The sequence below is a fragment of the Ostrinia furnacalis genome, unplaced genomic scaffold (assembly GCF_004193835.3).
Source record: "Ostrinia furnacalis isolate ACB-3 unplaced genomic scaffold, ASM419383v2 OfSCF4140, whole genome shotgun sequence".
Taxonomy (NCBI): Eukaryota; Metazoa; Arthropoda; class Insecta; order Lepidoptera; family Crambidae; genus Ostrinia; species Ostrinia furnacalis.
Window position 1 is genome coordinate 1 of NW_021134379.1, and position 232,754 is coordinate 232,754.

The following is a 232,754-nucleotide window of genomic DNA, read 5'->3' on the forward strand; positions in this document are numbered from 1 at the left end:
CCGATACGGGCGCGTGTGAATGGAATATCCATAAACAAGCCTGGACGACCAGAGAGATCAACGACAACACGCGAAAGTGCTTCATCGAGTGGTGCATAAAAATGACCGTAACGACGTAAGCCCTTTTTATCTCCTAAAGCTTGCGCAAAGGCTTGTCCCAAGGTGATTCCACAGTCTTCGACGGTATGGTGATCATCGATTTCCAAGTCACCATCGCAATGAATATCGATATCAAATAGACCATGACGCTTGATTTGATCAATCATATGGTCTAAAAATGGAACTCCAGTGTTGAGTGTGCCTTGACCAGTACCATCGAGATTGAGACGAACTCGAATTTTGGTTTCGTTGGTATTTCTTACCACTTCACTGATACGTTGCGTCATGGACACGTTCCTCAAAAAACGTCAAAAATGATTGAATTAAAAACCAATATTTCGCTGTGACGAAAAAGTGACAGCATCATAGTTTGCTCAGGAGGGTTAATCAATGCCTATTACCGTACATGCTTACAGTACACTAGATAATCTAGGAATTCGTACTCAGCTCGAGCGACTCTACGATACCAGCCCAGAGTTTGGTGATGGGCAAGATGCAATGAGCAACTTGAGCAAGATCTACAGCAATATACCACAGTTTATACCGCTGAATTTAACAATGGCTACTGGGTAACATCTCGCATTACCTCGGAGCAAAAGAATGGCTACTGGGTAACATCTCGCATTACCTCGGAGCAAAAAATGGCTACTGGTTAACATCGCGCGTTAACTTGGAGCTAAAAATGGGTCAAAGTTACGCGTCGTGTCACAACGCTTATAATAAAAATGTACGAGCACTTACACAAAATAGTTGTTACAACCAACCTTGTGTTGGGTCTAATTCTCGTCACTACACTGCACAACTTAAAATAATTACGTTTTTTGTCGGTAAAAACGTCCTGGTGACGTCACTTAAGCATTTTTCTTATACTGCGTGCGGTCGTTGCGCGTGCGCACAAAGGAATGAGACCGCTCGGCCACCGAGCCCACAGCGTGGTAGGGGTGGGGTTGCCCGCTCTTTTGTTTTTTACTACTACTGCGCTGAATATTGTGTGCGGATTGGCTTGTCGTACAGGGGTACTACACGGTAAAATAAATCTCGGAGGCGAAAGCAGGATAATTACCGGTCAAGTACGTAGGTCATTCACAACAAACAATTCTTAATTTGTTTTCAAACCTTTATTTTATATACCAATCTCATACCTAATGTCCAACCGGTTTGGTCGCAGTGAAGACATGCATTTCATTAGTACATAATACGTATATAAAATGTATTTATTGGATACCAGTCCAAAGAACAGAGGATATTAACCTCTGTGGATAAAAGGTAAATTTATAATACTTGGGTGCTAAAATTCCATGTGTGGGTAGTCACACGTGACAAATGCTGTGGATGCATTGCCCCTTAACCTTTGCATTTATTTTATTTTCGTAATTTTGTTTGTGATCACTAAGTTATTGAACATTAATATAACTAAAACTGTGCTGTAACACCTAAAAATCAAACAGAGCCAATAAAATTAAAATCCGCCTAGGATTTTCTAGTTTTTGTTATACAGGGTGGAATTTTGTAATGCCACCTGGAGGGAAAGTACCTACTCTTAATATTGTAGATAGAAAAAAATTCTCATAGAAAACATTCCTTTATTTTTGACAAGAAATAGAACTGCATTCAAAGATTTCCAAAATTTTGCTTGCTACACCCGGGAATCGAACCAACTAAAATCTGTTAAAAATTACACCCTGTATTTTTATTGCATCGATAGTTAGGGTTAAGTATAAGGATGAAATATCTCTAACAAACTTGATAAATCAAATGAAAGGAAAACCATGAAATCTTAAATTATCTTAATTATTTACAGAAAATTGTATGGTATGGTAGAGAATTTTCGAAAAGTTCTCTTTCTTTTCAAAAATAAAGGAATGTTTTCTTTCAGTAAACTTTTCTATCTACAGTATTAAGAGTACTTTGCCTCCAGGTGGCATTACAAAATTCCACCCTGTATACTCGACATCAAATAAACCGCACCTTCCGCGACGCGAACTTTAAAGATTTTCTTCTGACACAATCATGGTGCCCCAACAATATTGGTGTTATTTGAAAGTTCAATAAATATCCTTAAAGAAAAACACATTTAATTTCTTAATAAATGATTAACATATAGGGGAGAGTTCGGTATATTGTACCGCCGGGTAAATTGTACCACCCTCATATTTCGTAAAGTATTTATTAAATGTCTGTAATTGCAACACTCAGCGATACACAACAAAATTCAATTAATATCGGCCATGTGGTTTTTGCTGTGACAACGAACACGTGTGTTTTATTTTGAAAAGTATTTTTTCATTGTTTTCAAGTAACTTTTGACAAAGCATGTTTAGTTTGTAATTTTGTTAAATTTAATCACAGGATGTTTCTAATATATTATTTAGAAGCGTAAATTAGTGTGGATTACAATTATTTGAAACATTTTTCGGTATTTATAAGCTATATTTTTTACCGACTTTTTAAAAGCACTATCACCTAGTCGCCTAAATTGTACCACATCGAGTTGTATGGAAGTTTACCAAAGGATTTAGAATTTTTTTTTAGTAAATCATATTTTGAAGTTATAATAGCGTAGTTATGTTTGACTAACAATAAATGAAAGCAAAAGACTGGCAAAGTAGATTAAGTACAAGTGTGCGTTACTATAATTGTAATTACAAAACTTTTACTCAAAATCGTGATAACGTGTAAAACAATATCGATTGTCTATGTTATTAACTACTGTTCCTTTTCGTTACCTAATTTGTTAAGAATGTATCGTATAATATTTTGCCATAGCTTTTTTATAGGCTTGAAATTTATTGAAATCCATTTTAGTAACCCTGTGGTACAAATTATCGAACCGGTTGGCTAAATTGGACCAAAGCTCTGAACTCGTATTTTGTTGATTTGTGCTAAATATACAACAATTATGTTGATTAATACCTATGAAATAGTAAGTTCAATAATTTCTCTTTAATTATATACCATGAACATTAGCAAAAACAAAAGAAAACTATGTGTAAAATAGGATTGAAAAAAACTGGTCCAAATTACCGGACTCTCCCTTACCATAAATGTGACTTGAAAAAGGACCTCACTTTGGGCTCACCTCTGCTCTGGGATCAATTAGACCATTTTTAATGGTTATAAAACCAAATAATGATCTCACGTGTCCTCTTTAACAGATGGATAGCGATTAATTGCAACTTAACAGTTTTATAGCCATAAAAGTTGGCTCAAGCGTAACTACCTATTTTTTGATTAAGTGACTCTGGATCCTTCTAAAGACACATTTTTGGGGTAAAAACCTTTCCTTTAATGAAATGAAGTTTAGAACTAGGCTTTTACATAGTGCCAATATTGGTGGGATGTGGGGATGCATACCTTTGAAAGTGCTTGTCGCGGGAGGTGCGATTTTTTTGATGTCGAGTGTAGTTATTGGAATTCACGAAGGCGAGTGAGCTTTACATGTGTGGTGGCTCCGCTACTGTTTGTTTTTTAAATATTTTGATACACATTACTCTATCGTTATGTGCATTTACACGCACACATACATAACAAGAAAAGCTCACTCGCCTTCGTGAGTTGCAAGAACTATACTTAGGTACTGAAAAAAGCATAGATATTAATTAATATGATTATCCATCATCATTTCACTCTCTGGTGGACGTAAGCTATCCCAAGGAACACCATAGGTCCTATCTATCTGCTATCTATCATCCACTGCTGCTAGCTATTTTCTAGAGGTCGTCGGTCCATCGGGCAGGTGTGTACGTACATACATTGTAAAACCAAAAACTATTTTGGTTTTTACTGGTCCTAAAGCATTTTTGTAGTTACAATAGAATCTTTTTATGTTTCTTCTTAGGTACCCCCGTATTCACAAACATTACTATAAGGTCTCACAGTGTGTGTGGATGCACAGGGTCACACACGAACCAATCACAGAGCGTTATTCAACGCTGTGCGTTGGATTTGCTCTATTAGATCGTTTGTGAGTTTTGTCATAAATTAGTAATCGAGCTAACAACCTACCTAAATACAGTGGAATCTCTATAACTCGAATGTCAAGGGAAATGCAAAAAAAATATTTTTCCAAAACTTATCGAGTGGGATATCAAAATAAAGGGCTTTTTAAGTAGTAAAAAAAAAATGTACGTTATTTAACTAAAAAGATTAAAATAAAATTATTATTGAATAAACAAAAACCAGAACTAAAAAGATAAAAACAAGACAATTTAGTGTTCACAAATGCAGTCGGAGGCATCAAATACATCACCGACAAAAAAATTAGTCATCGATGCCTCCGACTGCATTTGTGAACACTAAGGCTGAGTTGCACCACCTAACTTTGACCGTAACTATAATGATAACCAGTGTTTTTGTATGGAGTTTGACAGATTTTTGACGTTTGATTTGACGCAAAGTTAAAGTAAGATGGTGCAACCCAGCCTAAGGCTTGTTTTTATTTTTTTAGTTCATTTTTACGCAGTTGGGTTGTTGTTTATTCAATAATATTTTTTTGAAAATCGATTTATAGAGTATAAATATGTATCATCAATACTTCGTAGGAAAATAATATTTTGTTTCAGTTACTAGTCTAAATAATTTGAGATACCGCGTATTTAGGTGCTCAGCGGAAGCGAATGGCATTGTTTTTCGACTTAACGAGGTTCGAGTTATTTAGATTCCTCTGAAGGTATACATTTAATTTCTAAATCGAAACAACCGACAGATTAGTTATCTGGCTCTACAATCGCTCGCACCCATCATTCACTGTCTAGATTTACAAATATAAAAGTATATCGTCGCCTCTAAGCAATTAAGATCGCTGTCCTTGAATCACAGACGACCTTAGGGCATCGTAAGATATGCATAAAGGATCAAACACTAAATTGGGGTTCCAGGCAAACCGGTTGGACGGCATCGCGGTGACGTCACGCGCCGCTTCCGACGGCGAAAACAAAAGTTTGGCTAACTGTTACTTAGACCAAGGCTGTCTGCGACTATTTCGCAATAGACTGCGTCTGGGTGCATGTGCCTCATTGGCATATCTAGGGTTCTTTTTCAGNTGGACATTAGTATCATAGCTGATGAGTTTGTACTATCATCTATCATCTTCAAATCAGTAGCCCTACATCCTGGGATGCACCAGACCATTCTGGGGGGGCCGTGCCACCCCGGCCTCCCCGCTATATACCTACTCGCATGATGCGCTTTCTGAAAGCGCTTTGGTCTAGAGTAGAGAGAACTCCTTTTCATGACTGTCAAAGTCTTAAAAAGATCCTTCAAATAGTTTGTCATCGCGACCATCATTAAAAATAAATGTTTTGACATGAACAACAATAAATTGTTCTTACTCTGTTAACTACATTTTGTGGTAGGTACTTCGTTCGTTCGTTTCAGCCAAATGACGTCCACTGCTGGACAAAGGCCTCCCCCAAGGTTTTCCACAATGAACGGTCCTGCGCTGCCCGCATCCAGGCTCTTCCCGCGACCTTTACCAGATCGTCGGTCCACCTAGTAGGAGGCCTGCCCACGCTACGTCTTCCAGCCCGTGGTCGCCACTCGAGAACTTTCCTGCCCCAACGGCCATCGTCTCTACTCTCTTGCCACTTGATTTTAGCAATTCTGCGAGCTATGTCGGTTACTTTGGTTCTCCTGTTGTCAGTGTTGCCAGTGATGGTATACGGATCTGAGACGTGGTCGCTTACTATGGGCCTCATAAGAAGGCTCAAGGTCACCCAAAGGGCGATGGAGCGGGCTATGCTCGGAGTTTCCCTGCGTGATCGAATCAGAAATGAGGAGATTCGCAGGAGAACCAAAGTAACCGTGGTAGGTAACTCAGCTGAAATTCAAAGGTTTGAGCCCACAAATACCTACATTTGCGTATTGAAAATAATATTATTTATGTCTATCTATTCTCTCTAACTCTCTTTTTTCTGCCTATTTTTGGACTCTACATTATCATCATCATCATTCATCATCATCATTTCAGCCACAGGACGACCACTGCTGAACATAGGCGTCCCCCAATGTCTTCCACATCGCACGGTTGGTAGCGGCAGCTGCATCCAACGCTTTCCTGCTACCTTTATCAGGTCGTCGGTCCACCTTATGGGTGGACGTCCCACGCTGGGTTTTCGACCGGCTACTATAACCTATATAGTAAAAATTCACTGAAAAAAAGTATTCAGTTATATTATCGCCATGTACCTAGTAGAGGAAAAAATAAATTTGCACAGTTTTCATCTACCACAACAATTACGAGTATAAGAAAAGCTTAATAGGGCCTGTTTCCACAAGATATCGAGTAAATTAAATAAATAAAATTTTGAAAACATTTCATGAAAAAGACAGGAATCAATAAAATCACTTGATGAAGGGATTAATGAGTAAAATCCTTTTTTCCTGTTTTTCTCAAATACTTAGCACCTCATAAAGTGTAACGGATTTATTTGTTTTTATTTATATTACTTGGTCTTTCGAAGCCTATTTGTAAATAAATACTCGTAAATAAATTATCCATCTTAACTCTATATTATTAACATAAACTGAAGTAAGAAGTACAACTAGCTGTAAGTAGGATTATTTGTTTTACTTGATAGTTACACCAGTATCTCGTATAAATTGAAAGGCCTATAAAGCTCTACGCTTAATATTACTTATTTTCAGTGACTTTCAGGTAGCGATTTGTTTATCGTACAGGTGAAAGTTTGTGTGGATGTTTGTTACTCTTTCTCGCAAAAACTACTGAACGGATTTGGTTGAAACTTTACAGTATTATTATTTGTAACCCAGATTAACATATAGGCTATAATTTATGCGAATCTGTGGCACTAAATTTCACGCGGCTGAAGCCGCGAGCAAAAGCTAGTCTTATCATAAGTTGAAGAAATAAAATACAATAATTAGTAGTTAGGTACTACCTAATTAGTATTTGCAACTTCTTACGATAAAGATTCCTTTCAGAATGAAACCTACGCATGGGGCAGTTGAGTAAACGAATCCCTAATGTCATATCTAACTATGATAAAAGTGTTACCTACCTAGGACTCAAGAATTAAAAAAAACTTGCTTCTAACTTTCTGTTATTAAGTTTTCGGTTAAGTTTCAATTTTATTCAATTAATGGGTTATCTACACGTATTAAATTTTTATGCATCTTCTAAAACGAATCTGAGAGAGGCTGAAAATAGGACGTTAGTGAATGATGTAAACTCTTTTTTTATATTTGGGTGTCTCCTTAATATGCTCACGATAGATAAACATACGCCCGTATTCACAAACATTACTATGAGGTCTCACAGAGCGCGTGGACGCACGTCACATACGAACCAATCACAGAGCTCTATTCAACGCTGCACATTCGATTTGCTGCTATCGTTTCTGAATACGGCGTTACTGTGGCATACCGGAATCCAAACAAGCCAAGCTGCAAGAAAATAGTTCATAACAACTTCTAGCAAAAAATACAGACACATCCGAATTTCATCAGCCGCGAGCCATTCGTACACTCACCGGCACCAAACATTATTTTTTGTATCCGATTCTTAGCATTTTGATATAGGCCTAGTTAATACGTATAGTAGGCGTAGTAACTAGGCGGTGATAATGAAAAAAAGGAATCTGTCGATTTCCGGCGGTATTGAGTGGGCTCATCTTGAGATCACTTACGACGATTCGCGGTATTCTGCTTTAGGGTGACTAATTCTGAGATCTCAGAGGGATAAGCGCCACACAGACTTATTTTTAAAAGGATTTATTTAGACACATTAGTTTACGTCGTCTTTTTGCAAACATTGTCCAAGATCTCATTGAGAATCATTATGGATTTATTTATTTATGGATACAGAACTAAAAAACTAAAAGTAATTTTGTTTCTTTCCATTTTCTTAATGTTTGTTTTACTCTAATGTCTAGCGAGAAAAAGTACTTTAAGAGTCGATCAAAATATTTGAATTGTTTTAAGTGTTCACTGGGTTATTTGTCATCAAGTACCAATTAACAATTATTGACACCCATAGCGAAGGACTTCAGTATGAAAATGGCGATCGGGTGTCCATTAATGGACACGAGCATCCGATCATTTCCGGACATGTGTGGTTACCACGAGACCTCCAAATTCAATTCGCGGTATTCTCACTAGGGTGTCCATGCTATATCTTTTACAAAAGACAATGCCGGAAATTGGCGTCTTTTTTTTTCGCGCGGCCATCGACCAAACCTTGTTTTTTGATTACAAAATAGTGTAATAAACCAAACTTACTATGGCATGTATACCTCTAAACTCAGTCTGAACTGAGTTACGAGCATTAGAAGTTTGATGATTTTCATACTAGATTTGCTTTTTGCGCGCAAGTTTTGTAAGAAATTGCAACAAAATAGTGACATTGTATGTGTAAACAAACAATAACTACCATCCATTAAAGGCTCCAGACATCAGTATGCAGCAGAATCAGCGCAATAAAAAAATAGCGCAATATTTTGTTGCAATTTCTTACAAAACTTGCGCGCAAAAAGTCAAAATTTCTTTATTTGTTTGGACTAATAAATAGTTCTTACAAATCGTCATTTTGCTCTTAAGGAGCCTCTACATGTCTCATAATCTTTTTACCCTACCAGCGCTTCGAGACCAACATTTGGCAAGTGCTGAGAAGAAGCGCCGCAACAAACTCAGTCACCACTGTCTGCCGGTTAATATAAATAAATAGAAATAGTAGTAGTAGGTACATTCGATTCAGGAGCAGTTCACTGAATTTACCATGCATTCTTGTATGGTGTATCATAAGAATGGGTATACAAGATTGCGTGGTATATTAAACAAGGTAGTGACGTGCTAATATCAAGACTTACATATTAAGGTACTAGTAGAAATGACTCGCATACATAAATTTGAATAACTTGGATTGACCAGTCCCCGAAAGCAGCGCCTGTTCACAGACATGACGAGTGAACCAGCCATCGCTTCACTCGACCATATTAGAGGGAATGTAACGACCCGCCTCACTACGCCACCACCCCAGAGACATTTTAGTGAGAATGACAATGCCAAAGAAAACCATTGTTAGATTAATTCAACACAAAGTAAAAATTGTTTGTATGTTTTATAAAGTCTTGAAAGACGAAATAATGAATAATAATAAAATAATTGTTTTATTACTTTTTTGTTTCTAAGATATACTTATTTTTCTTATACTTTAATAGGTAATACTCGTAGTTTGATAGTTTGCTTCGACATCGTTAATCGTCTGTTAAGCATCAGTTTTTTCAATAGAATGTAATTCAAAGTTAAAAATACAAATAAACCTGTACCATGTTTTATGCAAATAAACAATTATTCTATTCTATTCTATTCTATTCTATTCTATGATTTTTTTTAGAGGTAAGAGCTTTTGGAAAGCATGTGTGAAGTTCAAAATACACGTTAAACTAATTCAGCAGTCCTTAGACTATTTTCGAATATTATTTTTAGTTTTTTTGTCCTGCATGCTCGCTGCTTCATGGTTCCCCTATTTTCACAGGATTCCTGTTTGCAACAAAAAAACCACGGTTACTCATAGGTCATTGGAGCTACGTTTTTTTTATCTTTTACGTATTAATATAAATTATGCTTTTCGGCCCGGTTTCTGTTGAGACAATTTATTTTAACGACTAAATTTAAATTTAGATTAATTTGTTTGCGCCCGTTAATGGTTCTCGGTTTTGTAAAAGAGAGTAAAAATGCACATAAAATATATACAACCCTCTTATATGTCTTAATTGTTAATATATTTTTGGATAACCGCTAAATGCGCGTAACATTATTAAAATACTTTTTTGTTTTTTTTTTGTTCAGAAAAACCAGAAAGCCTTAGCCATTTTTTTATAAAAAGAAAAATATAATAAAAGTAATCAGTCTGCAGAATCATCAAACCCTTTGACATGTTTAATTATGTATATTATTATGAAAATATACTAGATTGATAAGAATACCGACTAACAAAACCGCACTAACTTCTAACTGCAATGCAGTAAAAAACCAATTTTCGCCTTGACCGCACGTTTCCAAGTATTCCATGCAATTCCACTCGTTCAGACTTTAATAACTTTGTCCATGAGAATTTTATCTGACTGCATTAAGTAGGGACGTACGATTTCGTCGTGGAATCGATATTCATTCGATATGATCACAATGAGCCCGAGTATCGATTCTCAGTCTTTATGGGACAACACCATATTCGCTATCGAGGTGCGTTTCTATTTTAAAACATTTTCTTTTCAAGTTAAATCATTGGTTTATTTACGTATGGGCCTCATTCACGATCACCAAGTAAAATTCTAAGTAAATGCATCCTGATAATATTAAACACTATTTAGCAAGTAAAAGTAAAAAGTATTTATTTTCAATTTCACATATTAAATTGCCACTGCGTCAAAGTCTTATCAGTTTCATTGCTACTCGTGACTTCAAGCAACGAATAGCCTACTTGACACTACTCAAAGATGGTGAACAAGGCCCTAAGTGTTAGTGCTCAACTAGAACTAGTCTATCCGCATAGTTTTTGGACAGCCATCCATTTCACCTAGTGCAGTGTTTTTCAACCTTTTGCACGACACAAAAAAATGTTATGAAAAAATATTTTGCGACCCGGAACGCTCGCTTTTTTTTCATGAATTTTATAATGTTACAAAGATGTTGTAAGAACCGAATATTTCTACCCATACAACATTTTATGCATTTGCATAATTAGATTTCTGATAAATTTGTCGTTAAAACTTTACTGTTTTTATTACTGAGGTAGTTTTTACGACCTCTCGCGACCCCCCAGGGGGTCGCGACCCAAAGGTTGAAAAACACTGACCTAGTGCTAACATTAACAACGCCGCTAATTGGCGTTTGTCTGCAATCGATCTTGCTTTATTGAGACAAACAAGGATCGATTACTTATTTGCTGGCCATCACGAATAAATTTCGCAAAGTTGGCTGATGTCTAGAATACAATCAATCTGGAAGCGTTAATAAATCTATTCTAATAAAATAAAATAAAAATCCTTGGAAACAAATATCGTTATTGAAATTCTAAGGGGAGGCATTTGTCCAGGCAGTGGACGTTATTTGACTGAAACGAACGAAACGTCCTTGGACATTTTACGCTACTTACACCTTTAAGCAAAGCTTTTACTTGTTACTATGGGTACTGTCTGACAAACGTACCTACATATATAAATCTGTACTTACATAGAAAACACTCATACGGATTGTTCACGCAAGTTTACATCGTGCGGGGATCGAGCCCTAGCATGGTATAGTCTGGTTTATTTTCGGCCAGGTCGTCCATGATTCCAAATAATTTATGGCATGGCTCATGTTTAGGACACATTCGATTGACATTTCCCAAGCTTGGTAAATAATAATCGATTCTTAAAACTCAACCATCGAAAAATAAATCGATCGAAATGCGCATCCCTAGTGTACAGACACGACCACACAAGCGCTCGGCGTTTCTTCTGATCTATCACCTTCAAATAACATTAGCCATCAACATAATCCATAATATGTAGTTTAATCGCCTGATGCAATAAATTTTGAATACGAGTATTATTATTATGCTTGGACTTTGTTTTGTTTACAATGTCGTACCGCCCACTAACTATATTTCTTAGCCTAATGGTCAACTGGTCATAGCTCGAGTCCGCGTTTACACCTTATGATTGCGCGATAAAAATTAAAGATAAAAATTAAATGAATTTAATTTTTATGGTTATTGAAGTGACAATACCTCCTAACTAAATTTTACTAAGAAATCGATTTTTTTTTAATACGAAATAGCTGCTACATGCGCAAGTAAATGTTTAAAATAAGCCGAACTACAAAATTATTTAATTCACTTTTTGGGGTATTTTACGCTTGGCCACCATTGGCGTATCTAGGCTTCTTTTTGAGGGGGGGGGGGGGTATCTTTTTTAATATTGTAGAACCTAAACCCAATCTTTACCCAATTTTTACCTTAATCTTTACCCAATATTTTTATATTTGAATGTAAAAGTTCAGAAAACGACATTTAATTTACTTGCAGTAAAATAAGACAGCCTTCAAATGTTTAATATTCACAATGACTAATCAACTTACGGCATTTAGACATACCTACTGGATCGACAAAGGAAGTGCATTGTCCTATACGGTTTTTTGACGGAAAGTTTGACAGCGTCATTGTGGAATCGTTGACTCTACCATGACTGTGTTTATTACTTAGCACTTATGGCCTTTCATATAAAATTAGGCTGTTTCCTATGATTGTGTTTTTCTTATGATTGTTATTTTCTATTACTTACACTTGACAGAGAATCATCTAACAAGTAGCAGGAGGACAAAATAGGTAAGTAGTAAAACCAATGAAATCGGAAAAACGTGATGAACATAAAATACAATTAACGAATTTACTTTAAATGGTTTCGATCTGGTAGAAAGTAATAGTTATTCGATAACGTTAGCAAACAGAATCAATTTTTTTTTAAATAAAAAAACTACGTAAAAGTTACGTTACTGCATTTTATAACTTACGACGTTCTCGCAAACTAAACAAATGACGGTCACGAAACATAAGAACATCTATCTTTAACTAACACGAGACTGTTGTTTACAAAAATAAGCATCAAATATTCAACAAAGCATTAATCATATTGCATGTGTTATTTGAATGCAACAGAATGCAGGGTTTACTTTATAGCGATTGAATTCCTTCGACTCGGTGCAATACATTCTGTTATTTATCAAGACGGCGAAGTCTGTACCTATTATAAGCATTTAACAACTCGCTCAGATGCACTTTGGTGCATCTTGTTATTTTTATTATGAACAATTTGGGTACATCAGAAATGATCGCGCGGTGACCATGGTTTGGGGTTGTGGTAAGACAAATGGTAAATTGTGTCAGTTGATTTGTCCTGTCGTAATATAAGCAACTTAATGTTAATACAGGCTGTCTTTTCCTCATGGTAAACGGCTAATTGTTTTAGAACATAATTGTTAGGCAATCAGACCGTTGATTTTTACCATAGACATCACAGAAGTAATCTAAGTATTTATATTCGTGGGATAAGTTGTAACAAACGAGCTTTATCTATATTGATTGATCACACATTGCATGTTCCTTTTAAGGCGTTACCAGCCTATCTAACGTTACTAACCTTAAGTAGTAAAGTTCGCAGCCATGTCCTGCTTTAACAAAGAGCTTAAAGCACAAAGTGAACTGTCCCCCAGTGTCCCAAACCCTGGTCACTCTACGCAACACCAAACGCGATGTTGCGTGGCGCTGCGCCCGCGCCGCTAGCGTGAAGAACATCACGGCACTACGCCTTCGAAGACTTACCAAAACGCGATTTAAAATGTGTACTGACGGAATAAGTGTCTGTCAGGCATTTCAGATTCACTTACGAATCTTTTATTGTTGCAATAAAACAACAGAATGTTGCAGTCGGAGCTCCGTGCCGGGTTGTCAATCACTGTGCTCTTTTTGGACTAAATAAATCCGAATAATAAGGACTAAACGTCCGTCAAACTCCATAAAAACACCTGTTAAAGTTATAGTTACTGTTAGAGATAAGTGATGCAACTCAGCCCGTGTCGCTGACTTAGTAGTATTTTTTTTTGTCCAGCGCTTCTCTGCTTTACGATGTCGTCGGTCCACCTTGTGGACTTCCCACGCTGCGTTTTCCGGTACGCGGCCTCCATTCCAGAACCTTGCTGCCCCATCGGCCGTCATTTCTGCGTACTATGTGCCCTGCCCATTGCCACTTCAGCTTGCTGATCCGTCGGGCTATGTCAGCGACTTTAGTTCGTTTACGGATTTCCTCATTTCTGGTTCGATCTCGCAAAGATGATATTATTACACCAATCCAAACGCGTTATTATCATCACGTGGTATTTGTATGGAACTAATGTAACCATATTATTAGTAACTCGATTAAGAGAATTAAAAATTCTTTACTAATTCTCAGCTATTCTTCAAGTTTATTCACCGACAAACTGTGTCTTGACGTAAAGCCAACAAAAGCTGTTATTAATTTTTATTTCAAATCCCTTTCAGTAGCGATCGTGAGCCTTCCCGGCTTTATGCTAGCAGCGCTACCCCGTGCCAACCACTGAGCCAGGGTGGTGACACACTGAGCAAAATAATATAGAAATAGAAAAACTTTATTGACACTTTAAACATTTGCAGCACAATAATATTATAATGAACAGGGCATTACACTGTGCTAACAGGTCCCCTGAACAATTATTCTAACAGGCTCCCTGAACAATTATTGTGACATGCATATCAAACCACAGATCTTCTGCGGACACCATTCAAAATCAAATCAATCATTGGAAGCACTGTCTTTTTTTCTTGACAATGGTATTTTAATTACCGACCTAAAAAATAAAACCAAAGGCATCGTAATGGTAGTTGGTCTTGGTCGGTCGACTAGGTTTTTCATAGCGCATAATATTATGTAGAGCTGAATCAAATGAGCATTTTTAATCTTTGTTAAATACTATTTTGTACTGTCTAGCTTGTGCTGTCGATTTTTTCATCCCACTGCTGTTTGTAGAATACTTTCTAATATTGTAAATCTCGTCAATTCTAAAACTTTACATTAATTATGAGGAAATCATGATTTACTGCTAGATTGATTGCAAAAAATACAAGATTAAAATCCTCCACGGTCTATTTTACTAACACTGCGCCACCAAGGTGATGACGCACTAAGCACTGTTTTTTCTAAATTGTCAATTGTACTTTATAATCTAACTACATTTTTACAAAGGTCCAGCAGAGGACGTCATTTGGTTGAAACGAACGAACTTACAAAGGTATCAGTGAAATGTAAACACATTGGGAATTGTTTTAAATAAAATACCACACTCCCTGTGTGCCACAGTCTTTAGATTGTGTTATTACAAACCTCAGCCCGTCCTAGGTACAGCGTATACTGGATTAGCACTAATTACACTACACTACCGATACGCTAGTGAAACTGAAACGGCATGCAAATTAGATAGAGTTCTTTCGTGACTGAAGTTATTCTGTATAATGCAGAAGGATGAAGTTTTAAGGAGGGATATTGTTTAATTAATTTTGACCCTTTAGCCTTAATGAGTAGGATTTAACATTTGTGTTTTTAGGGTTAATTTAAGGTTTCTTTAAAGTGTAGTTGTTTTATGCACTAAATGAGCAAGCGTTGGTATAGGTCTACCGCTTTTTTGGTGCAGGTGTTGACCGGGCACGGATGCTTCAGCTCATACTTGCACCGCATCGGAAGGGAGGACACGCCGTCCTGCCACGACTGTCGCAGCGGTGCGGAAGACACGGCGCACCATACCCTTGCGGTGTGTCCGAAGTGGGCATCGCAGCGTAGTACGCTAATCGCGGCGGTGGGTCAGGACCTCGTGTTGCCCAGCTTAGTTAAAGCTATGTTGGACAGCAACGAGGCTTGGGCGGCAATGGCCTCCTTTTGCGAAGATGTAATATCACAGAAGGAGGCCGCGGAGCGAGAGCGCGAAGATGATCCAAACGCGCCCTCACTCCGGCGACGGCGGAGGGGTCAGAGGAGGCGACAGTATGATCGCCTCCAGTTTCCTCTCCTCGGTGATGGCCAGCGGGCCGGGGGCGTGGGGGCGCCCTCGCCTGCATTGCACAGGCCACCACCACCGTCGGACGGGAACAGCTATGTGCTCCTAGCTGCTCCCGTCGCCCCCCGTCCTGGGGGGCCTGGAGGGCCCGCCGTGTAGGCGGGCAATCGCCGGGAGAGACTGTGGTAGTGAAGGCTTTGTCCGGAATCCCACAGTTCCTTCCCACTTAAGGCGAATGACGGAGCACCGGGGTCTTTTTAGTGGGTATGCCTTTGTCCTTCTGACTTGGTGAGCCCCACATAACCTACCCTGTCCCCGCAGGATAGGTATGCAATTCAATGCTCTGTTTCCCCGGAAAAAAAAAAAACAAAAAAAAAAAAAGTTCTGCCGCTTTAACTCAGTCCGTGCCTGATGTATGGGAGCGAGTCGGAAGGGTGATTTTGTGACGGTCAAACGTCAGCGAGACTTCAGATTTGTACGCCCTGTCACTTCATAATATGTCAATATCACCCCTCCCGTGCCGCTCCCATACCTCAGACACTGAGTTAAGCGCTAGATCTATAACTTTTACACTTCCATCTCTACTTCTCCATCGTTTCGCTCTTGGTAGAGCGGTCGTGGTCACGTTTAGGCGTCGACGTCGGTTGTAGAGCCGCCTCTACAACCGATACAGCTCTTCGAACGATCTTGCACCATCTCTTCCTTTTGGCAGACTGCCTGGTGCAGTCAGGTATACGGTTTTTTCACTGTTTTCATAAACTTTGCATTTTTTTAAATCCGCTTATTATGATGTAGGTAACTGCGCGAAATATTGTGAAATCATACACCTCTACTCATATTAAAACATACTAAGCATGTTAATTGTACCGTTTCCACCCAAAAATAATATCCCGAAACGACTTTACATATTATAGTAGCAGAATCTTTACTTTTTTAAACTAATCTTGCTAGTTAATTATGTTTTTTTTAGAAAACTGGATGGAAATTAAAGATTTTAAAATATTTTGACAAACAAAATAAATTGATTCAAACATTACATGAATACAGGAATTTTGCATTTTTGGGGTCCCATTTGGAAATCGAACCAATAATCTAAAAGCTCCTGAAATTTCAAATGAGTCAACAAAGCTTAAAACCGTTAGAAACAGTAGCAGGGTTTTCAATACCTTGTAACTTTTTTAGAAGAAAGCCTAAAAGGAATTGATTAGAAAAGTAACATTTAAATAGACTAATTGTTAATTTGTAAATACCAGATTCTAAGCTTTTAATAAGTGCTCGTGATATACCAACCGGTTGGTAGGTTGCAACCTACTTTGATTTACTAACAAGCGATTAGTTAACAAACCGCGACCTAAATAAATGTATTGTGTCAGAACATAAAATTCAACTAGCCATCCAAAGAAACCATTGTCAATCTGTTAAATTAATTTAAAGCCAAAGAAAAAGCATAAAAAGGACCACCCCAAAACGGCAATGTTAATAATAGTCAAACAAAAATGTTTTTACAACGATAATGGTAGAGACAGTCAGATTTACAATTGTATGAGTGCGAGAGGGATGGCAAGGCGAACTACCACGTTATGGGTGGTCGGGGACTTTGTTTTTTCACTCGCAATTTTCTCAAAGTTCTGTAATCGATCGCTTGTTACTTTATCCGCGTTTAATACTAAATTAACTATTTTGAATTTTGATTTATTTTTTATTGTTTTTTAAAAAGCGTTTTTGACAATTATTTAACCCAGACAAGATACAAATAACTTTGTCTTGGGACAAAAGAATATTTTTTTTATTTATTTCGACTGATATCGCATACAACTACTGTTTTGTGCTTAATTTGTAAGTAGGTACATATAATTAATAAATATCCTTGATATTTTACACTGCGCCTCTAGTCCCAAACTAAGCAAAACTTCTTCTAAGTATAGGTAGTGGACAACGGATATAAACATAATAATAATACTTAAATACTTTCTTATATACATACATAATAAACATAGAAAAGTAAAGCTACAACGATCTCAATGGAAAATAATATTACAATGTCTAACTGGGGTACCATTGATGGTCAATAGGAAGTATGTACCTGTGTATTCACTCCATGAGAGCTTACATGTGTTGCAATATGGTCAATTGTGTGTGTGTGTAATAAATACACCATATTTTATTATAGAAGCCAAAAAAATTTTTTTTATACAATTAATGGATAGTGTTTTAAAAATCAAAAGGTTAAATACACCCAATTTTAAAATTAACAGTGTGAGTGACTCTCACCCGTATTCACAAACATTACTATGAGGTCTTACAGTGCGCGTGGACGCACAGGGTTAAAAAACCTATTCATAGACGGCACTTGAGTGAGTGCGAACCAATCACAGAGCTTTATTCAACGCCGTGCGTTCGACTTCGCATAGAGTTGTTGCTTCACATAATGTGAATACGGGTATTTGTCATGAAATAAATTATTTGATTCATAGTGCTGAAATACCTATTGACGTACTTGTAGAGCCAGGAACTTTATTCTTCTGGCTGTTACATACCAGCTAAGAAATTTAAAATTCAATTACTAACAATCTATACTTACATAATATAAAAATATTCAAAGAGTGATTGTCTACATAAATAAGTGATAAGATAATCTTAAGAAAGTAGATTCTGCACGTAACGAAAACAACCCTTGGATTTAGAAAGTACACAACATGTTTTTAACTTAGTTCCACTGTTTGAAAGCATATTGCCAGTACCCAGGTAGAGAAAATTTTATTTATTTCGAAATATGTAATAGATTTGGTTAATTTATCAAATTTTATTGAACTAACCACCCACCCACAAGGTGGACCGACGACATCATAAAGGTAGCAGGAAAGCGCTGGACGCAGGCCGCTACCAACCAGGCAACATGGAAAGCATTGGGGGAGGCCTATGTTCAGCAGTGTACGAGTACGTCCTATGGCTGAGATGATGATGATCTTGATATTGAACTAAATGATATATTTTTTCTTGTTATTCATTACATTTTTTTTCCTCATCTACATTATTTCTCCTACAATCTAACTACCTAACGTAGTCCTCGAGGCGAGTCTAGCATGAGCCTAGCACATAAAGTAGCGACATCGAAGTGAGACACCCTGTATAGGATTACCGCTGTTCGCACGCTATAAGCCGCGTCCACACTTGCTTGGGAATCCGAACGATTTTTGATGAAATCCTATAGAGTTGATAGGTTGATAGGATAGCTAAAGTATTTTACCCGACTGCGCCAGAAGGAGGGTATTATGTAAGAGCATGCTTACGACATTGATTAACACTAGTTTACTTTTTTTTCCATGTTATTGATATCTATCTTGAACTTCACGCTTTAGTTATTTTCACAATCAATTGAAGACCCTCAGACCTATCTGTCCTTTTCGCAAAATGTTTTTGTTTGATTCTTACCAATTTCTGTACTGTATCTGTCTGTTGGTAGCGGACTGCGTCCAGCGCCTTCCTGCTACCTTTATGATGTCGTCGGTCCACCTTGTGGGTGGACGTCCCACGCAACATGGAACCCTATGTTCAGCAGTGGACGTCCTATGGCTGAGAAGAAGATGATGATGATGATCTGTCTGTTATAATGAACGATAATAATATTATCACAAGGATAGGCCTCATCACCAATAAAATTACAGTTGAAATAATAAATTGTCGAAATGCGTGGGTGGTATTTAAACGGCCCGAAAATGTGCACTAGATAGAAAACTAAGTAAAATCAGGTATTTATGTGGCTTTTAGTGTCCGTGGTTACTGCAGTTATGGTCTCTTCAGTGACCACCCCAAGGATAGAAAAGAAGAAAGGTTACCAGGTTGCAGTCGATCATAAAACTAGCATCTATTGCTAAGTTCCTTTAGAATTCACACGAACATCACAAATTCACAATTCGTACCTGACATTGATGGAAAACGATCGTTAATATTCGGAGCCTTCTACCTCTAGCACGAAAAATTTCGTCTTCGAATCGTCTGCGTATTCGACAAAATTTGATACTCAGCCCTAATTCAACGAACGTTATACGATCTCGATTGTCAAAATTTGTTTCGTGCTACCATTTGTATACTAAGTTCACTTTGCATCATGTTCACGTTTAAGTTTTCAGACTAAATCTTTAGATGACGATTTGAATACGAAAACGATTCGAAGTTGAAGGTTTTTCGTGCTAGAGGTGCTGTAATGGCAGTAAGAATGTAAATATTTTCGGGTGGCTATAACCTGTCCGAGTTGATCGATGTGCAGTTACTTTACACTGTTGAGTTTGATCGCTGGACTCTTAGTGAAAATATGACATACTTGGTCTGGTAGCATCTACGTGGTCTTATTAACTATGTATGTATGTAGGTATATTACTTCGCACACGTTACACTTTGGACCTAACCTAACAAAAAGATTATAGAAAGTAGGTAGTTTTCTTCAAAATCGTTGAATTACATTTTTGACATTTTATACATTTTTCAAAAATCTTTTGTTGAAAATGGGAGTTTTCTCATCTTAATTTTTTCATTCATATACTAACTCGTATGTATTTTCGGATTCACCAAGGTGAACTTGAAAAAAAAAAATAACTTCGTAATTATACAACATACAATGTGTGCCATATGGGCACTGCCTTTTCAGTGTACATTCAATGCACCCTACTGATTTTAGTAAAATCAATTTACTCAAACAAATATCATACGACATATCACGTTGACTGCGAAACCAGGTCTATAGACCTTGTGTACGTCTCGCTTACCGTGCGGCTAAGAAAATTATAGTCTTCCTTGTCGTGCGAAAGGCATAACTTCAATTGGGTCCGGTGTAGGAAAGTGATGAATATATATCTATGATGTATTCTTAAAATAGAATCCAATGATGTACCTACCTTAATACCAGGTTTTTAGACCTGGTACCGCACGGAAGTAATAAAATGTCTTCACAATGCGAAACCAGGTCGAAGCACCTTGTACCCTGCGCACCTGGTACCGCACCCCACGCTAGCTTCGTGCAGCCAGTGTTGCCTCGCATTCGTAAGAAACGCACATGTCGACATGGCGTCAAGAGAAACAAACAAAATCAAAACTGCAAATTGATTATAATTTAATTTGCTACACGATTGCTAATTTAAATAATGTTTTTCGTGACAAACATTTGAAGTTGTAACTAAATGTTATTAAATAATATGTTTTCTTTAAATATAGCTTATTTAAGTATTTATGCACGTATGTCTTATTTGTAAAATATTTAGACTAAATTATTAAAACATCTTTGTTTGTTACTTTTTTAAATTTTTATTAAAACTTAATTTAAACTATCGATATTTGTATTTCACATCCCTAGAATACCCACCAGACTTCCCTACTTCAGTGCGGCACAGGGTGCATAAGCCTTGTATTTTGAATATAGCTATAATTTTTATACTAAACAAGTTATTCACGAACGCCTTCAGGTGTATGTCAATAAATGCATTATTATTAATATTCAAAGAAAAAAAACACAATATCTATTAACATGAAGCCAAAAATAAAATTAATATATCTTAAATATTACAAGGTCTTTAAGCCTTGTGCCGCCACAATGTAAGTTTTAATACCAGGTTTACTGACCTTGTACCGAAGGAATGGAAAGTATTAGAAAGTTACTGCCGCAGCAAAGGTGATATTAGATCTGATGAAATGATATAAGGTAACACCTGTATTCACAAACGATGCTTGCTTAAGTGAAGCAGCAAATCGAACGCACAATGTTGAATAGAGCTCTGTGATTGGTATTGGTTCGTGGGTGACCCTGTGCGTCCACGCGCAATGTGAGCCTCATAGTAATGTTTGTGAATACGGGCGTAAGCCTACCAATTATAAGTACATACACCGAAATATTCACCAAACATTCAATGCTACTGATTTTCTGATATTACTCCACCAATGGTAGATAATCATAATACCTAGACGTAAAATTTACTTGCACAGAAGTCGCAGCAGAGGCGACGAATCTGCCACTTATTAAGTATCACCATAAACTTTCCCTTGCATATTCCTGTGGTTGTAGACACAGCCTTACCCCAGCTTATGATTATAGCGCCAAAGTAGTCGCGCGCCAGCCGTCGCGGCGCTCGCATCTCAGGTATACCATGCTTCTGTACTTCGCACTGTGTTCGATGCACCTTGCACTATGCACGAAGATGTACTATGCATAATTTAATAATTTTAATTAGAATAAATTTGGTTATGCTCTAAGTACAAACATTATTGTAGAGCTCACTTGATAATATAATTTAAATTAAAATAATCATGAATCATTACGCACTATACGTAAACACTGCCCTTTGCAGTTTTGTAGAGCGCATATTAATGACAATTATATAAAAAACACTTCGCTCTTTATGCGATACACAAGGCTGAGTTGCACCACCTAACTTTGACGATAACCGGTGTTTTTTGTGTGGAGTTTGTCAATTTTTGACGTTTGTTAAAGTTAAAATAAGTTGGTGCAACCCAGCCTTAGCATTGTTTTGTAGAGCACACTTCACATTAACTCGTAGCAATGAATAAATTAATACGATATTTGAAGTGTTTATTGTTTTACGTAAATAATATGGTTTAAAAATTTTGGATCAACAATATTTTGATTGGTACAGATAGAGACCAGGACTTTTTATTTTAATTAATACGAAACTAAAAAAGTATATTTGTATTTGTGTAATCTTTCATTAGATTTTTGAACAGTATTGATGAACTAATTAAAAGCTATTGGAAACAAGCTTTTAAAAATGAAAGCTCATATTATTACAATAAAGATCTGTAAAAACTAATGCGAATTGATTGTACTTATATTAGGGAATGGTAATTTAAGTTACACGACTTTTGAATTGGGTATTTGACACCATTCGCCAATAATTCTAAACCACAACTTTTTTAAAAAGACACTTCTTTCTTGTCTTAAAAACTTAATTAATTTATAATTACCTGTAAATTACGATTTTTGGTTGCATTATAATTGAAAAAAGTAGTTTCATTGAGTTGATAAAATTGTGACGTCACATGCTAGTATTGCCGTACAAAATCTATGGGAGGGTGTCGTTTTGACAGTTTTAAAAAGTACGTCAATTGATTGGTGGTGTCAAATACCCTATTGCACAAATTAACAATTTGACTAGTTTATAAAACTTTTTTTTATAACTTTCGTTAATTTAGTAATTAGCAATTAGTTTTAGGCCTGTAAGCGACTGATGTTATTCAATATTTGTATGAAACTTTGCGACTGGTTTGCGACTTCACCCTTGTGACGATAAAATTAAGTCGCATTTTGCAGTTTAAGGTCAAAAGTACGGAATACTGAATTGTAAACTATTCGGGGATTATTATTGAATGATCCAGGGTTGCCAGTGTCGGTGTTAAAAAATAATACCTTACCGTCGCCTTAGAGGGAAAACCTCGAGAATGCGTTTTCTTCATTTTCAGGCATCTTATGCATTTCGGTCAATTCGTTCTGGATATAAATGCGGGTTAATACTTTTTTATACTTAAGGGGTTTTCACTCTAAGGCTATGTCTATCAGTGTGATAACTTAAAAATGTAATTTATTTACGAATTTTGTACATTACGTAACTTTAAATCAGTAGTTCTATTATTGAAATAAGTGTGTTCAAACGTCAATTTAGCAGATTTGATGGTGTAGAAAGAATACATTTAGAATTTTTATGTAGTAATGGAATTTTATAAATTAATCTTCCGATTTTACTCTTTGCTTTCTTGTAGTGTATATACCTAGTTATTCTCCTTCGGTTAACAAACATAGAGGAATTATTTTACAAACAAACAAACAGAACTGTGTCATGTATAATAAAACTAATCACCACCAATATTTAGGCTGTAATAACCATTAGCGAGTGCTAAATTTTTTCCACTGAAATCGATTTTTAATGGCCAAAAGGCAAATACGCATCGGCACCTTTGTTGTGCCGACAAAAGCGCCGACAACTCATTGTACGAGCAACAATAGTCTGATAGTGCAGGTTTATTGGCGTCACGTCAAGCTTGACAGTGTAGATCTTATGTATTCGCAATAGAGCATATATTACAACAACAGATTTTAGAAAGTTTAGTTTGTGATGGCTGAAATTCAGATTAAAATTTTTGGTGTAAAAGCGCCTTTAGAGACATAGCTTTAGTGTTATGGTGCCGTCTTTTATTGCTTCACTGTTACTAGTGTTACGCTTCAGTATTTGGCTGATGTACAGTTGGCTAAACATTTAATTTTTCTTGCTTTTGAGCACTTTCAAAAACTCTACATTTTAATTAATCCAACAGTCACAACAATAATTATTACCCACCTATCCTCAAACCATAATTATTCATTTTGTATAAATAATTATTAAATAAAAATAGTTTAATACTTACGCCCGTATTCACAAACGATGCTTGCTTAAGTGATGCAGCAAATCGAACGCACAGCGTTGGATAAAGTTTTGTGATTGGTTCGTGTGTCCTCGTGCACTGTGAGACCTCATAGTAATGTTTGTGAATACGGACGTTAGATTCCTATGATTATAGGAACTCCTAATTATTATCCCTTTAGTTGGTAATGCCTAAATCGTCGAGCACGGTATTTTGAACTTTATCGAAACGAATTAAGCCTTTTCAATTTTTTTTTCTTTACCGGTTAAAACGATGATTCCGGGAATAAATTCTCGTGCTCATCGCACAAATATTTCTCCCCAAAGAGATTCGAACCGAAACTGGAGGTGCAGCCCAGTGTCTACTAGAGTAATAACCACATTAAGGCTGAGTTGCACCACCAAACATTGACCGTAACTATAACGAACGTTTGTCAAAGTTAAAGTAAGATGGTGCAACCCAGCCTAAGTTATCGTTAGAGCTGTTTAGTTTGCGTCAAATAATTTTATCCTATGTATCCTTTTTATCAGTCTATGGTCCATATTACAAAACAAAGTTTAATAAAAGTCAGATTGGTTTAAAAAAAATTCAAACAACATTAAGTTTAGTGCCTCATCTATAATTTCAGTTTTCTTTCAGCCTTTATTAGGTATTAATCACAAAATTTATGCCTTTCATTACATCTACTTGACCAAAAGTTTTTAACGACCTCGCACAGGTGACCCCGTTTCACACACGCGTATTGAGTATCAAAAATACCTTTTAATACAATACCAAACGTATTTCAAACAGCATAGAGTTCCAATCCATTTCTGCATAATAATAATATATTTCGCAGTAATGCACAAATCAAAAAATCATGCAACTGCTTGTAAGAACTTTCCATTGAATCATCTATCCTTTTGAACGAGCAAGATTGTCTAGTGAACAATTTCAGAGGGAGATAGATATATTTTTTGTGAGATAGACGTAATGGTTCCCACAATGATTACCTTCACCTGAGAGTTTGAAGGGGTGGAGTAGTCGATGTTTGAGATTTATCGATCAGTAACAATTTAAAAATAAAATTCAAATAGGTAATTCTAATTTATGAAATATCTAATAGTGTCGGGCACTGACCAGGGTCATAAGCAAAATAATCTATTTAGAAAAAGGGTGAATAACTTAACTCTACATTTTCGGGTCTCATTCAAGGAAGTGTATTTTAATAATGATTGATGATGAAATTGTGGACATACCTACTTGGATCAATTAATTGTTCATTTTTATCCAAGTTATCTTAACGTATTATAAAGGACTTAAAGTAAGTATATTGTTGAATTCAATTCTCTGTACTAACTAAAAAAAATTATCGACACACAACACGCATCGCACGTCACGTCCCTACGAAGAATGCACCTTGACAGCACTAAGGGAAATGGTTTTTTTAATCACATCAGTCTTCACAATATATCATCCCTTTATTTACTCAATGCGTTGCTACATATTCGCGCACCGTGCTTTGTCCGTATAGATTTTGGAGCAAAGGGGTCGCTTCTTTAGAAGGCGATTGAATTTTTTGTGCAATGTCACAGGCGGAACTATTTATAATAACGTATGGGAACTACTTTCATAATTAAAAGTCGTTAAATAATAAGCAAGCAGTCTATTTTTAATGGGGTAACTAATTATGGTTCGTCAAGAACTGATTAGGTTTGTTTAGCCTAGCCGCAGACTACCGACTTTTCGTCCGATAGTNGGTACATTGGATTCAGGAGCAGTTCACTGAATTTCCCATGCATTCTTGTATGGTGTATCTTATAAGAATGGGTATACAAGATTGCGTGGTATATTAAACAAGGTAGTGACGTGCTAATATCTAGACTTACATATTGAGATACTAGTAGAAATGACTCGCATACATAAATTTGAATAACTTGGGATTGATCAGTCCCCGAAAGCAGCGCCTGTTCACAGACATGACGAGTGAACCAGCCATCGCTTCACTCGACCATATTAGAGGGAATGTAACGAACGACCCGCCTCACTACGCCACCACCCCAGGTCGGACTATCAGTATGGACATGTATGAAAGTGCGCACACTACACCGATTGGTATCGACCGATTCCTCATACAAATCGGCCAACTAAAAGTCGGTGGTCTGCGCCTAGGCTTAGGTGATAAATCTGTCGTGTAAATTGCTTTGCGTCTGGAGGCGTGGTCAGGGATTCTTCCCCGTGGGGCCATTGTGATGGTAATCCCAGGGCTCGGGAAGTGCAGTAGTGGGTGACCCTTTGTGCGAGTGACCCAGTGGCAGGTTGCACGGTCAAGTTGACGAGACGGGTTTTGTAGTGGATACCGCGATCAAGTGCAGGGTAGCTATTACCTGTTTGCCGGTTTAGATGTTTTTTTCATAAGATGATATGGAATAACGTATGGAGTATTGAGCAGATTGCCGTATTTGGCTGTTGATAGCATGCGCTGCACATGTAAAATGGCTACTGGTTAGAGTAAGAATACATCTGTTTGATGTATTCTAATACCTGTAGGTATTTACTCGTAACAACCCGCCAAACATCCACAAATCTCCTTTATTATTCAGCAACAAACAATGCGTGTTAAAATATTTCATAATTTAAGTTCTGAACAAACAATTTCTTAAGTAAATAACTTGGTTTAAAACTTATTTGCGTGTTTCTTTTCAGTGGAGCTGTTTTCACAATTATTTGCTAAGCTCTTTTGTTTCTCATATTTTCACCCAAAAATCGGGAGTTAGTGGAATTTGTAAAACAGAACCTCGGAGTACAAAATAATGGTCCGGTAGGTTCTATTGTTCTAAGTTTTGGATATTTTCGTTTCGATTGTGAACCTTGGCAACGAAGATTTTCGCAGAAAACCTTTCAATTACTTTTTGTACATAATATGTTTGGTTTACTACTTCTATTATCGCCCACACGAAATTTCGTATCTGTGTTACTTATCAACAATAGGCACAATAAAATACACTAGTATTTTGAAAAATAAGTGTTTTACTTTCATCATAGGCTAGCCTAGGTACTATGAAGCTTATGAGCTTATTAAAACACAAAAAAGTAGGAAAGTTTTAGACAAAACATTTACGTGCTTATTCTCTAAAAAATCTCAAAAGAATCGTTCTCTAGTTCCGTAAATCTTTACATTTATAAAACTTTATTTTAAAATTCTTCCGACTTTAGACCAAGCGATGCATCATAGTCCTTTTTGTTCTTATCAAAACAACCTAATCCAACGTAATGACTGTGCGCTGCTTAAAATCACGTTTGCGCTCTATGCTAACAATTTTCATAGAATCTTTCGTAGGCGTAGTGCAACGCGCATTTGGCGCCTAGCAAGATACACGGTTTTTTTTACAACAATTATTAAACTTAAATTCCTTAACCACAACCCACAAACAAGAACCGACCTAAATCTATTCAGAGAAGGACTAAACTCGCGTACAAATCTGGAAGACAAGGATGAAATCTAAGTTAATCGCTTACAAAATTATGATTCTTGAAAGTAGCCTCTTTCCTAAGACGTTAAGGTTAATTTTCTTTTGTAGCCATTCGTCCTTGTTCCAGGATAATAATAATGCGTTTTTTGTTATCCGAGCAAGACGCGATGCACCGGCTGTCTATGTGTGCGTCTTGTAGCAGATGTGCCTATTATTACGTTTGTGTGCGAGTGTAGTCCGATGGAGTTAGCTTGACACTTTATAGCTACTATCAGTAAACTAGTGAACTATTTTTATTGTAAAAACAGTTAATTCAAGAATATGCTCATAAAATAAATGTCTATGTAACTGAAATTACCTGAAATGGTCTTTTATTGTCAAGTGTATACAGACATAATGTGAAAAATAACCGCTGAAGCTCGACTGATTATGTTATAAACAGTTGCGTGACATTTTGACATTTGCGTAAAAAGAAAAACTGAGGCGGCAGTTACAGAGTGTGTTTAAGTCCGGTAATTATGCAAAGCGAAGTTATTGATCCCGGCCCGACACGATTGTGCCGTTAAAAATGGGAAAGTTTACCGAAAGTTGTCAACTGGGGATGCTATGGTTTGAGTTATACCTAACTAGTGATCAGAATCGGACATTTGATTTGACATTATTTTTTTTAAACTTTAGGATTTCACCTTAATTTTTCGACTTGGATTTATTTGAATATCATTTACAGAACTTCTCGTGATAATGTTTTGAATACATAGGAATTTTAAACAGACTTGTTCCAAGTGTTACAATTTAAAACAAATTAAATTAACAGATTCAAACGAAATCAAATTACTGAGAGATAGGTAACTGTGAATGACATCTTTCTGAAAACTTTTTATGTTAAGTGCCAATAGAAGATGGAAGTTCTCTTCATTAATAAACCATAATACCTAGTAACTTACCAAGGGAATTCACCTAAAATATGCATAGATTTTTGTTAAAACAAGAGACTTAAAAATCACAAATACCTATTTATTGACTTATTAATATTATCATGATTATTCCAAAGTCATATTCAATCAATTTCATAAATAAAACTAACAGAATTAGTTCAGTATGTCAAAATCCAAATGGCGCTCCGTGTCAAATATCAAAACCTGTAGAGTCGCGCTTAACAACATAGAAAAGTTTTTTTTGCATCTTTGCCAAGCTGTTCTCAGGAACATGTGGACCGCTACGTTGCTAGATCAAACACACTATCCTACCGCCATTGTAGTTCCTCTATCAATACTTTCCAAAAAAATCCTTGCACACCATCTATCTCTTTCTAATGATACGTTTCAAACATCCACGAGAAAGAGACGACAACAGTTTAGAGACGCTTCACATAATTGCTTCCAAAATGAATAGCTGTTAAACAATGAGTTTGAAGAAAGAATGACAAAAGCATTGCAAAGTTTCTTTATTTACAGATCTTAGCTGGAACTTCATTTATTGCACTTAGACAAAGAGTTTATTGTTTTGTTTTGTGGTTTTTATTGAACTGCCATAAAGGAATCATGCTTTGTAACTAGAAACAGGTGTAGCTAATTTTATAAATCTTAAAGATTTTGCGAGAAAAGTTTTTGAGATTTCAAAAGAAAAGTAGTTAAGTAAATCCGATATAACTATGAAGTAAAATATGATAGTTACTGCGAGAGCAAATCAAATGGTTGAATCTTATAGTAAAGGAATTAGGTTCAAGATCCTATGGACATCAAAACGATGTGTACGGATGTTAGTTGCCACTCTTACGATGTGAAAGATAGTTTGAGTTTTTTTTTCTATCAACTGAACAACTTTAAGGAACGGATTTTATTAAAACTTTCTCGTTTTGAACATCAAATAAATAAACCATAAGTGAGTTTGTAACTTTGGTTATACTACCCTTCTGAAAATGACCTTGGAGCTATTTAGTGTTTCATGTTAATTATTAAAAGAGAAAATTATAATTAGTTATCAATTTAACCGGTCAAAACTTTTCCAATGTTATAGAATTTTTTTACACAATTCTGTGCCAATCTGTTATTGTAAAATAAATTAAGTCGTAGTTGCACCTTAAGATAAACATTGTGTAATGGTGTTACCTTATATGTATAACTAGCTGACCCGGCGAACTTTGTTCCGCCTTAATGGCAATAAATAAGCAGACTTTTTTTTTAATTTCGAACGGGATAAAAAGTATCCTATGTCCTTCTCCTGGCTCTAAACTACCTCCCTGACAATTTTCAGCTAAATCGGTTCAGCCGTTCTTGAGTTATAAGCGAAGTAACTAACACGACTTTCTTTTATATATATAGATGTATAGTTGTGTTAAGTGCTATTTTTTTAACTGATGTACATTACTGTTGTACAGTCAACAGCACATCAGATTCACATTTTTTTTGCAAAATCGCATCTATTGCGACAAAATAAGACGCCACAGTGTTTACGTTGACGTGCCGTCGTCTGTACAATCGCGGAATCATCAACCTTGGTTATTAGACAAATTTAGCCCCTATTTTATACAATAAGCTCGTAAAGTTTTAGGGTGGAATGTGTCGTTCGAATAGGTATCAATTGACATAACTGCTTCCTTGAACTCCCCTCATGGCTACTCAAGATACATCTCAGTAGGTTCGTATCAACTTGGTTTAATAAAGTCATAAGATTGACAAACATCCGCATTCACAAAAATGCTTGCTTGTGAAGCAGCAAATCGAACGCTCAGCGTTGAATAGAGCTCTGTCATTGGTGTCATCCTTTGCGTCCACGCGCACTGTGAGACCTCATAGTAATGTTTGTGAATACAGGCGTAATTACTTCACGCAATATAAGTACATTATGTACTTAATTTTCGTTCCAAGGAGTGATGAGCAAGGGTTGCCAGGTGAGGGAAGGATTGTGCCTATAGGCATTGTGGGATCGATTTCAATTCAAGAATCTGATCCCTTAATTATCCCCTTAAGGAGCTACTAAGTAAGTCAGTATAATTGATAGGAATCGAGGGTCTGTTTACTCTGCATTTTCAGATCATGGTTGCAACACAAAATAGTAGGTTCATCTTTCTTTGTCAGTTTTGTTAGTGATCTCTCTTAACGGATTCGAATGATGATACTCGTAGATTAGTCTGACTTCTCATTGTTGAGGAGATTAGTTAATTTGATCACACGTTGATCACATGTAAATGTCATGTCAGCGAACGTAATTTAACTTTGCTGCTCCATCTCAATATTGGCTAACATTTAGTGCCAAAGCAACGCTACTTTTCACTTTTCTTTTTATGAGCAAGCTTACTGCACTATCTTAAACTATGCCATGCTGTAAGCTGCCGAAATTTGCTATTACAAACAACCAAATTTAATATCATGGCGAGAAATCACGTTACCAAATCAATTCAAATTATTACACACGCCCTTGAACCTTGTGCGAATATTTACGTTCGGAAGTAGGAAATTTATAAGCCTGCGTTAACGATCCTAGTAGGCAATGATTCGATTCATTAGGCATATCGATGTACAGCCACAAGTGCTTGTGCACATGCTATACAGCGCTTAAACGAGCAATAGCTGGATATAGGTAACTTTATCTATCTGTATGGTACACTTCGCAGTACTTTTCGTCTATCATATGAGGCGTAATTGTATGTCTAAAAATATTGAGCTCTTCTTACTTTTTTTTAGTCTTATCAGATATAAAAGTCATGTTACTATTAAAACCAACTTAACTTTAATAGTTAAGTATTCCTCAATTTAGTATCTCAATCGTAAAGCGTGCCAAAGAAGCGAATATGCTAATTACAGATCCTTGTGAGATTTACATTGTAAAAATTTATACCGCTTTCTACTATCAATTTTATAATAATAGTGTGCATCATTGGTGTGGCTTCGTTATGTCATCATCATCATCATCATCATTTCAGCCATAGGAGGTCCACTGCTGAACATAGGCCTCCCCCAATGCTTTCCATGTTGATCGATTGGTAGCGGCCTGCGTCCAGCGCTTCCCTGCTACCTTTACGATGTTGTCGGTCCACCTTGTAGGTGGACGTCCCATGCTGCGTTTTTCCGTACGCGGCCTCCATTCCAGAACCTTTCTGCCCCATCGGCCGTCAGTTCTGCGTACTATTTGCCCTGCCCATTGCCACTTCAGCTTGCTAATCCGTCAGGCTATGTCAGCGACTTTGGTTCGTTATGTAATGCATAACTATCATCATAAAACTTGCCACCAAACTTGCGTCCAATTTAGTTTCTTTCTTCTTTGTGATAGTGTGAAGTATTTTCACGACAAATTCTTAAATATCATAAAATAGAATAGACAGTTCAATATAGTACCAACGTTGCCAATGTAGAGCGCTTCGCATGACTCGCTCTACATTTTGATTCTCTATCCGACTAAAATTAATTCAACACAATCCCACCAAATGAACCGGGGCAGGGCTTGAAGGTCTCTGTCGAAATCATATACTATTGAATAAATGTATGCAAATGGCGACTAAATATACCTACAGCGGAGGTTCTTACAGACATTCCAAAAAAGCACTAATTGAGTACTAGAATTTAAAATATTGGCAGGGTAAAATTGTTTTATCTATACTTAATATTTTAATAATAAATAATTTCTTTGCCTGACCGTGCTAATCTCAGGAACTACTGGTCCGACTTGAAAAAATATTTTTGTGTTGGATTAGCGCATTTATTGAGGTAGGCTTTATTATCACCCTACAGCCAATAGGGGCGGAGCAGTAAAGAAAAATTGAGCAAAAGCGGGAAATATTATTTAAACTATTTTCACGCGTACGAAGTCGCGGACACAGCTAGCTATTTTATATTTAAAGGACATCTTTAGAATCTATCGGAATGATTCCAGACATAAAAGAAATGTTACTAGTATTTCTGAGTAACCAAAGCCTCTTTTATATTCTTCTGTAAAGCAGTTATAAATAAATGTCTATACTTGTACCAGATTAAGAGAACCTTTCTCTTAATCTTTTCATCTTCAAATATTATTGATAGTCGGTTGAAAGAGGATTATTATATTCAGTTTATTATATTCAGTCTTTTCTATCAAAATACATGAACATAAAAAGCATAAGCGTTTTATCGACAACTGACAATATTATATTCAGTAGTCTGATAGTTCAAGATGACCTTTTTTAGTCAGGAAATGCGTATTACTCAACATCCGGGGGGACCAGTGGGTTATGTGAGGCTCTCCCTGCATGATGGGCATAGCAGGGCCTTACTCACGAAAACCTGGCGGTGTCCTCCAAAGTCTTTGGGACGGAACTGCAAGTTATTGTCCGGGCTAGGATGTCCGGATCGTGACTTATCTGGACATCCTAGCCCGGACAATAACTTGCAGACTTTGACGTGACGTAAGGTATATTAATCTATTTTAGTTATAATTTGTACTTGTTGCAGAATTGGTGACAGAATGAAGTGCGCTCGCCTGAACCTCCAAGAGAGGTCACACCCGGTGACCAGGCGTCCTCCTGCGCCAGAGAAACCACGGAGATACTGCCAGAGGAGGATGGTCAACCCTGACCACAGCGAAGACCCTAGATGGGCGGATATTTTTGACAGGTAAAGACATAACACAATACAATATTTGAGCTGGAAACTTCTGTTAACTACTTACTCAAAATCAAAAATTTTATTATTAAGCTTGCCCTACCACCACTTCGGGCATCATATTGATGATGCTGAGAAAAAGTGGCGGAAGAAACCAGGTCACCTTTGTCAGCCCTCAGTCACCTCTGTCAGTATAACAGGCTTAATTATTTATGCGTAATTTAAAAGTAAATTAAAGACATTAATTTTGTTTCAGATATCGTTGCACTCAACCCCAAAACTTCAATGGATACATGTACGCTTACGAAGGCGACTCGGCCCGACCATATCAAGATGGTCAAGATTTAGTCCTCACGGTGCAAAACCTTAAATTTCAGGGAGAAGTCCAAGACAAAAAAAGACCACGGACCAGTTTCAAATATAAATCGCTTTCAGAAAACAGAAGACACAGAATGTTCGTGAAGCAAGTTGTCGATGATATTGAAAACTTTGAAGAAGATAGATCTTCGGAATTGACAAGCTACTATTTTGATGACTATGTCAAATACATATTGAGTGCTGAACGGTCGCGACCCTCCTCTAGCAAGTCAAGCATATTCTTACAAGACCTCAGTAACAAATATAGAGAAAACAAATCTATTCAAGTGGACAATAAGCCAGTATCAGACACGAAAAAGCCACGCAAAGCAGACCCAAAGAATAAGATAGCAAATAAACAAACAACATTCAAAACAGACGATGATAACATTGATCTGGAAACTGATATGGATACAAAATCAACACACGATACTAAAGTGGCCTATCACAAGTCGGGAAAGAGAAAAAGTCTAACCATTTCAAGGGCTCAAAGTCCAGAGACTATTCAAGTTATTAGAGTCGATGTTGTCTGTAATTACAGCTCGAGCTCAGTTTTATCTGATTGCGAAGAAAATAAAAGGGAAACTAGTACAAGGCTGACTGAAAAGGACATAGAAAAAATAGATTTCAAAAAACCCCATTTCGCTGATAAATATTTGCTGACAAACACAATTAAAAGTATTAATGAAAATCTGTCCTGTGGATCCAAAGTTACTTTGCTTTGTAAAACATTCAAGTTGACAGATAGATCGAAAGCCGAAAAGAAGCACAGTAAAAATGTAAAAGACGGAACTAAAAGCAAAAACAAAAACTCCAAGTGATGATTACATCAAATGAAACTTCAAAGGAGATGATTAATAAATGAATCATTGTAATCGCTGTTTGACGTATTATAGTTAGCAAACAAAAGTTTTTGTTGAGGAAAACAATAGAGTGTCAGTCAGTACGCCGAGTGGATAGACAGACACCGAATACCTGCGAGCAAACCCGGGCGTCGCTATGGCGCCACCCTTACTTTAGACCTGTGGTACTCAAACTGTCGGCATATTAAGAATCTGTGCTATCCTGGGAACGTTTGCTCGGAAAGATACTTCCCAAAACTATTTAGCTTAATACCTACATAATGTATTTCAAACTAATATAATTTAACTGTAAGTACTCGTGCTTCTTTGTTTACGAATGAGATACCTGACATATAGGTTAAAGCTTGTTGTATTGAAATTCCGATTCTACATCTGAACAAAATCTGCCGTTTATTTAAAAAAAATGATCGTAAATATCTTAAATATCTTTCTTTGATATACTGCGTCATACTGAAATTTTGTTGAGTAGAGTATATCTGAATGTAAACATTAAATAAAAAATACTTACACCAAATCGCTCAATGTAATATTAAAATAAAAATCTAAATAGTTTGAGAACCTCGGACAAGTTATTTAAAAAAAGTTGGACATACATTTTTCACACACCCTGTGATTTAGTGCGACGGTGCGCACAATCAATTTTTGAGAAAAAACAAGTTAAATCTTTAATGTTGAAACTGAGGAAAAAACTGGACGCATTTTGTAATCGATCTTCTATTTTTTAGTTAACGCAGTTTTGGGAGTAACATGATAGGTTATTTTTATGTCACTCACAAATAAATTGGTTGAAACAAACTAAAATGTGTCTGAATTAAACTGACTTTAAAAGAAATAGGCAATAAAACCTGTTTTTTTGTGGTTGAATTATTAACGAATCATTGAGAACGTACAATGAAAAAAGATTGCTATTCACAAAAACTACCCCTATCTTGTCTTATCATAAGTATACGATGACGAGTATCTTAAAAAAAATTCCTGAAAAAGATTTAAAAAAAATTCTCATTCTTAAAACATAAAACTAATAATTGGTAAAACTTTCTTATTGATAGATATTGCGTAGAGTTATGAATTGACTGATTATGATGTTTTATAACAACAAGTTGATTAACCTAGACAAACGTCGCTCGCGACTCGCGAGTTAAGGAGGCGGCTAATACCCCTTGCTAATAAACGCAGTTTCAGAAGGGTCTCTACATTTTTAGGGGTCCGATAAATTAAAAAACAGTTGTCCATATGTCTTACCTATTTGCCTGTTATACATATAATACTGTTTTCTCATAAATGGGTGCAGCCTAGGTGTCAACTTGAAATTAACCGAATTGGTGTAGAGCACTTTTTTTCACCAACCATATAAGTGTATAGCTATTTTAATTTTAAAAAGCTGAAGAATTTGTTTAATTGTTTGTTTGTTTGTTTGAACGCGCTAATCTCAGGAACTACTTACGGGTCCGATTTGAAAAAATATTTTTGTGTTGAATAGCCCATTTATCGATGAAGACTTTAAGGTTATAAAATCACCTTACATTAGGGGCGGAGTAGTAAAAAAAATGTTGTAAAAACTGGAAATATTATTCAAACTATTTTCTCGCGTATGAAGTCGCGGGCACGATATAAAGATATGAAGTGTGATAAACAAAGAATCTTCCTTTGGCAGTGAATCAAACTTTGATTTCAAATTTCAGAAAGCTATATAAGCTATTTCAAAGAAAGAGAGTGGGAGAAAAAGGGATATTATTGTGTAGAAAATAGAGGAAAACGATTTGAGGAGATTCGTCAGGTTACATACTAAGGCTGAGTTGCATCACCATCACCTAACTTTGACCGTAACTATGACGATAACCGGTGTTTTTTGTATGGAATTTGACAGATTTTTGACGTTTGTCAAAGTTAAAGTAAGATGGTGCAACCCAGTCTTACAGTCCGGCTCGCAACTGGCTAGCTTTTTCCATAACAGCCAAAAGACATAGAGCCTTAGCTGCCCGAACTTACTGGCTACATTTGCTTTGCGGGACATCTGATATCGAGTTACAGTTCCTGTACAACTTGTAACGGAGAGCGAAGGGAGATGCCTACGTAACTTTGATTTGAACGAATGACGACGAACGAACATTCTTTAGGGCAAACTGCACAGTCTGAAATAATACTAATTTTGTTATAGAATCGCTCGTTCTTTCGTTCATTTCAGCCCAATGACGTCCAATGCTGGACAAAGGCCTCCCCCAAGGATTTTCACAAAGACTGGTCCTGCGCCACCCGCATCCAGGCACCTCCCGCGACCTTCACTAGATCGTCGGTCCACCTAGTGGGAGGCCTGCTCACACTACGTCTTCCGGCTCGTGCTTCTCGGTATGGAATACAATTATTTATTAATAGGTTGGGAATTTGGGATGCTAAAAATATTTTTAATTTATCGTTATTAGTAGTTAAATAGTTTATAAGTGTTTTTTTTAATGCAACAGCAAGTGCATAAGATTTTATTTAGTTTGTTGCAATTTAGCATCCATTAAAACTAACATATGAGATTTATCTGACAGAGATGAGTTTGATGTATGAAGGGAACCCTAAAATCATCTACTCTATTACTGTTTGGAAAAGCAGAATACTGTTCGAATTTTCTAGTGTCACCAACATCTTTCTAAAACCATATTTCAAACACTTTGGTGGTGAATGAATAAAAATTGCTTGCTTATGATAGCGCGTAGTTTGCCAATGTCAAGACAGCAAATAGACAATTTTATGTATTATGCAATATTCGACGGCCTACTTTTTATGCACTTATATTGCAAAAGCAAGGTGAAGCTGTGTGGGTGAAAGTTAGTATTTTTCAAAAACTTTTTCTTAGGAGATTCGTAGAAAAAATCTTCATATAGTTAGCAAGAAGTAAGTAAAATGCTTTAAAACTAGAATTAAAAGTTAAGTGTCTACAAAGTAGGTTTGTTAACAATTGAAAGTAAGTTAGGTCTTCAGAGAGGTCTTTTATTGCTCTAGTTACTTACCTAAACCCCGAGTTTTAATTAACTAGTATTTTTACGTAACTCTACTCGCAAATACGAGTATTTCAACTATTTCATAGCAAGGAAAGTACCCTGAGTTGCACCATCTTACTTTAACTACAACAAAAGTCAAGTCTGTCAAACTCCGTATAAAGTAATATAATGCAAAGTTTTATCTACAGATAAATAAAATGTAGATATAAATGCAAATGTAGGCTTCAATTACCAAATAGGAAAAGCATGAAATCACTTAAATAAAACCTCGAGGGAAAATGAAAATTAACATTTTCCAACTGAAAAGGTCGAAGGTCATAATCTTTTTGAAATCAGTTTCACATCTGCGGAGTTTACCTTTCACAAACAAAACCTTGTGTTTGTCATTAGATCAGACAACACATAATGTTTGCAACTTTGCGAAAATACCCAATATAAATTCTGCGGAATAATTTCGACAGTGTTAATACTTTTAGGGATTTGGGTCTAAGGAGAGTCCTGTGAGTATAGAGTAAAAAGCTTTTTTAAGTTGAGCAGGTGTTTCATTGATGAGAATAGGTTTCTAATACTACTTTATCCTTTACCTTGTCTCCAAAAATCCTAACGACTATTACTATTACAATCCAGCTCAGACCGTGGTCTATAAAAAAATTACATTCGTCATCGCGTTCGAATCGATAATTCGCATTAATCTAGTGTTTTGTATAGCAGAGCGATCTCGATACTGAAACCACAGTAGATAAATCATATGCTGTGCTGAAACTGTCGCTTAAATAAGATAAAATGAATTGAAAGTATCGCTATTGGTGGTCATTATTAATTTGAATCGGTCAATTCTTATTCCGTTCACCCAATTCTTAACCTTTATTTGGTGAGGTCTGTTAGACCAAAGCGGGATATAATTTACCCCTTTCTAACGCGGCCGCACGTTTCTGCTACACATTAGCCGCGATTTAGTTGCATCTACGCCGTATTGTGTCATTCCATGACACATTGAATTTGCATCGAATTGCTGAAACGCAATTCTTTATGTTTTGGTACCTTATATTCGAAGAAAAAACAAATGGCCTTGAGACAAATGTACCCAGAATTCATTTGGAAAATTGCATCATGATTTTTGAATGTTTTATTTTTGAAATGTAGGTGACCTGATACGCTACATACTCGTATTGTGAGATATGAGAGCAACTATCATTCGTCAAATAGCCACCTGAAGGTTTCCAAGTTAATGTGTTATCAATATTTTAGATAAAAATCTTATTCTTTTTACCCGACTGCGCCAGAAGGAGGGCATGTTTTGTGTGTTGCTTGGTAACCAATGGTCACTTTCCGTGATGGAACTATTCAATGGTGTAAAAGCAACTATGGTGCTCAGAGATTATAAATTCGTTTTAAACATATTTCTTAACTGTCAAAGATTTTTCTGAAATGAATGATTGCTGAAAAATGTGCGTATGAGAAATTAAGTTCACTATGAAATTTTGATAGCTTCAAAAGGGTTGCTCCTTGCACTGGATATTCATGAAAATCAATACAAATCCACATCCCATAGTATGCGTACTATTGCGTACACAACTATGAATAGTGAACAAAGGTGCGAGCAGCGATCGCTGCGATGATTAACGATCGAAACGGAAACGTTTGTGAATATTAATTTCTACTAGAGGTCACCACCGGGCTAGCAAGTGTGACAGGCACACCGAAAGGATTGGTGCGCTATGGGCCGCCCCCCCAGAAGGGGTGAAGTGTGTGTGCCGAATTTATAGGTGTGGGAGATGGAACTTCAGGGCAGCCAAAGGGTGAGGAGTTCGGACCACCCTCTCCTGGGGTGTGTACCCCCCAATTTGCCCTAGTCCGGCTCCCCGCCTCAGGCTCCCCGTTCCTGTCCAAGCGATAAGAGGGAAGAGGGTGAGCGTCAAATGGACGTTTTACGCATAATTTAGAGCAGTAAATGGATTCGAACAGTCTCCATACAGCATACCTACCTCGAAGGCATTAACGTACTGATTTCACGAACACACCGCCGCCCATCATTACGCCGACGTACCGCGCGAAGTCTATTACTTTCTGCTTCCGAATATTTGATATTTCGAAGAAAGGTCGGCTCATAAAATGTGTAAAGAGTAATGAAAATGAAGGCACTCGTAATTACGGAAGTTTTTTGAAATAGTTATTTTTAATTATGTGAGGAACTCTCGTTGCGGAATAGGAATGACCATAGAAAATTGGAAAATTTTCGGCCTCTATGCCGAATAGCATTTAAATATTTCGCGTGCATCGATTTCGGACGTTAGTTGTATAGGTTTAAGGATTAATTTCGTGTGCGTGGAGGGGAAATTTTCTGCTAGTATTTTCCAGGAGCACGCGTTGGCTGCTACATCTCTGAAAACATTTTATAGGCAGCTAAAAATTGTATTATGTAGGTAAGTACGGTCAACAGAGGAGGTACCTGCTTGCACGCTGCCCATATAAAGCGTTCGCGTAACCTTATTTGGTGTTACAATAAGGGTTACAATTGAATAGACTTATCTCTTTAAGATTAATAAGTGCCGGGCTTTGGCGCTGCTAATCAAAGTCCATTTTTAAGAGGTCTGACTGATGAGGTGATATTTGTGAGAGTTTTCCTGGTTACTTATGAGCTATAAAGCTAATTTTATGAACGAGTCCCTTTAAACATTTTTAATTGGTTTAAGACTAAGTTCCACCTGCAGCTTCGCTTGGATAAACCTAGCTATATTAAAAATCGTGATTGAAAGGAAAAGAAACGAATTTTTCAGCATGTGATTAATTATGGAAGAGACCTTGATGAAGAATATTCTTTTGTAAATAATAAACCTTTAGAAATTGTGATTCAGTTGGTGAGTATTTAGGCCCAGTGGAGTACTAACATAATATTAAAATTGAATTTGAATTCCCATTTTGTTTGCTCTGTTTGATGACAAGTTTTTTAGTGTGTTGAAGTAGCTGAGCCTCTGCTGGATGCATTCCCATATAAATGAGGGGTCGCGCTTGACTGGACATTTGACTGGGAAGCGAATTTCATACAAGTAAAGTCACGGCTAAGTTAGTACATATTTAAAGGTAGCTTAAAGAAACATTAAGAAATAATTATCTTTCTTATAAATTGAACTAAGTATTTGGGAACTTAATCAAGTACAATATCATAATGTTTATGTGTTATCAGATAAGTAGGTATATTTTCTTTGTCCGATACCCATAGGTACAAGGTTTGCAAGCTTGTGACTAGGTTTCACTGTGTCGAGTGTAGTTTATATTAATTTAAAAAATCTGAGACATTGTAAGTAAAATGAGCCCAAAGTCCTGTAACTCTACAATATTATTTGTAACTGTTTCAACATGTTTTAACTTTATTTTGTTCTAATAGTTTTAGAGCTAGATGGTTGTGAAAATAGAGTACGAAAATAATAACCTAACTACTTATTCAAACGATAAGAATTTACACATTTACTTGAAATAACTGGGGAAAACTAAGTAACATTAGCATTTTGAGTGCGAGAAAGTTTTCAGGGCTTTTGCTTAACTGTATACTTCAGCCGAAAAAAGTACTAAGTACCTAATTTGGTTTTGTTTAAAGGGTCTACCTATCGTCTACCCAATACAGATTATTACTGTTAGCTAAAATATCGCAAAATTCTAGCCTAATTTGGGCCTATTATGAACTTTACGTCGTCTCTGTATTCTTATATTTTTTTAAACCTACCTCGGAACTTATTTTTGCGTATTATTAATACTAACATGAATGTAGTAGGCCATTATTTATTATAAATGTTACTATATAGAATCTTTTTCAATATAATAGCAGATAAATACACCGCTGACTGTACCACTTGCGTGTACGAGCGCACTGAGCGGCGACTAGAAAAGTTATGATAAGTACGAAAATCAACCAAAAATGTCGTTGAAAATTGAATCTTATATCATTATGTCAGGGACGAGAATGTTTGCACAGTTTTTGTGCAAAACTTTACTTACTGCGCGCGAATACTTGCGAAATAACCCGTTCGTCATGCTCGTGGTAAACCACAAATGTTTTGGTTATCAGTAGTTTGACACTAGTTTGCTGAATATTACCATCATTCATTCTTTCAGTGCTATTACTATAGGTACCTACGTAATACGTCTGAACTGAACTAAACACTACCCTTTTTGTAGAAACGAAGTACAAAACCCGTTTTAGAATCAAATATACTCGATAAGGGCCTTCGCCCACGGCGACTTTTTGTCGTTTTGTATCGCTACTAACGCCCGTTAGTCACATTTGCAATGATGAACGCGCTACTAAAGGTTCAGTCAAACCAACGAGATCACACGCGATCTGCCGGCATGCAGCGATGGCAATCAGACTTAAATGCATTGATCGCTATCGGTTTTGGTTTGGCTGAACCTTACCGCGCTACAGCAGCGCGACTGCATCGCTACAAAAAGTCGCCGTGTGCGAGGGCCCTAAGATGGACAAGGTGGATGACAGATGACAATCAATCGTATAAACTTTACTTCAAGCTAATTTATGCATTCATTAGGAAGAAAGAAAGAAAAAATATTTATTTGGTACTAAAAATTAAAATCGCATACGTTATTATTGCAAGTAAATTGTATGTTAGTTGGCTATTTAATTCTTTGCTTTTTAAGGTCTTATTGTAGATTTGCCACAAAGTCGATTCGTCACGAAAAAAACACATGTAAGTTCAACACACTTTTATTATTTTGTTGCAAATTATTGAGGAGTATTGATTTGACATTTTTAATATGGTTTAAGAAAAATTTACTTTCAATCTACAAGTTCTATGAATCGAATTTGTGGCAAATCTATAATAACCCTCTATAAGCTAGACGCCTTTTTGGAAGATATTAGGTTGTCATGTCGTCTCGTTCTATCGCAAAGAATCGCCATTTGATGAGAGCGAGAGCAAAAACGGAAATGTATAGTTAACAGTGTGGCCGTGTGTACCTATGAGACACTTGAAGGTTTTGGTTGACTCGAGCTCTGAAGCGTCGTCGTTTTAGCCAAATGACGTTCACTGCTGGACAAAGGCCTCCCCCAAGGTTTTCCATAATGAACGGTCCTGCGCTGCCCGATGCTACTCTCTCCAAGAATTTTTGTCCTTATTGTGAATAATCAGCAATAAGTAATACCCTACATAAATATTATAATGTAATAATATTATGATTTCTTTTGATATTTTCATGCTATTGTTAATGGCTGGATAGTATATAAATTATTATTTTCGATCTTTTCGACACCCTATTCAAAGACAAATAAATAATTCTATTTCTATTTGAATGTTTTCAAGTTTGATAAGTTTCAGGCACTGATATTAAGTAATAGATATAGGTGCTACACTCGGACACCCATCTCAAACAACTTCAGGAGACAGTATCGCGTAGTAAATGCGCATTTTGGGCATTCATCTAGACAATGTTTGTCTGTCAAATGTCCCTGAATCCGGTCCAGACAGCACTGATAATTCTATGGTGGTTATTGACATACGCCCGTATTCACAAACATTACTATGAGGTCTTACAGTGCACGTGGACGCACAAGGTGACACACGAACCAATCACAGAGCTCTATTCAACGCTGTGCGTTCGATTTGCTGCTTTACTTAAGCAAGAATCGTTTGTGAATACGGGCGTTAAGTCATAGACAAAAATCCAAGCTCATTCACATTGGTATCTTACTAATATAAATGCGAAAGTTTGTATAGATGTTTGTTACTCTTTCACGCAAAAACTACTGAACAGATTTTAATGAAACTTTACAGTACAGATCTGTGACAAACTAAATTTCACGCGGGGGTGATGGGGCAAAAGCTAGTATCGTAATAAAAAGGTCAAATAAAAAGAAAGCCTTATACTAGGTATTTGTAGTATTTGGTTATGAAAAGACAATAAATACACGTCATTTTAACTAAAACTTCTTATTTAATTTTATATTTATTAGCAGTAGACAATTATTTTTCTAAGGCACCCTGTATGTGTAAATGTCAGTCCATGATATAGGGTTAGTATACTTTCAGCGCTCATCGCACTATCTTAAGCTCCAGTGGGATTCAAACACGCTACCGCAGATGGTGTTGTAGTCCGGTACGCAAACCACCAAGCCAGCTGATTAGTAATTTATAAGTGAAAGTTACTTCCTCTTTGAAAGAGTTAGAGTTTGTTTAATATGATTAACTCCGATTTATATTTAATCCTAGAATTGAAGACTTGATTTGACATAATAGTGATAGTGGTATCAAGCACACTGAAAAAAATTTTTGGAGCTTACACAACAAAAGTGACCACCGAACTAAGTGTTAACTATAACCAAACTAAGTCTAGCTCACTACAGAATTATTTGTTTAATTTACACAACATTTTGTTCCTCAGAACCAAAGTGTTCGGTGGTCACTTTTGTTGTGTAAGCAGTAACCAAACATTTTTTTCAGTGTTTGTTGTCATTTTTGAAATTATTATTTTCCACGTCCAAATATTTGCTAAAGAAACGTGTACTTAAGAACTTGTTATGGTACTGCTCAGGTCAAGACAGAAGCTTCTTATGGCCTGTGCCCATAATGCATTCTCGCCACTCGTCCTGAAGACGACACGTGGTGCGTCAACTGTTGAGAGTTTAGCGATCTACTGAATTTTTAACAATTCTACCCTTTTCAATTACCATCGAAAATGGGGTTGCTTCTCTGTCCAACCTCGGCTGACAATCCTTTTTGCGCTGCTTAATTATTAACGGAAATTTCTTAATTTGGACGTGAGTGCAAAAACGCAAATGCGTTAACGCTGTCCGATTTTCCGATGTTATTTTGTTTTGATTTAACTACGAGTAGATACTCACCTACAATCGAATTTTAAAGTCGACTCGTAACCTTTTGAAAGGATGAATCTTGGAATTTACGCAAGCAATTTTTGTTGGACTATTAAAAAGGCTTTGTCGGCTTTGTAATTAAGGGCATCGGATACGTACCCTGGCGGAGATACATATTAATACGAGAATTTAATCCAGGGGTACATCGCAAGGATTTCGCGCCCCTACCCCAGGGTAAGTCCGAGCGGCTATGTGTGTGGACGCTACAGTGTGCGTGTGTACGCGGCCCTATATTAGGTGTGCGTTGTGCCTCTCAAATTTTACATCTCCGCTATACAAGGTGTTTTGTATCGGGGGATTTATAATTTAAAATAATATGCCTGAAGGGTATTTCTAAGTTTCGTGGAAAAGCAGGTAACATGCATTGAGTAAACAAAATGACACTACCAGTACACTACTACATACTATACCTATTTTTAAAAGCCAACATTAACGAAAGATCTACAGTCTACTTAGACAAAGCATCACAAACCACAGGTACTCCGTAAGGACCAACCAAAAATACCTACCTAAGTATTGACCACGCATCAAAAATTATTTCCTGAAACCTTTTTATGTGAGCAAATTTTTTATAAGCATTGATTGTCTTTGTAACGAATTAGTCACAGGCAACAATATCGAATTTTAATGTCCGTTTAAGAGCTTGAAACCGAGAGTTTTACAGTTTAACGGCGTTAAAGGTCACGGAGTCAAAGTTAAAATTTTGTTATGAGTCCTACTAGTTGGCTTCTTACGCGAATCTTTTAGACATCACTTTCTTTAATCGATTAACATGTATTTATAAAACATAATTATGTACATATACCTAGATTGAACAAAATACGGGTACTAAAGTCAAAGTCAAAGTCAAAATTTCTTTATTTGTTTAGACTGATAAATAGTTCTTACAAATCGTCATATGCTCTTAAGGAGCCTCTACATGTTTCATAATCTTTTTACCCTACCAGCGCTTCGAGACCAACATTTGGCAAGTGCTGAGAAGAAGCGCCGCAACAAACTCAGTCACCACTGTCTGCCGGTTAATATAAATAAATAAATAAATAGAAATAGTAGTAGTAGGTACATTCACACATTAAAGAATTGATCATGATTCTTTAACTGTTACCAACATCACCAAATTCAAACGACAATCGATATTCAAATCTCAACCCCTACTCGCCAGTGTCCTCACAAAAACCAACCCCTTCCGAGCACCCTGTACGTGTCGGACATGCGTACCATACCTACCCACATCTAGTACGTTATTAATTTATCTGTAGAACTAACCATCACCCGCCTCCCACCCTGCGGAGGTGAAGCTTAAACAGCCAAATGTGTATGCAGAAGATTGTTACTACCTACGTGAGCAGCTAAATTACACTGACTTAATTAAAACCTTGCTATTCTGTACATGACAAGTATTTCAAGACCTCTGATAGTACAGTTAGTGAATTTCTGTATTGTTATCACAGGAATTTGTAGTTTAATTAGATTTTTGAAGGATGTGTTTGTATTCGGACGCGGTACAGTGTGCTTCTGCTTATGGTAGCTGCGCTTGCTAGCGAGTGCGTTAAAAATCTATGAAGATAAATTAGTTCACGTAAGTAACCGCTGGTAACCACGCTGTACAATCTGTCATACATTAATGTATTTTTTTACGCAGTCGCTAAAAAGTAACTCATGGTAAGCACACTGGTCTTTCGCTTCGTTTTAATGAACGTGCAAAATTATGGTGTTATTTTTCTTATAATACAGATCACGTGATGCTTTTTGAAGCTTTTGTTAGCTTACTTTGAGAAAATATCTTTGTGTTAACATATTGTTCAAGTGCTAAAAATAATATTGGCCAACTTCATATGATTCAAAAGGCAACTAAGCAGTAGTCGATAGAATAGGAGGAATAATAAAGAAATATACTTATTTTCGTTCGTTCTATTTGGGAAAGTTTGTGCGCCGTCAATGAGGGCCACGTTACAATTACGAGTTCGGATACCACCGTCATAAGTAAACTTATGAATGAAATGTCGACGGCCTAGACTGTTGTCCAAACAACATGTTAGGGCGGAGGCACGGGCGCCGCGAGAAAGCGGGTAGCGGGCGAATCTGACGTAAACAGTTTTGTAAAAAATACTGATCAATGTCGCAGAATATGAAGTATTATTATGGCTTTTTAACTAGTAAAGAAATAATATTTTATCATATGATGGCTTTCAAGAGGTAAATAATGGTGGTTGTGCCTCACGCAGGAATCCCTGAGGTATTGGAGGGCGCTTAAGTGTTATAGGGATTACTTATTTTTACAATAAAACACAGTGGTTTTTAAACGTCAAAAATATAATCAAAGACAAAAGAGAAAAATAATAGCAAAAAGGATGTGTATTCTGCACAGTTAGAGATGTGCCGCTGAGAAAGTTCTCGTTCCCGGCAATATTCCCAGTGAGAATATTCTCGAGAACCGAGAACGCTCCCGGGAATATTCTCAGTGTTCTCGACAGAACACATTTAGTTTTATTTTTAATTTTGTTGTTTTTAAGTGATATTATTTGTAATGTTTCGATGTTTTATTAACTGGCCGTTAAGACTAGTCGTTATAAACAAGGCATGAAACGAGTGAGTGAGATATTGCTGTCTTGCTCACTCTTTTCGTGGCGAACGCGTACCGCGGCTTTAAGACTCGGCTACGGTATTTGAACATCAGTGTGCCTCTGAGTTTTAAGGCCCTTGCCACCCTGGCGGATTGCAAGCGGATTCAAAGCGGATTCAAAGTGGATTTATAGCGGAGTGGCGACGCGACGGAGAAACCGCGTGAAAATATCGTAAAGCTCTCCAAAGGCTTTGTCACCTTTTTTGAAGAGGAGTATTACCATTCTTCTAAGGGCAGAAACTGCGTTAAGCGGGCCCCGGCGCGGTTTCATACAAACTGCTCCGTCACGGGCACCCGCGCGGGGGACTTTCGTATGAAACCGCGCCGGGGCCCGCTTAACGCAGTTTCGGGCTTAAGTGTCGGATCAATCTAGCTAGCACGTATTTTCTATAAAAATGTGTCAAATGATCCGTCAGACAGGCTATCCACAACTTATCCAGAAGTGGCGAAACAGGCCCTTACTAAGCGATTGTGAAATATGCCCTTAATGTCAAATAAGAATAGTTTAAAAAACTAAAAACACGCTTTTAATTACTAACAGCACTAAAAAGCTAAAAATCATCAGGACCCTGGACAGCATCTAGCATTAAAGTGCTCGAAAAGACAAATCCAACGAATCCAAACTCGATGAGTTTCCGCCGTTTCGTTAAGGAGTTCCTATGGCTACCTTCTGACTCCATCATTAGGACCCTGGACATTATCTAGCACTTAAAGATCTCGAAAAGACATCCAATGAACCCAAACTCGACATGATTCCGCCGTTTCGTTTAGGAGTTCTTTTGGCCACCTTCCAGTCCCATCATCAGACCAGCTGGTACCACAATATTGTATTGTCATTTCTAATCTACATATAATTGCCAAGTTTCATGATGATACAAGACTTAGAAGTGCGTATAATTCAGATTCTAAGATTCCATTACATAGTTATGTACACGACGAGCGTGTTAAAAACGAAAAATGCACAGTTACATTATTTAATTACGTGTAAAAAGAAATTTCTGCCATCTTACATATCATTAAAACGACATTTCACGACGAAAAAAATAAAATAAAATAAAGGTGCAGTTGCCAAGAATATTGCCGAGAAAGTTCCCGGGAATATTCTCGGGAACACTGAGAATATAGCCTTTCACTGCAAATAGAGTGTATTGTTTAATATACACTTATCTGTTGACTTCATTTAATACTATTTTACTTAAGAAAGTTTGTTTATTTCCATTTGATAAACATGATTCTCAACCTTTCTCACTTAGGAGAACGCTCCCGGGAACGCTCCCGAGAATATTCTCAGTTGAAAGAGCGTTCTCGGGAACGGCACATCAATATGCACAGTAGTGTTATGTGTATGTGCCGATTCGATGATCACCTTTTTGTTTTTCTTCTTTCCATGTTTTCAGTGACATTTGAAATCGTAACGCACTTCACTCTTTATTTTTTCACTTAAACAGCTCTTGACACTGGCACTCTCTCACTGCAAATGACCAAGTTGTCTTACTACCAACAATGTACAGTGTCATCAGCACTGCTGCAGCTCACTGTAAAAAGGTAGATGGAAAAATTAATGATAAACTTTGGGAGTAGACGATTGTCTTCTAGAGTAGAATTAAAGGTACCTATGTGAAACGTTTCTAACACAGATTTTTATCTCCCATTACAACTTAGGTTTTTCATTTTAGAATAGTACACTGATAAAAATGTTTGGTTACTGCTTACACAACAAAAGTGACCACCGAACACTTTGGTTATGTATGGGGAACAAAATGTTGTGTAAATTAAACAAATAATTCTGTAGTGAGCTAGACTTAGTTTGGTTATAGTTAACACTTAGTTCGGTGGTCACTTTTGTTGTGTAAGCAGTAACCAAACATTTTTTTCAGTGTAAGTAGGTGTGTAACTGAATCCTGTTCAGACATTTAAATTCCCAAGAGTTGTTTTCCGTTCATAACATGCAGACGTTAAAACGACTCTACGTTTCAAGTAGGTACGTGATAAATCGCTCTAAAAACCGCTCGCACGGCTATTGTGCTAATACCCTCATACTCGCTCTTTACTGACACGGGTTAATACTCGTACGTACTGTAAATAACTGCTAGCAGCTCCAATAAAATGTTAGAACTAAGGATTTGGAGGACCAAATGATGCAATGCAGTGATAAATTAAAGGGAGTATGGCTTCTACATTCCCTTGTTTGTACAATATGAATGGTAGGGTTTGAAGTTTGTTTGTATGTTTGGTTTAATTTGTAGAAAGTGTTTCGAGTGTAAGGGTCTACATTTAGGGGCTACCTTTTTATTAGGATACCAATGTGGTGTGGATATGTGAGCTTGGATTTTTGTCTATGACTTAACGCCTGTATTCACAAACATTACTATGAGGTCTCACAGTGCGCGTGGACGCACAGGGTGACACATGAACCAATCACAGAGCTCTATTCAACGCTGTGCGTACGGGCATAAAAGTCACTAATAACTTATGAGTAAACTACTATTAGTATACATCCTTGACCGTTTTGTAATTTTATGCAAAAAACTGAAAAATTTGTAATAATTTTACCAGAAAGAAAGTCAATTAAAGAATAGAGCAATTTATAATTAAGGTTAGCTTCTGGCAAAAATAATACAAAAACTCGTCATAAAACTAATAGGTATTGTCTTTGTAACTATTAAAGTACGAATATTCCACTCAATTTTTAAATTCTTTCATGAGAGATATTGGAAAAATTTGCAAAATGTTTTTACAAAAATGGGTTAAAAGTCTTGAATATCTAATAGTTTAAAACTTAAAAATATAGTCGGGGAGAATTTTGGCTTCCCACGCCACGCCAGGAATGGACAGATGTCATTAAGTCCCATTCCTAGTAGCCATATTAAATCTTGAATAATAAAATATAGTTTTAGTAAAAAATCGATGGCAATCTTATTGCTTTTGTAATGGCCACAAAGTCGCAATCTCACTAAAATATTGGCAATGAAAAATGTTTGTTAATCAAGATTTGTGATGAGCCAGTACCACTCCCCCTTTAAATAAGTTTTGACAACAAACGGTGGCATAGGGATAACGATATCCGCATGCAAATGCGTCCAGCTGGGTAGGATGCGCACCGTGATAAAATCTTATAGATGATTTTAGACGACAAACGTATGGGCTTATCACGTAATATCGATAAAATGGAAACATGTTGAATACGGGTTGAATCTTGCCAATTGATTGAGAAGTTTCTTAATTTTTTTCGTGTTGGAAATAAAACTTAGGTTCCAGCTTTCTATTTTTATTAGTGAGATACAAACCAAGAGCTTTCTCGTTGTAGATATAAAAATAGTATCTGAATACCTAGTTTTCTATTTTAATCAGTAAATTACATTTATTTGAGTATTTGTGATTTTTTATTTTTTGTACTTTCAAATTACATTTTGGCTTGTGATTTATTTGGACTACCTAATTACTTACAATTCTGTCTGAAAACTGTTAGAAACCTAGTTTTCAGACATTTACAGATTAAAACTGAATATTTAAAATATTAAACGATTTACATGCTTAGCTAGAGCATGTTTTTAGGGTTCCGTAGCCAAAATGGCAAAAACGGAACCCTTATAGTTTCGTCATGTCCGTCTGTCCGTCTGTCCGTCTGTCCGTCTGTCCGTCTGTTTTTTTTTCGATGTACATACCCGTGTGGGGTATCAATGGAAAGGTCTTTTAAAATGATATAAAGTTTTCTAAAAAACATTTTTCTTAAAGTGAACGGTTTTTGAGATATCAGCTCTCAAAGTCGTAAAAAGTATGTCCCCCCCCCTCTATTTTTATAACTACGGGGTATAAAATTCTAAAAAAAATAGAGGTGATGCATGCTAATTAACTCTTTCAACGATTTTTGGTTTGATCAAAGTATCTCTTATAGTTTTTGAGATAGGTTGATTTAACTGTAATTTTGGTTATATTTGCTGCTACGGAACCCTTTGTGCGCGAGCCCGACTCGCACTTGGCCGGTTTTTTTATTGTCAAACAGTATGTATTTTATGCAACATTTGTTTTAAACTGAAATTGCATGTCTTACAAGCTATTACATGTTCATAGAAAATATTTTATGTTGCCCTCCTCTGATATAGAATAAAACTTTCACCCCAACCTTGTATTGGTTGTTGCTCCAAATACTTCTACAATATAGAGAAGGTCGCTTGTGTAGTCAATCAAGTAATAGCTTTTTAAAACAGACTAAAATGACGATAATTTTCTATTCAGGATTTTATTTTAGCACATTTTCTCAGCATTAACATATCGATAAAATAATAAAGCGACGAGTGGTCAAGATTTTAAGATGGACTGGTTTGACTGACGGTGTAACTCATCTCCAGTGGTGTTTTTCTACTTTAAACAAGCAGATACCTCATTAGCAACTCCTAATCTTGCACGAGTCATGGGGTGGTGATCACTGCTTATCATCAATGACCAACAAAGTCACATTTTCCGACAGTAGGTAATATTAAAAATACTTTCAGTTATTGAAGTGTAAATATACTTTCTATCGAATGATTATAATGATCGGCGGGCGTAGTGTGAGTTTACGTTGAACGCATTCGATGTAGACTGCTTAAAAAAAGTAACATTAAATGTATGAAGGATTGTATAGCGCCCCTAGCGGAAACTGTCAAGAACTGAAATCTTCATATATTTTTTTGTAAACTCACACTACGCCCCTAGAAGTGACAAATAAAAAATATTGGTGGTCAGTTTTATCATTACTCCAATTTCTTTTTTGTTTCAGCCGTTCAAATAACAGAGGGGCCACTAATTAAAACTATAAACTAGTTCCTTGATTGTCCACGGCACCCAGTGTCCATTGTGCGTATGTAAAGTTGCCGAACGGACTACGAATTGTATAAAATGTGGCCGAACACATTTCCATTGCCAGGGGAATTTGCACAAGGAGGAAGAAGGAAGATGCGGGGGAAAACCCCTTTCTCGGGGGGAGGGGAGGTCCGTCCGCCCTACATACGCACGGCCACCGAAATTTTTCGGCTGGCCAGTTGAGATTGAGTCGTAAGTCGATAAGGGTAGGGATGACGTCGCCCGCATATCGAGGCCAGCGTCCAGGCTGAGGGTAGGCTGTTTACAACGCGCCGGGCACGCACGGCGTTCTCTGTTCTAGAGAATCAGGGCTGCTGGCCGGACATTCAGGGCTGTCAATACATTTTGAAAGTTTAAAATATTTTTTATGACATTTAAGTTTTAAAATCTTATTTGAATATTATGCGGCCAGTAATTATCGCATTGCGTGTAACCTAATACAATCCTCTACTACTCGTAGTTGCTGCCTAAATCTAACTTTTTGTTACTAGTTTTAGTTAGTTGCAAGAAATGTCCTTATCACTTTTCGACCGCGATATCGGAGGTAATTTCAGTCAATTTGTGTGATATTACATTTTGAAGTTTGAATTTTGTAAAGTACAGAATATTTAACTATTTATGATGATTGATCTCTTCAGATATAACAGTAGAAAGTTCTCTACAATATATTTAGAGCTTACCTTAAATTTATTGTTTACAGGACTGTCAGATGACCTTCGATAGTTTACTTTGCGACACATTTAAAAAAATCCAATAAACCAACTCAAATCTGATTTCAAATTCTAAACTGCACATCATTCCACTATCAATATCTAAAAACAGAAACGCTGGCACGAAAACAAAAAAAAAAGTAATTTTAAAATATTTAAATAGTATTGAATAGTTCGAATTAACCCTAGCTGGCCGTACGCAGGGTGGCGGGTGGTGGGGTCAGGCGGGGTGGGGGGCGGGGGCCCTGGACGTTGCCGGTAACACGAGTGCGCCTATGCGAGGCATGTATCTTGGACGGGCAGATATACCAGAGAAGTAGCCCCCAGTACGAAGCTGTAGGCGTTTGGGAGCGAAAGATGCTCGGCTTTATTTTAAATTAATTTAAAATTTAAAGTAACATGGGACTTTTATTCTTCGTTTTGAAAGAGTTGTTATGCACACAATAAATACTCAGTATGGGACGTCCACTCACGTGCTAGAACATGCCGTTTTCAAGATACAAGCGAGGAAAGAAAATCAAAATCACTTCAGTCACTCAAGAGCTAATAATGCCACAGACTGACAAGTCAAATACTTTTAGCGACTGTTTTCGCACAAATGTCTTTCGCGCTAGTGTCTTTCGCGCTCATGTCTTTTCGCGCTAACGTCCATTCGCGCGCGCACTTGGCTTTTTGCGCTAGTGTCTTCGCGCTAATGTCTTTCGCGCAAGTGTACAAGAACCCTTTTATAACATTCAAAGTTCGCAATCAAAATCACCGTAATGATAGGCAATAGAAATATTGCGATGTCACTAACTCCCACCCCCACAGAGGAACTGGCTATCTTACGAGTACCTTCAACTGTCGGAATACAACAATGCAGGTCAACTATGGTTTACTTTTCAGAGTTCCGTTGCCCAGACAAGGAACCTTTAGTTTCGTTATGTCTGTCTGTCCGTCCGAGGGTTTGCTTGAAAACTATTGGTACTAGAGAGCTGTAATTTTGTGGAAGTATGTATATTAATAAAAGGGTAAAATAACATTTTGAAAAAAAATTTTTTTTTTAGGGCAGCTCCCCTACATGTAAAGTGAGGACGATTTTTTTTTCATCTTCTACTCCATCGTGTGGGGTATCGTTTGATAGGTCTTTTAAAATGGCTTAGAAGTTTCTAGACCATATTTCTATTTAGGGATCCGTTTGCAAAATTTTAAAGTTTTAAGTGCCAATTGGCTTGAAAAATCTGGGAAAATTTATGATAATAGTTCTTTTTATGAACTTTCAAGGAAAACTATAGCGGTTAAGATAGGTCAGTTAGTTTAAGAGTAATAGTCGTTTTACTCATTATAATAAAATTCCATACCTAACCATCATTGTCAGGCACTACCTAGTACCTATGCACACGGCTACCCAATTTTCCATACAATATCATCATAGCAGTAATAATGTAATTAATTATTGACCTAACTTGTTATTTCTTAACAAAATAATAATAAAACAAAGTAGAGTACCAATCCCTATGAAAGCTATTTTACATGTGCGAGAACTAAGCCGCCCGCCCTGCGTATTGGTAGGTAGGGCAGTTGGAATAGGTTCGGTGACGGCGAATACATTTTCGGCCTTGTGTGCTCCGAGAAGGCATTTCGATTTCCACGCCAAATTCGTTCGATTTTTAAAAGAAAAACCAGTCTTTGAATGATGTTGTGTTCTAAAAAGAAAATGTTTGCTGCCAGTACTAATTTTAAGAATAAGAAAATATTAGTACTTAACACCTTTTTCGAACTGTAATGTGACAGCTAAATAGGCATTATAACAACCTAGCAACGACTTATCTCCACTTCTTGAATAAAATAGTCGCTTTGTTACAAATGTACAGTCGAGAGCAAATCAAAATACCACAAAATGTTAAAATTTGTCGGTTTATTTTAAACTTTGTTGTAATGGAATAAAGTTCAAAATTCAGTGGAGAAATTCGCCGCGTTTGTAGACTGTACCATGAATATATTACTAACGTACTATCGGGGACTCGAACGCCTTGACACCTTAAGGGCCTAAATTGTTTGCACACACACGCTCGATTAAACTCCGCCCCCGTTCATTCATGTTTCGGGTCTAAGCAGCGTCGGCGCATCACTGTAGATGTTTGCCCTAGCAAACCAAGCTCTATGTAAAGCATTTAGGATTGAGTATTGCTTATTACCCGCATCCGTAGCGCTCGTTTGGCAACGTCGCATTTTAGTCAATTTGAAACTACAAAATATTATATGAGACTTCGTGTAAAATTTGAACTAGCGATTGCCCGCTCGGGTCACAAAATTGCTATCGCACATTCCGAGGTAACTATGCAATTTCCCGAGAAAAAAGTAGCCCTTTCTACAATTATTGTTGATATTATGAGTGTAAATCTCATGATATTAGTTTAGCTAGTTAGGGTGAGAAATACAAAATCATACAGTTACTTAAGAATTTTACTTATTTAATAGGTATTTAATTTATTCGGAACTTATAATTTAAAACAATATGTTATTGAATTAATTGATAAAGAGTTAAGGAATATTTGTGGCTTAAAAACAATTATTGTAAGATCTGGCTAAAACTTTCTTAAATCCTTGAATGTAAATAAAAACTTATAATAGGTTTCTATTTATTTTTAATGCATATTTTGTTTTCCGTTTTAAAGAAACACTTATCTACGTTATTAAAATTTAATATCAATATTGCACTAGGTAGCAATGATCCAGGTAATTGGTTATCGTAAATATTATAATATTAAGTTAGTTTTATTTCAAATTCAATTTTTTATTGCACATTAAGTGTCTTTACACAAGGTCTTAAATCAATAACAATTAAACTTCAAACTAAATAATACTTAAACAGTTAACAATGTATAGATAAGTTTGTAAGTAAATATAAGAATTATTTTGAGAGGCATGGTTCAGTAATCGAGCGGAGGTCAATAAAAAGGCAATCAAACAGTCCAATTACTAGCACGGGTCAACACAAATCAATCGGTTATTGATCACGAAACTTCACAAAAAAACAAAGGAGAGAATATGTCAACAGATCGCCAAAGCAAAAAGCATACAGACCTCGTATAAAAACACAATATAAAAAAAATACATATCTATTTGTTTGTAACCAAATTCTATTATTAAAATTCTAAGGCTGAGTTGCACCATCTTACTTTAACTTTAACAAACGTCAAAATTCTGTCAAACTCCATACAAAAAGCACCGGTTACCGTTATAGTTACGGTCAAAGTTAGGTGGTGCAACTCAGCCTAAAACTAAGAAAGATTGAAGAAAAAGAAACATTTCGTTTTAAACCTTAACCGTATGACAATAAAGTGCACAATGGTATTTCGTATTGCAACCTAAGCCCTGATTGTCTCTTATTGGTCGTAGTAAAAATATAGTAAAATGCGTAACCAATTAGAGACGGGGTGAGCACGTGACCGGAGCGATGCGCTTACGCTAAAATTTCTACAAAGTGGTCAGGCGGAAGAGTCCCCGATAGTACACCCAGATATCGGTAAAAATATAACAAAGTACAAGATTACAAACATTTAGGATTTCATATCACACATTTTAGTATTAAATTTTATAAGAAAAAGTTTAAACTTACCTTGTTTTAGATATTACCTTCGTACCTTAGAAAACCCAAATACTTTTTCTTTTTGGATTCTTAATTATATTTGTGAAATGTAAGTGTATCAAATGGATGAATTTTTGCGTACTAAATAATAAGAAGGATTTTTGGCACAAAGCAGAATCAAAATGAACCTTAAACGCACGTGAAAAAGGTTCAAAGTCTTAGAAGAACTGGAATTGACTAAAAGGAACATAGAAAATTGAACCGTATTTCTGTGAGATATGAACTTGTTAAGTATGAAAAGTTAAACAATTTAGTTTGTGTTATGTAGATATCTGAAATTTAAAAAAAAGGTAGGAATTGTGATAATTTCAAAGAAAATCTTACGTACTTATGTCTTTTTAATACAAATAGATGTAAAGATTCATATTTTATAATAATTTTAGAGTGAGAAAGACTTTTAGGTGTAAAATAAACAAATACATACAGTGGACTTTTGATGCTACGAGACTACGACGCTACGAAATTGAATTTGGTTGTAAAATTGTTTTTCAAATTTTATTCAAAATGTAATTCAATATGTATTGTATTAATTTGTGAGTAACGAAAATTTTTTGACACTTTTCATTAATAAAATATTAGAAACACGTCATGTGTCCCAGTGCAGTGTCATTAAGTATGATATTATCAAATTCTGCACTATTTAAAAACAGTAAATATAATTTTAATTCAACTCTATACATACGAAGATAACAAAAGTTTTAAGCCACCCAAAAACAAAGAGCAAATCATACGCAAAGATCCTTACCTTGATTTGTATCGGACGAAAGAATTGAATGAAATGACGTCACGACAAATGAGTATTACTGACCCGAGCCCCACTAATAAGAGGGTTGGGCATAACTACAACCTTTCCCGGGGAAAGTTTCCCTTGCGAACTATCTGATACACACCTGACTTTAGGAGTTATTCACCGAGATGATTTGACATTAACGACTGACCCTTTATAAACGTTTCAATTGAGAACGAAACAAAAGACGCGCGCTTATGAAGGCGATTGTTTTGTGCGATTTCTAAATATGTGAGATTCATTTGTTTTTTGATGGCATCATGGTTTGTCAATTGTTTAAGCCTAGACGCATACCACCAACTTTTAGTTGGCCGATAGTTGGGTCGGGCTGCTAATCAGTATGGAGATGTATGAAAGAAAATGCGCACATTACACCGATTTGGTACCGGCCGATTCTTCATACAAATTAAAATCGGGCCCAACTATCGGCCAACTAAAAGTCGGTGGTCTGCGCCTGAGCTAAGTAAATACTTTCTAATCTGTGATTGTTAACGTGATATGACTATAGTACTTATTTAATTCAAACTTTAATATAATGACATTAAACAGTTTGAAAACAGCAATTTACGCCATTTGTCACAAATAAAGATGCCATTGATGCTCATTAACACAGAGTGATATGATAACTCAAAAGTTTCATAATGGCCTGTCAATTTGCACGACTCTACAACGCGAATGTGAACTCTATCACAAGGGCGTAGAGGCGTAACATTCGCCGAAATGTTACGTTTCGCCATAACTTTTAATGTCGTATCTATAGGAGTCACATCATTTTATTATTACCCGTTTGATAAACTTTTTTTTTGGCGAACGTTCGTTTGCTACTGAATTACAAAGCGGATTCATTCAAACTGGGTCAGTTTAGTTCTTAAAACTACTCGTAGTATTTTTTATGATAAACAATAGTGTCTTTTTTGTCGTGAAAAAGTTAAGTTTTAATGACACCTAAATACGCGAAATGTAAAAGTAACAAATAAAAATAGTACACTGAAATAAAACTGAAAATCTCAGAGCTTTAGATTCCTTTAAATTTTAATACTATCGAGTGTCGGAAAAATAGTTCGTACTTTTTCCCGGCAAAACAATTACCATCATTAGCAGGGTTGCGTCATCGCAAACAGTCGCGCACGAAACGCAAATCTGTAAATTCAATTAAGGGCGCGCATTTTTCGGGTTGGGCAGCCCTTCTGCCGCGGGCGCTCGCCTCCACGCTGGAAAATTTTCTCTCCAAAATTGAAGATATTCGTACCACCTCCCTCGACACTTATGGTCTGCGTCCTGTACGAACCTTTTTACATAAAGTCCACACGTAGGGTATCGATCCGCGCCGGACAGGGGTACGCAGATGACGGGCCCTTTCCCCCCTTTCGCCCCCTTTCATTATATAAGTGCGTAACGCGTGAGGCGGACCTGATTACAGGCCTCTTTTTTAACTGACCTCCTCACAGCGCGATTAAACTTAATTTGAGAATGGCGATTAGGTTACACTAGCTTTCGGCGATTAGCGTTGAATTGTCAGGGCTCTATTTTTACCTTTTATTCTGAATAAGGTCTTGGAAAGTTTTTGAAAGCGCAGCCTTAGACTCGTAATTCAAGTTCTTAAGTGAGGCTCTCTTTGTGCGTTTTTAATTACTCAATACTTTTTAATCCAAATTCTTGACGTAATCTTTTAAGAATTTAACAATGTTTTTTTTTGTTAACAGAAATTCAAATCCAACATATAACTGTCTGCTTGCAGTAAAATTATTGACTAAACAAGGAAGTAATAGGTACTAGAAGAAAATCAACGAATTTTCTTCTCTATTTCCGTATCTTAACAATATACCTTCACTATATAATTTTAGTACCTAAAAGCCCGAATGTCTACTTAGTAACAGGAGCTTTGTTAAAAAAGCTCCTGTCAAATATCTACGAACATAAGCAAACTTTTAAGCCAGCTCAGTTTTTCTATAAGTTTGTCTTAACTCAAAGAAAAGGTGTAATATCTAATAGTCTATGCTTGTAGCCTACGGCAATTTTGTCAGACCTCTTAAAAATTGAACGGAATAGAGACTTAACTTATTACAATGTCAACATTTCATTTTACTCAACTAGATGTCAGTAACAATTAATCAGGGCCATAAAAAGTACTGTTACACCCGTATTCACAAACATTACTATGAGGTCTCACAGTGCGCGCGCACGCACAGGGTGCCACACGAACCAATCACAGAGTCCTATTCAACGCTGTGCGTTCGATTGCTGCTTTACTTACGCAGACATCCTTTGTGAATACGGGCGTCAATGTTCATCATCATTAGGAATGTTATAATATTGTAATATTGTCAAAGGCTATGTGCGCTGACAATATTATCATAGTTATTTCAAGACAAAAATACTCGAGTAAAAGTGTTCTATACTTTTACTTTAAGTGATGTTCACAAGTTCAGTCCGACTCAACCGGGAATCATTTCCACTGGCCGGCTCGGAAGGCCCAAAAACTTCGCGAACAGAAGAAAAGGGGTATTTCTGCATTAAGTATTCTAAAAGAGGAGTTGTACAAGAAAAGCAAAGTCTTGTTTTAAACGGGGATCGAAGCTTATGTAGAACTTTTCCAATGATCGGACAAGGAGGAATTTTTCAATATAGATGTTTGGCGCATCTTCTATCATTTATATTTTAGTATTTAGAATAGGAGACGAGTGGAGACGAGTAGGTTTTGTGTTTTGTTTAATATATTTTTAATGCGTGACATTCAATGAGGGTTATCGTTTTTATACCTAACAGTTGGCACCCCTGGCGATTGACAGGACCTTACTCTACAGTGGCGCCATCCTGATGAGTGCAAATGCGATAGTCCTCCTACCACTTTAGCGCTCACAAGTTGGCGCCACTGTCTTCGCTACTAGCAAGTGACAGGACCTTACTCTACAGTGGCGCCAACTGGCGAGCGCTAAAACGATAGCCCTCATTAAATTAACTCATTGAACGAGGGGTTGTCTATATAGTTACTGTAATGATAAATAAAACGAATGTGTGTGTGACTACAATGTTTAATTGAAAAATAGCACCATTACATATTAAGTAGTAGGTACTTACTAGGTACTTAAGAAGCTTCGGTTTTGCTTTGTGTTGACATCCGTATATAAATTTTAAAATATGTCTAATATTATTAGTAAACTTAGAAAGCTTTTGAGACTATATGCTGAGATATAAAAAAATAGTAAAATGGTTTTGAAGTCACAACAACGTAAAACGAAACATTAATCTGGGATAAACACTACACTAACTCGATTAAACTTAAAATATAACGCCCCTATTCACAAACATTACTATGAGGTCTCACAGTGAGCGTGGACGAACCAATCACAGAACGCCATTTAACTCTATGCGTTCGATTTGCTGCTTCCCTTAAGCATGCATCGTTTGAGAATACGAACGTAAGATTAGTTTAATCTAACCCTATTTTTAAAAAAACCCGGCGAAGACTTAGGAATAGCCAACATATTAGTAAATAAAAGCTTGAGTTCGTTTTCACAGCACAGTCTACTTTTTTTCAACATTAAAAAACAAAAATTAAGGCTGAGTTTTTTAAGTTAATTTTAAGTAACTATAACCAAAAAATACTTTACACGTATTTTTCACTTTTTCAAACTAATGAAAATTTAAAGAGATAAAGCGCGCCAAAGTTCAGAAGAGGCCCGTGACGTCAATGCGTGCATAAAAGTGCCGCACGTTGTGACGTCGTGCGGAACTTCAACGCACCATAACTATGTAATTATTTGTTAGATTGACAAATGAAAATATATGTGTCCAATATTTTTTGATATTAAACATTACGGACTAAACAATTTTTTTTACGAAACTAGCCTATTGTGGTTAAAAAGAACCATTAATCTCATCAACTCCATACTTTTCCTTGTTCTTCAAACGTCCGACTGGGCGCTATACGTAGTTGATGTATGTATGTATACAGTTTCTATCGACGCTACGCCCTTCGACTCTAATAAAAATAAAATTTGGGTTAACTTTTCGATTTAACATACCTATCTGTTTTTGAAACTAGGTCAATACAGGAACTAAACGTTCTGGGACTAAAACTACCCTTACATACACGGTGTAGTTTTTTATACAGGTTGATTTGTTATTAGTATCCAAATTTTTAGGAGCGACTCATAATCAGTAACTTAACCGATTTACCTACTCCTACGTAAAGAAAACAATTTTTACCCTGTATTTTTGGTTGCCCATTTTAATCGACTTTAAAAAGGAGGAGATTCTAAATTGTTTTACATGTTTTTTACATCTTTTGTATGTTTGTTAATTATTCAAAAAACTCCGTCGATTTTAATTTTTTTGAATCACATTTCTAACGTAGATGTCCATGAAGCTTAGACTTCTCAAATGAACGTAGCGTAGTCCCATATAAGTGAAGGTCTCATTACGTTTGACAGATGGTAAATAATTTCTATACAAAGTAAGAACTGAGGGCTTAGTGTGAGTTTACATCAAAAGTCCTCACTAGTGAACGCGTTTAAAATAATTTATGATTTTATTTCATGAAAAACTGTCATACATTTAATTTTAACGTCATTTTTCTGTACTTGCGTACAATTATGAAATTGTTAGTTACCTACATTATTACCTACCTACTTCAATAATTCAAAGCTGCTACAGAGATGTAAAAGAAAAACAATCGACTTAGTTCGTCGTGTATGGGTTCGATTCTCGGATTTTCGCTATACACGTAATAGTGAAAATATGTAGCACGAATTTATTATTTACTGTTCTAAGCATTTCATTATTAATGTGCTATATAAAAGTAACGGAATTAAATTACTTACTGAATATAGTTTGATTTGAATATTACGAGTTATTCGGCAACATGACCCGTTTCTATTTTTTTCAGTCAATTTAATTAGTATCACCTGTCATTATCATCCGTCGGAATCATTACGAGTCTATACATTATAGGTAGGTACCTACTCTTTAGTGTCTTATAATTTTTCCATAAAATAAAACACTTTAGCTTGGAACTATAAATTGATCATGACCTCATCTGAGCACGTAGGACAACAAACAAAATAAATCTGATAATTATGATTAAATACCTACCTACTTACTTATGTTTTAAGTAACTTAAATGACCTATCCATGCCTAACCAATCAAAATTATTTAGGTAAAGTACCTAATGTTGTAAGCTGTAACTGACTTGATACATTTAAAACCAAATTTAAAAAATCTAAATGTAAGAAAAAATTGTTTCTTTGTCTCATTTTTTAAGAAAAAAAAGTTTCAGCGCTTTATCTTACTTGGTAAGGATGCTACTGCCATCTAGTGGTTTAGTCTGCAAGTAAAGCGCGGCTGAAAAAGCAGGCTGAATAAACTTGTGAACTATTAGTTTATGCGTTCGTTCGAACTCCGCGAGAGGGCGTTAGTAAAGAAATGAAGAGAATCATAGATATTCTTATTACCTAGATTTTTGACGTGGATATCATTTTGAATGAAAAGACAGTTCACGTTACGCATAAAATAATATTATGAAAATTGCTTTTGCTACATATTTTTCGACTTTAAAAGCTATAACGAACAGAGCCATCTGGTTAAAGCGTGCTACATTACTAAACCGCCATTGAGTGCTAATTAAAGCATGTTTGTGTTAAGTAGCAAGTTTTTAAGGCGCTGTCAAAGCTTTCATTATTTTCGTCGATAGATGTCGCTCATAGGAATTAACATGCATCCGGAAATCTGTAATTTTAGACCGGACTCAAAACAATGCTCATTTACTGTTTTAGACGATTCTGGAATCCGGGTCATACTCCTGAGTTAATATTTTTAATTTAATTCAATTTATTTATTTCTTTAATTTAATAAAAATAAGCTAAACTAATAAGTTATATCTAATGTAATTTTATACTTGTCAATTTAATGTTTTATTATTATGGAGAGCGGAGATATTCTACCAAAAGTACTTTACTTAAGAATTCCTCGATCGCATATAGAAATATAAAAACACCTGGTTATGTACAAAGAAATGTGAATTTGAATATTTTTCCTTTTCAAACAAGTAACAACAATGATTAAAATTACTAGACTGAAAATATTTAATTCAATTGACTATAAAAATAAAAGAAATAACATTTTTTTCTACTTAAATAATACTACGTGTATTGTGATATAATTACTCATAAAAAATCCGATCGCCATCGCCATAGCGCACACAGGCTGCACGGCCACACGTTGGTTTTTTTTTTTTTTTTCATTTATTCTCATAGGACCACAAACAGATTCACAATCAGAATTTATATAAAGAAGATAGTAAAAATAGTCGAACCTTGACTGCGAAAAATATTTCCTGTGCTTAGATGAAAATAACCTTACAAAGCGAAATTTAACTTTTTAATTTACTTGAATTTATTACATAAATAAATAAATAACCTTGAACATTTTGCACTACGCTTCTAGTCCCAAACTAAGCAAAGCTTTTACTATGGGTACTAGCATTATATTATCTGTGGTACTAGACAACGGAGATAAACATACTTAAATACTTTTTTTTGTAAATACATACATATACTTAATATACTGTGGTACACCCAGATCCATTACAGAAATTACAATTCATCATTTAATTTTCAATTTCTGCCCGGCCGGGAATCGAATCCGGGAGCTCTCGGCATAGCAGTCCGTTGCAAACCACTACACCAAACGGCCGAATAGGTATGGGAAATAGAAAACCCCACATTCTAAATTATTAATAGAATTATTAATAATTAGCTTATTACACGAATATTATCATACGTAATGAGGTTAATGGCCTAATACTATGATTTGTGTAAAGTAATTAAATGATGTTCAGAGAATATCACGAACTATTAATGCCCCATTTCCATGAGCTTACGAAGCCGGAAGCACTAACATTTACCAGAATCGAATTTTCATTAAGGTATTATTGGTTTTGGAATAATGTTATGTGCATTGAAACCAAATACCAAAGATAGAATGTTTTAGTCCGTCATTTCGATAATAATAGGATGGGTTGCACCATAACCACTAATTAAGAAATCTATGTTTTGCCGGTTGGATAATAATAGGTGGATTCCACCATACCCATGTTACAATAAATCTATGATTACAAGAAAAGCCTCATAATGCACTCGGGTGAAATTCGATCAAAAGTAAAGTCATTTCACTACCTAGAAATTAATTATACGACTACCTTTCCGCCCGCGGCTTCGCCCGAGTGGAATTTTTCGATTTTTTATAATTATAACCTATGACACTCAGAAATAATGTGGGTTTTCTATTGGTGAAAGATTTTTTAAAATTTCCGTTGATCCCGAGATTACCCCTTACAATTTAACAAAATAATAAACAAACACACAAACTTTACCTCTTTATAATATTAGTATAGATTGAAAGTCCTGTATTTGTGTGGGTTATCTATTTACATCAGAGTGACTCAAAGCATTTTTAATAATCAATTTTAGTGAGAATCAACGCCGACCTGCAATAGACATTAGATTGTACAGTAAATAATAAATAAGTCGTGACATCCAAGGGGAACAAAAAGTTGATAAAACAACCTTATTTCTTGAACAATTAAAGATGTGTTGCGAACTTTTTGGCTATTTTGGTCGTGAACTATTTGACTCTGACTGCTATCGATAATTATTGTATTCGAAGCGCCAAACAGGTACAATCATGACTACATAATTATGTAGTAATAAAACAAAGTCGCTTTCCACTGTCTGTCCCATACATCTGTTTCCGCAATTTATTACACCGATCTTGTCGCGACAAGGAAAAATTTCCGTGCTTTTAAGCGATTTTGTGAAAAATATTATTGGCAGGTAGTTGCTAATTACTCATAAGATAGGCCCCCTTAATTTAATTTATTGTCCGTGGTGCATAATCTTTTTCTTAAAGGTTTTTAAACCTTTGTTTGTCACCTGTCATCCGCTTTGCAATGGAGGGAAGTCGAACCTTAATTTCGAACTCCTCCTATGTTCTTCTGATTAATTTCGTTGCGGGTCCAATGACAGTTTAACTTTCCCCCGGGACAAACTTGACCTTCATTGGTTGGGTTTTTGTGGCGGTCAAGCTGTAGATCCTGGCTACACAGGAGTTGCAGTGGTGGGAACGAGAGGTGGGAATAGTCCTTTTGTCCCTATGGGACGCGCAATCCTCATCACGCGTTGGTTCCCGCTGAAAACCAGCATCTCGACATGACGTTTGTGTCATGTCGCGATTTTTGCTGAGCGGGCGCCTCCCCAGCAATTTTTAAGACATGTATATTTTTGGTTTTTTTTTCGTCACATTGTTATGCTGAATAAAGGGCTAAGGCCTGAAATATCTGTTTTCCTAAAATGTATACATAATGCTCAAAAAGTCTACGTAGGCTCATCATGTTTGCATTCCTATTTGTCAGCTTTATCGAAATGTATTCAATTTAAAATGTGTGCAGTTTTAGAAGGTCTTCTATTCATAATGTTTACATTTCCTTTCTATAATCTGAAAAGCGAACATTGTACAAAAACTGTCATTCTTGGAAACATACAATTTTAAATAGTTGACATTTTGAGAAGCTGAAATTATGCAAAAGACGTGCTCACATCCTGAATAGCAGATATTTTGCGAAAAATACATTTTAGGAAAACGGATATTTCAGGCCTGAGCCGAATAAAGATTTTCTTATTCTTATAAATAAAGTATCATATTCTAATTTAATTAAATTAATTTAATCTAAATATAGTCCAGATTATTAATGTAGGTACTCGTTATCAGATAAACACATTTTCTATTCATTCTATTCTAGTCTATTAACGTAGCTGACACTTGATATGCACACGCGTGTATTTTGGTCCCGAAAAGGCACAACCCTTGCCAGGACGTATCTTTGACGTGGGAGGAAGGTGACCCAGGTTTAGGGTTGTCAGTGTTTTTATTTTGCCTACTTAGTAGATTTTTCAGTTAAATTGTGTTAAAATATTCATTACCTAGTCGGATTTTATTTAAATTCACGCTGCAGTGCCGGCCAGGTATAGACCACAGCAGTTTGAGCTTAAAATTGTGGGAACTTATGAACTAGTTGTGACTAGAAGAAACTTTGCAAGAAAAATGGGTAATTTATTATTGACGGGATTGTATCATGTCCCTCAATTTTGAGTTTCCGATATTTCGACACTGTTGCAAGCGCCACGGTCACGGAGTAACTGAGGAAACTGGCGGGTGAGATGTCATATAGGCAGACATAGACAAATTAAGGTACATGGTAGCAATCCCGTCAATGATAATTATGTATTATGTTAGTGACCATGAAAGTTTAATAAAACAATTTATGGGTAGTTTACTGTTCTATCGCCGGTACAATTAAACGAATCACGTGATACGAACTCCAGTCTAGAATATGACTACTTAGTATAAACTTTAGGCTTGGTTTGAGAGTGATGCGTTCACTCATACGGGACTATTCCCACCTCTCGTTCCCACCGTTGCAATTCCTGTGTAGCCAGGATCTACAGCTTGACCGCTAATAAAAACTCAACCAGTGAAAGTCAAGTTTGTCCCGGGGAAAAGTTAAACTGTCATTGGGGTCCAAATAATCAGAAAAAAAAATCAGAAGAACATAGGAGGAGTTCGAAGTTAAGTTTCGACTTACCTTAGATCATCCATGCTAATTTCCAATATGCAGACACACGTCAAGCGTTTACGTTACGTGTGTTCGCTAGCAACTGCGTAAATAAATGACATTAAATCTATGACAAATTGTACAGCGCCCCTAGCGGCTACTTTCAAGAACTAAAAACTTCATAGAATTTTTTGACGCACTCGCTAGCGAGCACACCTAACATAAACCCACGGTAAGCACAATGTATACAGACACGCTGCGTGTGAAGCTCCCGACAATTTGGCGTGCAGCCATTCTAACTTGACCCGTGGGTAGTTGAAAGGGACAACATGTATTATTTCAATAGGTTTACCAACAGTTATTTTACACTACATAAACGTATTCATGTTCGATTATTTTATTTTATAACTTTATAAATATTTGCTTCTATTCTAACAACGCCGCTAACGTATAATAAGCCTGAAAGTGGCAGCCCTACCTTATACGCCCACGGACACCTTCACCGTTCAGTGAACTAACTAAGAAATGAAAGGATCTCGATAGTTTTTGCATCTCGATGCTTTAGTAAAATAAGATCATTAAAACTCGACTGGAGAAATCAAAGTGTAAAAAGTCTGTTTGCAAAGCATTTCAAATGCTGCAGCTAGTTGAAGGGCAAAAAGCTAAAAGGTAGGTGTTAGGAAAAATTAGATCTATAGTTTGTACATATTTTGTTCGTGTTATTATTATCCTAAATCTTCCTAGATATCCGGACCTGTGTAGGTGTCTATGGGCGACGGTAATAAGGTAATTCTTCTGCTCGTTTGCCTCCTGTACCATAAAAAAAACTATTTGGAATCCTCGTATGAATTTTCAAAATCGATTGGATTGTTTGATTTGTTTTCTTTGAAACAATGAACGTAGATGTAATTCGGATCTACTCGTATTTAGTGGCCAATAAAATGTGTAATGTGTTTCTTCTTCTTCTAGCCGAAAGTACACTGCTGTCCTGCGCTGCCCTCATCCAGAAACTTCCCGTGACCTTCATCAGTTCGTCGATGCACTGATCCTGCCTGCCTACATGACATCTCCAGGTATTTGCTTGCTATTAGAAAACAGTATTGCCCCAACGGCTGTCAGTTCTACGAATCTATGTATATTGCTCGTGTCTGACCGTACTTGAGAGTGGTGATTCTGGACCTAAAAATAAAATTTTATCGAATTAAAAATCGTTAAAAATTGCTGAGTAAGCCTGTAAATGTTTTTTTAAGTTGTTGCCCTATAACCTACCGATAAATTAAAGGTACCTAGATGAAAAACGACATTTAGGCCAGTCTCCGTCAGAAACACTGAAAGTTAAATTAATTAGACTTTTTACACATAGCAAGTACTTAGAAAGAAAGAAAGAAAGAAAGAAACATTTATTGCCATGGACATCACAGAAGACAAAAGATGTAAATAATAGAAAAAAAAGTAAATAAGACATAGGTGACATAAAATAAAACATACAATGAAAGTGAAAGTAAAACTGAGCAGTGCCACCCTGTCGCACAGCGATGTCCATCGCAATGGGACCCCACTCAGCATATGCCATGGCCCCCGGTGAGGGAGGCCACGACGCTGGTTTTCAGTGTGCCCCATGCCGAGTGGGAGTCACGGACACTAACCTATACTGCATAAAATATACATACATAAATAATAATAATAGTGCGCGTATAAATTTTAAGTGTAATAAGTACAGTATAATATTATTATAAAGAAAAGATGTAATAAGATATTATAAATAAAACGATAATATTTGAAAAACAAAACTGTGTGGGTGTACATAATAAATAAATTGTAATGTAATAAAGTGTTTGTGTATACAGTGATTGTGTGTGTCTCGACGACCACAAAACCGTCACGTGCGATCGAACCATTTTGCGTGGTTGTGTCTATTCATAGCGTCAGGTAGGTGAATCAGATTGGCCCATAATCCTGAGCGCGTTAGTCGCATCGCCTACCCACAATACAGAAAAAAAAACAAACAAAATAAAGTACATCATTAGTGTCAGATCAAGTAAATTAAATCAAAACTGTAACTTAAATGAACTGTTTGTTTGCTTCATTATGAATCAGAATTTCTACCTTTTTTAAGACTGACGTTCATTAGTCTCAGAAAATGAAGGCGATAATGAAGGGATATAGAAGAAGAAAAACAGAGAGATTAGGAGAGTGGATACACTAATGTAACTAACATATTGAGTACTTTTTTCTCCAAAAAAAATTTTAACATTTGCACCAACACTCAGTGACTCTTGGCCTAAACTTATTTATGTCTCATAATCAAATTGCAGAATCGAATTAAAAACTCGCGAACCACAACTTCAGTGCCTAGGCAAATTTTCCCTCTGAAAACGTAATTGCATTCGTGTGATCTTCAAGCACTCTTTGTGAGTCTCTTCATTTCGAGATCATAAAGGCTTCGGGAGACCAAACGCGGGGCAGTAGCAGCGCAGTTTGAATGCGGGACCGCGCAAGTTGTAATACAAGAAACTCTTTGAAGTGTGTCATACCAAATTTGAACACGGGCCCGAGCTCCAAATGCTCCGCACTGCTACTGCCGAACGACAAACAAGGCGGCGCGGGAGCGGGACAGAAGCGGGCCCGCGCTGTTGTATTACTATGGCGGCCATATTAGCATGACATACTGGAGGCAGGGCGTTGAGAGCGGTTTTCGAATATTTAATTTTTTGACAAACGCCCGCGCCCGCGTTGCAACTGCTTTGAAACTGAGCTGCCTTCAGTGTGCCTACTGCCACGCTGCACTGACCCGAACTGCTTCTGACCCGCGTTTGGTCTGTGGAAGCCTTTATTATGAATCTAGCTTTCAATTACCTGTAACGATGTCAAATACAGTCTTTGGGGTCCACTGTCGAACTTTGATTACATGTGGTTCTTTCTAATCAATGCGAAACTTTAATGGGTTTCAGTCAAAATATGACATTCTAGCTCAAAGATTCTCCCAATATTCATGTTGGATTTTAGTACGCAAACCGTCATATGCCGACCCAAATGTTAAAATAATTTATAGCCACGATAGCCGAACGGTGAAGGGGTCGGAGTGACTCGAGATCCGAGGAACGCGGGTTCGAATCCCACCACCGCTCGACTATATTGTGGTGAGCCCACTCGTAACACAAGCTAATTTAGCTTACCACGAGGGGCTAACGGGACTATTAGTAATTTGGGCAATACAAATTGCTAATAAAAAAATTATCTAGTCAAGTCTCTTGTCAATGCCTCTATCACGAGGCGCCATTTTCGTCTTATTTATTTACAAGCTTCTGCCCGCAGTTTTGCCCGTGAAACGACTGAGAGACAGAACTTGAACTCGACTACTTACTACTTTCATTTTTGTAAAACCCGTTCTGCAAGGCTGAAAATATTCGAAAGAAAGAAAGAAAAAAATATTCATTTGATACCAAAAATAGAACGATACTCGATACCTTTTTTGTAAACTCCATTGCTCAAATACAACAACATACATTTGGAATGTTTCATGAACTAACGAACTACGGAATGGCTAGCCTAAAATGGAAACAAAAATAATTTAATCAAACTACGTTTCGATGCAGTCCTTTGTGACATTCCACTAATAATTAGAGCTTTGACAAAATTTTATTAAGTTTTGGAATATCTAAATTAATTCACTGTATCGAAAACATCGATAGAATTCCTTTCAAAGGGAAATGTTGCTTTGATTCAAACGTATACCAAACGGAATATGCACACACATTAACGAAGTATGTGTACAGTGTATAGACAATATTTTTAAAAGCTTTTGATAAACTGAAATAACTATTTTGATATTCTACAAAGATTTGTTGATTTTTTCCAGTTCTTTAATAGCTTTCTAATTTAAAGAAATTGACATTATTAAAAGAAAAAGATACCATAAAAAACTTTAATTTGTCTAATTTGTCCTTTCCAATCTCGCTTTGTTTTTATCAAAGCTGAAGAATATTTCATTTCATAAAGTAGCGAAGATTGCTTTAAAAACTTACTTAATAACTGCCTTTGCTATTTCCAAAGGTAGTCGCACACTGTTTGTATTAAGTAATTACTAATTTTAATCTACTTCAACCTGTAAAAGTTTTAACATGCAGACAAGGAGAAGCGTAAACTGTACTTACACAGACCTTCACTTATTACGTGGGGCTTATTAACTAAATTCTTAGGTATTACCAGTTTGTGTGATTGTTCATTTTGCTACGAGTCTCGTAGCACTAATGTACAAAGAGCTTTATGTAGCACTTCGTAGCGTCGTAGCAATTATTACTACGAGACTTATCCGGATCTGGGCGGCTCTCGCCTTTCTAATCAACGCGTTGGATCTCTAGAAACAGTTTTGCTTCAGGCCCTGAAAGTATTTCTTTGAAAACTTGTTAATAATGATTTCATTTCGTTTTATCTCTGAATTTTGAGCGTTATAAATATAATATTAGATTTACTCGTATAAATGTATTATTTGAGTCCAATTAATTTTCAATTGATATTAGTAAGTACTTTTAAATCTCAAAATAGTACTTAACTACATTAGACTCCACATTACTTAACTTATAACTACATAGAGGCCTTACCACAAAAAGCTAAACGTGTGTTGAACACTAGGTAGTTAAATTTCTTTTAATTGAAGTATGATTTCCTTGATTGATTTGACCCTTATAGTTTCGATAAGTCTGTCTGTCGGTCTGTCTGTCTGTATGTCCGAAGCTTTGAATGGAAACTGTTGGCACTAGAGAGCTGTAATTTTGTGGAGGTATGTATATTAATCACGCCGATAAAACAGTAAAATAAAATTTTGAAAAAAATACTTGGTCTTCACTGGTTGAGTTTTTATTGGCGGTTAAACTGTGGGTCCTGCCTATACAGGAGTTACAGCGGTAGGAACGAGAGGTCCGAATAGTCTCGTAATCATCATCATCATCATCATTATCATCATCATCTCAGCCATAGGACGTCGACTGCTGAACATAGTCCCGTAATATTTCTTTTTTATTAAGTGGTCTTTAGCGTTCCTACCTTGTCGTGTTCAAGAAATAAGTACGTTCTAGTCCTTAAGACCTATTATTATGTTTTCCTTGTATTTGAAGAAATTTTCCAACGGCATTATCATTGCTAAACTCGTTTAACATAATACTCTTTAAACACGTTTAAATTTAATCAAGTATTTACTACAATGAATGAACGGATTTCACGCTACATAATATAGTTAAAGTTTCAAAATTAAAATAAAAAAAAGCACCAGTCGTAAAAGCACCAGTTAAAACCGCTAATGAATTCTCAGAATCATGATTTTCATTTAATGTTAACTGGGATTCAACATTTGTTAATATGTTGAATGGAATAAAATAAAATCTGGACAATCCGATTACTCGTACAAAATGGTTATAAGTACGATGGAATGGAGATAGTTTTTTCGTTATGTCATTAGAAAATAGCTAAAGCAATCTTTAGCTATTTTCTTTTTTTTTTTTTTTGAGTTCGGGGATACCATACTTTTTTAACTGTGTACTTGTATAGGATTTAACGTGCACACCTCTGGCACAAAATTTTCACTAGCATCCTGTGCATTCGTTTCTTACTCGTTTTACAAATGTTTCGCATCTCTAATGGGTTTTCACTAGAATTGGGCTTTGGAAAATGGAGTAAAAATATAGGTCAGGGATGGCAAACCTTTACGTATCAACGCGCCACTTTTCTGAAAAAAATGTTTGATGACTTAGACGTGCCATCAAATAACTCCTAATGCTATCAATGAGGGGTATTTAGTAGAAGTGGCGCCACTGACGAGTGACAGGACCTTACTCTACAGTGGCACTAACTGACGAGGGAAAATACCGTAGCCCTTATTTAAAACACATTATGCTATTTTATTTTATAGTGAATTTTGTGATTGGTGGTGTACCCTAAATATTGTGGCGCGTGCCATCGAAAGCACGCGTGCCACTGGTTCGCCATCCCTGGTATAGGTTGATTTTTTTCGTCACGCTCCGCTGAGTGGTCAGCTTTGATGGAAGCGAAGTCTAAATCCCATAGAAAAATGAACTTCCAGCATTCCCAAATTGGAAATATTTCTGGGAAATTTCCTTTGTACCATTTCTGAAGGGACAAACGAATATTTTTCATTTTGAAATCTCAGTAATTAAAATCTTCTTTCGTTAGTATGGAATTATTTTACACGTGCGTGTAGTTTTTAATTGCGTATCTACTTCTTCGATATGTGCTAATTGGCAATTTCAATGACACCAAAAACGCCATTAGGGTTATAAGAACCCCAACTGTATAATCTAACGTGTTTGTAAGTATGTACCTACGTGCACACGCGCATCATATAAGCTTATCATACTAATTTAATTTAACGCTCGGATATATATATTTATAATACACAAAATATTATCGCGTATCGCGAGTGTACAGACATGCGTTGGACACAGACACAAACCATCGTATTACCTATACGCACTTACAAACAAAAAGCAAGCGTGCTTGAAAGAATGAACTACCTAAATATTATTTTTCTTATCTTTTATTGAACCATTTAAAAGTAGACGTAGTTTGCAAATGTCACTCACAAATAGTTTGCAATTTCTAGAGACCTTTTACATTACATATCTCTGAAAGAAAAGTTGCAGAAAGCTTTACGCAAAGCCCTGAGGGACTGAAAATAGGGTTCGGAAAGTTATGAGGAATTGATCGCTACTTCTCAAATAAATACACACACTTGACCAAACTTAGGTGCTTTCAAAACTTAACATTTCAGCGCTTCAAGAGTACGAAGCCATAGTGTGGTGTACATAAATATTTATGTTGACACTCGTAATATGTACTCAACGATTGAAAGCTGGCTGAATTTTGTAAACAGTTTGAAAAGCCGGCACGCTTGAAATTCGCTGACTAGTATGGAAGTTTAGTGTCGGCGTGACTGTTTATTTTGTGACTCCGACATTTTGCGATATCATGTTACGATGAATGGTGATGTTCTGGACAATTATATTTTGCTGTTATTTTGAAACGGCTTTTGGTAGTAGCGTTTATACTGGTACGACCAGCTATAACATTTTTAGTGTTAATAAAGAGGAAAATTTTGGTAGTTTTTGAGATACATTTTTATTGCATATTTACCACATGCCTACTCGTAGATGAATGCACGGACACAAACAAACCTACTTAAAGCATTTTTATAACATTAAGATTAATTATTTAATTTAAACAAATCTATTGCATCAAACACGAATAGTTTTCTTTCTTCCCTAGATGCAATTTTAACCAGTCAAAAAAACTTTAGTAATATAATATTATGTGGCGATATAAATATAGATATCCTTCCAAATACTCCAGACTCACGTCATCACGATTACCTAAACATGCTTGCTGGCCATGGCTTACTTCCGGGGCATAGAAGGCCGACGCATGGAAGGACGTGTATTGACCACATGATAATTAAAACTAACCTCGAGGCCTTCTGCTTTGTGGTGGATTCCTCAGTAACAGATCACGATTGTGTAACCCTTACTATTTGTTTGACTAACCCACTGGATGTTTATAAAAGATTTGTTACTAGAGTTGATCATGCCAAGCTGACCTCTGACATACAATCTCTGAATTTTGAGCCAATACTAGCCAGCTCTGACACAAACATTGCCACAGATATTTTCATAGATCAGCTATCATCAGTAATTGGCCGTAATTCTAAACAGATACCTACCCCTTCAAAACAAAGAACAAGTAAGCAGTGGATCACTCGTGGCATCATACGTTGCTTGAAGAATAGGGATAGTCTACACAAAAAACTAAAACAAGACCCCAACAATGAAACGTTGAAGCTAACCTACAAACGCTACAGAAATTTCTGTAAATCTATTTTAAAAAAGGCCCGGAGAGATCATGATAAGAACCTGATTGAGGCAACTACTGGAAATAAAAGGAGATTATGGGAAAGTATTAAAACTGTCGCTAATATAAAAAAAGCTCCGGACTACTCTACTTGCCTTATTTCCCCTTCGGACCCCCAAGGTAGCATCAACAAGGTCAATCACTTCTTTGCCAATGTCGGGAGGAATCTCGCAGAGAAAAACCCTAAGTCCATGAATTTACCATCATCCATAGGTATCACTGACGGTAACTCTCCCTGTAACTCCTTTGCCATGCTCCCCACTGATGAGGTTGAAATCATCCAAATAATACATGGACTAAAAACCAAGTGTGCGGTCGGCGTTGACTCAATCTCTACGGAAATAATAAAAAATAACATCTTCTGGCTGGCACCTCCGATTGCTCACATCTGCAATCTTGCAATATCGAATGGGGTCTTCCCGCGAGCATTCAAATTGGCTCTGATAAAACCAATCCACAAGGGGGGGGAGAAAGACTGTGTTAACAACTACAGGCCCATTGCAATACTACCAATACTCTCCAAAATTCTTGAAAAGCTTATGAACAAACAGCTGATACAATATCTCGAGAACAACAACCTTTTATCACCTTCTCAATATGGTTTTAGACCAGGCAAATCAACAAATGACGCTGTTCATAACCTAACCAACCTCATAGTTACTAACTTGGACAAAAAAAAGAAAGTAATAACTATATTTCTTGACTTGGCCAAGGCTTTTGACACAGTCTCCATCCCTCACCTCCTGTACAAACTGGAACACATCGGAGTAAGAGGTACCCCTTTCAAACTTTTCCAGGACTACCTAACTAAACGTTACCAAAAAGTAAAAATAGACGATAAACTCAGTGGCGAAGAGAACGTCTCCTATGGTATACCGCAGGGGAGTATAAATGGGCCAACGCTGTTTCTGATATATATCAACAGCCTATGTGATCTTAAACTCCGTAGCGGCTCCATACTTACCTTCGCTGACGATACAGCTCTATTTTTTACAGGTGACAGCTGGGTTGAAGTATTTGCCACGGCGCAGGAGGGCATGAAAATTGTCACCACCTGGCTCCAAGACAACATTCTTACACTTAATGTGTCGAAAACTAAATATATAGCTTTTGTACATCGGTCCCATCTTCTCCCGCCGTCAACACTCGACATTACCGTACACTTATGCCCCGAAAATGCGGCGACCTGTTCTTGTCCTCCCCTTGCAAGAACAGATACAATCAAGTATCTTGGTGTTGTTCTGGATCAGGCCCTTACCTTCCAACCTCACATCCAGGTCCTCACCTCTCGAATGCGTAAACTTATTTACATATTCAATGTAATACGGGTTTCTTCGGAAACCTATCTCAGGCTCCAGTCTCTCACACACAGTGTAGCATAATTAAGGATTAATTAATTAAATATAAATATTGTGTAACATCTTAAATGTAAATATCAATCAATGTAATTGATGTTATGTGTGTGAGAGATAAATAAAAATTTATTTATTATTATTATTTATTAATGAGGCTCAAAGTTTCGAATTTTCGTTTGCCAATGTGCAGGTCTCGCCATTTAGGATCTACTAGCATTTAATTAACAAATCCTATCACTGTTCATCCTATTACTCGAATTGGTGTAATTTGTCCTGTATTACCTAGATCTCGCTTGTCTAATCCGAGCGTTAAATTAAATTAGTATTCAATCTAGTTTCAATCAACAATGCAATTCGATCATTGTATAATCATTAGACATCGATGTATGTTAATGCCCGTTTTCACCATCAATCCCTAATTTTTAAGTGATCCCTATGGTAACACATATTAGGAATTTCGTTTTCATATGGGTTACTTAAAAATTAAGGATTGATGGTGAAAACGGGCATAAGCCTCACAATTTAAGATTATGATTAGACTAGCTGTGCCCGCGACTTCGTATGCGTGAAAATAGTTTAAAATGTTGTTTCCTTTAATTGATTTTTCATTGATACTCTGCTTCTATGATCGTAGTTTTATGTTATAGATTTATAACCTTATCTAACAGAAAAATACTTTTAAAATCGTTCATCTAAGTCTTGGATCGTGTTGGGAGCTCCCATACGTGGTTAAATCCTGCGTTCCCCGGTTTAGCCCGGGTATAGGCCGTGTCAAATTCGCTACGACTGAACACCGGGATTCACTAACAGGATCGATATTGAAGGAGTTTCAGTGAGTTCTCAAAAGCTAGACGAGAAATCGGTGTTAATGACTTTAAAGGTCTTAGCATACATCATCATCATCATTTCAGCCTTAGGACGTCCACTACTGAATATAGGCCTCCCCCAATGCTTTCCACGTTGATCGATTGGTAGCGGCCTGCGTCCAGCGCTTCCCTGCTACCTTCACGATGTCGTCGGGACGTCCACCTGCGTCTCACGCTGCGTTTTCCGGTACGCGGCCTCCACTCCAGAACCTTGCTGCCCCATCAGCCGTCAGTTCTGCGTACTATGTGTCCTGCCCATGCCACTTCAGCTTGCTAATCCGTCGGGCTATGTCAGCGACTTTAGTTCGTTTACGGATTTCCTCATTTTTGATTCGATCTCGCAAAGAAACACCAAGCATAGCCCTCTCCATAGCACGATGTGCAACTTTGAGCTTCTGTATAAGGCCTATAGTGAGAGGTCACGTTTCCGAGCCATAAGTTATCACTGGTAACACACATTGGTCTTAGCATACGTAACGGATAATTCCTCGGACGGGACGAGGACGGGACGGGCTCCGTTCATAAAGTGAACGGCAACGGCGTTCCGTTCCGTCGGTGTTTCTCGCCACGTATATTTTATTGCTATGTTTTTAAATGCGACGATGTCAAGAAATCGTTCCGTCCGGCACGAGAAAAAGCACGTCGCGAATGCTAAGACCTTATATCCCGATACCTTCGTATATTTTAATAAAATATTGCAAGACTCAAATAATTTGTCAGTGGTAGGACGTTCTTAGGTAATACAATTTGGGAATTAATTGTAGCAATGTGGTACATTATCATGACAACATACTTACAATGAATAAAACCATGTAAATTTTTAATAATTAACATTTATTGGTTGTTATTCCTTACGTAGTCCAGTCCATATTAAACAATTATTATTTTTTGTGACAGGAGGCAAACGAGCAGACGGATCACCTGATGGTAAGTTTGTGATTACCGTCGCCCATAGACACCCGCAGTCCCAGGGGGAGTTACAGGTGTGTTGCCGGGCTTTAAGGTGAAGATATACCCTCTTTTTGAAAGCTTGCAGGTGTATCGGTCCGGAAACACAGTCCATTCCACAGTTTGGTTGTTCGGGCATGTGGCGCGTTTGCAATGTTTGTAATTAACGGCAAACATCGCAAATGCGCATTTATCTACGATTTTTAATATGTTGTTAGATTTCTTGAAAGAGGTGTACACGTACATCCATGTTTGCAACTTTGAAAACCCTGTACCACTTCTAAATTCATAGTTTTTGCTTCAATTCAAAAAGTCGTTTTGTTGTTTCATACTCTCCAAGCTTGTTGTTAATACAGCTCACTGAATATTTTAGCCCAGAAGCAAACAAACACCCCATAATATCTAAAGGTATAAAAATCCAAGCGATAAACATGTCTTCGCCATGAAGCCTCCTGAGCTTTTCCACGGTCAGTAAACGGCTTAAGATTTAACGTCAAGAATAAATAGTTTTCTAGGAAAATATTTACTTTTCCCAAGTGTTCTGGAGGAGAAATTGTCAAGACGTAACTTTCCCATTGTCGTTGCCGACGCTTTGTGATGTTTATAAGCTTTCAAAGGTACAAAGTCCAAATATTACAATTGCAATTTTGCAAATAAGCTTAGTGAGTTTCAGACTAGTGTTCTGAGAATTTACGCCCGTATTCAAAAACATTAGTGGTCTCACAGTGCGCGTGGACGTACAGGGTGCCACACGAACCAATCACAAAGCTCTATTCAACGCTGTGCGTTAGATTTTCTACTTCACCTAAGCAAGCATCGTTTGTGAATACGGGCGTCAGTCTCGAAAAGATATGGAAATGGGGCTTCATTCAGTTATTCTTACACCATTGCTCGGCACTATACTTTAGATATTTTTTGTTGTATTTATCTACATTTTATTAAAGACACGAGTCCGAACTTCCAAGAATAACATGAAAAGGGCCGTCACCGACGAAATTTAATTTCTCCATCCGTAAATCCATTTATAAATTTTAATAAAGAACTGTTTGTATTTTGGTGAGTTCGTGGTAACCACAAAGTAGGTACCTACAGTATGACAACTTTGGATTTTTTTTTCATGAACGTGGTTCTAATATTGTCCCGAAAAAACAAATGCAACTTATTGTTTCTTTTTTTGGTATCAAATTAAAGATGCCTTAATAATAATTATTAGAAACCTTACTTCTGAAGACTTACTCGTGTTTATTTCTTACCATAAAAGTTAATTTTGACTTGCTACTGATCGTAGTCCACGATGTAAAATTACATGCCAAAATCGAACGTGCCTGAAATTGGGCCCGTTAACACCACGAATACACGATAAATACTTAATAACTAGGTCAGTGCTGCGATCATGTTAATACAAGATCCCGTGCGAGGTAGCTCACGCATAAGCGGAGCTTAAGCGGAGCATAAGCGGAGCTGGGAGCGGGCGCGTATTTGGTACCTGCCACGTTTAGAGAATTAGTTATTTGTATTGTACAAATTACTAATAGTCCCGTTAGCCCCTCATACTAAGCTAAATATGCTTGTGTCACGAGTGGGCTCACCACAACAGTCGAGCGGCGGCGGCGATCGAACCCCAAAATTTTGCGTTAAATGTAAAGACACAGGAAAAATCCGGAACTACAATGCGGATTTAGCGACAAAATTACATCTATAACTTAATATTATAAAGCTGAAAAGTTACGAGTAGTTTGCTTGTTTGGTTGAACGTGCTAATCTTAGGATAGATTTATCGAGGAAGGCTTTAGGCTATTTATAACATTATCGTACAGCCAATAGGAGCGGAGCAGAAAAACAACAAACTTAAAGTAGAGTGAATCGGCGTTCTAATGATCGGTATTGTATTAGTAAAATAATAGTGCATTTAATTTGATAAAGACAAATCTAAATAAAACAACGTAAAATTGGGTAAGTATCTCCTTCCCAAATGTTGGTCTTGAAGCGTGGTAGGGTAAAAAGATTATGAGTGAACAAAGTTTACGTCTTTCACTCTACGAGGGATATTTATTAATTGAAAGGCTTTGTTAAATGTAAAATGTAAAATTATATTGCTTCAAAATAAAATAAATTACATTTCGTTTTGGTAGAAAATTCGAGACAAAAGAGAAAAGTGACAATCGATGAAAAAACGCAAAAAAGTAAAAAGTATTTTCTAACCGGTCAGGCGCGCGACCAATGAGTTTGGTATGCAACCTCAAAATTGTATTCATTACTTATAGGTCATCAAAACGGACCTGAACATTTCCGCCCGCTAAAGGACATAACTCCAGGATGTCCTTTACCTACTTAGTTAAACAAAACAAGAACCAAACAAAAATCAAATCCATACTATACAGTTCGAAGTTAAAGTAAACTATGTACACGATAAGCTTAACAAAAAAATCAAACTTCCTTGCCTTCAGCGGGCATAATAGTAATAAATACTACTAAATAGTTTATGTAGCTCATACTCTTACCTTTAACTAAAACATACTCATTGTAATAAAAAAGTAATAATAAAAATTTAACTTCAACAATACAAACTTTGTGAGAATTGCTACACCAAAATATATAAATCATAAGAATTAAAGTAATTTTAAAATACACATATTTACATTTCAAATTTAAATTACAATAATTAATTATTCCGCTAATGGAAGCACACAAATTTTGGACACAGGTCTTTTGATCAAAGAATTTTGTGTGCGAACAGTAACCACTCGGGTGATCTGATCAGGGCCAGGATGTTTCTGCTCGACTCTACCCAACAACCACCTGCCAGGAGGCATGCCATTTTCTTTGATCAAAACTACGTCACCCAGTGTATTTAGTTACCTTCGGCATCTTCTACCCTAATAATAATATACACTACAGCTGCTTATGCTGTTTTGACGCATTTGAAAAACCATGTAATTGGACTTTTTTATCAAAAGTTTTTGTGTGTAACCAGCGCGGGATTCTCACATTCTTCAATGCACTCAAACTATCACGGTAAGTACACCATTTGCTTAGTAATTCGCTTGGCAGCTCTTCATCCCAGTCGATACCAGCCAGCCATAGTTGTTGAATCATTGCTTTTGCTATAATGATGCTTGGAGCCAGCCAGCCTAGCGGATCAAATAGTCTACTTATATCAGACAAAACTCTTCTTTTTGTTACAGGTTCTATTAGAGCAGCAAGATCAACCGAGTACTGAAAGGAATCAGTACGTGGATCCCAGGTAAGTCCCAAGATTTTTGTTATATTTGCATCCATTTCTATCTTGATACCTTTATCTTTATCTCTCACATCTTCCTTTATTTTATGTAGTAATTCCATACTATTACTTATCCATTTTTGTAACTGAAAGCCACCCTTCGCTAATGTAGCTTTTATTTCGCTGTAAATTGAATAACCGTCATCTACATTTTCAGTTCCTGTCATGAGGTCATCCATATAGAAATCATTCAGAATGATTTCCTTTATCCTTGGAGATTCCTGAGCTTCATCGTATGCTACTTGCTGCAACGCACGAACTGCTAAAAACGGCGCGCAAGCGGTTCCAAATGTAACCGTTAGGAGTTCATGCTCTTCGATTTCCTTTTCAGGATTATCTCTCCACAGTATACGTTGAAAAGACGTATCTTCTCTGTCTACAAGCACCTGTCGATACATCTTTACAATATCAGCTACTATGCAGATGAGATGTTTTCTCCAACGCATAATGATGTGTCGAAGATCCGCTTGCAAGGTAGGCCCTACCATCAAGTTATCATTCAAAGATATTCCGTTACTACCTTTGCAGGATGCATCGAATACGACACGAACCTTAGTCGTTGCTCTGTCTTCGCGGACTACAGCATGNCTGTAATTGAAATATTTTTTAACAGTTGTGCAGCATCTCCCACAAGATAAGCTTTCAAGTAATATAATTTCTGTGCTGAATCTAATGTATGATTATTATGGACCAGTCCTGTAAACAAATCTCTGAAAGTTTGCCACTCTAAGTACCTACCTGAAAATGTAGGTATTTTTATTTCAGGTAATTTGAACTGCATTGACTGTGGAGCTGATTCTTTATGGGACTTGAAAGTAGGCAATGAAACTAACATGTTTAATTTCTCCTTAATATGTGACTTGTACTCCATGTATAATTCCTCTACCTCATCAAACACATTGTCTTTGTAATAATCAGACTCTTGCAGTTCATCCTCGTCAATGCTACTGACAATCTCTTGTTGAGTTTTAAAAAAGACTGCCCAGTGCTGTTCTAATGTCTCCAACCTAGTTTCAAGATAAGCTTGACTTAACCTGTCTTTTGGACATTTTTTGAAATTTGTAAAAGCTCTTTCGATTGCGGCCTTAGTGGCCTCTTGAACCTTAGCTAATGGTTCCATAGTTGACAAATAAAATCAACAATATACACAACAAGTAAAATAAAAATACAAAAATATACACGCACAGCAGCAAAATATACAGTTAATAAAATAAAAAACAAGTAAACATGAAAAAATGCAACGTTAGTAATGTAAATGTTCAAAGTTAATTTTCTTTCTTCTTTCCGTTTCAAAGTAAATAATGTTTAAACTACTCACGATTGCACTCTCACAACACACACTTGAAGATGATATTACGTGCACCATCAGCTCCTAGGCTCGTACTTCTTACTCACGCTCGCTTTGCTCGTTCGAATTTAGCGCTTCCTAGCGCTCCTTGGCTGCCGCCAACCGCTGCCAATGACTTAACTGCTCCTCCCGTACGCTTATTATCCAGTCTCCATCCAGAGACCGGACCCTTCCACTGCCGTGTGGACTCCGAAATAGCAGCTTGCTATCCAGTTATTACGTACAGGCGGTTTTCCACCATGGACTACCGAAACTTCCCTACCACTTTCAAAGCCAATCCGACTCGTAGGACCATGGTCGAAATTTACGTCTTTCACTCTACGAGGGATATTTATTAATTGAAAGGCTTTGTTAAATGTAAAATGTAAAATTATATTGCTTCAAAATAAAATAAATTACATTTCGTTTTGGTAGAAAATTCGAGACAAAAGAGAAAAGTGACAATCGATGAAAAAACGCAAAAAAGTAAAAAGTATTTTCTAACCGGTCAGGCGCGCGACCAATGAGTTTGGTATGCAACCTCAAAATTGTATTCATTACTTATAGGTCATCAAAACGGACCTGAACAATGAGACATGTAGAGGCTCCTTAAGAGCAAAATTTTTGACGATTTGTAAGTAATATCACAGAATAATAATAAGTACTACGTACAGAAGTTAAACTTCGCGAAGGTATTTAAAAAAATGTATGCTCAATGTCATTAACAATATGGTGTAATTTAGCCTGTCTCAAGTGTCTAGCACCATTTTGTTGTCAAACGTCAGTGATCGGCACTGCGCCGAAGCTATAGGGCTGACTTCGGTAAAATGATGTGACATGAGGTGCCAACTGCGGAAAATGGCGGAGGAAATACATGACTTAGCATGAATTATCATGAATAATATTAACTACTTATTTATCTCTCAGTGTCTTGAGGCAACTTAAAAAAGTACATTCTGTGTTTTTATTATTATTTAGGCAGTTAAATACTGCACAGTATTTAGTACACCATTTTCTTTATTTTCTTCCATCATACACAAGAATACGCGTGCGTGAGTCAAAGTTCGCTCGTATGTGAGGCCTTGTCGAATAGTATCCTGTAGGTGGGCCATCGTGCGTGTTTTGTTTTCGATGTAAACTCGCGGAGATGAACAGGCCTGGTAATATTTAAATAGTCTATACAAATAAATAAATTTTGACTTTGACAATTCATGGGATAATGAAGTGCTCAGGCAGTTGCTCATAGTCTTAGCGAATACGGAATAGCGGAATGATTGAATGTTCGTTGCAGTCTTTGTTGTATGACAATGCTTTTGTGTGGTAACGTTGTCCATGTGGCTTAGGTACCTAATGGTCCGAAAAAGAGAGTAATGATAATGAGGTTTGGAAGATTCGGAACGTAACTAAAAATTAGCGTCCCTTCCTCTGTTAATGCTGAATGGGGAACTTTTTAGCACGCCTTGTTTGATTGATTGCACCATCTTACTTTAGCTTTGACAAACGTCAAAAATCTGTCAAACTCCATACAAAAAACACCGGTTATTGTTATAGTTACGGTCAAAGTTATGTGGTGCAACTCAGCCTTAGATTAGGAATTCCATCTAAGTAACTTTTCATTTAGTCGTTGGATGTTACCTACTAATAAAAACAATTCATTTGTGACAAACTTTTGCTGTTTTATTTACTTTTAAATCAATTATTTTGCATCTATTTTTTCATTACAACTTAGCTAAGCTAAGCTTTACAAACATGAATGCTAAAGTTCTCGGATTTTTTAAAAGTTTATTTCTTTACTGTTGAAAATTATGCAGACTGCTAACACCGAAGCGCTCCGACCCGTGATCCGACAGCGGGTGAAGAACCTATATTTATACATATCTCCCCTTTGTAATCGTGATTTATTCCGGTGACACACAAACCGACTGACTCAGCGGTTTCGTGTTGATCAATTTCTCGCACAGAACTCATCGTTGCTACGTCTATTCAGCTGAGCGGATTATGTTTCTTCGATAAAAGTGAATCGGCGTCACGTGGTCATCGATCGTCTTTTGTCGTAGGGAATAATGAGAGATGAATTGTTACAGGTCCCTTATATTTTGGCAACGGTGCGCGATAGGCGGGCGCGGCGGCGTATTGGGGCGGCCAATGCGCGTAGGTCGATAAGCAACGGTTCTGTCTTAGTCAGTGTGATTCGAGCAGTCGGGGCGAGCGGTCGCCTGCTCTCCGCGAACTTTGCTTGCCACGCTCGCGTCGCGAACTCCACACAGTTTACTCACAACCGCGCCGGTCGGCTGTGCAACTTTTCTGTAAGTAATTCTGTGCACAAAAATATTTTTTTACGCGGCCCCCGTCCGTCTTAAACCACAGTTTAAACTTTGCAAACTTTCGAACGAACTAGCGCGAAAGTTTAACTCTCACTTTCGACAACGCGTACGTTATCGTACTATGCAATATTTATGAGTGAAAACGATTTTATTGAATGAAAACCGTTTAATTACATTTTCAGTTTAATCACGGAGTCATCAAAGATTCATTAAATTCTTAAAATAGGCCTACGTTATGATATTGAAAGTGGATTTGACCCTCGCGAGTAAGTGGTTATTTGCATCTAAATTGACGGAAATCGACTACGCTAAGTAATTATGTTTGGTTTTGTGTCTTTGAAGACGTGTGTTTAATTTACTTTTGGGAAGGTTGTGTTAACTCAAGGACGAGTGGTGTGGGGAAGGAATGGTGAATGTTATTATGTAATTTTCAGGCTACATCCTTTCTGAGACGGTAACGTTTCTTATTCTTATTATTTTAGTTGTAATTAAAAAAGCCAAGGGCTGATTATAATCTCATGCGGTATTTGTCCGCATTTCGTAGCAGAGCGTGCTTCTTTAACCTCGTAGATGTTTCGATCGCTCGTAGCTTCGTAGTCCTTACTACGCCCGTAGTCCGTAGTCTATAGCCGTAGCATATTTATTTTTGACAGAGATTTTGTGGTTACGGTGGTCTATTTTGTAATTATTCAATTTTAAGAATGCTAACTATTTGTAAAAGGTAGAGGTTATATTTTAACACTTAATGAATTAATATTTCAATCATTATACTTTGGGTTTTGTCAGAACAAAATGGGTTCTATTTAAACTGTACAAGTCACAGTCTTCCTCTCCGTGTTTTACCTTAAATAACATAATAACGTGTTGCATGACACAAAGGTATTTGCGCAACAGATAAGTAGTAGAAGGCTTTGTACGGCCGAAGTCAGAACGAAAATATAATTTGACGTAAACCAGTAAAAGAAGCGAGTAATTAATTTTAAGCAAACACAATTTATAATGAGATGGGGCCGTGTTTTAATATTCAATGACAAACATGTTTAGGGTGCCCTTGTACTTTTAATAAGGGTATGAAAAGATTTCTTGTTATTTACTTAAATGAAGGGAAAGGTTATGCATATTTTTATGGTTTTTGAACCTCTTCGAACTTTCGAACTCTTGCAATGTTACAGTTCAACGCAACTTAGTAAGAAAATTATAACCTGCTTTAAGTTTCATAAAAATTAAAGAGGTTATCACGTCGCAGTTAAAGCTTTTATTAATCCAGTAACCTGAGAAATCACAAGTTACTTTAGAGTAACTTATATTACTTAAAGGAAATCCAAGATTATTTATCACATAATTTGAAGTAATACTGCCTGCAGTAAATGTTTCTTCCTTTCTTTCTAATACAATACGGAGATGTTAAATACGCATAGGTAAAACGTATTGACAAAACAATAAATATGTATATTGACCGTATGACACGGCTAATATAATTTTCACTTAAATTTAATCATCCAAATTGCGATAGTCTTTTGTCTATCACGCGCTCACACTCAAATTACACGTGGAATCACTCGTACATTCATGCACGTGCACGTAAATGTACAGAATATTATGCCGGCACACGTAAAATGAACGCACTGAAAGTTATAGGTTCTCATAAAAGGAGCTTTTTCTTTGTAATTGATAATAACGCGTCCTTCAATTTCATGTGAGTGAGCTTCGGCTGAATTGTATACGATATCGTAATATCATTTCATTCATAATTTTATTGATGCTTTTAAGATAATATTGTGGTGTTTGCAGTCGATCTTCGTACGATTTCAAGGATTCTTCAAATTAGTATTGGTTTATTAACTCTAGAGTAAATAAAAATGATAGAAATCTCATAAACATTTATGACTATGACCATGACTATATTAATTACAGTGATACCTACGGTTAATTGTATGACCTGTTAATTCTGAAGTATAGTTTTTAGGAAATTTCATTATGTGACAAAAATCCAAAAAATATCAAATAAATAAAAAATGAACAATTATTTTACTTGACCGAAATTTAAGTAAAAATGAACGAAGACAGGAAAAGTCATACCAAAGGCCTTGGGTATATCATCGCTTTTCAGTAAGCCCTTACAAAATGTACAATGCAAATATTGTACCGAAGCTGGTTTGCTGATGCATACTTTAATTTACATAATCAATGATTAAATGCCATTAAATCATTTGATTGATATTATGAAATACGTTAAAATTCGGGACTATTCTCACCTCTCGTTCCCACCGCTGCAACCCTGTGTAGCCAGGATCTACAGCTTGGCCGCCAATAAAAAATCAACTAGTGAAGGTCAAGTTTGTCCCAGGGGAAAGTTAACTGAAGCATTCATTGGAAGCGAAACGAAATTAATCAGAAGAACATAGGAGGAGTTCGAAGTTAAGGTTCGACTTCCCTCCAGTGTAAAACGGATGACAAAACAAATGTTTAAGTACCTACTCGTAAGTAACCTATAAGAATAGATACACTACGGACACCTATTAATTGACAAAAATAGTCAAAGGAAAACTAGATCAAACTAATAGAACTCAGGACAAAATTCGGGTCACTGGTATTTTGGTCAAGCTAGCCTTTATCTGAAAGAGTTTCAATATGGAAAGAGGTACGGTTATACGAGTAATTTTCACCTGGCCTAGATCGTCGATCACAATGTTTAGACTTTTCTATTTAAAGTCAAAAGTGGCCGTGAGTAATTTGTTTCAGCATTAGTTGATGCTGAAACAAGCCGTGTGGTGACGGCAGAGTAGAATACATTTGTCACCAACCCCTACTCTTCCCGCGGGTGTCGTAAGAGGCGACTTAGGGACTACACATCAAACAGAGAATGGGCAGCAGCGCTCTCTGAAAAACATCAATCTTTTAAACTGCGATCTCCAACCCGCCTGCCAAGCGTGGAGATTATGGCAAAACCCTCCACTATAGTGGAGGAGGCTCATAGTCCAGCAGTGGACTGTAAAGGGCTGTTGATGAATATGATTATGATATCCATTGGGGCAGAAAAGTTTTCGTTCTCCGGCCGGAAGAGATACTGTAGGCAGGCTTACCACTAGGTGAAGGTTGTAGAAAGTACCTACCTGGATGCGGGCAGCGCAGGACCGCTCTTTGTAAAAATCCGTGGGGAAGGCCTTTGTCCAGCAGTGGAAGTCATTTGGCTGAAACAAATAGATTAGAAGGCTGTATCTAGGACAATAGTTTATTCAGTACATAGGCTCTTTCTAGGGCACTTATAATCTTAGCCTGCACGCTCAGCGGGGCTAGGTTCTCAACAGTTAATTTCGGTCACTTATAAAAATAAATTGCTACTATGTCAGAAGTTTCACAACATTACTTCTTCAATGAGTATTTAATACTTTCTGAAGTTTGTTGGACAAATAGGCCTTTACCACTTTTATTACAACCAACTCAGTTTAATTTTATACAATTGTTTTAATTTTATAAGATTGTATAAAATTAAACTGAGAAAGAAAAGATTAAACTGACAACCATCATTAATTAATCATCATTCTACTCTAGTTAAAACTGTACTCACTACGAATACAATCAACAAATAGATGTTCTAATCCCAGAATAGAATACGTGTTGGAGAAAGTTAGTCTAGAATTCTTGACTACACTATACCAGTTTAGACACAAAACTTTTGAGAATAGCTGAATTAGAAATAGAATAATCTAGTCTGTCGCACTAAACAAAAGTAACTGCCTAATTCATTTATAATAGATTAATTTTCATCAGTCTACGGTACTGTAAGAGTCGTGTTTATAAATATGAAGTTAATGAATCAAGTATTAATTGGAGCACTCTCATAAACTTTGAATAAATTATTCACGTATGACGTGATTTATATGCATAGCCATTGATTGCTACATAAAGTTAACTGAGATCGAAGCTCGTCTAACATGAAAACTGACTTTTTTCGTTCGTTTCAGCCAAATGACGTCCACTGCTGGACAAAAGCCTCCCCCAAGGTTTTCCACAATGAACGGTCCTACGCTGCCCGCATCTAGGTATTTCCTGCAACCTTTACCAGTTACTTAAAATCAAGTGGCAGTAACGGCCGGTTCACACATGTCTCCGTTTTACTGTTCCGTTTTATCGTGTACGTTTTTTTTCGTAGATGGCGTATGTAGTTGTATGAGTGACTTCAGACTTGACACAGTATTCTGTATACAGTATTAATACATACATCGCCGAAAAAAAACGTACACGATAAAACGGAACAGTAAAACGGAGACATGTGTGAACCGGCCGTAAGCGGGGCACATAGCTCTTAGAGACAATGGCCGTTGGGGCAGAAAAGTTCTCGAGTAGCGACCACGGGCTGGAAGACATGGCGTGGGCAGGCCTCCTACTAGGTGGACCGACGATCTGGTAAAGGTCGCGAGAAGAACCTGGATGCGGGACTTTTATACATTTTGTGAATAGTCTGCAGTTTTTATATAATATGAGAGCCAGAGATAAAAGCAGTTGCCAAGACTATTTGACATTATTTAGTCTTCCTAGATCTTTCAGTACGGAACTAGGAAATTCCTTAAAAGCCGAAATTATAGTTGCCAGTTTTCGTTTCAGAAATAGGTATTAACACTCTCGGGCCTATCTACATATACTTATAATAAATCTGTAGAGAGGTCAATTCTGTACATGAAATATATTTTCAAAATAATTATCAGGAGATGATTAGTGATCGATACTGATGCCAAAAATGCAATCAGTAAAATTTTTGTCTGTCTGTCTGTCTGTCTGTATGTTCTTTATAGTAACAAAAACTACTCGACGGATTTTAACGAAACTTGGTACAATTATTCTTCATACTCCTGGGCAGGTTATAGTATACTCAGGAGCAGAGTAGTGAAGGGAAATTTTGGGAAAACGGGAGAAGCTACTCCATTTTTTAAAAGCTTCCGTCGCGTGTGGAGCCTTAAGCCTAAACGGCTAAACGTAGGCACTTGAAATTTGGAAGCGACGTAGCTTAGGTACCGTAGAGGTGCACAAAGAAAGGAAATCCCGAAATTCCCACGGGAACGGGATTTAGCGGGAAAATCCTTTTGTAAGAAAAATCTAAACCGCTTAAGTTAGACACTTGAAATTTGGCATGCAGGTACCTTAGTAAACTAAAAGCTTAGTTACAACAGGATATTGCAAAATTCCCACGGAAACGGGAGTTAACGGGAAAAAACATTTGTATGAAAAAATCTAAACCGCGTAAGTTAGATGAAGGGGGTAAAACGGAATCCACGCGAACGAAGTCGCGGGCGGCCGCTAGTTTGAAAATAAATCACTTACTATTAATGCCGATTACCGAAGCAAATCGAAATACCTCTTAATGAAAAGATATGAATAAAGAAGCACCGATGTCTTCGTGCAATGTTTTATTCATAGATAATACATGAAATGCAGTTACAATTTGCCCTTAATGGGTTATTAATGGTGCCGGGAACTTTATGGAAATAGATTATACGGTTCTAAATCACCACCTTTGGAATGCTTTTGTTGTATTCAACCACAATCGTGAATAAAAAATACACAATTCTGTTTCAATATTATTTTACTTTCTGGCCTTCTCTAAATGGTCTGTTCCAAAAAAGAAATATGATTTTTTATCCGACAAATCAATTACAAAAAACAGATAAAGTAGTTATTGTTCGTTTCATCATTTATCTAAACCGATATATTTTGTGAGTGGATTTCTAAAATTCAGCAATTTTGTTACTTTAGAAAATACTCTTTAGAAAATTTTCAACAATGCCACACGCGACAAAAGCCACATAGCTGCTAATTACAAACCACATCATTAGCTACGGTAATTAATAGCTTTTACATCTGAAAATCGTCAGCCATTAAAAAATGTGTGCCGTACCTACTTTAATGTGTCCCCATAGCGACCCGTAATTGCATGGTTGTTCAGCTTTAGAATGATTCACCCTTAACGTTAACGTTTAATTACCCGGTAATTTATAAAAAAAAAACTTAAATCATTGTTTCTCGGAAACCCCCGAGGTGAGGCTCGCATGTCTCTGTAGATTATTTTTACTAGGTTAGTGACGCAAGGTCATTTTATCGTTGAAAATCAAATAATCGATTAAAGATCAAATCCGATCCAGGAGTATGAAGAATAATTGTGCCAAGTTTAGTTAAAAATTGTCGAGTAGTTTTTGTTTCTATAAGGGACATACAGACGGATAGACGGACAGACGGACAGACGGACAGACAGACAGACAGACAGACAGACAAAAATTTTACTGATTGCATTTTTGGCATCAGTATCGATCACTAATCACCCCTTGATATTTATTTTGAAAATATATTTCATGTACAGAATTGACCTCTCTACAGATTTATTATAAGTATAGATATACAAAGAAATTACTTAAGTATTAATCATCCAACTAATTCTAGTTAATTATTACGCCAATACATTAAAATTAAGCTTCGTAACTAAAATGGATTTGACAAAATAAAACAATCCTTACCCAAAGCCAATTTCTTACCTAAATTTTATTGTAAGCACGGTACTTACATGAGAATGTTTGAGTAAACATGATAGTACTTAAGTGATCATTGTTTCATCGAGTAAACGCTCAAGTGATTTAAGCCGATATTATATTTACCTTAACTTTGTTGTTCAGGTAAAGCAACAGAAAAAACCTGAAAGAAGTAGCGGGGCGTTCAAAGAGTCTGTTAATCAAGTTGAGAATAAAATATGACGATACTCGTAAAAATGTACGATAAGTAATGTTATATTGTTGTAACTTGACAAATATGTTTGTATCACCTTGCTGGTACGGTATAAAAGGACCGTTCATTGTGGAAAACCTTTTTCCAGCAGTGGATGTCATTTGGCTGAAACGAACGAAAGGCAACTTAGTATAGGGGCACCGGTTTATTTTATTACTCTATTACTATTATTAATACCAAAACTAATGTCAATGGTTTTAGAAAGGAATATATCGACGGCAGAAAGCGATTTTGTCGTATCTCAAAAAGTCCGATTTTACACCAGAGCAAAAAAACTGTTTCAAAAATTCATAAATCTTAAATTAAGAAAGTTAGAAAGCTGAAATTTTACATGTTTTGTCTACTAATTAAACTTTATTTAATAAAGGTGATTGGAATAATCTAGAGTTACTACTTCATTGACTTTTGACTAGTTACAGCAATTGATTTTTTAATGTCGAGCTGCAGAAATGTTGTATCAGGAAGGTAAAATGTATGGCTTATTTAAGTTGACTTCAATTCCCAGGCAGCGGATCTGCTGTATCTCAAAGAAACGATAAACTGTACAGGGCTATTTAGCTGTATGGACCTTATAATGAAATAACTTTCTACATTTGAAATGTTTTATCTACAATAAGAGTCAGAGATGTGAAAACAATAAAATACTGTATCTTTTTCTTAACTGTTTTATTTAAATTTTAAGAATGTAATGGCACAAAAAAATCAGTCTGTTTTTTAATTATAATAATCAGTCCGACAAAAATATTCTTCTTTATTAGTTTATCTCTCTTCTTCATTAATTTTAAGAAGCATACACTTTCTCTTTAAAAGTTTAACAATCAGCCTGCCATAGTTTTTCTTCTTCATTAGTTTCAACAATCAATCTGCTAAATTCAGTATTAGTTTTTAAACTAAATAAAAATAATCATCATGTTACTTTTCCTTCTTTGTTCATTAGTTACATAAATCAGTCTGCTATACTTTCTCTTTATTGCTTGCAACAATCACTTACTTATACTTTGTCCTGAGGTTTGCCATTTATTATTTTTAAACACGTAAACAACAAGTGCCGTGTGGGGGGGACGGCCATAAAGAATACTCTTCCCCACCGCCAACAGGAGGCGTGTCGTAATAGGCGACAAAATCCCTGCAGCACCGGACGGGCAGCAGCGTCTGCGTGCGAAACCTCACAAAAAAAAACTGCGATCGCTAACCCGCCTGCCAAGCGTGGCGATTAAGGCAAAATCCCCTCATGAAGAGACACAAAAAAACACGGCCCCTAGTCCCCGGCGGCCCTACTATCCCGGGCCACGGTAGCGGTCACGGTAACGTTGGGGCGAGAGGTGCTAAGAATCACCGGGTACCGACAGGCTACCAACCCCGACGACCTCTGGCCCTGGCAACATTTAACACTCGCACGCTGCGGCCTGACGTGAGGCTCGCCGAATTCGAGGAAGAACTGAGCAGGTTGCGGTGGGATATCGTAGGATTATGCGAAGTCCGAAGAGAGGGGGAGGACACCATAATCCTGAAATCCGGAAACCTGCTCTATTTCCGGGAGGGCGACCAACAGTCCCAGGGTGGTGTCGGGTTTATCGTCCACAAGTCCCTTGTCAACAACGTGGTCCAGATCGAGAGTATTTCGGCGAGGGTAGCATACCTTATACTCAGAATCACCAAACGGTATTCGCTGAAGGTCATACAGGTATACGCACCGACCACGGAACACCCCGACGACGAAGTGGAGACTATATGTATATGAGGATATTTCCAGAGCCATACATACATAGCTCCCGGTCCCATTTTACCGTTGTGAAGCTCGAGAGGCGTCGACTGATGAAGTCTACGCTCCGCCCAGCGCCCATCCAACTCCAAAACCCCGAAAGCTTTCAGCTCGAGTTGCAAAATCGTTTCGAATGCCTGGGATTCTTGGGAGACTGCGAAATTGTGGACGAATACAATGACAGGTTCGTGGAAATTGTCCAAACGACTGGGTCTAAGTTCTTTAAAACCCGTCGTTCAAAAGAAACCAAAAAGATCTCTGACCTCACCAATAAACTTATAGAAGAGAGACGAAACTTGGTTCTGCAGTCCTCTAAAGATGCTGCTCAGTATCGGCGTCTTAACAGACAGATCTCCAAGTCTTTGACTCGCGACCTACGCCAATTTAATACAGATCGTATTAAAGAGGCGATTGAGCGTAACAAAGGCTCTAAAGTGTTCGCAAGGGATCTGTCTGTTGGCCAAAGTCAACTGACCAAGCTGAAGACCGAGGATGGCAGAGACATCTCGTCGGGGCCTGAGTTATTGGAAGAAGTTGAGAAGTTCTACGGACAATTATACACGAGTGTACTTCCCAAATCTAGCTGAAGACCCAAAAGCTAGATTCACCCGACACTACACCGAAGATATCCCGGACGTCAGTCTGTACGAGATTAGAATGGCTCTCAAACTGCTGAAAAACAACAAGGCACCGGGTGATGATGTAATCACGGCTGAGCTTCTGAAAGCAGGTGGAACGCCGGTACTAAAGGCTCTTCAGAGGCTGTTCGATTCCGTCATACTTGAGGGAAAAACGCCTACGGCATGGCACAGAAGTGTGGTGAAACTTTTCTTCAAAAAAGGCGACAAAACCTTGTTGAAAAATTTATAGACCTATCTCACTTCTGAGCCATGTCTACAAGCTGTTTTCGAGAGTCATCACGAATCGTCTCGCACGCAGGCTCGACGACTTCCAGCCTCCCGAACAAGCCGGTTTCCGAAAAGGCTTTAGTACCATATACCACATACATACGCTACGGCAGATTATAATCAGCCACTTAGGCGTTTGTGGACTATGAAAAAGCCTTCGACTGACCTGGGCAGTGCTACAGTCTCTCCAACGGTGCCAAATTGACTATAGATACATCGAAGTGCTGAAGGGCTTGTACGAAAACGCTACAATGTCGGTCCGCCTCCAGGATCAGAACTCGAAACTTATCCAGTTGCAGCGAGGAGTGAGACAGGGAGATGTCATATCTCCGAAACTGTTCACCACCGCCCTGGAAGATGTTTTCAAGCTTCTGGACTGGAGCGGATTCGGCATAAATATCAACGGCGAGTATATCACCCACCTTCGTTTCGCGGACGATATCGTAGTCATGGCTGAGACCGTGGAGGACCTAAACACAATGCTCGATGGCCTCAGTAGAGCCTCTCAACAAGTGGGTCTTAAAATGAACATGGACAAGACAAAATGCGTGGCCTGGATGCGAGCGGCGCAGGACCGGTCTTTGTGGAAATCCTTGGGGGAGGCCTTTGTCCAGCAGTGGACGTCTTTCGGCTGAAACGAAACAACAAATAAAAATGTAAAATAATATTTATTTTAAGAATTTACAATTCTGCGTTCTCACTATCGGCGCTAACGCACAACTGCCGCGCGATCAGAATGGCGTATGACGCAGCGGGTGGAGGGGGTTTGTTTTGCTAGAGTGACGTATTACTTGCTGTACACAAAACAAGACTCTATTCTAATGATGTTAGTAAGATTTTCGCTATTAGATGATACGTTTGAAATGCAGTAACTATTTTATGAGTACTCACGTCAGTTCGGCTCATTTGCTGTATGTTCGACATCGTAAGATTTTAGGGCGGCTGAAATGCTGTATCTCCTTAAAAATCAATGTTCGACTCAGAAAAAGAGTGCTGTAACTGTTTAACATACTAGTAGTGTGGTCGTATCTATTTTATTTTTGAAAGTTGCGTTTTTCTGACCAGTTACAGCAATTGGTCAAGTAAATTGTAAAAAAACTGGAAAAAATTCTATGACGTATCTTTATTTTTTTTCATCGTAGAAAGACGATACATACACCATTCGACGCGGCTTTTTTTTCTTAATACAATACAATTAAAAGTCATTTTAGCCAATTTTTGAGATACGACATTTCCGCTTTCTGCCGTCGATATATCGAAATACGGAAAGACCGATCCTTGCCCACCATCTTAGGACATAAAACAAAAGTTTTTCAATAAATTATACATTGTTTTGTAATTACAAAGATAACAATGAAATATGTATGGTATCTAATAGGAGTGAGGTGTAAAATCGGTTTTTAAAAGCTTGCAAAAATAAATGACTTGTTTTTACTTTTCTTGACATTTGTTTATAAATAAATTGACAGTTTCGTGCTCATACCTTATGTAAGTGGTTATTTTAAGCCACTGTTACGCCATTTCTCATTATTCCCTTCGCTGATCCAGCTCAATAATAGGAATTTTAGAAGTCTAATCTGCCGATTTCAGTGATACCTAAAGAGTAGGTACTCATCTTCCAAACCTTGTCAGGTGCAGCCCCGACTATAAATACTTGAGTTATGTGCTTGAAATAAAGTTCTATTTATAATAAGTTTGTCATGTATGTACCTAAATTGAGTCGGTGTAATAAAATTGATCAGAACAATAATTAAACATCGCTCGAACCACAAGTACTATGTCGTCTTTCATTAATTACACTCACTCCACTCATATACGCGCACAACGTATCGTAGTACAATGCTATAAACAACACGTTACTTTATCGTAGTCCAATGCTACAAACGTTCGTAGCAAAGAACTGTCGGTTAGTGAGGCTTTACGCGTAGGGTGCTACAAATGGCAAAATGCATAATATCGTAGTGCAATGCTACAAATGTTCCTATCAAAGAACTGGTAGTGTGGCACTAGGTGTAGGGTGCTCGCGCATTCAAGATATGCAGTGACCTAACACGGCGCCGCTGTTCCGACGATTCCTCTCTATAATGGCGCCCCTAATCCGCGGGTAGTGTTGTGCAACCCAGTAATATCGATAAAAATAAACTAAACTAGAAAACTTAATCAAAAGTTTTTGTAAGATTTCGAAGCTAGATAAAAGGAAAGGCATAGTGCCTTTGGACCGTAAATGTAAAATACCGGCCAGTTGATAAAAAATTGTAGACATTACATTATAATGAGGTCAAAATGCTTGCTTATTTAACAATTCAATTTAATAAGATGTCTTTACGTGTACTAATATGTGATCTTTCCTTAGCAGTCCTTTACCAAACTTTAAATGTAGATCCAACTACCTATATACCAAGAAGTTTCTGAGAAATCGTGGCGGACAGTGATGTCATCAGGGTCCCATTTTTTCAAGACATTCACGGAACTCTAAAAATATCTTTATTATCTATCCATCGATAATCCAAAGTCAAACCGTTACCGCACTGTTTCTCACTAATGCAATGGAAGACAGAATTATTCCATTATCACTACTTTTGCTTCGCATACAAATAGACCAAAATAGTGTACCTACCATGAGTTTACGTTAGGTGTGCTCGCTAGCAAGTACGTCAAAAATATCTATGAAGATTTTGTTTCTTGAAAGTAGCCGCTAGGGGCGCTGCACAATATGTCATACAGTTAATGACATTTTTTTACGCAGTCGCTAGCGAGCACACCTAACGTAAACTCATGGTAGGCACACAGATTATTAATCTTTACTTTTGTAGTTTTCTTAAATGGACATACAAGCTTTAGTACAGTCAATGAATGCCTTAACGACGGTGTAGAGAGAAATCCGTGGAACACAATTTCTGACCTCGGGACTTTATTTAGCCTAGTTAGGAGGTGAACATAGCAAAAGTCCCCGCCCTTAGCCCTTGAGCCGGCGGGGGGAGGGGGGTTTAAAGGTACCACTTTTCGGTTTTTCGCTTAATCCTCGGAAACTATGCGTCCTAGTGACATGACTACTAGGAACCAAATAAAGCTTATTCAATTTGCTACAGGCGAGACCGTCAAGTTTTTCTATATCTTGTATAGTTTTTGCGGCATCTGCTCTCGAAGGTCTGTAAAATTGGAAATTTTATTTTTGTCTTATATGTTCCTATCAGGAGAAAATCAACTAAATCAACATTGAGCAAACACTATAGACATGCGGGAGCATGTTAAGCCTAGTTCCAGGGAGGGGACTGCACAGTGCGTATATTTAGACGAACCAATTGTAGCCACTTTTAACTCCTCATCATTCAAAAAGTACTGTGCATTAACACTTCAAATTTGGCTCATGTATTGAGACTTGCAAGATATACATCAGCTTCAAATTTCATAAATATACCTCAAACGGTTATTTAGGTATTGACGTTCAAAAATCGACATTTAGAACACTAAAATCTATCTATCACCTGTGAAATGTTAAAATTTACTGGTTTTTTATTTGTTCCTTTGTATTTACATAACTACTTTTCTGGATGCAAAATTTGAACCTTCGAGGTCATCTGGAAGTGGTTAGAATTTGGTCTATAGTTCAGACAAGTAGATTTTTGGACGTCAATACCTAAAGAACCGTTTAAGGCATATTTATGAAATTTGAAGCTGATGTATATCTTGCAAGTCTCAACATATGAGCCAAATTTGAAGTGTTAATGCACAGTAGTTTTTGAATGATGAGGAGTCAAAAGTGGCTACAATTGGTTCGTCTAAATATACGCACGGTGCAGTCCCCTCCCTGGAACTAGGCTTAACATGCTCCCGCATGTCTATAGTGTTTGCTCAATGTTGATTTAGTCGATTTTCTCCTGATAGAAACACATAAGACAAAAATAAAATTTCCAATTTTACAGACCTTCTAGAGCAGATGCCGCAAAAACTATACAAGATATAGAAAAACTTGACGGTCTCGCCTGTAGCAAATTGAATAAGCTTTATTTGGTTCATAATAGTCATGTCACTAGGACGCATAGTTTCCGAGGATTAAGCGAAAAACCGAAAAGTGGTACCTTTAAACCCTCCTCTCCCCGCCGGCTCAAGGGCTAAGGGCGGGGACTTTTGGTATGTTCACCTCCTAACTAGGCTAAATAAAGTCCCGAGGTCAGAAATTCTGTTCTACAGTTTTCCATCTATAATGCTTTATTGACTGGACTACTTAGGTAGTTGAACTATACTTTTAAATATTCATGGTTATAAATTGCACTTTATTATTACTGGATAGAGTCTAAACCTTTTTTCAAGCAGTCACTTTTTGCGTTGTTGACTTGTTCACCTCATAAGCGAACTCACGCGATGTAGTCGCAATACTAACCTAACCTAAGTTAATCACACCAGTCAATCTAAACTGCTTCAATCACGCTTAATAAAAGATTTGAACTGTTTTATTTAAATAAGTACCTACCTATCTATAAATTATTAAATCAAGCGCAAATGGAATGCAGGCCACTACCAACCGGGCAACATGGAAAGCATAATCATTGTGGGAGGCCTGTGTCTAGCAGTCTCAGCCTATGGCTGAGATGATGATGATGATGATGATCATGATGATGATGAAACGGGAAAGGCTAAAACCATAAGAACATTTTTATTTCAAATATGCATTGACATCGGTAATGATTTTATTAGCTTTCTTTTTCACTGAGTAATTATTAAACCAATACTTACTAAAAATGCGATTTAACCAAAGCTTTTGAATCGGTATTCCTACTAATATTATAAATATGTGTATATCTAGGTGTCACTCTTTCACGAAAAAACTACTGAACGGATTTTGATGAATCTTTACAGTACGATTGCTTATATCAGAATAACAGGCTATAATTAATAACGATCTGACAACCTTTATGCGGGCGAAGCCAAAGAAATACAAGAACATACATACTAATGAAACTGAACTTTCTCTGGATACTCTAATTATTGTTTATTCTGTTTGTTACCAGTTAAAAGCCAAGAATACATTTAAATTTTCTAGTTTATATTTTACCGAAAGTTTTGTACATCTTTGTTGTTTTAGACGTGCAGACTGAATCTCGTTTATAATTAAATAATGTGTAAATATTTAGTTTATAAACGTGAGTACACAGTATCTATCTATGTCAGCCTTTGGGCTCGCCTTCGAACATAGGCCTCCTCTTCAACCCTCCACATGGTTGAGGAGGGGTATTTAGCCATTAATCACAACGCCAGCAACGACGGGTTGGTGATCGCTCGAAGATATTCGCTTCTACAGCCGAGTGCCTCCTTCTGAGGTCCGCCTGGTAGAACGCAAGCAGACTGCTACCTCTGCTAGGGCAATGCACTTATTTTATGGCGGTGCAAACTCGCCGTGTCACAGTGTCTCAGCTACTTGACGGGTCACAGGTGGCGGATAGTGATACATCCTATAGTATGTAGGATAGCTGTGAATAAGGGGAAACCTCCTCAAATAAGCAGTCCCGGACCGAGGCGGCAAGGTGTGGCGGGATGTTCTGTGGCATGAGATCTCCATGGAAATACCACAATACACAGTATAAATATCTGGAAATGTAAAAATAATATTTCAGTACATACTTACATGGTAGGTGTAGGTAGGTACCTAATACTAATTTATTTATTTTCTAAATCATTTTCTCGCATAAATTGTTTGATTTGTCAATGTTTAAATAATCATCTTCTCAAATCTTTATGTTGGTTCTTTTTTTAACTTCTACAGTTCTTAAAACGGCTGATGGTAATTTTCAAGACTATTATGCAGCCAATGTTGACTCTGTCATTTGCACTCAAATCCCAAAACTATATTTTGGAAATTTTCACTAACAGTCACGATAACTTTTGTAATTTAACTTCATATACCCCGATAAAGTTTTTCATCACGTAGGTATGAATTCAGAACTGAATTAAACTTTTTCGTTATAGATAATATCTGACAATTTCACTAGAGTCTGCAAACACGTGGAATTGTGTGCTTGTTTTATCTTATTTGATAGCGGTTAACATTAATTCGCGTTAGTTATTGTAGAAACACTTTAATGTTTTGTAGTTTACATTATTTCAAATGCAGAAACTCTCTTTTGGGTACATTTGGCGACTGCTAAAATTCCTTGGCTGCATTGACTGGTTTTAAGCGTACCAAGTAGGTATGCTTTTAAGATAATTGTTCCCACCGTTACATTAAAAGTTAGTCCTGTAACTGAATAGGTAGTTCAAGTAGGGTAAGTGGCGATGAGTAGATTTTGAAATGAAATACTCGTATCTAAATGCGGCGAATCGAGTTTTGAGTTAATTAGAGATCATTATAATTAAGATATTAATTTACTATAGAAATTTTTCGCTCATTAAAATTGAGTACCTACCGAGCACTGATGTTCGCTCTTAAGTCGAACAGAGTTAAATTTTGAATGTTCGCTAACGTTCGCCGAACCTTAGTCTTTTTCTCATTCCTGACTCATAATTTGAAAATTTGACCTAAAATTCATTAAGTTTCTATTAATCATTCTGATTTAACGTCCTTGTGTAACCAAATCGTACCAGGACCTCAAATCTTGCCAATAGGTCATCCATTTAGTTCCATCGCCGCTGGCCATAAGACGTCGGCGAGGTTGTAATTTGAAGGCGGCCTTATATTAATCTTCGTCCGGCCGTAGAAGGTTATTAGAAGTGAATTATTAAATCGCATTAATAACATCGTCGGCAGGCAGCCTCAGAGAAACACGTCGCACCGTAATCACTGGCCTGCCTTAAGTGATAGAGCGGGAAGGGTAGACGGATATTGTATTGACCATCGCATCTCCTACTTTATTAACGCCAAATAATGATTTTACGGATAATAATGGCTTGTAGAAGTTGCGAAATTAATGGGGTAGTAAAATATTGATAAATAGGTATTCGTAATATAAGTAGTAATTGGTACATTCGATCAAGCAATTAACTTGTTATATAAGCCGGCTCACGTTTATGTGTTTTTTGTTTCGCATAAAAACAAAATGTGTAAAATGCTTAAGTTTTGTGAAAAATGTAGGGCTTTCATCATCATCATCATCATTTCAGCCATAGGACGTCTACTGCTAAACTTATGCCTCCCCTAATGCTTTCCACGTTGATTGATTGGTAGCGGCCTGCATCCAGCGCTTCCCTGCTACCTTTACGATGTCGTCGGTCCTTTACTGAAGTAAAATGTGGCATAGATACCTATAAGTATTTTCGGTGTAAACATGAACTAATAAAAAGTTGCAAATCTCCTGTAAACCAATCTAGAGGGTTTTTACGACTGGATTATGCTTATTGTATTTACTTAAAACTAACTAACGACTCTATGCACGCTTGGATTAACCTAATTCTCCAAATAAATAATATCTTTAGGTACTTATAGAAATGCTGAGCTTATGAAATATATCAAGTACTCAATCTGTTTAAGCTACGAGTAGGTATGTCTGTCATAATACGTCTGACATAACGTTTGTGACTTCTTGGAACAATCGAAATGATAGACACATGCAAAAATATCATAATCTACATCTATACTAATCTATACTATACAGTGTGAGTCACGTTAAAGTGTACATATGAAAATAGATGAAACTAGACCTATTTTTATCGACAAAAAAGAGGTCAAAAATTTTTTGAATTTTTTATTTTATTTTTTATAGAATTTTTTTTCTTCAAATTACTTATTGTAAAGAAAACGTAATGACTTTTAAAGTAAGCGGTATATCCTGATAAAATAAAAACAGTAATAATGCTAAATAATAGGCAATACTAAAAAAAATACATAAAATATACAAAAAATGCCAACAAATAATAAAAAATGATACTTTTTGAAAAAAATCTGCTTAAAAATTTGTATTTTTTTGGTTATTTGATAAATTTCTCCAAAAAATGCCCCTATAACAGATGGTTTTAATTGCTTTTTATTATTCTCTATCGTATTACTTTTGTAAAACCAAAAATTGCATGTCCCTATCCCTATTACAACATTTGCTATGATCGTTTGAACAAAGGCCTGCCACCACATTTTTCTCCGCTACAGGTAGTGACAATTTTAATTTTAACTAAAATGCTTATTTTACTTCTAAATCTTTTGTTTTTATTTGAAATCAAACTTGTCTATATCAAAATTACCAATCTAGAGTCACTTTCAGTTTCGTTGTTAACAAAGCGTTGAATGGCGCGCCCGGAGAAGCTTAGTTCAAACGATCATTGCAAACTTTGTGCTAGGGATAGAGACATGCGATTTTTGGTTTTACAAAAGTAATACGATAGAAAATATTAAAAAGTAATAAAAACCACCTGTTATAGGGGCAATTTTTGGAGAAATTTATCAAATAACCAAAAAAATACAAATTTTTAAGCAGATTTTTTTCAAAAAGTATCATTTTTTATTATTTGTTGGCATTTTCTGGGTATTTCATGTATTTTTTTAGTATCTCCTGTTATTTAGCATTATTACTGTTTTTATTTTATCAGGATATACCGCTTACTTTAAAATTTATTACGTTTTCTTTACAATAAGTAATTGGAAGGAAAAAAAAAATTCTATAAAAAATTAAAAAAAAATCACAAAAATTTTTTGACCTCTTTTTTGTCGATAAAAATAGGTCTAGTTTCGTCTATTTTCATATGTACACTTTAACGTGACTCACACTGTATAATATTATAAATGCGAAAGAAACTCTGTCTGTCTGTCTCGCTTTCACGCCTAAACCATTGAACCGATTTTGATGAAATTTGGCATAGAGATAGTTTGAGTCCCGGGAAAGGACATAGGATAGTTTTTATCCCGGTATTTGAAACAGGGACGCACGCGATAAAGTTTTTCTGTGAAAGACAAAATTCCACGCGGGCGAAGCCGCGGGCGGAAAGCTACTTTTGAATATTTCATGAAATAGTGATCAATCTCGCAATCAGCTTTTATTTTCATTTCGCGCCACGCTCTCGTAAAGAGAGGCTTTTACACTGTAGAGCCTCTTTCCGAGTGGATTATTAGAGCCATTTTACAAAGTGTGTCGGTAAAAGCTTTTTTCAATTGTACTGACTTTATTTAAAACCTAAATTTTGGTACATTACAGTTTCCATTCTAGTATGTTCTTCTTTGTAGTCTAAAAAATTACTAGAATAAAAAAATTGTTTGTTCCTTCATATTAAATAATAATATTTTGACCTATAAACTATTTTAATAAGTTTCTAACGTCAAGCCAGTCTAATAATAGGTAACCTTATTAACTTTTAATTAATTTTTTTTTACTAAATATTTTAATTAACGAATAAACCACAACAGTAAACGTGATGACGGTATTGAAATTGTATTGAAAATTCATATTCGTTAATTTCTGATTTCTGCGAACTTATTGTTACGCGACAACATGCCAATTAAGTTTCAATAATTAACAAATTATCCACGAAATTAATTTAAAATAATCAACAAAATAAAGGTAAAATCCATGAATTTACAACATAATATTAATCATTTTAACGTGAGTGGAGAAATACGAAAGTATGAAATACGAAGTAGTTAGACAATTCATTTTAATTACTTTGCTCATATTATTTTGAACTAGCAAAACGCTTATGTATTTAATCCAAAATATTTTTACTTGCTCAAGGTGTAAGGTTTCTTTTGCATTGGCAAAATGGTAAAATATTTAACAAACACGTGCCGTTTAACGGTATCTTTCAACACGCAAACCTTAAGAATATCTTGAGCTGTAAAAAAATTAGTGTTATTTTAATAAAACTTTTGGGAGATACTAACTCGTAAAAATGTATAAAGATGATTTATTATGCATATGAATTGTTATTTCTTTAACCGTATAAAAATATGGAATACCTACTTTTTACTTGTATTCAGGTCTTTAACCTGCGCAGCTAGAACAGAACAGCAAAAGAAATATCATTAATTATTACCTAAGAAACTGATTTATTTTATTTTTACTTCGTTAGTACTACTTACTCTAAAAAGCAGCAAAACATCTGCCAGTAAAGCCCTGCAACAAAAATATAGCTAATTAGTGGATGTTTTTTTTAATTTTTTTACAGTATTTTCCTTAGCAAAATTGCAGCAAACCAGCCAACGATCTGCAATTAATATGGTATTAAAATGAAAACTTGTATTTTGCTCAAGAAACTGTAAAACACGCTCAAGGAAGAAATTATTTCTTACTAAAATACTGTCACGCATTATTGGAGATTTTTGAATACGATAAAATAATAGAATCATTTCATTATACAGGGTGTTTGGCGGAAGGTTAGACAAACTTCGAGTGTGTATTATAGGTAAGGTCATTTTAAGAATACAAGTTCGCCCATTTGACCCTAAGTGTATTTTTATTCCATTTTCTTCCCAAAACCAGTTCGGAAAAACGTTTTAACTACGCCACGGCGTTATAAATGTGAACTCATCTCTCACAGTTTTGCTTCTTGCATGAGTATTTCCTTTACATCATTCATCTAAAACATTGTTCCATCACTTCCACTACATTGCCACATTAAGCTTATTGGTTTAGTGGACTGTCATTGGTCGCGCGATCTTTCATTGGCCTATGATCGCGCCGGCGATGGCGATCTGTACGCGTTGGTGTGGTTGAAGCTTAGGCTGGGTTGCACCATCTTACTTTAACTTTGACAAACGTCAAAAATCTGTCAAACTCCATAAAAAATACACCGGTTATCGGTTGGTGTGGTTGAAGCTTAACTGTAATAGGCTAACGTAATAGGCTTGCACTGCGGTTCACCGCTCACTTGCTTTGCGGTGCAGTGGCGTCACCAATCCACATATTGAACATTTGTCCGCCAACCTCACCACATCACAATATGGCCACCAGATTAACCAGTCAAACGCTAAATTGATCCGTTTATCGATTACTTATTACTTGGATAGACAAAGGCTAATTAAATACAAACAAGTACCTAGGTACAGAAGCACGGTAATACTATCATACAGTATTGTAACTTCATATAAACGGACGAAACGCGAGCTTTCCTTCGAAATTCAAATCTCGGTATGCTCTCGACATGCAAAAGTCGGGGGTGTCGCGAATGTGTCACAGTAATAAACGGATGATGTGTTGTTTTTAAACAGTAAGTGCTTTTTTTACAAAAATAATTACAAGTACCTATTAATACAGGGTGTTAGGTAAATAGGTTTATAAGCCGACACTAGCCCATGTAACAATTGCATGTTAATGGTATGGTGAAGTCAGTGATATCATCATTTTAATATTTTATAATTTTCATACAAAATAAAATTTATAAAATCAGATTTGTATGACAATTAAAATTATTAAAATGATGGTATCAATTTTCTGACTTCACCATAATAATATCATTTATATGCACATATTAACATGGGCTAGTGTCCGTTTCAAAACCCATTTACCTAACACCCTGTATAATAATCAAGCATTTTGTACGCCTCAGTCGAGGGCGCATACATTTTACGGTCGCAAATTTATAAGATTTGTTACTAAATCTTAACACAAATATTTTTTTATTATTAAATCTACTAATCACAAAACAACATGCATCTATCATCTTTTTATCCTATTTCATTCACAAAGTATTTTATTTGTCTAAATAAAATGAAAAATTACAATCACAAAACTAGATAGAAATTCTAAGTAGGCAGATGTAATGAAAATGGAGTCTGCAGGTGGGCAGCCCTATCGCATGTTGTCATACGGTGACGTACCGCGCGGCTGTTGACATTTATTTCAAAAATATAGCCGAGTTGGACTACTGTATAGATAGTATTACCGTGACAGAAGGTTGTATAACGCGATATCGGTCGTTCTATTTAGTTGTAATAAAAGAAGATTATTAGTCTAATGTTCACACTGAGATTATAATTCCATCGCATAGACCCAGCTAAACTAATAACTAAACCAATACTACGTAAGGATTAAGTGCAATGTCAGGATTATTATTATTGTGACTAAAAATATATCGAAATAGAGGGCATTTAGTATTTGTTATTCATCGTATCAAGAATTATTTTTAGTCTTTGGAGTTTAATATAGTAAGTAATTAGTATTTGTGCTGGTAGTTAACAGACAAACTATATAAGTTACAGTTAAAGTTTAAACCAACATGTCATAATAACAAGGGTGATCTCATAATGTGGTTGCTCCGATTTTGAATTTTCCAACACTCTGAAACCTTACTTTAAAGACAAACATCAGAAATCTGTCAAACTACATACAAAAAACACCGGTTATTCTTAAAGTTACGGTTAAAGTTAGGTGATGCAACTCAGTCTAAGTTGCTATATTTTGTGGGTATTTCTTTTCCACGAACGCTCGCAGCTTCCAAGCGAGGTTTCAAAACAAAATGTGAAGGTATTGATTGTTCCAGAAATCATATTAGATTGCTTCATGTACCAATTGAACCAAATGAACCAATTAAGCGTAGCATGAACTAGGCTGAGTTGCACCACCTAATTTTGACCATAACTTTAACGATAACTGGTGTATTTTGTATGGAGTTTGACAGATTTTTGACGTTTGTCGAAGCTAAAGTAAGATGGTGCAACCCAGCCCTAGTCTTGCTACGCTTAATTGGTTCAAGGATAATTATATAATACTTATCTTAAAAATGTATCCTCTGCACGAGACTAGATAGATTTTTTGATAAATCCCTAAATAACAATTGCCCTCAGGACGGGATTCAGGAACGACAACTAACGAAAATTGAAGCTTAGTCTTATTCTTCATTTAGAAGTGAAACATAAGTAATTTTATTAGGTACCTACTTAGGTGCTTACATAAGATCAAAACTGCTTTAGGGCAGTTACAAATTCAAATGGAAATAGCTTCACAAGAAAATCCAATGCCTTGGGTATCAGTCTCTGTTTCAATCATAAAGTTAATTATTAACTTTAAGGTCTCAATCTACCAGTTACCTATATTACTGAGGTATGTTTTTAATATTAAAATATTAGCACATTAACAAAGTATCTTGCGCTGCTTCTTCTCAGCACTGGCCCATTTATTGTCCTGAAGCAGTGGTAGGGTTAATACAGGGACGTGTAACAGTGCTTTTTTAAAGCCTACTTACAGAAATAAATGAGTTTTACTGAGAGTTTTACTGTTACAAAAGTAATACCCTACAGCTATAGTTTGGTTGAAATTATTGGCTACAAAATTACTAAATTGCACCTGTTTCAACAGCTTGGATAACGGAATGTTTACTGTTATATACAATTGTATTTGTGAAGACACCCATATTTATAAAATGAAAATCTAAATCTAAATAACTCAAAGGTGACTGACTGACTGACATAGTGATCTATCAACGCACAGCCCAAACTACTAGACGGATCGGACTGAAAGGCATGCAGGTAGATGTTATGACGTAGGCATCCGCTAAGAAAGGATTTTACGAAACTCCACCCTTAAGGGGGTAAAACGGGATCCACGCGTACGAAGTCTCGGGCGGCCGCTAGTTTAATACTAAAATACCCTTCGCTGTGTGATGGCGAATAAAATCTCCAACCATCAGTTTATTTGTTTATGGCCTGTGGAAAATAAGCCTAATACACTACTACAGTGTGTGCCCTATAGTAGTGTATATTAGGTTTATTTTCCTCTGGTAAAATGTAAGTTGGGTGCACGTGTACTCGTGGTGGGCGGGAAATGAACCTGCATCAACCGACTTTGTTTGTTCCCAGTTTATTTGATGCACAAAGGTGCCTATAAAGGCTCTTGGACAGTTCACTACACAGTTCATTAAGGTCTACACAACTGTTTACTAGTGTCAGCCGAATTACCATAGAAGAGAACTTCATTTTGAAAACAGGTTACAGTATACCTCACACCTTATACTGAAAGTAATTGAAACGTGTTTCATGAAAACCATTCAAACATCATTTTCTAACTCAAGGGTGCTAGTTTAAAGGAATTGGTTTCCTCAATTCATGTAGTAACTTTAAAAGGTATTTTAGCTATAGATTTAGGTTTGCAAGACTGGAAGAGAGGACGTTAAACGAGATTTTCCTCGCAAGAATGAACGTATGTTAGAAGAAAATAAAGCTATTATCCATTTTAGAGTCGCGCTTATGTGACAATGAGGGTAAAAATATTACATACTTGGGTAGGTAAGTAAAAAAAATTCAAGAATTACTGCGTCACGTTAATAAAGCAAAGAATACTTACCTAAAGTTATAACACATATAGCATATAGTACGCAGAACTGAAGGCTGATGGGGCAGCAAGGTTCTGGAGTGGAGGTCGCGTACCGGAAAACTCAGCGTGGGACGTCCACCCACAAGGTGGACCGACATCATAAAGGTAGCAGGAAGGCGCTGGATGCAGGGCACTACCAACCGGGCAACATGGAAAGCATTGGGGGAGGCCTATGTTCAGCAGTGGACGTCCTATGGCTGAGATGATGATGATGATAATGATGATTAAAGTTTATAACATATACCTGAAGTTATTTATAATACCAATTCAACGCTATGTATCCTTACGATCTACTAAAACCTACGCTTGGACCGATTAAAGTTGATGTAAAGACTTGCCCTGATGAAGTCTTTATTTATTCAGGCGCTACAACGTTGTGTAAATGTGTACAGCACTTGCGACGTTGACAGATCACTTGTAACATGTATGCAATACATGTATACTTTGATTGTCTTCACTCGACTCTAATTTGGCAAGTGTGAAACAGTGTGTGAGTGATTCTGTTTTATTTTAAGGATTTATTGTCTAGTCTACTAGCAGCCGCCCGCGACTTCGTACGCGTGGACCCCGTTTTAGGGGTTGACTCGGAAATTACTCGAATTTTTCTCGCCGTAAAAACCATCCCTGGACTTCAACAAACATTTTAAAAAAATTGGCGTTGTTGAGTTATGCGCTTACCAACACATTTTGCTATTCATTATTGTATTATAGACTTACAAAGATTATTAAGTTACGAAACAATAGCTAGGTAGTTACTACAAATAACAAACTTTGTATCGAATGTTGGCATAATGCATGGTAAATAAAACAAAAACAAACAGGCTTAAGTATGGTTTGATCAAACAGTGTCTTTTTGTTTTATGTTCGTTTGCGTCCTCATTTGTTATGAACAACAATAAATGAACAGCATTTTCTTATTCCGCAACAATAAATAAAAACAGATACACGTTTTTGATACATAAAACTATCATTAAACAGAAGTAGTGTAGGTATATTCAGTTGCAAGCGTAGTAACATTCATTATTATATCTGTAAAATAATTATTATTGATGGGATTCTACCATGTCTTAATTACAATTCCGTCAGTAATAAATATTCTGTCAGTGACCATGAAAGCTTATAAAACAATATACATAAAATGTATATCTGTAAAATATAGTTAAACTGTTTAAAAGGGTGGATGACTTTCTCTTGCAAATTACCCTAAAGCTTCGAAGTTTGTGCCGTTATTTCGGGAATCTTGAAGCTTTTCACTCAGATCGATCGTCCGTGTGAGGCTCGCTGCTCGAACTTGCTAAACTTAAAGCTCTTGATATCATAGACAGTGCCGTAATCTGTACCTCTAGTAGGAAAAACTTTCGAGTTCGTTTCGTTGCGTATTCAAAGTGTCATCGAAAAATTTTGTATGGAAAATTAAACAGCGCCCCCTATATTATAGCCGCCCTAGGGGGCGCTGTTTAATTTTTCATACAAAATTTTTCGATGACACTTTGAATACGCAACGAAACGAACTCGAAAGTTTTTCCTACTAGAGGTACTGTACCTCTAGTACGAAAAACTTTCGAGTTCGTTTCGTTTGCGTATTCAAAGTGTCATCGAAAAATTTTGTATGAAAAATTAAACAGCGCCCCCTAGGGCGGCTATAATATAGGGGGCGCTGTTTAATTTTTCATACAAAATTTTTCGATGACACTTTGAATACGCAACGAAACGAACTCTAAAGTTTTTCCTACTAGAGGTACTGTTCCTACTTCGCTTGTACAGTAAGAAATATGTTCCGATTCTAAAAATGGTTACTTGATTTTTTATTGATGCATCTAGGAAATGGTCATGATTAAAGCATGATTTTCAACAATATAGATTTTTCTAATTAGTCTTAGCCTTGTAGCTTAGATATTATTTGTATTCGTTTTTCTCTATTAGATAAACTTTGATTTTCAGAAACAAAGTTTTTGTAGTCAGTGGTTTACTTTGCTTATTGATTTGAATAAGTATTTAAAAACAGACCTACAAAAATAGACTTGGCCATTCTGCAGTACAAATAATACAAATAGACAAACTACTCTCGCAAATTATATTACTTAGATAAGTACCCGACAATCGTCGAGAGCGCGGTGCTTACGGCTACCTAGTTGAATTTATTTATCTAATTGAAGCAGAGTCGAGTGGTTTTGAAAAGTAAAGTCAAACAAAGTCTTACCAATAGCCATTTAAGCTACATAGCGTGGCAAAGAAATAAGTACTATACATAAACATATACTTAATCACTTACCAGTATTGTAGTATCACCAACTTAAGGTATAGTAAATATTTCGCCCGTTATCCTACACCTGACTTGCGATGAAAGTTTGAAGGTACGATACGGTAGGTATACGAGGAGTTTTGCATGTTCTATTGTAGGTATATTACGCGTAATTTTAGGGCAACGCACTACAGAAGCGACGCCAAAGCGCTACTAACGCGATACAGCAGTGCGACATCGATACGATGTAAACGCGCTACCGTGTTAAACGAAATCGGGGAGGGTTGCTGAATCGCGACAGAAGCGCGTTTATGTGGGCGAGGGCACACAGCTAGCGACCGCATTGCGACTATATCGATGCGAACGCGCAATAGAATCGCTACTGCATCGCTACAAAAAGTCGCCGTGGGCGAGGGGCCTAAGACTAATCTGTTCTTCGAAAGATTGTTATTAACAGGACTCCAAGTAGAAAATTTAGTACCTACTCGTATATTATGTTTGAAACTATCAAACCTACCGCAAACAAAGCCGAACTACTTATAGCTACTAGCTAACGAAACATATTAAACACATAAACGTCCTTGACACCGGATTATGCCCATTACTACAGTTGACCCATACAGGATTAATATCCTCAAATATAGGATTTGCGGTTCAAGGAATATACGTGCTGTTTACAATTAGTGGCAGTGACATCATTGTATGAAACTATTTATTTATTTAAGCTTTAATGCCATATTGCTACATAAGGTAAACTATGGACTACTTATTTGTATGTTGCATTTAATAATCTGACATTTAATTATTATCAAATAAAGTTTATAATATTCACATTATTCAATTGGCAATGAAGTCTAATTAGAATTGGTAACCCTTGTTGTTGTAAAGTTTACTTTAAGACAATATCATCTTAAGCTCAACTTTAGAATTCAGTTAATAAGTACCTAAGTTATTATTTGTGATCGGTTTGTAGATCGAAATCTACCATTAAATAAATACTCGTGTTTTATAAAAAGTTTAAAAAGCCTAGGTAAGCAAAAATGGCTTAAAAACTCAAATTGCAGTGGTAGATTGTGTCAAAAATGCCGACGCGATGCTTTGTAAGGCGCAAGCACTAAAAAACCGGCGGCTGCGCTCCATAAATGTCACGTCCACCGGCATTTCAAAGCGTATTCTCCAGCTCTTTCGCTACAAAACGTTACAGCAGACCTACCACAATTCGGAAGTGTCAAAATATCTCTTGGAAACTATTAAACAGCAACTGAATCTAGTTACAGAGGAAAGCATAGGTTAGAGCAGTTCATGTAACGTATTTAGACTGAATTTAACTTTATGCCAAGAATATATTATAAAGCTCCAGAGTGTGTATTTCTAGAAATAAGGGGATTATACATAGGGGGTTAAACACACTTACAATAGCTCGTTTCAAGATTCGGTAGAGTGTACTAGCAGTAGCTAGAACTGCTGGAGTCCTACTGCGGAAGCAAACTACCAAATCTGGTGATCACCTGGAAGCCTGCAGAGAGAGAAAGGGAGTGAGAGTGAGGAGATAGAAAGTTTTATCCCCCGCTAGATATGTTAGAATACACAGTACTGCATTTGGATTCTCAACTAATCAGCTTCATCATTTGATACAAATAAGAATCGAGTAATACCTTCATATCCAAAACTATGATTACTTATGTGCGTATTATTTCATGTCGAACCACAATAATTATTGCTAAATTACTCGCGAAAGAACTATCAGACACTCGCATCAATAAGTACAGCAGAATTATTCGAGCTGGAAAATTGCTAAAAGAGTGAAAAATATATCATGAAACTCAAATTTTCCACGGAATACTACAAAATGATTGGTTATTATGGCCGGCGTTGTAAAGGAGCGCGTTACCTTGTTTTTTACGCCGCTTGTATGAACCTGTATAACCAATACCCATTATACACTAAAACCTTGATCACACGTACCGAGTAAACGGGCGAGACAGTAAAATGTTTACTCGGTCGAGACAGTTGGGTGAGCGAGTCACATACTCGAGCGCTCGGCCGAGCACTCGGCGTAATGTTCATACACACCGAGTACTCTGACGAGAGCACTGTCTCGCCCGTTTGCTCGGTACGTGTGATCAAGGCTTAATTCATTGAACAAAGAGAATTTTTAAATATTTTATACCCTGCTTTTCACTTCACAAGGTTACAGAGAAAATTGTATCATTATTCATTTTGCCATCATATCAACAATAAGCTATGCATATTCTTACAATTTCATCATCATCATCACCATTTCAGCCACAGGACGTCGACTGCTGAACATAGGCCTACCCCAATGATTTCCTCCTTCCTCCAACCTTTATGAGGTCGTCGGTCTACCTTGTGGGTTCTCACAATTTATCGAAGTTATATTCCCTCAGACACTTATTTACGTATGTTACGCTCACATAAAGGCACACACCCACGCAAGTACACTTAATTACAATACCTACCCGGTATGTTATTTTTAGACAAAAATGTAATTTCAACTCACAGAAAGAGCAAGCAGGCTTTCCCAATACGCAAGTGTTTAATTTAGAAGGAAATCCCTGGTGTATTAAAGGCTATTACATTTTTTATTATATTTTCAAATAAGATAATGTCAGTTATAAACTGGTCAATGACCTCTTCCAATGCAGGATACCACCAAATTATAGCTATTAGCTCTAAGATGGTAGCACATTATGGTTTCACTAAAGCATGCTCTAGACAGCACTATCAAAAGCTACTATAGCCAAATATAAGCCATCATGCTTATACTGGCAAACCTGATATGTCAGTCAGTAAGGCTAAACAATAGCCTTGAAGTGTGGCTGATAATTATAACGAACTTCGAAGCATGCTACTCCTAATTAAAGTTGAGCAGAGAAGCGCTTGCTTTCCGACTAGGGTTGCCAGGTGTCCGGCTTTATCCGGACACGTTTGGCTTTTTACGGTCTTGTCCGGCCTGTCCGGCTTTTGATAGGCTTTTTATTCGCGCCTGGCGAAAGTCGAGCCACAGAATAATATGAAGCGCACGGATCAGGACGTTGGGCAACCGATGATGATAGTACTTACTCGTGAAACTATACATTTATTGCCGGTCACATGTCCGGCTTTTGTGTTTTTGGACCTGGTGATCCTCCCCCTACAACAGATTGGACATTTGAAAATTACAAATCACTTGAAAAAATCGAACTGCCTAAGGCGGGAATTGAACCCACGACCTTCCGCTTGCCGGGCGACTGCTCTTCCCACTGAGCTACTTAGACACTGGATGAACCCGTCGAAATTTTCAAGTGTAATACGCTGTTACGGCCAGCGTTTGTTTCATCAATGTTAAGTATACCTACCCTACATCTAACAGAAATATTGTTGCAAATATTTAACTGTCAGTTAAGATGAAACAGCTCTTTTACATAGTTATTTAATTTTTAGCGTTAAGAGTAGCATCTCAAACTAATTTGAAAATTATAAATCACTTGGAAAAATCGAACTGCCTAAGGCGGGAATTGAACCCACGATTTTTTCAAGTGATTTATAATTTTCAAATTAGTTTGAGATGCGACTCTTAACGCTAAAAATTAAATAACTAGATTGGACATTGCCAATACCCTAATGCTATTCGTAGAGTGTATGTTTTTTGGCTTTCTTTTCCCTGACGAACGTGAATGCAATTTGTTCCCAAATAAAGTATTCCTTCTATTCTATTGTATATTGGCCTGTTTTTCGTACCGTAACGTCCACGTCTCCGCTCCATATGTCTTGTCTAGTAGGACGTGAATTCTAGAGTATTCTCTTAGACTTTGAGGTAAACTTGGTATTCTGTAGCGTGTAGCCAACACCAGTCGAGGGAGCGCCACGTCTCAGGGGGGCCATCGAAGCGGTTGCAACAATATTGGCTATGCATCAAGCAGTTACAAGTTGTACAGACAGCATACCAAGCTCAATAATGGCATCTAAGGTAATTGTAATAGGTACGATTTTACAACGTAATGTATTTTATACAAATGTTACTTGTGTATCGAGCGATATCGAAGTTAGTTCCAGAAAATTTACATATGACGACAAGGTGAATGTTTTGACATAATATTTGTACAGAAACTGGGAATAAATCTACCATTTTCAATAGTAAGTTACTTGACTGATGCAAATTGTACTTTTATGGAAGAAATGTAAACAAATGAACCAATTCGTAAGCTATCAATATTGCAAGGCGTCTCCGGCGTCGGTTATTCCCCTGAAAATCCCTCAACATACATTTTGAATAGGGGGCTTTCCAAGACGGGAGATTGACTAACCGGCTGTCTCGAGCGCCGATATAAAAGTAGTTTTATTTTAAATCCAAAGCGGAAACGGATTGAGAAAACTGGGATAAGAAATATTATATTTCTGATGACAGATGTTGGTTTTGGCATTACAATATGTTTGTGAATTTTCTAAGTTAAACATTCCAAATTTTAAGGAACTTTAAGCGCAAATTTATTAAATAATAAATTTAAATGTTAAATTAACCCTTACCTAATTTTTTATTTGAAAATTAAAGGCGATATTGCACTTTCCATCAAAACTTAGTGACACTTAAGATATCATGAAGAAATACTACAGACTCTCACAGACTCGAGAAACTGGGGCAAACGACTCAATCAAGCATAGACAACTATCGCGAACAACATCAGACGGGAAAGTTCTTATCTTCTCACATCCTAGCCTCGATGCCGTAGGCGCAAATTCAACTTTATACGACTGCAACAGAGAGGCAAGTTGGAGAGGCAATTGCCACTTGAAATGTGATGAGAAATAGTCTTTAAAGTTAGCGCAGCAAAAGTTCAAAAGATGTGTCATAGACCAGAGATGCTTGTGATGGATATGCAATCAAAACATTTCTAACTACTTAACTTTTGCCCGCGGCTTCACCCGTGTGAAATTCAGTTTGTTACAGATCGTCATAAATTATAGCCTATGTGATATTCTGGGCTATAAACAATAATATAGTAAAGTTTCATCTATTTGCTATCACAGCCACTATAGCTGAACGGTGTAGGCGTCGGACTGGCCGTTTGAAAGAAAAAATATTTACTTATTTGGTACTAAAAATTTGACGTCCGAAAACGTAGGTGTGCTCCCCGCCGACGTCGCTCGATTATCGTGGTGAACCACCCACTAGTAAAACAACACACAACAAAATAATTCGTGCAATGCAAATCCATACTAATATTTATAAATGGGAAAAAGTAACTCTGTCTGTCTCTCTTTCACGTCAAAACTACTGAACCGATTTGAATGAAATTTGGTACACAGTAAACACTCTGTAGCCTGAGAAAGGACATACGCTACTTTTTATTGCAAAAAAGGGGTTGTAAGGGGTTGAAAAGAGGGATGAAAGGTTTATGAAAGTACTCGCTTTCACGTCAAAACTACTGAACCGATTTGAATGAAATTTGCTAATCTTCATCGTTAGCACAAAATTATAGCATTTTTAAAGTCACGCTCATATGATTACAGTACCACCGGTAACAGTGTTAACTATCCATTGCCTGTCATGTCGAAATCAAAATCAAAATCAAAATCAAAAATATTTATTCAGTTTAGACCACAAGTGGCACTTATGTCGTCTCGTTCTATCGCAAAGAATCACCATTTGATGAGAGCGAGAGCAAAAACGGAAATGGATAGTTAACAGTGTGGCCGTGTGTACCTACAGTGTCTCTATGAAATTATTTTGTATTGACTAAGTTCCATAAATATTTGCATTATCCATTTATGTAGGTATATTGACAGTAGAGGGAAACACGGGTGGAATACAAATCTTGGAAATGGTGCGGGTCTCTCGTGTCTATTTCTGATTTATTGTTTGTAAATGTGGAATTTCGTTAGCGGCTGACTGGGTGAAATTGCCTTTTAATTTTGTCTCTTATATTCTCTATTTTACTCTGATAACAATAATAGAGTAAAACCGAGAAACTTAGAAAATACAAATGCGATAAATTTTTAATTTAATAAATAAATGGTACTGTTTAAAAATAAACGTTATGAGGGCTTCGTACCCAAAGGGTGTTAATGACATTCTATATTATACTTTCTTGCTGTCTGTCTGCCATGTCTGGGTTGTAATCACATGAACTGTAAATTTTTAAATAATGTTTATTTCTAAGCCGGTATAAAAATTTAAAATTAATTTAAAAAAAGGGTTCCATACAAGAAACGTATATTTTTGACGATTATTTGTTTCTATAATCGATTTAAGAAAGTTTATAGACTAAATAAGGGTTCCTTGTCAGGACTACGGAACCCTAAAAATGGGACTAACCCTTGTACCAGGGGCTAAAAGTTTAGGACTTATACGATACGAGTGCGACTCGCACGTGTCTTATTTACATACTTTGTCACGTTGAATCTGTTTTCTTCAAATGTATGTCAAATCCTGAGTGAGCACGTGCATCATATAAACTCTGTGTTCACACAGAACTAAGTCTGGGTTGCAACATCTTACTTTAAAACTTTGTCAAACGACAAAAATCTGTCAAAATCCATACAAAAAACACCGGTTATCGTTATAGTTACGGTCAAAGTTTGGTGGTGCAACTCAGCCTAAGTGTTCCCTAGAATATCTAGACGTACAATGTACATGATACGCTGCTGTGGTTCTTGCTTTTGGCTCACAGTTGGTTAACGTGCATGTACTCGTAGACTCGGAATATCGAGTTCCTACCTCCCACGTAATATCTAAGAAGCTTAGCAGCAGCAAGATGCAATAATTATGCATAATATCTTGTTTATATGAAGTACATATTAAGCAACTTATCTTGTTTATATGAAACTAGCTTTCCGCCCGCGGCTTCGCCCGCGTGGAATTTTGTCTGTCACAGAAAAACTTTATCGCGCGCGTCCCTGTTTCAAAAACCGGGATAAAAACTATCCTATGTTCTTTCCCGGGACTTAAACTATCTCTATGCCAAATTTCATCAAAATCGGTTGCGAGGTTTAAGCGGGAAAGCGTAACAGACAGACAGACAGACAGACAGACAGAGTTACTTTCTCATTTATAATATTAGTTGGGATAGATATTATTGCTCTAGTAGTATCAGCTTATAAAAAAATGCGATATCTAAATATAACTCAAAGAAAGAAAGAAAGAAAGAAACATTTATTGCCATGGACATCACAGAAGACAAAAGATGTAAATAATAGAAAAAAAAAGTAAATAAGACATAGGTGACATAAAACATACAATGAAAGTGAAAGTAAAACTGAGCAGTGCCACCCTGTCGCACAGCGATGTCCATCGCAATGGGACCCCACTCAGCATATGCCATGGCCCCCGGTGAGGGAGGCCACGACGCTGGTTTTCAGTGTGCCCCAAAGGTGACTGACTGACTGACTGACTGACATAGTGATCTATCAACGCACAGCCCAAACCACTGAACGGATCGGGCTGAAATTTGGCATGCAGGTAGATGTTATGACGTAGGCATCCGCTAAGAAAGTATTTTACGAAACTCTACCCCTAAGGGAGTAAAACGGGATCCGCGCGTACGAAGTCGCAGGCGGCCGCTTGTACGAGTATATAGGTATTTACTTTAATAGGAATTCCGAAACTTTTCGTTCGGAGAATTTGAACCCTATTGATAGTGGGTGATCCTTTAAAATTAATCTACTGAATATAAACTTCCCACTTAACGCTTTTATGAATGGTCCGTCGTGCCTTCCATTCAAACTATTATGGATTTCTAAAAACGATCCAACTAAAGCCTAGAACCAAAGCCGGATTATAGTCGAAACGTTTCGTCCTGTGAACACAAACCTTGCTTGGAGTACGTCCGTAGTATCTAAGTCTATTATGATCCCGCGGACCGTGTGAAATTTATTGTGGCTCGAACGCCTCTGTCAATACAGTGATAGGGCTAGCGATAATTTAAGGCGATTTTATTATGTCAATTTTATCGACAAAAATGCCCCCATATATGGGCCTACCCTTCTCTTGTAATGGAAGGGGAGCGGGCTTTTTTAAAATTATTTTTTATGTGACTTTCTCCAACTCCAACCCGCCTACCAAGCGTGGAGATTATGGCAAAACTGGAGGCTCATCCAGCAGTGGACTGTAAAGAGCTGTTGATGATGATGATGAAGCCCTTCCCATTCCAAGAGGGTAGTCCCACATATGGGGGAATTTTTGTCGATAAAATTGCACAACATCGCCTTAAATTATATTATCGCTAGCCCTATCCCAAACACACTATAGAAGGTGGGACCAGCACTCGCTTGGAAGAACCGAGAGCGTGATATGGATGATTTCTAGGTAGGTTAGTATTAGATTTAGCACATCTAACGATAATCCTGGATTGTGTGACTGCTTACCGTTTACTACTTTAAGATATAGTATGTGAATAATAATGGAGGTAAAGGAGGTCTTGCTCTACTTCTGAGAAATAAGTCAACTTGAGTACCTTAACATACGTTTACTTACTCGTATGTACGAAACAACAATATTTCATCTTATTTAGACACTCTAAATAAGATGAAATATTGTTCACTGTTCAGTTACTTGGTTAACATTGTGTAGCAACCGTTGCGTTACGGACTACGAAGCTACGATGTCTAGGTTTGCTACTACGCGTCGTAGCAAACTACGAGATTTCATTTATTTTAATACTTTGGTTCACGCTTTTTTTAAACGTTTTTTTAAGGTATAATAAGTTAACCTATAATAAGTTGAGTATTTTTGAACAAAATTAGTATTTCTTTAATTAACAGTAATGAGCAAATACGAGTGAAACTAAACATTACCTAAACCTTAAAACTACATAATTACCAAGTGCAACACGCTTGTTTATACAAAACTAATAACTGCAATTTTGCAGTGTTTTAAAAAGCCAGCGTCTGAAGCCCTCATCGTGTATGGCTATAAATAAACTAGCGGCCGCCCGCGACTTCGTACGCGTGGGTCCCGTTTTACCCCCTTAGGGCGAAGCCACACGGTGCGGTGCCGCACCGCAAACATTTTGCCGCATCACTGTACACAATATCGTGCTATGCGGCGCCGCAACGGCACCGTCTCGCTCAATCAAAGTGCGGGGTGTACCTGCGGTGCGGCGCGGCGCCGGAACGCACCGTATGGCATATCATTGATTTTTTTAGGCAGGACGCCGCAGCGGCACCGCTCCGGCGCCGCGCCGCGACCGCACTGCACCGTGTCGCTTCTCCCTTGTGGGTTCAATTTTGCAAAAACCCGTCTTAGTGAGCAACTACTTTCAAAAAGGAACTCATATCTAAAATTTGAGACTCCTAGCACTTGCAGTTTCTGAGGTTTCGTGATGAGTGAGTGAGTCAGTGACCTTTCGCTTTTATATAAGATATATATGTTACGGTTAATGTGATAAATTGAAAATTATTAATAATAACCGGTTATTATGAATAATTACCGACAGTCGCGGTAAAAGTGATAAATTAATCACATTTAACTGTGATTATTTAATAATTCAACCTTAGTACTAACAAATTTCATACAAGAGAACAACATCTTGTGTACGTGCTCGTGTACAGCCAAACTTTTGAACGTTTTGATATCATATATAATTTGGCATAATGAGTTTGGAATGTTTCTTGCATAATATTACTTTTCCATGATGCCTATAACATAATGTTTTGATTTAAAGTGAAAAATAGGTTAAGGTGCGGCGGGGGTGGCCCTTGGGCCACCCCTAAGCCGCCTATTTAGTTTTATACACACATAAATGACCTCATATTAATCACATTTACCAAATCATGCGGTAATTATTCGTAATAACCGGCGATTATTCATAATTTTCACATTTATCACTTTGACCGTAACATATATATAGATATACTCGTATGTTCGTTTATTTGTGGCGAGAAACCCCAGCCTGTTGGCAAGTTCCGCGTCTGGTTTAACTCACGAGGCTTTATTGCCACGTACCCACATTCTACGTTTGTAACAAATTACGAGAAGTGTTTTTGCCCACTTCTGTTTTGTGATTCTCACGCAGTTTTGATTTTGGCAAGTTTGCAATTAACTTTTACTAGGAGTGGCAATTAAATAAATATTGATGATATTGTTTAATAAACATGTCAAAATATAGACCAGCAATATTGTACTGAGAAGTAAAAACATATTTGTTTATTAGAACAATTAACTTCGTGAATCACATCTTTGAAGTCGTACAGACGAATTGAGAACGTACTCATTTGAAGTCAGTTAAAAATAGCTTTTTTGTAAGTAGAATAGAATAGAATACCTTTATTCAGCATAATTATAACATTTAGGTATTTACTTTGCTATGTTTATTTGAATGACTACGTAGTTTCAAGGGTCGATCTGAAATATGCTAACTATGTCCAAACATGGCAAATGCTTAAAAGATGCAAGCAGATGTTCAGTATTCGGGTGAGCATACTCACAGTTTAATTCAATCACACTTGGAGAGATGCCACGACCCACGCTTACAGGAGCATAGATAAGTTAGCTCAACAGAGGTGGTGGTACTTTAGATGAAGGAATTACGAATAGTAGTAAGTAGTACTACACTCTAGGCCAGTGTAGTAACTACTAGAATAAGAGCAAATAAAATAGTGTAGGCACAAAAAAAGCAATTAAAATTATTCAGCTCTTACTAACGCCCGTATTCAAAAACTATGCAGCAAATCGAACGCACAGCGTTGAAAAGAGCTCTGTGATTGGTTCGTGTGTCACCCTGTGCGTCCACGCGCACTGTGTGACCTCATAGTTGGCTTGGGCTCCATAAGTCTAGCGAACAACGAGGAAGTAGCTATCGAATTGGCAGTCTGATACTGTAATTTGGACTATTGTTGCCTTTATTATCGTTCTCATTAATTAATCAAGACTCAAAATATGGTAATATTTGACTTAAGTAAGTTTAACTTTTAACGGCGCAGGACCGGTCTTTGTGGAAATCCTTGGGGGAGGCCTTTGTCCAGCAGTGGACGTCTTTCGGCTGAAACGAACGAACGAACGAACGAAGTTTACCTATTCCTTGGAAGTTATGCTATCTTTAGAAATATTTCCGATATTTCTAAAGATAGCCTTCTTACGGGATCTCTGTGGTATATTTCTCTGCCTGTGGTTCGTTCTGGTTAATTTTCCCGCGGCGTTCAATTCCAGGACGTATAAATTAAATCCATTATGTTCTACGAGACGCGTATCGATGGGCGACACTTGTTTAACGCGATAATTTCTTGATGGAAAGGTATTGGAAATTTCAGCATCGAATAATTTGTTATGTTTTACACAGTCTCGTTCGTTCGTTCGTTTCAGCCGAAAGACGTCCACTGCTGGACAAAGGCCTCCCCCAAGGATTTCCACAAAGACCGGTCCTGCGCCGCTTGCATCCAGGTACTTCCCGCGACACAGTCTAATTTGCATCAACATAATATCGGTTTTAGAAGTTTTGTTTACTGGATACAATTTTATTTTAATTGTCTAGAGAACAATATTGTCTGAACAAACTTCAAGAGGATTTAAAACACTACTACATATAATAAAAAATGTAACGGTTAATTATATGTAAAAATTATTAAATTTGACTATAGCTTTAGTTTATACTACGATAACAACTACGAAAGACTACGAGCTACGAGGTAGAAAGACTACGACGCGGCGATGTGACTGCAAAAGCTACGACCGCGAAGTTTGATTCAGTACGAGTACCAAATTGATCTTCCGACATTTCTGCACAGTATCAAATACTCTTACGTCCGTATTTACAAACATTACTGTGAGGTTGCACTGTGCGCGTGGTCGCACAGGGTGACACACGAACCAATCACAGAGCTCTATTCAACGTTGTGCGTTCGATTTGCTGCTTCAATTAAGCAAGTATCGTTTGTGAATACGGAAATACTTAGAAAAATACTACGTAAAAGTGTCACTTTAATTGTTCACATTTTTTGTAGGATTTCACATTAATGACAAACAGAAAAGGTTCTTTAAAATACGAAGAGAACGACATTTGGCCGCTTCTAAAATGACAAATACCAACCTACATTCTGAAATAAAACGAATTGTATACTTTCAAAACAATACTTTACCGTAGTATTTTTAAAGACCAGCGATGCGGGAGGAAATCGCTCGGATCATAGCCATGTTGTATTATTGATGCTCTGTCTGCAGCTGGGAAGAATTTCACAAGTCACTGAAATTCTTTGTTCAAATACCTACAAACATTTATTTTATTCCGTGTGAAATCTATGTCACGGCATGTACGAGTAAGTACCTACCATAATATTGCAAAGCGAGTTTTGTGATCTAGTTACACTCCTTTATTACTTAAGGTGTTTAAATAAATCTGTCAAAATAGATCATTGGACCAAGGATTCAAATTCTGGGTTTGAATCTAAAAAAATTATAAAAAATAATTTTGTGGAAATATTGTTAGGCTTCAAGGCAGCTATAATACCTAACAAGAGAACTTCAAAGTTATAAGCCCCAAAAAAGTGTAAGTTATGTAGTAGCAGAACGGCCATTCAACCATAACTTGCTGTCCTTGAGTTTGAGTTCGCCTTAATTCTCCACGAAATAAGAGTGAAGTGACTTTCTACTGCTAAATACTACATTCCTGTTACGGTTTATTTTACTTCATGAAGGTTTTTAGCCACTTTTTTGCCCATTACTTACTACATCTTATAATTTGCGGTCGATGTAAATAATAAGTCAGTGAAAATATAATTATACTAGCTTTCAGCTCAATACTCATTCTTATGTAGGAGTAAGAAAAGTTGTCACCTCTACTGATGCGGTCGATTCAAAGAAAAGGCGAGAATTATTCATTTCTTTTGCATGGTTTGTGCCTTTTTTACTAAGGCTGGGTTGCACCATCTTACTTTAACTTTGACAAACGTCAAAAATCTGTTGAACTCCATACAAGAAGCACCGGTTATCTTCATAGTTAGGTGGTGCAACTCAGCCTTAGGTTTTAGATGTCTTTATCCACGCTGTCTTCGCTTTGGTGCCCAGAATTCCGGTTTCTGGAATCACGACGTTTCCCTACGTGCTGTACGTGATTCTAAAAGGGCATGTGCCAGATAATGTACTGTCTACAGTACATAAGACTGTTGTAAAATAGCACCTATTAGGACTGCATTAGATGCCATTGTTAAGCTTCATGTGCGTCCGTGATGTTTTAACGTGCGCTTGTTTATTATGTCGTTCCAAACATAGTGGTGGACCATTCTCGTACAAAAGTGCAATGAGAACAAACTAAGGTATACATGTGCGATCTTCCTCTGTTTGCTTCTGGTAAATTAGAGACTTAACCCTTAAGTAACATCCTTATTTTTGGTTACACATTGAACACCCTGGGGTAAAAAATTACCCCAAACGGAAATTGGAAAGTTTTATGTAAATATTTAAAATCAATTCAATTTCTGATTTAATTGTATTAGCGGGCTCACTATATTATACGGTTGTTTTAAAAAAAACGTCTATCTAGCGTAAAAAACATTTTAAATAAATTATAACAAAAAGCAAAGACAACTAATAGTCTCCACAATTGTCTTCTAGAAAAATCTTGGAAAGTTATTGTGGCAACCAAAAACTTACACTAATCGGATATCGAATAAATGCTTTGTACACATTTTAAACTCAAAGTTAAATAAAAGGAAAATTTCTGGATTTATAACAAAGCAAAATAAAAAAAACTTGATTTTTTATAAAATTATGAAGAAAATATTTTTATTTTTATTTTATTCCTAATAATTATTTTCAAAACACATGAAACACACTGAAATATTACATAATTATCACTTTCGAGCTCTATTTCTATGGCAAATTTATGAATGCTCTGTTCTAAGGGGATGTCTTCAAAGTTCGAAAAGTATCATGTAAATGAAGCTCTATTTATCTTTCTGCATTCTCGAGACAACGTGCTACTTGATCGTCATATAAATATTTATTAATTTTCTTTAAATATTATAAAAACCTGATGATAACATGTCAGGTGATGATAAATTAAAGCATGCGTAACTAACACCCTGGGGTAAATTTCTACCCCACCTACCTGTAAAAGCCAAACGGATGATTTTTCTCGTATCACGCGTTTACGAGCTTAAAGCACACGCTCTGCATTGAGAATACACAAAACAACAATGCACTAGCTTCGCTTGAAAAAAAGATATGTCAATTTTTATGCGCCTGGGGTAAAAAATTACCCCACGGTGTTACTTGAGGGTTAACGTCCTGCAGTGGACACTAAATGATGATGACTGATGATGATGATGAATTGCACATTGAATTGAACTAGCGACCGCCCGCGACTTCGTACGCGTGGACCCGTTTTACCCCCTTAAGGGTTGAATTTTGCAAAATCTCGTCTTAGTGAGCACCTACGTCCTAAAAGGAACCCCCATGCAAAATTTGAGACTCCTAGCACTTGTAGTTTCTGAGATTTCGTGATGAGTGAGTGAGTCAGTCAGTGACCTTTCGCTCTTATAGATATATCTAGATTAGAGAGCTATAGGTAATCCCAATTACTTATTGGAAACCACGTTGGAAAAGCCGCGGGCAGGCGTAGTATGATATAAACTAGTAAAAACAAAAACAGAGCCTCGCACTAAATCCTGCAATCTGAAGCATAAGCGGATTGTTTGAGTAACACAGTTTTTTTACTGTTTTTCAAACATCGCTGAACCATGGTCGGCCTTGTTTGTAAATCTATTTCGGCAGCAAAATATTTGGATCAAATAACGACCAACTGTTTTGTTTTTTAACGGTCCCTGGTCCCTGTGGGGCATTTTAATGATTTGTATGTGAATACTGTAGGTAATGTTTAGATTAAAAAATAATTAAGTAAGTCAACAGAATGGAATACTAACCTGAAAAAGGAACTTACGAGTAAGATGTAAATATAGCCAATAATAGCTCAGAAAAGCGAAAAGTATGCTACTTGATCCTTTTGTACCTACCTGTAACAAGAAATTCTATCAGGAAAGCTGTACAGCAGTGTTAATTACCTGTTCAAACTTGTTGTGACATTTCTGACAGCTTAAATTAGTTCATCCCGCGGCATAGTGGAGGAGTTATCCGCTTACCTTGCCGCGGTGTTAATATCATTGGTGCTATATTATGTAAGCATAGCTCCAAGGTATCCAAGATTAGAGGCTGTTGTACTGAACAACCGTGATCACAGTTATTAAGCATTTACATGGACTTTTTGTCAGAATGCAGCGTAATATACATGTTCTATTTTTTGTAAAGAGATATAGAACTTTAGTTGTATCCATGTGCCACTATTTTGATTTTTTCTTCTGGTTTTTACACGGTTAAATTGGCATAAATTAATGGATAGCTGAATATGAATGAGTACACAATAAGATGGATTATTAACCATTATGTGTACACGAACTTGCATGAAATAAAACAAAAGAGTGCAGCATTGCTTTAAGTTTTCTTACGAAAAAGATTGAATTGAATTGATCTTTGTATTGAAAATACTTAGTGGGGATATACACTCGACGTCAAATAAACCGCACCTTCCGCGACAATAACTTTAATTAAAGATTTTCTTCTGACACAATCATGATGCCTCAACAATATTGGTGTTATTTAAAAGCCCCATAAATAAATTTAAAGAAAAACACATTTAATTTTATTATAAACAATTAACAGGTACCATAATTGTGACTTGAAAAAGGCTTTACTTTGGGCTCACCTCTGGGACTAATTAGACCCATTTTTGTGTTTATAAAACCAAATAATGATCTCACGTGTCCTCTTTAACAGATGGATAGCGATCGATTCTAATTTAACAGTATTATAGCCATCAAATTTGCCTCGTAACTATCCGTCGCTTTAAGAAGATACTCTGCATCCGTCTAAAGTCACATTTTTGGGGTGTTTAATGAAATGAAGTTTAGAACTAGGCTTTCAAATGGCAATATACACTCGCGAGCAAAAGTATGGAATCACTTACATGAAGTTGTTTCCACGCGGTCTTGTGTACTAACGAATTTGTTAGTAACAAAAAAAGTAGCACCATTTTAAAGATTAAACTTTTAACTTTAAATTGATACCAAACTCATTTTAATCACACCGGTATTTAAAAAGATATCCCGGCTGATGTGAAGAAGTAAGAAAAAAGGCATTACCAACTGTTTGATACGTCGCGAGTTGCGGCCTATTTACCCCCCATAAAAGCACGTGTTTACGGATTTTTGCGTTCACACGTTGATCCATACACATCTCGGCTTCTTTTGACACTTTACCTGGGATTCTACACCTACAGAAGCAGCACAAATCATTGCACTGTTGCAAGAAGGGCTCAGCCAGCGGGCTGTCGCACGTCAGCTCCACATAAGCCAGTCCTGGGTTTCGAAAGTTTTAAGACGCTTTTGGGAGACTGGTGGCTTTATCCCGAGACCAAGTTCTGAACAGCGCCGGTGCACATCGCAGAGGGATGACCGTTTTTTCATTCCGATGAATGCAGACTGTTTTTGCAGTGCAGCAGTCGAAGAGGTCGGGTCTATAGACGGCCTGGGGAGCGATTTGTGCAGTGCTGGTTCGCTAAAACATTGGCTTATGGGGGTGGCTTGCTCGACTTCCCATCGAGATGTGTAGGAGCAAATTGAAAGCGTGCTTATCGGTGACCTGCCGTCAGTTTCAAGCCTGTGGCAGGCCTTTTTGGAGTCAAATTATATTGTTTATATCTTAGACAAACTGTCCACTTGCTAACAGCTATCCTACGAACATTTCTGAGCTCTTGCTGGACGTCGATACCAGTCAAATGACGATTTCGTAGAGAAGTTGACATGAAAAAACGGTTTTCCCTCTGCGATGTGCACCGGCAATGTTCAGAACTTGGTCTCGTGATAAAGCCACCAGTCTCCCGAAAGCGTCTTAAAACTTTCGAAACCCAGGACTGGCTTATGTGGAGCTGACGTGCGACAGCCCGCTGGCTGAGCCCTTCTTGCAATAGTGCAACGATTTGTGCTGCTTCTGAAGGTGTAGAATCCCAGGTAAAGTGTCAAAAGAAGCGGAGATGTGTATGGATCAACGTGTGAAAGCAAAAATCCAAAAACACGTGCTTTTATGGGGGGTAAATAGGCCGCAACTCGCGACGTATCAAACAGTTGATACATGTCTTTTTCCTTACTTCTTCACATTAGCCGGGATATCTTTTTAAATACTGGTGTGATTTAAATGAATTTGGTATCAATTTAAAGCTAAAAGTTTAATCTTTAAAATGGTGCTACTTTTTTTGTTACTAACAAATTGGTTAGTACACAAGATCGCGTGGAAACAACTTCATGTAAGTGATTCCATACTTTTGCTCGCAAGTGTATTATGTAGATGGGAAATGGGGATACATACTCGTACGTTTGAAAGTGCTTGTCGCAGGACGTACGATTTATTTGATGTTGAGTGTAATAATATCATTATTTGTATTTTATACCCAACTTGAAATATCTTTTACTTATCACTGGCTAAATGTGCAAACAGCACAAAGCCACATGGCAAAAAAAAGCCGAATAAGGATGATGGGATGCGATGAGTATGGGTGGTATGGGTTTGACTATTTAAAGGTATGTTACGAGTATGCTTCGAAAAATAACTGGGCACCGAGACGCATAACTGAATTTGTGAGTTTACGTTAGGTGTGCTCGCTAGCGACTGCGTTAAAAAATGACATTTAATTGTATGACATATTGTGCAGCGCCCCTAGCGGCTACTTTCAAGAAACAAAATCTTCATAGAGATTTTTGACGTACTCGCTAGCGAGCACACCTAACGTAAACTCATGGTAGGTACACTGTTGAGCGGATAGCGAACTTTTTTGAAACTGGACGAGCTTAAAGCTACTGAAAGAGAAACGAATAACTGGTGTGCATTGTTGATGCACTTTTTAAAAATAACACGGTTTGTGTGTCAGAATATTATGCTAGTTTTTATCATATAGTATTATGGGTGTAATGCTTGGAGTGTACAACAAAGTAACTACATAGTTAATAAGAGCTGGGATATTTATGCAGCAGAATGCTTTCAAGTACTGATGACACCTTTCAATTACAATTTTCTGACACTCGATATAAAAAAAACATTACAAAACTTACTACACAATGTTTTGCTTATGAGAGTACATTGTATGGTAAATAAAATAAATACGAGTATAAAGTTATGATTAAGGTTAAGGTTATTAGGTACCTAAGTAATAAGTTGAATAGGTATATATGATATTTTATACAAGTATAATCCAATTTTATGACTGTCACATCTACCACGAAAGAAAGAAATAAAGAAAAATATTTAATTGACAACTTGACTTACTTGACTTATGGTCCTATGACCCCTAGATGGGGCAGAGGGCGTCCACAACAGTCCTCCATCTCGTCCGGTCTTGAGCTTCTCGCTTGATCTCGCTCTAGGTCCTGCCGATCTTCTTCGCCTCGTCCGCTACAGTGCGCCGCCAAGTTTGCCTGGGTTGACAACTTATAAAAGTACAAAAACAACGGAGAGAAAAAGAGAAAAAAAATGTTGCCAAAGAGGTCACCCACTCCAAGTGCCAAGACACTGGTTTTCAGTGGGTACCTTGTGAGGTAGGTACTTGTAATTGAAAAAATATTCCTAAGATACACACATAACTTAGTTCAAACGAGACCTTTAAGTAAACGAGGCATGAATGAAACCCAAGTGCTAATCGCATTAAACTTAGCTGACAGTTTTAATGAGTTTGTTTCGCAGCCTCCTTCGAACTACCGGCTCGGTCTAAACATAGGAAGATAGTTCAAGACTAACTCCACAATGCGAGCAACCTTCGATGCAATATCGAAGTTATCAGACCCATATTGTAGAGTTCCTTGTGAACTAATACTGAAAATAGTACTCGTATTTACATATAGAGATAGTAACTATAAATAGACAGGTATAATGTTAAACATAAATAAAATATGATTTGGGTAAGCTGTTCAAAATTTAACACCTCGCTTTCTAATTTGAATTATTGGCTTGAGCGTGCTCATTACTGCCCACCTTCTAATCACGATTCGCGTCTAAACGCCTAGATCATGAATCCATCTCTCATGCACAAAACTTGAACCCATATAGACTAACAAAAATCATTAAAAAAGATGAAACCACTAACAGCTTCCACAAAATATTATAAATTCATTCATTACATAGTCAGCCAACTCAAAGAATTTAACAAATCATTAACACTAAATAGCCTGGAAAGATAAACACTGCTTTACGGAGAAGTGATTTTTTTACTTCAATAAAAAAGAATAAAGTATGAACTTTTCATAAATTAAATACCTACATTATTGTGTTAAACCAATCGGATATTTATGTTAAAAAATCTAATACGCAAGTTAATAAATGTATATTCATTTATCAAACTGTCATAATTACTGAGTAGGTGTTTTACAAAATTCACAATTATTTTTGTTTCTTTACATTTTCGTAACATCTAAGGAAGTTTTCTACAGTTTTATGGTTGCCAGACAAACCGATAATTGTTGAGTTGGTATATTTACGTATTTAAGTAACAAGACGTCTAGAAAGTTTCAAATAAAAGTCAAGTTTGATATATTTTTAGACACGAACCGAACCCGTGCAATTTTTGAATGCATACTATTTTGTAACTTTGAGCAAACATTTTTGTGACTTCAGAGTTTGAGAAATTACTAAACAAGACGACAGTCTTCTACAAATAGTTGTGTAAAATTCAAATGTAAAATGTTCAATTAACATACCACCTGCGTTCCGATTCCGAACTAAATAAATGTTATTAGGGCCGTTGTACTCATGTATCTACAAAAGACGGGATTTTGCAAAATTCAACTCTTGTAGGGGTAAAACTGGATACACGCGTACGAAGTCGCGGGCGACCGCTAGTTGCTTATACATTTAATTCTCCAAAGCGATTATACACACCTCCGTCTTGTTCTTGGAAACGTTTACCCAATACCTATACAGTTATACACCTAAGTAATCGTTTGATAAACTTAGTGTCGGAGTTTCTAGGGATTGAACTTGCACAACGATCAACACTATCAAAGATCCGATTGATGTTTCAGTTGAGTTTCACTGAAACGTGGGAGTTTCAGATGCAGTTTTCCTTTGGCTAAAATAACCAATATCTAACCTATATACCTACATAGGAAATTGATAGCGTGTTTGGATGAACTGTGTAATATTTCCTAAAAAGGTGCCTACCTAAAGTATTCTCATTTCGATTGTTGGATTCACGTATATGTCTAAATCAATGTATCTTTAAAGAAAAGGAAAAGGAGCTGAAAATTATTATTACAGTATCGATCACGACTGAGAAATATCAATAAGCATCAATTTGGAAAATCACGAACATGGTATGATTAACAATAGATCATTAAGAGTACTTAAGCGTGAACAATTTTCCATTCATCAAAGCAAATGTAAGGCTGCGAATGAACTCTGGGAGTTCCATTCTCGACCTTACATACAAAAAGGCGTTATTTGTTCAAGTGTAAATCGAAAGATTCTTTGTTCGTTAGGAAACGGGAAAAACGTATTTCTATCTCCAATAAATAGGCCTTAGGATACAGCTTTATGTTACGTTCTGAATCTGGAATGGCACGGGAATTCTTTCTTGTTTTTTGTATTCCATATTTTACAATTGTGCGTCAGTTTTAAACCCAATAAGATATGGTAATATTAGGTGAAAATTTTCGGAGGAATGTAAAAAACCTTTTTTTTTCACATTTGTGCATCGTTTAGGATAAGAAATAAAATAATACTGTTATAGACTACTCTCTCAAAAATGTATACCTACACGAATGTTATTTTAATACGAGTGTCAAAAATAACATGCGAAATGGCAGGGATTTTACTAATACAATATTTATGAGGCAAAGTTCATTCAATTTAGATACCTGCTTTTGTTGATATTAGAGATGAAGTATAAATACCTTATTGCGAAAAGTTTTATAAATCAAGACCGCCTGTACTTGACCGGGTAAACAATAGCAAATACATAGATAGACCACTTATTCCCGTAACTTCAATATTGGTTCTTACCTACAGGGACATTTACTAGATTGTGGGCGGACATATTACGTGGGCGCGCGCTTACAATGGACTTATTTATCCAACTGAACTGCTAAAAGCTTCAGCCAAACCAACGCGTGCATAGGTACGGTCGAATCGGCAATGGCGATCACTGTGCGTGCATAGGCCAATGACAGGACGCGATGGCTGAAGCTAAAGTGATAAATAAATCAAACGTTACTAAGTACTACTAAGTACACATTCCGATTGTGACCACATCGGAACCCACCCTGCTTTCTGTTTGGGGCTTGTTCGGCATTTTTTAAACTTCGTACGCGTGAGTATAGTTTGAATAATATTTTCCGTGTTTGCATCATTTTTCTTTACTGCTCCGCCCTAGCCTCCCTCGATAAATGGACACAAAAATATTTTTTCAAATCAGACCAGTAGTTCTCTCAGACTAACGCGTTCAAGCAAACAAACTCTTCAGCTTTATAATATTGGAATATTATTATCGAAGTAACAGAAATCAATTTGACACGGAGCAACCTTATAATAAAGTATCAGCTCGAATTTCAATTATCCTTTATCATCATCAACGTAGGTATAGATGCAAGCATAGACAATGGACCAGATGAGTACCTACCTCGTTAACAGCATAAAGAGCTACTCCATTGTAAAGACGACAGCATGTCAAGCTGAACACTGACATCAATGACATTGAAATAAGTGCCACTTTCCAGCCAAAATGTATAGCTTTATTTGCTGTACTGTCCCTATTGTGTGTGCAGGCAGGCCTGTTCATCTCCGCGAGTTTACATCGAAAACAAAACACGCACGATGGCCCACCTACAGGATACTATTCCACAAGGCCTCACATACGAGCGAACATTGACTCACGCACGCGTATTCCTGTGTATGATGGAAGAAAATAAAGAAAATGGTGTACTAAATACTGTGCAGTATTTAACTGCCTAAATAATAATAAAAACACAGAATGTACCTACTTTTTTAAGTTGCCTCAAGACACTGAGAGGTAAATAAGTAGTTAATATTATTCATGATAATTCATGCTAAATCATGTATTTCCTCCGCCATTTTCCGCAGTTTGGCACCTCACGTCACATCATTTTACTGAAGTCAGCCCTATAGCTTCGGCGCAGTGCCGATCACTGACGTTTGTCAACAAAATGGTGGTTGACTCTTGAGACAGGCTAAATCTATACTAATATCTATACTTCTAAACTTCTATACTTCTATACTAATATTATAAAGCTGAAGTTGTGGAACATGACGCTCAACCACCATAAGGAGTTAAAACATTCAATTTACATTTTTATTTCTTTTTTTTTTTTTGAAGGGACGCGCGCTGATAGCTTGAGGAGCTTTTCCAGCTTCACCGGGCAGAGTGGCGAGTACAGAAGGTACTCTAGCCGTTTGGCGATCGTCGGTGCGCGTGCCGACGAGGCCGAGTGTGGGCTTCGCGAAGCGAAGCCCAGGCTCGTCCGCGTCGGTCGCAGACCGACGTTCGCGATCGGGCCGTATCGAGCGCATAAGGCGCCCGATCAGTGGCGAACCCAACAAGAGGGTTGCCCACCGCGGTGTTGGACCAAAGTCCAGCCTACGGCGGGCTCACTCTAGTGGGCCCGATCGAGGGGACTACGGACGCGGCCTGAGGGCGCCACGGTAGGCTCGGACCTCGGCTCAGGCCGTGTCCGGGGGACGGATAGGGGAGAACCGGCCCGGTACATGTCTGTACCGTCCGAAATGGAAAGCAGGGCCTCGTACTCGCCGGCGAGTACGGTGTAACGAGCTACTGTGTTGTGGAGTAGTTGGCGTGCTTAAGGCAGTGATGTCTGTGTTCAGAAATTCGGTAATAGGATCGTCCGGGTCGTCTAGGACATGCCTAGGTCGTCGGTATTGGGCAGCGACATCTTTCTGGGGTGTATACGTGGCGGCGCTAACGATAAGAGGGTTCTTGTGGTTGATCGCTTTATCAAAGTAGCGGCGAGAGGCTTCTTTCATAAAGTGATCAATCGATGGGATCTCGAAATCTCTATGGAGATTCGTATTACGCACGAACCACGGGGCATCCGCGGCTCGGCGTAAGAATTTGTTTTGGAGGGTCTGGAATTTCTTAAGGTCTGTGCAGGAAGTGTGAGCAAACACCGGACTGGCGTAAGTCAACACTGGACGGATGCAGGTTTTGTAAATTGTCAACTTATTTCTAAGTGACAATTTACTTTTCCTTCCAACTAGGTGGTAGAGTCGGTGGATGTAGTGGTTTGCACGGCTCAAGACGCGTCTGAGGTGCGGAGCGAACGTTAATCTCTGGTCGAGGGTGACACCTAAGTATTTGGCCTCACTTTTCCAAGGAATAGTTTGGTCAAATAAGGTGAGATGGGTGGGGACATTAGGACGAGTGCGAACCGGAGGACGTTTCGCAGACAAAGCCCTAGAAAAGTACACTGCTGCACTTTTTTCGGGATTTACCTCGATACGCCACTTCCTGAACCATTCGCCTAATTGTGTGACTGCGCGTTGGAGCGCCAAGATGACGTAATTCCGATTACGTCCGGACTTGTAGAGTGCGGTGTCGTCCGCAAAGCGAAGCCGTGAAACGTATCATTAGTCCTAATTAGGAACTAAATATTACATTTATAGAACTGTTCATAATATTTAAAATTTAGTCATTATAGATATTTTATGTAATTGAATAATTCACTGTGTTTAAACGAGCAAATCAAAGTCTAAATTAGTGACCGCCATCTATCGACGTGCTTTTGACGGTCGTTAACATTCATGAGAGCGAAGCCGTGAAAAGTATCATTAAAATTTTATGTAATTGAATCATTCACTGTGTTTAAACGATCAAATAGTATTCAAACATTTAGATAATAACGTTAAAAACCATTTAAAAATCCTATGAGAACTTTTTCGACTTCTACACGGACGAAGTCGCGGGCAAAAGCTATTTGTAAAATCATCATCATCATCATCATCATCATCATTTCAGCCATAGGACGTCCACTGCTGAACATAGGCCTTTGTAAAATAATTAGACTAAATGATTAAAAGTGCCTACCCAAAGTCATTAGTCCACGCGGACGAAGTCGCGGGCACAGCTAGTTACACTATATTATTAATGACATTGAGCATATATTTTTTTAAATACCTTCGCGAAGTAAAACTTCTGTACGTAGTACTTATTATTATTCTGTGGTGCAGGTTCGGCGCATCCTACCCACGCGAACACCTGCAACAATACGCCACTGTAATAACTTATTAATATTAAGCTGGTACGTGATTAATCCCCATTGTGGAACGCCAGCAAGCATGATATTGGCCTAAGTCAAATTTCCCATTACAGCGAAGCCAAATTGTGGAACTGGTTCGCTTGCGGGTAATGGAGGCCACAACAATCGACGCTTATCTTAATTGCTGGAATTGAATACATTTTACCGATACCTACATTGTAGATACTTGGTTTCGATGTATCGATACCAGAAATATTCAAAGGAAGATTGTTGTATTCACACGCATATACTTTCATCGATACAAAGAGCAGAGAACACAGGTTTCTTTACTTGTCAGACCTTTAATTTAACTTTTACTGAACTGTTTGGGAAATCCTCAACGCTACGTAAGGGTCACGTCTACCTTCACGAATGTAAAGACTGTCCTCTTAGATTGTAAATTTAACGGGAAGAAAAGGGTTTTTTGTTTGAGTAACTAAAGAAATATCACTTAAATTGAGTATTGATTAGCGTTGAGGCGTCGACGAGGTGTCACTCGATGGCAGGCCCGATAACGTCCCGCCACTTCACGGGAACGAGGTCGGAGCTAAACCAACTAACCCAATAAAAATATTACTTTTTCCTAACTTAGGTTGGGTTGCACCATCTTACTTTAACTTTGACAATCGTCAAAAATCTGTCAAACTCCATACAAAATACACCGGTTATCGATAAAGTTAGGTGGTGCAACTCAGCCTTAGATTAGGTACTTTTCAAAGTCAATTTGTCGCCCAGTTAACATACCTACTACGTTCGCGTAACTTTAATTTCGGTAAAGACTGATACAGCCTCGAGACTTGAGTCTTGTCACCCTTTGAAAAGTATGGAGTCAGAGAATTTTGTTCATTTCATCATCAAGTATGTATAAAATAAGTTTCTAACATAACTTAAATTGATAATGGTTCTTACTCATGTAATAAAATATTTAGGGTTAATTTTAGCATAGTATAGCTATGAAAGAAATGCTTTTAAAGGAAAATTTATTCATTATTGTGCAAATTAATAAATAATTTAGAGTTAATATTTGGTAACTAAATTAAAGTGTGGGAAATTCGAACAGATTTCACGTAGCGCTCTTTACAAACTCAACAAACGGACTCCATTAATTAAATCTCATTAATTATTTCCACTGAGTACAAATAAATGTTAATTGGTGCTGAACATTTCTGGAAACCGCACCATAGTGAAAACACTTTAAATAAAATGGTTTTAACTACAAAAACATCGGTTTCCAACAATAATTTTAATGACGGTCTTTCGTTGTCAATTAATAGTAATTTGAAATGTCCATGCCAATTAATTCCAATTATACAGTATAAATGGATATATTTTTAATTTTCAAGAATGAAATGTTAAAAAAACTTGTAACTACGGTTACATATTTGGGACATCTGAAAATACCCACCTACAATAAAATCACTTTGCGTTCCATATTTGCACATCTACGCGTCTGTCACAAACACTTCTCTCAAAGATTTATCAAACGAAAGTAGAGTTTCCTTAAGTGAATGCTTTCCTGGATGTGTTATAATGTAAGCCTTTTTACGACTATAACAATAAAGATACTAACTGAAACGTAAATGACGATCATTTATGAATATTTTTTTTAATAATAAAACAGGCATGTTCTTGTTAAAAAATAGCAGTAAATTATGCGTGTGGTAACATTATTTACGAGTATTATATCAGGCTCTATTCTTTACACAGACGACCTTAGAGGTAGTTTGTGTAAGAAAACAGCCTATTATTGCGATATTGTAGCAGCATAATATTTTAGAGCAATTAACATTCATGCAGTCAATAAACCGATGGTCAAGTTAACGAATGAACAGTATTTAACCACGTCTATTTAAAACAGTGGTTAGTGAGAGGTTAACAATAAAACAACAATTTCAATTTACCTGTCCGTTGCTGACTCGGGCTGAAGTACGAGTATTTGCAAGTAACAAAGCAGCACTTTTAACGCAAACGTGTCCCTGTGGTACTCGTAAAGTTGCCATGCAACTAGTAATACACGACTGATTCAGTGACTCCCAAACTTTTCTAAATCTAGGACCATGACATAATAAGAAAAATAAATATTAATCATCATCATCATCATCATCACCTCAGCCATAGGTCCAATGCTGAACATAGGCCTCCCCCAATGCTTTCCATGTTACCCGGTAGTGGCGTGCGTCCAGCGCTTTCCTGCTACCTTTATGATGTCGTCGGTCCACCTTGTCCACCTTAGCCCGACGAATTAGCAAGCTGAAGTGGCAATGGGCAGAGCACATAGTACGCAGAACTGACGGACGATGGGGCAGCAAGGTTCTGGAGTGGAGGCCGCGTACCGGAAAACGCAGCGTGAGACATCCACCCACAAATAAATATTAATCCACCTAAAATAACACAATCCATGACCTACAATATATTACTCTAACTTATTTTTAGATAAATCTCCCAAAAAACATAAAGCTCATTTTATTTTTGCAAGACTTTTAGAAAGAACTTTTACACGTCCCTGTATTAACCCTACCACTGCTTCGGGACAATAAATGGGCCGGTGCTGAGATGAAGCAGCGTAAGAAACCTCTTAAACGTTTGAGCAGATTTATTATCCTAATCAACTTTAAATCTTCTCACCTACGAGTTCAGTGATCCACGGACTTACTCGGATATTATTATTCAAAGGCGGGCGACTCTCGGCGCTGTATCGCCCGCGCAATTTCAAATCGTTACGGGCCATATTTATTAATACGCCCGTATTTACAAACATTACTATGAGGTCTCACAATGCGCGTGGATGCACAGGGTCATACACGAACCAATCACAGAGCTATTTTCAACGCTGTACGTTCGATTTGCTACTTCACTTAAGCAGCATCGTTTGTGAACACGGGTGTAAAACACTTGAACTGATTTGGATGCTTTTTGTTTTTTGCGGACCACGGGGGTCCTGGACCTGTAGTTGGGAGCCTCTAGACTAACAGTTACTAATACTTTGCTAATATTGCTATTGCTTTTCCCACAGGTTGCCAGCTGCGTCGATGTAGGTCGTGTGCGGAGGTCTACTAGCGCTTCCGCGATGCAGGGGTAAATATCATATTATAGTCTTAGACTGGGTTGCACCATCTTACTTTAACATTAACAAACGTCAAAAATCTGTAAAACTCCATACAAAAAACACCGGTTATCGTTATAGTGACCGTTAAACTTAGGTGGTGCAACTCAGCCTTAGAGATAACTTAGACAAAAGAAAGGAGAGTGGGCAGATTTAAGTAGACATCGTAAAACGGAACTATTCCCAACTCTCGTTCCCACCGTTGAAACTCCTGTGTAGCCAGGATCTACAGCCAATAAAACCCAACCAGTGAAGGTCAAGTTTGTACCGGGGAAAAGTTAAACTGTCATTGGACCTGCAACGAAATTAATCAGAAGAACATAGGAGTTCGAAGTTAAGGTTCGACTTAGTAAGACATTGTAAAAATGAGAGATAGTTGAGACAAAACAAGGCATGTAGGCAGATTTGTGTAGATTGTGAATAAGGATTGTTTTTATAAAAGTATACGAGACGGTTAATTTTAATATAATTAATTATACTACATAGGAGAACTTCCCACGGTATTAAATGAACATTATAATTCAGTCTTACATAAGGTATCAAATTGAACTTGAACTTATTTGGTTCTTCGAAAACACCGAAGCAGGTGATGCTAAGTAAAAGCTCGAAAAATATTATCCGTAAAGCTAAGCCTGAAACGGATACCTCACGGAAACCCTACGTCTACAGACGCTCCAGCAATTTTAGGTTTGAATATGGGATTACAAGTTTCAGCAGTTCTTACTAGAGTAGGTATGTTACTTTTTATTATAAAGGCAGTATAATAACCATTGCTTTTAGGCTAGTATTGTGATTAGCTTTAAATTCAAGGTCGCGGTAAATTATATTGAGTCGTAACGTACCTATAAATAGAGTTATTTGTACGATCAATATTGGTATAAAATAATACCTATACAAGGGTATTTTCCTTTAAGATTATAGATACCTAGTTGGCTCTTAGACTATACTCATCATTCGAACCACACAACAATTTGTAAGATTCAAAACCCATGGCGTCTCACCCATCTTTTTTGCCACCCACCATGCATAATTAAAATCTTTATCTTTAAAACCAGCCGTTAAAACTTTTATGTCATTTGATGTCCCATAGAGATGCATTTATTATGAGGGTAGTCGGTCTCCAAGGCGGGTCATACAGTATGGAAGAGACATCGATTTTTCGCTACACCCGCTTCACTGGTCCACGTCAAACTCCGGTGCGCTCAGCCGTATTAAAACATAAAGGATATTAGACTTAACTGTTGCATTGTAAATTATGTAATACATCCTGTAGAGCCTTCCAAAGTGCATGTACTTAAGACCTTAGAGTAGGCGCACACCGTTGATTTTTAGTTGGCCGATAGTTGTGCCCGATTTTAATTTGTATGAAGAATCGGCCAAATCGAATCGCCGTAGTCTGCGCACTCCCATACATGCCCATACTGATAAACAGCCCGACTAAACTATCGGCACAGAATAAGTAATAGTACAGGTACAGAAGGATTACTCCGCAAGACGATTTAAATAAATGCGAGTCTTGCTACGACGCGATACAGTGGAATTCAGCTCGCACAGCACTACGTACCTACAATTTTATTCACCTACAAGTTTTGTCTCTTTCTATCGCGTGCCTCTGAACTCTTCTTACGCTGTTAGGGTTGCTGTCTAGTGAAAAAATAATTAATCTACTTATTTGTAATGAGGTACGTATGTAGGTAAGTATGCATTCATTATGGAAAACCTTGAGAGAGGCCTTTGTCCAGTAGTGGACGTCATTTGGCTGAAACGAACGAACGCAATCTGAGCAGTAGTCATAGTAGGTTAGGTTCCTATACTATCCTAAGAATTATTGATTACCTACATGGCCAACATACCTTTCAGCATCTTTGGGAAGCGAAAAAAAAAGATAAATCCGGTAGATTACTTTTCGAATTTAAAAACCCGAACGCCATACAATATTTCTTTCTCTTTATGTCCATTTTTAAATAATACTTCGATCATAGAATTATAATCATACTACAACCCACGCCAGCGTCCTGACAAGCGCGCGTGACACTCGACTGATATAATACCCGCCGGCGGGGCGCTTCGCTGTAGGTAATTATCGGATGTACCGCGCGGAGTGAGCCAGGCCTGCTATCGGCTAACTAAAAATCAACGGGCACACCGTTGCCTACTCTTAATAAGACTTCGAAAAGAGGCAAAAGATTATTGAAAATAGTAAAAAGAAAACAAAAATGAATAAAAAAGGTTTAATTAATTCTTAGCTGATTAAACTAAGTAAGTAACTAAATATTGGTTTATTAATAACTATACACTACCTTCATACCTATAGCTTATTCTCACCATAACCGCACAATAGAAATGGCGCTGGTCTGAAGAATGTGTTTGTAGGGTAGGTTTGTAGTTTATATTTGTAGTACCTACCTACAGTATCAGCCAGTGCTCCATAACGGTTAGAGTATTCTAGTGAGTTGGCCCACTTTTAGCTTGGTCCACGGTCCAAGTTAGGCACTGGTTTGCTTTTTTTAATTTTTGTTGATTTGGTGTTTAATATACTAACAAACTTTGAAGGTGGGCCCAGTCACTGGAAGAAAAACTATTTAAAAATTTAAACCAACGACTTGACCCGTGGACCAAGCTGAAATTGGGCCAAGTCACTGGAAGACTCAACGGTTACACTAACATATTTTATTAAGCTTTATTTAGAGTAAATAATTATATTGCTTTCATGTCCAATCATTGACATTATGTTCTTTCACAGCGCGTTCGAAAGGCTACAGCGAGTGGACTGGGGCGCCGTGAGGCGTGATACCCACAACCTCTTCACCAAGCTCATAAGAACCCGGGACCCGAAGGACTCTGAGTCCACGGAGATCACCCTTCCCGGGAGGCAGCGTCTATCGGTAAGTTATCAGTCTAAATCCTACTTCCTACTTATATCCTACTTATATTATAAAGGCGAAAGTTTGGATGTCATGATGTCTGGATGTTTGTTACTCTTTCACGCAAAAACTACTGAACGGATTTTGTTGAAACTTTACAGTATTATTGTTTATAACCCAGATAAAATTCAAACTAGTTCCGTCTCCTTTTTGCGAGTGTTCCACTGATGATGTCAGTCATGAGCAGTCTGCTCATCATATCTTGTGGGAGTGTGATCTTTGGAAACATGAACGTGATATAATGCTTAATTCAATACAACATACATCTGTTTCCGCAATTTATTACACCGATCTTGTCGCGACAAGGAAAAATTTCCGTGCTTTTAAGCGATTTTGTGAAAAATATTATTGGCAGGTAGTTGCTAATTGCTCATAAGATAGGCCCCCTTAATTTAATTTATTGTCCGTGGTGCATAATCTTTTTCTTAAAGGTTTTAAACCTTTGTTTGTCACCTGTCATCCGCTTTGCAATGGAGGGAAGTCGAACCTTAATTTCGAACTCCTCCTATGTTCTTCTGATTAATTTCGTTGCGGGTCCAATGACAGTTTAACTTTCCCCCGGGACGCCCCCTTAATTTAATTTATTGTCCGTGGTGCATAATCTTTTTCTTAAAGGTTTTAAATCTTTGTTTGTCACCTGTCATCCGCTTTGCAATGGAGGGAAGTCGAACCTTAATTTCGAACTCCTCCTATGTTCTTCTGATTAATTTCGTTGCGGGTCCAATGACAGTTTAACTTTCCCCCGGGACAAACTTGACCTTCATTGGTTGGGTTTTTGTGGCGGTCAAGCTGTAGATCCTGGCTACACAGGAGTTGCAGTGGTGGGAACGAGAGGTGGGAATAGTCCCGAACCCAGATAAACATAAAGGCTATAATTTATGACGTTATGTGACAAATAAATTTCAATAAATAAATAAGACTTGTCTAAAAAGCGCCATCTATCGTCATTGGTTAAAATCTATAGCGTTGCACAAACTACTGTTTTTGACGTTCGTAAATATTCATGCGGGGGAAGCCGTGAAACGCCATCTATCAACATGATATCTAACGGGGGTAAAACGAGGTCCACGCGTACGAAGTCGCGGGCGGCCGCTAGTTTTAAATAAACAACTTGGAAAAATCGAACTGCCTAAGGCGGGATTCGAACCCACGACCTTCCGCTTGCCGGGCGACTGCTCTTCCAACTGAGCTACTTAGACACTAGATGAACTGAAAATTTTCAAGTGTAATACGCTGTTATTTATGTGCGCTTTTATTTCATCAGTTATCAATCTGTTCCAATCAATGATATTATATAAAAACAAAAGCAGATATGTTATAAGCGCTCGCGCTGTGAATACTCAGATACGTCCCAATTGGGACGTCTTGTGTTTAGTCTTCGTGTGGCCTGCGTCGTGCGCAATCGCGTGCGTACCACACGTAAGTTCCTGTTCTTACCAAAATAAAAAAAAAATGCCATCTAGTGTGTTTCGGAAGTGTACCAATTATGACTCTAAAGTAAACAAAATACAAGGGATCTCTTACCACATGTGATTATGCAAAATTATTTAGTATTTATATTTTCAATTATTTATGCAAACAATCAAGACGCCATGCGCCATGTTCAAGTTAAGAAAAAGAAAGCGATCTTGTTTTGACGTTAGAGCGATAAGGATGCGTGCGCTGCGGACATAGATTAGTTAGTGCAGAATCGTTAAAACTATAGCTATCTCTTTCATTTGCGTGCTATTTCGTATCTTTTGTTTCACTTATCAGTTACATTTGTCAATGTGTGCAATTTGGAATAGCTCGGCACGGATTCAAATCGTAATTTCTATGAACGTAACATATTGTGTGTTTCGAAAGTGTACCAATTATGACTCTAAAGTAAACAAAATACAAGGGATCTCTTACCACATGTGATTATGCAAAATTATTTAGTATTTATATTTTCAATTATTTATGCAAACAATCAAGACGCCATGCGCCATGTTCAAGTTAAGAAAAAGAAAGCGATCTTGTTTTGACGTTAGAGCGATAAGGATGCGTGCGCTGCGGACATAGATTAGTTAGTGCAGAATCGTTAAAACTATAGCTATCTCTTTCATTTGCGTGCTATTTCGTATCTTTTGTTTCACTTATCAGTTACATTTGTCAATGTGTGCAATTTGGAATAGCTCGGCACGGATTCAAATCGTAATTTCTATGAACGTAACATATATATAGTTCTTTAATATCATTGGTTCCAATAATATTCAACGCTATCCGTTCGATTCGCTGCTTCACTTATGCAAGCATCGTTTGTGAATCTGAATCATAATCATTTAAAGTGGGCTTAAAAACTTATTTGAATTACTTAAATAAGAACAGAAAGATTTGTTCAAGTACCTTTAGAATACGAAATACCAAATCTAAATAAAATCCATTCACGATTGTGATTGTGAAAAATCTCAACCGTTTTTATCGAATCGGCTATCCACTGCGGTAAGTTTTTTTAATGGTGTCATTAGCGACAAATGTATTGACAAATAAATAGGTTGTACCTATAGATAAATCTGGAGATCTTTATAAACCAAAGTTTCTTTCAAGTCTTTGCTTATGCGTTAATTTTAGACAACTATCATAGGTTCCGGGAGGTTTCTCACAAGTTAAGAATGAAATTTTGTAAATATTTAGCTCTAATGAAATAAATCAACAGTGATGTTACGTTTATGCAGACTGCACACGAAACTCGTCTACCCGCCGACAAGCCGAGTCATTTAGCGCTCCTGCACACGACGCCGCCGCCGCGCCGCCCCCGCAAAACATAATTTTGCCGGTCCACTGTACTGTTGTTAGTAATACATTGCGAGTGAAATACGTGCGATCTTCGTAACCAGCAATATACTTATTACTATCAATGGTGGGGTGGACCAGTGAAATTATGCTTTGACGGCGCGGTGGCGGCGCGGCGGCGGCACGGCGGCGGCGCGGCGGCGGGCTTTACGCGGCGGCGCGGCGGCGGGCTTTACGCGGCGCGTATGAACAGTGTAGGGGCTCGGCGTCGGCGCGGCGGCGGCGCGGTGGCGGCGTCGTGTGCAGGAGCGCTTATGATATATGTTGTTGACATGATTCTTTTGAAATATAACCGCCGCCGACACCACACAGCCTGGCTGTCGGCGGGCCTGGGGTGTAAAACCCAATCTTTCTCATTAGATCCATTCCCTAGATTCACACTGAAATACAGTCACAACTTTTGAAGAACTTAACTGTATAACCGTAATTTCAAAAGATTTTGGATAGAAAATAAAATTGTAAATTGTAACTTGGTCCATATTGAGTTACTATTTGATACATCCAATCAACTGACAGTACTTTTGAGCTATCAAGTGTTTCACCATACATTCTGTATTATGGAATTAATTATGGATGGGTGACCTTACTTCATTTCCAAGTCCACTGAATAAATTACACTTTATATCTGAGCTATCACCAAGTAATATCAAATAACCACTTTGATGGGTATATAAATATGACATTCAGCCCGCCATACACGGACAGCTTGAAGCAGCTAGTAACGACAGCTTCAAGCTGCGACTGCACAGTGAACTGCAGAGTTCTATGGACGCACATACACGAAACGCTCGAGCAGTTGCAACTGATTCGGGCGGTCGACAGCACGGTGAATTTTCATCGTGCGGTCAAGCAGTCGCCAGCCATACACTGACTGCTCGAGCTGTCGTCAGTGCTTCCTCTTCAAAATCGATGGTGCTACTGATTTGAAATTGCCCACCGCTTGAACTGTTGAAACAACTGCTAGAGCAGTTATCACTGGCAGCTTCAAGCTGTTGACTCTAGACTACAAGAGTGGTCCGTGTATGTTGATCACTGACTAACTACTCGAGCTGTCCGTGTATGGCGGGCCTTAGGTTTGTGATAAGGCGGCTATACATGCCAGTAAAACGAAATACTAGTACCTTACAAGCTTGTTAAGAGCATGTGCAAGTAACTAGCGCAATGGGTATACATTTGCATGCATGCAATTTGCGTCATTCGTTCCTACCAATTTTAAAATCAAATATTGTGCAATCTACACGTTAGCCAGATAGAATACAGGCATGCCAGTATGACGTATACAAAAGACAATTAGTTGGTGATACATGCAGCAACAGAACTGGAATACAATAATATCAATTACTGGCATGTGTATCGCCGCCTTTATGTTGGGTTTTGTATTGTGAAAGTAATCGTAAAACGTGTCGATTCACGCGTAATTCCAAAGCGAGTTACTAGTCTAATAAATAATATGTCCATTATTGTCCATGCGTGATTTGTCAAACAGATAATAATGACGTCATTGCTTTTTTGGAGTCTAGTCGGCTTTCACTGAACATGAAATGTGCCTGTCATTTACACCCGTATTCACAAACGATACTTTCTTAAGTGAGGCAGCAACGCTATGCGAAGTCGAACGCACAGCGTTGAATAGAGCTCGGTCGCCCGTATTCACAAACGATGCTTGCTTAATTGTAGCAGCAAATCGAACGCACAGCGTTGAATAGAGCTCTGTGATTGGTTCGTGTGTCACCCTGTGCGTCCACGTGCACTGTGGAACGTCATAGTAATGTTTGATAATACGGGCGTAAGATTGGTTTGTGTGTCTCCCTGTGCGTCCACGCGCACTGTGAGACCTCATAGTAATGTTTGTGAATACGGGTGTCATTCTATTCTAATGAGAGTAATGTTGTGGATGTTACACGCAATACGTTCCGACTCACAGTGTCCGGTTTTGGCAGGCTCTACGAAGTTGTGGTTTAACTTGTTGATTTCATTATTTCCAAGAAATAGTATTTTCACGTTCATTCATATTCGAGCTACGTCATTTATACTTAATAGGTAGGCGAAAAGTATATCTCAATCAATTTTGAATTGAATTTATGTGTTGTTTGGATTCATGAAGTTTTCTAAATTCTGCTCTATTAAAACTTATGTGGCCACGAAACGTGCAGTCTAGGTGTCTAGACAAAATTACACTTATTAATAAATCTGCAAGACTATTTAAACAATATTGTAGTGTAAACGCATCGAAAATTATGGTTATTTGATCGAAAACTGATTTCTATTTGACAATGAAGGAATTTTCGATTAGGATTGATTAAAGAAAGAACACTGGCATAACACGGAACATGATAAGACTTGTCACATTTTAGTACACTTGGCTCCCTTGGAAATTAACATTCTTGAAAGTTATTTTTTATCCACAACGAGGAAGCTCTTGGCTTGTATCTCAGCTGATGGTATATTGTAGGGATGTTGCGGATCCACTTTTTTCCACATCCGCGGATGCGGATGCGGATGCGGATTTTAAGAGGCTCACATCCGCGGATGCGGATGCGGATGCGGATCTGTACAAAAAACTTAAGTGTTGGCTTAGTAGAGAAAGAAACACAGCCGTATTTATCATTTTTTATTTAATAATAAAGTAGAGAATGAATTACTTTTAGTAATTATTATATAAATTAATAATTAAATTTGAAAAACTGTCTTAAACTACACTTTTAGCTAAATTTTAGTTCATATGATAAATCTAAGATTTTGGATTCAAAATTCAGTTTTACGCAACTCGTAGGAACGGCCCTTATTAAAGAAATTACAAGTTTTTAACTAGCTACCTATATAATTACCCAAAACTACTATAATATCATAAGGATAAATCAGCGATGTCAGACAATAATAAACGCCCGACTTAACAAAAAAAATATTGCATAAAATATAACTTACCGGCATATTTTTTTATTTTCTGTAGCTTTTCGTTATTTGCTTTTTCAAACAAAGCAAACTCCTTAGCGTGCATTGATTTCAAATGATTTATTAATGACGATGTTGTTCGGCCCTTTTGCGAATATGTTTTGTTACATATTTTACATTGCGATTTCTCCCGGTCGTTGTCCACAGGTTTGAAATACGTCCAAATTTCACTTTGCGTAGGTGGTGGCATAGTTCACTTCTCCAAATAGTAAATAAAACTTTACTTAAGGTACGTAATACGAATGAAGGTATTACGTTAAACAATACAGTTAGTTCAGTTCTTAACAAAAACCACAATAAAATCAAACGTACGCTTCAGTTCTTGTCACTTGTCACAACTACTCACTAGTAATTACAACAAAACAATAGCAAGACGCGCCACCGTCACCGATTCACTGAGGTCCAAAAACAAAAATCATTGCTTTTCTATTGGTCAATCAACACATTCGGTTGACGCGCGCCACTCGCCGGGACTGCCCCTTTCTTTCTTGTCGCGACCTGCTACAAATCCGCATCCGCATCAGATCCTCGTCGATTTATGCGGATGCGGATGCGGATGCGAATGTCAAAATCAATGCGAATGTTCCGCATATGCGGATGCGGATGCGAATATTCGCAAAATCCCTAGTATATTGTTGCCGTTATAGGATTTCCATTGTGGTCTCAAAGAGTGGAATTTTTGCTACGATTTCTTGAAATTTCTCGCGGGTTATAGAGTATCCCTTGTATCGAGGGTACTCGGAAACGCTTGAATGCATTCACGGAATTACATCCGGTCGAATTTCAGCTTTAGTAATTGAATTACAGTCAACCACGTGGACTTCTATACAGCTTTTAATATCAATCAACCCGCTTGACTGATTTTGTTATTCGTAAGAAAACTTAATTTCGAAAAGCTAAGAGCTTTTCCATTTTAAAAGTTACGAGGCGACATTCTTTGTTTAATACCGAGCGTTGAACAGACTGAAAACTGCACGCTTGTTTTTTAACTTTTTATATTGCTTTTGGGATTTTTATTTTTCTGAAGACTATTTATTTTGATTGAAATAGTTTTCAGAAGTTTTTTACAAAGAGCCAGTATTTTCAATTGTCACGCTTCTCATTATTAATTCATGATGTTTTCTTAGAACAAAAATATCGTAAGTATACAAGAATACTTTTAAGTTTAAATTTTACTTTAACTAAAGTAACGTAGAATTCTAAATTAGTATTTCACTGCTAAAGACTCTTAATGAACTCTGTATCTGCAGCCATTAAATGTATACATTCAAAGTAAATTATGCTTATTTATGTGCATAGTTAGAGTGCTCCATCATTTTCATCTCGGTTTAGTACCTTATGAATGTATTGTGTTCTCGATCACTAGTTGCTCTTTTGGCGTTCTCCCAAATATGTGTTCTTAGGACAATGTGAAGGCTTAGGTTGAATGATAGTGTGGAGATAGAGGTCATGGCGCAATTTCTGTCTTGTCTTTTTGGTTTCTAAAAAGAGGAAGACTTGAATTAGGTATACAATGGAAAATACTGTAGAACTGTAGATTAAGTTTAAATGTGAATTTCTGTGAAATATGAAAACAGCTTCACAAAGTGTAATAATCTTGTGAGGAGAATCATACTGGAGGAATCTACTTGTGGCTCTACTCGTTTTCTTTAACTAAAAAGTCTTAGTAGGAACGGAAAATAGGTAGAAACTGAGTTTCAAGTCCTTTCTTGAGTTTCGTTTTCTCCAAAGTAAGCACAGACGTAGGTTTTCGGACTTTTATAACAAAATTGTTTGCTGTTGCAGTGTAGTACCTAGCCTTAGTAAACAGACCACCGCGATTGCTTGATTTACCTAGACAACATTATCCCAACTAATATTATAAATGCGAAAGTAACTCTGTCTGTCTGTCTGTCTGTCTGTCTGTCTGTCTGTTACGCTTTCCCGCTTAAACCTCGCAACCGATTTTGATGAAATTTGGCATAGAGATAGTTTGAGTCCCGGGAAAGAACATAGGATAGTTTTTATCCCGGTTTTTGAAACAGGGACGCGCGCGATAAAGTTTTTCTGTGACAGACAAAATTCCACGCGGGCGAAGCCGCGGGCGGAAAGCTAGTTTTTTATATTTCTGACCTAGGATCGAGTTCAGACTCGCTACAAGGTCCTAGCATTTTATGAAGTTATACTGGTTATTGTTTGGTCTTCATAATTACTCGTGCTTTATTGCTAACTTTCAGTTAACTTTTATTATTTATATGAATTAATTGACCTTTAGCTTGCTGTACAATGTAGTAGATTTCATAATAACAAATAACCATAAAAAGGTCGGTTTGGATAAATCCAGTGACGAAAGTGTAAAATGTTTGTCGCTGTTTTGTCGCGCACATGAATGCAAATCTGAAAATGAGCTAAATCAGTATTTTAACGCTGACACATAGCAAATAGAAGCGCCAGGGCCCCGATTGAGCTAATAATGTTCAACTGTATTGCGATTGAACGACTAACTAAAATCAGCTTTTTGACTAATTCGTATCGCGGTATCATTTTGACAGCTAGTTCAAACGAAGCTGAAAAGGTAACGGAGCGCAATCGTGCCTTCACGTAAAAGCTGACAGAAAGCTACTTTTTCTGAAACGCAATTTAAACGCTTCACGAACATTCATTTGCTGTGTTTTAGTAATTTTAGTTTAAAAAAATAAGGTGTTCGAACTTTTAATGGAAAATGCATTAATCTTTTGTTTCGTCTTTGTTGGCGCGTGAATTTTACCGTGATATCGAATTGCACATCAGCTGGAATGAATATGGAGCGCGAGTCGCACGCTACTGGAGTTGAAACGTGAATGAATCGGAGACATTACAAATTAGCGCAATCGGGGTCCAGGGTTGAAGGCAACTCACACTAAGCCTAGGCGCAGACCATCGATTTTTCGTCGGCCGATAGTTTAGTCGGGCAGTTGATCAGTATATGGGCATGTATGGAAGTGCACACATTACACCGATTTGATTTGGCCGATTCTTCATGCAATTTAAAATCAGGCACAACTATCGGTCAGTGTCAGATTGATTCACACCTTCACAAGTATGCCTGTATGACAGCCGACAGCCCGTCAGACTACACGATTGCACTGTAAAAGTGCTTATCACAATAACATAGTAGATAGATACCACAGTATTCAGCTTGATAGCTGTCATCCTACTTACTGATACACAGTGGTTTATTCGAATTTCATCGTGCGTAGATGCCCCAAACTACGAGTACACTACGAGTAAAGGACAAAGCACACTTTGAGTTGATGTGCATGAGCCTTTCTTCCTAAAGATGAAAGCTTTTTTGTGAGACCGAAGGAGTTTGACAGATGCCAAAAAATATCTTCTGTACACGTTCTATTCGTAAGGAGTGAACCGCATAATGAGGTCACCACACAACACTGCTCTAGGTATTGCAAAGTGCTACGTACAAGGCAATAGTAGAGATTAATGCGTGTATAGGGCTCTTACAAAAATAGTGAGATGGATCAGGAATAATATTATTAGATTTGTGTTTATTAACTACCCAAGTAACATTTTTCTCCATTTAAGAGTTCAATAGTCGTTCACATATACTCCACAAGCTGTGTATGTCAGCTGTATACGAGCTGTATAGCTTGCTATAATGCTTTTATAGAACCAGTTTGGGCACAAATTAGACAGCTTTAAGTTCACTATGGCTGTACATTAGCAGTATAATAGCATTATAATAGCAGTTTAAGTAGTAACATCGTACTTAAGGCTGACTTACGGCACTATATGGGACGCAGTGTGAACCATACAACGTACGTGAGGACAATAAAGAGTAACAAGTGGCTAAATGCACAGCTTTCAAAGTTATAAAGTCCGACAAAAGTACTCCAATGCTACATAAAGTTCACGTGTGTCCTAAATTATTTCCACATTTTAATATTAGTTTGGTATTTGTACGTGAGTGCCAAGAGGAAACAACTCGGGCGGATAATATAATCATTTATGCAAATAATAACACGGGTTTTAAATACTTAATAATGTTAATGCCATTGGGAATGCAACTTTATCGTGAAATGTATACATATTTACAGCTAAAATATTTACGCGCCTCTGTAAAAACGCGATATTCATTTTAAAATATTTAAAACTGGCTGAGAGGAAATCTACAATTTTCAGTTTTTGATATTGTATTGGCATTATAATTATACTACGGTAATTAATTATAACATGAAACCAAAACTCAATCGCTCTATCTGCGAATTTTGTGATAAATCTGCATTAATTTTGGAGATTTATTTGGTAAATATTTTAGGTTATGTAGAACAAAATGGTGGAAATGAAATACGGCTATGTGAACTGTTATAACTCCAATTTAATGCGGTGAGCGTATATTAGGTTCACATGTGTTCTGTTAGAATGCTGTTATCTATATTAAGTTCCACATTTGTACCACTACAGCGCTAATGTCTATAAATTTATTCTAATGTGAACTTATGTACAGCTTTAAGATGTACCTAGTTCAGGTCAATTGTGTATCTTTAATTCTTTCAAATACTGAAATTTTAGAGATCCGCAATAAAAATTATTAATGTCCGTTAAATCGCCTAGCCCAGGTACTAATAGTCAAGTATGAATACCTAAAGCATCAGACGGTAGTGTTCCCGGTTTAAATTCGTTTATTATGCCTGACAATTTATTCAAAGCGGAATGAGGAATACGATTTTCAATAGCCCATGTTCTTATTTTTTTGCTAAAGGTTAAATAATTGTCTAAATCAAAATTGTATTCACTATCACTAGAACTGCAATCATCACACTCTGATATCTGTATATTTTGAAGGGAACTTTCAGGTTCAGGCATAATATTTTCCTCTGCATCATGTACAGAACCACCATAAATACAACTAAAAACAGGCTTGGGGAAAAGTGTAATAGAATATCACATTCACATTCATTTTCAGCTTAAAGCAAATAAGAGTAGTACTTGTGGACAAATAAACTGCTATTGATGTTAATGGACAACACATATAGTCCTTTTAACAGCCTACAGTGCACATGCGAACCATTGAAACACTTTTGTACAGATAGTAAAAAAAGGTTATTTTATTAACACAAACAAGTCCTACTACAGCTACTAGCTGTATAACAGTCTAAAACAAGTAAACATAACAGCCTTTGGCTTTATAAATGACCACGTGTGTTCTATTAAAATGCTAGCTCTATAACATCGTACAAGTAGGCCGTTAAACAGCGGTTGCCGTATCTCTACCCTCCTATAATGCTCTTAGTCAGACGGCTGACTAAAGGATAGTTGTTAGAGTATTATAACACCAACAATCGTATAAAAGTATAACTCTACACTAGTCTACACTCCTATAAGTCCCTTAGACAGGTATAGGTGTAATTAATTGCAATAATACAACTTATACATCACGAGTGAACTGTACTAATGCTTTAAGTACACATTGGAACTAAATGTGAACTCTTAAATGGAGTAAAATGTTACTTGGGTAGCGGCCGCCCGCGACTTCAAACGCGTGAATCCCGTTTTACCCCCTTAGAGTGGAGTTTCGTAAAATCCTTTCTTAGCGGATTCCTACGTCATAACATCCACATGCATGCCCAGCTCGATCCGTCCAGTGGTTTGGGCTGTGCGTTGATAGTCAGTCAGTCACCTTTGAGTTAATATATTTAGATAATTAAAGACTTGACGTGATATTATGGAGCTATACTAACTTTAAATCAATAGATGATACGAAGTATTTGGAGCATAATAGACAACGAACGATGAAAATTATTTGGCCAAGTCGCTAGAACAGAAACACGAAAATTACAAATTAGAACGTCACGTTCGCAATAACTTAAATTGAAAATCCAAACTATGCGTTGAACATTAAACACAGTGATGTTGCTGATGAGTTTGGCACAACTTGTCTAATTGGGCACTCGGCCTAACGCATGGGAGCCCCGGCTAACCGCCTAAATTGGTGCTAATCCACATTTAACCCTTTAACTGATGTATAGACAAAGTATTTTTAGTTTTGAACCTTATCTCATCTCACTGAAGTCCAAAACTGGTTGCATCTATTCTGTTAAAGGCTTAAAAAGAAGCGATTGCTCGAAATAAGTCGCTTTTAGGCGCAATCAAATCTTGATCAGAATCAGATGAGTTGATAAATTAAGTGAGTAAAGGCAAAATACATAGAAAACTTTTTCTTCAAAGGGTCTGTTTTGACCACAAAATATTGGTATAACTTTCTGAATCTATTTAATAATGTGTTCATATTTAGGACGACCAGTACCTCTAGTACGAAAAACTTTCGAGTTCGTTTCGTTGCGTATTCAAAGTGTCATCGAAAAATTTTGTATGAAAAATTAAACAGCGCCCCCTATATTATAGCCGCCCTAGGGGGCGCTGTTTAATTTTTCATACAAATTTTTTCGATGACACTTTGAATACGCAACGAAACGAACTCGAAAGTTTTTCCTACTAGAGGTACTGTGTGCTTACCATGAGTTTACGTTACGTGTGCTCGCTAGCGACTGCGTAAAAAAATGACATTAATTGTATGACATATTGTGCAGCGCCCCTAGCGGCTACTTTCAAGAAACAAAATCTCCATGGAGATTTTTGACGTTTTCGCTAGCGAGCACACCTAACGTAAACTCATGGTAGGTACACAGATTGTTTATTGAATTGAATTTTGCTATCACATTATACACATACCCACTGGTCGAAGGGGGCGATCAGTACCTCTAGTAGGAAAAACTTTCGAGTTCGTTTCGTTGCGTATTCAAAGTGTCATCGAAAAATTTTATATGAAAAATTAAACAGCGCCCCCTAGGGCGGCTATAATATAGGGGGCGCTGTTTAATTTTTCATACAAAATTTTTCGATGACACTTTGAATACGCAACGAAACGAACTCGAAAGTTTTTCCTACTAGAGGTACAGTGGGTTATGTGGGACTCTCATGCCCACACACAACCTACCTACTAAAACCAGATAGTGTCCACCAACCGTCCACCAATAGTCCATCACCGGAGCCCGACGAAACGGGCCATGAGTTATAGACAAAAAACTGCCCACGGAGATAAAAATAATTTTGTCAAGTCCAGATGTGACCTTCATATCATAAAGATTTTAGGATTTACGAGTCAAAAAAGTGCACCTAACTACTTGAAAGCTTTTTAAAGTTGTGTAAGCATAATTAATTTAATAGATATTTATTTAAGTTTTTGTCTGACTCTACTTTTGGTGATCGCTCACACAAATGCAAAACTCAGCTTAAACCTGTCTGTAATATACAGAAGTCTGTGGTTTCAATAATAGCGCTTATCAATGTCTCTACCAAGATCCAATCTTTAGACCACCATACCGTGGAACGGCTCGCCATTAATATGGGACGTGATATCCCGAACGTCGGCAAATCCCCTAATACGGTAACGAGTTTTAAATGGAATGATAAATTTTATTTTGTCTTTTGTAAGGTTCAAATTATGATGACGGTGGTTAAAGTATGCTAATGTAACTCGTTATAAATCTAACAGTAACTGTGTCAGTTACGTACGTTTAGTAAATTTTGAAGAATGATTATAAATGTAGACACAGTCAGCGTCCAATAGTTCGTGACACCTAAAGTAGTCAAAAGGTTGACAAGTTTGACAACACTACCTTATCCCAATTGTAACAAAGACGTGTTGCGAACTTTTTTAATACTTTGGGTGTCACGAACACGCTGACTGTACTTGGAGACTTAAAGAAATAATTGAAATTAAAGTGTTTAATGATACCTTTGAGAGAGAGAGATTGTTTAAAGATTTGTCAAAATTGTGTTTTAACAAAATGTGCAATTGCTTTGAACAATAGTGAATTGAATTTAATATTCTTATTCAAATAAAACTGGGCCTGAGAACACCTGGGCTGGTCTAACAGATTTAGGTTTTGAAAAACGTAGTCTAGGAAAGAATTAACGATCAAAAAACGATTTGATAAAAATACAAAATATGGCGATACGAAGTTCGCCAAATCAGCTAGATTAAAATAAAAATGCCATTTAATTATTTCCCTTCAGTTTTGCCTACACTTTCTTCCACCTCTAAATAAAACGTTCTATTTCAGGCCCTATATTTATCATAGACGTGGGTCTATCATTTGAATGGCTAATCACCGATTACTCGTAAATCCACGAAGGCAGTTAATTATACGTCCTTAGTCATAATTTGCTGAAAGTCTACTTATATCGAGGCTAAAAGAGATATTGAATTGATAAAATATCAAACACCACAATATACTTTTTCATGTATGTGGTTTTTTGCCTCACTCTATTTTGTACTTTACTATAACAACCTTCAAAAATAGTTAAATCTAGTACGAAATGTATAGCAGTCTTTACAAAAATTAGTAAAAAGAAAAAAAAACGCATAAAATATAGGTTATTATTGTGTGCCTCGAAAAAAGGTAGTGAGCGAATTCTTGAAGCTTTACAAAAGAGCTTTATCTTCTGACGACTTAATTTTACATCTTGAGGAAAACACGATATTATTCATTAAAATTAATTACGTATTATAATGCCGAAAAAGGTAACCTTAATACGAAAGCTTGTGTCCATGTAATATGCCAGCATTTTGAAACGGCTAGGCATCTGGGTCACAAATAAAAGTTGCATTACTTATTACTTACTATAAAATGGAACGTGGAACTTTATATCAACGATAGCTTATTTCCGCGCTCTAGCAAGGAACCATGTGGTTAAGTATGGAGTAATTTATAGTGATTGCATGTGTTGAAGAATGATAGGGTAGTGGAAAAATATTTTTCGTAAGCACTGAAAGGTGTTCAGTGGGGAAATGCAGTAGTCTCCCTTATTTGAATATCAACTTTAAATATACAGTACGGTGAGTATTATTCACAAACTACTCGCAAATATTGCTATATCAATATTCCTGCCAACCTACTTGTACTTCTATCTCGATAGTCGATACTTCTGTGAAGGCATTATTTAATTTTATTTAAGTGCTTTATCTTTTCATCATTACATTAGGATATAGATAATTAGGTATTAGTGCCGAATACCACATTATTTTGAAAACGTATTTAAAAATAAAATAATAACAAAAGAAGAACACTATACCTGTACGCCATGTTGAAAAACAATTAGATAAAATTACCAAAATGGAAATAGTTCAGTCAATTTCTCTTTCGAGCATCAACGAGAATTCAAACAGTCGATCAAACATATTCAACAAACCAGACTCTAGCCTGCCTAGTTTGGCCAGTCGGAAACTGCGGCTCTACTCTGAAACACTATTGCCGTATTTACAGCCTGTCTATCACTGTCACTCAAACCAGGATCTCAGATGAGTAAATGAGAGGAATAGACTCGAAACTCGTTGTAAATAGTCGCCCCGCAGACCGCGGTCCGAAAAGGACCCTTACACAGCGCCAAACTACCTGTTGATTGAGGTGAATAAACGTTTTGACGCCTCGGACCGTTTGAGCTGCAAGTGTCATCTTACTATTGATAGTGTCTGTACAGAGGTAATCTGTAGGTGCCCTACCTACAATAACGCCCGTATTCATAAACGATGCTAGCTTAAGTGAATCCCTGTGATTGGTTGGTCACCTTGTGCGTTCACGCGCACTGTGAGACCTCGTAGTAATGTTTGTGAATACGGGCGTTATTCGTACAATTATTACAATTTTAATCGTATATTCTCCACTCCACCCAGATACATACGGAATTTTCATCTTTTTTAACATAATGACGTCACTGCCGGATCATGTCCTCCAAGGATTTTCACAATGACCATTCCTGCGCTGCTAATTATATTCTAGAACTTTCCATAAACTTCACCAGGTCGTCGAACCACCGAGTGGGAGGGCTGCCTACATAATTTTCTTGCTATGCGTAGGCTACTCTTGAACGATACGGTATATGTGCATTGCTTATTATAAATACTCGTAAGTCTTGCCAGTGAAAGGAATTTATTAACTACTTTTAAAGATTATCCTTGTAAAAAATCATGTAACATAAATAATCACCGTGAATAAATTTAGCAAAATAACATTGGTCGCTCATAAACACATACTAATCATATCTAAAATCTCTAAATGCTACCAAAGTTAATCTTATTTCATGTTAAAAAGTATCCCTACCTACAAAGGTAGTCCGTTACTGGGAAGTGGCAGAGAAATAACTTACAAGAAAGTAAGAACCACAAAATGTTTGCACAAAGATCTTTGCGCGAAAAACAACTTGTAAATCTAGACTTATAGTTTTATGAGCGTGTTCTTTTTATGCAACTAACGTAATGCGGCATTGTTTATGAAACAATATAAAAGGATACCGACGTTGCAAAATAATAAATTCCTTTTAGAAGCTTTCGCAGTCCAGTGGCTGCACGGTTGGATCGCGTAGGGCGGTAAGCTTCCTTTGCCATATAAAGCTCTTTTTATTTGATTTTTGCTAACATTTTCTTTAGCAGGATGCTATTCGATGCGATGCGATGATATTCACAAAGTTTTATTTTAAGGTTCTAGGTAATGAAGTACCGTACGAGTAGTAATTTAATACTCTTTTTGACCGACATAGGTACCCAAATAAGTTTGTGGAGAGCTTTTTGATTCTGATCATTAATCGATGGATTAAGAACTGTGTGAAATGAAACTGTCGACATAATGACGATGACTATTCAGTTTAATATATAATTGGATCAATAAGGAAAGTTTATTTAAGTAGAAAAAAATGGAAAAGGTACGAGTATAATAAGAAAACCCCGACTGATACGTCACAATATTGAAAGTAAACGGCTGAGAACGACAGTGGGTTATGGCATTACAGGATTGCCTTTTTTATGTATTGGTAACGGGTATGCTCAATACGAGCCAATCAGCTATTCGTAAAGCGTCACTGACGCATATGACGTCATAATTTAGTTTATTACCTCTGACGTATCGTACCTTTTACGGAGTAAAAAGTAAGGCGTATTGTTATGATCTTAGGAAGAATTTTTTACTTTAACTACCAAGAGTTTCTTAACGAGATCGCTCGTTAACTGAAAGTGTATTTCAGTAAGAATGTCAAAGGCTACGGTGAAGTTATAGGTAATAGATATTCGGGTTCGACTCTGTTGATTCAGAGGTTCTATGTACTCGTACGTACAGTCTGAGTCAAATAATTTGTGACACCCAAAGTGGTCAAAAAGTTGACTACACAACCTTATTCCAACTGTCAAAGATGTATTGCAAACTTTTTGGCTTATTTCGAACTCCTCCTATGTTCTTCTGATTAATTTCGTTGCGGGTCCAATGACAGTTTAACTTTCCCCCGGGACAAACTTGACCTTTATTGGTTGGGTTTTTGTGGCGGTCAAGCTGTAGATCCTGGCTACACAGGAGTTGCAGTGGTGGGAACGAGAGGTGGGAATAGTACCCTACTTTGGGTGTCACGAACTACTTAACGCTGACTGTATCAGGTGAGACACACATTAGTAAAAACGTAACCCACCTTCTGGCGCAGTCGGGTAAAAATCAAATTGTTCTTCTATTCCCGGTTTTGTTAGATCATCGCAGCTTTTAAACAACTACATTTACTTATACATGATTCCGTCCTGAAAACACGTTTCAGCTGTCGCTCTGGTTCAGTCATGTCAGACGCCTAAGGTTAGACCAGACCAACGCGTGCAGCCGGCGTGCACGATGACGATGGCGATGGCGACCAGACAGCGTGTATGAATTTGTAGCGATGTGTTCACATCAACGCGTCCTGTCATTGGTCGCGGCGATCTATGCAGCGTCTGCACGCAGCGATCAGCGATCATCGCGACATTTGTCACTGTGACGTTTCTGTTTTTTAAAATCGATGTAATAAATAGTAAATAGGATCTGTTAAAAAGTTTTTACACAATTAAAAATGAATTATTCATAACATACCACTAGTCTGACCTATTTGAATAATGAAAAAGGTTTTAGAATAAAGTATCAATATCTAAATTTATTTTTATGTAATAAACAAATTTTTCTAGTTTTCTCGAGAACCTGCGGGTCTAGACAAAGTGCAAATTATAATCGCAAACCAGTCGAAAAGTGGTCGAAAAGCCCCTTTTTTGTATGGAGTTTTGACGGATTCCATTTTCGATTCGATCAAAAAGTGCGTTTTGTCTAGGGGGGCTGCTTCTTCAACTTCATAAATAAAATTGAGATATTATCTGCAGAACAAAATTATTGAGAATGTACATGTCTGCAGCTTTCTCAAAGGCCCTAGAGCAATTCTAAGTATGCCATTTAAATAAAAACCTAATGAAAGTCATCAAACGTCTCAGTCATTAATTTAGTGCCACTAGAAATACCTAGTTGACCAAAACTGATGTCTTTTTGTATTTTTGGGTTATTATTAAAGACAAAAAAGATATTTGGACTATTATGTACTCTGTGGTTTGGGTGCATAATGTAATTTCCTTTGCCCTTAAAAAAGTAAATGTCAAGATGACTGTTGCACCAAAAATGAAAATGAAAATTGATTTTGATAGATGTTGTGTTGAGTTCTGTGTAGTTTTGTGCGATTTAACGATAAGAACGACAATGGTAAAAGGTAGTGGGGGCACATTTTTTCCCTCAAGGAAAAAGATGAATTGGTTAAAATCTTACTTGCCCACAAGGATACTGTACGTACGAGCACGTCAGCATCGACCGCGACCTACAACATGCTAGCCGACTGGCCCATGAATCCTGAACGAACGTGCACCGTAGGCACTCTACACCGACGGCACATTGGACTGGACACATTGAATTGTGTACATTATGTAAATCTTGTATATAGCAATAGCATAACAGTAATAAACCAGATATCAACCGTCCGCGTTGTGTTTCATTTCCCCCACTGAGGCCAAGAAAGCCTTAGTGCAGTCCTCCTTCCTATCAAACCTTTCTTTAAATCTAATTAAAAGGTATTGTTAGGGCTCTAGGGACTACAAACGAAGCCAGAAATATAGCTTGGTTATGAGTAACCAATACCTACTACCTACCTATTACAGTCTCATTCTATAATATATGGCCGCCTGAATAAACTTGAGTGAAAAAGTGTTTCCACTGTCTCAATTGCATCAAAAGCTTCAAACAAATCATTTAATTCAGTTTCCATTTTGCCGAATAGGCGTGATTGACAATAAGCGAAAGTGACAATATGCGTGACAGTGACAACCTGCACGCGCAGTGATCGCCATCGCGGTCGCGGCAGTGTGAAACAACTTCTGCACGCGCAGTGGTCGCCATCGCCATCGCTATCGCTGCACGCGTTGGTTTGTCCGAACCTTTATGACGGCTGACGGCTTATTAATTCTGACACCAGGGTAATGATTTCAGATAATACAATTCACATAATATCTTCAGCTTTGAACCCCTATTCAAGATATTCAAGATACCTAGCAGCATAGTAATAACATACGTGTGGAGATATTTCTAAATCACGTGATATACGGTTATACGATTTTCTTATGAATTGAAACTTTTAATGAAACTTTTTTTTAACCATGACGAGGAATTTCTTGGCCTGCATCTCACCTGATGAATTACATAATATCGCAATGCAAAGAACAAAACTTCAAACAAAACTTCTTAGGTAGGTACTGTTGCAAAGAAGCAACAGTACCTACCTAAGAAGCAAGTTGGTTTTTGTTGTCTCTTATCTAGAACTTTAGTATAGGTACCTAAAAGCTTCCTCTGTTGAAAGCTTTGTTTCCATAGGTAGTTTCATTAGTGTGTCGCTCGTATGGCCGCTGAAATTGAGTCTTGTTCTGTTCTACTTTAACATACTTAACTACTTTGTCACAAGGCTTTGATAGTTGCAATAGGAATTCTTAGGTATCCATTAGGCGAAGCGAACGTTCCTAAGTAGCCAGAAGGACTAGACAGAGTTTTGATCAAGGCGTATATTCCGGATAAGTTTGGGGCAAAATCTATGTAAAGTTAAATAAAAACCACAGTTTTATAATAAACACTAGCTGTACCCGCGTTGTCGTACGAGCACAGAATAATAATAAATACTACGTACAGAAGTTTTACTTCGCGAAGGTATTTAAAAAAATGTATGCTCAATGTCATTAACAATATGGTGTAATTTAGCCTGTCTCAAGAGTCAAGCACCATTTTGTTGACAAACGTCAGTGATCGGCACTGCGCCGAAGCTATAGGGCTGACTTCGGTAAAATGATGTGACGTGAGTGCCAAACTGCGGAAAATGGCGGAGGAAATACCATGATTTAGCATGAATTATCATGAATAATATTAACTACATTTACCTCTCAGTGTCTTGAGGCAACTTAAAAAGTACATTCTGTGTTTTTAATATTATTTAGGCAGTTAAATACTGCACAGTATTTAGTACACCATTTTCTTTATTTTCTTCCATCATACACAAGAATACGCGTGCGTGAGTCAATGTTCGCTCGTAATATGTGAGGCCTTGTTGAATAGTATCCTGTAGGTGGGCCATCGTGCGTGTTTTGTTTTCGATGTAAACTCGCGGAGATGAACAGGCCTGGTACGAGTGAAAATAGTTTGAAAAATATTTCCCATTTTTGCAACATTTTTCTTTACTGCTGCGCTCCCCATTGGTTGTAGGGTGATGTTATACAGTGTGAGTCACGTTAAAATGTACATATGAAAATAAATGAAACTAGACCTATTTTTATCGACAAAAAAGAGGTCAAAAATTTTTTGAGATTTTTTTAAAAATTTTTATAGATTTTTTTTTCTTCCAATTACTTATTGTAAACAAAACGTAATAACTTTTAAACTAAGCGGTATATCCTGTTAAAATAAAAACAGTAATAATGCTAAATAACAGGCGATACTAAAAAATACACAAAAATGCCAACTAATAATAAAAAATGATACTTTTTGAAAAAATCTGCTTTTAAATTCTCTGTTTTTTTGGTTATTTGATAAATTTCTCCAAAAAATGCCCCTATAACAGGTAGTTTTTATAACTTTTTATTATTCTCTATCATATTATCTTTGCAAAATCAAAAATCGCATGTCTCTATCCCTATCACAACATTTGCTATGATCGTTTGAACAAAGGCCTGCCACAACATTATTCTCCGCTACAGGTAGAGACAATTATTTTAATTTTAACTAAAATGCTTATTTTACTTCGAAATCTTTTGTTTTTATTTGCAATCTAACTTGTCTTTATCAAAATTACAAATCTAGAGCCATTTTCAGTTTCGTTGTTAACGAAGCTTTGAATGGCGCGCCCGGAGAGGCTTAGTTCAAACGATCATTGCAAACGTTGTGATAGGGATAGAGACATGCGATTTTTGGTTTTACAAAGGTAATATAATAGAGAATAATGCAAAGTAATAAAAACCACCGATTATAGGGGCACTTTTTAGAAAAAAATATCAAATAACCAAAAAAATACGAATTTAAAAGCAGATTTTTTTTAAAAAAAGTATCATTTTTTATTATTTTTTGGCCTTTTTTGTGTATTTTATGAATTTTTTTAGTATTGCCTGTTATTTATCATTATTACTGTTTTTATTTTATCAGGATATACTGCTTAGTTTAAAAGTTATTACGTTTTCTTTACAATAAGTAATTTGAAGAAAAAAAATTCTATAAAAAATTAAGAAAAAATCTCAAAAAAATTTTGACCTCTTTTTTGTCCATAAAAATAGGTCTATTCTCATCTATTTTCATATGTATACTTTAACGTGACTCACACTGTATAGCCTAAGCCTAGCCTAAAGTCCAACAAAAAATAACTTTTCAAATCGGACTAGTAGTTCCTGATTCCTGAGATTAGGATAAACAAGCAAGTGAACTCTTCAATTTTATAGTATTCGTTTAAATTACCAGAATCCATGCATTGCCTTTTATCACATAATGCTTAATGATATTACTACGTATTACTACAACAAATTACTGCTCAACGAGAGCAATATTGGATTTTCCAGTTCATTTCCTGAATCGTTGCGCGAAAATGAACAGCAATGAAGCTATTAAATTACAGTTCAACCTCTATTTTGTATTAACCAAAAAGGCGTTAAATTAATATTTACTCAGGTATATCGAAAATTCAGATTTTTGAACTCGTCCGATTAATTTCAATTTTAACATTTTGCTTTCACGCAAAATACACTGCACTAGAGATCTCACGTAGGTAATTTTTAAACCATTCAGTAGGTAAATATAATATTTATATTTTATTTGAGGAAATAAACAATTAGGAAAAATAAGCCTTCCATTTCATAGAGTTATTAATTAAACCAATGAAAATACTTTTATAATAAATATTCAGTGACATTATATTTTCCGCTCGCAAACTCAATCAACCTTATTGAAGTATACCGGAAGCGAGGCGAGAAAAACCTCCACCCGCCATTTTTCCCTGAAAAGCTCGGCGAGCGATTTAATTACGCTTTAATTCTCACCTAGAACACACAGTATATAGCAAGTGAATTATTTTAAACCTTTAACGCTTCAACTTTTTTTTAAAGTTTCGACACGTCCGTTCAATTTTATTTGAAGCTCTTTTTAGCCATTCAACGCTGTTTTCAGGTTAACTTAAAGTTTTGTAACTAAATTATTAACATTAAAACTTTATTAGGCTTGATTTGATAGTTCTGTCCAAAACTTTTATTAAGAAACTAGCGGCCGCCCGCGACTTCGTACGCGTGGATCCCGTTTTACCCCCTTCATCTACCTTACGCGGTTTAGATTTTTCATACAAAAGGATTTTCCCGCTAATTCCCGGTCCCGTGAGAATTCCTAAGTATACAATAACCTGCCCAGGAGTATGAAAAATAATTGTACCAAGTTTAATTAAAATCCGTCGAGTAGTTTTTTATTTAAGGAACATACAGACAGACAGACAAAAATTTTACTGATTGCATTTTTGGCATCAGTATCGATCACTAATCACCCCCTGATAGTTATTTTGAAAATATATTTCATGTACAGAATTGACCTCTCTACAGATTTATTATAAGTATAGATACCGTAAATTATTGATAGGACTGTAAAGTTAACTTTACACAAAACAGTCACAAAGTCTTAGCCAACTGAAATTAGTTTTGATAAACTCTTATAAACATCTTAAGCGGACTTTCCCTAACAAAAAGATCTCTGTTTCGTATATTCATCATCATCATCATCTCATGCCATAGGACGTCCACTGCTGAACATGTAGCGGCCTGCGTCCAGCGCCTTCCTGCTACCTTTATGATGTTGTCGGTCCACCTTGAGTCTTCGTATATTAGATGTTTGGAAACCATTTCAAAGAACTGTAGTTCTTGTACAGGCTATTAAGAAACTAGCCTAGCCAAAGAGATATTTACTTACTTGTCATGAGCACCGCGCGAAGTATAATGAATATCCTATAACGGGCGGTTGTATCGTCAATGCAATGTATACTTAACCTCGTAAGACCGAAGAGTAAATTGTGTCGACTTCTAAGTATCGCCGAATGTGCTTTCAGAAGAACGAATAATTTGAAGTAGTAAACGCCGAGCACTTCGAGTAACAAAATTTCTATGTTAGAGATTTTCTTTTGTATTCATATTTTCAGGGGCCCTATATAATAGTGCCTAGAGCTTATTTTAGGTGAAAAATAATAAAAAAATGTTTTCTCTTAAAAGAACATTCGGTATTGCAGACTTTAAAAAGGAAAAGTAAATAAATTGTATTTTATACTTTAAAGTAAAACATAAATGTAACCTTCTTAATAAATTAATACTACATAAAGATACAATAACGATATTAATAAATGTAACTGAAAAGGAACAACGGTTTTAATTTTATTTAATGTTTCATAATTAGTACTTTTAAAAGTACTATCGGTTTTATAACATACACTAATGATAGGTTAAAATGTACAAGAAGTAAAGTGAATATTCATGTTAATTATAATATTTACTAAACTAAAAATCAGAACGTTCTCATGGTAAATTTTCTCAATCATATCATAATTTTAAAAGTCCAATACTCAATCCCATCTCAATAGAAAAAATATACAAAAATAAAACTTTCACCATCAAGACCGAATGTTCCTTGCAAAGAACTTTTATTTTCAAACGAAAAAAAATCTTACAAAACTACTTCAAATTGGGAAAAATAATTTTTTTGCTTGTTTAGCAGTATTTTAACTTAAATTATACTGGTCAGTTTTGCAATTAAACTACGTTTACGTGAAGAAAAAAAATTAATCGTATATCATGTCTTCTCGGACGAACCACCTTGTCAAAGAAAAATGATAATTTGACAGTGACATTTTGTTTTTTTTATATAAAAAGTTCGGATACCTGATTTTGAATACTTTAAGCCATAGACTATCACTCTTTTTTTTCGATAGGCGCGAATTTTCGAACTTAAATTTATCGCTAAAGTTTTAGTTCCTCTGAAGGCACATCCGGCGATACTTCGAAATCACCTCCGAAAATGTCTCGGCGTTACTGACTACAAAGTTTCAGTTCCTTCTGAGGCACATCCGGGCTTACGAGGTTAAGTGAATACTCACCTCTCTGTGAGCTCATAACTTTTCTTTACGTGCTTTACAAGGCCTGAGGTTCTTTAGTTGTGCTATTTACACATACGCCCGTATTCATCAACATTACTATGAGGTCTCACAGTGCGCGTGGACGCACAGGGTCACACACGAACCATTCACATTCTATTAAACGCTGTGCGTTCGATTTGCTGCTTCACTTAAGTAAGCATCGTTTGTGAATACAGGCATTAGAGTATTTGAAAAGTTTACGATCTTCCAAAATTAAGTGACTCTTTAGCCGTAAATAAAAAAGTTTAGTAGGTAGTTAAGAAATATATCAAGATAAGTTAGTAAACTAGAATAAACGTCCTCCTCCCAGAACATCAACGGGCGGCCCTTGGGAAACAATTTACTTAAATCGCCGCGGGACTCACAGTGAGTGACTCTTTGTGAAGCCTCACATATCAGCTTAGCGCCTAGAGTTGACTGGATAAGAATGCTCTTGGTATTAATCTCTCTACATGAGGGGATTGAGGTGACTTGTAACAGAGGAGAGTTGTGACATTGTTATTTTTTTAATTTATTATTTTATTTTATTTTTCTTTATTCAGAAAACCACAGCTCTTTATAATAATAATACAAACAGGTATTTTTGTTCTTACAGCCAATAATGGATTACTGAGTACTGGTGCGAGGAGCACCAAACGTAAGCGTTTTGGATGCAAGGTTAAGGCTGTCTATTGGCTCCGTGCACGATTACAGCGCCAACTAGCGTCCACAACTTTGTGGGCTCTGTCACATTGACATTTAGGTCGTATATTTGTGAAAAAATATCGAAATGAAAAAATAACAAATATTTTCAACTAATAAATTGTTGTGATACCACGATTTGGGTGGAAAAAAGGTTTTGAAATCATTTTGGTCATTCAAATCAAATGAGGTAAGTCCAAAAAGTGTGTTTAATTTTGATTGTGTCAGGGTTTGTTTACTTCATTTATAGTTGTAGTTTTACAGTAAAACAAAAAGAAAAAGCTACTTTAACGGTTTCATTATATAACAGTAAATATATTTAAATGTTTCTGTATCGCTAGTAATAAATTAAATATCGTTTTCAGATCGAAATGAGTATCGTTTTGAAGACCGGGTTTGTGAGAGTTACAATATCAAATTCCAACCACAAACCGTATTTAAAGGAAAGTTGTTGGTATTGGCTGGACAAGTCCGAGATGTAGAAGAATTAAGAACAAAACAAGGGCAGAGTTCAATAATTCACTCTCTCATCATAAGGCAAACATCTGTGCACAACAACTACTGTGACTCATTTTTGTACTACCACGTTGTATAGTTTAGTTATTTCCAAATTGTAAACGGCTATTAAAACAGCCCTATCGAAATACAGTCCACTCTTTTATTTAAGTTCCCAGTAGGACCCTTTTCATGCGATTAATTAATGATATTAAAATGTATTATTTAGAATCGCTTTGCCATTGACAGATACATCTGATGACAGAGCTAACATTATTTCTACTTTTGACCACCATGAGCGCTGCGATAGATTATGTCCCCCCCACCTAGTACTTCGCACCCAGCGAATATTGCTATTGCAGATGTTATAAAGAAAAGTCACGTCAATCAAACAACGACGATCTTCAAGTGACATAATATTTAGGGATTGACAAGACACATTAGCGTGCGCGTTCTTTAGTTTAAGTCTCGAGCTAACAAATGAGCGCTGTTGCGAGCTCGGATAGTTAATAATTATGTTTCCAAAAATCGACAATGTGACAAGTCTCCTCTGTTACAATACACCATTGTCTCCCCTTACCTATGTAGGTACTACACTTTTACTTTATCCTGAATATTGTAACAAAATACATTTATTCTAAGGTGAACTGAAAAAACAAGCAAATTGTGTTGCAAAAAAAATGTTCTCTTATTAATACCAATAAGGATTTAGGATTATTTTAGTAAATAAACACACCTACTTGATCAAGGTTAAGGTCTTCAAAATAAATTCAAATTTAAAAAGAAAGTTGATTTTCGGCTACAAAAAACAGAATTCCTACAATAGCCACCAGAAAAGTTTGATAACATTCGCTCGCCACAATAGATTTTCTTTGTTGTGCGTTTTTCACCGGAGACATTGTTGAAGTTGGGTAGAATGCAATTTTCATTTGCTTCCCAATATTTCAAGTGTAGGTAGAACAACAATCCATTGTATCATCTTTCCAAACAAATACTAACCAAATGTGTTATCAGTAGACTTATAAAGCTATATAACTCCATTTATTTCAGCTTAATATTAATCGCTGTATAAAGCCTTTATTAACAGCATTGGAATCTTTTAGCTCCCGTGGTTTTATTTAACCATTATCCGATACTATAACGTAATAAACAGTTAACGGCGAAATCACAAAATCGGCCGATATTTCTCGATAACCTAGTCAATAAACGGCCGATTGGGCGATTGCCCGCCTCAGCCTTCGGGGACACCATTTATATTGTAGCGAGTGTTGTACAAAACGCTTATACGCGTTGTTTTATTTATTACAAAGCCCACAGAACACATGTCAAGCGTAACATGCGGCTTTGACGGCACCCTTGACTCACACGAAATAAGAGCGATTTCGCTGTACAACTCAGAACCAGCGAACCGTTGTTCGACGAACTGGATTCCGAGGTGTCATTCAATAACGCCATAGATAACGCTATGTGTTTCAAAGCTCAATGTTAGAGCCGTAAATCATGTTGAAATAGTATTTTTAAATAACGTATTGGTCAAAGGTGTCGTTTGAATAATTTGAAATGAATATGAAAAAAATGTGCTTTATCTGTAACTAGTGATCCGCCCCGGCTTCGTACGGGTGCTAAGTTACATTTAAAAACATTCCTCTTGAATTACTATCTATTAAAATATCGCATCAAAATCCGTTGCGTAGTTTTAAAGACCTAAGCATACATAGGGGCAGAAAGACAAGAAAGCGACTTTGTTTTATAATGTGTAGTGATATTAAGGGCTCTTTTAGATTAAAGAAATTTCTTAGCCATAACCCATTAGGGTTGCCAAAAAAGCATTTCTATAGGAAATTCTTGACTGTTAAACCTGTCAAAAACAAGCGTAAAACGCCTGCCGTAAAGTTATAAACGGGGATACAACATTCATAACACCAAATAACGAGTTAACTTGCACCTCAGTCAGCTCAAACCGTTGTGGAGTTGGCTCAAACACAATTAGGCCTACGCCATGGGGCGCAAGATATCTCATTACAATCTAAAAGCAAATACTCAACGTGAGCTAACTGCTTGACAGTTGTATCTCAACTTCGCAACTTAAATCATATTCCCTAGAATACACCAGTGGAAGCGTTTAATATGAACTTACACTAATTTTAACTCTACAAAGTGGGTTATATTCCTTTTAGTAGTACAGGGGAAGTTTTAGATAAGTAGCCGTGAACTTCTATGACTTTGTTCGTGGACACACGAACCAAGTGACCTCAGTTTATTCTTTGACTTGACTATTAAAGTCAAATATAATTCAACAGTTGTACCGTTCAGCTTGCCTTTGAAGTTAGTATTCACTGTACTTTTATTTTAATGTACCTATGTAAATCCAGCTGGAGCCAAAAGCACTTTATTACATACGAGTATACTCGTACTATTCTAAAGTATCAGCTCAATTAATTTCTTGTTATACTCCTACATTATTTTAAACACATATTTTTAAGCACTTCTAAATAATATCGGTATCCAGCAACATAATAGGTATGGTACCTACTATAGTATATACTAATTAACATGCCAGTACATAGTTAATTTCATTCATCCTCACATGTGTCCCGTCTCTTAGCTATTCCCTCTGTATTACTCGTGAATATTAAAACCTGTTGCCGTATTCTAAATGTAATTAAACTGTCCGAGACATCCACCGGCTTTGAGTTGCAAACTACGAACATAGGGCTGAAAATATACGAAACTACGTGAAGGTTCTGGTAAATAATACAACTTTGATACTTGTAGACTAAGAGCTAGTGAACGCCAGACCTACGTCATTTTATAAAAGCTGAAAGTTTGTCAGCTTATGCTCCCAATATAGGATATAATGTTGGTGAAAATCTCATTTTTATGTATAATATTTGGGCAATAATTAGGAGTATTTTCCCCAACAGCCAGACAGTTTTGACAGTTCCAACTTCTTGCCAGACAGTTTTTTAGGGTAGCTCCCAAAGCCACCATGACCCAAACTTCATAATTCACCAACATTATACCCTACATTGGGAGCATACGCTGACAAACTTTCAGCTTTTATAAAATGACGTAGGTCTGGCGTTCACTAGCTCTTAGTCTATTGGGCAAATCCGCGTCTGTACAATGTGATATGTTTGCGATAGGTATCGCATCTCTACGCTTCCAAGTTCTAACGGATGACAGTAAATCGAAAGGAAAGATTGGGTAGGTAAGTATGTATACCTACATTTTTGTTGAAAAATCGAACCTATTACGTGTATAAAAGACACACAATATGTATAGCTTGATTTGCCATCGTCTGAATATCACAATCCAGTGTAATGTATGTCAATTTACTCGTATAAAGGAAATGTTTGCGGTTTCTTCTAATCATAAAAGGTATTAGGAATGTTCAATAGTCCAGAACAGAGCTACTTACTTATTTTTATCAATTCAGGCCGCATTTTATTTACCTTTACTAAAAACTGGCTTCAAGACGTCAAAAGATACTGTAGAGTCCATAAAAAATTGACATCATAATGCGCCCCGCGAGTTCACTACAACAGCTCGATCGCTGCCATTTCGTTACACCAACTAACAATACACTTTGAGAGCTCGCTTTGATAAAAAGGAGATAAAAAGCACGATGCTCAAGCTTTTCGTTTAATTCTTTTCAGCAAAAAAGCTGTTTAAAATGCGAGCGAGTATTTCAGGACGTGCGAAACAGAGTTACAGAAATGTTGAACTTTTTGTACATTGAATTGAAACTCTGAAGGATCCGCATTCATGTGTAAAATTCTGCCTCTATTTTTTATTTCTTTGTACAAATGTAACTATAAACGTTAATATAAGGTTAATTAATGAACACATGTTATGAATCAAATGCTTATCACTTGTTTTGATTTATTTATTTTATTTATTAAGGCATACACAACAGGTAACAATCAAGGGATACAATGGTACTTTGATTTGATAATATTTATCCGATTAACCTCACTCACGCCCGTATTCACAAACTATGAGGTCTCCCAGTGCGCGTGGAAACACAGGGTGACTCACGAACCAATTACAGAGGTCCATTCAACGCTGTGCGTTCGATTTGCTGATTCACATAAGCAAGCATTGTTTATGAATCAAGCAAGCATATTTTGAGTACTAGTATAATTCATATTTTGAGAACGGTACGTTCAAAAAGTAAGTACCTTTGTACTTTGTAAAAGATGTAAGAAATAAATCATTAAGATAATTCATCTCTTATTCGCTACATAGACTAAACATTTTTCAAAAATAATTTAATAAAAAAATTTAAAAATACAAACAATATCTTTTTACATTTCTGTGATAAAAATGTTTATTTTATAGTGTGTTTTATCGTTGTCGTAGGATCTGTTTTATAAAATATCGGTCTTGGTTGGGACGTTTCTCCTTCTCGTATACCACTAGTGATCTAGAAAACTAACGGATACAAACGATTCTTATATTAAATTATTGTATTGGAAAAGTATCGTCTAGGTCGTTCTTACTATTATAAACAGGACTAGAGATTTATCATAGCGAAAACGCGTTCGAAGCGATACAAGCCTAGTATTTTTTAAAAGAAGCCATAATTTAAAAAAGTAAGTATTAAAACTTGAGTAAAAGTAAAACACCAAACTTGGTGCCACTATTTAAAAAAAATGAGTTTCTGTTCAATGTGTATAAAAAATGTTGAATATCAAGTTTGTAACATAAATGAGGAATACCCAATTTTTTACCAATGTTTATTTGTCTATGTTCTTTAAAATTAAAGTCCATATTTATAACCTACTTTTATAGCTATAAATTAAGCTGCCGATCCCAGAAGATTTTATTAACTTACTACTAAATTATTTTATACCAACTTGTATCCGCAGAACGCGTTTAAATGAAAGTATTGAACTTTCTTACAGATATTGCCATAAAGCTTTGGCTTAACTTCTGAGGCTAAAGCTTGGTAAACAAACTAACGGTGCAGATAATATTTCCTTGGAAAATGCAGTGCAATTAGAGAAGCAGCAAATACCCTCAGTTAAAATAGTTATTTCTTTATGAAAACGTTAAATGGAACAGTTCTCGGAATAAATTACATCTAGATTTAAATACTTATTCGCAGAAAGAGGTTTATTTGTAAGTACTCGCTCGAAATAGTAAAGAGCAAGGAAGATAAATAAAAAGATATTCATTTGCAAGAATAAAAAAGATCTCAATAGAACACTCTCAATCATAAAATAAATAAGAATAACTTATAGCTACGTACCACAGTAGATATACCTATAATATACTGTGTACGTACTGTGCAAACAATAAAATTAATATCGGCAAAAGGTATCATATTATTATTATGTTTGTATAGTTTTGTTCACCTTTACTCGAAGTAGACATATTCTTCTTATTTTTGTGTTATTCTACTTTTACTCACATTTAGTTTTCCTCACGGGATCATGCCAAGTGAGTGTTTTCAAAGTTGATTTAAATGCGATCAGTTTTGTCAAATTACCCCAATGGTCTTTTTTCCCAGCAGGTTTATTTTCAACGAAAATAAACGTGATTACATCACAAAATAGAACAATAGACGGAAGATGTTTAGGAACCAAATTCATTTCTCGTTCTTTATAATTATGAATTCAATTGAACACCCTCGGAGTTTCGTGAATGAATAACTTCAAACGTTACCGATCAAGTGTCATTCAAAACGGTAGAAATCATAAGAATGCGACGGTACGAACACAATACAATTCTTGTTTCATTTTCAACCTTATATGTATATTTTGTCACGTAAAGGAGAAAAGCAAAAACTTTGCCTTTTGAATTTAATATTCGAAAATCTTTTAAACGGTTGTCCAACGTTGTTCACGGCCAAGGTTATTGTCAAAGGTTCTTAACATTTCGCTGTCTGTAGAGAATGTAGCGTAAGGTATACCTAGAGTTCGAATCGGGAAAGTCACGAATGTGTATTGTTTTTACCAAATTTTAGGTCAGAGCAAAGCCGCCACGAAATCAAAAAGAGTTTAGAGGTCTATTTTTATTTTTTACTAGCTTTCCGCCCGCGGCTTCGCCCGCGTGGAATTTTGTCTGTCACAGAAAAACTTTATCGCGCGCGTCCCTGTTTCAAAAAGCTAAAGGTGAAAACTGACTGACTCACTCATCACGAAATCTCAGAAACTACAAGTGATAGGAGTTTCAAATTTTAGGTGCTCACTATGACGGGATTTTACAAAATTCAACCCTTAAGGGAGTAAAACGGGATCCACTCGTACGAAGCCGCTAGTATATTGTATAAGTAAATGAATTACGTCTGTGATCTGATATAAGTACTTAACTCATCACTCTATCTTTTCCCTGGAGAAGTGAACTCGAAACCTCCGTCAGATAGGTCCTTGAAACATCAGATTTCCTCTAGGGACTCAACTGAAAGTTTTCTTTCTACTCGTACTACAACTTGTTATTTTAGTAAGTTAAGTTTGTGATATTTTTTAAACTAAATAATATATGTACATATTACTCAAAGGTAGACTGACTGACTGACCAAACCACTGGACGGATCGGGCTTAAAGGCATGCAGGTAGATGTTATGACGTAGGCATCCGCTAGAAAGGATTTTACGAAGCTCCACCCCTAAGGGGGTAAAACGGGATCCACACGTACTTACGAAGTTGCGGGCGGCCGCTAGTATGAGACATAAAATAAAATGCTTACATTGTTATTTCTCTTTGTTACAGCGATGCCTGACCACCAACGACTTGACATCGCTGGGCGTGGGCTCATGCGTGGGCACCGGCATGTACCTGGTGGCTGGCATGGTGGCTAGGAAGTTCGCTGGTCCGGCTGTCATCTTTAGCTTCATCATCGCTGCTTTGGCCAGCATCTTTTCCGGTAAGGATCTCGCCAAAACAACAATGTACCAAACGTGTATCAGCGGTTCTGGTACACTTGCGCGATGACACTAGCGCGAAAAGCCATTTGCGCACATGAACACTTGCGCGAATGGACGTTAGCGCGAAAGACATTTGCGCGAAAGACACTAGCGCGAAGGACATTTGCGCGAAAGACATTACATTAAAATAAAATAAAAAATGAAAGGCTAATAAGAAAAATTTTGTAAAGTTTTGCTCTAACAGAGCCTTCACATGTTTCATAACATAATCATTTTTCCCTACCAGCGCTTTGAGACCAACATTTGGCGAGTGCTGATAAAAAACCCCGCAACAAATTCAGGCCCGTATTCACAAACGATGTTTGCTTAAGTGGAGTAGCAAATCGAACGCACAGCGTTGAATAGAGCTCTGTGATTAGTTCGTGTGTCACCCTGTGCGTCCACGCACACTGTGAGACCTCATAGTAATGTTTGTGAATACGAGTGTCAGTCACCACTTTGTCTGGCGGTTGAAGTCTTTCCCGTTATGATTGCTTTTGTCTATGGCCTGAAACTTATCAATTTGTGAGTGAGATGCGAGCTTCCCCTTTGTGTGAAAAGTAAATTATACCAAACCGCAGGGAACTATTCCAACCTACCATCTGGAGCTACTTTGAAGCCAGGATCTACAAATTAACCGACAATAAGTAGTAAAGGCCAAGTTTGTCCCACCGGGAGAGTTAAGACATTGGACCCGTGACAATATTAATCAATGGCTATTAAGTTGCCGAAGCTAAATATCTTAAATTCAAACAACGGTTACACATAGAAAGAAAGAAAGAAAAAAACATTTATTTGGCACTAAAAACATAATAAGAGTTTTAGGTAACTACCTATATGGAAAAAAATACGTGGACTACTTTTATAAATAGTTATTTTGCTAGCAAGATCACCCTGCTGTTTGACATAGAAATTTTACTTCGTTGAAGGCAAAGGTTAATTAATTACTTTTACTTCACGATTTATCAAAGGCAGGTAATTGATATTTATTAGCATGTATCTATTTTTATCTACATAATACGAGTGGTAATGCTTAATTAACGCGTTTAGAAACTTGAGTGTGTAACTAATATTTTAAGTAACTCTAAGTTATGTGAGACGTGTCTTACAATTTTCACGGATTCGTTAATCTGCCTACTTAGGCTAAATTGCAGCATCTTACTTTAACTTTGACAAACGTTAAAAGTCTGTCAAACTCCATACAAAAAGCACCGGTTATCGTCAGAGTTACCGTTAAAATTAGGTGGTGCAACCCAGCCTTAGTGTACAATAAGAGTAGGCGCACACACCGTTGATTTTTAGTTGGCCGATAGTTGTGACCGATTTTAATTTGTATGAAGAATCGGCCAAATCGAATCGGCGTAGTGTGCGCACTCCCATACATGCCCATACTGATCAACTGCCCGACTAAACTATCGGCCGACGAAAAATCAACGGTGTGCGCCTACTCTAAAGCTTCAACCACACAAACGTGTGCAGATCGCCATCGCCGATGAAATCCGATTTATGACAGGTCGCGCGACCTATGACAGTTCACGCGACCTATCATTGGCCTTTGATCGCGCCGTGATCGCGCCCTGATCGCGCCGTGATCGCGCCCTGATCGCGCCGTGATCGCGCCGGCGATGGCGATCTAAACGCGTTGGTGTGGTTGAAGCATTACCGTAGGTTAATTAACTCCCAAATTAACCGTCTTCTCACCGCGGACTTGATTTAATTGTACCCAATAACGCAATTAATTAGTGTGTCGTAGTGCAAGGAATTGATTTACATATAACTATTGCATGATATGCGATGAGCTAGCGTTTAAGAGGAAATTGATAATTCAGATGAATATTTTACCCCTTAAATTTTTGAAGTGACGTTTGGTGGAAATGTAAGGGGGTTAATAGACAGATAATCACACCTTCACACTAATATTATAAAGGCGAAAGTTTGTGAGTGTGTAGTGTATGTTTGTTACTTCTTCACGTCTAAACAGCTAGTGCAAATTTAATAAAATTAGGTTATTATGGAGTTAGTTGACACCCTGGATTAACACAATAAAGCTACGTTTAACCGTAGGTAACACAGCTAGTTTTAGCTATAGTTGGGAACTGTTCTTTGAATGCAATCTAACGCGTATAAACACAAAAAAGCTGCTGGACGTGACGTCCTTGTACACGGATGCACTGTCTGGCACGATCGATGCCATGTCTCCGGACCGCACTGAGCACTTCGGGTTCACTCGACATAACATCAAAAAATCTCATTCTAAAAATATGGTTGTATTATATAAAACTAATTAATTGAAGATGTTTTATTTATCCCTTAAATCTCGTCTGTCTTTTGGAGGTGACCTTGTACATATAATCATTGTGTTACACCACCATCGAACTAGAGTTCTTCGAATCTCGAATAGGTAGTTTTTAACCATCGCTCGTTCCCGGGTTTGAACCCGATATAATTAACTATCATTCCAGTAACTATCTGCATAGTCAATGGTAACATAATTGAATTGATTGGAAGCCGCGGTGCGATCTATGTGGTTAGTTGGTAGAATAAAGGTCGTCGCACATTTATCAACCCGGAAAGGGGTCTTAACCGTATCAACTCGAGGCGGTCAGTATTCTTTGTATGAAACTCCAAATTGTAACGCACACTAATCCGCACCGAAACGTAAACGCCTCGCGCCAAAAGGCGGTACGGTGTCGATCGCTTTCCGAGTTTATAAGTCTGCTATGAATTTTTATTGGTTCAACTGTTGTAACAATCAATATTATGAACTTATAATTTAAAAGTTTAAGATCTAAAAATATGAATTAATTTGAAATTTTGAATGTAAAAATAATAATAGAAAAGTCAGTCTTATCCTTTCTGCGGATTTTTTGTTAATATCTGAAATCAATATTAAACGCTAAATGGGCAAACAAATAATTTAAAAATATAACTAGCCGAGGAAATAGAGTGAAACTAGATGAGGAGCACATAAAATGCCATTAAGAAAAGCACGTGATTTTTTCATGTTGTTTTGTCATGCTGTCGGATTTTTTTTTATATAAAGCCGCCGACACTTTGTCGCCGGTATGTCAGTACGCTTGTGTGTAGTCCTTAGATGTTGTGAATAAGTCAAAGTCAATGTCAAAATTCCTTTATAGCATGGACTATTAAAATAGTACTTACAAATCGTCAAATATTAAAATAAAAAAATAAAAGACTTAATTAATAAAAAGATTTAAAAGTTTTGCTCTTATGAAGCCTTCACATGTCTCATAATCTTTTTGCGCTTCGAGACCAATATTTGGCAAGTGCTGAGAAGAAGCGCGCCGCAACAAACTCAGTCACCACTGTCTGCCGGTTGAAAAAGTACTTACATAAGGATGCTTTGTTAAGTTACAAATAAACTGATTGTAGTTACAATAGGAATCTGTCCACTTTATCAATTAGGATTAGCCTAGCCTAGTTCGAACCACGCTTACCTGGAACTAGTAATTAATACTAACACCATCAGTGATAAGACGCTAGACAAGGTTTGCATAGCATTATCAGTAATCAAGTCTCTGATTGCTACAGCACTAACAGCGACTGATTCTCACGCCTCGTGTCATGTCATGGGTTAGTGATCCGCCATTGTTCTAAGCTAATGAAAATACCTACCTATCATGATAGGATTAGTGTGCAGAGAACAGATATGATGACGATATGTTATATTTATTTATTAGGTACACCAACGATAGGTACAACAATACACAATATGTTAAAAAATACGCAAAATATTAGGCTAATTGCACTATCAAGAAATATAAGTTGCTACTTAGCGTAAATGATGTTATTATAAGTTAAATTTTTATGATAAAGAGTCGGTTGCTGTAGCCTTGAATTTGGGTAGGGACATGAAATGCACGTCCAGGGGACCACTACATTTATTGTACACCTTACAGATCCGACATATAGGAGAGTTGGCTCCTAGAACAGTTTTTCGAAAGGGGCGGGAGAGAGGTTCAGTGGGTTTACGTGGTATTCGTAATGGTACTTTGAAGTTAAACTTCGCTAGCAAGGTTGGACTACGCATAAAAGTATATGTTTAATGCGTATGCGGATATCTTTTAACTGAAGAATAAACTTGTCATTTGGACATTTATTTCCCATACTTAAACTGTCAATGTACCAAACTTATCCTTTAGTTAAAAGTTATAGGACGATGGAAAAATCAGCCCTAATCGAATAATAAGTTGGTAACATTATTCGGAAAAGATTTTATCTTCATGTATACGAGAACGACTGGACCGATTTTCATGGTTCTTGATTTCTTGTCTCTATCCCGAATAGCAGAATTTTACAACATTGGAAAATTGACGAAAAAATAAAATAAAAGAAAAACATATTGTTAAATACAGACCTAAAGCCTAAAGCTACCCGTGCGAGGCGAGGGCGGGCCGCTAAAACTTTTATAAATGTTTCTCTATTGACCCATAGAGTCATAAAACTCCGTCATGGTCAAGGAAAATCGTTTTTTCTACGATCACCTTGAAATGGACGTATTGCGTAATAGTGCCTGTAATGTAAAAATAACGTACAAAAGTTTCAGCTTTCCTCGGCATCAGTTTATGAAAGGACTAGCTTTCCGCCCGCGGCTTCGCGTGGTATTTTGTCTGTCACAGAAAAACTTTATCGCGCGCGTCCCTGTTTCAAAAACCGGGATAAAAACTATCCTATGTCCTTTCCCGGGACTCAAACTATCCCTAAGTATACCAAATTTCATCGTAGTTTAGGCGTGAAAGCAAGACAGACAGACAGAGTTACTTTCGCATTTATAATATTAGATATAGATAGTATAGAAGTATAGATTTATTGGCCGATGGCGACACTGTTCACGGTGATCGAACATGTGGTCTACCCGACTAATCGTTTATCGGTGAATTTCAAAACTACCCGCAATTTTGTTTATCAGGGTTACTGTATAATATAGGTAGCTTACAATAGGCCTATGCCTACCCACTGGAAATCACAATGTATTTTGGCGTAACTTTAATGGTAATATTATTATAGAGAAAACGTATTTTCTCTTTGTTAAAAACATGTTTTTCAAGAAGCTTATACAAATTTTTGATTACCCTCAGGGTTAAAACTTTCTAGTTACAAGAAAATATACTTTTACACTAGTTGCAATAAATAAAGCCTCGTTCACACTTATTACTTTAAGACGACTCTTGGCTAGTGAGACGTTTATTCGTTTTTTAGGTCACAGGCAGAAATTCCGAGCTTTTTGCCATTCCAGAGTAATATTTGTATTTGGCTGTGTCTAGGTCGGGGTGTAGTTTCACACTCCAAACTAAAAAAAGTATTCGCCAGTTGAAACCTCAGTGGGAAAATATTTTGTGATTTGCCGAATTTTAGTTTGTGTAGATAGTTATGCATCCGTCAGCTCCCTCTGCTCTAGACTAAACAAGATAAGTCATCACTTTCCACTCTACAGTGTAAGCATTCGTAGAATTGTTATTCACATAAGAGATGTGTCAGCAGAACTAAATTGTAAACACCGTACTGGACGACTGCGATCGGCCACAATATTAAATCATTATTAAATCGCCTCCAACTCGGCGAGGACGTGATCACTTAGTTTAATTAAATATAATCCTTTTTAAAAAGCTTCCACCCCGCTCCCGAAATCTGACTGGCGCAGCCGTTCGGATTTATTGCTGCAAGTTTTCCTAAAGTTTACGCGATTGGTGTCAAAATCCGCCGTTTAAATTCGTGATACTACGGGAAACTAATAAATCCGCCGAACCAAATAAATTTGTCATCGAAGTACGGGTGGAACGAGTATGCAGAGAACGGTCGGTTGGTGAGTAGAACTTTTCGCCAATCCTTCCACTCCTTATCCTCTGTGTATTTTTCATGCTTTTTAAATCGTAGGGAAATATTGCTACTCCGGGATAGAACTTCTCCCAGGGTATCGCATTTTGTGTTTTCGTCATAAAACTTTATCGTTAACACTTTTCGTTTAGATTTAAGTGAATTAAATATTGAAACAAAGTAAAGAAAATAAATTGAAATAAAGTAAATAAATTGAAATAAAGTAAATAAAGTGAAATAAAGTAAATAAATTGAATATTGAATTAAATTAAATAAGTTTATTGTGTAAAGTAAAAATTATTAAAGTTGTTAAGTTAATTGTCTCTCGAAATTGAACAATTAAATTAAGAACCACTCTTATTTTTACTGTGTATTTTTACTGTGTATTTTTATTGTGTATTTTATTGTGTATTTTATTGTGTGTTTTACACGGTAATCACTACGTGTATTTTAATTGTGAATATTGTGTAAAGTACTGTTACAAATTCTGACTGGCGCATATCAATTTAATAAATTTAAATTCAGTAAAAATGGCTTCACCACAAATCGAATCCGTACAAATCACGCCAATACCCAACGAGATGCTCAGATTAATTCCATTTTTTAATGGTGACAAAAAACATCTAAATTTGTTCCTTAAAAAATGTGAGTATGTTATATCGAGATATAGAGGTGGGGTTGAGCAAGATTTATACGTGTACCACGCTATCACTAGCCGCCTTACAGAAAATGCAGCAGCACTGTTATCAGAACAAGAAAATTTAACAAACTGGTCGGAACTTAAGGAAATTCTGACACAACATTTTGGAGACCCGCGTAGTGAGGCATGTATTAATATCGAATTAGAATCACTAAAAATCAGATCGAATGAATCGTACACAGACTTTTGCAACCGCGTGCAATCAACCAGGTCAATGCTTATATCCAAAGTAAACACCATAGCAGACGAGTCAATCCGTCACGCCAAAATCACCATATACAACAACACCGCGTTAAACGTGTTTCTCTATAATTTACCAGAAAACCTTGTGCGCATTGTGAGACTAAAGGCACCGTCCACTTTGGAAGCCGCCCTCTCGATTGTGCTCGAGGAAGTAAACTTTATGGACCAATATAACATGCGAAGCAAAATGCATTCGCAACCCAAACCTAACAATTCGTTTACGCCAACTCAACAGAAATTTTCAGGCAATCAGCCTCATTTTGTCAGCTCTAATGCTTTCAAACCGATAATTCCTCCACAATTTAAATTTGGCCTTCCGCCTAATCAAGGCTACAAACCCTTCCAGCAATATGGAAATAAACCTTTACAACAATTCGGCTATTTCAAGCCTCCGCATCAACCAGGTTTCAGGCCGCCGCAGCAGTTCGGCTACAGGCCTCCACAGCAGTTCGGATATAGACCGCCCCAGCAATTTGGCTATAGACATCCTCCTCAGCAATTCGGTTACAAACCGCCTCAATTCGGCTATAAGCCACAGTTCGGTGCTCAGCAAGCCCAACAAGTCCAGCCGCCACGTATGCAGCTGACCGACGTGTCTATGCGTACGGCTACAAAACCAAACAATGTAAATGAAACAAACTTAAATGATCTGAACTACGACGAAGCAGAACAGTCGTATTACGATCAATATTATTGTGAATACCCTATAGACGAATATAATAACATGTACAGCGAACAGTATTACCCTGATTTCGAGGAAACTCCCGAGGAAACCCAGGAAACTGAATTCCAACAGGATTTTCACGAAACAGCCTCCATCAAAGAACAGAACAGATAAACATTAATTGCGATCCGGAATTAACATTACCATATATTTACCTACCGGAACTGGATGCTCGCATGATGATCGACACTGGCAGCATGCGTTCGTTCTTCAGTCCGCGTATTGGCTATCAGTATTTCAGTAAATTCATAAAAAATGAACCATTCCAAGTTGTGAGTACACACGCGTCAAGTACGCACAACAAAACCATAGAAATTCCCCTTTTTCCAACTTTTAAATGCAGAAAATATCACAAATTTTATTTATATGACGTACACAAATGGTACGATGGTGTAATTGGACAAGATTTATTAGAACAATTGGAAGCATTAATCGACATTAAAAATAGAGTCCTCAGAACTAAAACTGCATGCATTCCAATCATTTTAAATTACAAAAAATTCACAGACAACGTTAGAATGCCTAGTGCAACCGCTAATTACCGTAATGAATCAATCAATAAACAAAACACAAACGCAGACGCGTTATCCCGCATAAAAGTAAATGCTCTCGATTCAGATAATCAGTCCATGAAAGTAAATGTTAGCAAAAAGGAAAAACGTATTCAAAAACATGTTGATAAAGTAGTAAAGAAAATAGAAAAATTATCATCAGGAAGTACAATAGTAATTTCCGACTCTACATCCTCAGAAGGAAGTAGACAATTAGGTTCAGAATATCCGATTCCGTCGTCAAATAATTCAGACTGTGTCGATGAACAATCAAATAACTCACAAACTATTCATTCCGCAAAAGATACCGAATCACAAGGCATCCCAATCTTAAACGAAGCAATCGATAACAAACCTAATCAAATATTAGTCTTTGAACGATTCGATAATGAACTTTCAGTCAAAAACCTTTCGCGCGATAAACAAAAGGTTCTTGAAGTACATTTACCTGATAATAATGCAGAATTAGTAAAACAGTTTTTAAAAGAATATATCAAACCTAAAACAAAGTATTTCATTTATTTTGAATCAGATCAACTTAGACGAATTTTCACAGACGTAATTATTAAACTTTTTAAGAAAGATGTAGTTCAGTTTTACGAGTGTACAGAACGGGTAAATTACATAGAAGACGAGGGTGAACAAAAAGCAATAGTTATCCAATACCATGAAGGAAAAACATGCCACCGTGGTATTAAGGAAACATTGATTAGAATTCGTAGAAATCATTTTTGGCCTAACATGCAACAAACAGTTTCCGCAATCATTAACGCTTGCGAAGCCTGCCGTAAAATGAAATACGATAGGAAACCCATAAAACCATTTTTACAATTAACTAAAACTCAAGATTCCCCATTTCAGGAAATTTTCATTGATCTCTTCAGTATTGAAGGAATCACATATTTAACCCTAATTGACGCCTTCAGCAAATTAGGACAAGCAATAGAGATACCTAGCAAATCAACATCAGACGTTACTAGAGCACTTATGAAATATTTCTCATTCTACGGAATTCCAAAACGTATAAGCTCAGATCCAGGAACCGAATTTAATAACGAACTCATGAAAGAATTTCTAAATTTACATAAAGTTGAACTTCACATCGGAACCCCAAATAACCCTAATTCTATGGGACTTATCGAACGCTTTCACTCGACAATTATAGAGATCTATAGATTGGCTAAATACGAAAGACGATGTACAGATGCCGCATCAGTTATGACATATTCAGTAATGGCATATAACCACACCATCCACTCTGTAACTGAGTTAACACCATTTGAGGTAGTTTTTGGTCATACAGATTCAGACAGTCCATTTAGAATCAATTTCGAAAAGCAATATTATCAGCAATTAGTTCAAGATCATGCGAAACGTACAAAGCACTTATATAAATACATAGCTCAGAAAACGACAGCCAAAAAGGAAACCATTAGGGAAAAGAAAGGTGGTGAAACAGATATAGAGTTTTCCGAAGGAAACATAATATTTGCAAAAGACGTAAATAAGCGTAAAAGCAAAGACAAACCACGTTATGTAAAAGCAAAGGTTGTAGGCAAAGCCAAGCGAAACATCTTACCAATTAAAGTAGGTGATAGGACTACCAAAGTGCCTATTAAAAACATAAAACGCCCTCCGCAGGTGGTGCCTTCTGCTGATGATAGGGACGCAGGCGCTGGCCCTTCAACTGCAACCAATTAAAGATAATCCAGGCATTCTACCGGTAAAACAAGGACAAGCATTTTTGCAAACAGATTTTTGGACAATTATTAAAGTAATCAACTTAAAAGGAATTTACTCCGATCTTGTTAGTTTAACCCATAGTTACAGGCAATTAGACACTTTAATCGATTATAACAATCCATATTATCATGAATTTATCAATAATAAATATCACACTGATTTCATCCGCGACATAACATTAGAAAAATACAGGCAATTAGTACCACAGCAACGCTATAAGCGAGGCCTTATTAATCCATTAGGATCTCTTATAAAGTTAATTACAGGAAACCTTGACCACGATGATGCACTTAAATATGATAAGTTGACTTCTCAATTGAGTAATAATCAAGTTATAATATCTAAGAAAATTACCCTGGTCTCAAAAATGTTCGACAGTTTCATAAATATTTCAGAGCAAATAAATAACAACTCTATTATTATTGATGAACGCTTGAAACGAGTTGAAAGCCTATTGCAAAACATAACGTCCACACAAAACGATTGGACTTTTTCTACATACATACTAGGAGTGTATAACATATTCATAAGTAGTTTCCGTACAATATTTATAAGATTAAGTGAAATAGAAACAGCATTAGCATTAAGTAGAGTATCCATTTTACACCAAGCAATTGTAAACTCTACAGAATTATTGTATCATTTAAAGTTAATTTCAAACTCTGCCAATTTAGTTTACCAGCCTACGGAAAGTAATTTGTTAAATTTAGAAGAAACTATTTGTGTAAAATCTTATATGAAACAGGATCAGATAACATTTATTTTAGAAATACCATTGATAGATAATTATACTTACAATTATTATAAGATATACTCACTTCCTATATTCCAAGAATCCCAAAACGTTACGCTTTCCATTTTCCCCAAATTTCCTTACCTTTTGGCGAAGGGTTTGAAATACTTACCGATCGTAACACCGTGTCGCCCGCTTGCCGCCGGCGATCGCTTCCTGTGCTCTACGGACAACCAGGCTCTACATAACGAGCCTACCTGCGTGGAACAGCTGATGAGGTTCAGTAAGGACCTTACCTCCTGCAAGCAGCACCAGATCCAGCTGGAAGAAGTAAAACTCCAGCAGCTCAACGCGAACAACTGGATTCTGTACAGCAGACTGAAAGGCACGCTGACCAAACACTGCGACAGCGAAGTCAGTAAGCAGTCAGTCTTCGGCACGTACATCATCACCATCGATGAGCCCTGTGACCTGGAAATCCATGGCCTGCAGATCCACCATCGACTCTACATTTCATCAGACGCCGTAGAACACGTACCGGTGATTCACCTACCCGAGCTACCTGTAAACGCAACGCTATCCGGTGCACGCGCACTCAATATGCATGGAATCAATTTGGATGAAATCAAATACATGTCGTACGCCCTGAAACACAGTGCAGCAATCAGTGCTAGTGAAAATGAAACAGACACTTCTTATTTTACATACTTTACATTTGTATTAGTTTTGATTCTTTTTATGTTAATTGTGTTAATTGCCTTCCGCAAACATGTAAAAATTTTATGTAAACGAAATTATCGGAATACTCATAAAAATGAAACTTCCGATAATTTCTCACTTAGGGAGGGAGGAGTTATGCATCCGTCAGCTCCCTCTGCTCTAGACTAAACAAGATAAGTCATCACTTTCCACTCTACAGTGTAAGCATTCGTAGAATTGTTATTCACATAAGAGATGTGTCAGCAGAACTAAATTGTAAACACCGTACTGGACGACTGCGATCGGCCACAATATTAAATCATTATTAAATCGCCTCCAACTCGGCGAGGACGTGATCACTTAGTTTAATTAAATATAATCCTTTTTAAAAAGCTTCCACCCCGCTCCCGAAATCTGACTAGATATTGTTATTATGTTTAAAATACGAGTTACAGCCATCTTACAGCTTACATTGTGAACTTTCACATTTTAACGAGTTTTTTTTACAAAAAAGTAATAGGTAAATATCTATTTATATTTTTCTTGTAATCACTTTCATGTGTGTTTACTATCATCCGTGAAATGGGCTTTGTTTTAAAAAACCACACCCTGTATAGTTATTGTGTTTTTCCATGGCAGTGGGACAAGTACTATAGTCTGGTCCGGGAGCACGTAGAATTTTGTCCAATGACCCCAAGCTACCCATCCTTATCGCTCGCGCGTAATTATACTGCTGTCGCGACTGTGGGACGGGCGCCCGCAGTGAGTGTGCGAGCGTTAGTATAGACTTGCTTGCTTATATCGTTGGTTTGACAAGAACAATAAAATTCATGACGATCGGTCAAAAGAGTGATGCAGGTTATGGCGCGAGACAGCTGATCTCCCTTGCCATTTTGTCCCTGTGTAAGACAAGAACAATGCTTAAATTGTAATGTATGAAAATCGTTGTTTTTTTTCGCAGGCGCATGCTACGCCGAGTTCGGCGTTCGAGTCCCAAACACGACGGGCTCGGCATACATGTACTCTTACGTCACCGTCGGCGAGTTCGTCGCTTTCGTCATCGGATGGAATATGGTTCTGGAATATCTGGTAAGTAAATAAATGTGTAAATAGAAAGATGTGAACTCAGCTAGAACATCATAGGTTGCAGGTTCTATCTCCGAACAAAGCTAACTTGAAAATATCTCTTTGTTTGGTAATTTTCTAGGTTTAAATCAGTTTGGTACAGTCTAAAGTAAATTTATTTATTTATTTATTAGGCACAGCTACAGAGAACAAACAATAATAGTACATTTGACACAACGACATAACAATATGAGACTATAATTATATTGTTATAGCAAAATAACACTTAAGAATAAGAATAAGAATATTTTTATTGATGTAATACACTGTAACATTTTGTATTGAAACCCTGGCTCCTAAACTAGTGTAAACTGTATTTCAGGAGCCAGTGTCTTCCCAATAGGTGAATACAGACAGTTGTTTATATCCCTTAACCCATTTAGACCTACCGTACCCTATGTGGTACGGTATCTTTTTGAAAATATTTTGAAGTACCAAACTGTTGTTGTTTTGTAAAAATGACTGTAACAGTAAGCTTAAAGTGATTATTTTACATAAAAATATTTAAAAATACGTTTTGACAAGTGGTTTCGGAAATATTTTTGAAATTCCACGACAGAAAACAAAAAAAATATTTACAATGTATTCAAGAAGACATATTTCATATTATTTATAGTAAATAATAATATTTATCAATTTTCTTTCAAAAATAGAGTGTAATAGATATCATGACTACAAAAAAAATTTTTTTTAGATTATTTTTATACGGTTTTTTCTAGTCTAAAATACGTGTACCATATAAGGTACAGTAGGTCTATGCATAAGCAAATCATGCGAGAAAATAAAATTTATTTTTTATTATTTTTCTTTGTTTAGGCTATTGATGTTTCACTATATTGCCACCACTCTTGAAAAATTTGATAATTTCAGCAAACATAAAGCAATATTGGTATTTTTCTACTGTTGTCTTGTTAGATGACCACTAATGACGATCAGAGTGACGAAGATTCAGGCGATAAAGATAGTGTTGATGTAAATAATTAGTGTGGTATAGTGTGTGTGATGTGGTGTGGAGTGTATGTAAGTGTATAGGTATAGATTAGTATGTGTGTGTTGTTATTGATATCTAGCGCAAGGGTATTAGTAAATCTTCAATATCATGTGGATCACACTGTAGTAGATATTTAGCAACTAAGTTTTTATATGTATTATTGTTTATACTTCCGTCAATCTTAAGTTTGGTGTTAATTTTAGAATAGAGCTTTGGTGCCAGGTAATTAAAGAACCTCTGGGCATGCCGGCTTTTGACTCTAGGCCTCAAACAGCGATTATTCCTCTTTGTTGTGTTACACTGAGGTATGGCAGTAGTTCGATGCCATCTACGTACACACTGGTAAACGAACAGTTTGCGCACTGTTAGTACCCCAGCTTTTTCATATAACAAGACTGTGGGGTGCCGCTTCGGAAGAAACAGTAGGACTTTCAACACTGCTCTTTGTTTGCACTGTTCTTTTTTCACTTATCATAATTATTTTGAACGTATAAATAACATGCCGCAAGGCGCAACATTTAGCTTGATATGATATTCGTTGGAATACTGTACAATTTAAGTTAGAATTCAGATTTTTCATTCTCCGTTCAGATTTTTAACTTAAATTATTGGATAATTTAAGTTAAAAATCTGAACGGAGCCTTACATATTTCAACAAAATTTCATCAAACTTATGAAGGTAAATGTTTAACCGACCTTTTCAACAACGGATCTCCATTAAAAGTTTAACTCAAGCCAGCTCCAACTAACGTAGAAAATAATGTTTTAATCGAATCAACAGATACGCCGCAACTCCGCAAGACAAATGGTTTTAAAAGTTCCATCGACAATGTAGAGACGATAGCTCATCAGACTGTACATTTTTGTTGGAAACTCAACCCTATTACAACTATTTAAGACCCCACAGTCCTTAGCTTGATGTACATGATAAAGTCTTGGTAGTAGCTGTGACTGTAAGCCTTGTTTTCTTTCGAATATGGTGTAAAATCCTGTGGCGGTAAATCAATGCTCACCCGAGAAGATGCCTTTAAACTGAACGCTTAACTAACATCCTTGCATTAGTTATACAACTGAGCAGATGCACAGGGTGTAAACTAGACAGCTATTGGGTTATTCACCAACTCGATACAAAAGACTGGTGCAACTCAAAATTTGACACTTTTCTGGACACGCCAAGAATTTAACGAAAACATAAAAGTGATTTACCTAATTCATGTGAAAATCTGTGATAAGTACTAATTTTGAGTTTCACAAAATTGTCCAGTCATGTGTCCAGTGTCATGTGTCGAGTTGGTGAATAAACCACATTTTTCATCCTTGAAACTTTTTCCTTTAATTGCGTGGTTCCATCAGAGTACAATAGAATCACCCACACCTGGATTTTTTAGAGCCTTGTATGGCTAGCGTGGGCAGCGAATGCCAAATCCTCCATTTACCTCAGTAAATTGAAAGCACCTTGTTTTTTTGAGGTGACTAAATGACATAATGATGAAAACATCTAAATTCAACGACTTGATAACGAGACTCAAAATGCTTAAATAATAGTCTACTTAATTCATATCATAAATTGTTTTCTGAGCTATTTAAACAAATACTGTTTTTTCTTCTATCAAATGTTTTGATTTTCATACAGATGAAAATGTTTTCAGTGGCAAATATCAATGTAAAAAGCGACCAAACATTTTGTAGAAAAATAAAACCCAAAGCTATTTTTAACTTCAATCAAAACCTTCACCTTGTGTAAGTACCGTGTTGTACCCTAAAAGCTAAATTAATTATGAATGGGTTAACTTCCCACTTTCCCACTTCACTCACCGGTATTGTACAACGGTACATCAAGCTAAATACTGTAACACGTGAATACGTTATAGGTACTTGTAATAAGTTTATTTTGTTACAAGAATGTTACTGATATAGCTATTGACTATTGTTAACTTTGAATATACTTCGTGCATGCACGTTCGTGCATTTGTATCAGTGAATGTAATGAGTATGAACTTGAAATGCGGTAATGTAAAAACCTGCAGTCTCTTTGAATGACGATAAGAAACAATCTTATGCAACTAAGTTATATTTGTTTTATATTAAAATGGTGCCATCACAGCCCGACCATCTTTGGAGAGTAGTCGTAATAGGGATGTTTTCTGGGCAGAAAAGCAAGAGTTTGAATTAGTCCGTCGGTTAACTGATCAAAAAATACTGGACACGTATTTTACACTTTTTCTGCGATTGGCCATTTAAACACTATTAATTTATTCGTTAAAGAAAAATAGATATTTTGTTTATTTTAAAATTGGTAGAGCACATTCTGAATCTTGTTTGTACAGAGGCAAATTCGTCTCAAAAGCAAAAACAAATCCATCTCAATTATAATTTATTAGTGTTGACGTCTGTCTAATTTATCATTGAAATTACTATAAATCTTTTAATTTACCAATCCGCTTTTCCCTTTTAATCCTCTAAGGACGACGGCATAAATGTCACAAGTTATTATTACAAAATACATTAATAATTTCTTATCCTTGGTATATTCTTTGTCGATAGGAAGCTCAAAAGTAATATGTTTTTTTAAACAAACGACAGAAAATAACACTGATATTACATTTTATTAGGTACAACTTGAATTCTTATATTACCCTTTTGAAGGATTACCAATAAAGGATATTAAAAACAAATGCTATTGCTGAAACAAATATCCGAGATATCTCGAATAAAAATCCTTTTACAGTGAGCTCATGCGATGTTCTCGTATTTTATTTTTTAATCTGGCTATGACTGTTCATGTATTTTTATCTAAGAAGACTTCGTTATAAACTAAAAAGACAGTACCTTCGAGCATTTTGATGTAAAGGATGCTGTTGTAATGTTAAATAAAAACTTTTTGGTATTTTCTTTACAACACTTTTTGTGGTTGTACGATTTTCGAAAAAAGTAACGTGTGTTCTATCAATCAACATGAGATCACCCACAAAAACAAGCCGTATTGTCTATTGCATAAAGTTCTAATTCACGTTGTTTCTCACACAGATTGGAACGAGTGCTTGCGCTCGCGCATTGAGCGCTTGTTTCGACTCTCTGGTCGACGGCGCCATTGCTCGCGAATTCGCATCGGCTGTTGGCACTGTTTATGGTGAGTACTAAGAATAAGAACAAGAAAAACTTTATTTGACACAAAAGGAAAATAAAAAAAAACAGAACAAAGGGACTTAAAACTATACATGCATATTTTGTGTCAAAAAGGCGCCCGCTCAGCATTAGTCGGGTCACGCGTGCATGCACGCATGACGCTAGTTTTCAGTGGGTGCCTCTCCTCCAACCTACATTTTAAATTAAAAAAGAAAACGCTTTCAAAACATTGACATTGATATCATTCGTTGAAGCTATTCGATCCATGGACAGAAAAAAGTTCTGAACTAGCTCTGACATGACCTATTCCACCTCAATTAGCTTATAGTAGCAGTAATAGTAGCCCATGTATCTATATAATATGCACCACGGCAGTCTGAATACAGGTAGGTAGTACTCGTATTTAAAATATCAATAAAAGTTTGAAAACGGATCCATAGTTGGCGAGCGCCGATTTTTAATTAAAAATCTGTAACTTTAGTCACTGAATATTCATCTCTTTGACAAAAACTGTTTGTTTATTAAAACAACTGAGTTTATGGACCGGTTCGCTTTTGATAGTATTTCTCGTATGTTTTCTACTTAATTAAAGGCTTTATTACGGTTTCGCTTTGTATTTGATTTTGGCCGATTGTTATTTGAACTAGGTACAAAAAAAATTTCTGAAGTAGGTTTTTTTTGTTAAATCATTGTTTTATTTTCTAAAATTTCTGGCCTTTTAGGCTTTTGAGTAGGCCATTGTTTGGGAATAGTAATAAAATTACGTGTAGAACTTTGACCTAGGCTTATATGTTTTAGTAAAGGACTAGGTAGTTTTTGAAAAAGTTACATTTTTCAACCGAGACGTCAATTGTACCATAAAGGTGCCTTTTCAGAATTGTTACTTAGATTCCAAAAGAAAGACTGAAAAATTTCGAATGAACACAATGAATCGATAGAACATCCAATTGATAACCATCGACAATAAGCAAAACTTTAGCACCTTTTCTTTGAAAGTGAACAAATCACAAAATGGCTGAACAACTGCCTCAAAGAAACCACCGCTTTGGCATGCAACAAGTCTGGAGGGCCCTCGCCAGGAGAGCAGCTTCAACTTTGTCGTGGATTTGTTTAATGCTTTCTACTCGTATTTCATTCTTTGGAATCGGTTTGTGGTTTTGAATAAGTAGGAGTGGTTTTAAAATAATAGTTAAGCCCAGTAAATGAGAGTCATAGTATAGGTAAAATAATGAGAACACGTTGTTTTAATGCTAATTTAGTATTAGGTAAATTGTATTTTTCAATTGTCAAATCCATATTGTGAAGATTTTCATGCGTGTTTAGTAGTTTTCATGTAATATGAAGCTGGAAGACGTAGCGTTTGCAGGCTTCTTGCTAGGTGGACCGACGATTTGGTGAAGGTCGCGGGAATAGCCTGGATGCGGGCAGCGCAGGACCGTTCAATGTGGAAAACCTTGGGGGCTTTTGTCCAGCAGTGGACGTCATTTGGCTGAAACGAACGAACGAATGAGGCTGAAATTTCTGGTGAAGTCTATGTGCGTTTTATTTTCATTTTCTCAAAGATCAGCCATACAAAGACTAAAGGTCTAATACGGCTACTTTCTTAAGTCTTTCCTAAAAAATAATCTAGACCTTACAGCCAATATTCATGTACTATCGGCAACAGTGTTAACTGCCAATTGTCGATCATGCCGTCTCATTGTATCGCAAATAATCACCATTTTATGAGAGCGAGAGCAAACACGGATATGGATAGTTAACACTGTGACCATGTGTACATACTATGTAAGTGTAGTAAAGTCTCATTATATTTGTTGTTATAGTCAAATAAAAAATACAAAAGCAAAATTACAATTATTCCGTGCCATTATAACGTCACAGCGACCACTAGCAATTCCTTTGAAACAGAAACGACAGTGCATAATATCAACCACCACAATGGGTATTAGTTGAATTTCACATCAGCGCGCTCGCGATTCCTCACAAAGGGATTGCTAGACACGTTCGCGCAGTGTCATTTTCGTTGCACGCCTCTAAGTGGTCGTTACTTTTACCACTTCTCTACCATCTTCCATTTCTAAAGCTACTACGTCATATTTACTTGGTTTCGTAAGGAAATACTTAAAATAATATTCTAAGCTAAAGTTATAATAATGCATACGTTAATGAAAGAAGCGAAGCCACTTAGGCTTCTCACGGGTGCATAAATAATTAATTATTACTTAATGAAGCTTCCGGGGACTGAATATAGGAAATATTAAAGTGCACTGTTGAATAGTTTGAGGCAATTTTTTTCTAAAGGAGCGTATGATCCTTGTAAGCTTCTTGCTTTTACTTTAACAAACGTCAAAATTCTGTCAAACTGCATACAAAAAACATCGGTTAACGTTATTGTTACAGTGGAACTCAGATTGATATTTATTCCTAAGAATATAGTAATTAAGTACTTTATGCAAAGTGTAATTAATAGGGGATCTACTCGTACTTCTCGTAGTAGGTAATGCAAAATAGGAATTTCGTGATTGCCTGTCAAGCTTTACCAATGGTTCAAAAGCTATCTGCCATCTGAATACAGAATCTATGTATGTTCTCGTATGTTACAAGCATTTCCTCGAAGCTTGTCACTCAAGCTACAATTTGCAATAGCTTAAAAGCTATCTGCCATCACGGCTTTCAACTCTGACAGTCAACTACTGGCTTTCAGATCCCAATCCGAATCTGATATCCGACAGACAGTGCACTGTACTGGATTGACAGCTTGACTGTCTTTGTAATACAGTAGTTTGCAGTCGGTTCAATCATGGTTGTGAAAGCTTTGTTTACACGTTTCAATTAAAGGTGAGTATAGACTAGAGTAATACTTGTAACAGATCAACGAGCCGCTCTATAAAATGTTAAGCTTCGCGCATTCATCATCATCAACTCAGCCATAGGCCGTCCACTGCTGAACATAGGCCTCCCCCAATGCTTTCGATGTTGCCCGGTTGGTAGCGGCCTGCGTCTAGCGCCTTCCTGCTACCTTTATGATGTCGTCGGTCCACCTTGTGGGTGCGCGTGAGTGCTTCGGTCTATACACGCGCAGTGATCGCCATCACAGACGCGATCTGCACGCGTTGGTTTGGCTGAAGCTTTACAGTGTATCACCCTATCACGAACCAAACTTCGTAAATACCTGTATTGTGCCAATCGTAAGAACGAAGCTAACTAATTTTAAAATAAAAAAAATAAAAAAAATAATAATAATAATAAAAAAATTATCTTTTGAACATCTAATTATGAATTTCCGCAAAGTAACACCTGATACTATTAATTATCTCAAGTCGAGCAAAAAAGCGGCACGGCCGTACCATCCTTTTCTCGAAGCAATTCAGGCCATTTTCGACCCCCTGTAACTTCGTTGTGGATAAAACCAGAAGACTGAATTTTCAGTAACCATGCAGGCATTGTAAAGACACGGTATATTTTAAATTTCATTCAATTTGAACCAGTAGTTTAAGAATTATAACGGGTCAAAGTTTCTTAATTTTGTCACTCACTGACTGACTGACTCACCGATCATCAAAATTCTAAGGCACTTCTAGCAGACCTAGAAGCTTCAAATTTGGAATATGAGTAGTGTTTGGTGTATGAATCAAGGAAAAACTAAAATATTTGGGGGCACGGTAGTGCAACCGCCAAGTCGAGTAAAATTTTTCAATTTCGGTCCAGTTTTCTAGATACATAACTGCTGTCTACAAAATACAAAAAGAAATGAGATCCCATCAAAAACAATACTTGTCAAAAAAACCAAGTCTCGCAACTCAGTTGTTCTACGGTAAAAAGTTGTGAGATCCATGTAATACCAAGTCCGATTTCTTAAATAGCCGCGATCGTTCTAAAATAAGTCGATTATTTGATTCCCGAGAAGTCGTTGAAGAAGATTTACTTAATGAATGGCAAAAAAGATGGGATACGTCAGTCAAAGGACGTCACTTATATAAATTCTTCCCGAATGTACGCGAACGTCTAACTAGGCGATGGTTAGAAATCGACCATTGCTCGTCGCAGTTCCTCACGGGACATGGCAACTTTAAACATAAACTTCACGAATTCAAACTAGTTCCGTCTCCTTTTTGCGAGTGTTCCACTGATGATGTCAGTCATGAGCAGTCTGCCCATCATATCTTGTGGGAGTGTGATCTTTGGAAACATGAACGTGATATAATGCTTAATTCAATACAACATACATCTGTTTCCGCAATTTATTACACCGATCTTGTCGCGACAAGGAAAAATTTCCGTGCTTTTAAGCGATTTTGTGAAAAATATTATTGGCAGGTAGTTGCTAATTGCTCATAAGATAGGCCCCCTTAATTTAATCTATTGTCCGTGGTGCACAATCTTTTCTTAAAGGTTTTAAACCTTTGTTTGTCACCTGTCATCCGCTTTGCAATGGAGGGAAGTCGAACCTTAATTTCGAACTCCTCCTATGTTCTTCTGATTAATTTCGTTGCGGGTCCAATGACAGTTTAACTGTCTCCCGGGACAAACTTGACCTTCATTGGTTGGGTTTTTGTGGCGGTCAAGCTGTAGATCCTGGCTACACAGGAGTTGCAGTGGTGGGAACGAGAGGTGGGAATAGTCCCGTTTAATACCACAGTGGAGTATAATTACGCTGATATTACGGAAATACATTTTTGAAGCCGTTTCATTTCCCTCAATTTCTATAGAAACACAAGTTTTTACGGTAACATGCCGCTAATTAAAATCAAAATGCTTTTGCAAAGTTTCCAATTAATTATTATTTACAACTTGCATTCATTACATTTCATTTCGAGTTTTGATTGGAAACTGAAGTTGATTGAAGTTTTAACCAGTCTCATTACAATTTCAGATGGAACATTTTGAAATACATTTGACCGTAAAATTGTGAATTCCGTCAGATTATAATCTTACGTTAGATTAGAAGTTAGATTACTACCTTTTTTTTTTCATCGGGAAATGCTTTGCTCATACCCACTGGTCTATGGGGACAGCCAGTGGGTTATGTGGGACTCTCCACACCTACCCACTAAAGGCGGGGCCGCGAGTTATTGTCCTGGTTGGACATTCGTCCGCAGCTCCGCCTCAGGCTAGAGGCTCGCTCACGAGCAAGCCTCTCTGGCTTCGAGGGAACCCCCAGTCCCCTCCTCCAGTTGTTTTTATAGAGGTTTTCTCCTCGCGGCCCTGGTATAACTGGACCCCCGGCCCGCCGTAGCGGGTTACGGTCTGCTCTATGCCGCTGCTCGGTCAGCTCTGCTGATCAGAGAAGTACCGAGAGCGGCCCTCCAAAGAATGGGCCCGGGCCTCAGATCATAGAAAGAGAATAGATATGAAGTCGCGCGTAACTACAACGAGAACCAGTGTCCCCACATTTCCCCCACCACAGCTCCCACACACACATTCAACTGTGTAAAAACAAAGCGACTGAGAGTCTACGACAACATGTGCAACCGGCTTAAAAGTGCTGTGATTGGCCAGAAGGCGTGCCTTATGGCCAATCAATGGCCGCGTGACGTGACGCACACTTTGAAAAAAGCAATTAGAGAGAAGAAAGATAAAATGGAGTCGATAAGATATCGATACTTTAAATCCTGGGGGCAAGGCTCGAAATTGGTTTAAAAAATGCTTGTATGAAAACCTTTTTATTATTATACGTTATTATTATGTTCTTTAACGATTTTTGCATAAAGGAGTCAGTTCCATTTTGTATGGACGAAAAACTCAGAATCAATTATTGGGACTAAATGAAGTTACCTTATATTAATTTACCCCAACCAAAGCTCAATGTCGTTATCGATGGAGTATAGAAGTTATAGACTGACAAAGTTTGTATGAAAAGTCATGGGTTAAGTAGGTACTTGCGATTTTTACCAGTATTTACAATATTGGTAATATATTATTATTTACTTTAATAATAATAACAGGATCACTGTAATTATTATTAACTACTATCGCGCATTAACTTTTTAATTATGGCGAAATTCGTACCGCCTATGTTTATCAAAAATAATGCCTATATTAGGCTTTCAACTAGCTCTTATAGTAATTACATAGTTGACAGTTACTAATCCCTTCTACTATTGTTATTGTTTTTGTAAAAACTTAAAAATCGCAAGCAACTCATGATTTTTTCATTCAAAATTAGAAAATAGAAAATAATAATTTACTTCTATTTATCGATAATAGGAAACCGTATTAGAACACGAGCCCTGCACTATGTTACGACCGGCACATGCGGCCGTACTGTGTATTTTCACGCGTCAGTGGATATCGGAAGAAATAAAATACATTGCGCAGTAGTTACGCATGACATAAAGTGGTTGCTAACTAAATCGTCAATGTACAACGTGTTTGAATTTTTATCACCACTAATTTCGATATCGCAGTAAATGTCACGGCACTGAATTCGTTCGTAAAAATGTTTAGTTTTTTTATTTATAAGCAAAATACCAATGGATTTGCAATACTTACATGTGATAAATGACTTCATTGTTCCTGTAGTTCTTCGTTTCACTTATGTTATTGCACGTTATGACGCATTATCCAACAATATCGGAGAACATTTCCTCAGTACGACTGAATCGCGACTAACCTGGCGTCGCGGGTGATGTTCGTTTCTGGGCATATCGCGGAGACACGCGCCACGCCCCCGTTTCACATCTATTCCCTTCTATGATCTGAGGCCCGGGCAAACGCCCCGCCAGCCCCCACCTGTGGGGGTTTTTAAAGATGTCCCCTGCATCGTGGCCCGGGCAAATGCCTCGACGGCCCCCGGCCCACTCAATTGTGGGTTACGGGTTGCCCGACAGGCCCGCCGAGTTGACGAGACCTGCCACGCAGGTGAGAAGTTAGCCGCCCGCGTGAACAGACCACGCGGACGTTGCCCAGGGTGCACCACGAGGAGGTCGCTCACCATCGCACCCCAGTTAGATTACTACCTAACCTAACCTAACCCACGGTTACTTTACAAGCTCACGGGATATTGTGTGGCTATACTAATGCTTCAACCACACCAACGCTTGCAGATCGCCATCGCCGGAGCGATCACGGCGCGATCATAAGCCAATGACAAGCGACCGGCCCATGACTGTTCCCGCGACCTGTCATTGGCCTTTGATCGCGCCGGTGATTGCGATATGCACGCGTTGGTGTGGTTGAAGCTTTAATGCCTGGAAGCTGGAAACATCGAATTTTCGGATCTATCCAGTTTATTTTGTAACTTATTATTGATACCGTGTGATAGAGCTTGTGAAGCACTTTCAGGATCAGTAGTTAACCAGTATTTTGATATATTGCACAGTTCACATATAAACTAGTGATATAAATTATCGTTTTCACCCTGTATTATAAACAGACGGAGTTCACAATTTCACGTTGACTTACACATACTGACTGTACTGTGCCTTTCCAATTTGCAATCCAATTCGCCGCTGAAAGCGCTGTATTATCGAAAGTAGATCCTTAATACATCGTTGCAGGTCTTCTGGGAAATTGGGCTGTAATCAGCTGGCTCTAGGAATGCCTCATCAGAACCCTTTATACCTTACCTTATCAGGACTCTTTATGCACTCTACACTGGATTTATCTGTATTTGCAAAATTAGATATTTTCCCGTTATTATTTTATGATTCTAAAGTTGTATTGGAAAAAAACATACGGGTCGAATTGAGAACCTCCTCCTTTTTTGAAGACGGTTGAAAATATTAACCGAGCTTCAGTTAAATACGGGGATTATTGGATTCTTGATAAGTAGTTATGGATGGTGAAAACTTTCAGTTTGGTGGCGTAATTTACTTAACTTATAAAGTAATTTTATTTTAATGAATATGGTAGTATGGTATGGTTTTAATAATATAAGGTCTTCTCTAATGGTTTAAGGGCACAAAAAAACCTTTTGCCGTTCATCCAAAGCTGTCGTTTTTTATCTTCAATCAAAGTACTCGTTCTCTCAAAACATAAAAAGCCACCTTATTTAGATGTAAGTATGAGATGTCACTTGTTCTCGTACCTAACGCAAGTAAGTAGCAAAAACCAAAACTAACAACCCAGCATTGATATAGTCTATCCAATATAGCTTGATTAGAATGACGGCTGTCAAACGAATGTGACTAGTGATGGGTATGTTTCGTACGGTTCACATAGATGTATCGATAAGTTTTCGAAAAAATGATATGAATAAATGCACCCAATTTTTCTTCATATATCTTTATTCATAAAAATGACAATTATGATTTAAATTTAAAGACAGTAAAATTTAAAATTCATGTCAAGGGTGTACAACCTAAGTCGTAGTCATTATCATCAGTGTTCTTCAGTGGTTTTTTCCTCTTGCTAGAGGGCGGTGGACATCTCTTCTAGAGCAACGGTGCTATGAATACCCAAAAAATTACCGGTGATTGATTTCCGATGTTTGATTATTTAAGAATGAAATGTTTTTTGGTTTTTANAGAGCTAACATTATTTCTACTTTTGACCACCATGAGCGCTGCAATAGATTATGTCCCCCCCACCTAGTACTTCGCACCCAGCGAATAACGCAGCGTGACATCAGCGCAGCAAAACAATTGCTATCTACAGAAGTGTCGCGATGCGATGCGAAGTGACGGCTGCAAAATAATTGAAAACGTTACGCCGACTGTCAGCTGTTTCTTTTCGAGTAAAACTCTTTTCGTTTTTTACTTTTTTCTAAAACAATTGAATATCGCCACATGAATTATTTTCTCAAAGCGGTTTGAATGATCTTACTTGAGCATCAAATGTAATCCTCCAAATCAAACTACTTCGACTTTGACGGAGGAGTACAACTGCCATCTACAACGTAGGTGTAAATATGACACCAGAATTTATAGCCATTTAGTTGACGTGAAATATTTCTATATTACTGCTGAAACTGCATTACATGTTTACATTGTTTCAAAAACAAATTAATAATGTTTCCGAGAGCGTTCTCGCGAGTGTATAAAAAAGTAATTGAAATTCAGTTGACCGAGGCAGCTTAGCGCCAAAAGTTGCCGAATAGTTCGCAAGCGCTCTCAGAACTATACTCAACTATCTGACACTTGGACACTCGTGCGTGAGTAATGAAACATGTTTCATGTTGCAAATAATAATTATTATTGTAGAGAATGTAGTTCGTTTTTTGCCCAACTTATTACAAAAAGTTATACGGACTTTGAACACTTATTTTTTACATTTACATCCGTATTCACAAACGAGCAAATCGAACACACAGCATTGAATAGAGAGAGCTCTGTGTTTGGTTCGTACACGCGCACTGTGAGACCTCATAGTAATGTTTGTGAATACGGTCGTTGGCTGGCTGGTGTTGACTGTTGACCCGGTGATGGTGATGTTTGATATCATATGACTGGATCAGATAAATCTTTGTAGTTTAATTTCATAAATAAAATCACAGTCTTTGTAAATGCAGATTAAAACATTAAGACGACTGTCAAAGTGTCAACCCTAATGCTCATGAAATGTAAATCATGTAAATTGTAAATGGCTTACCTACTAGGGCAGGGTTTCCCAAACTATGGGAACCCACCACTGGGTCGCGAGCGAACATTGAGTGGGCCCTGCCTGTAGAACGATACACCACCCTACCAATCCAAACGCTGGGCAGCGGGCGAAATGTCCTATAGTAGGTGGGTCCCGAGTTTGGGAACTTGTATTTATTTAGATGAGTCGTAGCCCAGACAACTTTGGGAACCACTGTACTAGGGGAATTGTCTGCTCTGACTACTATGCTAATGACCAAATGAATTAGCTTTTGAAAAGCAGCCTTGGTGACAAAAACTAGGGTACACTGCTTCACTAGCCTACCTCAAACGATTTCGTATGAATACCGAAATTAAACATACAAAACTGTGTCATTAGGTAGCTGAAATGAGTTATATGTAGGTAATAGGCATTCGGGCACTGAGTAGGTACCACCAGAGAGTGGTGACTGAGTTTATTGCGGCGCTTCTTCTCAGCACTTGCCAAATGTTGGTCTCGAAGCGCTGCTCAGGGCAAAATATTATAGACATGTGAAAGCTCCATAAGAGCAAAACTTCATTTTTTTATTAGTCTTTTATTTTTATTTGAATATTTAACGATTTGTAAGCACTACTTTTAAAAGTCCATGCAAATAAAGGTTTTGACTTTGACTTTGACCCTAGACTGCATCTCACTTAACATTAAATGAGATTGCTCTACATTAAAAAAATACTTGAGTGTGTACTTACTTAAATAGCTGTCTATTTTGAGGGCAAATGTAAATAAAAGTGAAACAGCATTTGAGCGAGATTTTCAGTTTTGCAAAAAACTGCAAATGCCATTTTCATTTCATCGGGTCAAAAGAATCGGTTTATCAAAAAACCTGCTCTAAATTGCCCATTTTAATTGGCACGCGCGCGTTACACGGAAATCCTTTCCATGCCCCAAAACCATTAAATTGACGACGGCAAATCAAGCTTTACACTAGCATCCTAATGTAGTGGCCATAAGGTGCTATATTGTGGCTGAAATGTACAAGCGGGCGACTGTATTCGGTTCAAAAGCATTGCCACTATTTTGGCTGGAACTAGAATCCTTTGAAATAATCTTGTTTATTTGCTTTAAATAATGATCGCGGAGAATTTATGGCAACCCCAATTTATATGAGTACGTAGCGGCGTACTGCGGGTACCATTGTTCGGAAGGAGGTCAAGTCTAGCATAATAAGAATTTCTACTAAACTGCCATCATTGTTCTAGACGCTGCAATTAAATTTGAACCTTTTAATTAAAGTTAAGCGGTGGAATGTTAGAAATTAAAATTAGAAATTACTGCCTAAGATTTTAAAAAGAAAATGACATTATTTTTACAGATATAATATCTGCATGTACTTATCTAATAGTTTTAGACTCACGTGTGTTATGATGAGTAAGTATTATTTATGATTTAAATAATTTGCAAACTCAATATGAACAAATGATAATTATTAACAAATGGTAGGATTTAGTCCAGTATTTTAAATATGATGCTAAAATAGAGTTTCTATTGTGTTTTAAGACCTATATTTTTAAAATTAACTGAAATTAAGAGGGAAATTTAACTTAATTACCTAGACTGTCCTAGACCAACGTCACGCCACTCATTACCATGTATTATGTACCTAAATTGCTTACTGCGGTCACTAATTATGTTGTAAAGCAATTATTACGCGTGCTGTCAACCGCAGTTCCAATTCAGGTCGCCTAGATTTGATTTTGGTTTCAATCCACTCGAATAAGAACAGCAACGCTTGAAACCCCCAGCGGTTTTTTTTGTATCGATGTATTTTGTATTGATGTATTTTTTTAGGGTTCCGTAGTCGAATGGCAAAAAACGGAACCCTATGGATTCGTCTTGTCTGTCTGTCACAGTAGTTTTTTTCCGAAATTATAAGAGCTATACAGTTGAAACTTGGTAAGTGGATGTTTTTTTAATACGTAATAAATCGTAAACATTTATGTCACTTGCTGCTATGGAACCCTTCATGGGTGACTCCGACTCGCACTTGGCCGCTTTTTTACTATAGAACTTTTTGAAATCGATTCAGAATGTTGAGACAGGTTTATTAAAAAAATAAAAATAAAATAAAATAAAAATAAAAATCATTTATTTTCAGACAAAAGCAGTCCATAGTTTGGTTAGTAACAATTTGAACTATTGCGATTTAACTTTGAGAAGTTGAGAAAGGCAATCATCTTGAACTGTAAATAAGTTATTGAATGTTTTAACAATGTTTTTTCATTTCAAATATTTATCTTAAGTAGTGAACGAAGGACATTATTAAAGTACGGGGACGGCAAGCTAACTACAGATCTTATATTTTTTATAGAGGCGCGACGTCGCAACAAAATACATAATTATGTCACATATTCTGTTGATGGCTATACTTACCTACTTAAACACTATAAATAACTACGTACTGAGAGTAGTGACTTGTCTATTTTAGTATTTACCTGTCATTAACGTATGATAATGGGGTCATCCATGCATGCAACCAATTTTGCTGCTTGAAAGAACATTTTAGTGACATCAACTAATCGATTGACTGATTGAGTAAATTCTAACAAATAAGTTACATTTTATCACACATTTTAGTTTGTTCCTTTAATAAACCGTTTATAAAAGATGCTTTATTTAAATGGCGTAGAGTTTAAACCAATGACCGAATGATGTAAAAAGACCAACGTTAACTTCAACGTTAACGATTCTGAGAACAAACGGTGCATCTTGACTTCGGGGCTTCGGGGAAGTTTGAACCGATGGCCATTCATAAACTCTTGTACGGCAGCACTAGGACTTTGCCCCAGTCACTTTAGTTTGTGGACCTCTGTGCAAACACTCAACTGCCTGGAATTCTGCCTCTGCTGACGTTTGTGAATGAGCCAGAGTTGTATAATTAGTTTAAGATTTCTTTTGCTTTCCCAAGATATTTGAGCAGTGTACAAATGTTTATTATTACACCTGTATAATTTTGTCTGCAAAAGACTTGTGTGTGTACCTAGATGTTATCACCCGAAAAAATAGGATACCGGACCATATTACGGATTACGTTAGGTTAGGCGTTATGCAGGCAGATTTGGCGGTACATCCATCACCTGGATCAATGAGTCGATACGTAACGTTCATATATCAAGCTTGACACTAGCAAAGGTTTCGATCGGATTACATTCGGTCGGTGAAAACTTATATTAGTTAGGTTTTTAATTTGACGCCATTATACAGAGCTCTTTATGAACTGAAAAGTTTATTAGCAACTCGTTCAGCATGCAATGTTAGTGAAGACGTCATTACTAAGTACTTTCTCCAAATACTAATAAATACGTACCTCATCATCATTCTCATCGACGTCCACTGTTGAACATAGGCCTCCCCCAATGCTTTCCATGCTGCCCGGTTGGTAGCGGCCTGCGTCCAGCACCTTCCTGCTACCTTTATGATGTCGTCAGTTAATAAATACCTATAAATTCTTGGATTATTACTATTCGACACCTATCTAAAGTATTGGATATACGAAATGCAGAAATATTTCAAATGGCAATGCCAGATTTTGTATGGAAGGTGGCGCCTTTTTTTTTTCGCACTGATTCTGCTCAACACTTATGGCTGGAGCCTATAAATGTATGGTGTTGTTTGTTTACACATACAATGTCACTATTTTGTTGCAATTTCTTACAAAACTTGCGCGCAAAAGGCAAATCTAGTATGTAAAATCATCAAACTTCTAATGCTCGTAACTCAGTTCAGACTGAGTTTAGAGGTTAAATCTAATAGTAAGTTTGGTTTATTACACTATTTTGTAATAAAATAACAAGGTTTGGTCGATGGCCGCGAGCAAAAAAAACGACGCCAATTTCCGGCATTGTCTTTTCAATGGTCAACAGGAATACTTGGAGTTGGTGATAGAACTCGGTGCAACCTTCCACAACAATCTAACAATCTAGGCTAAGTCGACAGCGTGTGAAATATGGATGAATAAACTTCAATGGCTTCAACCGTGAAAATGCTGATGTAAAATGCATTGGGTATAGTATAATATCTCTGAATAGTGAGCCTCGACTAGTAAGGAATAATAACAATAAATAATGCAATGTCACGAAGTTATGATATGACTATGAAAATAATGTGAGTTAATTGGTTTATACTAGTGGCAAACGCGCTCTCTACCATCATACCCATTTCGTCAAAGTATAATTAAAAATAATGAATATATGCCTTAATAGAAATAAATACGAGTAGGATGATGATGATCTCTTGATGAAAAAATAAATAAAACAAAAGACTGAAGCCTACCCTAAAGCTCTTCCATTCGCTCCATCTTAAATAAAACTGATTGTCCGCTGTTGGATATTTTAAAAGGGGTCTTAACTTTTATTTTATAAAACTTACCAGCGCAACTATTCTTTATAACTACATAATATAATTGTTGTGCCTTATAACTAACTAATCCGATTAACACTTAACTAAATTATGTCGCTAGAAAATATTTGCCAGTCAACATAAGCGACTCGTCAAACAAATCGCGTACAATTAGGATCTGTCAAAAGCAATGCCATCGAAGAGTTCCATTACGAGTATAAATAGCTCAAGGCCCGAGCCACAACTTCGGCTGTGGATCCGTAGCTCTTAAAGCCAAGATGCTGGTTCAGTGTCAAAATTACTGGTCTAAGAATTACGGTCTATTCCACTTTGATCACCTGGCTTTGATCACCTACGTGATCAAAGTGAACCTCCAGCGACAATTTAGTGTCCTTTGATCACCCACGGATACGATGCCTTGGGTGATCAAAGTGGACTCCAGTTAAATTATTGTTTAAGTGTCCAACAAGACTGCAGTACGTAGTTAAAATGCAGAAAGCTTAAGGAGTAACTGACAACGTCTACTTTTTGTTCTTATAAAATTGAAATAAGAAAGTTGTAAATGCGGTTTTTGTCTGAAGATCTCAAAAAATTAAACAAGTCATGCCATAACGAAAATTGATGAACAATAACAAAATACGAATTAAATATTTTACGTAAAGCAAATTCTAAATATCTCTGCAGCTCAGGTGAAACTGCCAGGAACACACACTCCATCAATACTGTATTTCGAGCAGTTGTACAACACAGCTCCACTCGGCCGCAATATTGGCATATTAATCACGCTGACACGACACACCTGCATCATAGATATTTGGCCCAGATCACAGCCAAATTGACTGACAACGTTAATTTTGCTGGTATGATGCTGCAAACAGTTTGTGGCGTTCTGTGTAGGTAATAATTTAACATAACAACAACAAATGGATTATGGTTATGGTTAACAAGAAAACTCATTTTGAATTGAAATCTGAAATTAGTCACCGATAGTTAGTGACACCGCTGTGCTGCATAGCTTTGTTATCAACTAGTTTTTAGTTAATTCGGGCCATGTAGTGACCTGTGCGACCCAGATATCCAACCAAGTATGAAAACCCGTTTTTACTCAGCCAAAGCCATTTTGAGAAGAATTTACACATTATAATGAAACAATTTACTAAAATTTTATATTACTTACACTAAGCTACTCTTTGTGGTAGGTACTATTAACTAAGAGGTAGTACTAGTACTAAGTTCGTTTTTTTTTGTCCACAGGCAAGCCTCCGGACTTCATCGCGTTCGCTATCACCCTGATGATGATGATGGTGCTCGTCGCTGGCGTGAGGAAGTCGATCTTCTTCACCAATGTGCTGAACGCCATCAACTTGAGCGTCTGGGTGTTCATCGTCACGGCTGGGGCCTTCTACATCGAACCTAAGAACTGGATGAAGAAAGGATTCTTGCCGTATGGATGGAGTGGGGTAAGTCGTCATTACACTCTTTGCTTAAATTCCCTGCGTGATTGATCAGAAATGAGGAGATCCGTAGGAGAACCAAAGTGACTGAGCCCGCAGAATCGCTAAAATTAAGTGGCAGTGGGCGGGGTACATTGCTCGTAGAGCTGATGGCCGCTGGGGCAGGAAAGTTCTTGAGTGGCGACCACGAGACGAAAGACGTTAGCGTGGGCAGGCCTCCCACGAGGTGGACCGACGATTTGGTAAAGGTCGCGGGAGGTGCCTGGATGCGAGCGGCGCAGGACCGGTCTTTGTGGATATCCTTGGAGGAAGCCTTTGTCCCCCCTGTCCTGCCCTGTAAATATAAAGTTGTTTCTACAGCATATATTATTAAAATGCAAGTATGCAGTGGCGAGCCGGTATCGCTCCTGTCCTAACAAAAGATCTAGTCTAATACTCCAATATCTAAAGTATTTCAGTTTGTTTGTAAACCACAAGGAACGTGAAACGTTTGAATTGAATTGAAATAAATCGAATTGGAAATGCCTCCTTTGTACTGTACTGTTGGCTCTTTCATGCAACACAAATTGAAACTAAACTCGAACAATACTAAACTCTTTGTGAAACAGAGTAAGTACCTACATATTAGATCGTTTTAATTGCTATTTTGGTGTAAATGCTGCATTCAGTTATTGGCTGAAATGCAAGCATGCATGTTTAATTTCATGCATTATTTTACAATTATAAATTACATCTATTAATAATAATTAACGTTGACGCTCGTTAAATCTTCTGAAAGAAACATTAACGTTTAACAAAGTAAACTTTAAAAGTAAAGTTGTTAAAAATTTCATTACCGGTGGCCAGCCTTGCTGAAATATTTCAAGTGCTCCTACGAGCGCGAATTTTGAGTATAGTTCGACGCAAAATTAAATTGCCCAATCACTCGACGCCGTTATTGACTTATCGGATATTACATACACTGTCTTTATCAGACTTGCCACTTTATACTTTACGGTCTAAGTTTAAATACGGATATCACTAAAATGAACAGAAAAATGTTTGGTGGTTTTTTATTTAACTTTTAACCTTTTTTATTTAACTTGTAACATACAGTGTGAGTCACGTTAAAGTGTACATATGAAAATAGATGAAACTAGACCTATTTTTATCGACAAAAAAGAGGTCAAAAAATTTTTGAGATTTTTTTTAAATTTTTTATAGAATTTTTTGTCTTCCAATTACTTATTGTAAAGAAAACGTAATAACTTTTAAACTAAGCGGTATATCCTGATAAAGTAAAAACAGTAATAATGCTTAATAACAGGCAATAGTAAAAAAATACATAAAATACACAAAAAGTGCCAAAAAATAATAAAAAATGATACTTTTTGAAAAAAATCTGCTTAAAAATTCGTGTTTTTTTGGTTATTTGATAAATTTCTCCAAAAAATGCCCCTATAACAGGTGGTTTTTATTGTTTTGTATTATTTTCTATCGCATTACCTTTGTAAAACCAAAAATTGCATGTCTCTATCCCTATCACAACATTTGCTATGATAGTTTGAACAAAGGCCTATCACAACATTATTCTCCTCTACAGGTAGGGACAATTTTAATTTTAACTAAAATGCTTATTTTACTTCGAAATCTTTTGTTTTTACTTGAAATCTAACTTGTCTTTATCAAAATTACAAATCTAGAGCCATTTTCAGTTTCGTTGTTAACGAAGCGTTGAATGGCGCGCCCGGAGAGGCTTAGTTCAAACGATCATAGCAAATGTTGTGATAGGGATAGAGACATGCGATTTTTGGTTTTACAAAGGTAATACGATAGAAAATGATACAAAACAATAAAAACCACCTGTTATAGGGGCATTTTTTGGAGAAATTTATCAAATAACCAAAAAAACACGAATTTTTAAGCAGATTTTTTTCAAAAAGTATCATTTTTTATTATTTTTTGGCACTTTTTGTGTATTTTATGTATTTTTTTACTATTTCCTGTTATTTAGCATTATTACTGTTTTTATTTTATCAGGATATACCGCTTAGTTTAAAAGTTAGTACGTTTTCTTTACAATAAGTAATTGGTAGAAAAAAAAAATCTATAAAAAATTTAAAAAAAATCTCAAAAATTTTTTAACCTCTTTTTTGTCGATAAAAATAGGTCTAGTTTCATCTATTTTCATATGTACACTTTAACGTGACTCACACTGTATATCAATTAGTTTTAATACAAGTATTGAGTTCACTACAAATAGTACCTATTTCTATTTTGTACAAAATAGATTTTGCTTTGACCTAAAAAATATTTAAAATAAAAAGTGTTTAGCTCTTTACTTTTATCGGAGTAAAATAATATACAATGTACTATTTCGTAATGTTTATTACTATCTTATGCTGCAGCTAATGTTATCCTTTGCTAAAATCTTATTTAATAATCATGCTTAAAAGCTGAAGTTATCCGATTTTTTCTTAATATCGGTTTGTGCACACAAACTTTGCAATAGTTGCATTTATATTGCGGTTGACTAATAAAAAGTGTTTAGCTCTTTACTTTTATCGGAGTAAAATAATATACAATGTACTATTTCGTAATGTTTATTACTATCTTATGCTGCAGCTAATGTTATCCTTTGCTAAAATCTTATTTAATAATCATGCTTAAAAGCTGAAGTTATCCGATTTTTTCTTAATATCGGTTTGTGCACACAAACTTTGCAATAGTTGCATTTATATTGCGGTTGACTGTATGCTTTTACAAGAAAGAAAATTTTAAAGAAAACTCGAGTGCCCTAGTTACAGATGCTTTGGACCTCTGTTTTCTTGCAATAATGAGAACCGGGTCACCGAGGGAAAGCATTATTAATTTTCAAAGTTTCAATAAAGCAACGACTGTGGTTTGATTCTTTTGTATTGCAAAAAGAAGAGATCTAGTTTTTAAGGTTCCGTAGGTACTGTTAAAAGTATTAAAACTTTGGATACTTAACTTGCACTTTTAATTCTTATTAATAGTTATTTTGAAACAAGAACTTAAGACGTACCTAATAACAAGACGTGTGCAAAGGTAATGATGATGCGCGCTACTCTGGCGTTAACTCCCGGATTGTCATTATACTCGTATCTCTAAGGCTGAGTTGCACCACCTAACTTTGACTGTAACTATAACGATAACCGGTGTTTTTGGTATGGAGTTTGTCATTAAACTATGATGACCAAGCCTAAATCACGGACTTAAATTATTTGAACTTATTTGATGCTAACAGTAGCTTTTTAACAAGAAAAATGGTTTTCTTGTAGAAGCGTCGCGTCGTTTCGAAGTGCAGTTGCATAACAAAGCTTAAAAACTATTCAATCATAGATTGCTGAGTTGCACAATCTTATTTTAATTTTGACAAACGTCAAAAATCTGTCAAACTTCATACAAAAAACACCGGTTATTGTCAATGTTACGGTTAAAATAAGAAGGTTCAACTCAGCCTCAAGTAGTGTTTGTGTTTTATTGGTTGAATTAAAATACCAAACTCAAAATCTATAGGCTCTTTTACACTGCGCGGATATTAGCCAAGTCAAGTCAAAAAAACAGTGGGGTGGATTCATAATTCATTTATTTTTCATGCCCACCCCACTGTTTTTTTTACTTGACTCGGCTAATTTCCGCGCAGTGTAAATGAGCCATATGACTGAATTTGAATCGAGTTTTCAGCGCTGTTTTGAAATACGAACCTAAGAGCTGCTCTGTTGGCATCCCTAGAATACCGGTGGCCGTGACGCGCTCTTTCCCGTCACTTTGTACTGACCGGAGACCTTGGCACCTTTTAGCTTATTGTCTCTGTCATTTTATATTGTTCCTCTTTGTTAAGTTTACTTTCGTTGAGTGGTCATGCTGTTATGAGCAAATAATAGTTTTCACGAAATAATTAAATAATTCATCTTAAACATTTACCATATAAAAACATAATATCATTTGTTTATAGGAAAAAAATGTTGTTTCTTGGTAATGGAAGCTCATTTCCTTCATCACTATGTGCTTGAAAAAAATAGAAAATGAAGAGTATATTATCTTTTAAACTCCTGACAATTTCGAGTTAACACATTGAACGCCAACGCGGTCAATGTTGTCCGACACTGCACTTTCCTACCAGGCCAAGTAAAAATTTCAATTTTTTTCAATTTTCGTCGATTGTTTTTTTTTGTTAAATCGTTACTTTATAAACATAAATAAAGGATTTTATTAACATATAGTTGTTTTTGAGTCTTTACATCGAATTATTAAGCGTCGGACATCATTGACCCCCATGGCCCCAGCGAGCGAAAATTCGAAAATCCGTTCCGTAGGGCCGCGCGGTCATGTTGTCGACCATCCCCGCTCGCATCCAAAAAAAAAAAGGAGAACAACCAAAAAAATAAAGAGTTGTACATTGGTAGGTTTTTGATATATTATATTACGCATAAATAGGAATATTATAAGGTATAAAATGAGAAACGAAACTAGCAGGATAAGTCTTAAATAGTGATTAAAAATAATAATAAATAAATCGATGATACCGTAAAAGGAACGCTAAAAGTGATTTTTTTCAAATTGTTTTAATTAAAAAAGGTTTAAATTTTATTTAAAAAATTGAATTTATCAATAATTCGTATAAAAATTGTATAATTACCATGTTTCATTGCGCTACCGTTATCCACATTTTTTTTTCTAAGTCCGAGCTTTACCTGAGAACCAAGTGACGTACACTAATCTTGGGAGCCACGCGGGTCAGCTTATATGAGAATTATTGAAGAAATGCTGTCCATCGGCTCAATACAGAGGTTTAAACATAGGTCTGACTCGCGGTCATCATTGTCCGACGCGGCCCGAACGGAAAGTTAAAGTGTCGCCCATCATTGTCCCCCATGGCCCGAACGGAACAGTGCCATTTTTAGGCTGGCAGCGAAGGTGTTAAACTTTACCGTATCGGAAATAGACAGAATGTTTTTGCAAACACTCGTTTTCAATCAAATATTTTCCAGTACTGGCTACATCGCAAAATGAAAATGTATCTACAGCGGAATCTGTTTGATTTTTGCAGCGACTGTTCTGAACTATCGACTCGAATGCAGATTTGATTAAGGCTACTCTTGTTACAGGCATAACCTTATTCTATATCGGACTCAATCAATCGGGAAAATTCAATTTTAGACTTTGTTTTGTTGGGAAAGAGAAAAAGAAAGGTATTTTCCTCCTACTTCGAAGTTTAGAGTTACCATTCTGTAGCGATAGATAAATCTTACACAATACGTGTGAGAACCTTGGGAAGTGTAGGCTAAATCCTTTATTTGCCTTTGGTAAATACTACGGGAATATTCCCAGTGTGCGGTGGGAACGAGACCACCGCTGCAACTATTGTGTAACCAGGATCTACAGCTTGACCGCCAATAAAAACCCAACCAATGAAGGTCAAGTTTGTCCCGGGGGAAAGTGAAACTCTAATTAGACCCGCAAAGAAATTAATCAAAAGAACATAGGAGGAGTTCGAAGTTAGGGTTCGACTTCCCTTCATTGCAAAGCGGATGACCGGTTACAAACAAAGGCCAATACTTAATATTTTTCACAAAATCGCTTAAAAGCACGGAAATCGAATAATATTTTTCACAATCATAAATGTACTCTTGTAGTAGATCGTAAATGTCCTGACGGTGATGATCATAGCTCAAATTTCCAATACATATTTGCCAGTCACTTAATACCAGCTTCCTAAACCGTGCCCCATTATACAAGGAAGGGAGAGTTTCATAGCTTCAACATTATCCAGAAGATTAACTATCATGGCACCAGATGAGCCGTAGTTGTCTTTAGACTTTAGATATACCAAGTACATAAACGTGTTAGAGCTAAATTACACGTTTTACGTGAGGAAATTCGCTGTAGAGGTGCAGACTCTAAATAACATTTAGACAGTGATGTCATTAGAAAAAGATGTAAATATATACGACGGAATTTCAAGTTGAAGAAGGCACTATGTAGTTGTAAAAGGGTGTTTATATTGCAACAAAAATGTGTAGTCTGATGTACTTGGGACTATTCCCACCTCTCGTTCCCATCGCTGCAACTCCTGTGTAGCCAGGATCGACAGTTTGACCGCCATTATAAACAAAACCAGTGAAGGTCAAGTTTGTCCCGGTGGAAAGTTAAACTGTCATTGGACCCGCAACGAAACTCATCAGAAGAACATAGGACGAGTTCGAAGTTGGGGTTCGACTTTCACTCATTGCAAAGCAGATGACTGGTGACAAACAAAGGTTTAGGCTGAGTTGCACCACCTAACTTTAACCGTAACTATAACGTTATCCAGTGTTTTTGGTTTGACAAACAGTTAAAGTAAGATGGTGCAACCAGCCTTAGTAACCTTTAAGAAATAAGATATGCATCACGGGCTACTACCGTTAAGTCGATTTGTTTTGCAGCGATTGTTCTGAATCGAATGCAGGACTTGATTGGATTACAGTAACTCGCGTTACATGGATCAACTGGAGTTTATTAGATAACCGACTTTTTGCCATCGCTACAAATCCAGTTAACCTTAATTGGCGCTGCTAGGTGAATATTCGAATACTTTCGAAGATCCGAAACGATGATTGATATTGCTTGCTTCGTGGAAAAAAGTTATAAAGTTTAAAACGCTTGATGGTAAAAAGTTTTGTCTTCTTTTGTTTGAAATTAAATCGTACAATTTTCTTCTTTAAGTTCAAGCCAACTTTTAAAGTAGTTAATAGAGTTTTAGAGCATTTTAATCAAGCTAAATCAAATAAAGTCTATGAACATCAAAATGAAAATAACTTTTTTACAAAGAACTCGAATATACACAGTGTTTTTATTTGGCACTACGTTATTGGAATCGGCCCCGATCGACTTTGATGACGTATCGTACCAGCACTAATTTGTCATGGGCTGCCGCTCAACACACGGCTTTGATGTTTACCCACTGCCATGTCAGTTATATTGCTCAGGCTGGCCTTTGACTTTTATTTCAATAAGTACCTGGTTTTTGCTTGCTTGGATATTTACTCTTCAGGTATATACGGAATGGAAAATCTTTTTGTAATCGTGGGGTACCTATACCAAAAGCCACTAACCCTTTCACAAAGTGCTAGACTCGTCCAAATCTATTGCCCGACTGTATGAACTTCATTTTTAGAAAATACGAAATAGTAGATCTCATTTTATGTCATTGCGTTAGATGTAATGGGTGATAGAAGCAAAACATAAAATAAGTATTAATAAAAATAGTCAGCATCATTAGAGCATGCATAAAAAGGCACTTCTTATCAGAATGTGATGTTTAACTGAAGATAAACGGAGAGTCCTTTCATTTACTCTAAACTTTAACTTTATAATATCGTAATCTAGCTGGCTAAGCTAATTGTCTCTTGGTTATTACGATGTACTTCGGCAAATATTCATTTGTTTCTCTTGTCGCAGGTGTTCAGCGGCGCCGCGACCTGTTTCTACGCCTTCATTGGTTTCGACATCATCGCGACCACCGGCGAGGAGGCCAACAACCCCAAGCGCTCCATCCCACTGGCCATCGTGCTGAGTCTCGGCATCATCCTCTTGGCCTACGTCAGCACCTCCTTCATCTTGACACTTGTTGGTAAGTTCTGCAACCTCTTTATCGTCCGCTTGTATGACGTCATCATGACCAGGGCGAGGAGGCCAACAATCCCAAGCGGTCCATCCCACTGGCCATTGTGCTGAGTCTCGGCATCATCCTCTTGGCCTACGTCAGCACCTCCTTCATCTTGACGCTTGTTGGTAAGTTCTGCAACCTCTTTATCGTCCGCTTGTATGACGTCATCATGACCAGGGCGAGGAGGCCAACAATCCCAAGCGGTCCATCCCGCTGGCCATTGTGCTGAGTCTCGGCATCATCCTCCTGGCCTACGTCAGCACCTCCTTCATCTTGACGCTTGTTGGTAAGTTTTGCAACCTCTTTATCGTCTGCTTGTATGACGTCATTGCGACCACCGGCGAGGAGACCAACAATCCCAAGCGTTCCATCCCGCTGGCCATCGTGCTGTGCCTCGGTATTATCCTCTTGGCACACGTCAGCACCTCCTTCATCTTGTCGCTTGTTGGTAAGTTCTGCAACCTCTTTATTTTTCGCTTGTATGACGTCATCATGTCCAACAATCCCGAGCGGTCCATCCCACTCGCAATCGTGCTGAGCCTCGGCATCATCCTCCTAGCCTACATCTTGACACTTGTTTATGTCGTCATCATGACCACGGGCGAGGAGGCCTACAACCCCAAGCGGTCCATCCCGCTAGACATCGTGCTTTGCCTCGGTATCATCCTACTGGTCTACGTCTCTACTCGTCTACGTAAGTGCTGCAACTTTCTCATCATCATCTTTCTCACCAATGGTTTGGCAGGCAACTTCTAGAAGCGTTTAGACGCTTCGAGTTATCTGACGTATAAAAGTATCTGAAAAATTAACATTGGCGTCTACTGATGACTTTATTAGCTCTCTCTGTCCATCGTCCTGAGCCTCAGCATCGTTCTCTTGGCCTACGTCAGCACCTCCTTCATCTTGACGCTTTTTGGTAAATGATACACTTTCACACCATATTACCATCATTTGAGGTCAGTAGTTTTGTTCCATTCCATTGTTAGGTCAGTATTTTCAGAATCGAGAACTAATTATTTCAATTTCAACTTGATACCAAACCGTTTGAAACGCAAACACAAATCCTTATAACGATAAACAATATCAATATCCGTTGCAAATAATATTATTTGGTGTGATTTCTCTGGATTAGATTAGTTCCGCGAAACACCCTGAAATATCTAATGCTCAGCGTATAATAAACTATCAATTGCTAGCACCCGACCCCACCCATCAAAATGGCAATTATAGTTTCCTGGAAGCCTGGAATATCTCAGAAATACTCAGAATATGACACTAATTGACTCTGATATCTTTTTCCTACTCAATAATCTATATTATCTGTATATTCTGTTAATCATACACAAAACATATTAATTACTTATCTGTTTGGACAGCGATTTGGGACATTATGTAATTATGTTATTTTCATGTCAAATAAAAACGTTAACATCTGTGTTATTCACAATTATCTATTTGTATAATCAATTTCATTCTGTGAAATTATTGGTACACTTAGGTATGCCTGATTAGTTTCGTTTGGTTTATTTTATAAACTTCGGTCGATTAGCGAAAAACTAAATAAATCAGCGCACATTCCATAAAATACACGCTAGACTTATTTTTCTTATACAAACTTCTCAACGGCATGATGTGGTTTAATTAAATTTCATTAATGAGAAATCGATACGTTGCATGTATGTTACACATTACGGACTTTAGAAACAAACGATCTATGTAAATGTAGAATTTACTTATCAAATTGTAAAATCATATTACATAAACTCACTGTTGAAAATAACATGATTTTACTTCAAAATTGCGGCACCTGCTGATGTCAAGTGCTCCTGTCTAGTTCAAACACGCTGTTACTGACACAGCAAACAACTTCAAATACTACGCTAGCTTCCCAAATTCCCCAAATAGATACCATCCAAATCAAGGAAATTATCTACTATACAATAAAAATAAGTCGGGTTTTCCTTCCTGACGCTATAACTTCAGAACGCACGAACCGATTTCCACGGTTTTGCATTCGTTGGAAAGGTCTCGAGCTCCGTGAGGTTTATAGCAAAGAAAATTCAGGAAAATTTAACAAACGAAATTCCACGCGGGCGAAGCCGCAGGCGAAAAGCTAGTTCAATCTAAAATTGAAGCTCAGTTGACTTACGTCTCTCCACAAGGAAGAGCGTCACCAATAGAATATTTGACACCATTCCCCAATAATTCGAATTCACAACTTAGTATGTATATTGAATTAAATTGAAAAAAATAGTTTAATTGAGTTGACAAAATGACGTCACTTGCTTGTATTGCCATACAAAATCTATGGGAGAGTGTCGTTTTGACAGTTTTAAAAAGAACGTCAATTGATTGGTGGCATGGTGGTGTTATCACCTCTAATATTATTGCCAACGTCCGGGTATCGCACTGCCCATAGCAACGAGCGATCCCAAATTCCTTCACACCCATCCCAAATACCGCAAAGTAAAAACCTCCCTGAATACCAGGTCAATTATTTTCATTTTCAGACTAACTGGTCAAAGCTAAACGAAACTGGGTTAGACCCAAACGGGAATACCATGGGCATCGGCACAGATACACTTATAGTCGGCCTTAGTTTCGAAAATATACGGAAACGGGAATATTCAGAGATCTGAAGTTTGACAGAACTGGGTCACACTTGACGAGTGGAACCACTTAAATTCTGCGATATCTAGAAAGTGCTAGAACAAACTAAATATAAACAGCACTTTCGCAATAATTCCAACTATTTAGAGACACTAAAAGGGTTTCTGAGTTCGTTAAATGTTTTTGGATTTAAAATTAAAGTAGATCTTGTTTTGCGAATTTATAGGTAAATGCAAATTGACAGCAGATTGAGAGAACCAGAATACTACTTATATTTAAAGATACTAAAAGGGTTTAGGAATTCAGTTTGTTATTAAAATTTCACAAAACTAAAGTAAATTTTGATTAGCGATGTTTTTATAAATGTAAAATTAATGTCATCGCATTGAGCTACGAGTAGTAGCGTCCGCGCCGTAATGAGAATGCTAAGTCAATATTATAATCTCTCATCTCGATTTAATCTCAAGCATAGATTAAATTTTAGTAAGACTTTTTAAAGAACTTTACTATAGTAGATAATTTGTATTTAATAATAGTCCCGTTAACCCCTAGCACTAAGCCAATTTATTATGCTTGTGTTACGAGTGGGCTCACTGACTTCGACTATTTGTCGAGCGGCGGAGGGTTTCGAACTGGATGTCGAGTCGGCCAGTCTGACTTGACTTGATTTGAATCATGATTCGAATCTATTTTCGTGTGTCCCACCACTAAAATGGCAATAGTTTCGAAATAATAACTTCAAAACGAACTGAATATTTACCATTATTCGGTTAATATTAAAAGCTCTTTATTGTCATTTCAATGCTGCAGCATACTGAAACTGATAATACTTAATCCTTCAACAAGTTAAATAGAATACCTACAATACTTAAAAGCTTATACTGAATGTGAATTGTTTTTGAAATATTGTTTGGCTGCAATACGAATACAATAAATGCAGCGAGTAGAAACGTTGAATTAAGAGGCTTCCATACAAAACTCACAGTAAATAAGTTGAAAAAGAACCGAAACAAAATATAGCTTTGTTATTACGAAATGTTTTCACAATTAAGGTTTTTAATACCGTCTCAGAAGAGATTTTCATTAAAAATGGCCACTTAACTTTTTTCACTGTCTGAGTTTTATTCTTAAGGTAAATCCGATAGGATCTGCAAAAGTATAATTTTCAGTTTCACCGGGATATTTTAGCGTGTCTCCTTAATTTTTTTTTTTAAAATGATTCCGCCTTTTTTCCTTTCTGAAGGTTCTGTGTTCTTAAACACTTTATTTAATAAGAAAATGATTGATTTCTCAAACTTATTTTCAGAAATTAGAAATATTTATTTGCTTTTACATGGTTGGTTTTCACCCTTACTACACCGTCTTCAAGTTGTATTATAACAAACATTTTTTGGAGTTTGACAGAATTTTGACTACATTTATATTTAATTGATTTTAATATTTGATACGGAACCCTAAAAATCGTAGCACAATGATTTTACATGGAATCGGAAGTCCAAACTCGTCGTTTACGGGGATGCAACGTCGCGAATGTAATTTTCTGATGTCACTCCACCTGTCTGACGTCACTCCACCACATCTGTATTTGCATTTCAATACATTAAATTTTCACGCTTGTTCTTAGCAGTTTGCTCTCCCTTCGGGCACATCAATCAGTATTATTTAATTTCAGATTTACGAATTGTAATGTCGAATCCAAAGATGAATTGATACAACATTATTATTTGTGGCTTTATTCGGTACAGGTACAATATTGACGCATTATTTTCAATAATTATTATTGATACCGCAATATTTCATTGGACTCTGTCCGCTCAGAGAATCTAGATATATTTTATTTCTAGGTGGAGCATTTCGATACATAGTGTGAATTAATCACTTTACTAATTCAAAATTCAAAGGCATAAGCTAAATAAGGTACGTTTCTAGCAATTATCATAAATTAAATCTGGCTTATACATTCTAACACCAGCGCTCAATTGTTACAGCCCGCAGGACAGAAAAGCAGATAAATATTATTATGTAAGAACAGAAAAGACTAACTAATAATGTTAAAGCTAAAACTAATTTTCCATTGGATTGAAAGTGTCTGCGAGCGTGATCTTGTACAGCAACACGTCAGATTTTGTTGCAAAACCACCCCTATTCCTACGACATAAGACGCCAGTTTAACTGCCGTCTGTACTAGACTATTACGCGGTACCGTCAGCGCGCAAATGTTTTTATTTGTAGTTTTTCTAAGATACCCCGCTGGCAAGCTGTATAAATATGGTCACACGAGGTGGTTACTCGCAAAACTGGTGTTAATATCGCTTACATGCGCAATATTACACTTTATTGTGATATTTTAGTCAGTGTCCAAAGATTATGTGAAAATTTTCAGTGGTTTGTCATTTCTGTTCTTGGAATTCTATAGTTACTTCATTAATCAACTTTTACTGTATTACAGCGACATTGCATACTATCCTATATCGTCGCTTCCCTCTCTGACGTAAATGACATTTAGCAAAAAAATCAGGTGATTAGACAGATCGATTCGTCTTGCAAAACTGATTAAGATGGTGTAGATAACTCGGTTTCGAAAAAAATGTCAGATACGTCAGTGAGGCAAGCGACGATATTTCGGAACGACAACATATTGTCATTCAGAAGCCTTACTATACAAAAGAGCGAGGATTTATACGTAGAATGAATTCCAGTTGCTCCACAATAATTTTAATATTAAAATCATTTTCATTCGTATTTAAAATACGTCGGACGCGTTGACGGCATGTTGTCACCGCTCAGTTTTACGGACTGGCAGTGTCGAACCAACAAAAGAGGTCCGGTGTGTAAATATGGAACCGATATTAATAATGGACGTTTACACGCGTAGGTTTAATGTTGAGTTAATTTTAAAGTTTCACAAGAATCGTCAATTTTTTCTTCTCTTTTTTTCTACTCAGACTTGAGGTCGCTTTCAAACCTCGGTCCTACGCAGAACCATTTCTCTATCTGTCTCATTTTCTCTTAGAAATCTAGTACTGGCACGAGTGGGACAGACAAATGGAGCCAATTTCGAAGTCGTTTTGTATGATGTTTAAGTAAACATCATACAAAACGACTTCGAACTTGGCTCTTTTAATTATCAGCAGTCGCTCGGTTCTTTTCATGACGTAAGATTGCTGTGGTATTCTATCATGACTTATCATTTTAAAAATTCTTACTTTTTGCGTTACAAAAATTATTCAAGACATTTATATAAGGCTTCGCATTATTTTTACTGCTGACCGAATAACAGTGTTATATTTCATCGGAATATTAGGTATAGTGTTGCCAAAACGCAATATGCCTTTATGGCATCGTCCATGCGGCCGCAATTACTAGATCACCATTTATTAAGTTGCAATTACGACAATTTAACTAGGTATTCTAGGTCACACGTTTATTTTCATGACGTAAGTATTGAGCAACTCAGATAATATATGAATTGCCTTTTAAAAAATCCAGTTTTCTTGCAGAAAATTTTTCAAGGAAGCCCTACAGTATTTTTTCCACAGAACAAGAAGTAGAATAAATCAAAATAATATCACAACACAAAGTAATCTCAGAAGAGCTAACTACCAAACATTAAATGTACGAGTATCATTTCATCGAATATAATGTTGGTCTATACATCGTCCATACGCCATAGAGACGGGGATTCTCTCTAGTTCGGCCACAATTATGTAGTTTATAGCCATTCATTAAGCGCCAATTACGACTAAGTGACATCACATACATCCGATTAAGTCGGCTGCGGTCGGCCGTTTGAGTCCCGAACGCTGCAATTTGGAGAGTGGAGTCGGAGATCGATTTCAAATCTGATATAATCAGCATAACTTCAGTCCGGCTCAACAATTCGACGATAATTTCGGGACGAATATTAATTTGATTCTAGAGATAATAGAGAGATAATGAAATACTAACCCCCTTACTAATACAAAGTTACACAGTTGTTGAACACTGTTTTAAAATGTCATTTCCATACTAAACGTCAACGCGCATTATTGGTGAAATGGGAATATTGTGTCGCCGCGTACGTTAACTTTGATGCCGTATTATGTCTCATAAATAGGACTTATGATAAAACGTTCATTTAAAATTTAACATAGTGCAGGGCTCGTGTTCTAATACGGTTTCCTATTATCGATAAATAGAAGTAAATTATTATTTTCTATTTTCTAATTTTGAATGAAAAAATCATGAGTTGCTTGCGATTTTTAAGTTTTTACAAAAACAATAACAATAGTAGAAGGGATTAGTAACTGTCAACTATGTAATTACTATAAGAGCTAGTTGAAAGCCTAATATAGGCATTATTTTTGATAAACATAGGCGGTACGAATTTCGCCATAATTAAAAAGTTAATGCGCGATAGTAGTTAATAATAATTACAGTGATCCTGTTATTATTATTAAAGTAAATAATAATTATTACCAATATTGTAAATACTGGTAAAAATCGCAAGTACCTACTTAACCCATGACTTTTCATACAAACTTTGTCAGTCTATAACTTCTATACTCCATCGATAACGACATTGAGCTTTGGTTGGGGTAAATTAATATAAGGTAACTTCATTTAGTCCCAATAATTGATTCTGAGTTTTTCGTCCATACAAAATGGAACTGACTCCTTTATGCAAAAATCGTTAAAGAACATAATAATAACGTATAATAATAAAAAGGTTTTCATACAAGCATTTTTTAAACCAATTTCGAGCCTTGCCCCCAGGATTTAAAGTATCGATATCTTATCGACTCCATTTTATCTTTCTTCTCTCTAATTGCTTTTTTCAAAGTGTGCGTCACGTCACGCGGCCATTGATTGGCCATAAGGCACGCCTTCTGGCCAATCACAGCACTTTTAAGCCGGTTGCACATGTTGTCGTAGACTCTCAGTCGCTTTGTTTTTACACAGTTGAATGTGTGTGTGGGAGCTGTGGTGGGGGAAATGTGGGGACACTGGTTCTCGTTGTAGTTACGCGCGACTTCATATCTATTCTCTTTCTATGATCTGAGGTTTCAGACAATCGTGACCGGTCAGATTCGGTCAATTTACATCTCTATTCACGATAGAGTTTCGTTAAATCCTACTCCTACTAATATTTTAAAGGCGAAAGTTTGTGTGAATATTTGTTACTCTTTCACGCAAAAACTACTTACTTAACGGATTTTGTTGAAACTTAACAGTATAATTTTTTGTAACCCAGATTAAAATATAGGCTATAATTTATGCGAATCTGTGGCACTAAATTTCACGCGGGTGAAGCCGCGGGCAAAAGCTAGTTTAATAATAAAATGACATGTGAGTATTCCATTCTCAAATTACATCACCTCGGCCAATGTTTGTAGTTTTCAGCTTTATTTCCTGTTTGCCGACTGCTGGTTGTTTCAAATTAATAAAGCTTCCCAGAATGGAACTCTCAGTTTTATCTACGGTCCAGGCACATAGGAAGAGCATACTTTAAATATTTATCAACATAACAACAGAACTTTGTTCACGAGAGATAATAACAGTTCAGATTAAAATAGTTTAAATCATTTTAAATATTATTATGTTGTTTGCAGACAGTCAACTGACATATTTGTCATGTTTGTAATTATGCAACTTTTATAAAGTTTCAAACTAGTAGGAATTATGTTAAGTGTGATACTATCGTAAAATGTAACCTTTTGAGATCTACTCATATGTTTGTGTTTATAATAACTTACATTTTATTCAGATCGAATTAACGTTTTTGATATTAAAAGATAAAATTAGTGACCAAATGTTATTAGGGACATAAAAAATAATGGATGATATTTTTTACACTTTGTATGTTTCTGTACCTATAATAAGAGGATGTGAATTAATTCCTATATTATGTATGATCTATAGGTATTATATGACTATAATAAAGTCTGATACCAGCAGTACCTAGGTTACCTTAGTAACTACCCACACACAAAGGCTCCAGAATAATTTCAGTCGTGAAACGCCACAGTTTTGACAGCTACTTTTTATTCCGGGACTACACATAGTTCTCGAGGGAGTTCACGCACCGAAATCAGCGAGAACAGTCACTAGGTATTACCACAGAATACACAAGTATTACGTAGATTTGCAAAAGTAATAGTTACGAACGATGGTAAATTTTATACGTTCTAAAAGTTTGCTCATATCACATAGTGGGTGAGTGAGTTTCTAGCGTTGCACTCTTTGAAATAATTACAACACTATCTGCCCAGAGCATTCAAAAACATCTCTCATCTTTCAATGTTATAATAAAATTTATTCTATTCAAAATACATTAAAATATGAGTTCACAACTTTCAACCCAAACCACAACATACAAAAAACAAAAGAGAAGAGGCCTGTGACGTCAAGGAGTGCTTAAAAGTGTAGCACTTTGTGACGTCACGCGAAACTTCAACGCATCATAACTTCGTAATTACTTGTTTGATTGACAAATAAAAAAATATGTGTCCAATATTTTTTTATAATATTATTGTCAGACTAAAGTTTTTTAGGAAACTAGCTTTTTAAACACGGGTCATTAAGCTAGCTAACGCTCTTTAATGCTAATTAGAGATACCAGCCGTCAATTACCTGTTGTATCGCATTCGATGGGTTAAATTGGTTAGCGTCCCGTATGTGGCCTGCCTAATTGCCGGACAAATTGGATTAACGAGATAGGTCTCACACGTCAAGAGCTACGCTTAGGCACAGGGCACAACAAAAAACGCGAATCATTTTGGCTAAGGCGCTCCGCTCACTAAGTGCCGAGGCGTATGAATGGGCACGATGATGAAACTTTATCACTACGACGAAAGTGCTAGAAAAAAATACAAATGGCATTTATCTGGTTAATACCTTTAACAAAAAAAAGAGGTCATTCTTGTGTTAAGTTCGACAAATATTTTCACCTTAGTAATCCAGAGGCAGCTGAGTTTGAACGAAAACGTTCGTCGGATGCCATTAAGTCGACTTCAACTCCTACCCAAACAATGGTTGCACCAAAATCACAATTTGGAATTTATAAAAAATTAAACAGAAAAGTTTTGCTAAGAAGTTAGTAAAGAACCTATGTCACGATATTATATAAGCTATCATATCACCAGAACGTAAGTGCTGTATAGGGCGTTAGCTGTTGACAAGTTTTATCTAATTAAGTTCGCTTCATTTAAACGGACGATTAAAACTGATGTCGTACAATGTGTTCTTTACTGCACCATCCTCACACAACGTCGAGCAGATACGAGTAATCGAACTTCAAACAGCGCAAAAGAATCGAGCGAAGCCAATATCATAAAACGCATCCTAACGGTTCCTGACAGCACAATCGTCATAAAACTCCAAGCTGTTAAGCTGCAGCTTAAGCTTAACTTTAACTATCCGCAATAACTATGGATAAGCGGCAAATGCTTCTTATATAAATAGTATTACTTGCTCATAATAATATTTTCTAAATACCTACTGGGTGTCCCAAAATTAGCAAGTCACACTGACACTGGAGGTGGATAGGCCTAAGGGCTCTTTCAAATTTGGCGTTTTGAGCATGAAGTCAGTCACGGGACTATTCCCACCTCTCGTTCCCACCACTGCAACTCCTGTGTAGCCAGGATCTACAGCTTGACCGCCACAAAAACCCAACCAATGAAGGTCAAGTTTGTCCCGGGGGAAAGTTAACCTTTAACTACTGACGTGGGGGCCTCTCAGGCCTTGCAAAAGTCAAATTGTTAAATTTCTCCTCTCCCAAGTGCACGACACACGCGAATCTTTTAGTACCTTCGAGTTTCATTGCGCCGAGGCTGTCAACAACGGTGCACGTGATTGCAAGCGCAATTTCAGTAGGTAAATTAATTTTAAAGTTTCTTGTGGGCCTCTCAGGCCCCCACCTCAGTATTGGCGTAACTCTTTTTGTCTAAAGTTTTTATTTAGTTGTCGTCTTTTCTTGAAATAATTTGAAAAAATCTATAATATGGAGCCCACAGTACATCGTCCGAGATAAAGCGGTATCTCGGAAGTAAAAATAACCAGCATTTAACGAAAAATAGAAGAACAGTAGTTTTTGGCACGTATGCTAGGAAATGACAAGCCTGTACCTGTCTGTCAAGATTTAAACGATGAAACCAAGTGCCATAGTACATGTATTTTGAAGATTCAAATGAAATCTACATTTTAAAAACATATATGGCTTCCTTCACTGAGCAAAGCAAGTTTATCCAGACTGTGTTCAATTCGCACTATTTGATGTGTGTAATTTTTTTCCCCCTATTTCATATTAGGATTACTGACTTATCATTTGCTAAAAAGACTATTGAAAATTAAGATTCTAAGTTGATTTGTTGAATATATGAATATTTTTCATGATAACTTTGTGAATCATGATTTCATAAGATTTTTGCCAAAAATGCTACATGTTTTCTAAATATTGAAATAATACCTACTTATTAACAAATAATTTACATTAAAATAGTTTTATTGTATGTAAATATAACCACTATTAATAATTATTAAACATAAAACCCTAAAAAGATTATATTTTTTTAAATATAAGCACACATATGTACGGGCCTCTCAGGCCCCCACGTCAGTGTTTACGTGAAATTAAATCCACCTCAGTAGCTAAAGGTTAAACTGTCATTGGACCCGCAACGAAATTAATCAGAAGAACATAGGAGGAGTTCGAAATTAAGGTTCGACTTCCCTCCATTGCAAAGCGGATGACAGGTGACAAACAAAGGTTTAAAACCTTCAAGAAAAGATTATGCACCACGGACAATAAATTAAATTAAGGGGGCCTATCTTATGAGCAATTAGCAACTACCTGCCAATAATATTTTTCACAAAATCGCTTAAAAGCACGGAAAGATGTACTGAAGTCAGTCAGTATTACTTTGTAATACAATTTTCAGTGTGCGATCCTGCAAACGGACGACAAACGTCCGCCTCAAAACGTATAATTTGAAAGAGCTCTAAAGTGTCTCTAAGATGCATTGAACAAGCCTAATATGGCCATAGAGAAGTTCCAAAGTTTTGAGATATGACCAATTTTAGATACTACCAATTTAATGTCCATTATATAAGTTTGATTTTCAAATAATGTTGGCATGGTTACTAATGGCTTAAAGAATTAACGCAAAATAATAATCCTGAGATAATTAAAATCTCACTGAGTAAAAGTAGAGTTTGTTTTGACTAATACTAATTAATGATTTTGATGAGCCAAACAAGCCAATTAACAAAGACGTTGTTTGTTTTATTTTTATACACCCTCAAGGGGTCTTGCTATGTCTGAACTTCGTAAATTTGGTTCGTTCGTTTCAATCAAATAAGTCCACTGCTGGACAAAGGTCTCCCTCAAGGTTTTCCACAATGAACGGTCCTGCGCTGCCCGCGTGCCCAGGCTCTTCCCGCGACTTTTACCAGATCGTCGGTCCACTTAGTAGGAGGCCTGCCCACGCTTAGGTGTACTACTTTGTTACTAAAAATTTACTAAAATTAGTCTCTTAAACAGGATTTTAGTCTTAACTTTATTATAGATATTAAAATTCTCCTCATAAAACCTATTTACGTTTAATTTTACCTGCTCATTTCCATTTCATACCATAATTTCTTTTGCAATCCATTCGTGCAAGTTCTGAGAAAGAAACCCACTCAATCAGCATATTAAGCCATTAAGTCCATTAACGAAGGAATATAGTATTTCACCTGAAAAGCTTTTAATTAATTAAATGGCACTATTTTTCTGAGAATACGGAGAGAGGTGCGCAGTCTGCCGCAAGCCTTAAGTGTCGATAATGATGAATTATTTCCATTTACATATTACGTCCAATTTGTTGCGCATCGTGAAACAAAGCACAATACATTACCGATGGCGCGTGGCGTTGTGATATCAATGAATATCTAATGGCTTTACAACTTTACATGTCATGGTGATGTAATCTTATTGTTGTCAAGCAACTACATTGTTTTACTCAAATGTCAGGAACAAAAATTTCATTCACACACTTCAATATTCTGAATTCAGTGTTACCTAATCTTTCCAACAAGATTGGTTTTATGTATTTTATAAATTCTCGTAATTCTTTTTCTACATTGTAGTGAGATGAGATCGTGATGAATACTGTTTATTTTTTTAAACTCATTTCTACTGGTTTGCAGCATCTTTTCAGTGTGTAAATACCCGCCGCCTGTCATTTCCACTGTGCACAGGTGTGTAAACATTGGAAAAATCGTGAGTGAATGCAATAGAATTTCAAGATGTTTGAAATATCTCCATCGATGTTTTCTCACAATACAATGTGTTAACCTTCCCGTGACAGAATCGAGGGAAGAGATAAGCGGGAAAAAGCGGCGCGAACGTGAATGAACGGGAATGCTCGCAATTCGTGAGCATTTTATCGAACATACCATACATTCCGGCGAGCGCTTTTTAATACTTTTAACGCGGAACCTTTTTATTTTTAAACTTAAAATACCCACCTTACATCATAATATTTTTTCTCAGTAAGAACCGAACTTTTTTACGCCCGAGTATTTTTATTTTTCACCTATAAACCGTAACGTTAACAATAACCGGTGCTTTTTGTATGGAGTTTGACAGATTTTTAATGTTTATCAAAGTTAAGTAAGATGGTGCAACTCAGCCTTAGTGCTAATTTCTAATTTCCGTAACTTGAGTAGGTACTTATACAGACCCATTGCAGAGATTTGAATAGATAACTTAGCTTAGCATGTCATTGAATATTAGTTTCATTTATAACAAAGGAAATCAATGCCAATTCAGAGAAAATAACAAAGGCAAGAGAAAATTATTCGGACTCTGCTGACCTGACATTTCCAATCTCACATTAAATAGTAAATTAGATCTGTCTTCCTTTCACCCTAATGTAAAGTAAATATTGTTTACGTCTGTCCTAAAATATCAACGTTGAAAGTTCTTAGAATAGAATAGAAATGTAAATGGTATTAAAATGGCAAAATCAAATAATGCAACCTCAAACAAGACCACGCCTACAATGCTCCCAGTATTTGCCTCATCAACAATTCAAGGATCTTTTAATGTTGGGACTTTAGTAAACTGGAAACAATACAAACTGGTTTATGTTCATGAAAACGTGATATTTACTCCTTTGCTACTTTTAGAAGTAAATTCTTACTAAATAAATTATGTTAGTCAGTGTAAATAAATTTTAAGCACATTATTAAGGTTTCAAACTTAGTTACCATTAACTTACAGTTCATCTCAACTCAAGTATACCTATCTAGTCTAGAAACCTAATAATCTAATATGATAAAACACCTTATAAAATGGAATGAAACCATATTCGTAGAAGTAAAAGTTCTGGAATGGAGGTCACCTCATAAATAACCTTACAAAGGATGCAGGAAGGTGCTAGATGCAGACCACAGAACACATTATACAAGATGCAGACCGCTACCAACCGGTCAATCTAATAAATTATTTATTGTTTAGCGGTAGACGTCCTGTAAATAATGATAAGTAGAAGTAAAAAAGACACTATTCAAACAGCTGCAACTCCTGTGTATCTACAGCTTGACCGCCAATAAAAACCCAATCAGCGGAAGTCTAGTTTGTCCCGGGGATAACACTAATAATGGACGGGGGCATAGATACCTTGAGTGGTGTTCAAATTTACATAATAATATATTTCTTTTTTTCCAACAGTTCCCTTCGACGAGATCGACCCCGACTCTGGCCTGGTGCAGATGTTTGGATACGTGCACGCACCCACGTGCAAGTACATAGTCGCGCTCGGCGCCCTGGCCGGCCTCACCGTGTCCATGTTCGGATCCATGTTCCCCATGCCCCGTGTGGTGTACGCCATGGCCTCTGACGGACTGATCTTCAAGTAAGTATATTTGTATTTTGTTTCTTTGGGCTGTGTTTCTCTTCGTTATGAACCTGGTCTAGAGCACAGGTCTTAGAGTTGGTCTCAGCTTTTCTATGCTGGTGTCTCATCTTTTCTAATGCTGGTCTTACTGTCTCCAAGTTCGGATCCATGTTCCCTATGCCCCGTGTGGTGAATGCCATGGCCTCCGATGGACCGATCTTCAAGTAAGTGTATTTGTATTTTGTTCCTTGAGCTGTGTTTCTCTTCGATAAGAACCCGGTCTAGATCACAGGTCCTAGAGTTGGTCTCAGCTTTTCTATGCTGGTCTTACTGTCTCCAAGTTCGGATCTATGTTCCCTATGCCCCGTGTGGTGAATGCCATGGCCTCCGATGGACTGATCTTCAAGTAAGTCTTTCTTCTTATTTATGCATCTTGGTATTGTGTTGTCTTGTTGCTCTAGCTTGCTCATGCCCCTTGTGGCATATGCCATAGCCTCCGATGGACTGGTCTTCAAGTAACTGTGTTTCTGTTTTTCTTGTCTATTTCTGTCTTCAAGTAAATGGCCATCTACTAAGATGTGTCTTCTCCAGTCTTCATTGTGAACCCGTTTTTCATCTTTTCCATTCTGATCTCACCGTTCCCATGTTCGGATACATATGTTCCCCATGCCCCGTGTGGTGTACGCCATGGCCTCTGACGGACTGATTTTCAAGTAAGTGTGTATAGATCTGTTTTTCTTGTCTCTTACTGTCTTCAAGTAAATGGCCATCTACTAAGATGTGTTCTCCAGTCTTCATTGTGACCCCGTTTTCCACCTTTTCCATTCTGGTCTCACCGTTCTCATGTTCGGATGCCATAGCCTCAGATAGACTGATCAAGGAGTACCTAAAGTGAGAGAGAGGTATCAAAGAGTACATAATCTTGGCCAGGACCATGGCGTTCTAGAGCTGATCTAACCTCTGCCGGTCTTACAGTACACGATTGATCTACGCCATGACCACAGGTGGACTGATCTGCACGTAAGTATCTTTCTTTTATTTTATCTTTTGGTTCGTTGACTGGTCTGACAGTCTCCATAGGCTTAGGAAACATAGAGCCTAACGCTCTATGTTTCCTAAGCCGCGTGTGGTTGAAGCCATGGTTGGACTTATCTTCAAGTACGCTTCTTTCTTCTTAGTTGACAAGTTTGGAATGGTCATGAGTGTTCTTCATGTGCATGCCACAAGTCAGAGAAAGAGTGTCAACTAATTTTATTAATCCTCAAGAAAGCGATTTCTTATCATACATAAACTTAAGTAGGTAACAAACAAGATGAAATAGTGGCACATCCACGTTTAAGTTGATCCCATAAATACCTTCCCAAAAAAAAATACCTGACAACTTTGTGTCGGTAACTAAATTCAGAAGAAAAGCTTTTGTAATGTTCCTGGAACCAGTTTGTTATTGGGCACAAATTTAATAAAAACAAGATCTATATTTGGAACTGGGGAACCAAATTCCTGCAGTTGCCTGCGTAGTTTATTCCCGTGTCAGTATTCACTGGCCATGTAACTAATCGGGAACTATTGTCACTATCCCCACTGACGTTTTCCGTCGGAATCCAAGCTGCATTATTCATTTACGTGACAAGCCTGTTGAGCGCTCGAAGTGGGTCGGAATAGGTCAGTACCTCTAGTAGGAAAAACTTTCGAGTTCGTTTCGTTGCGTATTCAAAGTGTCATCGAAAAATTTTGTATGAAAAATTAAACAGCGCCCCCTATATTATAGCCGCCCTAGGGGGCGCTGTTTAATTTTTCATACAAAATTTTTCGATGACACTTTGAATACGCAACGAAACGAACTCGAAAGTTTTTGAACGAAAAACTTTGAATACGCAACGAAACGAACTCGAAAGTTTTTCCTACTAGAGGTACTGCAGCCAAAATGTCTTCTACGTAGCGCTACGAAAAGTGGGTGTCTTGTAGCAGTAAATATTTATAGAGTAAAGTGCAAATAAAAAGTGCTACGTTTAAATGATACCTAATGGTGAGCTACGATGTTCATTTTCGTAGCACATCGTAATCGCGTCGTCTACGTGACTGAAAGCTCGTGAAGCACCATCTTGTCTGTAAAATCAGACGTCAGAGATTCCACCGATCGATCCCGTCTGTGTTAATATGGATGGGTACTTAGTGGCTACTGTAAACAGCTTTTCTTGATTATATTTAGTATTTATTACATTACATCGTGTCTTGATACAGTTTATGCAGTCAGTAATATGAGATGGATATTATTATTCTTTACTCTTAGCAAAAGTAGCCTTTTTTTTAAATTCCAATTCAAAACAGTTCCGAAGTACCTACTTTTTCCTTTTTTTCAGAATTTCAGAAGATATTAAGATATCTTATAGTTCCATGCCTGTTTTTCTCTAAGGTTCAATAAAATAAAATCAGTACCTCTAGTAGGAAAAACTTTCGAGTTCGTTTCGTTGCGTATTCAAAGTGTCATCGAAAAATTTTGTATGAAAAATTAAACAGCGCCCCCTATATTATAGCCGCCCTAGGGGGCGCTGTTTAATTTTTCATACAAAATTTTTCGATGACACTTTGAATACGCAACGAAACGAACTCGAAAGTTTTTCCTACTAGAGGTACAGTACCTCTATTACGAAAAACTTTCGAGTTCGTTTCGTTTGCGTATTCAAAGTGCCATCGAAAAATTTTGTATGAAAAATTAAACAGCGCCCCCTAGGGCGGCTATAATATAGGATAATAGAGGTACAGAAATCAATTTCCGAAACATGACGTCATCAAAATAAACGCGACGTTAAGTCAAGTTTAAAATGTTTGTTTAGGACACACGCATACGCAGCGTTTTACGAACTAAACCGTTTAATGGAAATTAATTGAAAATGGTTTTATTGTAAACATGTTTATTGGTTGGTTACAAGATTACAATACAAGCTATGGATGGCGCAATCAATTGCTGGTTTTTTTAAATATTGTTTCATAAACTAAATTCATGTAGGTAACAATAAAAACCTTTAGTTCTTAGTAACTTAGAGTTTGAAAACCTAGGCATAAAAACATAGGCTTTACAAGTTTACGTGAAAGGACGGAAAATATTGTTTACGACCTAAACTTGTAGCTACAGCCTGCGTAAATTCTGCGTTTTAAAATTGTTTTACAAAAACATGAAGACATTCTTAGCTGGAGAGTACTGATTAGTTTGAAATCTAGCTGTATTTTCGTTCTTTTTAAATCCTGATCGCTCAAAATAAAAGGAATAAGCCTCAGATAACCTCTTCAACGATTTCCGGCGAATGCTTCTCGTACCAAGAGCTGAATTTGTCGGAAATCGGTCGAATACTGCCGCTTCCGGTGCATACATAATCGACTAAAATATCGGCTATAACGACAAGAGGTTCATCGTTTTTAAAAATAGGAAAAATGTACAAAAGTTACACTTTTTTTATCTTAGTCTTATGAGTAGCTAAAAGTAAAATCGCCGGTAATCGATCGGTAAGAGAAAAAGCACTTATTTTTATAAAACACTAGCTTTCCGCCCGCGGCATACTTTACGGAACCCTATCTTTTTTCCAAAATAAAATGTAGCCTATGTTACTCGTGGATAATGTAGCTGTCGAATGATGAAAAAATTTTTAAAAACGGTCCAGTAGTTTTTGAGCCTATTCATTACAATCAAACAAAGATTTTCTCTCTATAATATTAGTGTAGATAAGATAAACTAGAAAAATAATTTTCTTATATAATTAGGGTTTATACCTAGTTCTCTAGAATCTATATTAATTTGTTCAAGCCTTAGGCACCTAAGCACATATTTTGTAACATAATAACTCGTATTATTTGTTTAAGCTACATGCAAACTCGACATTATTTGTCTAGTTCGCCTTTGTTATTAAGAAGAGAATATGTGCATGCGTAATACAGACGATGGCACATCAAACTAAACACCGTACCATCTTATGCCCTTGCAATAAGTGATATTTTGCACCAAAAATTTATAGTCTGATGTGCATTCGACTGTACCTAATGAGGCGGCTTCCACTCGTAGACGCTCGTAGCTACGACTGCCTGTAGACTGAGCTGCTACGAACTACGAAATACTTGGCGTTGAGTTTCTACTATACGGTCCAACTACTAAATGCCCCAAATATCCAACCAATGCCAAGTTTGTTGGAATATTGATACAGAATTTGCTCTGACAACTAGTGCTACCAATAGCCTTTACAAATGATTCCTCTTACTGAAAACTAGTTCAGAATTGCATTACTATACTAAACGTCACTTTAAAATAGTGTTCAACGCGCATATAACTTTTGTTTGCCATTATTAAAGAAGAAGAAAAGATATACACCACGGACAGTAAGCATCAATTATGGGGCCAACGCTGCTTCGTGATAGCCTTTCAAAAGTTTTATGATATTACAGCTGATCCACCGCAGTTTCTGAAGTCCCACGAAAAGCAATCAAACTTAACAAACTTACCAAGAAATATAGTAAAATATGAAATGCGAAATAATTTTTTCGGTTCTTAATTATAGTTGGAGATCCTTTGCAACCTTATACAGGGTATTAGTGTTAGGACCAAGTATAGATTTTTACGCGTTTTTCATTTACTATAGAACTTAGACTAACTTGGAATTAGCTTTTCATTTTTATTGAAAAATGCCTCACTTATAGTAACTTCTTATTATTTCACGTACAGAAAATTTAAGGTGAAAAGGTAAAACTACCTTACTCGTTTTTAGAATTGTAAAACTAATTTATACCGATAATTACGCTTTATTTTATCCGATAATATAGTTTTACTGCGTTCCCCGAGTATTTTAATAGCTTTTTAGTTTTACTACCAGAAGCTGCCTTTTTTGTTCCCACAAGAAAATAAAACTTTAAATGTGTGCTCTTAAGTAAATTATAATTTGTGTTTTTATGTCAAGTAATATAACACCGGGAAAAACTTGCTTCATTATAACTATTGCTTCAAGAATCTTGATAGATATTTCACTCATCAGTAGCCTTCCAACTAATAGCACAAGTTTTTAAAACTTTACTTCGTTTAAAGTTGCACTGAGTTTCACATTTCACCGAGTTACGACTATCGTACACTTGAAACTTGTGAATTTCTTTACCAGCAACGACTCAGGTGGCAATTATATTACCTATTTTTTCATAATTTGGAAGTTCCAATAAGTTACAAATATTTTTATGTTAATCATAACTTGAACTTGGCTTGACGTGGCTTGACTTGGCACGCGGTACGTGTCTAGATTTGTAATATTAGATCTAGGTGTCATGCAAATGCTATTGATATGATATGGGTAGATATCAACAATTTTATTTATTTTAGCTAATTTCACACACTACTGACCACGATCCCGCAATCCCCCGAAAAACGCTCTTTAGCTTTTTCTGCCGAGCTGCTGTAATATTGTAGTATTTTTTTTATGGAACAAGAGGCAAACGAGACGAATCACCTGATGGTAAATGATGACCTTCATCCACAGACACCCGCAGGCCCGGGAGCGTTACGAGTGCGTTGCTGGCCTGTTAAAAAGGGTTAGGTATTATCTGGCCCACCGAAAATCTGGTCCGCGGACCAGTTAATAACTTTTTAAAATACTAGTCTTCATCTCGTCCGAAGGTCCGGGCCAGATAATACCTGTAAAATCACTAGGGTATAACTCGCCCAATCTATAGTGAGATTTAACAATCTGTTCTTAGTTAAAGGATTCGTGATAAATTGTTAGTTAAATAGCCAAATTCAAATTGTTCAGTCCTTGTAAAAATATTGG

The 232,754-nt window shown here is 36.9% G+C and overlaps 4 protein-coding genes and 1 non-coding gene across 6 annotated transcripts; 3 read left to right on the top strand and 2 right to left on the bottom strand.

Moving 5' to 3' along the window:
- Positions 1 to 21,774: 21,774 nt before the first annotated feature.
- LOC114358892 (uncharacterized) lies at positions 21,775 to 34,990 on the top strand. 2 transcript variants are annotated; one of them, XM_028313054.1, is made up of 3 exons: positions 21,775 to 21,790; positions 32,939 to 33,100; positions 33,345 to 34,990. In XM_028313054.1, exons 2-3 carry the CDS (start codon positions 32,952 to 32,954, stop codon positions 34,264 to 34,266), a joined length of 1,071 nt encoding a protein of 356 aa, XP_028168855.1. In that variant the 5' UTR covers positions 21,775 to 21,790; positions 32,939 to 32,951; the 3' UTR covers positions 34,267 to 34,990. The 2 variants fall into 2 exon arrangements, with proteins under 2 accessions (XP_028168855.1, XP_028168854.1); XM_028313053.1 differs by lacking the exon at positions 21,775 to 21,790 and adding an exon at positions 26,336 to 26,418.
- A 45,367-nt stretch (positions 34,991 to 80,357) lies between these two features.
- On the bottom strand, positions 80,358 to 81,865 carry LOC114358889 (uncharacterized). The gene is made up of 2 exons (XM_028313050.1): positions 81,579 to 81,865; positions 80,358 to 81,333 (listed from the first exon to the last, which is right to left on the bottom strand). The coding sequence occupies exons 1-2, from the start codon at positions 81,863 to 81,865 to the stop codon at positions 80,358 to 80,360; spliced, it is 1,263 nt and encodes a 420-aa protein (XP_028168851.1).
- Positions 81,866 to 84,309: 2,444 nt separating this feature from the next.
- LOC114358891 (probable cationic amino acid transporter) lies at positions 84,310 to 226,981 on the top strand. Its single transcript, XM_028313052.1, has 9 exons — positions 84,310 to 84,378; positions 137,609 to 137,670; positions 140,442 to 140,583; positions 172,821 to 172,974; positions 185,204 to 185,331; positions 189,386 to 189,488; positions 204,635 to 204,840; positions 212,278 to 212,449; positions 226,794 to 226,981. Exons 2-9 carry the CDS (start codon positions 137,663 to 137,665, stop codon positions 226,979 to 226,981), a joined length of 1,101 nt encoding a protein of 366 aa, XP_028168853.1. The 5' UTR covers positions 84,310 to 84,378; positions 137,609 to 137,662.
- On the bottom strand, positions 141,749 to 141,821 carry TRNAA-GGC (transfer RNA alanine (anticodon GGC)). Its single transcript has one exon. It is a non-coding gene; the product is annotated as a tRNA-Ala (tRNA).
- On the top strand, positions 178,405 to 184,598 carry LOC114358890 (uncharacterized). Its single transcript, XM_028313051.1, has 2 exons — positions 178,405 to 178,838; positions 182,709 to 184,598. Exons 1-2 carry the CDS (start codon positions 178,819 to 178,821, stop codon positions 184,429 to 184,431), a joined length of 1,743 nt encoding a protein of 580 aa, XP_028168852.1. The 5' UTR covers positions 178,405 to 178,818; the 3' UTR covers positions 184,432 to 184,598.
- Positions 226,982 to 232,754: the final 5,773 nt, after the last annotated feature.

Excerpts from the sequence above, each read along its gene's own strand:
- LOC114358892 (XM_028313054.1), top strand. The coding sequence starts at position 32,952 with ATGAAGTGCGCTCGCCTGAACCTCCAAGAGAGGTCACACCCGGTGACC. Across the intron at positions 33,101-33,344 it reads TGGGCGGATATTTTTGACAG|ATATCGTTGCACTCAACCCC; the intron begins GTAAAGACATAA and ends ATTTTGTTTCAG.
- LOC114358891 (XM_028313052.1), top strand. Across the intron at positions 140,584-172,820 it reads CCGGGAGGCAGCGTCTATCG|CGATGCCTGACCACCAACGA; the intron begins GTAAGTTATCAG and ends TCTTTGTTACAG. Across the intron at positions 185,332-189,385 it reads ATATGGTTCTGGAATATCTG|ATTGGAACGAGTGCTTGCGC; the intron begins GTAAGTAAATAA and ends TTTCTCACACAG.
- LOC114358890 (XM_028313051.1), top strand. The coding sequence starts at position 178,819 with ATGCAGAGAACGGTCGGTTG. Across the intron at positions 178,839-182,708 it reads ATGCAGAGAACGGTCGGTTG|GTGGTGCCTTCTGCTGATGA; the intron begins GTGAGTAGAACT and ends CGCCCTCCGCAG.